This window comes from Chionomys nivalis, chromosome 26 (genome assembly GCF_950005125.1).
Source record: "Chionomys nivalis chromosome 26, mChiNiv1.1, whole genome shotgun sequence".
In the NCBI taxonomy this organism is placed as follows: domain Eukaryota; kingdom Metazoa; phylum Chordata; class Mammalia; order Rodentia; family Cricetidae; genus Chionomys; species Chionomys nivalis.
This window is the reverse complement of record NC_080111.1, coordinates 8512363-8776740: the sequence shown is the minus strand read 5'-3', so window position 1 is coordinate 8776740 and position 264378 is coordinate 8512363. Positions and strand designations below refer to the sequence as shown.

The 264378-nt window shown below is 42.5% G+C and overlaps 5 protein-coding genes across 18 annotated transcripts; 4 read left to right on the top strand and 1 right to left on the bottom strand.

The window, feature by feature from the left end:
• The first annotated feature begins 50931 nt into the window (after positions 1-50931).
• On the top strand, positions 50932-54533 carry Asdurf (ASNSD1 upstream open reading frame). Its single transcript, XM_057758619.1, has 4 exons — positions 50932-51090; positions 52245-52298; positions 53220-53295; positions 54395-54533. Exons 1-4 carry the CDS (start codon positions 51001-51003, stop codon positions 54472-54474), a joined length of 300 nt encoding a protein of 99 aa, XP_057614602.1. The 5' UTR covers positions 50932-51000; the 3' UTR covers positions 54475-54533.
• Asnsd1 (asparagine synthetase domain containing 1) lies at positions 54487-58726 on the top strand. Its single transcript, XM_057758618.1, has 3 exons — positions 54487-55896; positions 56196-56377; positions 58420-58726. The coding sequence occupies exons 1-3, from the start codon at positions 54487-54489 to the stop codon at positions 58700-58702; spliced, it is 1875 nt and encodes a 624-aa protein (XP_057614601.1). The 3' UTR covers positions 58703-58726.
• A 4582-nt stretch (positions 58727-63308) lies between these two features.
• On the top strand, positions 63309-109824 carry Ankar (ankyrin and armadillo repeat containing). 2 transcript variants are annotated; one of them, XM_057758499.1, is made up of 23 exons: positions 63309-63909; positions 67898-68335; positions 70645-70808; positions 71586-71689; positions 73347-73527; positions 74489-74708; positions 75153-75188; positions 77098-77299; positions 78831-79039; positions 82709-82813; positions 85157-85398; positions 86436-86604; positions 90560-90801; positions 91012-91165; positions 91243-91404; positions 96764-96870; positions 97468-97590; positions 98092-98250; positions 98933-99050; positions 100853-100962; positions 106486-106682; positions 108012-108058; positions 109338-109824. In XM_057758499.1, exons 1-23 carry the CDS (start codon positions 63309-63311, stop codon positions 109583-109585), a joined length of 4338 nt encoding a protein of 1445 aa, XP_057614482.1. In that variant the 3' UTR covers positions 109586-109824. The 2 variants fall into 2 exon arrangements, with proteins under 2 accessions (XP_057614482.1, XP_057614483.1); XM_057758500.1 differs by lacking the exon at positions 75153-75188.
• Positions 96344-126165, bottom strand: Osgepl1 (O-sialoglycoprotein endopeptidase like 1). Of its 7 annotated transcripts, XR_009056391.1 has the most exons (9): positions 123712-123945; positions 122491-122734; positions 118236-118623; positions 116362-116715; positions 115515-115645; positions 115300-115371; positions 113567-113671; positions 110811-110898; positions 96344-98679 (listed from the first exon to the last, which is right to left on the bottom strand). XR_009056391.1 is itself a non-coding variant. In XM_057758503.1 (8 exons), exons 1-7 carry the CDS (start codon positions 124940-124942, stop codon positions 113593-113595), a joined length of 1284 nt encoding a protein of 427 aa, XP_057614486.1. In that variant the 5' UTR covers positions 124943-126165; the 3' UTR covers positions 110054-110898; positions 113567-113592. The 7 variants fall into 7 exon arrangements, 5 of the variants coding, with proteins under 5 accessions (XP_057614489.1, XP_057614487.1, XP_057614486.1 ...); XM_057758503.1 differs by lacking the exons at positions 96344-98679; positions 123712-123945 and adding an exon at positions 124927-126165 and having other exon boundaries at positions 110054-110898; XM_057758501.1 differs by lacking the exon at positions 96344-98679 and having other exon boundaries at positions 110054-110898.
• A 1649-nt stretch (positions 126166-127814) lies between these two features.
• On the top strand, positions 127815-201350 carry Pms1 (PMS1 homolog 1, mismatch repair system component). Of its 7 annotated transcripts, XM_057758577.1 has the most exons (15): positions 127834-127948; positions 133963-134208; positions 134915-135039; positions 135839-135990; positions 141280-141462; positions 149311-149413; positions 155584-155747; positions 174894-175010; positions 181980-182102; positions 182976-183119; positions 183294-184165; positions 193298-193783; positions 195249-195379; positions 197942-198102; positions 201028-201350. In XM_057758577.1, the coding sequence occupies exons 4-15, from the start codon at positions 135859-135861 to the stop codon at positions 201190-201192; spliced, it is 2781 nt and encodes a 926-aa protein (XP_057614560.1). In that variant the 5' UTR covers positions 127834-127948; positions 133963-134208; positions 134915-135039; positions 135839-135858; the 3' UTR covers positions 201193-201350. The 7 variants fall into 7 exon arrangements, 6 of the variants coding, with proteins under 6 accessions (XP_057614561.1, XP_057614562.1, XP_057614560.1 ...); XM_057758579.1 differs by lacking the exon at positions 133963-134208 and having other exon boundaries at positions 127831-127948; XR_009056393.1 differs by lacking the exon at positions 201028-201350 and having other exon boundaries at positions 195275-195379; positions 197942-197963.
• Positions 201351-264378: the final 63028 nt, after the last annotated feature.

Below are 264378 nucleotides of genomic sequence, written 5' to 3'. Positions count from 1 at the left end.
CAAGTGATACAATAAAAGTTAAGTTCACATATTAAACTAATATCTAAAGAGCTTTTAAGTGTTATATGTCATAAAAAGAAAAGAGTGAATTTTACGAGTGGGCACTTCGCATTTTTGAGGGCTTGAGTTAGCGCGGCACGTTGTCATTACGAAATAACTTGTTTTAGGCATTTATTAATCTAGCAAAGTGAAGTTTGCAGGATGGGAGATTTTCCTGGCGACACTGGAACAATTAGGCAGAAGACAGGATGGGTGTCGCCCTCCCAGTTTCCTAGTTATTGGTGTAGAGAAAATTCGATGAGTTAGCAAATCTGACACCCCCCACCCAGAATATACTTTCTATATTACACGTGATTGGGTGTCACCTCCTTGATGCCGTGAAATGAAGTGAGACGTGTCTTAACTGACGACCGAACAGTGGCATCTCCGGCTGGCTGTGGATCGTTAACTTAGTTTGAGGGTTCGTTTGTTAATTTTTAATTATCAGGGATATACATTATATTAAGTATTTTGTTTTGTGTGAATAGGCTGTTTTTTTTTCCCTGTGTATATGTCTGTGTACCACTGGCGCCCCTAGTGGCCAGAAGAAGGAAGACGACTCAGCTTTGTAGGAGAGGACCTGGGGCATCCTCCCTTCCGTCTCTGGTCCCAAACCCAACAGAGCACCAATATCCTCTCGCCCAACCTACCTTCCCCCAAACTATCCCATTCCCCCAGCCTCCAGCACCCTCAGGCATTCTCTGAGCACACCAGCTGAGCAGAACAGGAAACGGATAAACTACTGAAGACCCGCACCTCACCTTCCCTCAATCCAAACCCCGATCTCATCCTGCCCCTGTCCACATCTGCTGTGGACCCCTCCTCACCACCTCTTCCCTCAACTCCATCAGCCTTCCCTGTCCTCCCGCTCTCGTGTCCTGTGGATCCCACAGATCTTCCCCTTCAAACCTCCATCGTCTCCACTTGTTTTGTTCCAGACCCCAGCCCCAGCAGGCACCCGCGGCTAACCCAAGGGCTGTTCCTCCCAGAGCAAAAGGAGGCTGAAGACGGACCCACCCCTCTCCTACTGCTCCTGAGATCCGGTTCGCCAGTCTCATCCTCAGCTCTGCAGCGGGATCCTGCTGCGGTCTCCCTTCCCTCCCTGACCCCATCCCCAAGGTATCACAAAGATCTTCCCCAACCTTCCCTCCCCCAGTTCATCCCAGTACCCCAGCCGCCAACACCAGCAGGCATTCCCTATGAACACACCAGATGAGCAGACCAGGTAATCAGTAACGCACAACCATCACACTCTGTGAAAATCCAGGAAGGAAACAGAAACCACGGAACAAAACACCCACCCAACAAAGACAAACCTAAAACTCATCATTTAGACCTATAATCACCCGCAAACCCAAATGCCTAGACACAGCATAAAAATACAATCAATAACAGATAGGGAAATATGTCCCAACTAGAGCCCAGCTATTAGACCACTGCAGGCCCTGAATAATTTCAACATAGGTGAAGCACAAGAAAAGACATTAATACTAACTATATGAAGATGATAAAGGTTCTCCTAAACGAAATAAATAAATCTCTTAACAAAATCCAGGAATAAAACAAACAAAGAAATCTGAGGAAATGAATTAAAGATAGCCAAACAAAACAAGTACTTGAAGGAAATTAGCAATTTAAACAATATCTATTCACAAAGCCAATGCTATAGAAAGCGCTAGAAGGAAAATTCCCACCCAAGGAGATTAACTACACCCATGAAACACAGGAAATGGATAATTTAAAGCTAGCAAAATCAAAAGAAGAGAAACACACACACACACCACCAACAACAACAACAATAACACTAGAACAACCAGCATAGGGCCAACCAAAACAAAATAACAGGAATTAACTATTGAGAGCTACTGAGAACCAGCCTCAGCACGCTCTCAGCATTCAGAAGAGAACTTCTGTGACAAGAGAAGACTGGCTTGGCAACCGGATCTGAGGGGCTGACTGACTCAGGAACTGAGGAACTGACTGACTCGGGGACATTTTACCTGCCTGTTTCTTTATTCCTAAGGGGAAGACGAGCATAAGAAGAAGCATAGGGGCATAATGGTATCAAGCATGCATTTTTAGAGTCACAAGAAACCTGTGGATCTGGCAGGGAGGCACCTTGTGTCTCAGAGGGGGCGTGGCTGTGAAGTTCCCCTGTGGCTGGGAACACAGCCTTGGTAGCTATACTGACCTGTGGGCTCGGTTTGCATTAGCATCCAACTGGTTGAGTTAAAAGGAATCTCTTCTGGGGACCCTGCTTTTGACCCCAGCAGGGTACCCAGATGAGAGTTTTTCTCTCTGAAGCTAGTTTTAGGGATTCAGACCTTTTTCCTGTATAAATGGTTCATTTCCTGGGTTAGGAACCTATGTTAGTTAAAACCAAGGTAGAGGGTAAAGACAGACTATTAGTAGTCTGTTAAGTCAGAGCAGAAGACCAGGAGATTCCGCCTTCCTGAGCCTGCTGTTAGAGCAGCATGCTGCCTTCTGTAGGAGGCTCCTCTCTTATCAGTGACTACTGTCAATAAAGGAACTTTGTGTGTGGATTTTGAGGTTTTGAGACAATAAGAACAAGGACTTGACCTGATGAAGTTTTTTACACGATGACTTCATGGTGTGGGGAGAGGTATCCCATTGCCCTACGGGAAAAATCAGGTTTATACACTGATATACTGCTGGGAAACTATGGAAGGGAGAGATGCCATGATTTCATAAGATTTTTACAGAATTCACAGTGACTGATCCAAAGGGCAGATGTCCCCCGCATCTCTGCAAACGGGTTCTCCAGATAGAATGTACGTATATACATACCGTGGACAGTCCAATAGGTCTGTCAGCTGTACCTTTACTGTATAATACTTGTGGGCTTACCACAACCAACAATCATTGGTCGTTGATATCTGTCAATATCAGTGGTCTCGGTTCCCCAATAAAAAGGCATAGTAGACTTTCAAAGAAGAGCTAATTATAATACTCCCCAAATCATTCCATAGACTAGAAACAGAAGAAACATTGGCAAATTCTTTGTATGAGGCCACAGTCACCCTGGTATCCAAACCACATAAAAATGAACAAAGAAAGAGAATCACAAACCAATTTCCCTTATGAACATTCATACAAAAATACTCAACAAAACACTTGCAAATTAAATCTAAAAACACATTAAAAATATCATTCACCGTAAGCAAGCATGCTTCATCCCAGAAATGCAGGGATGGTTCAACCTATGAAAATCCGTCAATGTAATCCACCATACAAACAAACTGAAAGAAAGAAAACACACAATCACCTCATTAGATGCTGAAAAAGCCTTTGACAAAATTCAATACCCCTTCATAATAAAAGTCCTGGAGAGATCAGGGATACAAGGGGCATACCTGAACATAATAAAGGCATATTATAGCAAGCCAATAGTCAACATTAAATTAAATGGAGAGGAACTTAAAGCAATTCCATTTTAATCAGGAACAAGACAAGGCTGTCCACTCTCTCTGTATCTATTCAACATAGTATTTAATGTTCTAGCTAGAGTAAAGGAAACCAACTAAAGGGGATCAAAAGGGTACAAATTGGAAAGGAAGAAGCAAAGGACCGCTATTTGTAGATGATATGACAGTATACATTAACGAGAATCAGACAACTCCTACAACTGATAAACGTCTTTAGCGAACTGGCTAGATAGAAGAATTAGCTAAAACAAAACTAAACAAAACTAAACAAAGGAAAGCAAAAAGACAACAGTAGCCCTCCTATATACAAGTAACAAAAGGACTGAGGAAGAAATCAGGAAAACAGCACCCTTCACAATAGCCACAACCAATATAAACTATTTCGGGGTAACTCTAACCAAGCAGGTGAAAGACATTTAAAACAAGAACTTCAAGTTTTTGAAGAAAGAAACTGGAGAAGATATGAGAAGATGGAAAGTTCTCTTATGCTGATGGATAGGTAGGACTGACATAGTAAAAGTGGTGATCCTACCAGAGGCAATCTACAGATGCAATGCAATCACCATTAAAATCCATCACAAGTCCTTACAGATCTTGAAAGAACAATATTCAACTTCATATGTAAAAGCAAAAACCGAGGATAGCTAAAACAATTCTGCACATAATTTGGTGGTACTGCTCATAAAAGGGGAAAAGTTAGACAGAGGCATGCACAAACAGAAAGAAAAAAGCACAGATCAAGAAAGTCAAAGGCCGCCAGCATCAGATATGAGCAGAGAAGGATGATGTTCCCTTACATCCAGCCGATAAGCCAACCTCAATCTTGGCTTTCACTTCTAGCCTGCCTAAATGTGGAAGAGTAAATTTCTCTTGTCCTAACCCACCTGCCTTGTGGTTCTCGATCACATCAGCCTGAGAAAAATAATGCAGTAACGAGTTACAGTTAAGCCTGCGTCTTCAAGGAGAAGTAACTCTCAGTTTGCCACCTCATCTTTTACCATCCTTACATCCAGTCATGGTAGCCCGTCGGGAGCCTCAAACCACAGATTTACGAAGCTGTGTCTTAGATGCCTAGAAATACAAACTGCTGTGCTAAAACCTAGGGCCAAGATGAAATCTAGTCAGTGTTTTCCTAGGGCATAGTCAGGCTCTTGAAGCAGATTACCCCTTACGAAGGGGTTGGACTGTGCTAAAAACGTAGAAAAGACAAGATTAGGAGAGAGCAGAGGTTGCTTGCCTGGTTGGTTGGTTGGTTGGTTGGTTGGTTGGTTGGTTGGTTGGTTGGTTGGTAGGTTGGTTGGCTGATGAGCTGATTGCCAGCCCTAGCTCCATCCAAGCAAAGCAAAAGGGATTCCTTGTTGTGGGGGCGGAGTTAGGAGTGATGCTTCACTTATGTGGTGTGGACAAGGAAGGCCCTGGCTTTCTTTCTAGCACTGAAAGTAGTCAAAGGAGCAGCAGCAAAGCTTCTCTTGACAGACAACCTCTGAAGAGGAGAGAATAGTTCTGTGTGGCTCCAGTTACCCAGAATCTCTCTTAGGCCACCTACCTTTTATCAATTCAGTGTGGCAGAACACACGGTGTTGGATCAAGGGAGGATGCAGAAGTAGTCGCTGCCTAGAAAGGAATTTGTCTCTCGGCAAATTAAAGTAGTGTCAGCCAGCGCTTCTTTGAGTTTAGCAAGCTTGATATCACTATAGAAGCAAGAGTAAAAGCTAATGCAGGGCACTTGCTGTGTCTCCACAGCTCCTCCATACTCAATATGCTAACTCACTGAACTATACAGTAAGTCTTATGTTGTAAGTGGGACTGCTGTGCCTGCTTTGTAGATAATTGGAGTTTATAACCCGACAGAATGTTTTCAGCTGAGCTTTTAAACTTACACTAAATCCTTGGCTATCGAGCGATTCCTTGATGCAAGAGTTTGGGAATCTTATTTTGTTGCGTTGCCTTTTAAATTAGCACATACTAATTATACAAAGCACTGAGTTTCAGTATAATAGTTTTATACATGCGCATAATGTACTTCGATCATCTTGGACCCTTCTAGAACCCTCTCTTCCCCTCTCTCTTCCTTCTGCGTTTACACGTTACCTCCTACCTCCATGTCCTCCTCCCTCCTAAGTTCCACAAAGAGAGCAAACACTTGATATGTGCCTTTGTGTGTCTGGTTTATTTCACACATGGCACATTGATCTCTAGTTCCACTCAATTTATTCAAATAACATAATTTTATTCTTCTGGATGGCTGAATAATATTCACACACATGCACACACGCACACACACACACACACAAGTGGAAGTTAGGATGTTTAGGTCTGAACTTCAGCGGTAGCTTCGCTATTTTTCTAAATTAATAAAGCTTTCCAAGACGCCGAGCACACATTTAAAATGTAAGCTCCAAGGCACATCCCGGGACAGTGTGTCCTGCTCATCACTGTCCCTGCTGATGACCGCAGTACAGGTGACTCCCAAGCATCTTTAAAGTTTATTTTAAGCCGGGGGGTGGTGGCGCACGCCTTTAATCCCAGCACTTGGGAGGCAGAGGCAGGCAGATCTCTGTGAGTTCGAGACCAGCCTGGTCTACAAGAGCTAGTTCCAGGACAGGCTCCAAAACCACAGAGAAACCCTGTCTCAAAAAAGCAAAAGAAATAAAAATAAATAAAAATAAAGTTTATTTTAACCAGGCTATGAAGAGTCTAGTAACAGGACATGATTCAAACAGTTGATGGGCAACAAAAGGTACTACCCCAAGATCGCTGTTGGCGGGTGGCACACTCATTCTTTCCCGAAGTCTCTATTTGGTGCTGATGGGAGCTGAAGAGCCATGTTGCATCCCAAGTGATTTGGGGTATGAACAATTGAAGACATCTAGGAATCTGTTTGGGGGGGGGAGGGGACAGTGAATTAACAGCCCATCAAAGGATCTGTCTGGCAGAGAAAGAAAAACAGTTCCTAAGAACTCCTGATCTTCAAAGGGAGAGATTAGCATGCGTATAGGGGAAGAAACTAGCCTAGAGAGTGCACCAAGTGGCGAGAACCATGGGGCTTAGAAGCAGCTGATTCCAGATCCACTCATTACTTCAATTCTCAAAAGCAACTGGTCGCATATTCTGTTAACAGCTTGACCTGTGAAGCTTCCAGAGGGACATTGCTGTGCCGGTTGGATGTTTTGTTTACCCAGTCTCCCTGCCAAAGTGTTAAGTTACTATTATTAACTGAGGAACATCATTATGCGTTTACCAACGAATCTTTGTCATCCTTGTGCTTGAAGGCAATTCTAACAACAGCAGATTAACCCTTTACGCTTTCAAACTCTAATGTAACCGTAAGCGCTAAAAATGTATTTCTTCTATCATTTGTTATTATTTTATCCAATCTAAGATAGCGTGTTCTTATTTATCCCAGGCTGGCCACAAACTCCTTATGTAGCCAAAGATGACTTCAAACTTCTTTATTTTGGGGGTGCCGGGGGCGGGGTGAGACAGGGTTTGTCTGTAGCTTTGGAGCCTGTCCTGGAACTCGCTCTGTAGATGAGGCTGGCCTCAAACTCACAGAGGTCCTCCTGTCTTTGCCTCCTGAGTGCTGCAATTAAAGGTATGCATCACCACTGCACAGCCTACTTCAAATTTCTGGTCTACTTCCTTCTACCTCCTGAGTTCTGGGATTGCAGGCGGGTATCACTGTGTGTTTTATTAGGCGCTGGTAACTAAACTTAGGTCTCAGCCATATTAGGCAAGCTCCGTTCCAGTTGAGCCACCAAACCATTCCTGAGCCTAATAATTCTGAAAACCTTTCTGTGGCTATTTGCCTTTTTTTTTTTTTAACATCAATGAAATATTTACAATGATTTTTGAAGTCTTATTTCTTTTGAATTTGAAGCAACCAAATATTAAATTAATATCAGAAAATAACATTTACCTGTTTTTTAAACATATAATGTACATATAATGAAGGTTTTGCAAGTTTCAACTTGACACGAAATGATGTTTTAAATGCTGTTTGAGTAATATACTCATTAAAGTTCATATTGTATATATCATCCTTCATTGTTTTTACCATTGAAAACAAAAACATCCTAGGTCTCGTTTAATCCTGGAAAATTATTATTTATTAAAAAAAAACTAATGATTCACTATGGCCTTCACAAACCTTATTATTATCTGCATATATCTAAGAATAAATATCATAATTAGCTCCTTGCTTCCGCATAGATATGGTCCCCAAATTATAGGATTGCCGAGGCTTAAGGTCAAAAAAGCAAGCAGAGCCCCGATCCCAGAAGCCCAAGACAAAGCTGTTGCTAGAGAAAAGGATGAAGCTCAGTAGCAACAGAGGAAGCTCAGGCTCCGCACAGGGAGACTCACCACCGTGGTTCAAGATCAGAGAGCTCAGCCAAATCCACCGAGAGATGCTGACATTGAGAGACCATGCCAGATCTGTGCTCAACGAAGCTCTGCAGACCCAAGGTGGAGACTGCTCTGGCTCATTTGCAGGGTACTAACACTGACTAGTCTGTGTTGGAGGAAAAGATTGTTTCTGTCCCTGAAATAAGTGTGGAACAGATACTTTGGGCATTTGTCAAATTTGCCATTGCCACGTTTCTGGAGTTATGTTTAATTGGGAGGTTGTACAAGGTTGGGGTACTCGACGCTAAGCTTCAAGACCCAAAGCTAAAAGCTCTTGCAGGTCTTGGTTTAATGAGTATCTTACTATTTTATTGCGAAGTTAATGCTAAGTTTTATTATGCAAAAAAACAAAGCTGATGTATTATGATCTCAAATATTTCTATGCATTTAAATATTTGATCTTTTATTAATTTGATATGGATAGTTAAAGCTCTGAATTCAATATTAATGTTAAAACAAGATTTAACAGATATTAATTATTGTGTCAACATGAATTCTCTGTCCTGAGTAAAGTTAAAAATTATATAAAATAATTTTATTAAATTATAGTAAAACAGATTCCACTGCCCTTTTTTCTCACCTCACTGCTCACAGTGTGCCCAGCCCTCTGCCCCCTACTCCAGAGAGCTTCAAAGCTCACATGCAGGCCATATCAGCCAGAAAAACAGAGACTATCATATCAAAAGCCAAGCTAGCCACCAGAAGTCCATCTTGCAACTTGGACAGGGACTCCCTACTAGATCCAAGGTCATGTCAGGTACCAGAGATCCAGGCCACAGAGACCAGAAGACTAAAGAGGAAACAGAAACCAAGGTGTAAAACAACCATCCAACAAGGACAAACTCAGAAATCAGCACCTAGGTTTATAATCATCCCAAACATAGATGCTCAGATGCCAGAATAAAAACACAAACAACAACAGCCAGGTTAATATGACACCATTATAGCCCAACTATCCTACAATGGCGAGATCTGAATATTTCAACACAGTTGAAGCACAAGAAAATGACTTTGGAAATAATTTTATGAAGATGACACACATTCTTAAAGAGAAAATGGGAAAAAATGCTTTAGAGAAATTGAGGAAAAGCCAAACAAAGATTTGGAGGAAATTAATAAATCCCTTTAAAATGACAATAAAGCCAAGGAAAAGCAAACACAGGTGAAGGGAACTGTTCAAGAACTGAAATGGAAATGGGTACAATAATGAAAATACAATCTGAGGGAATTTTAGTAATAGAAAAATCTCTGTAAGCAAACAAGAATTACAGATGCAAGCATCACCAACAGCATACAAGAGATGGAAGAGAGAATCTCAGATATGGAAGATACAATAGAAGAAATAGATTCATCAGTCAAAGAAAATGTTAAATCTAAAAAATTCCTGACACAAAAATTTCAGAAAATCTGGGACCCTATGAAAAGATCAAGCTAATAGTAATAGAAATGAGAGAAGGAGGAGCATCACAGCTCAAAACACCAAAAAAAATTATTTAGCAAAATCATAAAAGAAAAATTTTCCTAACCTAAAGAAGGAAATACCTAGAAAGATACATGAAGCCAGCAAATACCAAATAGATTGACCAGAAAAGAAATTCCCTTTACCTCATAATAATCAAAACACTAAACACACAGAATCAAAAATATTAAAAGCAGCAAGAGAAAAAGGCTAAGTAGCATATAAAGGCAGACCTACTAAAATTATACCTGACTTCTCAGTAGAGACTCTAGAAGCCAGAAGGGTCTGGACGGATGTGCTGAAGACTCTAAGAGATCATGAATGCCAGGTCAGATGACTATATCTAACAAAATCTTCAATCATCATAAATGGAGAAAATAATATACTTCATGGCAAAATAAGATTTAAACAATATCTATCCACAAACCCAATTCCACAGAAAGAAAACTCCAGAGGAGGTTAACTATAACCATGAAAACACAGACAGTAAATATTCTCACACCAGCAAAACCCAAAGAAGAGACGCACACACACACACACACACAGAGAGAGAGAGAGAGAGAGAGAGAGAGAGAGAGAAGAGAGAGAGAGAGAGAGAGACCCAACACACATACAACCACAGCTGCCACCAACAAAATAACAGGAATTAACAATCATTGGCCATTAATATCTTTCAATATCAATTGACTCAATTCCCAAATAAAAAGACATAAGTTAACAGAATGGATAATAAAAAAGACAAGATCCATCTTTGTGCTTCATGCAAGAAACACAGCTCAATATCAAAGATTGACATTATATCGGAGTAAATGATGAAAAAATATTTTCCAAGCAAATGGTCCCAAGAAGCAAGCTGGTGTAGCTAATCTAACATCTAACAAAATGGACTTCAAACCAAAATTAATCAAAAGAGCTGGGGAAGGATACTTCATAATTATCAAATGAAAAAATCCACCAACATCTTTCCATTCTTAACATCTATGACCCAAATCCAAAGCACCTACATTTATGAAAGAAACTTTGGGGGCGGTGGTGGCGCACGCCTTTAATCCCAGAACTCGGGAGGCAGAGGCAGGCGGATCTCCGTGAGTTCAAGGCCAGCCTGGTATACAAGAGCCAGTTCCAGGACAGGCACCAAAAACTACAGAGAAACACTGTCTCATAAATAAAAAAAAAAAAAAAAAAAAAAAAAAAAAACATTTAGCACTCGGGAGGCAGAGGCAGGCGGATCTCTGGGAGTTCAAGGCCAGCCGGGCACCAAAGCTACAGAGAAACCCTGTCTCCAAAAAACCAAAAAAAAAAAAAAAAAAGAAATTTAATTCACACATACACCCTCATACATTGATAGTGGGAGGCTTCAGTACTTCACTCTCACCAATGAATTGGTCACCCAGACAAAAACTAAACAGAGAAGTAATGGAGCTAACAGAGGTTATAACTCAAGTGAACCTAACAGACATCTACAGAACACTTCATCTAAACACAAAAGAATATACCTTCCTCACAGCACCTCACAGAACATTCCAAATTAACAAGATCAGAAAAGGACAACAGACAACAAGGAAATCTAACAAATCATTAGGCCATACTTCAAAATTGGAAAATCTGAAAGAAATGGACAAATTTCTTGATAGATGCTAGTTACCAAAGTTAATTCAAGATCAAATGCACAATTTGAATAGAACTATAACCCCTAAGGAAATAGAAGCCGTCATCAAAAGTCTCCCAACCATAAAAAAGTCTAGGGCCAGACAAGTTTAGTGAAGAACTCTAACAGACTTTCAGAGAAAGGCTAATACCAATACTCCCCTAATTATTCCACAGAATAGAAACAGAAGGAACATTGCCAAATTCTTTGTATGAGGCCACAGTCACCCTGATATCCAAACCACACAAAGATGAACAAAGAAAGAGAATTACAAACCAATTTCCCTTATGAACATTCATACAAAAATACTCAACAAAATACTTGCAAACTAAATCTAAGAACACATCAAAAAGATCATCCACCGTGAGCAAGCATGCTTCATCCCAGAAATGCAGGGTAGGTTCAATCTATGAAAATCCGTCAATATAATCCACCATATAAACAAACTGAAAGAAAGAAAACACACAATCACCTCATTAGATGCTGAAAAAGCCTTTGACAAAATTCAATACCCTTTCATAATAAAAGTCCTGGAGAGATCAGGGATACAAGGGACATACCTGAACATAATACAGGCATATTATAGCAAGCCAATAGCCAACATCAAATTAAATGGAGAGAAACTTAAAGCAATTCCACTAAAATCAGAAATAAGACAAAATTGTCCACTTTCTCCGTATCTATTCAATATAGCACTGAAGTTTTGGGTAGAACAACAAGACAACAAAAGGAGATCAAAGGATAGAAATTGGAAAGGAAGGAGCAAAGTATCACTCTTTGTAGATGAAATGATAGTATACACAAACAACTCCAAAAACTCTACCAGAGAACTGCTACAACTGATGAACACCTTTAGTGAATTGGCTGATTATAAGATTAGCTAAAAAAACAAACAACAACAACAAAAAAAACCAGTAGCCCTTCTATATATAAATGACAAACAGGTTGAGGAAGAAATCAGGGAAACAATACCCCTCACAATAGCCACAAACAATATAAAATATCCTGGGGTAACTCTAACCAAGCCAAGTGAAAGCCCTGTATGATAAAAAAAAAAAAAAAAAAAAAAAAGGCAAGTCTTTGAAGAAGGAAAATGAAGGAGATATCAGAAAATGGAAAGATCTCCCATCCTGATGGATAGGTAGGATTAACATAGTAAAAATGACCATCCTACCAAAGGCAATCTATAGATTCAATGCAATCCTCATCAAAATTACAACACAATTCTTTATAGACCTTAAAAGAACAATACCAAACTTCATATGGTAAAACAAAAATTCCAGGGTAGCTAAAACAATGTTATACAATAGAAGAACTTCTGGAGCTATCAACACCCCTAATTTCAAACTCTACTACAGAGCTGTTGTAATAATAAAAGAGTTAAATGGTATAGGTATAAAATAGACATGTAGACTACGGGAATTAAATCAAAGACCCAGACATAAATCCTCAAGCCCATGAACACCTGATTTTTGACAAAGAAGTCAAAAAAGCATTTGCAAGAAATTGTGCTGGTCTAACGGGATGTCTTCATGTAGAAGAATGCAAATTGATCCATATCTATCACTCTGCACACAAAACTCAGTTCAAGTGGATCAAAAATCTCAACATAAATCCAATTACGTTGAACCTGATAGAAGAAAGAGTGTGAAAAACCCTTGAACGCATTGGCACAGGAGACAACTTCCTAAACAGAACACTAATACCACAGGCACTAAGGTGTGCTTTAACAAATAAAGCTTGCCTGAAGAGCAGAGTGTGGACCTAGCCACACTAGTTAGCCATAGAGGCCTGGCAGTGGTGGCACACACCTTTAATACCAGCCCTCCGGAGTCAGAGACAGATAGGCCTCTGTGAATTCGAGGCCACTCTGGGCTACACCAGATTGATCCAGTCTCATAGAGAAACAGAGCCAGGTGGTGGGTGCTCACATCCTTAATCCCAGGACTTGGGAGTCAAATGCCTTTAATCCCAACACTGGGGAGGTGGAGACAGGAAGAAATATGGCTGGTCAGAGAGAGAGGAATATATAAGGCAGAAGGGAACAGGAACTCTATGAATTCAGTTGAGGATTTGTAGAGAAAGGATAGCCCCACTTAGTCTGAGAATTTGGTAGAGGTAAGAACTAGTGGCTGACTGTCCTGCTTCTCTGATTTTTCAGCTTTCACCCCCTTAATATCTGATTTCGGGCTTTTATTATTAAGACAGATTAGAACCCGTGCTACACAGAGGCTTGTCTTAAAGGTGTATTTGCTCCTCATGCAGAGGAAATGATTGCTATTCCTATCATTGTGAGCAGACAGGAGCAGCATGGCCGTCAGCCCTCTGCCTGCAGGAAAAACCTATGTATACCACGGCTGTCACTATTAATGCCTCAAGCATACAGCGTAACAGCTAATACACGGCATTATTATTGATTGGGTTTCGTAAGTAACCTAGAGATGATCAGAGTCTATGGCGAGATGTGGATCACCTCATATACAAATATCATGTCGTGTTGAAGAAGAGATTTAGACATCTTGGGTTTTTCTGTGTAAGAAGGATTCCAAAACCACTGCCCACGGTAGCATTTACCTTGACTTAAGGGCAATCTTCTTTATACAATAATTCTATCTAGAGAGCAATATTAGCAACCACTCATTAAAAAGCCCTAAATTTTGTACTCCTTTAAAAATGAAAATACAGCACTAAATAATTTAGACATAATTACTTCTTAGCTACCTTGTGGTTTGTAATTTATGACCAAGGTTGTTTCAGCAAGCAAGAATGTCTGTGGGGTCTGGTCTTAAGTGAGTTTTCTTCTGACTCTTGCTTTAAAAAAAAAAAAAAAAGAGTTTTAAAAGTTTAAAATAAGGTTGAAGGAGGCACATGCCTTTAATCCTAGCACTTTGGAGGCAGAGGTAGGGGAATCTCTGAGCTCAAGGCCAGCCTGGTCTACAGAGCAAGTTCATGCTTTGCGTGCGCAAGCGTGTGTGTGTGTGTGTAGATCATGTGCACGTGGAGGGCAGAAGTCAACATCAGATGTCTCCCTCAATCTCTTCACCTACTTATTTGGGACTGGGTCTCACTCACTGAAACGAACTCTCTGATTGGCTGGACCCAGCAAGCCCTAAGGATCTTCCTGTCTGCCTCTCCAGTGCTGTGTTTTCAGGTGTCAGTTTCACAGCCTGCTTGGTTTTTTCTTTCTTTTCTTTCCCTTTTGTTTATTTGTAGTTTAAAGTCAGGTGGTGGTGGTGCACACCTTTAATCCCAGCACTCGGGAGGCAGAGGCAGGTGGATTTCTGTGAGTTTGAGATCAGTCTGGTCTATATAGTGACTTCCAGGTCAGGCAGGACTGTTACACAGAGAAACTCTGTCTTGAAAAACCAAAAAAAAAAAAAAAAAAACCAAAAAAAAAAAAACAACTATAGTTTAATTATAATGAATTACAATGTTTCTCCCTTTCATTTCCTCCCTTCAAAACCTCCCACATAACACTTCCCAGTCTCCTTCAAACTCTCAGCTTCTTTTTTGGTTAATATTTATTGCATGTATATCTGCATTTATATATACATATACATATTTATATATATAACACATTGTGTCCATATAACATTTCTTGCATGTATGCTTTCAGGACTGATTATTTGGTACTGAATAACCAACTGGTACCTTCCCTAGGGAAACCCATCTTCTTGCTCCCAGATTAGCTCAGCCACCTGTGTAGTTCATTGTATAGGGTTGAGGACCTGTGGGCTTTTCATTGTCCAGTGTAGTGTGCCCATTGGTGCCATCTTTTTTATTTTGGTTTGGTTTGGTTTGGTTTTTCGAGACAGGGTTTTTCTGTGTAGCTCTGGACCCTGTCTTGGAACTCACTCCGTAAACTAGGCTGACCTCACACTGACAGAGATCCAGCTGCCTCTTCCTCGCAAGTGCTGGGATTAAAGGCATGTGCTACCACCGCCCTGCTGGGTCACGCTTGTTCAGCTCACTCTTGGGTGGTCATGCTGGTGAAACTTTATAGACGGAGCATCTTATGTTGATAGGGGACAAACTCTTAGAATCTTTCTGCCCCCTCTTCCACAATGTTCCCTGAGCCTTAGGTATCAAGGTCCTTTGGGATCCAGCCCCAACGTCCTCTTCAGGGTTCAGACTGGACACTATGGAAAACAAAAGGAACTTTTTCTTAGAGTATCTGAGGGCAACAAACTCTCTCACTTGTGTGCTGTTTCAAACATGTCTCTTTATTCTCCTGCCTCTATTTTAATTCTCCTGCCCTTCTAACTCCTCCTAGCTCTTTCCCTAGTTTCTTCTGTAGCCAAAAACTCTCTTTCTCACAGTAGCCTTGAAGCGATATAGAAATTACAAGAGTGACCACTCATTGGTCAAGAGCACATCCCTAGAGTAAGTTATTTACTGAGCTATTTACCATGGCACCACAAAGGTTTCAGGGTTTCAGGAGTAAGACCGTGACCAGATGTGAGGCGGGGGGTGTCCAGTGACAAACTTTGAGACATTGGTCTATTGTCAGCAGACTTGGCAAGTGAAGAATTGGCATGCTTTCCTTAGGGTGCTTTGTGCTACAACCTTGGTTAGACCTCTGTGACTCTGACCTGGTGCATGCCTGTAAAGTTTTTAACTCATGATCTATTTACAAAAGGCCTTTTAGTCTTTTTTGAACTTGCTCTGAGGTGAAAGTGAGTTAACTGTGTGCAGTTAATCTGAGCTAAAGGAACAAAGCAGGCTTTTAAGTATCTACAGTCTTCATGGAATAAGAAAATGTAGTTATGAATCATGTCCTAGTGTATATTTTATATATCAAAACCATGCAGTTTAATGAAAAATCATTCTCCTGACCACCCACAGATTTATGTGTCAATAAGATTGAGATGCAATCATGAGATGACATTGTACACATCACATGAGATTACACACTACAGTGCAGGCATTGGGGAGACACCAAGCTGCCTTAGCGAATGTGAGCAACAGTTTCCAGAGTCGATGGTCCTGCAGGTTTTGCCTGGGCAGGATTCACACCAGCTGTTAGACTGCACTGGGAAGAACATACAGATTCACACCAGCTGTTAGACTGCATTGCATAGAACATACAGATTCACACCAGCTGTTAGATTGCATTGCATAGAACATACAGATTCACACCAGCTGTTGGACTGCAGGAAGTCACCTGTAGTACAAGGGCTTCAGCCATTAGCTAACAGTGTCTTTACTCTCAGAAGGAAGCATGATAAAGCGCATGAATTCTTCCCAGACTGCTCAGGTTCAAATTCAAGTTCCTTGACTTAAAAGTAGCCACACTGGATTGAATTGGTTACTTTTCTAATTCTCTGTTCCTCGAGGTCATAGGGTTGCTATGAGGACTAAGTGGGTTCACCCAAGCAAATCACATAAAGCATTGTAAACACTTAGTAACTAATACTGATTAGCTATCTATGTAACCATCTTTCCTTTTAAACGCCAACTCAAAACAGGGTTTGATGTTTCAATTTTAATTAGAAGCATATAAGCATCGGATATATTAATTAAACCTCTTTGCACAAGAACAGAAAGTTACTAAACTTTCTGGTTAACGTAATCTGAAAAAGAAATTAATTAGGAGTCTTGAGGAATCCCACAAGCGAAAAACCAGAGAACTTGGTATCTAAGCCACGATGGAGACCCAAGGGTTGTTAACTGGCTGCAGTCTCTCACGGCTTTGTCCCTCAGATCAGAGGCCTGGATGGAGCTGTTTGACTTCGGTAAAGTTACTTATTTAGAATTCAAATTCCAAAGCCTTTATGAGTCTAGCTGGGGGTCCTTTGTCCATCCTTCACCTAGGAGATAACAAGGCAGGCTAATCAAAACCCCTACTGAGACTCCAAGGATGGGGGCCTGAAATCAGGACGCTGTTATCAGAAGGGAAATGCATGCAGGAAATGCAGAAAGGACAGATGTCTAGCAAGTCACTAACTGGTCATCTTCAGAATGATCTTTTATGTATTTTGCCATAGATATAAAGATATTCATGATAACACCTTCTCTCTAGTCCCGAAGAAAGCCAACTTAATTCCTAACTCACCTGAGACATTTGTAATATTCTAGAACCCAAAACTCTTAAAACAGGTGCTTGAACCTGACCTTAGTCTCTGACTTTTGTGTTTAAAACATTTGTCCTTAAATGTAAAGACTGCACAAAACAAGATCCCAGCAACTGGGTAGATTCATGCCGATTAACACAAGTGGAAACACACCTACAAGCCAGGCTGGGCTAGCTTGGATTTGCAGCTCCATCGGAAATAGCACTGGGAAGCTTCCAAAGTCAATATAGTTTTCAATTTTTTTTTAAAAGAATGTCTCATGTTCCTCTTTTAAAAAAAAAAAAAAGAGGAACATGGGATGTACTCACTCATATTTGGTTTCTAGTCATAAATAAAGGACATTGAGCCTATAATTCGTGATCCTAGAGAAGCTAAATAAGAAGGTGAACCCAAAGAAAAACATATAGGCATCCTCCTGAATATTAACCTTCATCAGGCGATGAAAGGAGACAGAGACAGAGACCCACATTGGAGCACCGGACTGAAATCTCAAGGTCCAAATCAGAAGCAGAAGGAGAGAGAGCACGAGCAAGGAACTCAGGACCGAGAGGGGTGCACCCACACACTGAGACAATGGGGATGATCTATCGGGAACTCACCAAGGCCAGCTGGCCTGGGTCTGAAAAAGCATGGGATAAAACCGGACTCGCTGAACATAGCGGACAATGAGGACTACTGAGAACTCAAGAACAATGGCAATGGGTTTTTGATCCTACTGCACGTACTGGCTTTGTGGGAGCCTAGGCAGTTTGGATGCTCACCTTACTAGACCTGGATGGAGGTGGATGGTCCTTGGACCTCCCACAGGGCAGGGAACCCTGAGTGCTCTTAGGGCTGACGAGGGAGGGGGACTTGATTGGGGGAGGGGGAAGGAAATGGGAGGCGGTGGCGGGGAGGAGGCAGAAATCTTTAATAAATAAATAAATTTTTTAAAAAAAGAATGTCTCATATAGTAGCCAGGTGGAGGGGATGGGGCACACCTTTAATCCCTGCACTCAGGAGGAAGAGGCAGGAGGATATCTCTGAGTTCGAGGCCAGCCTGATCTACAGAGCAAGTTTCAGGACAGCTAGGGCTACCTAGAAAAATCCAGTCTAGAAATTCTCTCCTCCCAAAATACCCCATAAAAGAAAGACTAGACATATGCCAAAGATTTTGGCCAACCTAGTAAGCCATGAGAGAATCAGAGAAATTCAAAGAAGAGCCCAAGAATGTTTTGAACACGTGGGTATTTCTAAGTATTGTAAATTATGGAGGGTCATTGCAAACATCATTTTTAGAACGAATATTAAGATAAAGTTCTTAGCTTATGGATCACACTTCTGAATGTGCTCCAGGAAAATGTGACCGTAACCAGTCGGAACAGGCGGTGCCATTTTGTAGCTGACAGGGATCTTTGCACCTCTGCTGGAAACAAATCTACAAATTAAAACGTAGCTTGCCAGATTTCGGGGTAAATGCTAGTCACCGACAACAGGAAAGTCCTTGGCTGTGGAAAGTTCTTACACACCCTACATTGGGCTGAATGTGAGGACTGAGGACGAAGCGAACCGTACTCTGGTCTGGGAAACCTTTTCTGACAAGCAGCTAATGTTACCGCAGGAGACAACGGGAGGCCTGCCTTTTAACAACAACAATAACAAAAATTAGTTTTCTTTGTGTGGGGCGGTGTGGTACAGCCAGAGGATGTTATTTTGCATAGCTTGGCATCTGTGGCCAATTTTGAACAAATTCCACACAAAGGGTGCAAAAGATCATCAGTTCGAAAGGAGCAGTTATTGAGGTGCTGGGCATCTGCGCTCTCTGCCTTCCCAGCATGCATCTGCTCCCTGGCAACAGTGGTGAGCTGCGATCAGGCACGCTGCTTGCTCCACGTACAAAGGAAACCCTGAAAGTCTTGTCGGGGTTGTACACTAGGATAAGCGGACGCATTAAAATATTTCTGGTTGATTGAATGCCCTTGTCATGTCCCTAAAGCCGCAGAATGTTTCCTGTCTGTTAACTGCTTTGGCCGCGATTCTATTTTTCCTTTCTCCTCCTTAGTTTCTGTCAGTTTTTTTTCTATAAAAAATCAAATTTATTATGTCTTAACATCCTGTAACTGAAGGAGAAAGTGGTAAACTCCCACAAGACTAGGCCATTGTAATTATCCTGGAGCAAACATTTTTACACAGCCATTTCTCGGGACATTAAGAGAGGGTACATTTTTCTTTCCTAGAATTATCTTCTGTTGTGAGTCTTTGACACAGAGAATGAGTTAGGTGGCCTCTGGGATTCCCTTATATTGCAGCAGTCTAAGACTTCTCTAGGGGTTAGGTTTCCCAAATGGTTCTAAGACACACACCAGTGACAAATAATCAAAATTACACACTGAGATAGGCTTTAACAATCCACCCTGTAAACATATTTAAAATAAAAATTTTGTGCTGGCACATCCTTAAAAAATTTGATAGTACTACAGCTTCCCAAACTAACTTAAGCATCTTAGGATCTGACCTCCTGACAGCTTATGCAAGAGTCGAGTGTATTCATGAAATCTCATGTAATCTGTGTGGTTAAAACTTCTGGAGTTCTTCATTCTTTAATGATAAGAATGTATTTCTACTTGGGATTATATTCCTTCTATATGACATACTTCCTTTGGCATTCTTTTTCCGCTTGTTTTTGCTTTGCTTTCGTTTTTTGAGACAGGGTTTCATTAGGTCAAAGTGGCTTCCTGCCCTCGTTGTAGCCAAGGACATCCTTGAACTCCTTGATTTTCCCGTCTCTACCTCCCAGATGCTGGGATCACAGGCCTCTTCACTTGGCTTTGACATGTCTCTTTTCAATAAATCATTTAATTTAATATATTCAAAATATTAGTATCTTGGTGTTCAATCAATAAAAATCATTAAGAAGTTATTTTTCTTTTGTGCTGTTTTTGACACACATCCGTCATACATGACGATGGCATTTTCTTACACATATATTATATATGTTGCTCGTGGTCAGTCACCCAGTGTTCTCTCTCTTGTGCCTCTTCCCTATCCTGCAGGATCCTCTGCTTTAAAGATATGGTTCTTTCTCTTTCTCCATTTCTGCCTCTGAGCTCTGGGAAGACCACACACCATGGTTTCTTTCACGTTTTGTGTAGCGTCTGTTCATCTGAAATGACTTTAGCTTTTATATACTCTAAAGTTACATTTCTTTTTACATTTTAATCTTTTCATGTTTTTATCGCTAGTATGTGCAACTATTATGGCTGTGAATGCCCTCCCATCACAGATCTGTGTGGCGCTCAGAGGACGGCTCCACGGAATCGGTTTTCCCTTCCTCCTTTACGTGGCTTTGCGGCTCTGGCTCGGACCAGCGGGCCGTCTCACCAGCGGAACCCCTTCCCCAGCTCCTCTTGCTTTACTTAAAATAATATGCTATGGGATATGGCCGGCCCCTTCAAATCAAGACCTGAGGTATGCTCTCTACTCTGAGCGGAATCGGAAAGAGAAAAGAGGATGTTCTGACGAAGGTTACGGCTTAGAGGACATTGACAGCGGAGTGGAAGGAGCAGCCCTGCACACAGAAGGGCGGCTCTCACGCCTGCGTCTCCAGTGTATGCAGTTAGTCAGTCTTTCTTAATATTCTGTGTTATAACTTCATATTTTGTGTTCTTACTTAATAATCTGAATTCTCATTTAATATTCTAAATTCTTATTTAATATTCTGCATTCTAACTTAACATTTTATATTTCTAAGTTTCCGTTTTAACTCCTCATGATTAGATATCCCTAGAATTCTATCATTCCAGATTCATCTTGAAGTTTGTTCATTTTTAATTATTTCATTTAATGAGGCCTTTAATAAACCAAGTATCTAATCTCAATTATATAAACTCATGTACATATTGATATGTGTATATACACATCAACACACACATATTTTTACTTTTTCTAGAATACCAGCTATAACATTGATTCTTCTCATCCACTCAAGATAAATTACATATTATTCTTAAACTCCCATTTCTGACTTCAATATAATAGGCACATTTCATACGAATAATTACCTTGCAACATTATAATAACAATTATATATTTACTTTTAAGACTCGGTCTCACTGTGTACCTCAGGGGCTGGCCTTGAACTTTCAATTCCCCTGCCTCTGCTACCTGAAAGCTCGGATCACAGGCATGTGTCACCACTTTTACCTGTCTGCTTGGGTCTAGCTCTCAGTACAGGATAAAGTACTGATAAATAGGGGTTCCACAGCCTTGGACTTCCCAGTCTGCAGAACCATAAGCAAAGCACACTTACTCATGGCAGATCACCTGGTCTCTGGTGGGTGTGTTACAGCACAAAGAGAACCAATTAAAGAAAGGCCATCTGAGCTTATGTTTCTCTTTGTTTCTTCACTGTTTCCCATGAAACTGTGATCATTTGAACAGTCACTTAAATAGAGCTCCTAGCTTAAGTCATTACATCGTATTTCCCTGTTTACTTTTATGTTTGAGATTAGAGGACTGGAGTCCCAAGATCCTTAATCTCCTCCAATTTATTCAGGAGGTTGAAACCCCTATGTTCTAATCATCCCCTATTCGTCCCCACCTCTGAACACACTGCGCTGGTGATTAAAGCAAGTCAACTCAATTAACCCCAGGTGTTCCTAACCTCTGTCCTCACCGACAGAAGCTGTTTTTGAGAGTCAGAGCAGACCCCCAGACAGCCCCCTAGAAAGACTAAGGTCTCATCTCCCACCCTCTGTTGTCAATTATATAGTGTGTGTCCTTCACACATTTCTTCAGGTCCCTGAATCTCGAGTTCCTCATTCCCAACCCCCACACCCCACGGATTTTGTTATAATTATTAACCAAGGCCTCTGTAGCGTAGTGTCTTCTGCCTGGAACGTAAAAGTCTGCTGGTTTATCCCCCTTGCGAGTTAACAAGCTAGTCATGGGTTATGACAGACACGAGACACCGGAGTCAGAGCAAAGGGTACAGTAGCAGCAGTAGCACCCAGAATGCCAGCGTCCATGGTAGTTCCCTGATTCCACCGTGTGGTACAAAGAAGGCAAATCAAGTCAATGGTTAACTCTTCAAGCAGTGTGCTGGGCTATAGGAACGACCCCAAGTGTAGAGAACCTGACTTCTTAGGAGGGTACTCAGCAAACTTGACCGTTGTTCTATGGGACAGTACTATCTTTATTAGTCTAGACAGAAACAACTGTGACTTTTACTCATGTTTCTGTGTGAGAATTTGTTTCTCTGGGGTTAAGATCTAGGAAAAGGAGACTGCTGAGTCATGAGATAAATTTATACGTCCTTGAGGAGAGCTAGCAGCAACGGCAGGAAATGCCTCTTCTTACAAGACACACAAATGTAGGAGAGGTTTAACAATACTTGCCCCTCACTGAGGCTAGTAGCTAGTACGCGGTAAGTGTTCAACAGACAGCAGCCATCATGATCATGAACGCTGTTGCCTGGGGCCCGTGCTGGGCAAGGAATGAGAACAAGAAACATCTGAAAAGACTGTTGCTTCCTGCTGCCCTTCCCCTAAAAGTGGTGTTCCTCTTTAACGGGGATGTCTGTTTCTACTGAACAGTTATCTAGGAGACAAATAGCATTTCTAGGAGATGCTGGCGTAGAGTTAGAAGCGTCTGCCATGCTGTGAGTGTCTGCTTGCTTGAGACTTGATTTCTCCCATCTTACTCAGCTAGGAACACCCAGTCACACAGCAAAGTTGAGGATGTCTCTGTTTAGATGGTGTCACAGGTTAAGTCATCGCCAAAGAACGCAGGCTAATTATTTTGTTTTGGAAATCTCTTTCCTTCTACAAGCAGTGGTGACTCTCAGAACCTTGTCTTCTGGAATATCCTCATTCCAGCATCTCCATTTTTGTTGTAAATCACTTTGGCTGAAGTATCATTTAATTGTGTTTACACACACAGTTTCATTTGCTTTGACAAACACACACAAAGTGTAACTACATCATAATCAAAAGATAGCTTAGTCTTGACACTGCAGGTGCTCTCTCACTCCCCTCGTGGTCAGTAGCCTCCCCTAACACTGACCAACACTCACTTCTTGCCCCTATCACTTTTGTAGAACACAATGTAATTCGAATTCTTGAAGGATTTCAAGTCCGGCTTCTTTCACTTAGCGTCACATATTCCGTATTCATCACGTGGTGTGTGTAACACCAGTTTGCTCTCCTTATTGCTCGGTGGTATTCCATCACATTGATAAGCCATGGTTTATTTACCTGGTAATCAGTTAATGAATGTTGTGTTGTGCTTTGTTAACTGAAGGAACGTCCCAAGGGTTTCAATGAAAACAATACTAAGTACTCAATAAAATGAGTTTAAACATGCGATTAAGGTATCAAGTCAGTTGTCCTCACGTTCAGCAAAGGAAAGATAACTCTAGGCAGGTTCGACTTAATAGAAGAAGCTTGTTGGAAGAATATCCACTGAAAGGATGGGTGAACTTCAAGATGCTCGCCTCTGGACCTGGATTAGGCACAGACCACACATGAACACAATTTCCAAGCAAAAACCAAACACAAACAGACCCTTTATTAAGCAAAGCAAGCAGACCAGGTGACTCTATCTGAATCGGACAGAAACAGCAGCAAATAGCTTCACATGTGTTAATTTTAAGAGGGGAAATAAGAGGAGGCCTGTGTTCGAATGAACTAGAAAGCGTTGATAGGTTCCGACTGGGTATTTTAATTAGTCCACATAATGAATTTTGATTGCTGAATTTTGATGTTTCGACAGTTGCCCCTTGGTGATCAGTCTCGGGAATGCGTCAGGTCCAATATAGGCGTAGACGTTTGTGGGTGGCTTTAGGGGTGTCATCTAATGGTTCAGCATGGGAGAGCGTAGAAGAATGGGCAAACCCATGTTTGCCATGCTCAGGCCTGTGTTTGCTGTGCTCTGGCCTGCTAGACCCCGTCATCCACCACTTCCATGAGCTTGGGCTACGTCTGCGTCTGGAATGCCCTCCCTTCTCCTCTGCCTCTGTCTTCCTGATTGCTGTGTGTGGACAAGAAGTTTTGGCTCAGGCTATACCTAAATGATCCCTTTCGATAGCCTGCAAGTGGCAAGCTTCCACTGGTAACTATAGAACTCCTGTGTGCTCAGGATGTCTTTGTGTGCTTTGTAGACTTTGGACATGCTTAGCTTCTCTGTCTGTGTTTGTATGCTCATTTCGTGGACACCTATATGCACATCCACACAAGAACACCCTACTTGTTAAAGTGTTCCACTCCAATACTGAATGATATAGTATTTATTAATATAAATTTAGCATAGGATTCGTATGCATGTCTGCTCCTATTCGTGTGTGCAGGATGTGTGAAGGTCAGAGGACAGCATGGGACTTTGTGTCTTGACGGAAAAAGGGCTGTCTACCTTGTTTTCTGATACTCGGTCTCCCAGTGGAGCCTTGGGCTCACTGACTAGGTCAACAAGCCCCATGGATTCAACTGTCCTCACCCCTCCTGTTGTTACCGGCATGCGCCTGCTATATCCAGCTTACTCTATTTGTGACAGGGACGAAACTTGGTTCCTCATGCTCACATGACATATTCATTGAGTTATTTCTCCAGCTCAGGTTTAATAGACAGTTCAAGTATGAGCTTCCAGAATTGACTCAGGGTTTTTAGAAATCCATTATTTAAAATCCGGTAAGGTAGTTTGCAAACCAGGAGCGGATGTGATTACATACACTTTCAGCTAATTCTTTGGGGGGATTGATCAGTCTCTTTTTTTTTTTTTTTTTTTTTTTTTGGTTTTTTGAGACAGGGTTTCTCTGTGGTTTTGGAGTCTGTCCTGGAACTAGCTCTTGTAGACCAGGCTGGTCTCGAACTCACAGAGATCCGCCTGTCTCTGCCTCCCGAGTGCTGGGATTAAAGGCGTGCGCCACCACCGCCCGGCTGATCAGTCTCTTGTATCCAGTCAGCAGACAGTTAAGGGGGTGACTCTTCCATTCTGCGAGTTATGAGTCCTCAGCTTCTTACAATCCATGAACTCATGACTGTATTTTGAAACAGCAATAAAAGATGAAAATGTGTCTTCCACCAACAATATTTAACTCCAGTCCCAGGCTCTTTAGATATGTCAGAATTATAGCCCTGTTCTCATCAATATCAGAAAGTATGTGCATAGGGACATGAAATCGTAAGCCACATTTACAGCCACTTTATGTGTGTGTACACTGTTATACAGTGTGGCTATTCTTGTCAGGCGTATTCCTTGTACGTGATACATGGAGCATTTCTTCAAATTCCACGTCAAAACTGGCCAGAGAAGAGTTCAGACCCAAGCCCAGAATTTCAGAAATTGTCATATGTTGGACAACCCTGGAAATCTGAGGTGGAAAGTATGTCCCTTGAGGAATGAAGATCACAGGATAGAAAACTATAGGCTGGGAGATCTGTGCCCAAGGGAATTTGCACAGCCTCTGAAAGATGGCAGGCACAATGGATACTCTATACTTTTGAAGGTCATCTAGTCTCAAATGACAAAATAATACATTTTAGCCAATAAAGATAAGATTATTTTTCCTCTGAATTTGTATATTCTTAAAAGTTTTGATTTTCATAAAAATTAAGATAACATGTGTTGCCTGGTGGATCACTGTTTGAATCTCTGAAGAATAGCAAACCTAGGAAATGTTGCGTGAGTCCCTGCCTGCTGCACTGGCCCCTTTCATTGTCTGTACGTGGGACTCTCCTGCTCAGTCGCATTCTATCCAGAAAGCAGAGAGATGCAGTTTTTCCTAACATCTAAGGGTAAGTAAGCTACACACAACCGACCACCCTGCCGGTTTATAAACCCATGCTTATGTATGTAGGCAGGTATTGAGTGGGTTGCTTGCATTTGATGGGACTAGAGGAAGGTATCAGTTCTCTCCCTCTTGCTTCCCATCTAACTTTTGAAGGAGATCCCTGTTTCAGCTAGACTAGGTGGCCACTCCCTGGGCCCACATCTCTAACCTTGCCATTACTGGGGTTATGAGTGCAGGCTTCTGTGTCCGACTCTTTTTTTTTTTTTTTATATACATGGGTGCTGGGGATCTGAACTTGTGTCCTCACGTTTCTATAACAGCCACTTTGTCAAGCTATTTCCCCAGCCCCTAGGGCTTGGTTCATTGTAAAATATATATATTTATGTACACAGTGCATATAAGCTACAATAAATCTAATGCTGATAACTTTTAAATCTTGGTAATTTTACACAGCAGCATTCACTAAGGTTTGCTCTTCTGTTTGGGGCTGGTTTTTAAGGGTTCTTTTGTTTGTTCATTTAGATTTTGGTCATCCAGAATATGACCTAAAAAGACAATTGTTTTTATGTCTTTGGACATCATCATGCTGATCATATTTGAAAATTAGCATTGTGACTAGATCAGTGAGTCTGTTCTCAACAGGGCCCTACTAACACCTGAGGAGACCATTGTCTGCTGGCTACCTCCTCGCTGTCCTCACAGCAAGCAGAATTAGGGGACCAGGTTCTGTCGGCTACCCACTCACAATCCTCTCTGGAAGCAGAATTTCCTGAGAATGGAAATTCCCTGAGAAGAAAATGCTCTTGTACAGCTAGAGAACATTAATTGATCATATGATGTCACTTCCTCTAAAGACGGGCTCTTTATGTTTCCCACAATAAATGTCTGATGTTAATATTACATATTGTATAATATGTTATTACTCTCTGACCAGCTAATCAAGCCAGCTAGTATCCTCATCCATATACTACACAGGTTTTATGAATTTAAAATGGTACATAAGTAATGAAAATTTAGTTTTACTTTATTCTTCTTGATAACAAAAATAAGCATTACTAATATAAGTTAACACACTACATATTAATGTTTTATCTTTTAATAATCAAGTCCTATCTTCTGTCTGTGCTGTTTGGGATGTTGGTTAGAGAACCAGCAAGGTGTGATTAGATGAAACCATCCACTTAGCTCTTTCTGAGGGCTGCTTCCGCTTCTCAAAGATAACCTTGAAAGGAAGATTGAAAAGGACTTTTCCTGTTTTCTGAGATTGGTGATATGTAAGTGGAGGTTTCTCCTTGCCCACCAGTTTCTGAATAACCACTCTGAGGCTTACAAACTGTTTGGCCTATTAGCTCAGGCTTATTATTAACTAGTTTTTACAACTTAAATGAACCCCTTTCTATTTATTATTCTATATGTTACCACGAGGCCCATGGCTTGTTGCCTGTGGCTGCTGGCGCCTCCCTGATTCCACCTCTTTTCTCACTCTGTCTCTCCTTGGATTTCCCACCTGGCTCTATTTTGCCTGGCTATTTGCCAAATCAGATTCCTTATAAACCACCGGTAATAAAACATATGCACAGCACACAGAAGGGCATCCCACATCAGTGGTACACAAAAGAATGCAGTGGAGGTCAGGTCTCGTCCTTCCCTTTAGAACACATGAATAGTGGCTCATTCCCAATGACCCTCTGTTCAGGTGGTAGCTGTTCTCTTCCTCTCTACTCCAGAGAAGGTGAGAAAGAGCATGGAGGGCAACCACAAGTAAACTCACAGTGAGTCTGGCTTCCTGATAACAGGATGGAAGAAATGTGGAGCGAGATTTATCTCTTATGCCTCTCTATATCCAAAAGACAGCAAAGTGAGGGCAGAAAGGTCCCGTGAAGCAAAAGAAAATGAGATAGACAATCTCTCTGTGTTTTCGTGTACCATCCTGATCATTTTCCACAGCTGGAGTTGTCCTGGATTTTGAACTTACTACACAAGAGTCCCTGTGACTTTGGCCTATTTTTTTTAATAATATTTATTTATTATATTATGTGTACAGCATTCTTTCAATGTGTGCCTGCAAGCCAGAAGGGGGCGCCAGGTCTCATTACAGATGGCTGTAAGCCACCATGTGGTTGCTGGGAATTGAACTCAGGACCTCTGGAAGAGCAGTCAGTGCTCTTAACCTCTGAGCCATCTCTCCAGCCCCGACTTTGGCCTATTTTGTCTCTGTCCCTCCACTGCTGTTTCAAGAGAACCCAGGGCCACAGTGACACAGGGCACTTTTCCTTATTCCAGCTCCCCATCACAGAGCTACGTACTACTGGGCGGACAGTTAACAAGCTCATAACGTTAGCACACTGCCAACTGGGCCTCCAGACAGTCTTGTCTGGTGTTTTAAATAGCCACTGACCTCGGTAGAATAGAGTTCTTTCGAACCGGCTGGGATCTTGAAAACCGGTTCTTATTGGCTTACCTACAAATTAGTTATAAAGGAGTGTAGTTTCTTCACTTGCTATTCTCCCTCATGTGGTTTATATGAAGCAGTTGTTCTGCTAGCTTAATTTAACTCTCAATGGCCAGAAGCATTTCAGTTGTTTTGTCAATGTTCTGAATGTTTACAAGCAAAGACAATTTTTAAAGTAGTATCATTTTTAAAAATGGTTTTGAGTAGTACAATCCTTTTCTTTTTAGATGTCATTTGCATTGATGTTTTGCCTGCGTGTTTGTCTGTCTGTGGGTGTCGGGTCCCCTGGAATGGGAGTTACAGCAGCTACAACTGTGAGCTGCCATGGGGGTGCTGGGAATTGAACCTGGGTTTCTGGAAGAGCAGCCAGTTCTCTTAACCTGAATCATCTGTCCAGACAGATGTCCAGAATTGAGGAGTACAACTCTTAATTAACTTTTCTTTCTACTATCCTGCATTTTCCATATTTGAAAAGCAGTAATGTATACATTTTAAACAAAAAAATTGTGCACAAAAATTATCACATGTAAAGAAATAAAATCAATTACAAGACGTTAATAGAATTTGATTTGTAGAGTATCATAATGTTGGTTTTAATTTTATATTTTAGTCTTCCCAACTTTTTAAAAGGATTCCCTGTGTGAATAAAGGAGACAATTCCCTAGGTTATGAATATGCTTAATTGGTTTTCCTGTGCTCCCCGACATCTGACTAGCGTGGGGTAGGATGTGGTAGGATTCATGGGAGCATGGGCACAGTTACGGTAAGTATCTAGAATTTTGGAAAAGCATTGCCAAGCCCTGGCAGGACACTCTGATGGTTGGATATTAGCGTCTGTAACTTCTTTCTCCACCGAGGACTGGTTAATTCCTCACGTGGCCATGCCGGTGAAGAGTATTGCTGTTCAGTCACCTTCAGAGACATGGGATAGCAGGGGTATGGCGCCATGGTGGTTCATCAGTAAATATCAGCAGAGAAAGAAAGCAGAATACTCATATGGGCCACCGCTGACAAACACCGTAATCAGGGCAGGAGGCAAGAGATGGATGCAGAGAAAAGTCTGGGAAGCCAGCTGAACAAAATAGTACCCCAATACATCCTTGGGGAACAGCTACCAGCCCAAGAGAAAAACAATCTAAAGCCACGTCTTGTCTGAATCTTGACTTTTTCTAGGAAATCAAGTAAAAAGCAAAATATGTATTTTCTTTAGCATATATTTTAACCAAGAGAGAGAAAAAAGAAACATAAAGGCATGGGTTCAATAGATACAACTGTAAAAAAGATATAATAAAGAAAATGAATAACCCCCCAAAGTAACCAAACAAACGTAAATAAGAAGCAAATTCTGACTTTCAGATTCAATGAATCCAGAGCAGCCAAACAGAAACCAGGGAAGGAAAAGACTGATGAGCAGAGCATCTGCCTCAGAGTGAAACCAAAAGCCATGAGTCATTGTTGATTCAGAACACAATAAAAGGGATTTGAACTATCTTGTTCACGTGTTGTTAGTGTTGTTACCGCAGGAAGCCTGAGGTAGTAACTGTCTCTTTCCTACTCTCTCCCCACCCACCATGTCTCAGTTACTTTCTACTCCTATGAGCAGACACCATGACCAAGGCAACTTACAACAGAAAGGATTTATTTAGGTCTCACAGTTCAGAGGATTAGAGGCATGACAGCAGAACAAAGGGGAAGTGACAGGAATAACTGAGAACTTAGATTCTGATGCACAAGCAGAAAGCAGAGTACACATTGGGAATGTTGTAAATCTTCTGCAAGCTCAAAACTAGGCCTCCAACAAGGCCACGCCTTTTAATCCTTCCCAAACAATTCCACCAGCTGTTGAACAAGTACCCAAACATATGAGCCTACAGAGATCATTCTCATGCAAACCACCACATTCTACTCCCTGGCGCCCGTAGGCTTGTGGCCTTATCATACTGCAAAATGCCTTTAGTCCACCTTCAAAAGTCCCCATAGTCTTTCGCAGTCTCAACAGTGTTTAAAAGTCCAAAGTCTCTTCTGAGATGCAAGGCAATCCCTTTATTGTATTTCCCGGTAAAATCAGAAGGCAAACCACATACTTCTGATATACAGTGGCACGGAATATACATGACCATTCTAAAAGGGAAGAATGGGGACATAGCGAGGCCATACTGGACCAAAGCAAGACTAAAACCTAGCAGGACACTCTCCCTGGCAGACGTCTCGTGATTCTGACACCTCTAACATCGTGGGGTCGCCAACATAATCCAGGCTCTACTTTCCCAGCTTCATACAATGGCCCCTACTGACCTCCATTCCCCTATCACACACATGGCCTGCATGGCTCTTTGTCACAGCCAAGGACAATTTCACAGCACCTCTGCTCCTGAATCCTTCCTGACTCTAACATCAGAACTATGTGAAAAGCATGCCCCATGTGATCACCAGATGGGGGTGAATCCTGGTCCCCTTTTAGAAGCAGACAACTCATCGGGTCTTTCCTTTTGACAGTTGGGGAGCTTTGCTGGTGGGCACCCCTCTTTTTAGTTCTCTTCAGAGCAGGCCTTCCTTTCATTTTTCCATCTCTTTCAGCACAGTGGCTCTAGCATTCCATTTCCCGATGCCATTTTCCTTTTCACACTATACATTTTGTGGGGTTGTCGCTGTTGTCCCTCTTGATTTTTTTTTCATGTTTATCTGCAAAAGAGAGTGGCACAGTCAATATTGGGCTGTCTTGAAATCTCCTTGGCCAAAGAAATTTGTCCATTCATTTTCAATTTAGCTTCAGGGAGAGTCTTAAAATAAGGGCAAAAGGCAGCCACATTCTTTGCTGAAGTATTGCAAGAATGGTCTCTAGCCTGGTGGCTGATCTTGTTCCCATCTGAAACCTCTTGAGCTGGGCTTCCCCATTTCACATTGCTCTCAGCACTGCTGTCTGCCAAGCTCCTTCTGAGACAGTCCATTAAATTCTGTTCACTGTGTTCAACTACTTTCCCCTTCCAAATTCCAAACTCCCAGTGTCTTCCATGTTCCTCCAAAAACCTGTATTATCAGGCCTATCACAGTTACAGCCCAGCCCCTGGCACCAACTTTGGTCTTAAGTTACTTTACCATCACTGGGATTAGAGACCATGACCAAGACAACTTATACAAGACAGAATTCATGTAGGGCTTAGAATTTCAGGGTTACGGTTATGGTGGAGCAAAGGCATGGTGGCAGGAACAGCTTGGAGCCTACCTCTTGATCTACCAGTAGGAAACAGAAAGAGAGAGAGAGAGAGAGAGAGAGAGAGAGAGAGAGAGAGAGAGAGACTAAGAATGAAAACCAGTCTTTTGAAATCTCAAAGCTACCTCCAGTGACACACCTCCATCAACAGAGCCACACCTCTTAATCCTTCCCAAATAGTTCCATCAACTGGAGACTAAGTACTCAAACATACAAGCCTATGGGGGCCATTCTCATTCAGCTCACTATGCCCTCCATGAAAATGTACTTGCTCCACCATAACCTTTGTGATGGCTCTTCCCAGTTGTCAGCTTGACTACATCTGGAATTAACTAAGCCTAAGTGAATGAGTATACCTGTAGGAAAAAATTTCTTAATTAAAGCATTTGAAGGGTAAAGACCCATCCTAAAACCAGAGGGGTAAAGATTCATCCTTAAATCTGGACCACACTTGCTGGTTGCAGTTATGTAAAGGTCAACCTGTGGGTCGTGACCCCTTTGAGGGTCTAATGAACCCGGTTGCCTAAAACCATCAAAACCAAAGACACTTACATTGCAATTCATAACAATAGCAAAATTACAGTCATGAAGTAGTAATGGAATAATTTTATGATTGGGGTCACCACAGCATGAGGAATTATATTAAAGGGTTGCAGCATTAGGAAGGTTGAGAACCACTGACATAGATAAAGGAAGCTCTTTACCCTTTGCCTGCAAGCCTTCACCCTCCCTGGCAATTTCATTCCTTCACTGGTATTAGAGACTTCTTTGGGACTGCAGTGTATGCTGATGACCAGCTGAGACATCTCGCCTTGTGGACTGAACAACTACTGGATTCTTGAACTTTCTGTTGATAGATAGCCATTGTTGAACTGCGCGAACCACAGTCTGTAAGCCATTTTAACAAATACCAAATGTGTGTGTGTGTGTGTGTGTGTTTATTCTCTCTATTTTGTGCCTCTAGACAACCCAGACTAAAACAGTTCTCAAGGGAAACATGAATCCTAACAGAGTCTCTGAATTCAAAGAAACAGACAAATAGTGTGATTAATTTTGTTTAAATCCATCCCCTTTGATAGCAAGAATAAATTCTTGCTGTGTGACTTAATTAGTTAACCACTGTTCAATTATAACATAATAAAGAATTACTGAGGAAGAGAGGGGAAAAAAAGTAGAAAAAAATACCTAAGATTTCCACAGAACTAAATAAATGCCCATTTGTCCTAGATGTATTAGGAAAGTGATTCAACTCATTTGACCTTTGGAAAGTGTAGCTTTTCATTGAGGCTGAGTTTTTATAGAGATTTCCATATATAAAGGTAGCAATTTATAGGCCTGGAGATCTCCAAAAGGAGTTTCAATGTTTAAATTAAAAACTTTTGCTGGGCATGGTGGCACATGCAATTAATCCCAACACTGGGGAGGCAAAGGCAGGTGGATCTCTGAGTTCAAGGCCAGCCTGGTCTACAAAGCAAGTTTCAGGACATTCAGGGCTATACAGCGAAACCCTCTCTTGAACAAAACAGTATTTTTACTGTTTGCTATATTTACTATATCAGTAATTTAGTCATAAATTTATTTACTAACTTAGAACCCGAATGAGACTCCCAGGATGATGATGATGATGATGATGATGATGATGATGATAATAATAATAATTACAATTTAAACCACATATTCCTGTTGGAAAACTTGAAATAAAACCAAAGAAAATAAAGTTTTTTTCAAGGGCATTTAACTCTTTGGTTAAAAATATCCATTAATAAGTACTAATACGGTAAACTTAACAGGTCTAGGTAAATCCAAAGTAAGTAATTATGAAACTATATTTATCCAATCAACATTTATTGAAATCAATATACCAGGCCCTTAGTAGGTACTAGATACATAACAACAAACTAAATCTGTGTAAATCTCTCTCTGCCATACAGAACTCCCAGCTTGGGCTGGGAAGATAGGCAAAATGAATAAAGTATGCAGTGTAATCTCTTACAAAGTGATCAGTATTATATAAAGACAATAAAACAAAGAAGGTGACCCCAGTGAGTGAGGAGATGAATAAGTTTATCCACATACCCACACGGTCTAAAAATTTCTATCAAAGTGATTCTTAGTTTACGAAAAAAAAAACAAGACATATTATTTCATAGGTATTTACCATCTCTGCAGTGGAGAGACCACCAATGGTCATCACACAAGCTTTGTCCCATTGACAAATGCCATCAAAGCCCCGAGACACTCACCCAGAGTCCCCAGCTCTCAGAACTAATTCTCCTTCCCCTCTAACTCACTGATCTGACTTCTGGGATATGCCATGATTTCTTCCCTAGTTAATTCAAGGCACTCTAAAATGGTATTTGTCTCCTGTCCATCTACAGAGAGCACAAGAATTCATTACCTTAGACAAGATTTTTCCCTCTAAACATCAGAGATGAGTGTGTCTAAGTAGTTAACAAACATTTCAATGGGCAAAGCCAGTTCCTGGTGCCCATGAAGTGAAACTGAACTTGGTCAGATGACTTCTGAATCAGAGAACAGCTACTCTCACCTGCTAAACATTCAAGGGTTTCCTCACGGCCTACAGGGAAAAAGTTCAAAGAAGGAGTGAGGATGTATACCTGTAATTGCACCACGTGGGATGTTGGAACAGGAGTTCTGTTGTAAGTTTGAAGCTAGGGTTGTCTACATAATCCCTACCAGGTCAACCAGGGTTGCATAGCAAGACTTCATCTTGTGATGGGGGAATAGACCCTGGATAAAACTTTATTAAGATTAGTATATAAAAAGGAAAACAGTTTGCCAAGAAAGTCTGGAAGCTCATGTAGACTTCATACAACAAACAGAGCGCGGTCAAAGAAAGTGCGCTGCTAGGTTAACATGATGGAGATGCTAGTGTGTAAATACCCTATAAAGGGTCACGAGGCTCCCGGAGCAGAGTTTTTCAGTCTTTAAAAACCCTTCCTGGCTTACTCCCATTCTTGGGAGTGTTTTCCCATCTTAACAATCTGTCTCTATCTCTATTTCTTACCACCTGTCCCTGTCCCAATCCATCACTCTAGGACCATAGAACCTGGGTATCAACAGGTGTCCCTGGGACTCTGAAGTGGCTGCCTTTGGACTCAGCTCTGTGCTTGTCACATTCAAGTCCCTATAGCACCTAGGCCTCATCTCCTTTCCCTGTCCCCTTCTAGCCAGCTCTAGCTCCCCTACTCTGATCTGCACACACACTAAGTACCCCAAAGGCCATGCCTCTGAACCTGTGGAGGCCGCTTTCTGCTTAGCGCTCTGTTCTCTTTCTGTGTCTGGGAAATTCTACTAGTTTCTTCTGAAAAGCTTTCTCTGATTTCTTTAGGAAGCTGTTCTCTGAACTCACATAGTTTTATATCTTGGTTATAATATATATTGCACTGTAGAATTTATTGTCACCTTGTCTGGTTCTCCAGCTGATGGAGAATTCTTTGTGGGTTGTATTTGTTTTGGGTTTCTTTTTATTTGATTTTGTTTTTGAGGGGAAGGGGGTGTCACTACCTGGCCTAGGCCGGCCTTTATCCCCCTGCCTTGTCTTCTTTTGTGCTGAGATTACAGGCATGTGTCACCATGCCAAGAATGAGAAAGTTCCTTGAAAGTATAGAACACGTTTAGCCTTGGTGGGTAGGAATGGTGCCAAAGATATAGTAGTTACATAAGAAGTCTCAACCAAATGGGTTCAAAGTTCTTGCTTAAGAACAGTCCGTGAGATGCTTACCAAAAAGCACGTCTCCTGTGTGCTTTTTTTCTACATACTTAATACATATCCTGCAGGTTGGATAAGTAGCTAACTTTCTAAGAAAATACAGTTGTCAGATAAGCACATAGCATGGAAGAAACAGTGATCTCAGAAGCCCTTGGTAACCGCACATATGGGTTATATGCTCTCGTTCCACGTGTACTGAAAACTGGCAGTGATATGGTTAAATAAATGGCAATGTGCAGGACCGCTTTGAGTCAGAATAACTTGGAGAACGAAACTGTTACCGGCGTGGTGCAGGGAGCGTCTATAAAGCTCAGGGTCTCCGCCACAGTGAAGAGTTACCTGGCCCCTAAGGTTGATAGCCAATACTACAAAGCACTAACCACACAGCGAATCTGAAGCCATCCTGGTCTCCGGAGTGAATTCCAGACCAACCAGAGGGAATCTCAGATCGTAAGCCCTGCTAAAAGTCGGGGAGAGGCGGGTGTTAACCTGTTTTCCTCAGAACCACGTTCTACCAGTCACCATGACGGCAAGAGAAGTTGAAAGTTGTGGTAGGCTCTGATGTAGATACGGTCACCCCACTAGTCACCTTCTAGGAATGTCCAGCTTCTAAGGGAACTATAAAGAACTGAACTCTGATCTAAGGGAAACAGCAATCTTAAGAAACAAGGGCCGGGTTTTTTGTGTCTGCTTTGATCCCTGTAATTTAACCTCTGCTAAGACAGTCATATGACAATAAATATAATCTCATGAACATTGGATGAGTTATTAAAAAAACGTTAATGAAAGTATCAGCCTTGATAAAAATGGATAATGGCTTTAAAAGAATCACTTAGCCATTTTAACAGTAAGATTACCAACCTTTGTGACATTTTAGAACTACGTGTAAGAGTCAGCTTGTCTAACAAATCACAGTAGTACGTGCCTGTAACTTCAGCACTAAAGAGCTGAGGCAGGAGGACGATGAGATTGAGGGCAGCCTGGGCTACATAATGAGAACAAAAACTGAATCAAACCAAACCAAAACAGTCGGTCAGATTAAGAGAATCAAAAAATGTATCAAACCAGAGTCATGAACCGTGAAAGTATTCTCCAAGACACTTTAGCCAAGCTTGCACCCAGACCCCAGAGTTTGTACCAGGCCTGTGACAGGGGCAGCATTGCTCCAAGTGTACCCACTACTATTGTGCTGCAATGACATCATGGCACAAGGTACGCATCCTCTTCCACCTTCAGTTGCTTAGTGACAATATGGTAATGGTCCATTAGCCACCTTAGCTGTTCCTTTCCTTTCGTCCCTGAATTATCCTTGTTGCTTGCTTGGGTTTGGGGTATTGACGTTGGTTTTAATTATACCTTACTTTGATCTTTTTCATTATGTGCATCGTATATCACACTATGGCATAAAGAGATTTTTGTCCAAGTAGGTAACGTGTGTTGAACACATTCCCCCTCACGCCCAGGTGAGACCAGGGCTTGCCACGTAGTCTGGGCTGACCTTAAACTCATGATCCTCCTGACTCAGTCTCTCAAGTGCCGGGATTACTGGCGTGTACCACTCTGACTGGCTTTGAAAGCCACTGCCTTAATGAAGGTTCTTAGCTTTTCAGCCTAGATTACTGTAACCTTGGCGGGGGGAGGTTCTAATTTTTAGTGTCTCCTTAAGTCACTCATGTTTCTACATGATGGTGTAATAACCATAACCACATAATAATGATGATGACAATTCTCCGCTGATATAGCTCGAGGGTTGCTAGCAATTGCCTGGATTTCGAGCACTTAAATACATTAAGGCATCTAATCCTCCTAACAACTGTGACTTCTCCTTAGGCTACAGTTGAGAAGACTCAAGTGCGTAAGCCAGAAACAGTTTGGCCTAGGCTGTGGTTTGGTCTCAGTCTGGCTCTGTGCGCTAACCTTTGACCTCTATTCTACGCTGCTTGTCTTCATCCACATAACTGTCTCTCATCCATACTCGGGACAGTCTCCATAACTGGGTCTAACGCACCAGACTCATGTTTTCCCAGCCACTTCCCATGTAAGGGGCTAATTGTATTTTTATTAGAATACGATGACGAGACTTGAGTAATTGTGGGAAGGCAGTCGGTCCAATTTGTCTCTATTTTGTCTCTCCACTTAGTTAACGCTTGATATTTAAGTTTGACTTTTCCCATGCAGAAGAGAGAAGGCATAAACCTAATCTGTCAATGAAGAAGTTTGGTTTTGGTTATTACAGTTTGTGATTTGTCTGTCTTAGGTAGCAGATGCAGCTTGTATAGGTGAGTCAATTGTCTTGGGCAATTAATGGATTCGAGAATGCGCACACACTTAGGAATAATGGCTGCAGTAATATATAGCACTCATATATCAAAGTGAACTTATAGTATAGTAGTTAAAAGACAGCTCCCTAGATTCAAACTGCTTGAATCCCTGCCCGCTGCTTATTTTGAGCAGAATTAACTTTTCAGACCCCCGGTTCCTGTGACTTTACCCAGTGAAGGAAACCATCTTCTACCAGACTTCTCAAAGGATTAAGGGGAAAAGGAAATATTACCTAGTTGGTATAATATTATATATTATTAAGTGATTCAGAAACCATATAGCTATTTTTGAATGTCCTACTCTATGCCCAGGAGAACTTGAAGAGGATCATAGTGAAAAAGATAACGCCTCCAGAATCTTCATCTTAAGCCTTGATACAACTGTCAGGACGACATCTTGTTATATGCCATCTGGACGGGTAGATGAACAAAAACACACCGCAGAATGAGAATTTGAAATGAAGTCCCAATTTACTGCCGACCTCATCCTCGCTTTCTTTGCCAAGCCCCTCGCCCAGCACCATGCAAGCAGTTCTGCTGGGCTTCTTTCTCTTTTCACTACCAACGCCTTATCCCTGCTTTTCGCAAGAGCCGGCTCCAGAAACCCTGGGATGTTCCTTCTTAAACGATGATCCAAGAAAGGCACAAATAAACCCTTACTCTCTGAAGGAACACGTTTAGGTTTCACTATTGGACATACAAAGTGCATCATTGGTCATTTCTTTCTGCTCCTTGTCTCTCCTCTATCCGTTAAACTCTGCACTATCCCACATCATGCTGATCGGAGCCTGCGTCTCCGTGTCTCTCGCTTTGTGGCTTCCTTGTTTGTCCATGCCTTTCTTTCTTTCTGTCTAGATCATGTCTACTCAGAGGTGCAGGTCCATCCTTCTGTAACTATCTAATTATTGTAGCCTCATTGAGGTTTTCCCGCTAAAGATGCTCAAGGTCTCATTGGCCTATCAAAAAACCACCTTTCATTTTCATCTTAACCGTGGTATCTGCTGGGGTCTCTGTTTCTCAGAGGTTGTCCTTCTGTTGCCTGGGGTCCCATGCCTCACACTTCTGTGCTGTTCTCAGAGTCTTCAATAGATTCTTATGAACAGACTGCTTAGCATCCTTCACTGTTGGAGGAACAATCAGAACTCTTCGGAGAAAGAAACGCCTCTGGTCCTATCCTTACATCTGGAGCTCCACCCGATGTGAGATCACTGTTGGTTTCTGCTTGAAGACATCATTGCTGCCACATTGCTATTTTCTGACTCCTTTCTAAACGGGTCCTGTGCTGGTCTTTGCCTTCCAAGGCTTCATTCTCCTCCACTTATCAGCACACCTTGACATACTTCTGCACCATGGTCTTTGACATTGGCCTCCTCCTGTGGGTGTGAGCCCAAATCATTTTGCTGAGGTTGGCTCTTTATGGCCTCTCTACTGGCACCTGAAGATGGAAATTATGACATCATCTAAGCCAATGATCTCCAAACATAATAGGATAAGATTGCTAACGTGCTTATTAAAAAACATTCCAGTTTCTGGATCCTGCTCTAAGCCTATTACACCAGCATGTCCCAAATAAAGGCCTAGAAATCAGAATGATTAGCAAGCATCTCAAAGAGATTCTTCTGATCAGATAGGGTGCTGGGCAACATCCACCAGCTTATCTGATGGACCAGTCTGTTTCCACTGCCCATCGGATGCCAGTGTTTGGAGGAAAGAGAGCATAGATTTCAGTGACTTAGCATTGTAATCTATAAATTTCTCTTTTCTGTCAGTTTAAGTACTGACTTATCACTTGATGTGGGACTCTTCCCTGTATGCTGTGAATATGTTTTATTACCATTGATTAATGAATAAATCTCTTTCCGCCAATGGCTTAGCAGAGCAAAGTCAGGTGAGAAATCCAAACAGAGACATAGACAGAAAGTAGGTAGATTCAGGGAGATGCCATGTAGCTGCTGAAGGAGAAAGATGCCAAAACAGAACCTTACCCTGTAAGTCACAGCCTCATAGCGATACACAGATGAATAGAAATGGGTTAATTTAAGATATAAGAGCTAGCTAGGAAAACACCTAAGTTATTAGTCAAAGAGCATTGCAATTAATATAGTTTCTGTGTGATTATTCAGGTCTGAGTAGTTGAGAAGCAAACGAGCAACCTCCACCTATACAACCACTAATATAGAACAACCTACCTAGGACCTCTGAACTTTAATGTCTTCTTCTTCATTATCATCATCATCATCATGAGATGTGGTGGTTTGAATGAGAACGGCCCCTACAAACTCATATATTGGAAGACTTTGAGCCATGGTTGATGGAATTATTCAGGAGGGATTAGGAGGTGTGTGTCACTAGAGGGTGGGTTTCAAAAGTCCATGCCATTTCCAGTTAACATGTCCCTCCCCCCTACAAGGTTGTCCTCACATGCATGTTCTCAGCTGCTACTTCAATGCCATCCCTGCCTGCTGCCAAGTTCCCCACCAGGATGGTCAGGAACTAACACTCTGAAACTGTACACAAGCCCCCAATTACACACTTGCTTTTCTAAGTCACATTGGTCATGGTCATCACAACAATAGAAAAGTAGCCAGGACAGAAAATAAAGAAAGACTAGAGAAAGGAAGAGAGGAGGAGAGAGCTGTAACAAATAATTAGTTTGCCTTCATGGATTTCCACTTAGACCAACTGTAAGGACTTTTAGAAGAATTACCTCTATCAGTTCCTTCTCGTGTTGCTGTAATAAAATGCCTGGCAGAAGAAACTCCAATGAAGGCAATTTTATTTTGGTTGATGGTTCCCAAGGGTACAAACCCATGATGGTGGAGAATGCATGGAAAAGTCATTCAGCAGTAGCAGAAGCGGGAATCAGCAGAGAAGAGGACCAGAGCTGTAACATCTGCAGGTCTGCCTTCCTTGACCCACCTCTGACAGCCAGGCCTCACGATCTCCCCAGATAGGAGCCCCAGGTAGGGAGATGACATTCAGACACATGAGCCTTTGCAAACACCATAGCAACCATAACATTCCCAAAGGTCTCAGTTTAACTGGGCCAGATACACTGTTGAAGTTAAGATACAGGAAACTGGTCATTGTTAGGATGCCTTCGAATTGAAAACTTTGATTTAATTGTATGTCATTTAAAAACCTTGTGCTAATGGTAAGCATTTTAGGTTATTGATAAAATATATATTGCTATTATTTATTATTATTATTAGTGTGTGTGTGTGTGTGTGTGTGTGCGTGTGTTGGTTTTCGAGGTGGTGGGAATTAGAAGCAGAGTCTCACAGTAGGTGGAGCTATAGTCTTAACCCTCCACTCTTTGTCAACATAATTTCATTACATATTGTTGCCCAGGAGAGTGGATGAATAATCACAACAATTTTATGAGTTGCTGCAACCATGTAAAAATAGTCTGGAGTGTTGTAAGGTCATTCAAACTCTGTAGCTCAAAAAGATGTCTGGAAGTGAGGTGCTAATTAAATTTAAAAATGGATGCTTATTGACCCATTCCTTTGGTATTTCAACTAGTATTTACTGCTGAGCGCTTGCTATCTACACGTTCTTGTGTTAATTGCTAGAGATGCATCTGTACATTGACAACACAGTCCAGACTCACTTAGAAAGATGAACACTGGGTCACTATTACACCTATGCTAAGTATTGCCAAGGAATATGGAACATTATAGAAAACATATAAAGGATTTGGCCTCTCCTGCTTCAGAAAGACATAAAGGAGGAAGTGATGTTAAGAAAAGCTGAAGAACAAACTGGAATTGAAGTAGGTATAGAGGGCCCAAGGTCCTCGGGCTCACAGATAGCACTAAGGAAACCAGGAGCGTTAGACACACAGGTTTTTCTCAACAACAGGAGGGATTTATACCTGTTTCTGCCCAGGTATAAATCACTGGCAATACTTAGCATAGGTGTAATAGTGACCCAGTGCTCATCTTTCTGAGTGACTTTGGACTGTGTTGTCAATGTACAGATGCATCTCTAGCAATTAACACAAGAACATCTAGATAGCAAGCATTCAGCAATAAATACTAGTTGAAATGCCAGAGAATGGGTCAATAAGCTTCCGTTTTTTCATTTCATCTGGGAACGGAGTAGCTAATAACCTGGAAATCCTGGCTATGTGTAGGGCCAGGCCTCACCCAAATAAATCCTCCAGACTACTGTGCTTATCCCAGACCCGTCCTCCCTAGACTTTATCCTGAGCGTTCTTTCTCCGTCAATAGATCCCATTCTGTGGAAGAGGTCACAGGTGCTCTGTAAATGAGTTTCGATGTAGCCATGCCTTAAGCTTTACTATTATGATAATTGTCAAGAGGAAACATTTTTTCCAAAGTTGTAATGTGTTTCAATGTGTCAAAAAAAAAAAACTGTTTCAGGTCAGACTCTAGAAGTGTGTGAGCCAACACTGGCTAACGAAGTGGTGCCCAACCAAGTTTTCTTTTTGACTCACGGAGGTTGTTACACTGCAAGCCATGGTGTTTGCCGGGACCTCCCCTCAAACGTGAATATGGGACTTCAGTAGAATGAACTTAGGGTATACTGGGGGAAAAAAAAAACTCAAAGAACTTGAGCTTGAACATAAAAGGAACAGGGGAGCTCATGAGGGCTGTGTGGACCAAGTAAGAGAGTTTAGAGTTGATTTTGAAAGCACTGGGGGCTGAAATGATACGACGTACATGCATAAAAGTCCGCATCCTATACAACCCTTTATGGATGCAGAAAGAAACAGTTGTTGCGATAGTCATGGAAATTATGATGGCCTAAAGTGATAAGTGGAAGCGAAGATGGGAAAAGGTCAAAATGCAAGGTTGAAGATGAGTTTCAGAAGATGCATCTTTGATAGGCTGTAAGGAGATAGGATGTAGTGAGTCAAGGTTCCAGCATTAAGCCGGTAGAGGCTACGTTAGCTGCTGATAAGAAACCCCAAGGAAAGATGAGTGGAAACAGAGATGGGAAAAGGTCCAAAACCAAGGTAGATGATGAGATTTAGAAGGTGCATCTTTGAGAGGCTGTAAGGAGATAGGAGGTAGTGAGTCAAGGTTCCAGCATTAAACGGGTAGAGGCTACATTCAGTGCTGATAAGAAACCCCAAGAAAAGAGCAGTTCAGGGCAGAGACGATGAGGTTAGTCACACATAACTTTGTTTGACTCACTAGTGAGTTGTCCAGGGAGATGTCTTAAGTACTAAGGGTATATAAAAGCAAAACAGAAAGCTAGCGTTCAGTTTCAGGGAAGGTTGCCCAGCATATAGATGATAAAAAAGAAGTCACAAGATGCAAACCAGTCACCCACTGCGTTATGAGGCATGGCTTTCCCTGAGTGACGTAGGTTACCCTGAAGCATCCAACCACTGGGCAGATGCATTCTGACCTTCCTCACTGTGCCCGCCAGAGGCTGCAGCGCATCCCTCCGCTCTCGTCTCTCTCTACCGTCTCTTTTTGCCTCTGACCCAGCAAGTTCAGTCTCTGGGTTACAACATACGTATCTAAGCGGACTCCCTCTCTTGTTATTTAAAACACTGAGACTCTGACAGATCAGCGACCTTGGATCAGAAATTTACGGTGGTGTCTGTCCGTCAAAGGGAACAGGGTCCTTACCAGGCAGAGCGAGGCAAGACAGGAAGCTCCTGTGGGCTCGTGGGTAGTCTCAATTTGGGAGTAGTTTGTTTACATTTTTACTTATTATTTATTATCCTTTGACATTTTCATACACATCTATAAGGAACTTAGATTGTTTCCATGAGCATTGCTAAGCCACATCCCCTTCCCCTTCCTGGGGAACTTCCTTTTCTTCCCAGGAAATCCCCCTCCTATTTCCCTGCCTTTGTTCTAGGACCCACTGAGTTCACAGGTGATGTTTACGTGAGCAAAGGAGGGGGTGATTTGGTAGTGTGGCCAACTTACTAGTGGCTATAGGACTCCTTCTCCAGCAACCATTAACTACACATAGCTTCTCAGAGGTTGGCCTGTGCTCCCTCTCCTTGGTTCATAGCTCTGGCTCAGCTCACCTCTCTGTTGGACAGATAATGTTCACCCTGTAAGATTTTTGTTTGTTAACTAACATTTCAAGTCTTTGCCAGTTCTTTACTGAATGTTAAAAGAGTAGAACAACCTAGGTGTGGCGGCACAAGGTTTACTCGGAGCACTTGAGAGTCCGAGGCTGGTGGATCGCTGAGTTCTAGGCCAGGCCATGGACAGAGCAAGTTCTAGAGCAGCCAGGGCTACACAGAGAAACCCTGTCTTGAAAAGCCATATACGTGTGTGTGTGTGTGTGTGTGTGTGTGTGTGTGGCTTTTAATATATATATATATTATATATATATGTATATAAAGGAGAATTTATGTTCTCTCAATGGTGACAATGCACTGTGTCCAAATTAGTGATTTGTCTGATGTCACATAGCTTATTAGTACAGAGAAGATATCAAGGTGCCAGGCTATTTATTTGATCATTGACCTTTTCACCAGGGGAGAGTTCCATGAACAATATTGTGAAATGGTTTTCAATGGGTGCAAAACTGAAGTCAGTTGGATTCAACAAATATTTGAAGACCTAAGAGTAGGTGCCAGGCATTTTTCTAGCCAGTAGGGGTGGCAGGGCATAGGTGCTACCGCTTTATTGTCTACGGAACATCCCTCGAGTTCTAACAGAAAGGCAAAGTGACTTTCATCCAACCTTACTTACAGTCAATAATTTATGGTCATGGGCTGGAGAGATGGCTCAGTGGTTAAGAGCACTGACTGCTATTCCAAAGGTCCTGAGTTCAATTCCCAGCAACCACATGGTGGCTCACAACCATCTGTAAGGAGATCTGGTGCCCTTTTCTGGCATGTGGGTGAACATGGAGGCAGAATGTTGTATACATAATAAATAAATCTTTTAAAAAAATAATAACTTATGGTCATGATTTCAGCACAACAACTTCCATTTAAGCGTACTGATCACTAGTTTCATGCCTTGGTTTCTGCAATGACATGATTACTAGCATATGCCATCATATCTGCCTGGGTTTCCTTCATTCTTAAAGCCTGAAATAGCACAGCCGATTCATGTAATAGTTGTGAAATCCTATTAAAAACGATAATATTAGCATAAAATATTACTTGGACCTAAATGCATACATTAAGTCATTATTAAAAAATATCAATGTAGTAATACTCCTAAAACTTATTTGATGTTTAAAACAGTATTAAATGTACCATTATATTCTTTCCTTATAGAACCAGATTTTTTACATCAAGTGATATTATTTTTATGGTCATATGACTCATCTGCTACTAAACAGCAATTTCAGTTATTTTTTTTACTATAAACACCTTTATAAATTTTCTATGTACGTTTAGAGTGATCGCACTTTACCCAATATTATTTTTGGATGCAAGTGTATTGCTTTCAGTGTCAGGAAATCTTTTCTATTAACATCTTGGATTTATTTATTTGCCAATTATCAAAGAAACACATCCTGTACCCTGGAATAAATTCCACTTTGTTGTAGACTCCAGCCAATATGATGATGTAGTCAAGATACTAATATCTTGGGCCAGGCGGTGGTGGCGCACGCCTTTAATCCCAGCACTTGGGAGGCAGAGGCAGGCGGATCTCTGTGAGTTTGAGACCAGCCTGGTCTACAAGAGCTAGTGCCAGGACAGGCTCCAAAACCACAGAGAAACCCTGTCTCGAAAAACCAAAAAAAAAAAAAGATACTAATATCTTACTCAAGTATTTGCTCCCATATGTTTGGAGAAGTTTCTTAGTTACTTTTCTAGTGCCATGACAAAACACCATGGTGAAGGCAACTTTAAAAAGAAAACGTTTCTTGGGGCTCAGAGTTACAGTGGGTTAGTATGCATGATCATCATGGCAGGGACCAGACCTGGAAGCATGCATAGCACCGGAGTGGTATGTGAGAGCTCACAGGTACTAGGCAGAGAGAGCACTAACTGGGAATGGTGTGAGCTTTTGAAATCTCAAGGCCCACCCCCAATGACACATCTTCTCCAACAAGGCCACACCTCCTAGTCCTTCCCAAACAGTTCCACCAACTGGGGCCAAGCATTCAGACATATGAGCACATGGGTGGTCATTCTCATTCAAAGCACTTTTGGGTGTGGAAACCATGCTGGCTTCATAAATTAGTTTTTTCCCCATAATTGCTTATGATTGTCTATGAATTGAGTCTGTTCAAATACAGAAAATATTCATTCTTTATAGGTTAGAAAAAAGTGCAAAAAAAATGAGTCAGGATAGTATCTTTTAAATATAGTATGTCCAATTATCTTTTCAATTTTTTGATATTTATTAATTTTATCTGTTAATCTTATCTGTTTACTACTTTCTTTTGAGTTATACTTTCCATTCACAATTTCTCAAATATGAGGTTTTGTTTTAAGATGCTTTTCTAATTTATCACAACTAAATTATACATAACATTATCATTTAAAAGTTTTCCAATCTTGTATTTCTAGCCTTCTTTATTCCTAAAATTACAACTTCTACCGCCTCTCCTTTCCCTCAGTAAGGTAAATTAGTATCTTTTAAGAATTCAGGTTCTTATTTTACCTGCTTTTCTATCGATTCTATAAATCAACACAACAAAGGACAAAAGTCATATTGTAGTGATAGTTCATTTGTATTTTAATAAATAAAGCTTGGCTGAAGTTCAAGGAGTAAAACAGACAGACTGTCAGCCTTACAGACCAGGCAGTGGTGGCACACCCCTTTAATCCCGGTAGCCACACTAGTTAGACATAGAAACCAAACGGTAGTGGTGCACAACCTTAATCCCAGCACTAGAGAGGAATATAAGACAGGAGGATACAGTTCTCACACACAATCTCAATCTGAGAATCCTGGAGGCAGGATCACCGTTTTGGATTGAGGTAGAGGGAAGAGCCAGTGGCTGGCTGTTTTGCTTCTCTGACCTTGAGGTTGAACCCCAGTGTATGTCTTTGGGTGTTTATTAATCATGCTACACATACGATCATTTCAATAGATGCAGAAAAAGCATTTGATAACACACCCAGCTGTAGATGTGGCTCAGTGATGAACAACTTGTATAGCATGCATGAAAACAAGAGAATAAATAATTAGAACATAATCCAATGTCATTTTATGATTAAAAACACTCTAGAAAAATGGCTATAGAAAAAATGAATGGGCCTCAACATATTAAAAGTATGTATAACCATTGGGGGGGGAGCTAAGAGATGCCTCTCTGAGATGTGGCAAAGGGCCAGGACGGCATTTTCAACACTTTTACCCAGAAAGGGACTAGAAGTCCTAGCCAGAGCTGTTAGGTAAGAGGAAAAAATAAAGGGCATTCAGATAGGAAAGGAGGAAATCAGATGGACAGTGTTTGCGGATGATAAGATGCTTCATCAAATTCCAAAGATCCCACCAAAAACTCTCCGAATAAGTGAATTCGGCAAAGTGGCAGAACACAGAGCCAACACACAAAACCTGGTATTGTTGTCATATACCAATATTGATTTACCTGAAAAATCAATAAAGCAGCCTCACTCATAACAGCCACATTGTATTAAACATTAACTATCTAGGAACTATTTAGCAGAAATGAAAGTCCTATACCATAAAAAAAAAATACAAAATGTTTCTTGTATACAGCAGAAGGCTGATCCTGTTTTCGTACCCATTCTCTTAGCCTGTGTATTTTATGGGTGAATTGAGCCATAGCACAGACACTGAGAGCAACAATAAATAAATGGGACCTCCTGAAACTGAGAAGCTTCTGTAAAGCAAAGAACATGTTCAATAAGAAAAAAGGCAGCCTACTGAGTGGGAAAAATCTTTACCAACCCCACATCAGACAAAGGACTAATCTCTAAAATATATAAAGAACTCAAGAAATTAGACACCAAAATACTTAATAACCCAATTTGAAAATGGGGTACAGAACTAAACAGAGAATTCTCAACAGAAGAATCTTAAATGGCCAAAAGATACTTAAGGAAATGTTCAACATCCTTAGCCATCAGGGAAATGCAAATCAAAACAACTCTGAGATATCATCTTACACCTGTCAGAATGGCCAAGATCAAAAACACCAACAATAGCTTATGATGGAGAGAATGTGGAGTAAGGGGAACACTCACCCATTGCTGGTGGGAATGCAAACTCATACAGTCACTTTGGAAAAATCAGTATGGTGGTTTCTCAGAAAATTGGGAATCAACCTACCTCAGGACCCAGCCATATCACTCTTGGGCATATACCCAAAAGATGCTCAATCATACTACAAAGGCATTTGTTCAACTATGTTCATAGCAGCATTATTTGTAATAGCCAGAATCTGGAAACAACCAAGATGCCCCTCAACCGAAGAATGAATGAAGAAAATGTGGCACATTTACACATTAGAGTACTACTCATTGTAAAAAAAAAAAAAAAAAAAAAAAAAGACATCTTGAATTTGCATGCAAATGGATGGAATTAGGAAACACTATCCTGAGTGAGATAACCCAGACCTAAAAAGATAAATATGGTATGCACTTATCCATAAGTGGATACTAGTTATATTTATTTATGTCTGCTATATTATTTCTGTTTATTATTTATGTCTATAACAGATGTAAATAAACATTTTTATCCACTATCTGATGAATGGATAAAGAAAGTATAATACATAAATCCACATAATACTCTTAAATCATTAAGAAGAACAAAATGAAAAGGAGGAGAAGAGGGAGGTAGACAAGTTGTCCTATGTGACATGAGGGAATTACAGTTATGACATTAAGTGAAAAAAGCCCAGTGAAGCCACAACTGCCAATAACCTCATGTTTGACCTACATCACACCCATACAGAAACTACCTGATTTTCCTGTTCCTTTTTTTTTTTTTTTTTACAGGAATCTTATCTCCCTGGGTGAGGCAGCACACGCTGGCAATCCCAGCACTTGGGAAGATCGCCATTTAAAGCTCACCCTGGGCCATCTAGTGAGTCTAGCCAACCTGAACTACATAGCAAGAAAGGAAAAAAAAAAAGCACGAGGAGGCTGTATGTTTCCTTTCGCCATCCTCTTTCCCCCTCTACAATCCAGGTAAATTTTCTTAGATTTCACCACAAGTTGGGAGGAGGAAGTCATCAGGCCTTTGCCTTTTCTACAGTTGATGGAGACTCGCAGTTGAGAGTGTATTCTGTTGTGTTTACTCAAAGTTCTGCTGACTGGCTGACCCACACCACTAACATTTTACTGAACCTTTTCACTTAGTTTATTTGAGTCAAGGCATTCTGCTGTAGTTCGACCTGTCCTTTCCCTTAGGTGTGTTCTGGGGGAAGCTCCTAATGTGTGTGAAATGAGTCTGTAGACTTATGTATGCTCCATGGTAAAAATAAGACACACCTTAGAGCTATGTATGGCAAGTGCTTAGCACTGCAGAGGTTCCAGGGCTCCGGCCCCACCCGCCTACTGCCTCCCGTTCTCTGCTATGATTCCCGTCCATTTTCCCAGTTGATGAACTAATTTTACTTATTGGCCTTGTTATTCCTTGATTAATCAAGTTTCCTCCTAACTCCAAGACTGCACAGGCTGTCTTCTGCAGGCTGTCTGTATTCTGCACAGGCTGTCTGTCTTCTGCACAGGCTCCTTTTCTAAGCCTGCATACCTTGCTATCTCACATGTTGTTTAAGCTTCACCAAAACTCTTAGGATGACTAGAAATCTTCTTGCTTTTTTTATTTTTTGAGACAGGGTTTCATCTTCTTGCTTTTTAAAGCCTATGTGTTCCTTCTTTTTGAAGGGAATTTATCTTTCTCCATACCTTTCACCCTTTGCAATCCAACCAAATTTCCTAGATCTTCACAAAATCCTGGTAAGAATTATCAAGAGCTTCACATCTCTCTTATAAATGAACTAGCTTGGCCCAATTTCTTGTGCCAACAGCCAAAAGGGAATATAGAGATTAGAGTTTTTTGGAAGCTTCCTGGCTTTGTATTGACGTATGTCTTCATTTCTAAAACAGTGTCACTTCGTTTTGTTTATAATCATATTGAATGTCTGTCCAGATTACAATCTTTTTGTCCTGTGTGAATTTCTTGCCGGTCCTCTCAAATGAAATATAGTTTTTAGGTTATCTCAAACACAAGTCTACATGTGAAATCTCAAAGAATCACACTTCTATATGTGCAAGAGAAAAGGTGTTGTGATCATGTTTTAGATTTAATCCCAAAGTCCCTTATTCCTTATAAAGCACATAGGTGGGAAACTGGTCCCCACCAGAGTGGAGAACCTCCGCTCACTGAAAAAGCAAACAAGACATGGACCAGGGAAAGACCTTCCTGTGTCCGCCTGCTGAGTACTGCGATTGCAAGTGTGTGATTCGGTACTCAGCTGGGTTGTCAGGGCACCTGTGGGAGAAACTGTCTACAGGGCTGATTTTGATTTCCAGCAAGAAAACCCTTCCTTGTGGGTTCTTTTCCAGTTATTCCTATAATATCCTGCAGATATCACTAAATGGTTAGGCTATAAAACTACATTCCCGATCACCATCGCTTCCGCTGTGAAATAGCTTAGCAGGAATGCACACATCGGAAACAGAAAAGCCGGTTTTTAAGAAAATCAATGAGAAGGAAAACATTTAAAAGTACGTTCAGTCCTATAACCACTTGAGATTTACTCAAAGCACCAGTAAGAGGCGTCCATGGGCTTAACTCACGATGCACAAGTCTTTAGCCGGATGACTCGTCTCCATCCCCAGTTCACCTGTGCGTTTCAAACACCTCCCAAGTTTCAGTCAACTCACTAAAGAATCTGAAATGTTAAAACCTGTTAAGCACCCAAGAAGTGTGTCAATAAAGAAAGGCCAAGATCAGAGTTAGGCACACTACTAAGGAATGACTTACAGATCATGAGATCAGAACAGGTGAAGGTTTCTAGTTTATCAAATTATCCAGTCTTAACCAAACGACAGCCCACAGATTAATCTCTGCTGCCCTCTTACTCTACGGCTGGGTCCTACCTCTGCTGCCCTATGGACGCCCCACGCGGCCGAGCGTCAAACCTAGAAGCGCTGGAAAGCGCTCATCAATCTCTCTCGCCTATTTCTAGACTTGACTGAGATATTGCATGGAACAGAGCATAATAATTTACATAAAATTATTATTATAACTACCACTACTATTATTATTTACATCGGATTCGCTAGGGGACATTACATAAAATCCACAAACTCCACAACCGGACAATATATATATATATTTTTTTTTTTTCTAAAACCAGTGCGCATGCGTACACCCTTTTACGGCCCATTCCACCCCACATCCCCACCCCGCCCGCGAGCGCCCTCGACTGCGCACGCGTCAAAGTGCAGACTTCATTGGTTGAGGTACCGGAAGAGGCGGAATTCGCAGGAGTTCGCGCGTCCAGTCAGGCCCTTCCGGGCCGCAGTTCCTCGGTGTGCGGCGCGGCGGCGTGGAGATGCCCGGCCGTGGGGTGCGCGCCGACGATTGCGCCGCGCCGGTGCCCGTGCCCACGGCGACTGCACACAGCGAGGCCCTGGGCAGCAAGGTGCGGCGGGTCTGGGGCATCGGGACGCGGGCGGCGGGACCCGCGGCTGTGCCTGCGCCCGTGGCGTCCCTGCAGACTTGCAGTCGTCTCTTCATAAGACCCTAGCATTTTAATCTTTACCTGCCTTTCTCCCGCTCTCGCTTCCTTCGGGATAGGGTTTTCATGTCGCTCAGGCCAGGCTCAAGCTCTTGTTTGAGGGGAGCATGGCCTCATTCCCTTGCCTAAGAACCGAGATTTCAGGGATGCACCGCCATGCAGAACCCTACCCTTAGCTTCCAGTTACAGACAAAATCTTCAGACATGGATAGTGGAGGGATGTGCGTACCGTCTTTTCAGGTGTTAAATGTGCTAAATTCTACACACACACCCTTTTGAATGGCGTCTTCGGTTAGCGGCCTTATTCCCACGGTATCACAGTTTTCTTTGGTACCAGCTAAAGTGAGATGTATGTATACCCGTCATTCCTAAAACACTGTAGAAGCAGACTTGAGGCTCCAGGAAGATGAGCTCCTGTGGCTTTGTAGTTCCTTACCGCAACTGTCACCTCTGGTGGTGTGGAGACGTAAGGGTGCACATTGAAGAGGGTGCCTGTGAGTTTTCAAAATACTCCGCCTCTTAATACTGTGTGTCGCGCCGTGTGATGCTGCCCAAGAGGCATTGCCTACTTAGGCTTCATCTGGTGATCAGAACAAGCCCAGCTTGATGATACCAGCAGGATGTAGTCTTGACCGTACAAAATAGAATAAGTGCGGAGGTAGAAAATGATGTTTTCTCCCCGCAGGTAGAGCCGTCAGTGCCATTATTTTTTCTGAATGACTGATTGTCCTCTACGCAAAGGGAGGAACCCACATTCGTTTTCTTTCTCTTTGTTTTAATTTACAGCAAGAGGTTATAAAACTAAAGACTGGTACTAGTTTTGGTAGACAGTGTCTCACTTAGGTTAAAGGTATAAGCCCTGTGGTAACTGGCTCCTGGCATGCCTAAGCCTTTCCTTCTTCAGCTGTTTGCCACGGAGCCCTTCTGGGTGCTGTGGCCCCTGTATAGTGTCTGTTTAGACAAGTTGTGTATTTGACAGCCCCAGACCTATTACTTAGAATATCCCTACTGAACATACTTTGGAAACTTCTACCTTAGCTTTTTCTTTATTTTCATAGATTAAAGAGCAAAAAATCATTGTGGATGAACTCTCTAACCTGAAGAAGAATCGGGTAAGTTACTGCAGGAATCTGGAATAGTGTACAGTATATTAAGATTAGGCGTTAGATCATTTATGCTAAAGTTACAAAGTTCTGATGTACTGATTTCAAACTAAAGTGCCCTGGTTTGTTGTTGTTTTTCATTTGTTTCTCTGTATATGCCAGTGCATCTCAAAGTTGAGAAAATTATTTCCCTATTACACTTTACCAAAAATTGAGTTATTTCCTTTTCCACAGAAAACTGTAATATTCCAAGTACTTAACCCATTTAATGCCCTTTCTATGACGTGTTCATCAGTCAGCTGCTGTTTCATGTGTGGTTTTTCTGTGGAAAATTGTATCTTAAGTGAGCTCTCTCAATCCTCTAGTGACTGACATTTTCAACACTTCTGATATTGTCATTTGTGAAATATTGAACGCCAATGCAAATTAATACAGAACTTTAGGAGATCAGACTGTCAAAATGTCTAAACATTGTGTGAGACTTGACCTGGGGCTTCTTTCGGAGCAATTGATATATATACAGTTGTGATACGCATGGGCGTTTAATTGCGGTGGCAGCCGTCTGTATCTGTAATGGTGAAGAGACAGACAAATGTCTGACGTTTGCGGGCAGCAAAGAACTCTAGCGTTGTTCCTGTGTGGCGATGTAAAGAACCTTCGTTGATGAGCAAAGCTCTCCGTGCTGTACACCTGTAAGAGTGAACCGTAGCCTGTGGCTGCGGTAGCTTTGTGATTGACAGGACAGAGGCAGGATGGCATCACTGCACAAACAGCCGTTTCTGGGTGGCAGAGCATCAGTGACTTGGTATCTGTTCGTATCTGATAAATGACCGTTCTGAATATTCCTGAAGCTCAAGAGTAAGTGGTCGTAGGGTTCTGTGGAGCATCGCCGTGCGAATCGTGTCCTGATACTGTGACTTTCTTTTGCAGAAAGTGTACAGGCAGCAACAGAACAGCAACATATTCTTTCTTGAAGATCGAACAAACATGCTTTCTGAAAGCAAAAGTGAGCGGTCTTCATTTTGGTTTTGTTCTTAGTGTTATGTGTGGAATGCTATAGAAAACCTCCTATAGGCTTTCTGTGGGGATTCATAATAGTGCCTCAACTCAGCCCCATCTTCATGAGCCACATCTGGGCGTGTGTGTGCCTACAGTGATCTGTTTCCAGTTAGCCTTCCAAAGATCTCTACAGTTTTAAAAAGACCCCTTGGCTGGGGTGGGACTGGGATTCTGACTGGCTGGACCGTGGGCTGGCAGCTGCTAGCAGTGAGTTCCCATTCATAGCAAGCCCGCGAGGTCTGAAGACACTGTCACACTGCAGCAGAACTCCCCAGTCCCCTGTCCTTGTGCTTTTTCTGTCCCCTTTCCCCTATGACTCCCAAGCCGTAGGGGTCAGGAGTGTGAGATGGAGGTCCAGTTTTGGACTGAGCCCTCCAGAGTCCCTTAATCTCCGCACGCACCAGGTGTGGTTCTTGTTTTACCTGCCGTCCACTGCCAAAAGAAACTTGTCTGAGGGAGGGTGAGACCTGAGCCACGGAGCAGCTGTTGGCAGGTGACGGCTGCCAGGGAGGAGGAGAGTCGGTGTCCTTAGGGATGTGACTCCTGGTAGATTACCCATGTCCTAGTAGGAGAGGGAAGGTGGGGAGGAAGTGTGTGATGCTATATCACAGACATATGAAGTAAAAACATAACTTCAAGATGTATTTGCTGTATTTACCAAGTGAGATAGGCATTTTTTTTTTCATACTTTGACTAAAGTATAAAAGTTCATTTTCTGATTTTTCATTTTCGGGGGGAATACTTTGAGCTTGCAAGGTCTTGACAGATTTGAAAGTTGTATATGCAAAGTGCTTAGCCAAGTGCTTGGAGCAAAATAAGCACTCAGTGCAAGGAAACCATTCCCAAATTCAGCACTGTTTGTCCCTGCGGCATTCTGAGTTAGTCCTGCAGTTGTACAATGCATCTACTCATAGGAACTTGAGAAGTAGGTCTGTTTTGTCTGTGAGTTAATAGGTGAGCATTTCTGAGCTTCAGTCTGTTTTGTCTGTGAGTTAATAGGTGAGCATTTCTGAGCTTCAGTCTTTTTTTTCCACTCCCTCCTACAGATACATTGGATGAACTAAGAAAAGAATACCAAGCCTTAGAAAACTCAGAGACGACCAAAGTCAAGACCCAGTCGCCCTGACTTCACAGAGCCATGTGCGGCATCTGCTGTTCTGTAGGCTTCTCTGTTGAGCACTTCAGTAAAGAGTTAAGAGAGGATTTGCTCTGCAACCTTAGGCGACGGGGTCCCAGTAGCAGCAAGCAGTTGTTAAAATCTAGTGTTAACTATCAGTGTTTGTTTTCTGGTCACGTCCTTCACTTGAGAGGTGTTTTGACTGCCCAGCCTGTGGAAGACGAGAGTGGCAACGTGTTCCTATGGAATGGGGAAGTTTTTAGTGGGGTCCAGGTTGAAGCAGAGGACAATGACACCCAGGTTATGTGCCGTAACCTTTCTGCCTGTAAGACGGAGTCTGATATTTTGGCACTCTTCTCCAAAGTCCGAGGTCCTTGGTCTTTTATATACTATCAAGCCTCTAGCCATTGCTTATGGTTTGGAAGGGACTTTTTTGGCCGCCGTAGCTTGCTTTGGCATTTTAATAATCTGGGCAAGAGTTTCTGCCTCTCTTCAGTTGGAGCCCAGGTATCTGAGCTTACAGACCAGTGGCAAGAAGTTCCAACATCTGGAATTTTCCAAATTGATCTCAATTCTGCTGCTGTTTCCAGTTGTGTGACTTTAAAATTATATCCGTGGAAATACGTTTCTGAGCAGAATGTTATTGAAGAATGTGCTATCGACCTGACTCAGACTCCAGCAGAATTGCCGGCGCTTGTATTGGTGGTAGCAAGTGAAGCCGAGCTGTATCTTCCAAAACCCATTGCTCCCTTAAATAAGATGCTGCCTGAAACTCCACTGGAAGCTCCCTGTAGAGACAGTTCCCGTGTACCACATGCAAGAGAGACACTTGAGACATTTCTGACGGATGGACACACAAAAGAAGTAGTTCGGCAGTTCATTGATGTCCTGAGCGTTGCGGTCAAGAGACGTGTCTTATGTTTAGCTAGGGAGGAAGTTTTACAAGCTTGTCATAAGAAAGCAAGCATTGCGATCCTCTTTTCTGGAGGTGTGGATTCCATGGTGCTCGCAGCCCTTGCGGACCGTCATGTTCCTTTAGATGAGCCAATCGATCTCCTGAATGTGGCTTTTGTGGGTAAACGAGAGATTGGGCCACATGTTCCTAACATCGAAAAAAAACAGCAAAGCCGTCCCAAGACCCTGTCTGAAGAATTCTGTCAGGGTGCCGCTGAGGTGCCGGACCGAGTCACAGGGAAAGCAGGACTGAAGGAACTGCAGTCTGTCAACCCTTCTCGGACTTGGAATTTTGTTGAAATCGATGTTTCTCTTGAAGAGCTACAAAATCTAAGAAGAGCTCGGATATGTCACTTAGTTCAGCCCTTGGACACGGTTCTGGATGACAGCATTGGCTGCGCCGTCTGGTTTGCGGCTAGAGGAATCGGTTGCCTAGTGACCCAGGATGCTGCGAGATCTTACGAGAGCGCTGCAAAGGTGTGTGCTGGGATTTTTGCTCAGGGATTTCCGAGACCTAATTTTGACTCTTGAACCTTTAAACATTTAAGGTTGTAAGACTATACTGCATTTTATTTATTCTTTTTAATACAATGTATATTACTTCTTTAAAACTGAACATTTTTTTTTACTATTTTCTGACCTGTGGGTTTTTTTTTAGGCTTTATAAGAAAAATCTCTCTCTCTCTCTCTCTCTCTCTCTCTCTCTCTCTCTCTCTCTCTCTCTCTCTCTCTTCTTGTCCTCGGTCACATCTCTGGCTTTCTTCACTCTTCTGTAGGTGATTCTGACTGGTATCGGTGCAGACGAGCAGCTGGCAGGTTACTCCCGCCATCGTGTCCGCTTTGAGGCTCTCGGCCTCGAAGGACTGAATGAGGAAATAGCCATGGAACTGGGCCGCATTTCCTCCAGAAACCTCGGTCGTGACGACAGAGTTATTGGTGACCACGGAAAGGAAGCAAGGTGACTCACTCATTACTCAGATGCTCTGTAGTAGAAATACAAGGGAAGGCCTCCTACTCCTTTTCTGTGCAGAGTGCTCCCATCAGGACAGGAGCAGTTGCACACGGTCTCAGCTTTACCCTGTAAACAGTCCAGAGCAGAGCTGAAGGAAGTCTGCACTCATGATAGGAGGTGACTGAGTAATTCTTTCTAGGGCCATGATGAAAAAACTACAGACGTGAAAACAGCATAGTGTATTTCCAAGTGGAGGCAGTTTAAGGATTTGTTTTGCCCCACAAGCCCACCCTGACTTCGTCCTACAGGGTTGTAGAATCTGGGTTTGTCCATGTAGGCATGTCTGCTGTGGTGATCCATGGGGGTCCCAGGCCTGGATTTCTGCCCCTTGTGTGGTTTTTGAACAGATTTAGTACTGTTTTAGATCGCCTAAAATCTTCACAGAGACCAAGGCAGTTTCGTGTGTGCTTTTGAAATCTTGGATTGTTTCTGCCTACAACGTACTTAGGATGTTAGTTAGGACATAGTGAAAAAGAAGCGTTTTCAACGCTAAGAGCACAGGGAGACAAGGCGGTCTGAGGAGCACAGCTGTGGAGCTCTGTGTTGATGGTGGTTCACTTTAACTGGCAGAGTCCAGAGACCATGGATTTGAGACCAGCCTGGCTTACATAGCAAGACCATGTCTCAAAAAGAAAAATGAATGGCACTGTGTTTAAATAAGTGGTATTTCGTTAGAAGGATTCAGCAGGCAAGAAGGAGGAAGCCATGTAAGCCTCATGAGAGCTGGGGCATCATAGTAGTTACCTCCCCCTGTCTGAGAATGGTCTCTAGCCTTTATTTCATGCTTAGTCCTTTCCAGTGAAGCATGATTGTCTTTGCCCAGCTGTCCCTGTGTTGCCAGTCCTTGTCCAAATTAGATTGTCCTTGCTGTTGTGTTTCTCAAGATTGTATTTCAAATAGATAGTTTGTACTGTTCTACAAAGTAAATAAACTTCTCCCTTGGAAGAACGTGAGAGAGGGTCAGGAGTTGCAGAAAAGGAACATCAGGCAGATGAAGGGATAGAGAATTTACTTTTTGTGATGAAGCAATTAATTCCAAAGGCCTAAGGAAATTATTCCAGTGCTGCGTTCGGGTGGTAGTGTGTACAGTGAGTGCAGTGTGGATTATTCCAGTGCTGCGCTCAGGTGGTGGTGTGTACAGTGAGTGCAGTGTGGATTATTCCAGTGCTGCGCTCAGGTGGTGGTGTGTACAGTGAGTGCAGTGTGGATTATCCCAGTGCTGCGCTCAGGTGGTGGTGTGTACAGTGAGTGCAGTGTGGATTATCCCAGTGCTGCGCTCGGGTGGTGGTGAGTGCAGTGTGGATTATTCCAGTGCTGCGCTCGGGTGGTGGTGTGTACAGTGAGTGCAGTGTGGATTATTCCAGTGCTGCGCTCGGGTGGCGGTGTGTACGAAGAGTGGTTACGACGGTGAGTGCAGCAGAGCTGCTGTGTTCTGAGGATGGGCAGGGGACGTTGGGGATGGGCTCGTAATGGAAACAAACCCAGCTTCAGAGAAAATCCATGGTTTTGTGGGAAAGTGAAGAAGCAGAGAGCAGAATGTTTCTGTTTTAAATGTAGTATTTGTTATGGATACCAATTTGTGGCTGCATAAGCAATTTAAGTGTAAATAAACAAAATTCTTACAGTTTTGTTTATTTACAGTGTTACAAGTCCAGGCTTTTGGAACCCTTTATGTTGGCTTCATGCCCCTAAAGTTCAGTTTCTGTAGACATGCTCAAACCAGACAGAAGTTATTTATGATCAAGCTGTATACTGGGGGCACCTGCAAGGATACTCTGAAACAACTTGAAATTATTTCTTGATATCATAGACAGCTAATTTATTTAGATTTTAGAATTCTTTATAATGCATATAAAATTGCCACGTTTTGGAACACCTTTTTAATGTGGTTGAATTTTATGTTTTAAATTATATAATTACTAATAGACTTGTTTTAGTAGTGGTCACTCTCATTTTTTTTTTTTTTTTTTTTTTTTAATAAATTTTAGGTTTCCTTTCCTGGATGAGAATGTCGTGTCTTTCCTAAATTCCCTGCCGGTGTGGGAGAAGGCAGACCTGACTTTGCCCCGTGGGGTGGGTGAGAAGCTCATCTTACGCCTAGCAGCTGTGGAACTCGGCCTCACAGCCTCCGCCCTTCTGCCAAAGCGGGCCATGCAGTTTGGATGTAGAATTGCAAAACTGGAGAATGTTAAGGAGAAGGCATCTGATAAATGTGGAAGACTCCAGATCCTACCAGAGCAAACCTCTCAGAAAGATTGCGTCATCCCGTGATTCCACCAATAAACAGCTGCTGCCTCGCGGGTGGGGTGTTGTGCTTTCTTAGTGTGTTGTAGGAGTTCTTTTTTTGTTTGTTTGTTTGGTTGGTTGGTTGGTTTTTCAAGACAGGGTTTCTCTGTAGCTTTGGAGCCTGTCCTGGAACTAGCTCTGTAGACCAGGCTGGTCTCAAACTCACAGAGATCCGCCTGCCTCTGCCTCCCAAGTGCTGGGATTAAAGGGCGTTGTAGGAATTCTTTTCCCCATCAAGGCTCCTTTCAATCAGACACATGGGGTGAGTCAGGCAGGGTTCCCCAGATGGCCTCAGCACTGGGGTTGTTACTGGAAGCTCAGATATGTACAGGATTAGAGCTGGCCTTCGGGGGAGTTTCTCCTGAGAAGCGGGTGGAGTGGGCTGCAGCTGAAGCTCCGCCAAGGCCATTAGAGATGCGATGAGTTACAGTTTGCAGATGCGGGAAGGGGCTTGCAGGATGAAATTACAGAAGGCACGCAAGGCTGCTTTCCACCCTAGTCCCTTGCCCTGTGCATCTCTTCCACCTGGCTGTTTCCGGGTTCTAGCCTTTTGAATTCTCTCAGCACACTTAACACTGAAGGGGTTGGGAGGGGGTGTTGTGAGAGTCCAGTTCATAATGGCGGGAGAGAGAGCAGAGGCCTTGCTTGTGCTGGGCGCTAGAGGACCATTCCTGTAGGACTGAGCTGAACCTGAGACCTGACACTGACTCCCCGAAGACAGTCTCAGAATTGAGTTATTTTCTAGAACACTTGGGTGATGTTCAGAGATGGTAGGAAAAACCAGTCAGTGTCTCTGTGTCAAACACTTTGTTCCCCAGTCTCCAGAAGAGCCATAGCCACAGATAACTCAGTTTGCTGTTGTCTTCAGAAACTGGCTTAGGCTTTGGCAGACTCAATGCCCTTGTCAGCTCGTTTCCCTACTTGAGGAACTTTTAAGAACTAATTTAAATATTTTCTGGCCCTTCGGCTGTGCTTGTCCCCTGCTTAGCCGTTCTCAGAAAGGTCAGTTGATTAGCCTGAGACCTGCCTCTGGCCAGCACAGAACTGACTTCTGAGCTCTGTTGAACGGATGTCCGAGAGCAGAGGCGCCATAGAGTTGGTTTCCTAGGAGTCCCATCCCGGGGTGTGTCTGCATCGTGACTCCGCCTCCTCTGTGGTTATCCCCTTGCTCTCACCACTACCAGCAGAAATGGGCCCCTATCAATCAAAGACCTTCTCTATGTCACCCCTTGTATTGTGTATCGAACTGATAGCAGTCTGCTGATCTGCCCTTGCGTACCCTGTTAACTGTCCATCGTGATCCCCCCGCATCTCATCACCACCCCCACACTCTACTATTTGGAGTCTTTATCTGGGGCTGACACCTTTCTGATCTCTATTTGTAGAAAAGAATTGTTAGGAAACTGGCAGACTAGCCTGATAAAGGCCTTCCTGTGCCCCGAGTTTATTCCCTGGTAATTGCAGTTTCGTGCATAGTGCCTGAAGTTATTAAGAGTTATGCCCCAACCACTAAGAACCTCACTGCTCAGTCTGAAATTCAGGGGGAGTTAAACTATCTGGCTGCTGCAGCCAGCGAAGTAAGCCATACCTGTCCCTTAATCCACGAGATGTCGCGTGGCTTCCGACCAGTCATGGCTTCCCTGGGCCTCCTGGCCATCGCCTCATTGTCTTCGGCTGGACCCTAACCCCCATAGCTGTTTTCTCTCCTGTCCACCCTCCCCCCTCCCCTCTTGTTTCTCTTTAAAACAGAGTTCCATTATGTAACCCTAGTTGCCCTCTCCAGCTGACCTTTAAATGTTAAATTTCAGGTTTCTATCCTGAATATGAACAGTATGCTGCTCTCTGTGTTGGCGAGTCGACCTTCTCTGGCTTCAGTTTTTTAGCGTAAGTGAATTTGTATTCTCGCCCCAGCTGCCTGTTTATCCTTTTCTGATACCTTCGGGAGATCATCTGGCCTTCCTTTGTTTCTCTGGTACACAGAATTATGTTCACAGCTGAGCTTAGAATCGGGTTTTGACATCCTATAGGTCCTGATGGGAACTGAAGGGTCGTTGTTTTCAACACCTTGTGACCCCATATTCTGTTCCCAGTAGCCCCCCTCAGAGGCCCCAGCGCTCCACCCTCATCACTGCTGCCATCACCTGGCTTTCACCTGATCTGCATCAGGAACGCCTTAGCCCAGTTATCTGAGATATGAATTCAAAGTCGCACGCTGGCCCCCACCCGATTTGCATATTCATTTTGTGTTCCCACCCCTTGGTTTCGGTGCCTCGGTTTATTTTCCCACACTCAGCAACGGCGCCCCGGTCCCAGAAGAGCAACTTCAACAATTATTTTCATGGATGGATTTTTCATTTCCCGGCCTCATTTTAAGTCACTCCACAGACATCTGGACGTTCTTTTTGGTGCCGTCCACATCTTACCCCACGTTGGCAAACACTTTTGTGTTTCTAAGCTCTTTGGGGTTTTGCTCTTTCCCCTGCATCTCCAGGCTTTGGAATGGTGCCTGGCTCATAATTGATGTTCAGTAAACGTTTGTGGCGCAATAGGATTCCAGACCGGGACCCTCAGAGCCTGGCACGTTGGCTCGAGCCACTCCAGGGCGCCTGTGGTTTTCTTTGCACTTAGTAGATGCGCAGTAGCAGTGGCAGAACATGTTGCTGGACTGAGATCTCGAGAGAGGATAGAGGATTTGTCCTCATGAGATCAATCCCGAGGCTGTGGCCTTGGAGCAGAATGTACAGAGGCCGCGCCAGCCCACGCTCGTCTTCCTGAGACGCAACCTGCGTATAGGAAGGGCCTTAAGACAGCTTTACCCAAGCTTGGGGTCCTCCTGGTTCTTCCCACCAACCAGCTTCCCTGACCGTCTCGCGCTCTGGAGGCTCTGGGGGCTCTTTAGAACCATCGAGAAGCCATCGCAAGCAACGGCTATCTGCTCTTGGGAATACCTTAGTGACCATCGTGAACGCGACTCTGCTAGACAAGAAAAGTATTTCCAAGTAGGCCTCGCCCTATTCCTTGTCCTTTTCCATGTCCTTGGTGGATACTGATTGTGATCACAAGTCTTGGAGCGGGGGTCTGTTTCTGAAAACAGCCCCCATCATGTCCTGTAATCTCCTTAGTTTACGTGCCGGCCTCTATGAAGTAGGAAAAAAAAATGCCCTACATAGCCGGATTGTGTACGCGGCATTGAACATAAAATGCAAATTTTCTGCTCCAGAAACAGGTGCAGGCTAAATTTTGAAAATCCCTGTATAATGTAGGCCGATGACATTAAGTAAAAATACTCGGTTTTATACATCCCGCAGAGTAGATGTATAAATATAATATAAATGTTAAAATATAAAATATTAGTATAAATAAAACATTAGTATTGTGAAAGCAGGCATTCAGAAGGCGGGAGGAACAGCTCAGCCAATGAGTGGGGACCTAGGCTGAAACACCCCAAGAGGGGGAGCATCTAGGGGGAAGAGGAAGGAGAGGACAGCAACAGTATGTGCAGGAAAAGAGAGAGAAATGGGGTGGGAAGGGGAGGGAGGGAGTTAAAAAAAATCTTCACAATGAAAACTGAAGATAAGCAGTGGCTTCTCATATACAAACAACATTTTTTCTGAAACACAGCCACATACCATTTAATGAAGTTCTGGTTAGCTTGTTACCAAGGGAGACAGAAGTTAAAGCCATTTAGGAACAAGAAACCACAAGCAAGCAAATGCCTCCAGTATATCACTCTAGACACACCTATCGGATTTTCTTTCTCTTGATTTTTCGAGATGATTTCTCTTGTGTAGCCCCGACTGTCCTGAAACTTGCTCTGTAGACCAGGTTAGCCTCTAACTCAGAAGAGATCCACCTGTCTTTGACTTCCAAGTGCTGGGATTAAAGGTGTGCGCCACCATTACCCAGCAGGGACGTTTGTTTGATTGATGGTCGGTGTGGAAGGAAGGGCCCAGCCCCCTGTGGGTGGTATGGTCATGGGTATATAAAAAAAGCAAAGTGACGAAGCCAGAAGGGGCAGATGAATAAGCAGTGTTCCTCTCTGGTCTCTGCTGCAGTTCCTGCCTCGACACCCACTGAGGATACGCTGCGACCTGGAAGCCAAATGAAGTCTTTCCCCCAACAAGTTCCCTTGGTCACGGTGTTTATCACAGCGATAGAATCTTAAATGGGACAAATGGGAAGCGTGTCAAGCTATTTCATCGTTACGAACATTGTAGAATAGACTTACACAAGCTAAGATGTCATATATAACCTTAAGAGATGACAACCTGTGCGACTGGTTGCTGGAGAGATAGCAGAACACTGAACTTCTCAGTGCCGCTTGGCTCTGAAAAGCAGAGATTTTCAAATCATGATGAATGTTAAAGATTTTACAACCTTAAGTATTTTGATTCAAATTGAAGCTTCTTGTGGTGCAATTAAAGGGAGGTTGAGAAGAGTACAGATTGACCATGAAAAGATTAACTTTAGAAAGTGCAGAGGTGCCTGTTTATCCTACAAAAATACAGCTTTGTTGCCATGACAAACGTTATTGCTTGTCTTTTCTTTCTTTGCAGAAACTTCAAGAAGGACACACTAGATTTAATTCGCAATGTTAAGAATATCCAAAAAAGGAATAGTTAGATTTGATCAAGTTCAAGATGAAGAAACCTACCTGGAAAATTTAGCCGTGCAAAGAAATGCCTCTGCTTTCTTTGAAAAATACGAACGCAGCGAAATACAGGAATTGTTAACAACAGCCATAGTCAGCTGGCTGTCTGCCAAGGATGACGTCCGTTCTCAACTGGACATCCCGTGTGGACTCATGAGTCAAATCAATAATGTGGGCTTCTCCACGGCCATCCTCTTGACTCCCGTGGACCCTACTGCCCACTTAGACTACAGGGAAGTCCATCAGATCTTAAGGGAGTTGTCTGTTGGAATTTATTGCTTAAATCAAATCCCTTCCATCAGTTTAGAAGCAAATTATGATCAAAGTTCTTCTTGTCAGTTACCTCCAGCTTATTATGATACCAGAATTGGACAGATTTTGATCCATATTGACTATATGCTAAAAGCATTATGGCATGGAATATACATGCCAAAGGAGAAACGAGCCAGATTCTCTGAATTGTGGCGCACAATCATGGACATTGACCAAGATGGGAAGCCTCAAACAACTAAAGACATATTTTCTGAGTTTAGTTCAGCAGGTAAGAGAATTTAGCACTGTTTAATTGTTTTTATTACAAACCATTTTTCTCTTTTATTGAAAATGAACTTTTCCATGCAATATATTTTTCTGATCATACTCCCCCCCAACTCCTCCAAGATTGTTCCCACTTCCCCAACTCCTCCTTTCTTGTTCTTTTTTTTTTTTTAAAAAGAAAACAAATAAAAAAGAAACTCTCTCTCACACACACAAGTACAAAATCAGAAACCACAGTATGCAAGCAAAAGACCATTAAGACAAAATGTTCCCAAACAAAGCAATATGAGAGGAAAAGTCTACAAAAATACCATTGACTTTGTTTGTGTTGGCCATCAACTGCTAGGCATGGGGCCTACCATGAAGTGTGGTAGACTCAGTGAGACTCCATTGGAGAAAATTAATTTATTCTTTGCAAGCAGGTATCAATTACAGATAGCTATGCCATTGAGCTGGGCCCCTTTATCTTTGCCTAACATTCATAGATTTGGTCTTTTGGTGTCCCAATTTCTTGTATATTTCTTACCTGTGACTTTAACATTTTTTCATATTCTTGGTCAGGGTCAGGGTGTGATTCCTCTACTTTATTCTGATGTTGTATCTTCTTGTATCTTCTACTTTGTTTGTTGTGCTGGCAAGGCTTTCCCCTAAATTCTCTAATTGGGTTATTGAGTTTTTCAATCTATCTTCATTTTTGCTTGAATTTTTTTCAGTATTTCCATCTTCTCCTTACTGAATTCGGTTTTTAGAGTTTGAATTATCCCTTCATTTAGCAACGTATTTGCGCTTTCTTGGATGTGACTTGGGAGTTGCTTTCTGTCCTCGTTAAGTCCTTGAATTCTTTGATCATGTTTAAGATTTTTCTTTTCAATTCTGTGTTCCAGTTTTCAGTGGAGAGCATTTCTGTAGGGTTGATGGGTCTTAGAGAAGACATACTGGGTTGACATTTTGTACCTTTTGTGTATTTGTGTTGTGAACGGGGCATGTGACTTATTCTGTTGGCCGATGTGAGATTCTAGTCTGCCTCTGCTGAGCTGAAGTTTGGCTTGGTTTCTGTTGTCCCCCGAGTTAGGTTGATTTCAGATTAGGTGAGATGAGGAAATCGTAGGTCGACCCTTCAAGTAGTGTTATTTCAGACTGGTGGAACAGGCATGATTCCACTTCAGTGGTAACCAAACACGTATACAAATGGGTAAAAGGGCTGCATCTGCTTGGGCTGGTGTGTAAGGTGCACTACCTATACCTAGGGTGTGCTTGGGAACATGAGAATTGTGTGCATTGGGCTGGGGTACTGGGTATTCCGCCAGCTTAGGCCAGTACACAAACAGTTCCATAAGGATCGTAGACCATGAAGCCCAGCTGCCTGGCTGGACCAGCACCTGGGATGTGCAAGCAGGGATCAGCCTGCAGGTTTGGAATGGTGTCGGCAAAAAGGGGCCTGGGAGACTCACTAGGCCTGGCAGGTGCACAGGATGTGTGACCAGGGATAGGCCTGGGGTTGGAGACAGCGTATTCCTTGGCAATTTCATACTCATGTATGATGCTTTGACATTCACATCCCTGACCCCTAACTCCCTCTCATCCGCAGGCCCTTATTTACCATGCCCTTTCCCAGATTCATGAATTATGGTTTTGCTTTCTGATCCACTTCGTTTAGCCAGGACCATTTCTGTCATCATTGGTTAGAGCTAGCAACTCGAGCCTGATGGAATCAGCGGTGAGCACACAACTGAAGGTTGTTGAAAACGTTTAAGGGCCAGTCTCAAAAGTCTTAGCTCAGGGCTCAAAACCAGACATAAGCATAGGGGCTAAAGTCTGAGGGCTATAGAAAAGGAATCTTCTCACACAGTTCTTTCTATTCATGTGCTCTTTGTTGTTCTCTGTTTATTTTACTGCCTCGATTCTAATTCTTCTGTCCTAATTGTCTATAATTTCTTAGTTCTAATTCTCTGTCTCAATTCTAATCCCAATACTTATTCTCTGTTTTCTTTTCCTTCTCCTTCTCCTTCTCCTTCTCCTTCTTCTTCTTCTTCTTCTTTTTGGTTTTTCGAGACAGGGTTTCTCTGTGGTTTTGGAGCCTGTCCTGGAACTAGCTCTTGTAGACCAGGCTGGTCTCGAACTCCCAGAGATCCACCTGCCTCTGCCTCCCAAGTGCTGGGATTAAAGGCATGCGCCACCACCGCTGGCTTCTTCTTCTTCTTCTTTTCTTCTTCTTCCTCTTCTTCTCCTCCTTCTCCTCCTCCTCCTCTTTTTTCCTCCTCCTCCTCCTCCCTCTCCTCCTCCTCCTTCTTCTTTCTCCTCCTCCCCCTTATTCTTCCTCCTCCTCCTTCTTTTCCCTACAATCTCATTTGTCCTGCATTCTTTATCCTTTTACAATTTCTGCTCATTTCTGCCTGCTTCTCTTCTAGTCTCATCTCTAAATTCTAGTCTAAAAATTCTTCTCCTCCCCATGGCTTGAAGCACCAGGAAAGAGATGTCAGTATTAGCTCTTACTGGTCAGAAGCGTACCTAAGATAAATGATGAGGGCAGAGCCATTGCCATGGCAACGTAAGGGTCCCAAGGTTTTGAAGAGATCAGGCAGGGAGAACAGTGATATAGGCTCCAAGGCAGAGGTCTTTCATTTACAGACTGGCAAGTAAAGCATTGGCTTGCTTTTCTTAGTAACCTTGGTGGACATCTGCGACTCTGACCTTGCATAAGCTGTAAAGTTTTCTTTTTTTACAAAAAGCCTTTAGTCTAGTTGAGCTTGTTCTGAGGTGAAAATGAGATAATTGTGTGTAGTCAGCAAGGCAGGCTTTCCGGTGTCTGTAGGCCTCATGGGACGACAGATCTAGCTCTGAAGCATGTTCCAGTATATATTCTGCGTATCAAAACTATACAACTAAATAAAAAGCCATCTATTTGACCATCCGTGGATATTCATGCCTCTCAGATGGAGATGCAATCATAAGATCATATCTGCACATTGAATGAAATTGCATGGTAATGGGAATATACCATAACTGTTATTTCATGAGTGAGATCACAGATGAATGCAACAGTTCTCAGACTAAGCTGTAATTGCATTATGACCCACGAGAGCTCGTGATACACTCTCCTGACATCTCACCCTTTTCCGTTCACAAGGAGAAGCATGTAAGTCAGTCTTAGGGCAGCGCTTTCCTATCTGCTGCTGGTAGAATGAGTCCAGGACTCTCTTGTTCCCTATCTCTCCGAGAGCCATGGCTCAACAACTTTAGACATGCCGTAATTCTTGTCCTTGGGCATCTGTGAATGTCTCAATTGAGGTCTCTTTGCCTGAACACCAACATAGACCAACTGTCTGTTAAAAGAAATAATTACGGGGGTGGGGGTAGACTTCTATGTTGACACAAAGACCTGGTTGAGAGAGTAAGGGTATTGACTGTGGTTACTTCCTTGCCAGCATCACGCATTGCTGGAGGGAGTCATCCTATAGACCAATGCGTAGGGGAAATTGTGCCCAGTAAAGAACACTGTAATGCTATGGGAAGAATCCCCAAACTGTAAAGCAAGGCAAAGGGCTTATGGCTTCACACAAGAAGACATTGAAGACAGCCAACACCTTCAGAAGGCAAATATACCTAACCGCCTTGCTGGATAAGGGTAATAAGATGTGCCATCGCTTTGCTAAATGAGGTCTATTCTCCATGAGATAGCATCTCTGAAGGGCTGGCCTCGGAAGCACTCGTGAAGCGCTCACTGTGTACTTCTGTGGTCCATGACAGAAGGCCGAGACTCTCCTTTTCCAGGAACCTGATAGCTGTGAGTGTCGCAGTTAGGTCATTTCAATACCACCACTCCTACTGACTTCTGAGGGGCCTAATTCTATGTAGACCCAGGAGAGGGAGCCATAGTGGTCGTCCACGATTTCAGTGGCTGCACCAGGCCCAGAAAAGTTCATTGCCCTCTTCTTTATCTCTTGTCTCTTACTACCTATATTTTTCTTTCTTCTATTTTTTCCCCCGCGAAGGTTTGGTTGATATCACAAATGATCCAGACTTTTATGGAATCTATGATGAAGACATGAATGAAGACCCAACGTATGAGCCCAACAGCCCTGAGGAAAAGGCTATATTTATGAAATATGCGGAAAATATTATGCTGAAGTTAACATTCAGTACCACCCAAGTCCAACAACACGAGAACGTCTTTATATTCGAGACAGACTATTGGCTTACTAATGCTATAAAGTACAATCAGGATTATCTTGATATTTGCACTTACCAGAGGCTACAGCAAAGACTGTATCTTCAAAAAAAAGTTATTCAAAAGCACTTTGAGAAAAAAAAAGAAATCAGAAAAGGGATGGGCTATCTGAAGCTAATATGCTTTCTGATTCCGTTTTTACTCAGTCTAAAAAAGAAGATGAAAGTTCCGTATTTAAATAGTCTGCTTCCACCTTTTTCAGGTAAGAGGATAAACAAAAATAGACCTCATCTTTGCTGGGATGTCAGAAAATTATTTACCAGATAAGTACTGTGTATGTTTTCATTACTTTCCCATAATAGAAGCTGATTATTCCTAACAAATGATGTAGTGGTTTGAATAGGAATGGCCCCCATATGCTCATAGATTTCAATGCTTGGTCTTAAGGGAATGGCTCTACTTGAGAGAGAGTAGGAGGAGGTGTGACTTTGTTGGAGGAAGTTTGACACTGGGTGTCCCAAAGCTCAAGCCAGGCCCACTGTCTCCCTCTCTCTGCTACCTGCAGATCCAGATGTAGAACTCTGAGCTTCTTCTCCAGCACTGCCTATGCGCCACACTGCTGTTGTCACAGACTGTACGGGTCGCTGTGGTCATGGCCTCTATAGCAACAGAACACCGACTGTAAGGGTTGCTGTGGTCATGGTCTCTATAGCAACAGAACACTGACTGTAAGGGTTGCTGTGGTCATGGTCTCTATAGCAACAGAACACTGACTGTAAGGGTTGCTGTGGTCATGGTCTCTATAGCAACAGAACACCGACTGTAAGGGTTGCTGTGGTCATGGTCTCTATAGCAACAGAACACTGACTGTAAGGGTTGCTGTGGTCATGGTCTCTATAGCAACAGAACACTGACTGTAAGGGTCGCTGTGGTCATGGTCTCTATAGCAACAGAACACCGACTGTAAGGGTTGCTGTGGTCATGGTGTCCTTAGCAACAGAACACTGACTGTAAGGGTCGCTGTGGTCATGGTGTCCTTAGCAACAGAACACTGTAAGGGTTGCTGTGGTCATGGTCTCTATAGCAACAGAACACTGACTGTAAGGGTCGCTGTGGTCATGGTCTCTATAGCAACAGAACACCGACTGTAAGGGTCGCTGTGGTCATGGTCTCTATAGCAACTGAACACTGACTGTAAGAGTTGCTGTGGTCATGGTGTCCATAGCAACAGAACACTGACTGTAAGAGTTGCTATGGTTGAAACAGATGGAAATGCCTACTTGGTTCTTTATAGTGTCTCTTTTGCCTAAAGAAGCTCAAGGAAGTTTTTGTTGTTGTTTAAACAAAAGTTACCAAAATCACAGCTTTTCTATATAATAATTGAGGAGGTATATATTAGTGCTTACTCATAGATGCCAATCAGAATATTTTAACAAAGCTTTTGAATAGTTTATACAGTAAAACCACAAGACATGCTCAAAATGCATAAAAATAAATTTTATTGTCAGGCGGTGGTGGTGCACACCTTTAATCCCGGCACTTAGAGACAGAGACAGGTGGATCTCTGTGAGTTTGAGGCCAGCCTGGTCTACAGAGTGAGTTCCAGGAAAGCCAGGGCTACACAGAGAAACCCTGTCTCAAAAAATCATATATATGTATGTATGTGTTTACATATATATATATATATATGTGTGTGTGTGTGTATGTATTATATAATACATTAACAACAAAATATATTATTGTTTAAAATAAAATACATACGTATATGTGTATTTATTTATTTACCAATTTATTTTTTAGTGAACCTGATGGCACATGTCTCTAGTCCCAACTACTCAGGATAGAGGCATGAAGATCACAAATTCAAGTCTAACCTGGGTAACAGAAAAACATTCAAGGCTATCCTAGGCAACATAATGGAGCATGGTTCAAAATCCAAAGTGAAAGAGGGTTGGGGAGATAGCTCAGGAACTGACAACTTGTGTATACAAGACCCTAAATTCACTCTCTAGTACCACAAATAAATGTGTGGTGCGGGATTCCCCTCTGTATGCTGTGAATACCATTGGTTACCAAGGAACTGTCTCGATCCTGTGCAGGGCAGAATAGAGGTAGGCGGGAAAACTAAACTAAAAGATGGGAGAAAAGGCAGAGTCAGGGAGACGCCATGTAGCCGCCACCGGGGACAGACAGGCTAGAACCTTGCTGCTAAGCCACAGCCACATGGCGATATACAGATTAATAGAAATGGGTTAAATTAAGATGTAAGAGATAGCCAATGAGAAACTAGAGCTAATAGGCCAAGCAGCAATTTAATGAATATAGTCTCTGTGTGGTTATTTCAGGGCTGAGCTGCTGGCAACAAGCAAACAGCCTCTTCAACAGGTGTGTGTGTGTGTGTGTGTGTGTAGTGAGAAAGAGAGACTAAATACTTTTATAGTCAGTAATTGCCAAGTTCTAATTTCATCTAGATTTTCCACTCTGTTGACAGGAATGATAATCAGAGACCTAAAATACAATCATCTATGTGTTGTTCACATTTTAAATGAAAGTTTCTTTTTATTTCTGGAGATGACAAAGTCAAGACAGAGAGAGAACTGCCTCCCTTTATCTACGGACGAGATTTTAAGTGCCAGAATTTTGACTACAAAGAAAATCAGTATTTCCATGTCCACGGAGGAATTGAATTTGACATCAGCACAAACCCTGTTGAGAATGCTATGGATGACTTTAAGGTTTCTGAATTCTTAGTATTTCTGAACAGTCTGTTGCTCGAGCTGTTTTGATAAGTTCTCACTGAGAAAGAGCTTCTGTTGGTTCAGGCCCCATTCAATCATTGTCATAACTCACTAGCTTTTCTTACACCTTACAAAGCACACACAAATAAAAGTGCAGTGACTTCTAAGCAACTGTGTTGGAGAATAATCTGGCAAATAAACCAGATACAGTTACTTTCATCACAGGTTTATCAAATTTCAAATATGCAGTCTTGGTCCTTGGATCGTTAACTACAGCATCCAGTAGAAATCCATGGACACGCGGCTGGCTGATCATGGCAGCAGACACCTGAAATACCAGCAGGGGCAGGGAGATCATGAGTTCAAAGCCAACTAACCACACATCATAGAGAGACTTCATTAAAAAAAGAAAGGAAGAAAAAGAAAACAAACCCAAAAAGAAATAAGTCCCTGAACACTTAACGCTAACCCATCTATGTTTCTCAAAGATCATGACAAGAAAAAAGGCAGTCTTGAGTTTGCGAAGAGCCCCTGAAGAACCTGGTGACATCACACAGATCAATCCCTTATTCATTTGTTGTTTTTCTTGTATACATTATACATTATCATGCCTCTTATATTTTTTCTTTTTAACTTTTGTTACTTATTCTCAAAGTAGGATTGGATACACACAGTTATTACCAAATTTCTCTTCATCTTTATTTTTCATTTGCATGTATACAATTTCATATAATAGATCTTGTAATTATTAAGTTTGTGTGATTTGTATTTTAGAATAATGTAGAACAGATACGGGAGTGTGCTGCTAATACCTTTGTAGAAGACTCAGGATACAAAGAATTCTACTCAGTTCCAGTCATGGAGTTTTATGGAAAGAGGTGAGGACCTTTCCACTCATTCCAACCACAGCTCGTTGAATGTTCACAGAGAAGAGGATAGGGTCAAAGGCCAAAGCTAGTCTTAGGGTGGCAATCGGGGCAATCGGGGACCAGTGATGGTCTTGTGGGTGATGGATTCAAAAGAGCGCTAGGTGGTTATCATTTCACACCCTCTGATAGAGCCTGCAAGTGACTTTAGAACTTAGAATCCATCCTTACAATGAGCACAGATGTCAGATAGCGATGGTGATGGGGACCAGATGCTAGGGGCAGTTGGAAGCAGTGGGCATGGCACGCACCTTCATTTCCATGGGAAACCCTCTGTGCCAGACCTTGCTGGGCCTTCCTTCTTCTGAAATGATATATTTCCTCCTGTGTTGCTAGCGTCTCTCATGCACTCTGTTCTTGTATTATTATTGTCATCATCATCAACAACAACATCATTATTATTATTATTTACCACGAATACAAGTTTAAAAACATGGATTATAGAGCGCAGAGGAAATAGTTGGACCAAAGGTGTAAAAAAAAACATATTGGAAGGTTCGTTTGCCATTTGTTTCTCAGGTGGCAAGGAGGTTGCTGAGGACCGAGTCTGGAATTCTGCAGAATAGAAATTTCAAAAAGGGGATAAGGAGAAACGTGGGAGAGAGAGCAAAGGAGACAGAGAGGGCATAACACACGAGGAAGAAAGCAGGAGACTGGGTAGCAGAGCAGCCGAATGGGGTGTGTGTAGAACGAAATAGAAAAAGCGTCAGATACAAAAGGAAACGACAACTCAAGAGAGAAGAGCGCTCTCTAGAGCTGGCTGTGGTTTGGTAAGAACACTTTAATGAGACTATGATTAAGGGGGGCTATTTGCGCAATTTAAAGGGTAATGGGGAAAGCTAAAGAAAGGGAAGAACTAAAAATACAAGTTGTACACATTGAAGATGCGCAGGGACGAGGAGGATAAAAGATGAGGCAAAGGAACATGAAGACGAAGGATGGAGCAGAATAGATCTTTCTGTTGGGTACCGCCTGTACTCATGTACCGTGAGCATGGAGCCAAAGACCAGGCAACTACGGTCCTGAGGAGGAAGAGCAGCGTGAGGACGCAGATATTTAAGAACCATGTGAAGGGGCCTCTTCCTCATAGGCAGAGGCCATGGAAACATCTTATGCCTTAAATGCCTTGTTACCGCTCTGAAGAGGAAGCTCCTGCTCAGAGGCCCAGCACCTATTGAATAGACAGTCCCTGCCAGGCTGCGGGAGGTCCTGGGAGCATCTGTGAATGGACCTTTACTCTCTGGCTTCTGTCAGGCTTCTGGGACGCCACTGATCTTGGAAGTGGATGAGTTTGATTTCAACAGTGTGGAGGAAGGGAAACAGGGTGGAAGAGAAATCTAGGACTCTTTCTCTAGAACCTGACCTTCTAGTGGCTTCCAAACAGGGCCTAGCCTCTGTCATGGGAATCCGGACCAACCCAAAAGGTCAATAAAAGGGTAATTGTCATACAAAGTCAGCTGATAACAATGTTCGTGCTTTTCCTCTCAAGTCTAGCTCAAACTACAGTTCTATATGTAGTTAATATGGAATATTAAGTCTTTACAGAATGCAAATAAGTAGCAAGTTACTTAAAAGCTATAAAAACGCCTTTTCCTCTGTTCTTTCGTAGCTACTATGTGATCTACTTTGACCTTGAAATCTTCTATCAGCAACTGTATAAGACTCAGTGGTGGGGTGCCATCAATGAGATCGTGAACAACCTGCGACTGAAAAGGCTCCCGCTGACCGAGGCTCAGTTACACGAGCAGTTCAAGAAAAAATTTGGCTTCAAAAAAGCCATGAAGTGCAAGGTATTCCACTATCACATACCTTTGTGTGGAGAAGTTCCAAATGACCACATGTCCGCGTCCCGCATGCTCCCCTAGGTGGAAGGCCTAGGACATGGGGTTCAAAAGGACGCTGGAATCGGTTGTCGGGGGTATGGAATTTACTAGAAGAGTCATTAGTGGCTATGGACAGACAGACAGACAGACAGCATGGCAGGGGCTCTGAGAAGATGAGGCCCTAGCACCAGAAAACCAGTATGCAGGGCTTCTGTTACGCACCTTAGCTTTGGGAACCCATCTGGTTAGTCTCCATAGATGCTGGATCCCAACTCTTAGGTTCCTTGATTCCTGGATCCCATCTGTTAGGTTCAATAGCTGCCAGAACCAATCTGTTAGTCTCCACAGATGCTGGAACCCATCTGTGGGGTTGCCACCTTCAAAGGTTATGCAAGCACGTCCCTCCCGTTTATCTGTTTAAAAGCCATACATTTAAAACGCTGAAAACGACTCCAATTTAAAGTGTTTATCAGAACATCTCAAAGAACAACGTCCTGTTTTACCTCTTCGTCTGAGACCTGGAGAAAGAAGGAAAGGTCTCCTTCTAGTTAGATAGCTCTGGTTTCTTGAGTTGGCCTTTAGCTGGAGGGAAGCAGGTAGGTGATCTTCATTTGCGTTTAAAGTAGTTCAGGAAAACATCTGTCCATTTTGCTGAAATGGTCTGCAGCGTGAAGCTACAGTTGACTCTGGAAGAAAGGAGAGTCTTTCCAAATGTATTTCCATGCTCTCAATGTGACTAGTTCTGTGACTTTCAACCTTGTCCAGGGAGAAGGCTTCACCGGCCTCCATGGCCATGTGGCAAAAATGGAAGCACATTCGTGCAACTCCGTAAACACGTTCTGTGCCCCTTCCTTAAAGAACACTCTAGCCATCTTTTTATAAAGAACAATTTTAAAAACTAACGCTGACCTTTTAAAAACTTTTTTAGAGTATCCCCTTTGGTATGAAGTCAGCCGTGGAAAGAGGCCTGTCTGCCGTTTTCCATACGTTCAGCCGCAAGACCTCAAGCTCAACCCTCAACGTGTCCGATGAAGCAGGCTACGCCATTTTCCACCACGCGGCCCTGCACAACCGGGTGTCTATCATCTGTCAGCTGTGCAACGCCAACTTCAATGTCAACCAGAGGCGCTTCATCATGTTCAGCCAAGGTACCGATCCATATTCAATACCGAACGAGCCTAGTTAATATAAAGCAGAATTGAATGATTTAAACAGAGCAAGGAGCCAGTAGTCCTTTAAGCACTTCTTAATGTGGAAAGAACCTTTGGCAATTCAACATCTTCCATCCATCCTTGTCTTCTCAGATTTTCACTTGCTGACAAATAGGTAAGTTTCACCATGAACAAGTAACTCTGCTAGCAATATTACGCTAAATCAACGTGTTAGGCTAGCCGCAAGTCCTGCATAGCCTTAAAAAGACGGGGTTTCCAGGTCCGCTCTGACTTGGTAGTTGGTGTGTGCAATATCCCTACGTGTCTCTGTCAGAGGTTGCGTTCCGCGTTGTCTGATGTAAAACTTCTGTTTCAACGTTTTGTTCTTTCTAATTTAGGAATTGGTAATCATGTTTCTGTGTGGATTTCCTTTTTAAGCAGAGTCCTCCAAAATGGATATGAAAAAAGAAAGAAACGGTAAGGCCTAAGTGAAACGAATATATTTTATTTATTTATTTATTTATTTATTTATTGGTTTTTCGAGACAGGGTTTCTCTGTGGCTTTGGAGCCTGTCCTGGAACTAGCTCTTGTAGACCAGGCTGGTCTCGAACTCACAGAGATTCGCCTGCCTCTTCCTCCCGAGTGCTGGGATTAAAGGCGTGCGCCACCATCGCCCGGCAACGAATATATTTTAAAAGACTGTTATATAAGTTCAAACTTTTTTGCTGGGTATGGGGACATAAGCCTGTAATTCCAGCATGGGGGGTGGGGCAACTGGAGCAGGAAACAGGGTAAGGTCATCCTCAGTTATCTGAGTTCAAGACCAGCTGGGCTGCATGAAAATAAACAATTGCAAAAAAAAAAAAAAAGAGAGAAAGAAAGAAAGAAAGAAAGAAAGAAAGAAAGAAAGAAAGAAAAAGCTTTTTATAGTAAACAATCTACAGATATTTTGTTGGATGAAGATGTAAAAGAGCGAAGTTTCACATTCAATTTGAAGTATAATTTTTCGGCCCATGGTTATTGGTGTTCATGTTAGGCGTTCCTTTTTTATAACAGCTAACTGGGAATTTGCTGTAGTCTCCACTTGGTTTCAGAGTGGTTTGGGCAGGTTGTCCGCAATCAGCCACGAGCTGGGAACGTAGCTCAGCTGTGGGGATGCGTGCCTCACACCACCTGCAAGGCACCAACTTCAATCTCCACCCCCTGGCCCCAGAAACAAGTTTTCCGTTAGGACATCCTGCCACCTAGTGGCAGTACTGATATATGGCGCTAAGGAATGACGTTTGGCCGAGGTCAAAGATTTGAGATAAGCATTGGACATGAAAATAAAAACGCTTAGGTTTATACCTTTCTACACATTTGAGAGACCAGCCATATACCTTTAGAGTTACTGTATAAGGTAACTTATAAGGTAATTACTATATAAGGTACTTTAAGGAGAATCTTTCATAAACAAAACAACAACAACAGAAAAAAAAAAAAAACACCAAAAACACAACTACTTAAAAAAGCCCAAAATGGCAAGGTCAGAAAGGGTCTTAGGTACTTGAATTGGCTGCCTTATTGTGCTGGAGGACTACTGTATTCTCTCTCTCTCTCTCTCTCTCTCTCTCCTCTTCTCTCTCTCTCTCTCTCTCTCTCTCTCTCTCTCTCTCTCTCTCACACACACACACACACACACACACAAATAAGATTTAAAGTACCACCAGAGCAGGAAGGAGGCTGTTTGAAACTTCTGATTGAATGACATTTAATGAAACAGACCTTCATTGTAAAATAGTGCAAGCCTGTTTTATCATGACTATCTTACGTATTATGTACTTTTTGAAACTATGTAGCAAGATAGGGTGGTGCACACTGGTAATCACAGCATCAACATCAGGGGGCTGAGGCCGAAGGGTTTCAAGTTCGAGGCTGTCCTGAACTATAGTAGGCCTCAGCCCAACCTGAACTACATAGCAAGACCCTCAAAAAGCAGGTGCATATTTTCTTTTCTTTCTTTTTTTTTTTTTTTTGTGGATTTTTCGAGACAGGGTTTCTCTGTAGCTTTGGAGCCTGTCCTGGAACTAGCTCTTGTAGACCAGGCTGGCCTTGAACTCACAGAGATTCACCTGCCTCTGCCTCCCGAGTGCTGGGATTAAAGGCATGCGCCACCACTGCCCGGCTGCATATTTTCTTTACTCACAAAAAGGTATGATTCCTTCAGACACTCCAAGTTAGCAAAGAAATATAAGAGTGCCCCAATGATTGTTTTAGTGCTTGGAGGATTTCTATATTCTACATCACTAATCTGTGTGGTTGGGTTCATAAAGGCATGCTTATTTATTCTGTATTGATTTTAGGAGCGCTAGCCCTGCCTACTGAAGCAATTGTTGTTCGTCTCAGGTCCAACACCCCTGCACCTGGCGGCCCAAGCTTGCTCCCTGGAAACGACCATCTGTCTGCTGTGCTTCAAGGCTGACTACATGCTCACCGAGAAGCGAGGCTGGATGCCCATCCACTTCGCCGCCTTCTATGACAACATCTGCATCCTCATCGCCCTCTGCAGGAAGGACCCCAGCTTGCTAGAGGCCGAGGCCACCGCTGAGTGAGTTACGGGGCATCTGTAAGGATGTGAGCTGCGGTTGTCCTGACAACCATCAGGTGTATTTGGTCTGGGGGCTTGGAAGGTCACAAGCACCGACGACGTCCTCTCGGGTCCTCATCCCCTCTCTTCCAGCTTAACTTTAGACTTCGTAAAGACTCGAGCGATCATCTGCCCATGTGTGTTTTCTAGAGGACATGTCAATAATACCGCTTCACAGATAGGTTTATTTGGCAACCACATGACTAGGGAGGAGACCGTTGCTCTTGTCTCTTAGACAATCAGCAGGTAGCCCTATGTCTCCAGATCACAGCAGATAGAGCCATAGCGCAGCAGAAGTAACTGCTTGTATCTAGAGGAGGGCGACAGCAAGAAGAAGAACAATTGGAACAGGAACATCTCTAACAGTCTTCTGTCTCATCATCCGGCTGCAGCAACTTTTAGGATAGAGGTGTATGCTCTTCTTAGGCTTGTCTCGGAATCGAAAGACCAGGTGGCCGTTGTGGTTCTCTGAGCCCGTTGTAGGGATACTGTAGTCTAGGTCGTCAAATGCCCTGTGCATTATTTGCAGACTGGCTTGGTGGTTTGAAGGACGCTGGGCTTCTCTTATTGCTCCATAACACATTGCTCCCCACACTGTAGTGCGAGGTGACGTCACCTCCCGTGTCCATGTTCGTGCCAGCATTGCAGACGGGAGCAGAGTTAGAGGGAACACAGCAGCTCCGTGTCCATGTTCGTGCCAGCTTTATAGACAGGAGCAGAGATAGAGGGGAGGAGGCAGATCACGCCTTTGTCTTTACAGAGCTGCCCATGCAGCCTCCGCTTCCGTCCTATAGCCACACAGTTTGCCCTGTCCCAAGCCTACCTCTGAGGGACCATGGGAGACTGAATGCTGGCCTGGATACCATTTCCAACACCCAAAGATCTTGTCCAACAACCCCACACAGTCAGCTTTCAGACGGCTAGTTTTTGCTATAGTCAGGAAACTGGGATTCGGAATTGGATATAAAACATTAAAAACTGAAGCCGGGCGGTGGTGGCGCACGCCTTTAATCCCAGCACTTGGGAGGCAGAGGCAGGCGGATCTCTGTGAGTTTGAGGCCAGCCTGGTCGACAAGAGCTAGTTCCAGGACAGGCTCCAAAGCTACAGAGAAACCCTGTCTCAGAAAACAACAACAACAACAAAATTAAAAACTGTGTTTAGAAACTTCCAAGTCTCTGTGATATTCGAAGAGTGGGTTGATAATTCCTGATTGTGTGTCCACTAAAGCTTTGGAAAGATTAGACAAGCTAGTGCGTTTTAACTGTTTGTGTACTACCAACTTCCAACCACGTTGTAAGTCCTAATAATTGAGAGGGAGGGCAGGGAGGCGGGGAGGCAGTCCTGTGGGATGCGGAGAACGAGACGCTAGGAAGACAAGGCGATGGCAAGGAGTTGCTCCAGCCGTGCAGTAGCGGAACTCACGATAGTGTGTGTGTGTGTGTGTGTGTGCGTGTGCGCGCAAGACTGCTTCATTGTGCTCTTGATCTTTAGGAACCAGTGCACGCCACTATTGCTCGCTGCCACGTCGGGAGCCCTGGACACTATCCAGTACCTGTTCTCCCTGGGGGCCAACTGGAGGAGAACAGACACTAAAGGAAACAATATCATTCACTTGTCAGTGCTCACCTTCCACACAGAGGTGCTCAAGTATATCATAGAACTGGATATCCCTGAGCTCCCGGTTTGGAAGACTTTGGTAGGTGAGTATAGAGCTTATGGTTTCGTTATAAATCAATATTCTGATTGTTCTATAGTATGACCGACCATTGATATGCTGAAATGGAGTAAATCAAATACACATATTTTAAAAAGTAAAGCTCATGCAATTAAAGATTATGAATTAAAACCAGCAGTAGCACCGTTAATAAGGGAAACTATCATTTTGTGTGCAGAAGTAGTTTGATTTCTAACTTAAAATCAAAGCTCTGTAACCCAGATGAACTCTATTTACACCGCGATATTGACTTTCGTTTGCTAACTTTCGTAGAAGTGAGAAAATCACTTTCTCCATCAACATGGAGAAATATTCCACAACAGACCGAATTCAAAAGAAAAGAAAGAAGAAAGAGGAAGTGAAAGTTTAAGCGGCAAAGGTTCTCTCCGCTTCCTTCTTTCTTCTCGTCCTAGGGCAGCTCCAGAAAAGTCTTTTCTGCACGATTTGGTTTCACGCGAAATTTTGTGCTCAATCTAGCCGGAAAACCAAGGGCAAGGGTGGCTTAGTCAATCGAATGGGCATATCAGAATTTACTCTTGCCTCAGTCTCCACTACGATCACATAGAGCAGTAACAGCCAACATTCAAGAGAAAACGGGACGGTGTGGCAGCCATCCACACGATGGAACCAGGCCGGAACCTCTTAGACTTAGCCTCGCGGAGGATCCCAAGCCAGTGTTAGGAAAGCTGAGACCGGCTCAGACCCACCTCGCAGCCTTCATGGAGAGCGAGAACAGGCAATGCCGGGGTTCTCCGCAGGGTCCCGTCAGAAAGGCCAGCAGGTGCGGAGGCTGCCTTCTCCCCGGTGAGCGGAAGTGGGAAGGCCCCGAGGAGTAGAGAGCAAGGCCACTGGAGTTTCAGGGATGTCAGCAAGGTGTCCGGTGTTGGAGCCGCGGGCAACGCTCTGGTCAGTGAAAACCAGGAAGATGAATCTCAAGTAGGGAAAGATCACCTCCAGGGCAAAATAGTGAGAAATGAGATGGCCCCGTGGATGCCCAGATGAGATCGATATTTGTAGAGATAACGTAAATATTAATAAAGTATTGATCGTGGTGACAGCTGTAAATATGAGGAAGGGGAAAGGTGGAGATGGCAGAGCAGCCTTGAGCTGGTTCCCCGTCTCCCATAACACGAGACCATAAACAAAGCCTAAGGCTAAGGTAGTGAGATGTGGCGGTGTGTCCAGCTACACAGACTGTGGGCCCAAAGTCCAGAGCTCTGCTTTACACGGAAAGGAATCCAAAGTCAGGGAGAAGTGTGCGGAAAACCACAATGTTGGGGCTGAAGAGATGGCTCAGCGGTTAAGAGCATTGCCCGCTCTTCCAGAGGACCTGAGTTCAATTCCCAGCAACCACATGGTGGCTCACAACCATCTGTAATGAGGTCTGGTGCCCTCTTCTGGCCTGCAGGCATACACATAGACGGAATATTGTATACATAATAAATAAATAAATATTAAAGAAAAACCACAATGTTTTGCTGGTGGTGTTTTAGTGGCTTTGAATTTTGAATCATGAGCATAAAATAAAAATTGAAACAAAAAGAAAAAGAAAAGAGATGGAGAATAAAAACTGATGTTTTCCCAGTGGAGTAAAATACAGTTAACATTCCAGGCTGATTCTATTGGCTTAAGATGTTTGGTTCTTTGGGCCAGGGAGATGGCTCAGTAAATCACCTGCTGTGCAAACACAAGGACCTGAATCCAGATGCTAAGCGCACAAGTAAACTCTGGGCATGGTAGCCTCTCTGTAATCCTAGCACTGGGGTTTGCGAAGTTGTTTGAGAATTTTCTCCAACTTTGTGCTTAATCTAGACGAACTATTATAAAGATAAAAGTATTCGATCAGTTTAATGTATAATGGAATCATGTACAATGAGAATCTATTCATTCTCAATATCCCACAAAACCTGCATGAAGATTAAATGACAGTAGCAGCAGAAGGGAAGATAAGGAGGACGTGAGAGCAGTAAAAATAGGAGACAAGCCAGTCTGGGGTGCTCACTGGCCAGCCAGTCTAGTCGGGGGATGAGGTCCAGCTTCACTGGGAAACTCTGTCTCAAAAACCAAGGTAGAGAAGAAACAGTGTAAGGCACCCATTGTTGGCCTCTGGACCCCAAAACCCCAATACAAAGGTAGATTCATGTACACACAGAGAACACACATTCACACGAACACCAAATTCACATGCACACACAAAACGCACATGAGTGCACATACACAAAACACACTTGCACAAACACTACACACACGCACACACTTTAAAAAGTGATGTCTAGCTGTTGGTTCAGAAATGGCTCAGTATCGGCCCTGGCAGTTGTTAAGTAGCGAGGACATGTCCTGAGGCTATTGACCCAAGAAGCTGCTGGGAAATGTCTTGGTGTTTATTTTTATGCACGCATGTTGTTGTATCTTCGTCTTTTAAAAGACTCATTGTGAGGGTCAACTCGAACAGACATCCACTACAAATACCTCCAAGTCTGGCCCCTGACAAGAATGGCTTAATGGCACAGGTACCTTGCAGGGGTCACTTCCTGCAGGAGCTGTGGTTAGAAAGTCCTGGTAATTCCATGATAACGGCACCAGCAGAACAATAAACAGTAAGCATGCAGCTTCTCGCTTTGCGCAAGTCCTGATAGAGTTCTCTCGCCTTACACTGCCCATTTCCACGAGGAGCAAAAGTCACCTAATTGGGAGCAGGTTAATTAGCTGAAATTAAAACAGTGTTCTCTGAGTGCGGGCTGGGACAGCTCCGAAAAGAGGGAGGCCAGAGAAGGGGGCGAAGGAAGGACATGGCCCCATGTTCTCTCACACAGAGACACTGTTCAGAAGCATACATAATGTTTCATCTTTTGTTCGGAGCTCAAATTTATGCTTAGAAATATCATATTAATCATTTTCAGGAAATGTGCAAAGCATCCTATCCAATTTAATGGCTATTAAAATTTTTATTGATTGTGTAGTTTACTTTGCCATCCTTAATATCTACTCAGATTTTATTCAAAATTAATGGTAGGTGCATGAAAACATGTATTGTTCTTCTAGTTAATTTGAACTGTATTTTTAGGCAATGATAGCCGTTCAGACCAAAGAAATAATTTTAGATTTTTTTCAGTAACTATATATATACTATAAAGCTCAGAGGTCTTGGGCATACTGTGTTGGCTTCTGTTATTGCCACAAATGTCAAGATAGTCACCTTCTGCAGAGAGCACTTGATCTGTGCTCCCAGGATTGGCTGTGATGGAGTAATAACAGGTATTACAGGAGCCCGTGGCAGAGGCTGTTAGAGGCCCATGGCCTGTTAGCCTCATGAGAGGTATAGAAAAACAGAGAGACAGAATCCCACAATTCCCTTCAAGGATGCCACCCCCAGCGATCTCTGACCTCCCACTAAGTCCCACTTCTTAATGCTCCCCTAATTTTCCATTAGCACCCAGCTAGTGATTGGGCCTTTGATGGCCTCTGGGATCCAAGCTAGCCCATGATAGTCTAGCCAGCACCTCAGAGGACCACACACAGAGAGGATTTGGCGCATGCACCTGGTGATGGGGTGGTCTCAACTCGTGTGTTCACTCTATCGTATGACAATGACGTCGGTCATCCCGGTGACTCTGCTGTGAATCACAGTTGCGTTTCTCTGTTGCATACTCACCAGAGATGCTGCAGTGTGAAAGTTTCAAGCGGAGGATGATGGCCGTCATGTCTTTAGAAGTAATCTGCTTAGCCAACGACCGATACTGGAAATGTATTTTGGATGCAGGTGAGGCAAAATATATATTAACTATCTTTTTCTTGTCATAGTTTAAGTAAAGCTATATTATACTCAGGTTAATCATTTTAATATATTATATATAGTATATATAATACACGTATATTATCATAGAACTACATATTTAATGCTGGTATCAGATGTAAACCATAAACACACACACATGTATGTGTTTTTCAAGACACGGTCGCACATATAACCCAGGCTGGCCTTGAACTCGTAATCCTCTTGCCTCAGCCTTGTTTTTAAGTTAAAATTTATAGAATATATTTGGTCGTGGTTTTCTTCTCAACTTCTCTCAGATCCTCCCCATCCCCCTCCGCACACAACTTAAAATTTTACGAAGTAATAAAAAGAACTTCAGTATACTGTCTGTTGTAGGTTGTGACAAGCTACCTTGACAAAAAACCATGCAGGGAAGAAAGTGTTTATTTTATCTTGCAATTCCAAGTTACGATCTATCCTTACAGGAAGTCAAGGATGCAGGGACCTGAGTCAGTCAGTCGCACACACCCAGAGTGGACAGCAGAGGGAAGCCAATGATTGCATGCATCCCTCCTCATGCTCAGCCCTTTCTCTAAACTTACGGTCTAGGATCCCCTGCCCCAGTCACGGTGTTACCCACAGTATGAGAGTTCCCACATCGGTTAACATTAGTAATCCAAACAACCCCCCCCCACACACACACACACACACTCAGAGGCCAGCCTTATCTAGACAGTCCTGCCTAGAGGCTCTCCTCTTGGGTACGTCTAGATGACATCGTCAAGGTGACAGCGTAAACAACACGGTACTACTATGACCGCTTTCTATAAATTATTCCAGTCCCTTTTTAAATTGAAAACTAGAAGAAAATGTCAGGCCAGGTCTGTAAGGAGTTCCGCGTTCAGAAACTGCACTAATTGCACGGTTCCTCTGGCCTGGTTCCTTCACTAATCCAATGAGCCAACCATGCGTGCGGACTTGTTCTGAGAGCCACGCTGTCCGCTCTGACTTTCCGAAAGGGATGTGAATGTCGAACTATCCAGGCTGGAATCCACTTTGCTAACATGCATATTGAGACACATGCGATGTCCCGTAAATATTGATGGATGAACAAGCTTTCATTTATTTAACTCATTAAAAGCATGCTTGGAAAAGCTCTGTGTCCCCCGAAAGTTAACAATAGATGGTTTCATTTCAGGTAGATAAATAAAGGAGCCCCGGTTATAGTCATAATTTTTCATAACTTTGTGCATCTTAGCAACTGACCTGAGGTAAACCTAACAAGCATTCAACTAAAGCTAGGTTTTCTATATTTCTATATTTCTATTATAATGGATGAGGCTACTGTTACATTTTACTAAATGAGTATATTTTTCACTTTTTGGTTTAAGATAATATATGGTAACATATTCAAATAATTACACAGTTACTGCCACACCAGACAAGTCAGTATCCCAAGCAGAACTTCACCTTGTGGTGCCCAAAGCCTCTATCAGCTAGGGATGATGGTGCACACCTTGTTACCATGTGGTACCCAAAGCCTCTATCAGCTAGGGATGACAGTGCACACCTTGTTACCATGTGGTACCCAGAGCCTTTATCAGCTAGGCATCATTGTGCACACCTTGTTACCATGTGGTACCCAAAGCCTCTATCAGCTAGGGATGATGGTGTACACTTTGTTACCATGTGGTACCCAGAGCCTTTATCAGCTAGGCATCATTGTGCACACCTTGTTATCATGTGGTAACCAAAGCCTTTATCAGCTAGGTATGATGGTGCACACCTTGTTACCATGTGGTACCCAAAGCCTTTATCAGCTAGGCATGACAGTGCACACCTTGTTACCATGTGGTACCTAGAGCCTTTATCAGCTAGGGATGACTGCGCACACCTTGTTATCATGTGGTACCCAGAGCCTTTATCAGCTAGAGATGACTGTGCACACCTTGTTATCATGTGGTACCCAAAGCCTCTATTAGCTAGGCATCATGGTGCATACCTTGTTCCCAGCACTTGGGAAGCTGAGACAGAAGATGATGAACTGCATAGTTCTGTCTACATAACAAATTATCAGTTCTATAGGCCAAAATTCAGTGTTTTAAAGATGGTTTAGATTTACTAAAATATGTAGGATTATGTTATATGAAATTAAACATCCAAACAGCAAAAGTCACTATCTTGTAGATAAGACAAAAATCACATCACTTCAAATTGTTATTCTGTATTTTGTAGAACTGTCTGTAATTATCTTATTGCCATACCATGAACATTATTTCATTACTGTTAGGATAAATGGACGATAAATAACTTTGAGACATCAATGCTCACCTTGGTCTTACTTTACAGGCACCATTCCTGCCTTAATCAATCTATTAAAATGTCCCAGAATAAAACTGCAGTGTAAGACCGTCGGGTTATTGAGCAATATCTCAACCCACGTAAGCGTAGTGCATGCTGTGGTGGAGGCGGGAGGCATCCCCGCTTTGATCAACCTGCTGTCTTCTGATGAGCCCGAACTCCATTCTCGCTGCGCCGTCATCCTGTATGATATTGCGAGGTGTGAAAACAAGGATGTTATTGCCAAATGGGTGAGTACCGTCCCGTAAGACATCACTTCCGACTGGCAGCCATCCTCACACATAGAAACTAGAAAGACAGAGATCCGTGCTGTTAGAGTATCAAACTCCCAGGGCTGGTCAGCTAAAGGAGAAAGAATGTCAAGAAAAACCCTTCAGCAAGCCGCGGGCATGTAGGTCAGTGCAGGGCTGTGGCCCAACGCCAGGGGGCCTAGTTCAGACGTGAGTGGCCCCGGAGAGAAGATGGAGTACTTCTCATGGTATATACCAATTGTTTCTGGTTTATATGAAGATATTAGTTCTGAGTGAGAATTAGGATAAAATTGCTTTTGGTGAACTCCAAGCAATGGCTGATCTGCTTTGTTTCCGCAAACAAAACCTACCCTCTTGTGTCAGCGAACGCGTTAAGATCTTTTTTAGATGCTCGCAAATGAAGGGGAGGTACTTGATAGAAGTTTCTTCTGCTTCATAGAATTGTTTTTTCAATATGAACTGAACCATGTGTGTTATCAAATAGATAATTACCTTGGATTCCTTATGGTGGAAAACCATTTATATTCTGTTCTCCTTGGGTTCTTGTATGTAATTTGCCTTTGTGCATTTTTTTTTAAAAAAAATGTCTATGGAAAACTTGAATTGTTATGTCTATTATCAATCCTTCAGAAAATATATTGGAAATTTAGTCACACCCACATCTCTTTCAGTCACTCAGTATTATCTACGTAAGTCTCATGTTAATTGATTCTGGCAGCTAGCCAAAATAAGGGTAAAGTTTCTCTATGGATGCTGTCTCCTTAGGCTGTGCTGTGCCGTCCCACTTTAATGGGTCAGGAAACAAATATTTATGTGTTATCTTCATTCTGCAATAATACCGTATTTTTTTGGATAAGAATGACTCCGTTGTCTTAACTGTGTGACGTCAGTAGACACTTTTGTTTACAACAGATGTTCTCTAGTAAACAAGGACGTGTTCACAGAAAGATTACAGGCTTCGAAACGACCGGGCATCGATCTTGAAGGAGCTCACATTTCTTCTCGTTCCTCCTCAGAATGGCATCCCAGCGCTGGTCAATCTCTTGAACCTGAACATCGAAAGCGTTCTGGTGAACGTGATGAACTGTATCCGGGTGCTCTGTATAGGAAACGAGAGCAATCAGAGGGCGATGATAGAGCACAAGGGCATCCGGTACCTCATCCGCTTTCTGAGTTCCGACTCTGGTGAGCCTCAGCTGTCTGTTTAAGTCGCCAGATTTACCAATGTGATCTGGATGTTTCTGTTAACAAATACATTGGATTTGTCTTTGAACGGATCTTTGCACACAGTATAACCCAAATAGCTAGAAGACTTAAAGCTGCTAAGTTCATAGAAATAATCGACTCTCAGAAGTATATTAAAATGTTTAACTAGACATTTGCATAAATAAGAATATAACCATGAATAGTGAAAACAGAGCAGATTCTATGTTCAGGGAGGACATTTATTCTTTTATGAATAAATATTTAGATCATTGGAAGCAATTTTGCGATGCACACCAAGAACTGTAGATTTGCTCTTCTATGTCTGATATCGAAATCCAAGGCGATCAGCAGGCAGAAAGCCAGGTACCTGCTTCTGAAGTGCACCTCAGTCCTAGGAGCGCAAGGAAAACCAGGCAGCTTCTGCAGCAGCCGTAAGCGGTCACCTGCATTCTGTAAGGACAGTCACATCCAGGGCAGTATGAGCAGTTCAATTATAAGGAGAAAAACATGGGTACCGCTGTGTCTCCTTTTGTTCCGGCTTGGTTTGTCATCCGTCTTTCGCCTTAGTTCATCATATGTAAGTATAGAATAAATACAAAATAAAAACATTGGTTAAAAAAATAATCCAAGGATAAGGATAAGGGGAAGGCTGCAGAGAGCTTGCATTATTTTAGAAGTTCAATTTAAGCAAGTGTCTTCTTCTAGTAAAGGCACTTAAAGCATCCTTCCGGTCTCGAGTGTTCCCTTCCAAGTCTTCTGCACCATTTGCAAGCCTCTACTGACTGCTGGAGGAGCAGCACAAGGGGGCAGCCTTTATGCCCAGTTCCACCAGGTCAATTTTACTTAGAACTCCCCATCTTACGTTGTTTGTGCCATTAATAAAAAACGTTGGGTTGGAGAGATGGCTCAGCGGTTAAGAGCATTGTCCGCTCTCCCTAAGGTCCTGAGTTCAATTCCCAGCAACCACATGGTGGCTCACAACCATCTGAAATGAGATCTGGTGCCCTCTTCTGGCCTGCAGGCAGACACACAGACAGAATATTGTATACATAATAAATAAATAAATATTTTAAAAAAAAAGTCAAGTAAGAGATTCGCTCTGTCTTTGTTTCCCTGCCTGCTCTAGATAGTATTAAAAAAAGCAGGAATTATAACAGTAACTTAAATAAGTGAGCTCACAAAAAGTAATAGAAATAAATATTTAAAATAATTCCCTCTTAGGTCTAACACCTAAATAAAAGCATTATTCTCCTACACTGGAATCTATATTATCCTCTTGCTTTAAGGAGTATGAAGAATTTAAATTTATAATTGTAATTATTTTTTTCTCTACATAACTTTAGCATTTTAACAACTAATTCTCTTTACTCTGGGCCAAGTGGTTCAGTTAAAGCATTAAGTTATTAAGAAAATCGCATCAAAGTGGGTGTGTGGTTTTTATCTGTGTTACTTTGCTTTTTGAGATAGGCAAGTCAATTGGGCAAACTAATGTTTTATAAAAAAATTTTAAGATTGTTTCAGGGAAATATTACATGTCTCTGCTCAATTTTGATGGCATTTTTTGTTTGTTTGTTTGTTTGTTTGTTTTTTGAGACAGTGTTTCTCTGTGGCTTTGGAGCCTGTCCTGGAACTAGCTCTGTAGACCAGGCTGGTCTCGAACTCACAGAGATCCGCCTGCCTCTGCCTCCCTTGTGCTAGGATTAAAGGCGTGCGCCACCACCGCCCGGCTTGATGGCAATTTTTGATGAACACTTTATTATTATTGAGACAGCGTCTTATGGGAAAGGCTGGGCTAACCTAGAACTCACAGAGAGCCCGCTGCCTCTGCCTCCCACATGCCGAGATTAAGGGTGTGCCCAGCTTATTCACACAATATTAAAGTGCAGGTTCTTATTATTAGAAGCAAGGCAGTAATGGCAACTAAACAGAATAGGAGCTTAACTGTGGAATCTAAATTAACATCACTAATGAAAATCAGTGAGCATCCTTTAACACGACATAAACCATTGTCAAGGCATACGATGTCACCTTTTTTTTAAAAAAAAAGATTTATTTATTTATTATGTATACAATAGTCTCAGTGCTCTGCCTGCAGGCCAGAAGAGGGCACCAGATCCTAATACATAACGCTATTGGCCGGTCATCGCTTTTTTAGGACCATCAGGTGTTTTAGACAGGCACGGTAACACACAGCTTCACAGAGTTAAACAAATGCAGCGTAAACAAAAATCACACACCTGAAGATCGTGTCCCCCAACAGGTGCATATCTTGATCCATGAGAAACAAGAAACAAACGTGAACCGAGGTCTAAAATAAACGATTACTATTCACTTAAAAAAGTCCCAAAAGTCAAATCAAAGAGCGACAGAAGAGCTATAGAGACATCATAAATGAAACGCATGCTCTCAGTCTCGTTCTGTACTGAGGGAGAAGAGCGTCACAGAGGACACGACAGGGCAGCGGACGTTTGATGAAAGCATCGCATCTACAGATTGTATTGATTGTACTAAACTATTGATTGTCTACACACAGCCTCAGATGTGTGCGGGTCCCTGCTGTCGTCACCGGCAGCAGCAAAGTCATTCACGAAGAGGCAGGAAGGAAAGCTCAGTTCAGCCTGACTTGGTCAACTGCACTGGATCAGATCGGGAGTCTGATGCCAGCCCGTTTATTGCCAGCATGCTTAAACACAGTACAATTTGGGGAAAATGTCTCCCGGCGTAATACAATCCCCAGTGTGCAAGGAGGCATAACTCCATTGAAATTCAACTAAAAGTGCGTGTGATTTCTTCCAAGAAGATGGGTTCTAGAGATAGTCATTGGTCTCTTAGTTCCCTCCAGTCCTGGTTGTGGGAGCTCGATGTAGGCTGGCCCTGCGATACCCCAGGCATTTAGTCACCCCCATTTATCCACCTTCTCCTTTGGGAAGACAATCCAGCATGCTTAACATTCCTGGCTTCCATGGTGATCTATGGACACAAGGACCTTAGTGCTCCCAACACAAATGTGGAAAATCAAATTGTTGCCTGGCATAGTGGTACACTCCTTCAGTCCCGGAATCGGGGGAGGCAGAGGCAGGTGGATCTTTGTGAATTTGAGGCCAGTTTGGCCTAGATAGTGTGTTTCAAGCTAGCCAGGACAGAATAACAGAAATGAATAGATAATAAATAAATATAACAAAACTAAGTTGTAGACAGATAAATATATAAAATCAATGTACTAGTTAAATTTATATATCCAGGTGAAGTATATGAGTTCTCTCACTCATTCTTAAAACATTTTCTGTAAAATTTGTAACAACAAAATAAAATGAAATATTATTTAGTCTACCAAGTTATTAAGTTTTATGTATTCATTTTAATGAAAATATTTGTATTCAAAAGGACAAAATCAAGTTGATATCCCTGAGCTCTGATCGTGAAAGAATAAGATGCTACTGATCTTTTAGAAAACAATTTACGGAGATGTATAGAATTATTCCAGTAATTCAAGATACTCAATGCTAAAGGGGGAAAAAGGTATTGATAAATACCTAAATGCTAAGAAAATTTCTCCTGGAATCATTTAAAACAGCAAAAAGTTTGAAACAACATATATTTTTAAAGTGTGAATTGCTAATAAAATGTAATATGACCGTTGATATGCAATATTCAGAAGGCATTTGTGACTTTTATGTTCATAAAAGAGTGGAGAAAATATTTTAGTGGTAAACAAAAATTCTGGATATTATATTTGTAGTTAAACTATGTTGAATATGCTATAATCATCTACATATGCCCAAGTATCAGTATAAGAAGTAGTGAAGAAAATAAAATCTAAAGGACGAATCTGGACAGTCTTGGCTTTGAACCTAGGAATTCAGTTTTGTAACATGGAAAGCTACCTTGCTGCGTGGCAGGTTGACTGGTTCTCTTGCTCTCAACTCTTTTGAAGATACGCTGAAGGCAGTGTCCTCGGCCACCATCGCCGAGGTCGGCCGCGACAACAAGGAGGTGCAGGATGCCTTAGCCATGGAAGGGGCCATCCCTCCCCTGGTCGCTCTGTTTAAAGGCAAGCAGCTCAGTGTCCAAGTGAAGGGTGCAATGGCTGTGGAGTCCCTGGCCAACTGCAACCCTCTAATCCAGAGGGCGTTTCTCGAAAGAAAATTAACTAAAGATCTCCTCAAACTACTCAAGGTAGGGATTGATTGATTGGTTGATTGATTGATTGATTGATTGATTTTACCATTAACTTTCCAGCTGTTTAGAGGGTTCACTTCATTTCAGGTCTTTTTTTTTTAGAGACTGGACGATCAAATTCTAAAATGCACACTTTATAAAAATACATATCCCTAATGTGTTCAGAAGATGCTCACTGAATGAATGGCATGTTTTTGTCTTGAATAGGCCTTTCAATTAGATGTTAAGGAACAAGGAGCCATAGCACTGTGGGCCTTGGCAGGGCAAACCCTGAAACAGCAGAAGTTTATGGCGGAACAGATTGGCTACAACTTCATAATAAACATGCTTCTGTCTCCATCAGCCAAGATGCAGTATGTAGGTAAGTTACGCTCTATGCAGACCCCTGGCGTAGACGCTGAAGTCCACGCCCACCCACCTCTTCCCCTTCTCTGCCAGGAGGCGAAGCGGTCATCGCGCTCAGTAAGGACAGCAGGCTGCATCAAAACCAAATATGTGAAGGGAACGGCATCGCGCCCCTGGTCCGCTTACTGAGAATCAACAAGATAGCCGAAGGCACCCTTCTGAGCGTCATCAGAGCCGTGGGATCCATCTGTATTGGTGTGTATGCAGTCTCAAGTTTTTAATTACTATGAGCAAAATAAGGCTTCGGTAGAGTCGGAGAACATTTGTCTATCTCTGTTCACACCGTGAAAGAGCGCAGAGAAGGATAAATGGTTTCCCCAAGACCTTGGTGGGTTCGAGTGCGGAACCTGAGAGTGTCAAGCCTTCTTGCTCTGGAATTCTGAGTAGGATAGAAAATGAAGACAGTGAGCACTGACTATTTTTGAACTAAAACAATCCATTTATTTTAAGAGAACTTTAAAATGTCAAGAGCTATAAATTTCTTAAGGTTAACATTCAATTACATTTTCTCAATTCTTGTTGGCTTATATAAGTTATTGTTTGTTTATAAAAAGTGGCCTTTGTTGCAAAAGAATTGACCTTTTGAGCTCTGGTTCTTTGCTGACTCTGCTGAATTCAGGGTAGAGGCTGTGGGCTATTTCTTGCAAAGAAAATAAAAACGGCTTCTGTGCGCGTTTGTTTTCTAGGTAACTGTGTTTCCTCAAAAGCACCCAGATGTTGAAGTCAGCAGCTCCCCTTTTCTTTCCTGCTTTTTTTTTTTTTTTTTTTTTTGGTTTTTCTAGACAGGGTTTCTCTGTGGTTTTGGAGCCTGTCCTGGAACTAGCTCTTGTAGACCAGGCTGGTCTCGAACTCACAGAGATCCGCCTGCCTCTGCCTCCCGAGTGCTGGGATTAAAGGCGTGCGCCACCACCGGCCGGCTTCTTTCCTGCTTATGAGTAGCTGCAGAAAGTTATTAACTCTTCCAAGGCATAAATAACCCAGAAGATAATGTTTCTTTCATGGTCAGGACCTATAATATACATTTTAGTTAGTAATAAAAGTCTAGTAAATGGGGGAGGCGTTGAAGAGATGGCTCAGTGGTTAAGGCAACTTGTTACTTTCCAGAGGACCCGAGTTCGGTTCCCAGCACCCTGCCTGTAACTCCTGCTGGCTGTGGGAGCCCCATACACATAACCATGTACAGACATGTTTACATAAGAAACACACATGTAGGCGGGGTTTCCATCTAGACTGCCGATCAGCTCTGCCCCACCAGCCGCTCCCCAAATAACTGCTCAGACACTTATTATTAGTTGTACATGCTTGGCCGATAGCTTAGGCTTATCTCCAGCTATCTCTTACAATTTAAAATAACCTGTTTCTGTTTCTCTTTGTGCTGCCCTGAGGCTGGCTTGCCTCATCTGAGAGTTTCCTATATTGCTTCTTCTGCATCTGGCTTGTAGCTCTCAGACTCGACCCTCCTCCTTCTCAAGTGTTCTCTCTGCCCCCCAAATCCTGCTTAGCTACCTGCCAATCAGCTTTCCTTTTTTATTTTTCAAACAATCTTATTTTACACACCAATCCCAGTTCCCTCAACCTCCCATCCTCCCGCTCTCCCCAAACACCCCCATCCACTCCTCAGAGAGGGTAAGGCTTCCCATGGGGAGTCAACAGGGTCTGGCATATCCCTTGAGTTAGGACCAAGGTCCTCCCCTCCCGCATACCTAGACTGAGCAAGGTATCCATCCATAGGGAATGGGCACCAAGAGTCAGTTCATGCACTAGGGATAAATACTGGTGCCACTGCTAGTGGCCCCACAAACAGCCCCTGTCACATGACTGTCACCCACATTCAGAGTGCCTCCTTTGGTCCTATGCTGGTTCCCCAGCTGTCAGTCTGGGGTCAGTGAGCTCCCACTAGATCAAGTCAGCTGTTTCTGTAGGTATTCTCATCATGGTCTTGGCCCCTTCACTCATAATATCGCCCCTCTCTCTCTGTGACTGGACTCCAGGAGTTCGGTCCCTTGCTCATCTGTGGTCTCCACATCTGCTTCCGTCAGTTGCTGGAAGTTATAGGTTCTACGATGACAATTGAGATTGTCGTCAATCTGATTACAGGGGAAGGGCAGTTCAGGTGCCCTCTCCACTATTGCTTAAATTCTTAGCTAGGGTCATCCTTGTGGATTCCTGGGATTTCCCTAGTGCCTGGTTTCTCATTAATCCCACAACAGCTCCCTCTTTGAAGGTATCTCTTTCCTAGCTCTCCCTCTCTGTCCTTCCCCCACTCATTCTTCCGAATCCTTCATGTTCTCCTCCCTGCTCCCCACTACTTCCTCCCTTCCCCCACGGTGCCAATTTACCAAGAAGATCTTGTCTACGTCTCATTCCCAGGAGGGATCCATGTATGTCTCTTAGGGTTCTCCTTGTTTCCTGTCTTCTCTGGAGTTGCGGATTGTAGGCTGGTTATTCTTCGTTTTATATCTAATATCAACTTGTGAGTGAGTACGGACTGTGTCTTTCTGTGTCTGACTTCCCTCATTCAGGATTTTTTTTCTGGTTCCATTCATTTCCCTGCAAATTTCAAGATGCCATTTTTTTTTTTATCTCTGAATAGTACTCCATTGTGTAAATGTACCACCTTTTCTTCATCCATTCTTTGGTTGAGGGGCATTTAGGTTATTTCCAGGTTCTGGCTATTACGAATAATGCTGCTATGAACATAGTTGAGCACATGTCCTAGTGGCATAGGTTTGCATCCTTTGGGTATTATGCCCAAGAGTGGTATTGCTGTGTCTTGAGGTAGATCGATTGCCAATTTTTTGAGAAAATGCCATACTGATTTCCAAAGTGGCTGTACAAGTTTTCACTCCCACCAGCAATGGGGGAGTGTTCCCCTTACTCCGCACTCTCTCCAGCATAAACTGTTATTGAATGTTTTTGATCTTAGCTATTCTGACTGGTGTAAGATGGTATCTCAGAGTCATTTTGATTTGCATTTCCCTGATTGCTAAGGATGTTAAGCAGTTCCTTAAGTGCCTTTCAGCCATTAGAGATTCCTCTGTTGAGAATTAACTGTTTAGATCTGTACAAATTTTTAATTAGACTATTTGATATATATATATATATATATTTTTTTTTTTTTTGGTTTTTCGAGACAGGGTTTCTCTGTGGTTTTGGAGCCGGTCCTGGAGCTAACTCTTGTAGACCAGGCTGGTCTCGAACTCACAGAGATCCGCCTGCCTCTGCCTCCCAAGTGCTGGGATTAAAGGCGTGCGCCACCACCGCCCGGCGACTATTTGATATTTTGATATCTAGTTTTTTTGAATTCTCGGTATATTTTAGAGACCAGCCCTCTGTCCAAGTTGGGGTTGGTGAAGATCTTTTTCCCACTCTGAAGGTTACCATTTTGTCTTGTTGACTGTGTCCTTTGCCTTACAGAAGTCCCATTTATTAACTACTGATCTCAGGGTCTGGGCTACTGGTGTTCTATCCAGAAAGTGGTCTCCTGTGCCAATGAGTTCAAGGCTACTTCTCACTGTCTCTTCTGAGCCTCAGGGTGGCTGCATTTATGTTGAGGTATTTGATCCATTTGGACTTGAGTTCCGTGCATGGGGATAGATATGAATCTATTTGCATTCTTCTACATGTTGACATCCAGTTATGCCAGCACCATTTGTCGAAGATGCTTTCTTTTCCCATTGTATAATTTTAGCTTCTTTGTCAAAAACCAGGTAGGTGTTCATAAGTGTGTGGATTAATGTCAGGGTCTTCAGTTCTATTCTATTGGTCCACTTGTCTGCTTTTGTGCCAATACCAAGCTGTTTTCGTTACTATAGCTCTATGGTAGAGCTTGAAGTCAGATACGGTGATGCCATCTATCTAAATATATCTTTTTAACCTTGAAAGCATACTAATATGACTATAAGTATGATTGTTATAGATGCCTAGCTACTAACCTGTATTTTTAAGTATACATTACATTTTTAAATAATACCCCACACAAGAGTAGACACATGCATACAGCTTAACAAAGCTAACCTTAAATTTGTATCAATAAAACAAAATCCATACCAATGAAAAATATATTGAGATTAATAGGTGTTTTTAGATTAATTAAGTAGATTCAATAATCTGCCCTTTTATCTCATCATTTTTATATTAGGTCCCCATTTTTCCTTTAGAAAGACATCTTTGAATTTAACTTGTTTGTCTAACTTTTTTCCTGACTATGATCAATAACAATTTGTAACCAACCCCCCACAAATTATAACAAACATCCATAAACAATCTTCTCTCTCTTGTTTCCACTCTGTATCTGGCTAGTGATTCTGTTTCTCTTCTTCTCAGAGTCCTCTCTGTCCCTGGAAAACCCACCTAACCTCTTCCTGCCTAGCGATTGGCCATTCAGTTCGTTATTAAACTAGTTAGGAGGTGCCTTGGCAAAAACACATCTTCACAGTGTAAAGAAATATTCCACAGCAAACATACATACATATACACATACATACATACATATACACATACATACATACATATACACATACATACATACATATACACATACATACATACATATACACATACATACATACATATACACATACATACATACATATACACATACATACATACATATACACATACATACATATACACATACATACATACATATACACATACATACATACATATACACATACATACATACATATACACATACATACATACATATACACATACACACACATATATATACATATATGTGTATATGTACACACATAGACATATTCTTGATCATCCCCCCCAACAACTGTGATTCTATAGGGATGGTGAAAGCAAGAAAATAAAATTGATAAGATAGGTGTTGCTCATTCTACTCCCCCTAGTTAAACTTTACAAAAAAAACAATATGTGGGTGGCTCTTCATCACTTTTCACAGATGCCTAAACTTGTATTTTTATTTAAGTATATAAACTTACTATATTTATATCTATATAGTGCACATAATACTATATTTAATTATATATATACATATATATACATATATATAGGCACTCTTAGGCAAAACAAAATGAAATTGTTTATGCATATTCACAAAAATGAGATTGAGTTTTCTCTTGATATTAGATTGCAACTTAAAATACAGAGTGTTAGAAAGGAAGACAATGTATGTTTTTAGTATATACAATTTATGAAAGCTAGAAATTTTAACTCAGTGATTAGTCATTTTTGTAGATAAGAAAGTTTTCATAGGAAATACTGGCTATAAACTTGAGTACCAGACTATATTTTTAACCAGTGATGGTTCTGATAATGAATGTAGCAGTTTTCAAATTTATGTGCTGTGTCTCTCACTATAAAATTATCTATAGTTCTAGTAATGAATTTCCATGTTTATTCTGTCCTTTAAAGAAACCAAAGGAAGTATTAAAATAGTGCCAATATACTATGTTTTTAAAGTCTGTTAGCCATATTGCTTTAAGATAGTTTATCCATCAAAATCCAGCAAAGTTTGACTCTACAATTTAAAAATGGAACAAAAGCATGATCTCATTGACCTATGGGAGCTTTACAGGCGTGGCCCACACAAGCAATCCCTTGAGTCAACAGTTCGTTGTGGAGGAGAATGCCTTTCCTGTGCTCATTCAGCTATTAAGAAGTCATCCTTCCCTTAACATTAAGGTATGGATTAATGTTTTCAATGTTTTCTAACATAGTAAACGTAATATATAGAACAGTTTTAAGAAGAATTTTTACCTTACATTATGTGGGTTTACAAGCATAACAATTTAACTTTTAAAACAAAATTCTAAAAGTTTTAAGCAGAAAATACTGATGTAGTAATTATTATTTTCTTCTACTATGACATGAAAATCTTATGCACTTAGTCCTTGGTTATTTTTCCTTAGCCTTTAAACCCATGCTAGTAAATATTTGAAAATTATGTTTAGATGTGAAAGGGATACAATTATATATGTAAGATTTTACACTACCTCTGAACATACCTTGCTGTCCCTAGGGCACCCCCCACCCAGCACCTTCAGGAGACGTGAGATGACCTCTGGTCATAGAGGACATGGAAATTTCCTGGTCATTAAAATCTATGAGAGACACCCTCCAGAGGCTGGGTCACACTAACTGGGGTCAAAGAATTATAAGCAACACATTGTGCCTTAAACACTTTATATTTCCACAACCTAGCCTGTGCAAATATTTACGTACTATACATTCTTCAGTAATGTGTGAATGAAACATAATTTTTGAAAACCACACATTTAGGTTGAAGTGGCATTTTCTTTGGCATGCATCGTCCTAGGGAATGACTTGCTGCAGAAAGAGTTACAAGAAAAGGAAGGATTTCAGTATTCCGATGTCCTTTATCTTCTTCACTCAAAAGACAAGGTAGGACTTTGACATCCTTCAGAGCGCTCACCTAGGGGAAACGGTTCTAAGAAAAACGCAATCAGTTACGACCAAGCATTCCCCAAGGCAGCATGCGAGCAATTTATTTAAGAGAATATACTTTGTTGGTCATGAGTTTGTGCTAATATGGTTCCAAACTTTTCATACTTGCCACATGTCTTCCTTGATGTGCACAGTTTTAATGCTTGGTGAAATCTCTGTCCTGAATCAAACCCTTCACGTAAGTGCATGCCCTTCCAATCCCCCATCATGCACTTCTTACCCAGAGAACGCTGAGGCTTAGGAAATGTCACGCAGTGAAGAGAGCTTTCCCAAGGCAGCTAATATGAGGCAGTTATTTTTCTTTAAAAGAAAAAAATTCTCCCAACGATGTCCTATATCTCATCTTGATAAGAATGAGATGCATCTTAATAGGCGATAACTCAAAACCCAGTGAACAACAAAGCAAGTGAAAATTATTGGTGTTTCTCCCCTCCCTAGGACATCTGCCTGAGAGCCGGTTACGCGCTGACTCTTTTCGCCTATAACAACCGTTTTCAACAGTACTTAATACTGGAAAAAGGAATGATAACTTTATCCATTTTTGAGCCTTTTCTTCAGTCCAAAGTTGAAACCGAGAGGGCAATGGCAGCATTTCAGGTACCCAGGGCCTTGCATTTCATTCTAGCAAGCACGTTGTCTTGGTGAGCACTTCTCTACTGGGGATTCAGAAAAATGTTGACGCATTTATGAAATGAGTATTCTCCGCACCAGCCCCTCCACCTCACAAGAAGCCCATTCTTAAGACTTCTGTATTTATATAGGATCTCTCAAGTTACATCTCATGCCTGCCACAATCCTGTGAGGCCCATAGCAGGTCTTTTAATCACATCATGCTCACAGCATCTATGTGGTTGGTTTTGACGTGGTGGCGTCGAAAATTGCTCTCAGTGTGGACTGTCAGCTTATGGCATGGCCTCTTCCATCGGCATCAGCATTTAGGCTCCTCTCTGTTTTATGCTTACTCTTCAGAGCTTCTCAATCCTATAGCCTTGTGAAGTATTTTTTCTTCAAATTCAAGGTCAAACGCTGCAAGAAATGCAGAAAGAATAACGTGGCCATTGTGGCCATTGCGGCCATGGCTATGAGCATTTGGGGGAAGTACTTTAATTTTTTCTTTTCACCCATCACATCTCTTATTGGAGCCTACCAAACGTCCCCTCTGGCCCCTAAAATGCCCCCAAATCATAAATGATTAAGAGAATCTGAGTAGCAAACAGTCATCAATTCTATGTTTTTTTTGTTTTTGTTTTTTTTTTTTTTTTGGTTTGCTTTCTTTTAGATTATCGTATTAGCGAAAGTCATTATAGACGTGGACCATATTACTTTGTCGGCAAGAGGTGTTAATATTTTAGTTGACAGTCTGTATTCAACCCACATTCCTACTATTGTCTTGACAGGTAAGAAACAGCTAACAAAAGAAAACAAACAAACAAACAAAAAACAATAAAAAAAGTATAATGGCCTCCACAAAAAGGAACATGGGTTCGCGTTCAAGACAGATCATAAAAATATTTAGATCACAATCTCAACAATACAAAAATACATCTAATTCCCTGTTGCACAGTTTCAAGCTACACTACTTGGAAACACTGAGCAGGTCTGCATGGGGCAGTGGGCATCAGCATTCACTCTGTACCCTGCACGGAGCACTAGGTGTTCACCCTGCTTACTGAACAGGGTTGCAGTAACCCTCAGCACCGCTCCCTTACGTTCCTAATAATTATTTCAAACTTCTAATCATCTTCTAGACTATAAAGTAAGAGTTCAATTATGCACCCTGATCTTCAATAGTCGTGGGCAGATTTACATTGATGTGCTTTGTGTTTCTTTTGAAAGTATACATTCTGTTACTCGAAATTTTTTTTAGATTTATTATATTATTTATTTATTATATTTATTATATTATTCTTTGCATGAGTGCTTTGGTTGCAAGTTGTATTGCACTACCTGTGTGCCTGTTGCCTGTGGGTCAGAAGAGGGTGTTGGATTCACTGGGACTTATAGATAACTGGAGTTATAGATAGTTGTGAGTCATCACGTGGGCACAGGGAATTGAACCCAGGTCTTCTTTAAGAACAACAGCTGTCCTTAACCGCTGAGACACGCCTTTAATTCCAGCTCACTAGAGGCAGAGACAGGTGGAGCTCTGTGAGTTTGAGGCTAGCGTGGTCTACACAGTGAGTTCTAGGGCAGCCATGGTTATGGAGAGAGACCCTGTCTCAAAGAACAAGCAAACAAACAAAAATAAATACAACCCAGCAAAGAAAAATGGCCCACTAGTTCTCTTGACACAGTGTTATCTAAGTATATCCACTTCAAGCTTACCCATGCTTGTAACAATAGGTGATAGGGAATATTTAACCAAGCTACCATTCACAGCTACATAAACAGTTTCAGAGTGATAGTCTACGAATCCTAGCAAAATAAATTAAAAATTCAAATTTAAGCCGGGCGATGGTGGCGCACGCCTTTAATCCCAGCACTTGGGAGGCAGAGGCAGGTGGATCTCTGTGAGTTCGAGACCAGCCTGGTCTACAAGAGCTAGTTCCAGGACAGGCTCCAAAACCACAGAGAAACCCTGTCTCGAAAAACCAAAAAAAAAAAAAAAAAAATCAAATTTATTACTAACTTCACCAGTGGCTGTATGAGAAACACGTATTTTGGAGTATGTCTGCTTAGAGAGGAAGACAAATCACTCAGTGGAAACTTTTGGACACTGGGTAGGAAAACGAGTCTGGAAGGAAATTTAATAGTCATAGTTTTAGATTTTGGTTCATGATCTCTTTGCTACAAGAGATGCCTTATTTTATTTGCTTTCAAATATTAGTTTTCTCCATCTGAAAGAATGCATATCACGTCCAGACACAAGTTCAGGGGAAACACTTACGCACATAAAATGAATACATTTTATAAAAGCTTAACAACCGAAAAGCAGTGGATATATTTCTGAAGTCTGGAAAACAGAAAGCTTCTGACTTGAAAATGTGCCATTCTTCCAAATTCCAGTACATGTGACAGAAAATCTGTCAACTATGTGAACAACTGGTCCACATTTCCGTGTGCATGTTTCTCTTTCCTTGGTTCTTGATTTAACAGAGAGGTTTTGTAGGACAAACTTTTCAAAATACTATGCACAAGTGAAAACGCAACGTGTCTATTATCAGCTGTGGATCATATAAGGACTTTGCTTTGATTCTAGGTAACTTGATAGCTACTCTGGCTCATTCTAGAGCTGGTATCCCAGACGCTTTTATGACAGTAGGGGCGATCCAGCGGCTCTGCTACCACCTGCACTCAGGAAGAGAAGAGGTAAGCAAAAGCTAATTGCGAAATTTAATGGGCTACAAATAATAGAGTTTGCTTCTTTCACACAAGGGAATATTTTTTCCTTGGGATAGTAGATAATTCATAATAACTCAAGCATAGATGAACTTTCAAGTGCTAGTCATGCCTTATCTGATATGTACAATTCTGATTTCCCACAAAAATCATATATTTTTTTAAAACTTATTCTCAATATATTACATCCCAACCACAATTTTCTCTCCCTCCTCTCTTCCCAGTCCCTCTCTCCCCCATCTACTCCTCCTGCATTTACCCTCAGAAAAAGGCAGCCCTCCTAGGGATATCAAATGAACATGGCGAATCGAGACATAATGAGGCTAGGCCCCTCCCCTTATATTAAGACCGGACAACGTTGTTTTCAACTAAGTCTATTTTATCAGTAAAGACTTGGGAGCCAGATGCAGGGGTGAAAATCTGCTAACTCTGAGAGGCCGAGAAAGCACCTCCACTGCCCTCGTCCCAGGAAAAGGGCTTTCTCCTATCTGTCTCAAACAAGACTACTCCAACCGGATGTCCCTCCCTTCCGCTTCCTGTGTCTCTCTCTCTTTGTTCTTCTGACTCCCTCTTAATCTCTATGGTTACTTCCTCTCAACTGGCGGCCTGCTCCACCTAACCCTTTTTACAACATTCAAGCAGAAAACTCTTGGATTAAAGGGGCGTGCTAGGGCTGAGTCACACCAGACTGAGAAGCAGGGTTTCCTAGTCAATGATGCAGTGTTGGGGTCCACAGGGTGTTGGGGCCCACAGTGTGATGGAATATCCTGCACAGGGTGAGGCAGCCCAATGGGAGGAAGAGGCCCAGAGGCAGGCAAGAGTCCGAGACAGCCCCCTCTCCCATTCTTAGGGGTTCCACAAGAAAACCAAGCTACACAGCTATGACATCTATGCAGAGGGTCTAGGTCAGTCCCATGCAGGTTTCCTGGCTGTTGGTTCAGTCTCTGTGAGCTCCTATGAGCTCAGGTTAGTTGATTCTCTGTGTTTTCTTGTGGTGTTCTTGACCTCTCTGGCTCCAACAATCCTTCCTCCTCCCTCTTCTGCAGGGCTCCCCCAGCTCTGTCTAATGTTTGGCTGTGGGTCTCTGCATCTGTTCGCATCAGTTGCTGGATGGAGCTGCTCTCACGGCAATTATGCTAAACTCCTGTCTATGGGTATAGCGGAAGAGCAGAATTTCAACAGGAGTCATTTCATTGGCTTTTTTTTTTTTTTTTTTGCTTGTCAGCACACTTTTATTTGAACTCTGACATCTAAACAGAATTTTACGAAAGCAATATAACAACTGTAATTAAAGATTTTTGAAACCATGGAACTGGAGAGATGGTTAAGAGCGTATACTGCTCTTACAGAGGACCACATTTTGGCTCCCAGTACCCATACAACTGCCTTTAATGCCAGCTCCAAGGGACCCAGTGTTCTTTTCTGGTCTCCATGGGGATGGACACACATGCACACACACACACACCTTTTAAAAACTTACACACAGCGTTCTACTTAGTCTCCTCACAGCACCCTGACAGAGCGGCCTGCTTAGTCTCCTCACAGTGGCCTACACACAGCGTTCTGCACACAGCAGCCTGATCAGCCTCCCCACAGCAGGCAGTAGGGAAAGAATAAGACACGCTTTAGCATCATGCTTATTAAGATGTTTAAAAAATGTTTAAATCCAATACCTAGTCAAATTAGTCTCCAAGCTAAATACAAAACCAAAAACCATGAAGTGACTTGTTTTAATTATAAAATCAAGCTTTAATGACAGAATGGTTGGGGGCCCTGTCCCAGCCAGGTTCAGGTCCCGAGGAAGGGGTGTCCATGTAAAGAAAAGAGTGAACCTCAGATGAGTTTCACACAAATGGTGCTCCCAAGTAGCTCGAGCCATATTTATTTATACTTAAAACAAAGATTTTTTTCCCCCAACTTTTAAATCAATGAACAACTTATAAACAAAAAGACAACGCTGAGTATTTTGCTAGCTTGGCTAAATAGGCATACATTCTTTTTCTCTTTTCTCTTTCTCCTTCTTCTTTTTTTTTTTTTTTTTTTTTTTTTTTAAGAAAGGGTGTGGTTTTGAAACCTGTCCCGGAATTCGCTCTGTAAACCAGGCTGGCCTCGAACTCATAGAGATCTATGAGTGCTGGGATTAAAGGCGTGCACCACCACCACTCAGCTAGACATACATTCTTTTTTTGTTGTTTCGCTTGTCAAGACAGGGTTTCTCTGTAGTTTTGGATCCTGTCCTGGATCTAGCTCTTATAGTCTAGGATAGCTTTGAACTCACAGAGACCCACCTGCCTCTGCCTCCCGAGTGCTGTGATGAAGGGCATGCACCACCACCGCCCAGCTAGAACAACAATGGCTTGAAGGGATGGTGCAGAAGTTACGAGCACTTTCTAGTCTTGCAGAGGACCTGGGTTCAGTTCCCAGCACCCATGTGACAGTTCACCCACATGACCAGGTGTGCTTCCAAAAAAACAAAAACAAAACCAAAACTTAACAAAGCAAATTTACAGAAAAAGGGGCAAATTGCATACAGTTCAACTGTATTCCTCTCACTGGTCCCTGGTCCTACAAAAGCATCCTACATGCCTACAAAAAAGCGTCCTAAAACCTCTTTATAAAGGGTGAACTTGGGTAAGACATTCTTTTCTCACCCCATTCTTAATGTTTCCTCCCAGAACTCGTTGATGTGTTTAATGTCCCCTCTGATGCTTTATTAACTTTCATTGCTTCCAATTCCGATCTTGTCAGCATTGAATCAGAGAGGTCCGCGGGGTCTGGAGGGACAGCCGGTGTTTCCAAATAAGAAACCTGCAAAGCATTGGTTCCCAAAGAATTTTTAGGGGAAAATATTTGAGGGAAAAAAAACGGGCTTTCCGGGAATGATTACGTCTGTCCCAAGTGTGACTGACAAAGCCAAACCAAAACCTCCAAGAGAATCATCAACATTATAAGAGAGAAGAGAGCCTGCAGGTTGTGTGGTCCCAGCAGAATCTGTGCTGTCCTGAGGTTCACTGGTCCTTGCTGAGTGAGAGACTGTCTCCATGGGCTTTGCCTTGCAGACACCCGATGGATAAGAATTCCTATGGCTGATCTGAAGCTACGCCACACAGCTCTCAACACAAAACCCTGTGTTCATGCCAGTAATCTCAGCACTCAGGAGGCTGAGACAGGAGACTTCCTCCTACTTCAAAGCCAATTTGGGTTATACAGAGATTTAGAATGTGCCCCGTGGAAGGAGGAGATGCGGATTTGTGAAAGGCACCAAATTATAAGAGCAAAGTATAGCATGGGTGTACGAAGGTGCCCCAGTGAATGCTAATGTCTTACGTAACTTAAGATTTAAATACTCAGTCTATAAATAAATCTACCGTGATGGTACAGAAATTTATAATTTAAAAAATGTTTAGGAAGTTTCTCACAAGAATTGGTTACTTAGCAAGTGGGTGAACTTTTTTTTTTTTTTAGTATTCTAGGTAATTCTAAAATGAAATCAATGTGCTCACAGATACTGTGAGCAAGGAGTAGAAACCAATGGTGATTCACAGGCTTCAGTAAGGCTCTGAGCAGAGGATGAGGCCTGAAAGTGGAGAGAATGGCCTGGCATGCACGAGCCATTAGGCCCTACCTGATGATGGACTGGTTTTCATCCATTATCTGATATTTATCTTTACAGAAATTATCTTTTTTTTTTTTTTTGAGACAGGGTTTCTCTGTGGTTTTGGAGCCTGTCCTGGAACTAGCTCTTGTAGACCAGGCTGGCCTCGAACTCACAGAGATCCTCCTGCCTCTGCCTCCTACAGAAATTATCTTAAGGTTTAATGTAGTTTTTTTTTTAAAATATGTATTTATTTATTATGTATATACAATGTTTTGTGTGTATGCCTGCAGGCCAGAAGAGGGCACCAGACTTCATTACAGATGGTTGTGAGCCACCATGCGGTTGCTGGGAATTGAACTCAGGACCTTTGGAAGAGCAGGCAATGCTCTTAACCGCTGAGCCATCTCTCCAGCCCCGGTTTAATGTAGTTTTAATAACGAGTGTGTCTGTGTAGGTTCATGCATGTGAATTCAAGTGCCCGTGAGGCCAGAAGCAAGGGCTAGGTTCCCTGGACTTAGAGTTCCAGGTGCTGCCTGGGGTTGTCCTGGGACCCAAACTCAGGTCCAACAGACCTTTCTGAAGAAGTAGTTAGAGTCTGAGCTAGATAATTTTGGTTAGTTTTCTTGAGAATACCATATCAAATGTTTTGTTGTATTCACTCTTCACCTCTCCCACTTTCCCCCTACCCATTCCCATGCCTCTGCCCATCAAGACCAATTGGTGTTGCTCAAATATCCCCGAATGTGCGGTTTTCCACTGGAGTGTAGTTGACTTACCAGGGGCTACTAAAAACTCTTAGAGAAAAAAAACCCTCTCTTGGGCTGGTGAGATGGCTCAGAGGTTAAGAGCATTGCCTGCTCTTCCAAAGGTCCTGAGTTCAATTCCCAGCAACCACATGGTGGCTCACAACCATCTGTAATGAGGTCTGGTGCCCTCTTATGGCCTGCAGGCATACATACAGAGAGAATATTGTATACATAATAAATAATAAATATATATATAAAAAAAAAAACCCTCTCAACTCACAATCCCAGCAACTCACAATTGCCAATAGCTCCATGGCCCATGGGTGGGACTGTGTGCTCAACTCCCCTCTCCATGCTGGGATTTGGTCTTCATGCATGCACAGGCTTTGTGCATGCTACTGAAATACTGTGTTTCCACCTAGAGCCGCCCTGCTGTGTGCAGGAGGTGCTGTCTCCTGTAGTCACCTCCCCTCACTTCTGCTGCAATTATTCCTGAGCTTTCAGAGCCCATTCTTGGGGGAGGCTGGTAGTTTGTTTCCCTACTGCTCTGCCTCGAAACAATCACTCAGAACCATATTATTTGCAACACCATTTGGCCAGTTGCTTGAGCACATTTCTAGCTAGCGATTATATCCTAAATTAACCCATTTCTATTCATCTATGCATCACCACATGGCTGTGGCTTACCGGCAAGTTTCTGGTGTGTCTGTCTCCTACGGGTGGCTACATGACTTCTCCTGACTCCTCCTACTCTCTCTCTATCTTTTCCAGCCTGGCTAATCTGCTAAGCCCTTGGTCAAAAGCAGCTTTATTCATTAGCCAATAAAAGCAACACATACACAGAAGGACTTCCCACACCAGCCCCATTGCTTAAGAAGTCTCTTCTCATAAAATTGTGACAAACCTATTTTGAAACAGAGAAATTCTACATAGGCTACCTACAGGACACACACCACCCATATGTTGATTAAAAGTTCAAAGTGAATGCTGAGACTTGAACCCAAAATAATGTTCAGAAAGTGTATATGAATATATTTACCTCTGGCGAATTGCTTGATTTAAAACAGTCAAAATAGCAAATTTTAGGTTTGTTATATTTTATCATAACAAAACATCAGGAAAACGTGAAAAAGCCTCTTGTGATTTCAGGTTCGCACAGCGTGTTCCTGCGCCCTTGGCTACCTAACTTACAATGCGTACGCGTTTCGCATCCTGCTGGCTGAGTGCAGGAACAAACCTAACCAGTTCCTGCGTATAATGAACAACATCAGCAGAGACGCCAAGATTAATCCTGCCTTCCTGAAGGAGTTCCAGATGCAGCAAAGCGTGGGGCTTCCGTCCTTAAGGTATCTCGTCTTAATAAGAAATGGCAGTAGTGACCTTTAGTACCTGCAAGCGCGCTAATGTGTTTGCATTCTTGACGTGCGTGGGTACCCTATGGGTATAAACTTAGCCTTGAACGTTCATTGGCAAAGCCTGCTTTTGTTTACTTTGGAATGCCAAGAGTCTTCTGTTTTGATCCGCGGCAGCAGGTTTTTGTTTAAGGGTTAGTGTTAAGTACTCAGTGTCTTTACTCACTTCAGCTGCACTGTCCTACCTAGGGAAACAGTCAAGTTCATTTGCGCAGCCTAGAGACAAGCTGGGGCTATGTAGACACTGGTTGATGTAGTCTGTAGTGTGTAAGCAGACCCGGGCCCAGGAAAGATCCGATTTGATAGAACTGTTTCTGAGAAGTGTGCTACAAAACAGAAGGTCCTGTTTCAAATTAGGACGAAAAAGGAAGGCTACAACAGTTACTGCGGTCAGATATCTTATAGACATGGGCCACAGTTGATGCTACCACTCGGCTGGGGAAAATCTGGATGAGATTGGACCCATGTTTTCTTGAAAAGTGCTTAGAAATCCAAGCAGCATAAAGGGCAGAGTTCTGGCATAAGAGGCAGCAGCTAAAACACACTGGCTGAAGTTTTGGCATCTGTCAAGCATTTTGCTCAACTGATTCTCAACATCATAGTTTCTTTATAACCTAAGTCTTTAAAATAGGGGGTGAAAAAAAATCTTTCTGTGAAAAAAGCTGAATTATGAGTCTTTCCAAGTAGGAAAACATTCATGTAAGAGGTACTCAAGATAAATTATTACTCTGATACAAGGGAAAGAGACCCAAAAGTACACTGTGGTTATATAAGTCAATTTTAAGTATAGAAAAAGGTAAGTCTATTTCAAGAATCCTTTGAAAACTAAATATGCAAAATTAATTACATAAATTAATATAAAACACAATCTGAACTTTGGTTATAATAATTTGTTAAATTAATTTATTTTTTTCATAAATTTAATTTGGTACAAATGATTTGTACTTTGTATATTCCCATAACGCTGTGGGAAATGGAAAATTCTCCTATTCAATTTTGTCTGCCTCAAAGTTCAGTTTGAGTTCCTTCTTTCCATCACCTCAAACATAATAATTATTCCATTTTAGATGTATTTAAGGCTTGAAATGAGTAAATAAGTGATCAAATATAAGGTATCTGCAGGTAGCATGAATGCAGTTTTATACATGTATGACAGAGACCATTAGGCCCCTGAACATGGTACCTAGAATCTTTCTTTATTCATGGTTTTCTGGGTATATACACTATGTCTTCATTTAATTATTTGATACTTTCTCCTTTTAGCCTGGAAAAGAATGGAGGACCATCTGTAATTCCTGTCTTTAAAAAAGGTAGTAGTTTTTCTTTTCTTTCTTTAACGCCCGCTATTCCCAGCAGTCTGTAACTCTGCTTTAGGGTTTCTTTTGCTCTGATTAAAAACAAACACCAGACCAAAGGCGACTCGGAATGAGAAGGGTTCATTTCTCCTTACATCTCACAGCCGGTCATCCGGGGAAATGAGGGCGGGAACTCAAGGCAGGAACTGGTGCAGAAGCCATGGACAAGAGCCGATTTCTGCCTTATTCAAGTTTCCTTTCTTACACACCAGGAGCACTTAGCCAAGGGGCAGCACCAGCCACAATGGGCAGGACCCTCCCACATCAATCATAAATGAAGAAAATGCCCACATGTTTGACTACAGGCCAGTGTTATAGAAGCATTTTTTTCAGTTATGACTAGGTGTGTGTCAAGATAACCTACCAACCAGCAATCCTATCTTTTAAACTTAAAAATGTGGAGACAACCCTCCAGAAAGCATCTGGTCTGTAATTCCATACACAGAAGACACCTTCCCTTTATAAGACTGCATGAATCATTTAAGGTCTTCCCTACCATCAAATGCCAAAGAGTTCTCTGGCAGGATGGGGCAGTGGGTAAGAGCACCTGGCCACAGGCCTAATGACCTGAGTTTGTTCCTCAGAACCTATGTGGCAGGAAGGAGCTCCAAGCCAGTGGAGATGGGGTTACAGGAGGTTGTGCAGGACCTTGTATGCATGCTGGGGACACAGCGTGGCCTCTGCAACGGCGCTGCATGCAATCAACAGCCGAGGCCCCTAGCCAAGGCCTTATTAGGTCTGCAACGGGGAATAAACATGAATCACTTTCATGCACAGCTTAAATCTGCCAGTCTTAGAAAGGGCCAACGTCAGAGTACGCTGTCCTGTAAGGAACATCTACGATATCACCAGTTCAGAAAGAGAGCAGGAAAGCAAACAGGCACGCAGGGCTTAGAGGACGGCCTGGTGGTTAAGAGCAAATGCCGCCCTTCTAGAAGGCCTGAGTTGGGTTCCCAGCATCCACGTGCGGCTCACAGCCACCTGTAAGTCCAGTTCTGAGGAATGGGGCACGCTCTTCCAGCCTCACATTGCATGCATTCATTGCATGTGTACGCCTGTGCATGTACACACAAAATAAAATTTCTCTAAAAAGAGAAAAGGAGCATTTATTCAGGAGTATCTGCAGAAAGCTGGTATCCATGTAAGTTAGGCAAAGAAAATCGTATGTAATCAATCATATTATAGTTGGGGCCCTGGACTTCAGAGCTGTTTACCTGTGGCCTCTTACTTCCAGGGAAAGAACACCGAAGGAAAGCAAGACCGAAAATCCAACCAAAGGATTCTCTGACTTTAATTCCTCCTGTAACTAACTTCATGGGGCTCTTCAGAACGCCCAAGAACACCCATGTTTACCACAACATTTTCTCTTTTTCATCTGGTGTTTCATCCGATATCATAAATGTATCAAGACCAAGAATCGTGTGTTTGAACAAGCTTAGGCACCAAGAGCAGAAAGGCAATTCAGAGCCCACAGAAAGCTAGTAATTAAAAAAAAAAGCATTTGAACATGAAATGATTCTTGAGTGGTCTTTCAGGGGACGAAGCCTGTGTTGTTTGAATGGAAGGGCTGTATGTTAATACTGAGCAGATCTTCTTTTTCAGTGTTCCGCATGGAATTTAACATCAGGTTAGTTATTGCTTCAAAAAAGTAAGTTGAATTTCTGCAGATGATGCCTCCACTCACACCTATAAGATTTATCAACTGTCATGAGCAGATAATATATTTGTTTATTGTTATGCCTGCATCATAAGCCCTCCCCGCCACGCCCAGAGACCAGGAGTCCCAGTTCGTATGCAAAAGCAAAGAGCTTTTATTGCTAACTTTAGCTTGGGATCTCCATTTGTCCTGTCTTCAAAAACCAAAAACCAAAAACCAAAAACCAAAAACAAAACAGAGTGAGTTCCAGGTCAGTCAAAGCCACACGAAGAAATCCTGTCTTGAAAAACAAACAAACAAACAAAACAAAGTAAAACCCCCCACAAAGTTAAGAAGTGAATCAAATGATAAGACATCCTCATTTTCTCAGTGTCATTAAGGGTAACTCTTGAAGTTTATTAGGTTTATTATTAGGCCTCTGATCATGAACAACCAAGCCTTGAGGTAGCTTCAGGTAGGCTCAAGATATTTTGTATGCAATCACAGACACTTTCTGAGAAACTAGCCAGATTATCCCAACAACAGTATTTCTTTTGAAGAATCACTGCCAACTTTTAAAAATATATTTTGTTGAAATAAACTTTAATAAAATAGTCTAGCAGTTTCTCCTCTCCACACTCCTCTCAGATCTTCCCTGCCCAGTCACCTCCACACCCTTTCTTTTTTCTCTTTAGAGAACAAATAAGCAAATGACAAACACTCCAAATAAACTAGAATTTAAAAAAAAAAAACATAAAAGACACACACACACAAACCCATACAAACACGAAATTGGAACCACATTATAAAGGCAAAAGACCAGTAAAACAAACAAAAATGCCCAAACAAAGCAATGTGAGACAAAAAGCCTACAAAAATGGCATTGAGTTCACTCTGTGTTGGTCATCTACTGCTGGGCTTAGAGCCTATCCCCAAGGGGGGTTAATATAGCCAGTTAGACTCCACTGGAGAAAATTCATCTTTCCTTTGCAAGTGGATTATCAGCTGGAGAGAGTTTGTTGGTTAAGGACCGTGAGTTCATATCCACTTCTGTAAAGAGAGACTACTCACTCATTTCCCGACCCAGGATCGTGGGTTCGTTCCCCATTTGGGCGCCAACCCTAGGAGCAACTATCTGTTCGTTTTCCGTCACCCAGATCTGAAAATAATCACACAGAAACCATATTAATTATAACACTGCTTGGCCTATTAGCTCAGGCTTTTTATAAACTAACTCTTATGTCTTAAGTTAACCCACTCATATTACAAGGCTGAGCTTACTAGGTAAAGTTCTGGCATCTGTCTCCTTCAGCAGCTACATGGGGTCTCTTTGACTCTGCCTACTTTCTATATCTCCAGCTCAGATTTGCTGCCTGGCTTTATTCTACCCTGCTATTATAGGCCCAAAGCAGATTCTTTATTAACCAATAGTAGCAAAACACATTCACAGCATACAAAGGAGAAGCCCACATCACACTTTTCCTCTCAGCATTGGGACCCTATCTGGCTTGAACCTGTGGAGGCTCTGTGCATGCTGCCACATTTGAATTCATATGTACATCAGCCCTGTTGTGTCTGGAGACTACTGTTTCCTTGGAGCCACCCATCCCCTCTGGCTCTCACAGTCATTCTGCCTCCTCTCTGGCATAGCTCCTTGAACCTTACAGGGGAGGATACTCTCAACTCTTCATGATTAATTTTTATCATTCTATTATTTTCCCTTAAAAAATCATATACGGACATACTGAGCTTTACCATGTATGCTGGAACATACCCGTAATCAAGGACTTGGTATGTTCATACAGGAGGTTTGCTAAGAGTTCAAGACCGGTGTGAGCTACGGTGAGTCCTAGTGAGAGAGACATTGGTCTCAGTGACCTACCCAGCCCTTAGTTTCACTGTAAGGTAAATTTGGCATGTGTTGATGAAGAGTTCAGTATTGCTCCCTGATTCCAACCTCCTTTCCCTTCCTTCTTTTCCATTTCTAGTAGCAAGTACTCAAAGGATTAAAAGACATGGCTGCTATCCAGGGTTCATTAATCTCTGTTAGCTATATTTTCCCCTTATTTGTATTATGAAGTAATTTAACATACAGGCATGATTATAACAACTTTTAACATTTTCAAAACATAGATTATAAATATATTCATGATATAAATCTTGGTAAATTTTCCTCGATAATTTATATGAACTTACAGTAGTAGTCACAGAAAGTTTGTTAATTCATAATCACATATACAAAACACAAATCCAAATATCAAATGTGAATTCCTGAACTAGTTGGTGCTTTTACTTGTTACTTCTTTACCAATCCTATCTATAACAGCAATCTAACAACCAAGAATAAGAAGCTATTTTAACAATGTCTATTTTCAGATGCTTCATTTCTAGGAGAAAACAGGTGATCATTAATTAAATACAAGAATTACTTCTGGAACTTTCTGAGAAGCTACCTTAAAATAGGACTAAGATAAGTTACGTTTTCATTCTAGTTAAGAATGGTTGTACATGCCTGTAATTCTTCTGTTGGAATGTTAATAAGGTGAGTTACCTGACAAAAAGGGTTTTCTATGCTAAATTTTTATCTTTACCTTTTCAATAAAACATGTCACCAAAGATTAGAAAGTTGACAAAATTAACAACTTGGTCCAGTATAGAGGGCAAAATATAAACAGTTAGTGGCCAAATCAATGGACATAGTAACATTGGTCCTTTAAAAAAATTAAGATTTATTATCATTTTTAAAATTTTTATGTGTATGAGTGTTTTGCTTGCATTTATGTTTGTGTTCCACATGCATGCTTGGTGCCCTAGGAGGTCGGCAAAGGATGCTGGATCCACTGGAACTGGAGTTATGGACACTCGTGAGCCGCAAGAACAGGAAGTATTCTTAACCACTGAGTCAGTCTGCAGCCCCAGTAGGGATGTGCTTAGAGCCCCAAACAGTAGATAGCTACTTTAGACACAAAAAAATTGATAAATTTATGCCATCTGCAATACCAAGTTTCAGAGAAAATTATCCAAAACAAGCCTTTCTCATCTCGTTTATTTTCAGCTTAGTACACACAGTTCAAACAATCATGGCTGGGAAAGTATGTGGCCCAATCAGACAAGAATTAAAAGCGCATAGTCTTCTTCTAAGCATGACACCTAATAACTTGCTCAAATAGTAATCCATATTCTGTTGGTCAGGTTTTGTCATAACTCAGGGGTCTGACACCTCGTCTGATTTTACATCTACTCTCATTGAAGAAATTCGTCCACTATATGGGACCAGGAATCAAAAGAACCACTGTATTTCTCCCAAAGATATATTTTTTTAAAGATTTCATTTATTTATTTATTTATTTATTTATTTATTTATTTATTTATTTATTATGTATACAGTATTCTGCTTGCATGTCTGCCTACAGGCCAGAAGAGGGCACCAAATCTCATTACGGATGGTTGTGAGCCCCCATAAGGTTGCTGGGAATTGAACTCAGGTCCTCTGGAAGAGCAGTCAGTGCTCTTAACCTCTGAGCCATCTCTCCAGCCCCCAAAGATATTTTTTTTTTTTTTGAAATACCTGTTAAAGCTTGTAGACAGTGAGAAGCCTGTCTCAAGGGAGGTTGACAGCATTCCTGGTCTAACACCTGAGTTGTGAACGACGTCTTGCTATCCTGCACACTATCACGTGTCCCTTCAGGGCTATACATACATACATACATACATACATACATACATACACACACACATGCCTACTAAAAGTCTTGACGCCTAATAAATATATTTATATAATTTGATACCAAAAAGATAAAACTTAATTTTATTGTTTGAAACGTTACCTGTAAAGACCTTTAAAAATCACAAATCAAATTGTCATTTTTAATTGTGGGACTTTTATGGCAGCTTCTGCGACTTCTTTGGATATGTCTACTCCAAGAGGACATCTGCATGGAAACCAGAGGCCACATTACGTTATGCTTGCTTCACCACCTACCACAACTTCTGCACATTATCAGCTTGGAGTCTGGCCAATGGTGGAAGTAACGGGGAGTTGGCATAGGTGATGATGATCCTTACACAAACCAGGACGACGCACGACACTACCTCGTTCATAAGAAACCCGAACTGTGAGGTGTGTTTACAACTCTACTGCTCCAAAGTGCTGTAAACTAGTAAGTTTAAAACAAAACGAAGGCTGGGGATATATAGTTCAGGGCTCAATGGCAGAGTGTCTGTTTGAATACATGCAGAACCTTGAATTCTACAAACTATCAAACAGACAACAAAAAAGCAAGTGGAAAAATAACCCTTAAAATGAAGCATAAAACACAACAAAAGATGCCATAGTCTGTAGTCTTTTGCAGAGGTCAAGATGAAAAGCACATTTTTACACATAAGCCAAGCCTACATTGTTCATATGTTTGCTGCTCCCACAGTTTCCATGACTTCTCAGAGTCCACAGTTGGTCTGTCCTTGTTCTTCCAGACTGAAAGCTCTTCCCCGCTCACCCACCTTATCTGTTCTTTGTCAGTAAACAAAGGGAAACCTCAAATTCCCCCTTTTCGATGACACTGCTCAAGGTAAGCCCTGACCCCAGCAGGATAAAGCCATCAGCTCCAGCCTCGACACTGCCACAAGGGGGCACAAGTGAGCAGCCACTATCGTCTGATACTGGCTAAACTTTCAGACAGTCCCCTAAATGCTGGCCATCCACAGCCAGCATCAACAATCTGCACATCAAGTACAACTCTCTGGAGCCGAGAAGTTCAAAGTAGCAGAAGAAATAACGTCCACATCTAATGATGTCAGATTAGGAAACATAATTGTCCTAAATTATTCCCTAACCTGAACAGAACGTGATAGCAAATTAAAAACTGCTCTTGGAACTATGGGTTGAGAGAGGACATAAGCTAAGTGTGAACAGCTGCCTCCTGGCTTAATCCCATCGATTCCTGGAGGAGCACAGTTACAACATTCCTGCATGTTATCTTCATGGCTCCCTTAAGTTTGCTAATCCACTAACCGCCCTTAGATAGCGCTACACATCACAAAAGTACAGCTCATGAAGAGGGCTTCCGTCCTGTTATTAAAAATGTTATGTGTATGTGTGTGCCCGAGTGTAAGCATGTATACCATCTGCATTCACGAGCCATGGAGGTCAGGGTGTTGGATCCCCTAAAACTGGAGGAAGGGTAGCTGTGAGCCGCATGTGGGTGCTGAAAACAGACCCCAGGTTCTCTGTGTGAGCAGTGACCAATCTTAACTACCAAGGCATCTCTCCAGTCCTAAAATGTGTACTTTTCTGGACGAAATAAACAACACATCAACATTATTCATGGCCTATAGAAATAGGCCATGGCTCATATATGGCTTGGAAAAATTTTTATAATTTGATTCTGTAGCAGAAATATTTCATATCACCTATTTCTCAAGTCTATCAATGAAAACCAGTAATTTTCCTTAAACTACCAACCAGAATATCGACAAAAACTTCCTATGTAAAGAACATGCGCCAGGCTTTCCTTCTCTTTTATGAGGTGATTTGTGTAAACAGGATCCGTGGTCTACGTACCTTGGTTCATACCGGAAGTTTTCTACATCATGTAAAATGCCCAAGCCGGCACGCAATCTTTCAATCCCATTCCTGAAAAACAGTAATAAAACAAAGACAAAAATGGCACCGAAACAAAAACCAACAGCCTCAAGGTCGAAGGAAAGACAATTTAGTGTGGTAAGACATTAATGGTTAAATACATGATTGCAAAGAAATCCCATCTTGTGGCTTACCACGCAATCATAATGCCATTATCAGTGCACAGTCTTGGGGGAGGGCACAGCAAAGTGCATTGTGTCGCATCTACTACAATTTCCAATGCTCTTCGGATATATGAGTTACTTGCAACACCTCCAGACACAACCTGAAAGAATAGGGAAGACGAGTACCAAATGCTATCGCATACAGATAGGAAGCAAGCTGTTACTACACTGGGGGAGGGGGGCAGCTTTATCCAACAAGAAACTATTTGGGGCTAAGTGATTAGTATTTGCGTAATAAAAATCTGGAGACGCTAATCACAGTTTTTAGCCAGCACGTATTTGCTGCTAGCATTTTAAATATTTTCTTAGTATCAGAAAGTGTCTCGGCCACGTTGACAATCACAATACATCAATATTTTAGACGGCATTTGCACTTTTGGTTTGTTTCACTGAGCTACCCGGCTCTCACAAAACCATTACCTCTAATATCCATTTTTAATATCCCATCTTGCTAACTGCCGAATTTAGACATTTCCATTTTCAAAGACTTAAGACCTATTAAATAGGAAGATTACCAAGTCGTATGAGCACGTGTAAAGGGATTTCACTAAAAGACGGAGGATAGCAGCCTTGTTTTCTAAAACTAGGAACCACAGTGGCTACTCTGGTTTCTTTATGGCCAATCCTCTTCAAATTCAAAATGTAGCCTGGGATTTTGTTTTTCTACACAGGCGATGTTACGTCTACCTTCTCGATGGCTATATATCGCTTTTCTTCTGTATTGTTCTACACTGTCCAGCAGGAGACACAAGGCCCTAAATCCAAAGCCACACGATGGGAAGTGAACCGCTGCTAGCGGGTGACCGGGTAAGCTTACTAATACTGCGTTCGCTGGCGGTAACAACTCTCTCTGCTTGCAAAACAGAATAGCGCGCTGCGTTCTCATGGCAAGGTGGCATGCGGTCACGTGCTGCACCGCAGCCGCAATGTCTGCGGCGGAAGACAGGATTTGCCCCTTCTCAATGCCTTCTTCCTTCTCCTTCCTTTCGATTAGCTTATCGATAACATGCTGAAGTCCCGTAAAAGAAAAATTGCAGTTCTTAGCATTCTGCATGGGAGGATTGAGGGTAAAATGGAATCTATTTCCTTCTTTGGCCAAATGTTCTATAGCCTTCCCACCGCTCATCGTAGAATATTCCAGATGATTGATTAAAGAAAGTCTTCTTGCCACCTATTAAAAACAAACGATAATATATTTTGATCATAAAGTAATTAAAGAAAGATTACCCACTATGACCAAGTTAGCTTTAATCCAGGGATAAAAGGATGGTTTAAAATGTGAGTCAATGCCTGTAATAAAAGACATTAAAAAGTATATTCTTAAATGAGTCATAGACTGCACATTTTGAAGTCATAAGACATAAAGATAATGAATTCAAAGATAATTTAAAATCCTGAATGAATACAGAGACTGGCTAATTTCAGGCAAGGCTTTTCTTGAACAACCTGACCAGCAGCATCTAAGCACTGCCTCCCTAGTTTTTCTCTTACCCTGGGGTCGGAAAATTTATTAGGATGGTTATTTAATGATTAACTTTGAAAATAAGAATCTGGCCTATTCATCCCCTCTGTCATTTCGGCTGTTTTGTGGACGGCAGTAGGCTCCCTCTGTACTTCTAAAGAAACTCCGCTGTGATGTTGGCAATTACGCAGTGGATTCTGAATTCCGTGTTAGTCTTTGCTTTTCCCTCACAGGGTTTCACTGTGTAGCCCCCCCACCTCCAGTTGGCCCGGAACTCACTCTGTAGACCAAGCAGTGATCCACCTGCCTCTGCCTCCAAGGGCTGGAATTAAAGGTTTGTACCACAATGCTCTGCTCCTAATATCTGTATATCATTACCTTTTGGCAGCATGCCACAATGCTATAGCTTCCCAAACACTTTCACAAGAATATTTGACTAAATATGTAACAATAACTACAAAGGATTTGAGTTTTTACATATAGATATAAAATTGGCATTTTATTAAATGGCTAAAAATGACAAAATTGAGATGGAAACAATGGTGATTCACACCTGTAATCCCAGCACATGGAAGGCAAAAGCAGGAGGATCACCATGAGTTTGACTCCAGCATGGGTTACAGAAAGGAACCCTATCTAAAAGAAGAAAAAAAGAGTTATCACAACTCTTCACTTTTTTTTTTTTCTTCTCTATGTACTCTTGGCTGTCCTGGAGCTCATCAAGTAGATCAGGCTGGCCTTGAACTCACAGAGATCCACAAACCTCTGCCTCCCAAGTACTGGGATTAAAGGTCTGCACCACTATTCCAGGCCACAACTCTTTTTTTTTTTTTTTTTTTTTGGTTTTTCGAGACAGGGTTTCTCTGTGGCTTTGGAGCCTGTCCTGGAACTAGCTCTTGTAGACCAGGCTGGTCTCGAACTCACAGAGATCCGCCTGCCTCTGCCTCCCAAGTGCTGGGATTAAAGGCGTGCGCCACCACCGCCCGGCCCAGGCCACAACTCTTGATCTTTGAGATAAGACCTTGCCGCATGGCCTAGGATCGCCTCAAACTCATTAAATAGTCAAAGTTGGCATCAAGTCTGTGGTTTACCCTGCTACCCATCCAGCCTTTTGTCGTGGTTTTTAAAAACCTTTCCAGTAAGGGGCATTGCTCAGAACTACCTAGATGACTAGTCTGTATATGACTATTTAACTGGAAGAGCCAACAAAGTGACTTCTGAGACAGTACCTTGTCGAGCATGTCACCTGGCGCTATGTCCAAAGACTTCCCAAGAAGCAGGAAATCTGAAACACCGCGGACTAAGGCCAACAGGCAGTGACCTCCAGAAATCAAAAGAACTAGAAAAGGAAATTCTACTTTGTTGGTCAGTCTGATGGTAAGCGCATGAGCCTCCATATGGTGGATAGGAATGAAGGGCTTTTTAAACTGGTTTACTAGCTGTAGGCTGAATGATAAGCCTACGCCCAGGCTCAGAGCCAGTCCTGGTTTGACGGTGGTTGCGATTGCTGAGAGGTCACGTGGCGAGACTCTGCTGGCAGAAAGGGCTTCTTCTACTATTCGCTCAATATTTTCTCTGTGAAGCTGTTGAGCTACTGGAGGAACAATTCCGCCTGTTCTGAAAGAAAAAGGAAGACAGACGAAAAAACTAGGAGAGAAGGAAAATAAGTTATGTCTGAAGGCATTCTTGCAAATGAACCGCTGGGTCAGTATGTATGCTAACATTGCATGCAAATGGACCACTGGATTAGTATGTACGCTAACATTGTGTGCAAATGAACCACTGGGTTAGTATGTATGCTAACACTGTGCAAATGAACCACTGGGTTAGTATGTATGCTAACACTGTGCAAATGAACCACTGGGTTAGTATGTATGCTAACACTGTGCAAATGAACCACTGGGTCAGTATGTATGCTAACACTGTGCAAATGAACCACTGGGTCAGTATGTATGCTAACACTGTGTACAAATGAACCACTGGGTCAGTATGTATGCTAACACTGTGTGCAAATGAACCACTGGGTTAGTACGTATGCTAACACTGTGTACAAATGAACCACTGGGTCAGTACGTATGCTAACGCTGTGTGCAAATGAACCACTGGGCTAGTATGTATGCTAACACTGTGTACAAATGAACCACTGGGTCAGTATGTATGCTAACACTGTGCAAATGAACCACTGGGTCAGTATGTATGCTAACACTGTGCAAATGAACCACTGGGACAGTATGTATGCTAACACTGTGTACAAATGAACCACTGGGTCAGTATGTATGCTAACACTGTATGCAAATGAACCACTGGGTTAGTATGTATGCTAACACTGTGTACAAATGAACCACTGGGTCAGTACGTATGCTAACGCTGTGTGCAAATGAACCACTGGGCTAGTATGTATGCTAACACTGTGTACAAATGAACCACTGGGTCAGTATGTATGCTAACACTGTGCAAATGAACCACTGGGTCAGTATGTATGCTAACACTGTGCAAATGAACCACTGGGTCAGTATGTATGCTAACACTGTGTGCAGATGAACCACTGGGCTAGTATGTATGCTAACGCTGTGTGCAGATGAACCACTGGGTTAGTACGTATGCTAACACTGTGAGCTTTATAACGCAGGACTAGGAAGAGTTCAATATTGTTGCTGACTTCTTATCCTGTGTTCAAGACTGCTATGGTTTATTTCTGATGAAGTGAGGTCACCAGAACCACCTCATAAAGCATTCCAAAGAGGTCATGAGCAAAGGAAGGGCAGTCTAGAACTGTATTTAGCTCTGATTAATCTCCAAGGAGAGAATCTTAGAAATCAAACAAGAGTTACTTGTCTAGAGTAACATATTAAAATGCATTAAAGACCACGAGGGGCCCAGGCATCAAAGAGGACTCATATTTTCTAGGAACGGCGGGGAGAAACAAGTATGAGCAGTAAGAAATATGAAGACAGGTTTACGAAGGTTTATTTTGAAACACACTGCACTGGAGGTCGGACGAGGACAGGGGATAGCTTGCAATCCTAAAATAAAGTCTGGGAATCTAGTGTTGGGGTTAGCAGTGGAGAGCTCCAGCTGATGAGGGACAAAGGATGATCGCTCCAAACACGGAGGGAGGAGTTAGCAGGGAGGGTTGGGAACGCAGCTCCAGGGGAAAGCACCTGTCTAAGGGCCTCACATTCAGTCTCCGGGATGAAAAATGACGGGCAGAATGGGGCTAGCAACACATATAGTAACTTCTAACTGGCTTACAGGCTGGGATCCAGTTCCCCAAGTCTGTAAAATCCACCTCTGTCTCAAAACATCATTTTAAAATACTTGACATTGCAAGACCATGTGGGATGGTTTCTATACATAGAAATAAAACTCTTCACAATATTCAATGACTAATTATATTATCTATATGTAATTTATATAAATATATATTTTACACATATGTTTTTCCAGGGAGCGAGGATGTATGTAAATCAGTAAGTTCATTTTGTAACAAAATTTTAAAAGCTTATTTAAATAGACTTATTTGATATTCCTCTTCTCTATTGGCAGCAAGAGTACTCAAGGCTCATTTGTAAAATGTCTAACATTTAATTTACTTTATATTTTTTAGATGACTTTTTTATTTATTTATAGCGGGGCCTGGTGCATGTGGAAGTCAGATCAGCCGGGAGCTTTACTAACATGTCACCCCAATGTTCCTTCTACATTCATTTTGACCTTGACACATTCATGTTGACCTTGTCTCCACATCGATGCCTCTCTACTTTTCTAGCTGGGTCTTCCGACTCTTGGAGACCGTGGCAGATTGTGATGCCAGAAGACCCTAGAAAGCAATCTGTCGCTGACTGTTATTTTCCAACTGAAAATATTTCCTGGACTGGGATTTGAGAGAGTTTGAATTCCAGTCCCTTCCCTCCCGCTCACGTTTTCCTTGTTTTATATCTGTTTCACGCCTTCCTTGGCATTTTACTTTCAAGAAATTATACTAAGCGATAAAGATAAACAATGAGAAAAACTACGGCCTTATTCTCAACTAACTAACGACAACATTGTCTAGACATTTTAACTTGTACGGAGAATGCAGATGACTAATGAAGAAGGAAACCATTGAAATCTGGAGTCTAGGCGAGGGACAATAGAGGATTAACTAAGTTAGAGAGAACGGAGAGAAGTATCCCAAGCTGTATCTGAGGGTTATGTTTAGCACCCCTGAATGGCTGACGTGGCTGTGAGACGGTGAGGCCTTGAAGGTCTGGAAGAGGGGGATGCTCGTAAGCAGTGATTTTATCACCATGTCCCCCCCATTGTCTCGCAGACCTGTTCACTGTCTTGATAGTAACGTGAGTGTCGCTACGGCTAGATTTTACTCGCCAAAAACGGCAGCAGGTGTTCTAAAGGAATTCATATCAATTCATATTGAAGACAATGCCATCATGAGTTTATAGACAAGGAAGCGGGAAATATGCTCGGTCTCAGTGCACAGTGCTAACCTATATGTGAAACTATACTTAGCTCGAGGCAGACAGGCACAGCAGACAGTTTAGAACCTTGGGATCCCCACCTGGTTTGGATGATGCCCACATTCTCCCTTGGCAGCCTAGTTTCTTTGCCTGTACCCACTAGGCATACACACCCCTCTCCAAACAATGCGCTCAGCAACCTCTCCCTCCTCAGCCTGCATGGGGCTATCTGTACTCCTGTTTCTGAACACTGGTAGACATCCCTCTGGCCCTGTAGCAATCAAATTTAGACAGGTTTTATTCAAATGTATCCCCAACATCCCAGAATAAGAACAGAAAGGCTGACCCGGCCTAACTAGTTTGGATATATGTGTAAAACTGTGTCCTCGTATTGCCTTATGCCTATGAATAACTGGGCATGCACATGATCAAAACAGCAGCCTATGGAAGCCGACATACACAACAGAAAAAAATGAGTATATGATCTAATCTGTCAAACAAAATAAAGAAGCACCCAAATTCTGTCCCCGAGTAACCAATCCCTCCTTTGAACGCCAGGAAAGTAGTCCTGAGTAAGAATCAGGGTCTCTTAATCACGTGGTCGGCTGCCCATCTGGACAGTGGTTACATTTACAACCATTCACAACTGTCATTTTGATTCTTGTGTGAATTTGTGTGATCCCTTTTCAATTCTTTGAAAAAGACACCAAGAACCTGGAAATACCCACCCCGACCCCAACATAGCTGGTTTTTTTGTTCGTTTGTTTAGAGACAACTATGCCGCACTGGCTAGCCTGGAACTCAAATCCACCTTCCTCTGTCACGGAAGCGTTGGTATTAAAGGCCTGTATCGCAAGGCGTGGCTATATCTAGTGGGACTCAGCGGTTTTTACACAATAGAATAGGAATTCAACTATCAAAATTTGACTTTTACACAAAATACAAAAGGATGGTTTCGTTTTTCTTTTTCAAAAAACAAAACAAAAATACCATAAAACCGGGAATGACCAAAATGGTTGCTACTTACTTCAAATGCACTTCGGTCTGGGAATGCATGGCTTCTCCCCACACGCGTCCAGTTTCATCCACCACGGCAGCGGCTGTGTCGTCACAGCTGGTTTCGATCCCCAGGACCAGCTTACGAGGAGAAAGAACTCCAGGAGAAACACGAAGACTTCTCAAAAGTCCATACATGTTCCTCTTTGGTGGTTTGGCAAAAACTCCTGCTGTCTTCCTGAATATTAGCATACTTACTGCTCTACAGATAATTCCTGGGAAAGAATTACAGAAATATGATTTGGAATTGTCATTTGCAATTAATTCATCTACTTAAACAAAATACTGAATACTCATTTTTTAAGTATGCAGTCTTACAAAACTATAAGAGCGTTAGGAAAACCTGTCAAAATCTTACAAAGGTCCTATAAATCACTGAATATAAAATTAGGTCTTATAAAAGTGAAAAACATACAAAATCATTAATATTCCAAGTTGAGCATCCCCTAAAGTTAAAATCTAAACCACTCTCCCCACCTGACTTGCCAGTGGAAATATAAGGAACACTAGAACTATTATATAAAATTGCCTTGGCTATATTTATAGGATGCAAATAAAACATGAATTCACGTTTAGTCTTGAGTCTCATCCTGAGATATGTCATGTACATGACACATCCCTAAATTTAAAAAAAATTATTGAAATTTGAACACTTTTTGGTTCAGGCATTTTAGGTAAAGGGTGCTCAACTTGAACTTTATACAACAGCTAATGTTATTGCACAGTGGTTGTGTGGATAGTCCTTTTAAAACTAAGTTAAAAATTTAAAAATTAATGGCAAATAGAACAGATACCCCACACACACCCCATGTCCTGAGCCTCCTCTCCAAAACAGTGTACAGCACTGTATATTTAATAAATATACACAGTGTATATTTATTAAAATATACGCCCACCACTGAAAATTTAATTTTGTAGTTTGAAAACAGGCCCTCCCATAAAGCTCATTCTAAAACAAATGTATCTCGGCCAAAACAACTGCAGACACTTTTTTATCCAATGTTTGGAATCACATCTCCATTTTTTTTAATAACAGGTTTATCACCCCAAGCTTTTAAATCCTTCTCCCCACCCCGCCACCCCCCAGAGATAGCAATAAACACCCCCTAGCATTTCGACACTGCAAAACGTGTGGGTCGAGCAAGACTGGGGTTAGAAACAAATCGGGAACGCCTCCACTGGGAAAGCGGACCTGCAGGGACCGGCATGCAGCGAACTACCCGCAGATCCGAGTCGAGAGCGCCCAGGACTCCCACGGCCACCGCAGACGAATTGGATTTCCTTTGTTTGGGTACCACAGCTGGCTCGGAAGCGACGGAGTCCCTGTCGGCGGGGAGCTGGAGAGGAGCTCCGACTAGACCTGCTTTTAGAAGTCTCAGAGGCCGGGTTCGGGCAGCACCATCCACCTGTCGGAAACTGCAGCCGGAGCCCGGAGCTCCGGCCCCGGGAAGTGACGCCAGGGGGCGGCGCCGCGGCTCTCGGGGCGGCTGTGCTTCCTGGGGCACCAGAGCGCCTTAGTAAAGAAATGCTTAAGGACCTCCTGAGACTTCCAGCTTGCCCTCTGGCGTTCCTCCGAAGTGTGCGAGTACCAAGACTTCTACAGGGTCACGCTGACGTGAAGAGGAGTCCGAATTTAGTTCTGATTGCACTGCGGTACATTTTAAGGAACGGCCCTGCCTTCGGTTAGTGTTGCTGCCACTGCGGGAGAAAGGATCGGGTACATCCTCACCCTATTTTAGGGACAATGTCACCAGACTTACAGGTAGTAGTGACCCGAGAAACTTTTCGCTTTCATGGGGAAAGAGTATTTTCACCAGAAATCAGAACACCAGCGAAAATAGCCCCGGGTTCCCAGAGAATGGAAGCGTTTCTGGCTGTATAGTCTACACCTTCGCTCCCACTTTCCCTTCCAAGAGAAACACCTAGGCCTGGTTCGTTCTGTTATCGCGAAGTCAGTCAAATAAATTGTAAACATTAAAAAAAAAAAATACTGCGCTGCGTTATAAAAATCCCAGACTACTCTGTGCTCAACCTTCTGTGTAGCATGTACTAATTCTTGCATCTTATTTTGTTTTTGTTGGCTTGGTTTGTCAACTTAGTAAGTTTGAATGGATGTACCCCAAACTTTTCTTCTCGCTATCTAAGCTTTAAAACTGTCACAAGCAAAGGCTTTACAACGCACGGTTGGGAAAAGGTGGCATATCAGAACTAAATTCGGACTGTGAAGGTCTGAGTAGAAAGAAAAAGTTAGTAAATCTTATCACAAACCAACAGACTACAGTCTAGGACCAGGGCAACCTTGTCTCTTGAGCCTTTTACTTAAATGCCAAAATGGAAACTCATTTGTAACCTTCAGGTGAATGTAACAGACAGAATCTTACAATACTTAGTCCTTAAGTGTGCTCACCGAGATGTGTGTGCATAGGATTGAGGTTCTTGCTGTGTTGTCCAAGCTGGCCCTTAGCTCCTGGGCGTAAGCAGTTCTTTCTTCAGCCTTCATCGCAGTTGGGACGACAAACACCCACTCCGACGACCTGCCTGGATTTCACTTTGTCACACACTCGGCAGAACTTTTCCCCTGGGAGAGGTGCTTGCTTAGTTATGAGAGCTAAAGACTTAAAATCCACCTTCTCAAAGTCTGTTAGCAAAAGACAGGTAAGAGGTGACAGAAAGGCGAGGAAGTGGAAATGCACAGAGTGACTCGGACAAGGCTGTGATGGAGCCATACCTGGCGGGATCATGACAGAGCTGTAATCTTGGGTTTAATTTCTAGTCATAAATGCTAAGGGAAAAAGAACTGGGTGGTTAGGTGCATTGTGATGGCTATTCTTGGTTGTCACCTTGACCACATTTGGAAATAACTAAAACCCAAGTGGTTGGGTACACCTATGAGGCATTTTTTCTTAATGAAACCTTGAGAAACAGGAAGTCCCACTTTTAATCTGAATCTTCTGAGGTAGGAATATACACCTTCAATCCGGGCCACACCTTCTCCTGGCAGCCTTATATAAAAGGCGTAGAAGAAGGGGGCTTGCTCTCTTTGGCTGCTTGCTCTTACCTTGCTGGTAAGCTCAGTCCTTCACTGGCATCAGAACCTAACTTCTTCTAGACTGCAGTGTATACCGAAGACCAGCTGAGAAATCCAATCTCATGGACTGAGCAACTACTGGATTCTTCTGTTGGTAGACAGCCAGTGTGGACTAGCTGGACCACAGCCTGTAAGCCATTCTAATAAATCCCATTTCTAGATAAAGATGATAGATAGATAGATAGATAGATAGATAGATAGATAGATAGATAGACAGACAGATAGATAGGCAGATAGATGATAGATTCATTATATCCATTCTGCTCCTCTAGAGCACCCTTACTAGTACATCCATGATGCAAAACTGCCACTAAAAGTGAGAGTCAAAAACATTCAAAAAATTAAAAGCAAAATTAGGTACAAAAGACTATATCTAGACTGAGAAAAAAAATCACATTCCAATTTTTATAAAGATGCTTGAAGTTCATAAGAATATCATCTTAGTTACCTGCTTGATGTATTTTTTCCTATAGTTTTTGATGGTTAGTTTTAATTATTACCTTGACACAATCTGGAATCAGCTGGCGGGCAAAATCTCAGCGAGAAGTTTCCTAGATAAGATTAGCTCCCGGGATTGTCTTGATTGTCTTGATCACATTTCTTGATATGGGAAAACCCAGCCCACTGTGGGCAGCACCATTCCCTAGGGCTAGGCCCTGGACTGAATACAACGGGGAGACTGAGCTGACACTGGCAATCATGCGTGCATGTCTTCCTCATTCTTGATTGTGGATGTGACGTGACCAGAGGCTTTAAATTTCTGCTGCCTTGATTTCCTAACACTTCTCGACTATTACCTGAAACTGTGAGACAACCCCTTCTTTCCCTAAATTGCTGTCGTCAGGATGTTTTATCACGGCAACAGCCAGGGAAACTGAGAAACATCTATGCCATTAATTACAGTGAATACATATTCTTCTGAGTGCAGTCTTATGAGAAGACTATTCCCTTCTGTATTTCTCAGCTTGCGGCTCACACAAAATTTGACGGGTGAAAGCGCCTTCCACAGCCCACTTTCCCATGCTGCAGCTTTCTCCCGTGTTTCTTCTCCATCACTCAAGTTCCCCCAGTTCCATGCACCATAGGAGGCTTGCACATTGTGACATAGGTTCTGGCCATGTTGCTGACGTCACCACAGGGAGGTTTTCACAATGAGCAGATTGGATCTCTGGAAGCTATTTCTACACCAAGACAGCATAACTGTAGAGGACGTGAACGTTAGTCACATAAATACATAGATAGTCCATTAATCCTGGAGAGAATGCCCTCTTCTGACCTCCATGGACACTGTGACACAAGTGGAAAACTCTCTCTCTCTCTCTCTCTCTCTCTCTCTCTCTCTCACACACACACACACACACACACACACACACGGGGTGGGGGGGACTTTAATGGGTAACTGACAAAGGAAAAAAGTAATGAAAAAGATAATGAGATGACACAGAAGGGGCAAGACTGCACCTTAGAAAGAAATGGCTAAAACTGACAGGGAACATATTAAAAGGGCAATAAAACAGTATTTCATAAGAAATCCAATTCCTGGAAGAAATGAGCCATCAGGTAACAGTACAGCCTCTAGATTGTTACAGCTTCCCCTTTGACGGACCCTAAATAATCAGGTACCAGATAACTGGCATATAGTAATACTTTAGTGACGGGAGTGGTGGAAATGTTGATCACTAAGGAAATGCTCTAAATATTTTAGCTACATGTTAATATAAAGGGAAGGAGCTAAGGTAAACAGGTTAAGGCCAACACGGTACCGCAGTACAGGAAACGACAGGGATGACAGATGTGTAACAGTTTCCTCTGAGACTGAAATATTTCATCCTGCAGGGAAGCTCCTTAAGCAGGAAAGTAAACAACTCAACACTGGTTCAGCAAGTCTCTGAAACTGAACAGATTCACAAGGCCCCTCCCTGCCAGAGTGAGCAATAAAGCTGAGAGCCCACGTTAGAGGAGAGAAGCTAAGCTGCAATCAAGACTCCCACAAAAGTCTTTGAGACTACCAGCTGCCTGCAAGAAGCAAAAACAAGCTGAGCTCCCGGAGCCGTGTAGCATACCTGCCGCCACCTCCCAGAGGGGTGCGCGGCGCCGCTTCCGGAAGCCTACCAAGCCTCGCCTACCTGCAGCCGATTGGCTACCCGACGCGCCAATCGCCACTCCCCGCGGTGGGCGGGACCGAGAGGCGCGCGGACGCCCGTCCCGCCGAGCGCACGCACGCGCACGCGCGCTGCGGATGGTGGCGGGGGACGTCTCTCAGAGTGGACCCCACGGCTCGGCGTCTGCTGGCTGCACGTAGCGGAGGGTGGTGAATGCCTCACCTCGCGCGAGCTGGAAGGTAGTGTCACGGCGGTCGGGCACGCCCGGTGATGCTCGTGGGGGCTGGAGCCGCCTCCCGGGGCCAGGGGCGGGCCTGGCGCGAGCGTGTGTGTGTCAAGCCCTCGGGGCTGCAAGGCAGTTGTGGGAGCTCATTACTCAGACTTCTGGAGGGCAAGACTAAAAAGTTGGTCTTGTTAGAGAGTGTAGCGGCTTGTAATGCCGGGTCTTGTCTCAAAGTCTATCGATGTCTGTTTATCCCTGATGAAAGTCACGTGGAGTGCCACCCTGAAGAAATATGGATACCAGAAGTTCATCTCATTGAGGAAGGAGAGGAAAAGACTTCATCAATCCAGTTTCGTTCCGAATCATCTTTGAAATGACATTTTCTTCGCCTTGATGATTTGTATTTATAAAAGTTTGTGATAATTTATTTCAGAAATAACCCTGGGAAACCTTTTAAAGTTGGCAGAAGGCTTTGCACGTATGTGTAGTGTCTCGAATTTGTTTGGGGTCTGTGGAACAGTTGGATTGTGTTTCAGATGTGTTGTTTTCTCCCTAAATTCTAAGTTCCCTAGCGAGTCTCTTTCTTTTTGTAGATGCATCATGATGTGGAGGCCAGGAGGTACACTGGACTGGTGGGGGGGGGGCGGATAATGCGGGTACCAGGAGGTTTACTGGGCTGGGGGGGGGGCGGATAATGTGGGTACCAGGAGGTTTACTGGGCTGGGGATGATGTGGGTACAAGGAGGTACACTGGACTGGGGGGATGATGTGGGTACCAGGAGGGATACTGGACTGGGATGATGTGGAGGCCAGGAGATACACTGGGCTGGGGGATGATGTGGGTACCAGGAGGTACACTGAGCTGGGGGATGGGGTGGAGTCTAGGAGTGTAATATTAAACATACATTTGGAGGGAGTTGAGACTCTCAACTTGTTAGGAGGGCAAGCACTTAGTAGTAAAATTATTGTTAGCATCTCTGCATTAATTATGGACTGGTTACCAGGCTTAAAGTACTGTAATTTCTCTCTCTTTTATTTTCTTCCTTTTTTTTTGCATTTGGAGATACATACTGTGTGATTCCTTACAGTCAAAAGGTTAGGTAATTTAGGATAAGGTTTCGACAAGCATGAAGCAAGCTGAGTGCTTAAAGAGTGTGGGTGAGAGAGAGGTCATTCGAGTGGGTGATCAGAAAAGGGTTGCTGTGGCTGACATTGGAAGTGATTAAGAGGAAGCTGGGTAGCGGGGTACAGATAGATTCTGCTAACAAAGGAAAATGGAAGTTCCTCACCGACCGTGGGGACCACCAGGAGAGACCCCACAGCAAAGCTAAGCGGCAAGCCTGAGGGAGACAGAGTGAGAAGTATGGTCTGTTCTACAGACTCTTACCTGAGGTGGCAGTGACGATTACTGTTAGAAATGTTGTCTTGGGAAGAACAAGGTCACGTGACTATACAGATTTAGGTTGGGGTATTGAGTTATCTAAGAACAGGGGTGAAATGCTGGGGAACGCTCACATTCCTGGGAAGAAAGCCAGAGTTATCAGAGACAGACAGACAGACATAGCTGGGAAGTAAACAAGTATGGCTACTCACTGGGGATACAGCAATGGCGTCTCAGCTCTTGCCCGTCATACGAAAGACCCGAGTTTGACCATAAATACCGACACAAAGAAAAAGCTGCCTAGGGTCCTAAGGAAAGGATGTATTCCTTCAGAGATCCTTACTGAAGAGAGGAGAGTTCTGCAAAGGTGGCCGTAGCTATAAGCTGCTTGGCAACGCGTTAGAAATGATTTGGCGGTAGGGGTTTGAACAGCACAGCTACAGGACTTCCTCAAGCTTGGCCACACAGCCAAGGAGAGAATGGCTGCAGTGAGGGCTCGGGGAAGGTACTTGGCTAGTGTTTGCTTTCCAGGCCAGTGGGCTTGTAGGGAGGCTGGACAAGGGTGTTGGTGGTGTCAGTCTCTGCTGTCAGGACACAGGACCGCACACCGGGGAAGGGACTCAGCGACGGAAGCCTTTCACCGCTCTGGAGGCTGGCAGGTCTGAGATCCAGGCAGATGCTGTCGCCGCTGAGGGACCGGCTTCTGAGAGTCACAGAGGGCACCTCCTGTCTGTGTCACTGGGTGCAGAGGAGCCGAGCAGCTTTGGGGGCTCCTCAATGAGCGCTCGTGTGTTGCCATCCTGAGGCCTTCATCCTCACGATCTGTTGTGTCCCAGAGGGCCTTGCTTGTGATACTCAGTTCCAGAGGACACAGGTGTGACCTGACTGCAGAGCGGACAAGGCAGGAGAGAATCACTGTGTGGAACCACTGGACACAATGGGATGGCGGCCAGGTGGTGTGACTTGTCACCATCTCTGTAAACTTGTATTAGAAGAACTGGGGTAAAAGTAGAGATTTGGAAAAAATATCATTTTGAAACATTATAGAGAATAAGAGAGGTTCTGAACACTTGAAGGACAGCGTTGTCTATTAGCCATTTCAAGTGCTCATAGCTCTCCATGGGGCTGTTGGCTGTCATACTGTCCAGTGTGTAAGCCCGGAGACAGAAGGCACTTTCTATCTGGGATAGATAGCATTCATTTGTGCGAATGTTAGGATGATAGAGGTTTAGTGTTCTCCCAAAGCGAGAAAGTTTGGAGGCCCTGGAGACTTCCAAACAGTTGTTGAGAGATGGGTATAGGTACCCACTTCCCTTCAGACGGTTTACCCCGAAACTCAATAAAATTACTGTTAGTAGTGGAGCAGAATTCCCACTCTGCTTCTACATTGTGATCTCACACCCGAACACGGTACATTTTCAGTCTGTCCTGATGGCAAGGCTTAGGAGTCCCACTCCTTGGGAGGTGGAGATAGGAGGAAGGCAAATTCAGGTCCTGCCCGCAGTAGAGTGAGTTCAAGACTAGCCTTGGCCACTTCGTGAGACCTTGTCTTAGAAAGAAAAAGGACGTGTGTAAAGCCCTGGGTTCAGTCTCCGCAACCACAGAATAATAATTACATTTTAGGCCTTTACCATTTATATGACGTGTGACTCCCTGCAAGGGGATCTTGCTGTTAAGCCCAGATTTCATCTTCCGCAGCCTTCCAAGATTAGGATTGTAGATAGCTGTGTATGCCCCGCTACGCCTACTGCTTTTCATCTCTGCTAACACACAAAGTAATTGATTTCACTATGGCGCCCCCCCCCATCCTCGTCTGTCCTAACCCGTACCCCTCCCATGCCTGTTTTTATAGCTGCTTCGTCCGTTGATCCCTGCAGCAAACCACTGAGTCATTGTCTCCATTTTTATAGGTGAAAACTTTTTTGCAGAGGAATCTGAGTTTGCTTCAGGAGTAAAGATCCTAAGACCTGGGTTTTGGGATTTGCTCTGTTTCTCTACTGTGCCGATCAGCTTTGCCTTCTTTATTTATAGCAAAAAATAATTGTGACTTGTAAGAACCCAGGAAGTTAGCCTCTTCCTAGTTCACCGCTGAAATCCTTGTGTACTTGTTACAGTGCCTGCCCCTCCTCCTTGCTGTGCAGTTACTGTAGCTCTTTACCTGACAGCTGGGTTTACACGGCCTGAGAAAGAACCCTTAGCTGACCTTTGGGTTTCGTGCTTTGTGTTATCATTTTGTTTAAAATTAACTTCTATAGATTTAGTTCATCAAATGAACATGTAGTTGTGTGGAATTACTTAGAGGTTTTTGTTTTTTTTTTTTTAAACAGTTCTCCCCCAACCCTCAGAAAAAACCAAAACTTTACTTTCTACAGGAATTACATGTTGTCAAGGTAACCGTTACTGTCCCAAAATATTTTCTGAAGCTAGGCATAAATGAAGGCAGATATAAAGCTCCCTCCTTGTCGTATGTACGCTTGTAATTCTAACACTCAGAAGGTACAAATAAGAGAATCGCTGCACGTTAGAGGCTAGCCTGGTCTGCTCCATGAATTCCAAGCTGGCGGGGCTACATACCCACAACAGCAGAAGCCCCCAGTGTGTCATTTAAGTAATAGAATTTCATTTTACGTTCTGGGATTTTTGTTGTTGTTGTTGCTCTTGTTTCTGTTTTGAACAGAGAGTTTTGTCTGCATGTTGGTTCATCCTATGAAGGACCTGTAGCTTGCACAGAGGTTCTTCACAACATGCTTGGAGACCTGTTTTAGGCCTAGTGATGCAGAAGTAATTTGGCATGTCCCAGGTCTGACTAATTGTATTAAAAGCTGCTGAGAGTCTTGACAGCCAATTCGAAAGAGCCTGGGGGTCTAGAAAGGCGTTCTGGAGCACCACAGCCTTTGCATGACTAAGGAGGCGCCGGGGAAGCTGTGAGATCCACAGGCATCACCGCATGCCGCGTTTATTGTAGCAGTCCTTAGCATTCTTCAACTATCGACAGTGAAGTGGTGAATTCTTTAAAGAGGTCTTTAAAATTCACCTGTCCCCGTGGTTCCACGGCCCTGTGACTCAGTGATCTGATGTCACGAGTTTGGACCGGGATATTTAAGGAAATATATCTGAGGTAAAAATTTCTGCCTAACTTTTGAGAAGCAATTCTGTTTTTATCCCTCCTTATTAACTAAAAAAAAACATCTTCCAGGATCAATGGTCCTTATTTGCAGAGTTGAGGCCGTGGAAGCTGTAAAGACACAAATGAATCTGAATTAACAGAGTGCCCTGACTGCTGCGGGTTGAGGGCTTGAAGGCCTCTGGGCAAGCTAGCCCCCCTAGTGATTCACTGTCAGAAAATCCCGTGTACCAACCTTCCTAGTTCTGGCTTTCTGTCCTTTACCATGGGGCAGATGAAGAGAAGGTCAGTAAGAAACTCTGAAATTGAGAATGTTTACATTTATTTTACACATCTTAAATGATGATAAAATCATGCCTCCTTTTCACATGTAGAGGTTAAAGGCAATTAGTGTATGAAGAGCTCAGAACAGGGTCTGGGTGCTGAGTTCATGAGGGCGGGGCCGAATGTGAAGACAGAAGAGTGAATGAGAAATGGGGCTCCTCCATGCCGGCTTGACTGTGTGGCTAAGTGGAGGGAATACTTCGATTCAAGCTGGTGACTCCTGCAGGTGGTTGGAATTCAGTAGGAAGGAAACCAGAATTGTCCATGATGGTTTTACTCAAACCTGTGGGCAGAGAAATAGAAAAACAGCAGTTTTCTCCCACTTGCGCTATTTGTAGATTTTCTGTCTTGTTTATTTGTTAAGTTTGCCTGAAAGTAATGGATTTATTGTGTCATTTTTGCCAGACGTGTGCCACATTTTAGTTCTTCCTCCTCGCTCGTCTGTCTTCCGTCTCCCTTCCTGCCCTCCCGCTCTCATGACAGTGTGTTCACCTCTTCCGTGTCCCTTCTTTCCCTTCCCCAGGCTGGAGCTGCGGCTCATAGGTTAGCAGCACTTGCTGCTCTTGCAGAGGATCCGGGTTCAGATTCCAGCACCCCTGTGCTGGCGAGACGACCCACGTGAGGTAGTTAGTCCTTTTTATTGATGACTCCTGCCATTGAGAGTGGGCTGGCGCCAGCCTCTTAGTGCCCAAACTGAGGGGTACAGCGCTTTAAAAGGCAACCACAAAGGCCATCACCAGCTGGGGAACAAGTGTTCAAATGCTTGCAACTGTGGGGACATTCTGTTTATTTTCTTTTCGAGACGGGGTTTCTCTGTGTAACCCTAATTGTCCTGAAGCTCTCTCTGTAGACCAGGCTGGCCTCAAACTCACAGAGATCCGCCTTCCTCTGCCTCCCTGGGATTAAAGGTGTGCCCCAGCTCCCACCCGGTGGGGGACATTCTTATTCAAACCACCACAGTCAGTTTTCACAGTCTACCCTAATGATCCTCTGGGCGTCACTGAACCCTTGGTGACCTTTTCCTTTGTAACTTCATAGATTAGAATCTTCTCTTTGTTTCAGTTTGGCTAGGGCATTGTCAATCTTGTTTATTTTTTTAGATTAACAACTCTGACTTTGCACATTGACTTTTCCAGCCTTTTATTAGCGGTTGTCCTGGTCCTTATTTGCTCTAATTCCTTCGGGTTTGCTTTGCTTTCAGTTGAGACGCACCCTTTGCTAGTTACTGAAGATCTTTCTCCTGTTTTCATGTAAGCTGTCAAAGCTCTAAACTTCCTTTTGAAAATTGTTTTATTTATTTACTTATTTATTTTTTTAAACTGAGAAGCTTTTTAAATTTATTTATTTTTATTTTATGTGCATTAACGTTAGTGTTTTGTCTCCATGTATGTCTGTGAGGACGTCACATCCCCTGGAACTGGAGTTACAGACAGCTGTGAGCTGCCAGGTGGGTGCTGGGAATTGAACCCCGGTCTTCTGGAAGAGTAGCCAGTGCTCATAAGCACTAAGCCATCTCTCCAGCCCCCAAAAATTGTTCTGTGACTTGTTTCATTTGATTGTAGAAAATTTAAAAAAAAAATTCCTCTCTGCTTTCTGGTCGTTCTAGAATGTGCCATTCAGTTTCCAAGTACTGTTCAACTTTTTTAGTTCTTGTTGCTGTAAATTTCTAGTTTTCTTCCATTGTTGTCTGATAAGACAGCAAATTATTTGGTTCTTTAAATCTCAGTTTGTGGCTGACAGTGTTGTCTATGTTAGCAAAGGTTCCACAGGCTGGTGAGAATGTGTTCTCTGTGTCTGTTGGATAGAATATTTGTGTACAGTGATGAACTATTCAGATTTGTAGTATAGTTTAACTATCAAGTTTCTTCATTGATTTTTAAATTTCAATGATTTGTCTAAGCAGTGCTGTAAAGAAAGGGTTCCGTATGACTTGTGGGTCTGAACTCTAGTAGGCATGCCTGTCACGCTGTCTTTCCATGGTGTTAATTCTATGAATAAATCTCTTGCTCCAAAGGCCAGTCTGCCTCAGGGTCCCCTGTGAACCTCAAACCCTAGCCCTTTCAGTGTGGTCTTTTGGAGGAGTGCTGTTGCTTTTATTTCTAGTATGTTTCTGTGTTATGATTTGTGCATCTCTTGGTTTTGAATACCTTCAGGGTATCGTGGAGGGTCTTCGGTGAGCCTGCTACCTTCCACTCCCCTGCTGTGAGCAGCAGTGTGTGACTACTACCTCTTGGCTGGCACTACCTCTCAGCGGTGCCCGTCTTCTCCTATGCCCTCGGTATGCTGCTCTGACATTAACTGTGTGACCTCCCAAAGCTTTTCTCTTCCTCTCTTTGCTGATAAAGTCTATCTTACTTTAATCACTTAAATCTTTAATCACTTAAATTTCTTTTTATTTTTATTGTTTTATCACTTGGTCATCTTTTTCTCACCACTTCCTTCTTTCCTTTTCTCTCTCCAACTCCTTCCACGTCTGCTCCTTTATTTTCTTTTTCCGGTGCTTCTGCTTCACTGGCACGGAGGAAGCTTGCAGTCTGCCGTGTTACCTGAAAGTCTTCTGGGTATTTTTTTTTTTTTTTTTGGCTTTTCGAGACAGGGTTTCTCTGTGGCTTTGGAGCCTGTCCTGGAACTAGCTCTGTAGACCAGGCTGGTCTCGAACTCACAGAGATCCGCCTGTCTCTGCCTCCCGAGTGCTGGGATTAAAGGCGTGCGCCACCACCACCCGGCCTTCTGGGTATTTTTTGAGCTGTTTGAGTTGTTATGTAGCTGTGAGAGGTAACTAATTACATATATTTTAGGACTTCTTGTATCAAAGTCTTGACCCTGTGTCTTGATAACTGAATGAACTTAGTTCCTCCTGCATACCTCAGTAATCTTACAAAATGGAGATGTCAGTGTTACCTGCTTCTAAGGATATTAGTAGGAAGTTTTTATCTCACACTGTGTGAGCTTACGGTCAAGCCTTGCATACATAATTCCTCAGCACAGGTACGCTCCTAAGGTATCGCCTGTTGTTATCTGGTCTATACATCAGAAATGTTAACAATTCCTCTTTACACCTTGTGATTCTGTTCCAGCTACTCTGCTGAGAGCGAGGATGAAGCAGTTGCCTGCGGCGACAGTTCGCCTCCTGTCCAGTTCCCAGATAATCACATCAGTGGTCAGCGTTGTGAAAGAACTCATCGAAAACTCCTTGGATGCTGGAGCCACCAGCATCGACGTGAAACTGGTGAGTGTCATGCCTGTACAGCTAATGGACCCGACAGTTTTCTTGAGAGATTGATTGTTGCTGGACTTTCATTCCCAGGTGTTGAGCGTTTGGAATACAGTTTAAAGAGTAGATTGTAATTTAAACCGAGATTACAGTAACACTAAAGGAAATCACAGAAAAAAACTTAAGCCAGAAAGGGGTCGTTCACCCAAACACTCAGCCAAATGTCTGTTTTCTTTTAACGTGTGTCCTTGGTTGTTTGTATAACTTAAACCCCGCCTCTGAACACACAGTGTACGCCTGCAGTGTGATGCGGCCGGGACCTGCCTATAACACCTCACCGTGAGCGCAGACTGTTGTATGTGGAGAATTATCCTCACGTTACATGCTAGGGTTCCTTAGATATTTTCCTGCTCTCATTCCTCAGCATGTAAGTCTCTTTTATTCCAAATTATTGTATTGTGTTAGGATGTTAGGTTTTTTAATTTGCTATATTAGTGACCGAACTTTCATAAAACAGTCACTACTTGAACTTTGGGTTGGGATTAGCATAGCCTGCCTCAAAGTGTCTGCAGTAGCCTCTCTTAGACACCTTTCTGTGGCTGTGAAGTGACTCCGTAAACAGGGGAACTTAGAGAAAGCATGGAGTGTGGGTTTCCAGTTTCAGAGGGCGGCTGAGAGCATGCAGCAGGCAGGCACAGCACTAGAGCAGTAGCCCAGAGCCTACATCCTTATCCTCCGTAGGAGGCAGAGAACACCCTCCGGGACACACCTCCTCCAAGGCCACATTTCCTAGTTCTTCCCCAAATAGGCCCCACCTACTAGTGGGACTAAGCATTCAAATATATGAGCCTATGAGGGTCATTCCTGTTCGGACCGCCACATTCCCCCCTCTGGTCTTACATTTGTCAGGGTTCTCTAGAATGTATAGAATGACTCTCTCTACATATGTGTGTGTGATGAATCTCTCTCTGTATGTATGTATGTATGTGTGTGTGTATGATGAATCTCTATATGTATGTATGTGTGTATATGATGAATCTCTGTATGTATGTATGTATGTGTGTATATGTGTGTATGTGTGTATGGGCTTCCATCAGAAGGTGTGGCCAAGATTAAATGTGTGTCTTCCTGCCTCAAGATCTTCCTTCAAGATCCAGATCACAAGTGTGCCCTCCATTTCTGGATTATCGTTCATCCAGATACAATCAGGCTGACAACCAAGAACAGCCAGTACAGTCCCCAGAGACTTGTCGTCATACCATAATGCAGGATACATTTACTTCAACTTCAGAGGTCGCCATCGTCTTTCCCAGTCTCAGCACCTTAGAAGTCCAGAGTTTCTTCTGACACTCAAGGCAATCTCTTAGCTGTGACTCCCAGTAAAATCAAAATCAAATTATATATCTCTGACATAAAATAGTGCAGAATAAATATACAGGACCACTGTAAAATGTAGAGAGAGTGTATAGTATAATAAGGAAGCCCAGCAGGGCAAAGTGTAATTATATGTGGCTCAAGGTGGTACCATGGATCTTAGGGATCTTATGGCACGGGACAAATGTGCCATCAAAAGATGATGTTTATCATTCATTACATGGGAATGAAGTTTACTGGGGAAGGGAGCGGGGAGAGAGAGGGAGAGTAATCTGCCTCCTTAGAGAAATGGCAGAGAGAGCAGGAATAGCGTGGATTGTTTCTTAAAGGGACCTTTGCACCTGTGTATAGACTACCTAGTGACGTAGCAGTGAGAAGGCCCTGGGCTGGCCAGGGTACTGTCTGAGGTGTGCAGGACTTGCCACTCTGCTCCTGCCAGGTCCCCAAGGGAGAGGGCAGGTTTGCATTTCCTGGATGATAACACTAATATTCTCCCGAACCTTCTTGAGCTAGGACTCCGTGATCCAGATTGCATTCAGCGCCACTGTCTTCCAAGATTATACTGGGATGGCCCATTAATACTTTAATAATACATAATACTTTCAGCATTCAGCAGCTTTCCTACCTGAGGTCTAAATGTTTTCCATATTTCTCCAAGCAGCAGCATGGTCAGGTCTGTCATAGCTATACCCAGTCCCTTGGCACCAACTTGTGTCTTAGTTATTTTTCTGTGCTGTGAAGAGACACCGTGACGTAGCCAATTTAGAAAGCATTTAGTTCAGTTACGGTTTCAGAGGTGAGTCTGTTATTATCATGACAGGGAGCTTGGTGGCATGCAGGCAAGCATGGTGCTGGAGAAGTAGCTGAGAGCTACATTCTGATCCGCAGCTAGAGGCAGGGAGAGAAACTGGGCCTGAAGCTTATTCCAAGAGACACAGCTCCTCCAACAAGGCCATACCTCCTGTTCCTGCCCAAAATGAGTCTATTCAAATCACCATAGGCCCTAAATGTATTTATACAGCATACATATGCAAAATGTGTTATGAACGTTGACTATTATAGAATCAGATCAAACCTTAAAGTGCTGAAGATGTTCTGTTCTAAAATAGCAAATGTTCCTCCATGATTTAATTATGTAAAAATAAAGCAGCACCTTCACCTATCTTCTCAGTGTGCAAATATGTATTCATTTTAATAAATGGTAAAATTATATGTATAACAAGGTATTATTTCAATTATTAAATATTGGATTTGTATACCTATTTTACATATCTGTATACCACAGATTGGGCAGAACGTTGGTATTTGGAAAGAAATTATAGATGGAAGCCAGATGGTAGTGGCTCACACCTTTAGTCCCAGCACTTGAGAGGCAGAGGCAGGTGAATCTCTGTGAGTTCGAGGCCAGCCTGGTCTATAGAGAGAGTTCCAGGACAGGCTCCAAAGCTGCAGAGAAACCCTGTAGATAGAAGTTTCTGTCCTGCCTGGTCCCACAGCCATTCAGTCCCCAAAGAAACACAAAAAAGCTTATATTATTTATAAACTGTTTGTCCTTTTAGCTCAGGCTTATTATTAACTACTGTTGTTAATCTGGACGTTTACCCCAGTAGCTGGTCACACACTGTGGTTAGTCTGGTTGCTTCCCCCCTTTTTAAATGCCAAGCTCATAGACTTAGACCCTATATTTTTGTGTCCACCCTACCTATTATCTACTATTTACTAGGAGTTGAAGTCTATATTACTGAAAGCAAGAATATGGTTTTTTAAATCTAATTATCACATATTTGTGTTATTGCTAGTACTGTGACATCATAATTCTGATAGAGATACTTTGTAATGAGAGGATCTTGCTTTTGCTTATTAACAGATAAAATTCAGATGAGTATAATTCCCAAGTACATCTCATAAAAAATGTTAAAAGTTTTACAAAGACTCAGTGTTCCCAAAACTTGCCTAAGTTGCTTCATTAGCTAGTAGTGAATCAAGTGTTCCGATTTCAGGTTTCTCTTAGGGTGCTTTGTTAGGTAGTTACTAATCAAAGACTATGGTCCTTAGGGTGTTTGGGGTACGTCAGGTTAAGCTGGGTTTATTAGGTAGTTCCTAAGCAAAGACCATGGCTCAGGTTTAGTTGGGGGCTTTGTTAGGCAGTTACTAAGCTTCACTCTTGCAGTTTGAGATCTCGAGTGAGGCTGAAGAGTGTACATGCATACACTGCAGTCTACAATTGCTGCTGTACCAAGGAGCACAGTTGCAGAATATCTGCCCAATTGTGCCTTTAAATCAGCTGTTCTCAACCTGTGGGTTGAGACCCCTTTGGGGGTCAAACGACCCTTTCACAGAGGTTGCATATCAGATAGCTTGTATATCAGGTATTTATATTATGATTCATCATAACAATAGCAAAATTACAGTCATGAATTAGCAGCGGAAGTAAGTTTATGGTTGGGGTCAGCACAACATGAGGAACTGTACTAAAGGATCGCAGCATCAGGAAGGTTGGGGACCACTGCTTTAAATAATATTCCATGTGCTTATGGTGTGAAGAAATAGTTTATTGAATTAAGGCCCAGGAGTGACTATATTTCTTAGGCATTTTATATAATTGGTCTGATTAGAGTGTGAGTGGCAATAGAGTACAAGGGACAGTGTCTTTATATCCGTCAGCTGCCATTTAGATCCATCGCGTTCCTACCTGCTGTGGGTCTTTACCTGTTCCTCTTTTCTGTTTTGCTTATCTCTTGAAATGTGTTTCTTGTTATAAAGTGTCTCTCAAAGACAAAATGTTTTCTTAAAACAATGTTAACAAGCCAATGGAAGCATCCCTATAAAGTAAATTAGCACCGTCGCCTACCCGGAGATTTGCTCATCTACTTCGCATGATTTCTGAATGAACGGCTCAGCTGGGCCTGACACTACACCCAGACCTGTTTTGTTCAGATTCCTGGAGGTATTTATGCTGCAGGATTGACATTTCTCTGGTCGATGTTTTTGTCTGTTTAATAAAATGAAGCAGACATGCTGTTTCCAGGCTGTCAGACAATTTTTGATTGACACCGAAATCTTAGGTATTTCCCGATAATGCTTTGCATGCGTGGTGTATTTTTAGCAGTACCGACAAGATGCTGTGTGAGCTTAGGTTACTACAGTGTGATACCCTTGTATGCTATGGAGCCAGTATAAATCCCAGAAGCTTTTCCTCCTGTAGTTGTCGTCTGTGGTGATGTCTGCAGGGCTTTTCGGAGCGAGACTGATAACAGTTGGTGACTGTATTCATGGGAAACAGGGTCATTATAGGAATTTGGTTTCTCTTGTGTGTGCAGAGCTCAGTATCATAGGATTAAGCTATGAGTGGAGTTTACTTTTTTAATTTTCAAATTTAGAAGAGATTACTAAGTTAGATATATTTTCTCAACAATTTTCTGTTTGATATTTATAATGAGAAATTGAGAAAATTATAAGGTACTAAATACTTAATTTTATACTTAATTTTTTATGAAAGCAATGAGGGAGAACTTATTAAAAATCAGACTAAATAAGAATGGTTGCTGGATTCTTGGTGAATAGAGCAGGTGGGTTTTTGCTGGTGATAGTGTTTTATTTCATTTGAGGTATGATATATATATATATAAAATCTATGGTGGACTTTTAATTTGCGTTTAAATATAAATTACCACAAATACCTATGCAAGTAAAGAAGTTGATAGAACACTCAGGAGATTAGTCTGACCTCCTTGTGTTGTAGTTGAGTTGAGGTCCTTTGCTCAGTGTATGGAACCTAGGCATCAGCAGAGCTGAAGATGGGAGCTCCTGTTGACATGGTGTCTCCTCCCCCTTGAAGCTGTCAAACAGCCGTTTGCTTAATCTGCCCTTCTAAATGTGATCGCCGCCGTTTAAGTTTTATCAACTGAGCGTATTCCTCACTTTGCCTAGGAGAACTACGGGTTTGATAAAATCGAGGTCCGGGACAATGGTGAGGGCATCAAGGCTGTGGACGTCCCTGTGATGGCTGTGAAGTACTACACCTCCAAGATAAACAGTCACGAAGACCTCGAGAACCTGACAACCTACGGTTTCCGCGGTGAAGCCTTGGGGTCGATTTGTAGTGTTGCAGAGGTGAGGAAATTTATGTCAGCTACTTTATTCATTTCATAGTGACCGAATATTAGAATTAAGAGAAAACCAATTCATTGTTAGAGTACCTTTAATATTTTCACTTAAGGTAAAATACACTTAATAGGAAATTTACCATTTTTAATAACAATTTAGTGGTGTTAGGTACATTCAATTATTGTTTATTTATTAGCTATCCATTTCTAGGTCATTTTCGTCTTCCCTGGTTACAACCCAGGACACATTAAACAAAGCCCCCTGTCCTCCTCCCTCCTCTTCTGTATGTGACAGCTACCATTTTACTTTGTGTCTCTATCAGTTGATGCTACAGGTACCTCATAAAAGTGGAAACGTTAGACCTCTTGTGTCTGGCTCACTGTACTTCATATACTTTGTTCAGGGTTTGTGTCCGTTATGTTGTACCATGTAAAGGGTTTCCTAAGCCAGGTATGTTGACATCTGTAATTCTAGTGCCAGCGAGTCTAGCCTGGGCAGCATAGTGAACTATATCAGTATGTATACATTTTATTTATGCATTCATTTGGTATTGGATTCTTGGCCGAATGAACAGTGTTGCTCTGGTCACAGGTGTTGGAAGATGTGTAGGCCCTTGCCATCACTGCTTTTGGTGAAGTAGTCTTGGTATGTCTTATGTAATTCTGTCTTTAGTATTCTGAGAAATAGTAACATGTGCTTTGTGATATTATTGTTCCTTAGAGGAGGTTATTTAGGAGACCCTTCACTTGGAAAGGTTATATTTCAAAAGGCCCACATTTAACTTTCTAGAGCCTTTATCTACCCTAACCTAAGATTGCGAATCTAAAGGTAGTCTATAGTGTATATACTTTCCTGCACTTGCTTGATCAGGAAATCCTTTTCTTAGAAGGCATGCCCCTGACTTTGTTTTTAAGTCTATGGAAAACACAGTAGAAATCCCACTTTGGTAAATATAGGTGATGAAATAGAGTTCGGCAGCTGTGAATTGACTTGTCCTACCTCATAGCTACCAAGGGCCAGAGTGGGCCCTGCCACTCTAGTCAGTGACTGCTGGGTAGGCTCTTGTGTCTTCTTTAAACCCCATACTTCAGTGCTTGGTCCACACAGTTGTCTGCACTGCTGCTGCTCCTGATTTCCTGGCTGCCGTACCCTCAGTCCTCGTTCCCGTCACCTCAGTTGTTCTGATTGTAGGACTTGAGAGGCCTCCTTTATTAAATTGTTACTGTATGGAGTTGGGCCTGTTACTGTTGGAAGGTGTCTTGTGCTGGTAAGGCTGACAGTAACTGAGAGGCCATGGCCACATCATACTTGTGCTAAGGCTGGAAGGCCCTACTTAGTCAGAACGGTCAAGTGCCAGAAAGTAATGAAGTAATGGCATCTAAGCTAGTGTTTAGGAAAAGTGGCGGGAGCATGAGCTATTGCCACACCCTCTCTGCCCATAATAATTGGGTTATTCTCCAGATTCACTGTAGTTTGAGTGTGCAAGCGTACATGCGTGTGTGCGTGCATGCGTGCGCAAGTGCCCGTGCTTAAGCAAGGATTCCCTTACTTTTTAACTTTAGAGCTCTGTAAAGTGTTGCCTTTAGTAGGTTGGAGAAACGCTGCAGAGGTGATGAAACCTCAGTGGGAAACTCTGCTGTTAAAACAAAGAAGACCTTCAGTGCGCTCCACACCTCTACACAGCACCCAGCACACAAAGTGCTTTCTTTCTGTTACCCTGCTTTATTTAGAGCTCACTGAGACTCCAGGTAGAGTTCGGGAAAGAGTGAATAGAGGGTACACCGGGAACTGCCTGTCCTTCTGGAGCTGTGCACAGCAACCCACAGCCTTGGAACGAGTACAGAGCGCACACTGTAAAGTGGAATAGGATTTGAGACCTCGGAGCTTCCCAGTACCGGCCCTGTGCTTCGAGCTTTGACTGGCTACTTTAGAGCGTAAATGTTTGATCAGTTGGCTGCTGTCCAAACTAGCAGGTAGGATTTAAGCTCTATGTTTCGAGAGTATTGTCAGGAAATGTGTTTCGGTGTGTCTGTTTCCCGAAGCTCTGCCGGCCTTGCAGAGGTCACACCGACTTTGTCTGCTAGGTGGCAGCTGTGCACTTAGTGTGCAGACATGGGACTTCCCACTCCACTGCGGCTCTGCCTGCCGGTTCTGCTTGTCTGCTGCTGGCTGTCTTGCTTGCTTGTCTTAGATTAGTTAAGTTCACTCAACACCCACATTCATCACTTTGCCTTTTATGTTTGAGATATTCAAAAGGCCTCAAGAATAAATAATTGAAATACTTTTACTTATCAAATTTATCAAAGAATTATCAAGGTATTACAGTAATAGAGAAATTTAAATCTTTTGAACATCTAAAATTTGCAGTTTACATGTTGCAGTGCTCTGTAAATTTATCTTAAAAACATTAAGACTTTCCCTTTACAAATCTGTTATAAACTCGCATACATATATGTGTGCTTACATTTGTGTGTGCACAGAGAGCAGTTAAGTCTTATATATATTCTAGATCAAAATAAAGGTATTTTCTATTGCTTCAGAAGGTTCTTTATGTCCATCCTCATTAACAATCCTCAAAGGTAGTGTTGGCTCAGGCCAGTTCTGCCTCTCGTTAACTTGATACAGCAAACTTTTCATCATGTATTATTTGATCGTGGAGTCTTTAGACATGTAATGATTAGGCTTGATTGTATGTTGTGCACCTCAGTGCACAGCCCAGATTTCCTGCATTAGCATACATGCTGCCAAGAGTGTTGCTTACTAACGCGTCTCACATCTGGGTCTCCTTCACGTCATCAGAAGAGAGATGCATATTACCCAGGTCATGCCGAACAAGCAGTCAACACTCAGGGACTTGATGAAGGCTTGGTAAGGTCCATTCCCAGCTCAGGACAGGGGTCTGTCCTCTCCCACAGTAAAGTCCTGGTCATTAACCTTTGTCTCAAACTCTAGTTCATGGCTGAGCTTCTGTGCAGGTCTTCCGTGGATCCATCTCTCCATACTACTGCTGAGGAAAATTCTCATAGAGTTAAATACCACGTTTCCTTACCCCGATTTCAAAGCAATCCCTCACTGTGGTGGAGATGAAACCCTCGGGTCCTAGTGTTACCTTAGTTTGTCTCGATGCATGCGCTACTCTGGGGTCGGTGGTGCTGATGCAAGCAGGTCTTCACTTCTGGTTCTGCAGAAGCATAGCGCATTGAATTATGTAAGTCCTCAAGGCTTTTGAATGATGATAAATTACTGTTCCTGAATTTCTCATTGCTACTTTTCAGTGTGTTCATACGACTTAATCAAAATCGGGCGTGTGCTGGAGCACAGCCTGTCTTGTTCCACTGACTCTGTACCCCGAGTCTGTGCCTGTCTCTTAGACCCAGTGAGAGGATATATGGTGTGCAGCTACAGGTTTTCCTGCTCTGGACTCCAGTTGTGCTTAAACCAGTGATAAACTCAGTCGCTTATCCCGGTCTGCAGGCTTTCAAGTGTATTTACACTCCTCTTGTTGGGAAATCTTTTCTGAATCTTTGTAGCCATTCATAGGCAAATTCCTCCTAATTTCCACCAAAGGTCTTCATTCTATAGACAAGTTCATTATGTTTTGTCTTATTCTTTCAAGTTGCTAGCCATTGTCTCCTGGTCACATTCACATTTTTTGGTCATCTATGCAATGTTATTAGAGTGTTACAGTGCGCCTGGTATTACTCTGAGCAGTCCCGCTCATTAGATGTCATTCTGTAGAGAGATAGCACAGGATCTGTAGTGGTTTTTGAGCCCCATGTTTGGAGGGGTAGACTCAGAAGCTAGGAGAGCCATAAAACAGCAGGAAACAGCATCCACCTTGAGACTGACGGCAAGCGAATAAAACCTGTGTCCTTCAGTACCAGCGCTTCTTGTGCCGGTCACAGTCGTGATGGTAGAATGTTAGTGTGAGTAAGGACTGGAGAGCGTTGAAACAGGTGGAATGTCCTGCTTCCTAAATGGAGCCTCGTTACAGGCAGAGAACTGCTTTGAAAAGGGTACAGCCAGCTGTTCCTGTTGCTGGTCTCCCCACATGGAAGTTTCTGGAAATGTAGAAGTCAGAGGACATCCATTAGTGTATGTCTGTGCATAGCCAGGCAGGTAGACATCTCAGCCTCCAGAAGGAGAAAGACATTTGGTCATTGAGGCAGCAGCGCCTCCTTTCCCTCAATCGTAAAGGCTTTATCTTAGCTGCTAGACTCATGTTTCTGTGCTACAACATCGATGCATCCAAAGATTCAGGCTGCGGCTGCTGGGGTAGCTCTGGCAGAGCACCTGCCGCACATGTGCAGGACTCTGGATTCAAGTCTTGAAACCCAAGAAACAAACCAAAAGCCAGCTCCACCTTAGTAGAAAAGAAAAAGAAAAACTCAGGCTTATCCCCATTGCCCGAAATGAATTTGGGTGAGGAAGACTTGCTTGCACTGCCAGGATGTTTCTTAAGAAACTTTGTTTCCATGTCATCTAAATCCTGCAGGAGACTGTGCTCACATAGGATTGAGATCCTTTTTGGTAATGTTAGTTTTATAATTGGGCCAACTTTTAATAATAGAGAGCACATATAATCCTGATGGTCCTCTGAAGAATTCTTTTTTTTTTTTTTTTTTGTTTTTTCGAGACAGGGTTTCTCTGTGGTTTTGGAGCCTGTCCTGGAACTAGCTCTGTAGACCAGGCTGGTCTCGAACTCACAGAGATCCGCCTGCCTCTGCCTCCCGAGTGCTGGGATTAAAGGCGTGCGCCACCACCGCCCGGCTCCTCTGAAGAATTCTTAAAGGTGTCATCTTAATTCTGATGTCACTGGGCTCGCTCTCTTCCACAGTTGCTCAGTGTTTCTAGAAAGAATCCCCAGTGGTTGTGTGTGATGTCAGAGACCCTGATTGAGTGCGCACAGGCTCCTGCTGCACTGCTAGCGCCCTGTGACCCTGGCCTGTCCAGCACGAGGTTTCCTCCCTGGGATATGGGGCCACTGATGAGATGAACCCTTGAAATATAATTCCTCATGAATTTATAAAACAGGGTTATATGTGTTTTCTTCCGTGTCTTACAATATATCACAAACCATCTTCCAGATGAATAAACTTCCATAGTGCCCTGAAAACTGACATTTATGAAATTTTATTGTTGGAAACCATAGTAAGCTTTTTTTTTTTTTAAGTTTAACATAAATGTCAATATTGTAGCACTAAAATCCTGTTTCCTTTCTTTGAACTTGGGCTTCTTCATCTAGGTTGGTGTGGGTTTACTGTGCACTGACATGTCTAAAGCATGCACAAGTTAGTGTCACAGCAGATGCGTGCAAGTGACCAAGGCCCATGTGACCTTGCCATGCCTTAGATCTCCGTCTTCTCGTCGCCTCCCTGGAGGTGAAAGTGTAACCTTTTTCTCAGGACCGTCCTGAAGCCACGAGAAGGGTTTGTACTGGAACTCTGAGTCCAGAGCTGCCTCTGCTCAGGGACACCAACATTACATCAGGTGACTAGCTCTTTGGAGAATAGAAATAGAATTCAATTTGACCTTGGCATTTTGGAGAAGCAGTTGTTTACATGGAGAATTATTTTTAAAGGAGTAATTGTGGAATAATAAAACAGAAAAAAAATTTATACCACTTACTGTTCTCTTTGTTTTTGGTAAACAAAACCAATGATGCATTGGATAATTTAGACCAGGGGTTTGACAGGGAAGGTCAAGATTAAAGTTCTGCTTTGTCCGCCTATGGAATGGAAGTAGAACAGCTGGAACACACAGACACATAATCTTTGTCTTAGATAGCATCCTTTGTTTCCATTTTTTTGAATAATTATCATTGCAAATAGCAGCTTGAGCGAGTACCCCTAGTAAAAGTTGGATAGACATTTCAGAACTAATAGGCTCTGCTAGTTCTCCAGACTAACAAAAATATTTATCTATCTCTCATCTACTTATCAATCTAGCGTCTATCTATATCAATATATCCCTATATAACTCACATAATATATATGTATATACCCATATACCTACACACACACAGAGAGATGGAGTAGGGTCTGGTGGGGGAGGGTGATGGTGATGGCCGTGGTGGCGGCAACGATATACTGGTACCCACACATGGTGCCCATGTGTTCCACAGAGCATATGGCACCAATAAATCTACTGAGGACAGATGGTAGAACCATCAAATACAGACTCTAACTGGACCCAGAGGAGCCCCAGCAGTGCAGCTGGATTATTGTAGGTTCTATTGTGCTGAGTCAAGGAGAGCCAGGACAGATGACTCCTTACCACAGGGCTGCTCTGTCCCAGGCCATCTTGCTTCCCCTGACCGTATCCCCGCTCTTCACCATTGCTTTTTGTCTGTTCTTCATTTTATTTTCCATCAAGGCTGTGTTTCCTGCCAGGTAGATAATAGGATGTGGGATGTAGGTGGTTCAGAAAAGACAGGATTCTTAAATTTCTGTTTTCACAGATGACATCATAAGGAGGTATTTTCATATTCTCCTATGCTCATATGCTTATTGCTGACTTTTAATTAATGAAAAATTTACTCTTAAACATTGAATTTTCAACTTGAGTTTAAGAAAAATATCCTTAAATACTTATATGTATTTTGAATTTTACTCTTTGAAACTATAAACTTGAAATTCAGAAATGTTTTGTATAAAATACATAAGGGAAGGAAATGATTACTAAACAATTGCTCATTTGTCCATAAATTTTGTGGGAATTATTAAAAAGCAGATACCCTTGGTACAATTAAAGTGTTTTCTTTTACATTTGTGAGTCATATCATACAAATGGCCATTTGCAGTATAGTGGTTTGTGTTTTAATCAAATGCTCAAATATTAGTTTAGTTGCAATGTGAAAGAAATCACATGCTGCCTTCACTTGTGATGGTTCACGCGTTTAATCCCAGCACTTGGGAGACAGAAGCCAGCCTGGTCTACAGAGCGAGTTCCAAGGCCAACTGGGCAACACAGAGAAACCCTGTCTTCAGAAAACAGACAAACCCCAGCCTGTTGTGTTGTTTCAAAGTGTAACTCCAAAAGTTACTACCAGAGAAGTTGTCACGGTAATTTATCAAGCCAGGGCTTGGAGCCACATTTTAATATTTAAGGTCATGTGCTGTTCTTCCAGAAACCCTGAGTTCATTCCTAGCACCTTCCTGGAGGTTCACAGTCTCCTGTAGCTTCATCTCCAAGGGACCTGAAGCCTCTGACCTCGTAACGAATGTACACACGTGTACATAATCACACACCTGCACACATGTACATAATCACAAATTGCATGTGCACACCTGTACACATCTGTGCATAATCACACACACACCCCTGTACGCACACCCCTGCACACATGTGTACACAATCACACTCACACACACACACACTCACTTAGTTAAAGCAAATCTTTGGAAAAGAGTTAACAAGTAATAGCTTCTTCAATATTAATATGTGATAATATTTTTAATAGCTTCTTCAATATTAATATGTGATAATATTTTGTTTGTTTTCCTCATTTCTTCTGAGACAGGGTCTCTCCTCTGTATCCCACCCTGGTCTGGAACTCACAGCAATTCTCCTGCCTTAGAGCCCGAGTGCTAGAGTTGTAGGCATTGCTTTCTTTGCCAGCTTTGTGACAGTTCTCTTCGTTGCCACAGGTAAACGATCACTTCGGTGGGTTGCAGTGATAGATTCTTGTGATCCCAGGACTCAGAAGGAGGCGTGAAAGTCCTGATTTTGAGACTAGTCTAAACGACATAGCAAGACTCCATCTCAAATAAGGAAAAAAGATAAAGGCGGGAGAGAGCGGTCGCTGTGTTAGTTTGAAATACAAGTCCTTTTGGTTTGGCTTGTTGTTTCCAGGTGGTCGTCACAACAAGGACAGCTGCTGATGACTTTAGCACCCAATATGTTTTAGATGGCAGTGGCCACATACTTTCTCAGAAACCCTCACATCTTGGTCAAGGTAAGTGAGTGCTTTGGAGCATATTTTCCTGTCTATTATCATTATCATCATCATCATCATTATTTAAAGAGTTTTGTCTTGAATTTAGACAGTGTTTTGGGTTGGTCTTGATGAAATCTGGCCGTCCTTCAAGGAAGCAGAGCTGTCCTAAAGAGGAACGGGTTAAGGCTGGGTACCTGGGTGACTCGCTGTGACAGCAGTTGTTCCTGGTGTTGGATCACCAGTGTCTCCTCTGCAGACGCAGGACAGGAGTCTGCTGAGGTGCCTGAAGTCTCGTTGATTTGTAATGGGCTGTAACCCCAAGGTATTATGATTGAATAAGTTGGCAGCATATGTATGAATGGAAAACTTCATATAAGCCTGGGGTAGTGAAGCGCGTCATTGCTGTCAGCTCCCAGTTACCAACCTTCCAGCGCAGTCCTGCCTGATACCGTCCACTTACTGCTTCACTCTGTATTCTTCTGAGATAAATAATTACCAGCCATTGTTCCTGTTATTGTTTTGTGCACAGGTGCATGTAATTTTACTTGTATATTTTTACGTTTTCTAAGAACTAATCCTAAGGTAGAAATTGGTCTCTTTAGTCTATGTTCACTAAAGCGCCTAAGCTTTTCCCAGCATGGATGGGTAGCGTGGAGACGGTGTCAAAGGTGGCTCCCCTGGAGAGCTGAGGTCACAGAATCACTGGTCTTTGAAGGACTTGTGAGGTAATGGCTGCTGTTCCCCTCCTCCCACCTAGGTTGTTGATTTTAATTTAACTTTATGGCTCCTTGTTTTAATTGACCAAAGCACTTCAATTTTATTGTCTTTACTTTTAAAATAATGGCTTCAGTCTTCATAAAATTTACTTTTTTAAGTCTGGTAAGTCCACACACTCTGCCTCTAATTTTGGAAATTGTCAGCATAGTTAGTGATTACATTTGCTCATTAGAAATTTATATTTTTTTGTATCCACAAGGGAAGAAGAACTAATGGGAAATTCTAAGAAAACTCTCATTTACACTTGTTCATAGTCAATAAAAATAAACTCATCTATGTAATAAATAATATATATTTTAGCTAAATAATACATTATCATCTTTTCAATATGTGTTACACAAAGATAAGTCTAACTTGATTTTACTTCTTTGATATCTTTCCTTTTTAGAAACCCTCTGAGCCTAGATCTTGAGAGTTCACGTTAGGAAAGCACTAGAAGGCGTTCGTCCTCCTAGGAGACTGCTGTGAAGTAACCCTGTCGCCTTATAAAACTTAAAAGTATTTATTTTTATCTCAGCGGGTGCCGGTCTGATCTGGGTGGCCCGTGGCTCTGTATCATCAAACTTCTCATGCTTTTCTGTGTTCGTCTCCATGGGAACTGTGAAATAACAATCCTTAAGGAAGGGCTCCATCTGATCTCTGCCCTTTCACCGGTTGATTTTTCTTTTTCTACTGACGTCAGTCTTGCACCTTTAGTGAGTTAAATTAGGTATGCGTGTTGAGGAAGTCTTGTAGTCAGTAAATGCATCTTATTTTCATTAGCTTGTTTCATAACTCGGGAAACAACACACTTGAAAGGTCAGTAGTTACAAAATCAGTACGACTTTTTAAACTCACTTTTTCCACCTCACTATACCCGATTGCTTAGGTAACAGCAACAACAACAACAAAAATCTAAACTTCAGATTGCTCTAGATAGAGAAATTATACAACCCTTTGCTGAGTAAAAGTGCCCTTGCGGTAGCGTTGCTTCGTGTTGATGGTTTGTGAGCCACTGACTCCCAGACTCACGTTTCACCAGCTGTCATTAGCTTCCATTTAAATATTTCCTATGTAAGATAAAACTGCAGTTCGGCCATCCTAATTTATACCTGTGCATCTGAGGTTCTTGTAGACTAAACGCCACTGTGATGCGAATGCCCTTAGAAGTCACTCTTCATGTCCTCTGGTGAGATGGTACCTGCAGATGGCTCACATAGCTACAGGGGCAACCTCCAACAAAATCTCCACTAGACACTGAGATGCACACATTTAAATGTGGGTTACGGAAGATTTCTTTCTTGCTTTTTGGGTCCAGATATTTGTTTTATGGATTGTTTTAGCCATTGAAGGTGATTTTGGTTTCAGTGCTTGTTACTTTAATTGTTCTTCTCATCTCTTCATTATACTTTTAAACATAACTGGTTTTCCTTTTTTCCTTCTTAAAAATATTTATTTTTAATTGTACCCCAGTGTGTGTCTGTTTCTGCGTGTCGGTGTGTATATGCCTGCCTCCCACTTATATATTGGTTCCTACAAGGACCAGGAGAGGCTGTCTGATTGGGGCTGTAGTTAAGTTACAGGAGTTGGGAGTCACCTGATGTAGGTGCTGGCAACTGAACTCTGGTCCTCTTCAAGGCCAGCACCGTCTTTTCTACTCGCCCTCACCTTTGGAAGGTGAAACTGTAATTTTGATTAAGAGGGTGCAGTACCCACAGAAGTAGAGCAGGCGCACAGACAGGAAGTGCACTAGAGCAAGCACAGTGCGGCGGGAAGTGAACTTGGTTTTTATTTTAAGGCAGGTGGCACTGCATCTTCTCTCGATTCACCAAGTCCACCCACAGTCTTTAACAGTTGGCTGATTTTGAAAGGATGGACACAAAGGAACTGAAGGAATGCAGAAAAGAGACACTTCTCAGTCTTCGCCACCGCCCCATCTCTCCTGCCCCTATCTATCCCTACTTTCCTCCAAGGAAGCGGATTAACTCTCAGCTTCCCAAGGCTTGTTCCCAGGGGTGACCGGTTATTTGTGGCCATCACAGCTCTCTATGTCCATCGGTTGTGTGCGTCCAGCCGATGCTCCAGAGCAGATGCTTTGGAAGGAGTATTCTGTTCTGTGCTGTGGAAACCCCTGCCGTAGACCGCTGCGCGGGGGACTGTGCGTGTGGGGTTTGTCTCAGCAGGGCAGCAGAACTGTGTTCATTAGTTTAGAATCCTTTCTGACAATTCAGCGCCCGCCTTTACATTAGAAGTGTAAATAGCTTCCGTCTTAAGTGGCATAACACAGGGCCGTGTCAAAATATAATGGAGCAATTGCGGAACTGCGATTTAATTCTGGTGTTTGAAGTGTGTGCTAAAGTTAGAGGATTGAGTGGTTCCTTCTGTAAAATACCAATGCACTGGGCCTCCTCCCTGTTAGCCGGTGTTACTTGGTCCCTTTATTTTTAAGGATATTTCAGCATTCAAATTCAAACATTTAATTTGAAATAAAAAAAAATCCTTTTTATCTGTAAGTTTTATTTTTTGTTTGTTTGTTTATTGATATAGGGTTTTATTGAACTTGACCATTCTAACTGGGGTAAGATGAAATCTTAGAGACTCTGAATTTGCATTTTCGTGATGACTGAGGTTGAACATTCACAGGATAGTCATTTTTAAAGTATTAGTCCTAGTGATCCATGAGCATGGAAAAAATTTTCATCTTCTGATATCTTCTTCAATTTATTTAGTGTCTTCAAATTTTTATTATACATGTTTTTTACTTGGTTAGTTATTCCAAGTTTTTCTGTTTATTTGTTTTTACACTCTCGTGGAAAGTGGTGTTTCCCTGATTTCCTAGCCCCTTTTTACTTGTCTAAAAGAAGGCTATTAATGTTTGTGTGGTAATTTTGTGTAGTGCTATTTTAATGAAAGTTTCCTGTACTGTGGAAATTTTCTGGTGGTGTTTTTAAAGACCCTTATATATAACGGCCTTATATATTTGCATATCATATGCAAATAAACGTACTCTGACTTCTTCCTTTACTGTTTGTATCCCCTGAGCTCTTTCAGCTGTCTTATTGCTCTAGGTTAAGAGTTCTGCAATGAATAGGGATGGACAGAGTAGACTTTTTCTCATTCCTGATTCTAGTAGCAGTGCTTTGGATTTCTCACCCTTTAGTCTGATTGGCTGTGGGCTTGCTGTAAATTGCTTTCATTGTATGTACTGAGGTCTGTTCCTTGTCCTGGTCTCTCCAGGACTTCTGTCATAATGGCTTGTTAAATTTTGTCAAAGACTCTTTCTGCATCTAATGACATGATCATGTTTTTGTTTTCAGTGGATTTCATTTTTTGATTTTCATAGATTGAATCATCCTTGCATTGCTGGGATGAAGTCTATTTGATCACAATGGATGATCATTTTGGACTCGGTTTGCAAGTATTTTGTTGAGATTTTTTTTTTTTTTTTTTTTTTGGTTTTTCGAGACAGGGTTTCTCTGTGGCTTTGGAGCCTGTCCTGGAACTAGCTCTTGTAGACCAGGCTGGTCTCGAACTCACAGAGATCCACCTGCCTCTGCCTCCCAAGTGCTGGGATTTTTTTTGGATTTTTTGAGACAGGGTTTCTCCATAGCTTTTGGTTCCTGTCCTGGAACTAGCTCTTGTAGACCAGGCTGGCCTCGAACTCACAGAGATCCGCCTGCCTCTGCCTCCCGAGTGCTGGGATTAAAGGCGTGCGCCACCACCGCCCGGCTTTGTTGAGTATTTTTGTGCCACCAGCTAACTTCTACCTTGTCTTCAGTGCCTGAAGTTTCCCCCTGCGTGTCCTGCAGTCTGTTGGAGAGGCACACCTCTCAGGTTTTGTTTGGTTTTCTAAGGTTTTATCCTAGTTTTATATCAGTTTTGGTTTTTTTTTGGTGATTCTATTTCTTTGTTGATCTCTACTTTGTGGTTGAATTGGTCTTATTATTTAGTTCAGCTGTTGGCTTGTGCTTTCACCGTCTTCCTTTATCCGTCCTCTTCAAGGCCCTTGTAGGATTCCTTGTGTTGTGCTTCAGGTAAACTGTGTTTCTCGGGGCTGAAACAGTAGAGGTCCTGACCTCTGGAAAGGGCACACTGTTGGAGGTGTTGGGGCTGCTCCTGTTGGTGGGTTTGCACAGGGCTATACGCATCTGGAGTTGTCCCTTGGCTTAGGTAACTGGTCTTGTCTCTGTTGTGTGGGTACCCTGATCTTGGTTTGTTCTTGTCCATTCTTCATTTTAGCCAAGTTGGGTGGCCATGGGCCCCTTGGTAGAAGCAGTCCTAAGGGTTCTTGGATTCACAAAGCAATGGAGGTAATGTGGAAGGGTTGGCAGCGGAGATCTGGGGAGACCCCGGGTCCACACGTGAGAAACACTAGGAGTGCTGTGACTCTTTCTCCTTTTTGTGTGGTGGAGCAGGCTCTCCCTGTGTGGCCAGTGTTGAGCTATGCAGAGCCTCACCTCAGTCTCCCGAGTGCCGGGGTTCCAGGTACACACTACCACACCTGGCTATTTGGATATAGGTTTCTAAATTTCCCTGAATACTGTGTGATTTGTGTGTCTTCTGGTGCCACAAATGAAAACTTTGATGCTGGCCTTCTTGTTAAAAACTTGACTAAAATTTTTAAACATTTTTCTTCCAAAAATATTTTAAATTTTAGGATTTCCGGTGGAAAATGATTTTGGTCTTTGATTTTAAGAAATGTTTCTTGGGGCCTAGAAAGTTGACTCGGTGGTTAAGAGCACTGGCTGCTTTTCCAGAGGACTGTGGCTGTGGTTCAGTTCCCAACAGCTCCATGATTGCTCAGAACTGCAGTTACTGAGGACTGCCTCTCTTGCCCTCCGTGGGCACTGCACACACATGGTGTACACATATGTACCCAGCCCAAATACTTGCACATAGGTAACGATTTAAAAATCTCTAGAGAGGTTTGTTTTTCTTCTGGAAGAGAAATGTTTCTCTTTGTGTGGTGAAGCCCCATTCAGCCTCCTTCTTGCTTGGATGGCAGGCATATTTCACCACGCCTGATTAATTTCTGTTTTCAATGTTCGCCTTTGAAGGTGAGGTAAGTTAAACTAAATAATTCTATGATGTTTTATGTAAATACTTCAGTGGCATGATAAAGGTCATTACATGTTCTGTATAGTCTTACATCATGTTTATATTGTACTTAAAATGCAGAGTAACTAGCATCTCCAGATGGTTTGACTGTCAGCAGATTCTCAGATTGTATTCTAGTGAGGCTGTTTCTCTGCGGTAGGCAGTGGGTCTGAGCAGGAAGGGTCTGTGCTAGTTCATAGCCATGACCTTGTTTGTACCTCCATGCTTGGTGGAGGATTGGTCTTAATGCTAGAAGGGGTTGATTACTGACTGCGTGTATTTAGAGATGGGCAGTCCTTCCGCATCTAAAGCGCTTGCTTCTTGTCTGCCGACAGGTACTACTGTAACTGCCCTGAAGTTGTTCAAGAACCTGCCTGTAAGGAAGCAGTACTACTCAACTGCTAAAAAGTGTAAAGACGAGCTCAGACATGTACAGGACCTCCTCATAAGCTACGCTGTCCTTATCCCTGACCTAAGGATTATTTTCATACATAATAAGGTGAGCATTATTATCTTGTGTAAGCGGTTTTTATAGCAATCTAATGAAGAGATGATATATCCTGTATCAATCAGTTAGATGCATGCCATGGAGTATACATTTGCCGTATCCCACAATCCTACTTGGTTTGTGGAGAATCTAGTCACCAATGTGAAGACAGTGAAGGTGATTCTGTCTTATGGAAAAGCCGTCATAGTTTGACCTTTGCCAAGAAGCCAAGAGAGCCATTTCCATCTTCTATCACCCAAGGACTGGGAGAAGGAGCCGGGACTTGGCCTTCATTGGGAGTGGATCTCGGTTTTCCCAACTCTCTTAGCTGTGAGAGATAATTTTTTTATTTACTTGTGCAGTTTGTGTGGTTTTGTTTTTGTTTTTTTACCCTGTCCTGTCGGTTTTGTCTTTATTGTAAATGGAGCACTGAAGACCTATGGGAAGTCTGCTATCTTGCCATCAGTGACCCAGGGGCAGCTCTGGGGTGCTTCCCTTAGGCAGCTCTTCTTCCCCCTTTGACCCTCACCGTGGAGCAACGTCTCTCATCTTCCAGAGTTGCTTAAGGTTTGCTAAAGGCCACTCTACTCATTTCCTTCTGATTTTCAAAGCAAGGCTGGTGAAGTAAAGGGATTTGTCTTGTGTGTCAAATCGCAGAGGAAAGGTTTATATCCTTCCTGAACCTTCGTTTTTCCTGAATTCCACATAAGCACATTAAAGTAGTCAACGGGAGGAGACCAGCTCGCATAGCAGTAGATGGGGAGTGGGGACTTAGCGTCTCCTGAGGATCTGTGTAGACCAGGCGCCTCAGTCTGCTGTCCTCGCTGTACCTGCAGATGATTTGGCAGTGTGCCAAGACGAGCTGCTGGGAGCTGAACTCCGAGAACTCTAATGTGTCGCTGAGAGTCGCACAGCTGGCGAAGGGTTGAGATGGGATTGGGAACCTGGCATAGCTTGGAGGACAGGTTCTTCACACTTTCCTGTGTTCTCTTCCAGTTTTACATGTGTGCAGTTCCTCTTCATGCTTTAGTAACTACAGTAACTGCAGTAAGCAGTGTTGCCTGGATTTATATGAGAAACTTAGAGCTCAGAGTGATAAAGGAATTCTTTCTTGTATTTTAGTGAATAATTGTGTTCAACCACAACTTTTAAAATTATTTTTTTTATAGATTTTAATATTATAGTATAATTTTATTATTCCCCCTTCCCTTTCCTACCTTCAAATCCTCCCTTACACCTTTCTGGTGCGTGGCCTCATTTTTTAATGGTTACATACATATCTGTATATGCATATATATTCCTAAATACATTTGCTCCAGTCTTACCTCAGTCTTTACTAACTGGTCACAAGACTCTTTATCTTTATGCCATGTGAAATGTTTATGATCAAAACCTTTAGTCATCTTAAAAAAGAAAGAATTAAGGAGTCGGCCACCTGTTCCTGCTGGCAGGGCGCTCTACCAGATGATACCTTGAGACCCTTCCAGCGCCGCCGTGCTGAGGCTGGACGGAGGCTCCTCTGCTAAAATAACCCTGCGACCTCTGGTCCAGAGGTCATTTAGTAATTACAAGTTAAGTGTCTCCAAGTTAAGAGAAGACCAAGGTCAAGTCCATAGTCCAGAAGGGAAGACTGATTTAAAAACCAAGATTTGAAGAGGAAAAAGAACTACACATTCATAAACAACCATGAGTACAACTAAAGATCATAATTTAAAGAGAAAATAAGGAGAGATCAGAGCAGGTGGTGGAAGTGAGCAGACGGCAGAGTTTGACCAGACGAAGCGTTCTTACTCATTGGGTATATGTGTTCTAAGTTTCTAGGTTTATGTGATGAACTAATGTTGAATTATCAGAATAGGCATTTTCTTCTGAGAATGGAAAGCAGTCTTTTTATTATATGCTATATTTTATTGTTGGGGGGGTCACAGAAATTACTTGAAGTAAATTCAAGTTCCTCTGTGGCCTTCAGTCATTTCAGGGGCCATTCAGATCCTAGGAGGTGTGTTGAGAATGTCACACATGAACACAGTAGGTGACTACTCAGATCTACTAGTAAAATTGCTGGCTGTTGTATCCACGATCATCTACTGAGTGAGATAAGCTTTCTACCTCCAAACCTGTTTCCACCGCTGTACACAACTCTTCTCCTTTTTAAAAATAGCACTAGTATGCTTCAAATCATGTTAAAATCCACGGTTAAGCCTTCCACATGGCATCGCCGTCTTACCTAAGTCTCCACACGGAGCCCGCTCTGCTCGCAGCTGCTCTCGTAAACACGCTGACTTCCATCACGGTTTCTGTGAGGAACCGTTGTCCTTGTCTAAAATTTAAACATAATGATATTGTGTGTTTACTTTTTCTGCATTAGAAACACATAATATGAGAAGTACTCTGGCTATTTTGATAACTTGGATTAGCTGGTGTTCCTTCTTTTTCTGAAGGTTTCACCTGCCAAGACATTCTCTGAATACTGATGATGTCGCTGCTCCTGCCAGTATGGTTATGTTAGAAAGAAGTATTTTTCTTCTTTCATCACCACGTTCCTTGAAAGCAAATTGAATAATGAGACAGCCAAAGCGGATTCAGCGAGTTTATTTAAAGTAGATATTATTTGGAGAATTGCTGGGGCCATTTCTCACATAAGCACTGCAGTTTAAGGTTTAATCATAAGAACTAAATCCTCGTGAAGTCCTCCTCCATGTGTTTTTGCTTCTAAGGAGTTGTTTCTCGGAATAAAAAGGGCTTTTTTAGTCTGACAGTAATGAAATTCCTGATTATTGCCTATGGGTAAAAAGAACTGTGTAGATCATATTTTAGAATGCTATATTTGTGATTTCTAATGAGAGCTACTTCCACTTCATAATCGTTGGTTTGTAAATGCTTTGGTTTTTCCCTGCCGTTGCTGTTTATACCACAGCCACAGCCTATTCTCCTCCCCCTTAAACCCTCTCACCTTCGCTCTCCCCCAGGTCTGTTTCCCTTCAGAAAAGAGCAGACCTCCTAGTGACATCAGTTATTATATGGTGAGGGAGCTTTCTTTTCTGGTCCAACCTATTTGGTGTTCTGTAAGCTTCTTCTATCTTTTATAGACGTCTCCTTCTTTAGGTTAAGAAAATTTTCTTCTATGATTTTGTTTAAATTATTTTCCAAGCATTTGAGCTGGGATTCTTCTCCTTCTATTCCTGTTATTCTTAGGTTTGGTTTTTGCATAGTGTCCCCAGATTTTAGGGGTGTTTTGTGTCAGGAATTTTTATTATTATTATTATTTATTTATTTTTATTCTTTAATTAAAATTTCCACCTGCTCCCCGTTTCCCATTTCCCTCCCCCTGTGTCAGGAATTTTTTAGATTGAGCATTTTCTTTGGCTAATATATCTATTGATTTATCATTATCGTTAATGCCTGAAATTCTCTCTTCCGTCTCTTGGTTGTTGGTGATGGTTGCATCTACAATTCCCTTTTTTGAAGAGTTTAAAATTGGTCTCTCCTGATTTATACTTTCTGTGGTTGAATTTTCTGTAACTCTATCTTATCTTATATCCTAGGTAATTAATAGAATCTCCTGTTTGTATTTTTTTCAGGAGCAATTTGCAATCCCCAACAAGGCAAGCTCGTTTTATTTTGTTTCACCTCTTCAAACATTTTTCTAAGATATCTGTTTGAATCAGCTAGTAAGATACCATCCATATAATAGTTAATTATAGATTGAGGAAACTATTTGTGAATTATGTCCAATAGCTGTTATACAAGATATTGACACAAAGTGGGGAAGAATTTTCCCGATATCTTTTAACAGTGTGGGAATTAATATTAGTAAGGACTGTGAAGGCAGATTTTTCTCTATCCTGTTTTTGGAAAGGTAAAGTTAAAAAACAGTCTTTTAAATCAACCACTATAATAAACCATCCTTTAGGTAGTAGGGAAGGCAAAGGGATTCCAGGCTGTAAAGAGCACATTGGCTGAATCACCTTATTAATAGCTCTTAGATCTGTTACCATTCTCCATTTTCCAGATTTTTTTTAGTGGCAAAATGTAGTCAAGTTCAAAGAACTAGTCAATTCTTCAACGTTGAAACATTTAGTTGCTCCTGATGATCTAATGTCTGCAAATTCTCTAATGTGAGAGGCCTTCATTCTACCCAGACAGGTTTGTCAGCTAACCATTTTAAAGGTGGGGCTGTTGGTACCTTGAAAGATCTACAGCAGTTGTGGCTTGTTTACGTACAGCCTGAATGTTCAGTGACTGCTCTTAATAACACTTTCTAATATTTCTCTTATTTTATGGTTTATTTCTGAGATTAGAAAAAATGTTATTCTGGGTTTTACATCATTGTAACAAATCATGCCCCATAAATTCATTGCTATATTACTTAAATATGGTTTTAATTTCCCTACCTGTCCTTTTGGCCCGTATTATACATTCAACCTACCTTGTACTTTGTTTTACCTGAAATAAAGTTCGAATCCCTAAGAGCTGAATATTTACCTTCTGGATGCCAAGATGCTGGGGAAATTATTATTACGCTTGTGCCCATGTCTAGTAGATCTTCAGTTAGCTTTAGCCTTTCCTCATTTATAGAAGTTTGCCAAAATATTTGTTTTATGATTTCTCCTGAAAATTTTGTTTTATCCTAGTGAAGCTGTTCTGTCTTCCAGAGAAGCATGGGTTTTAACAACAGACATAAAATATCTCAGTTGTTCTGTGGATGAATTTCCCCAATGCTGACAGGGTATGATTGAATCAAATTTGATTTTGGAGCCTGGGAGAGGCTCCCTAAGACATTTCGTGGTGGAAAAGTGTTGTCTTTCCTGTCCCTTGTTGGTCTGCATTCATTAGTTCAATGCCAGTCTTTGTTATGCTCTGCATATTCCAGAAGGCTTGGGCTTTCTGTTTGGATCATCTCTAGAAAAAAACATTGTTTCTAGGAATGCTCTGCCTGCAATCCCTTTTCAAATGACCTTATTTACCACATTAAAACATCTGACCTTTCATTTAAAAAAAAAAAAGTTAGAAATGACTTCTATCCAAGTTTCTTCATAAGTGTGAAATCCAATATCAGCTATATTTTGAATCATTCCAAAGTATAGGTACTGATCTTGCCTTTAGTGGCCTAATTGCCTTTTTGCATTCTGTAGCTTCTAGGTTTGGTATTCATTCTATTTACAGAATTATATTACGAAGTCAATATTTAAAAAAAAATATATCAGTGCAGGCAGGCTTCTTTTGGGCCTTCACTCAGTCCTCCTTCCTGATTCTTCAGTCCTGTCCCAAGCACTCACTTACTTTGTGTGGCATAGGGCCAAAATGTGACTGTTAAATCCATACTGTCTTTGCAGATCAGCATACCGGGAAATTTCCATGCCTCTAGACCTACGTCATTGTCCTAATGACCCTTGCTTCCTTTCTCCACCATGTTTTCTATTGTAACTAAGTAGCAGCTTCCAGTATCGTTGTGGCTAAATCCTTCAGTCTTGTGGGATAATTCTGTTCTGAGTTGCCCATGAATTTAACACCTGCTTCACAAAAGGTGACTGCACACCATGTGAAGTGACTGCTCCCTTAAATCTCTTCAAATTTAACATTTCTACAGGATCCCATAGCCTTGGGGGTGCCTATCATCTGGTGGTCGTTCCGTATGGTAACTGGATAAATTATAGTTGATTTTCTAATAACCTTGGACCATTCTTCTTTAGTTTTGAAATACAGTGGTGCAGTGAGTCTTGCTCTCAACTCCTCTGTCTGTGTGTGAATATTTTTTTTTTAGTTTCATTAGTAGATCGTTCTAAGGATTGTATCTTATCCAGAAGTTTTTCGTATTTGGCACCAATATCAAACCACTTTTTAAAGATAAAACATGGATTAGCTACCGAACTGGTAATAATTATGATCAACATCATGCCCTCTTTATCCAACCCAGCTTTCCTGGCTAGAACTGGTGCCCAGGCTCAGAGGTGGGAGAGCAAGATTCCCTCTGTGGTCCAGCCAGTAGCCTGACAAGCTTCCTGCATAGCCTGCCAGGATTTGAAAAGGCAATGGTTAGACCTTTCTATCTGGGTACTACTTTGGGGAGGGTGGGAGATGGTTTCCCAAACAATTTAGAAAGGGAAGAGGTTAGCCCAATTTCCCACCAGTCTCTAGGACAAATTTTGTCAGTCCCCCTTCCTTCTGTTCATCCTTTCTTTTTGACCTGGGCTCTTCTGGCTGTACACACAAGTGTCATTTTATATGGAATTCCTTTGTCAAATGTTGAGATACTTTGTCAGACCCCAAAGCTAGGGTCATTCCAAAACTAGGGATATTTTACTGAAGAAATTTCTTAATAACTGTTATGGAGCAGTCTCTGTTCAGGTGAGGTCAGCCTATACCCATCACAGGAAGGTATCAATATACACCAGCAGATATTTATAGCCCCAAATAGTTCCCAGTGTTCCCCAGGCCCATTTCCTCGAGCCCAAATCCCTTGTGGGTGGTGGAGGTGGGTGGGGAGGTCTTCCTTCCCCGTTTAGGGATTGTCTGAGCCCAGGAGGCTCATCTGAAATTGCTCCTTTTAATCAGGCTTTGCAAATATGAAACATAATAGCTGGGTCTGAGAAACTCATCAGTTTCTGTGGCTGCTAGGTGTGGAGTTTGGTGGAGATCTCTACCTAGTTGCCTTCCAGACATACAACAGCATCCACCATCCTTGCCTATCCTGTGTGCCCAATTCTTGTTCTTCCAGTTGATCTTGCCCACGGTGTGTTTCAGGCAGTCTAGTAAGCAGAGCTCTGTTAGAGCTACCAAGACTTGGCGGGGTCCCACTGGTTCTGGGTTCACTTTCTGTGTGGCCAAGGCAGCCATTCTGTTGCCTTTACCTTCTGGGGACTTCTGTTTTTGGTGTCCTCCACAGTGGACAATGGCTACCCTCATGGGTAAACAGATCGTTTCTAATAGGGCTCAGATTTCTTTTCTTGGTAAAGCAGTCCTCTTTCCCTATATAGAGTCCCATCGACATGGGCCATGGTGAAAGCATATCCGTGTATAATATATGGTGATAACCTTGTCTCTCCCCCAGCGGAGTGTTTGATTCAAAGCTAAAAGCTCAGCTCATTGAGCTGAGATTTCCTGCACAGAGTGTTATCTTGGATCCCCTTTTGGACAAAACAGCTCTCATCTGAACAATACCTCATCTGGTGTTGCCACAGAGATGTCAGTCAGATCAGGCCTGCTAGACTGGAGCATCTCCAAACAGTCATGCAGGGGACCCATGTCGTTGATGTCTTGCAGGGTTGATCATTGGTGACTTGTGGAAATGGATGCAGGCTGATCCAGAAGCAGCTCTTGGTATTGGGTCTTCCAAGCAAGTGTGGGGCTGTCAGGAACAGTTTGTTCCCCAAAGTTCAATTTGTCAGCTTCTTTCACCAGCAGGGTGATGACAGTTATGGCCCTTACACTTGCCAGCCATTCAGCTATGACTGGGTCAAGTATCTTGTGAGACTGGTGGCTCCCACCATCAGGAGGAGCTGCCACCAGTGACATATGCAGCAGGTTGGGGGAAGGTACCAAAGAGCGGAGAGCCTGCAGAAGTCATGAGTCTTATTGGGGGCAGTGATGGTCCTTTCCATATATATCTATTTCTCTAAGAACTGACAGAAACAATGAGACACACAACAAATGCGGGGGGTAGGGGCACGGCCATAAGAGAGACATAATAAAGGTAGACAGCTGGCCACTACACATCCGTACACCTGAGCAGACTGGGAAAGACTGGTAACTTCTCACATGGATCCCGGACATGGAAGCTAAGGTCACGCCCGTCTTCCCTTCTCTGTCCTCACCGGATGGTGCTTCCTAAAGACCAAATTTTCCTCCAAAGATGTTAAGATGATTTTAATTTGGGAGGTAGCAGCGTCAAGTGTCTCCTGAGTGCTCAGCAGTTGTCAGTCAAAGAAAGTTTTCCCAGGACCTGAAATATCTCAGGGTGCATGTCCACTAGGAGTCTCTCAGCCAGTGTACTCTTCCCAGTCCTGGGAGCCCCAAGTGCCCTAAGTGTCAGGGTCCAGTTTCTGGGGCTCCCATAGTGTTGTACGAAACCCACCAGAGATGGCCGCTCAGACACAGTTCACAGCCAGTTGAGAGTATTCCAGCTGTCGGGGACTACATGCAGGTTTTCAGAACCCAAATGTAGAACCGATTGTGCTGAGGTTTTTTTTTTTTTTTTTTTTTTTATTATTATTATTAAAGATTTCTGCCTCCTCCTTGCCACCGTCTCCCATATCCCTCCCCCTCCCCCAACCAAGTCCCCCTCCCTCATCAGCCCGAAGAGTAGTCAGGGTTCCCTGCCCTGTGGGAAGTCCAAGGACCTCCCACCTCCTTCCAGGTCTAGTAAGGTGAGCATCAAAACAGCCTAGGCTTCCACAAAACCAGTACGTGCAGTAGGATCAAAACCCAGTGCCATTGTTCTTGACTTCTCAGCAGCCCTCATTGTCCGCTATGTTCAGCGAGTCCGGTTTTATCCCATGCTTTTTCAGACCCCACTACACAGTCCAGCTGGCCTTGGTGAGTTCCCGATAGATCATCCCCATTGTCTCAGTATGTGGGTGCACCCCTCGTGGTCCTGAGTTCCTTGCTCGTGCTCTCTCTCCTTCTGCTCCTGATTTGGACCTTGGGATTTCAGTCCGGTGCTCCAATGTGGGTCTCTGTCTCTGTCTCCTTTCATCGCCTGATGAAGGTTAATATCCAGGAGGATGCCTATATGTTTTTCTTTGGGTGTGGTGAGGGGGTTTTAAAGGCAAAATCACATCCTGGTATCTTCCTCAATACTGACGTGGGTAAGAGGAAATCTCAGTGTTGTTTGGATTTGCATCCCCATAGTTATTGGGCAGTGAACACTTTAGAGATACTTCTTAACCACTTCTATTCTTTGAGAACACTGTTTAGATCACACACCTATAATTTGAATGAGTGAACGTCTGCTTGCTCGGACTGTATTTTTTTTTTTTTTTTTTTTTTAGTTCTTCCTGGAGATTAATTCTCTGTACAACTGGCAAAGATACTCTCCCTTTCTGTGCACTCCCTCTTCACTGAATTGACAGTTACTCTAGCTGCAAAGAAGCATTTTAGTTTTCTGATGTCCTTCTCATCAACTCTTGGCCTGGGTTCCTAGGTAAATGGTGCCATATTCAGATACTCCATCCCCGCACCTTTATCGTGTAGAATATTATAATGTACTGTATTGCTTGTGTTTTCTTCTAGCAGATTCAGTGTTTCAGGTTTCTTGTTTACGTCTTTGATCCCTGTGGAGTTAGTTTTTGTAAAACGCGATAGATACAGGTTTAATTTTATTCTCTAAGGAACTTTTTAATGTCAGGTTAATCCCAGAAATAGTACTTTTAAAGTCAAATTGTTACCACACCAATAATAGGTTTTATTAACTAGGCAGACTGAAGAGAAAAACTAATAAAGCTGTAGACTAGCTATATTTATTATTTTGCCACTTGATGAGGAAACGAACAATATCAGTAAAGAACCACACTGCTGGGTGTTCACTTGCCTGCTTCGTTTACAGGGAGACACGGTAAGAGGTAGGAAGGAAACTCCCAAAGTAATCAGATACGATCACAATGCAATAGCAGCTTGATCTACAGTATCGCTTTATGTGAGGCTAGAGACAGGAGTTATGGTGCAGTTGCCTCGGGTTCTCAAGATTCAAGGCCTAGTCGGGGAGGCTGGTCTGCAGGGTTTCTGTGAAAAGCGCTGAGAAATGCAGATATCAAGACAAAGCACGAAAGGACTTCTGGTTTGTCCTGCTTTGGAGTGGCAACACATGCTTACCGACTTTAAGGCGTCGCAGTCAGCTTCATGAGACCAGTTCTTGAGACACTGGCTAGTGTTTGTTGTCTCCTAGCCCTGAAGCACTGCGCACCTCTCGGTGAGCTGCTGCGGAGTGCGTCGCCACAGCGTCAAGGCCAACCGCGTCTCTGCCTTCTTGGTCTTGGAAACAAAAATTGCCACAGATTTTAATATAACACTTGTGCCCTATGGTTGATTGTGTTTTTACTCTTTTAGGGTCCCACCATCCAGCTCACAAGTAAATGCACACAGAGACTTATTGTTATGTATAAATGCTCGGCCTTAGCTTGTCTTGTTTCTTGCCAGCTTTTTTTAAAATTATCCCGACTACCTTTTACCTCTGGGCTTTCACCTTTCTCTATTTGCGTCTACCATTCTTTCCTTCTTATTCCGTGTTTGGCTGGGTGGCTGAGTGAGTCACCCCTCTTTTCTCACTCTTTCATCTTTTTTGCCCAGAATTCTCTTTCCTTTTATTCTCTCTGCCTATCACCCCGCCACTCATCTCTTTATCAGATCACTCAGGTGTTTAGACAGCGATACAGCTTCGCAGAGGTAAGGAAATGCAGGATGAAGGAATGTAACACGTCTTTGCATCATTAAACAAATGTTTCACAGCATAAACAAATGCAACACATCTTAAAATAATATTCCACAACAGTGCCAGAGACCTCTAGATTATAAAATCAGCTCCAAAATCGGGAAACATATTGGTTTCTTTTTTTTTCCACCTCTTTTGTGTATTTCAAGTTAGCAAGTTTTTCATCTGCTTCTTGTTGAATAGTTTAGCATTGACTTAAATTGACGTGAAGCTTTGAGCTAGTAAATATAAGAAAACTTCTTTATTCTTAATTCATACAGTGAGTAAAGATAAGAAACAAATTCCTGGCCGAGGATGTAACTCAGACCGTAGAGTGTGTTGGAAACCTGTCTGAGCTCTGTGAGAACCGAGAGAGACTTTAAACTGTGTGATGAAATGTTTCTCATCTATCTGTTTATGTGATTACATTAGTCTTTGTTTATAAGTCCTGAACAATGACTTTTTAAAAGTCTGAATGTCCCTCCCCATTTTCTATGTAAAGAGATGTCTTTTATACCTTGAGACAAATTTCTAGCTATTCTTTTTGTCTTTTGTCTTGTAGGAAAAAAAAAAACCCTCAAATATTTATTAGTTTTAATGTTAAGGGCAGTAAATTATGTGAACTGTAGGCCTATCAGAAACCTCCCACATTTGCCTTGTCATCTTAGAAAAGACATACTATTGTAGCATTAGACATGCCCACAGTTTGAAATTCTGAACATCTGTATTTCTAGGGATGGAGAGAAATCTCGGTAGCCAGGAGCATTTGTTGCTCTTGTGGAGGACCTGGTTTCAGTTCCTAGCACCCACGTTGGGCAGCTCACAAAAGCTTAGCACTGTAGCTCCAGGGAATCAGTGCCTCCGCCCTCAGTGGGTACCTACACTGCGCGTGCGCACACTCACACACACACACAGTGGGCTCCTACACTGTGCGCGCGTGCGCGCGCGCGCACACACACACACACACACAGTGGAAGTACAATAAAGACCGGTTCCTTAAACATAGCAATTTCATCTTATAGAGCCAGCATCTATACTTTTTATTCTGAAAAGAATGCCTGTGGTCAGGTGGTATTTGCATTAGCAGCACAGTTTCTTAGTTAATTGTGCATTTTTCTTACACAGTCTGCGTTTACTATTGAGGCTCACTCTTTAAATGCTCTTGTCACTTCGTTCTCTTGGAATCGTGGACGGCAGTGAAGTGGGATGGGGACAGCCATCTCTGCCTGACTGAAAGTCTTGAGACGGTGTGTGTGACAATATATTCTTGATGGGTACTTCTGCACTGTCATCGTCCTGGCCAGATCACATCCTCACTTGGCACGCCCAGTGCTCTAGCTCTGTGTGACCTAGATAGGAAACATATGGAGCCGCCTGTGTATTTTTAGCATATGGTAAGCTTTCGGCCTAAGGGCAAGATATACGGATGGCTCGAGGAAGCCAAAAGATTATCTTTGTGTGCATGACCTAGAACGAAGGGTTTATATATATATATATATATATATATATATATATATATATATATATATATATATATTTATATCGTAAATTTTCAGTTTCTTTTGGGTTCTCAATTTTTATTGCAGTTGTTTGGTTAACTCTTTAATAGGAAATTCTGTCTGGAAACAAATGTGGCCTGGGCAAGAGTGGGGTTTTGCCCGTCAGCAGATTTTTGCACTGTTCATTGCCAGGCCGAATGAGCCTAAGCTCTGGCGGTGCCCCAGAATTGGCTCCCTGGATAGGACACAGCAGCCCACAAGCATTGCCTGTGACTTGGTGCCCCCCCAGGTTCCCAGCAGTGTTCCCATCGTGATTAAGAGAAAAGAAAATCACATTTTTTGTTCTAGTGTTCCCCAGATTTTCTAGAACTCACTTCCTAAAGTCATTTTATATACTGACCAGTAAATCCAGCACGGAGGCGGGGACCTTGGCCTTCATCAGCTGCTAAGATGTCTGCCCCAGGCGGCTCTCTACATAAGCCAAGTGTGGCACTCACAGCTTCATGGGTACATTTCTAGTGCAGGAAACAAATGTTTCCTTCACAATTTTAAATGTGTGTGACAGTGGGGACCTAACTCAGCACTGCCTTGGGTTTGATCCCAACAGAAAGAAGGGAGGTGGAGTATGGAGAGAGAGAGGAGACAGAAAGAAGTCAGTTCCCCTTTGCCAGGGCCGGAGAGGCGATGCGTTCCTGTGACTAAAGTTCACTGTGTGTCGATTCTTGGTTATCAGGAACTTTTGGTGTTGGCATTTCAGTCCCACACAGTTGCAGGCAGTCCAGAACCTTATATTGTCCCCAAACTCACCACAGTGGCCAGTATAGACCCAGTGCTCATAACAGCAGCAGCCAGCATTTCTTTGTCTTTTTAGAGACTTAACGCACATGGAGGTTATATACTAGTCAGCTGTGGTGGTTTAAATGAAAGTGGCGTCTATGGGCTCTGGGGAGTGGCACTATTGGGAGATGTGACATTGTTGTTACATTGTTGGAGGAAGTGTGTCACTGGAGATGGGCTTTGGGGTTTCAGAAGCCCAAGCCAGGCCCAGTGTCTCTCTCTCTCTTCCTGCTGCCTGCTGATGCAGATATAGAACACTTGGCTGCTTCCCCAGCACCATGTGTGCCTGTGTGCCATCGTGCGTCCTGCTGGAAAGATAATGAGCTAAACTTCTGAACCTGTAAGGCAGCCCCAATTACATGTATTCCTCTTATGAGTTGCTGTGGTCATGGTGTCTCTTCAGAGCAATAGAAACCCTAAGACGTCAGCCCTCAGAGCAAAGGAACCACATTACCCAGCACTTATACCTTAGTACTTATCCAGGGTAAAAACATTTCCACATGAAAGTGTCAGTGTTTATAACAGCATCATTCATGATGCTCCAAAGTAGAACCAGCCCCCAAACACATAAATTTATGAAACAATGTATCAGGTCATGTGAAGGATGGGGTTGTATACCATTTATGAAATGTCAGCATGGTGTGCTAGGTCTTCATCAGAGATTACACACTGTGTGATCCCGTTTGAATGACATTCAAGACAAGAGCAACTTTATTAAGAGAGTAGTGGGTATAGAGAAATGAGCAGGAAGACACTGTCACTGACTATGACATTCCTGTTTGGAGCGATACAGTTTTCTAACATTGGTGTAAATGCTATAGGTCCGTAAGCACGCTATGTAATAAATTATGTCGCAATAAAACTGTTCCGTTTGAAGAAAGCAAAGAATACTTCAGATTTCCTCAAGTAGCAGAGAAAGTCCAGTAATCAGCAGCAGGTGCCGAGTGGGGCGACCCATGCTGATAACCACCGAGAACAGAGCTAATGTAAGTCTTATCAGGTTTCCCTAGGAAACTTAAAACAGATAACCCTTGGTGCAGTGCTTCCCAGTCTTCCTGACGCCGCGACCCTTTAGTACAGCTCCTCACATGCTGGCCCCAAGCATAAAGGTGTTTTCGTTGCTCCTCCGTAGCTGTAATCTGCTACCCTAATGAATTATAAATATCTACATTTTCTGGTGGCCTTTAGGCAACCCTTGTGAAAGGGTCTTTCAACCTGCAAAGGTGTCGTGACCGACAAGTTGAAATCGCCGCCTTAGCAGACCATACGTGGAATCCAGAGCCGCTCTCAGTATCAGGGACTCAGCGCTGAACAAGCTGAGTGCGTCTTTCCCTCCTGCCGACAAACCTGTTCTGAGGGTGTGCTGTCTCGCTGAGCGGTGCCCTGACACCAGAGCTGAGGGACTTCCCTGTCCTCAGCACTTAGAGGGCAGTCCCATGACATCTCCATGTCCTGTAGCTTGCCGCGCTGTGGTCTCCTCCTCTCACTATGCTGGCTCTCTTCTCTCCCAGCGTTAACTCCATAGCTTACAGGGGAATTGCCTTTCAGATGAATAAGTCATTGAATAAATGGGCAAACCAGAAGGCAACATTTGTAAATGTCATTTTCCTGGGCTCGTGTTCCACTGTATTTTCAAGAATGGAAAGCAACCACACCATAACTAGTACAGCAGAAACCGCAGTTCCCAGAGATGAAGGGAACATTTTGTGAATGAACTTTATTCCTTTCTCATGTGCCCTGCCAAAGCTGGCAATCACTGATAAATACTATAACAGTGGTTGGTTGGTTTTCCTTTAAGTCACTTTAATTCTAATTTCAGCTCTCACTAAACAATTTTTGTAAAATGTCCCCATGCGGTCATGTTTTGTTCTTTTTTATTTTTTTAAAACCATCTTTTCTCATTTTACATGTCAAATCTGTTTCCCACTTCCTCCCCCCTCCCTGCTCTCTCCACCTTCCCTCCCCTACCCCCTACCCCCATCCACTCCTCAGAGAGGGTAAGGCTTGATCTAGCTCATTGCTTTGAGGCAGGATCAAGGCCTTCCCCCACTATATCTGGGTTAAGCAAGGTATCCCTCCAGAGAGAATGGGTTCTAGAAAGCATTAGGGATAAATCCTGGTCTCACTGTCAGCGACCCCACAGTCTGCCCCATATTCAGAGGGGCTAGTTTGTTCCTATGCTGGTTCCCTCACTGTCAGGCCAGAGCTGGTGAGCTCCCCTTCGCTCAGGGCAGCTGTGTCAGTGGGTGTCCCCACCATGGCCTTGACCTCTTTGCTCGTATTCTCACTCCTCCCACTCTTCGCCTGGACTCTGGGAGCTCTGCCAGTGCTCCGCCGTGGTTCTCTGCATCTGCTTCCATCAGTTGCTGGATGAAGGTTCTATGGTGACATCTGAGATAGTCATCTGACTACAGGGCAAGGCCAGTTCAGGCACCCTCTCCACTCTTGCTTAGGGTCTTAGCTGGGGTCATCCTTGTGGATTCCTGGGAATTTCTTTAGTGCCAGGTTTCTTGCCCTCCCCCCAATGGCTCCCTCAATCAAGATAACTCTTTCCTTGTTCTCTGTCTCTGTCCTTCCTCCATCTCAACCATCCCGTTCCCTCTAGTTCTCCTCCTTCCTCCCATTTTCCCCTCTTCCCTTCCCATCTTCCCTTCTTCCCCCCCCCCAACACTTCCAGTTTTCTCAGGAGGTCTCGTCTATTTTATTTTCCCAAGGGGATCTGTGTATGTTTTTCTTAGGGTTCTCCTTGTCACTAAGCATCTCTTGGTTTGTGGACTATAGACTGCTTATCCTTTGCTTTACAACTAGGATTCGCCTAGGAGTGGGTACATACCATGTTCATCCTTCTGGGTCTGGGTTACCTTACTCAGGATGTTTTTTTTTTTTTTTTTCTAGTTCCATCCATTCACATGCAAATTTCAAGACATTGTTTTTTTTGTTTTTTTTTTACTGCTGAGTAGTACTCCATTGTGTAAATGTACCACGTTTTCTTTATCCATTCTTCAGTTGAGGGGCATCTAGATTGTTTCCAGGTTCTGGCTATTACAAATAATGCCGCTATAAGCTTAGTTGAACAAATGTCCTTATAGTATGGTTGAGCATCCTTTGGGTATATGCTCAAGAGTAGTATTGCTGAGTCCTGAGGTAGCTTGATTCCCAGTTTTCGAAGAAACCACCATACTGATTTCCAGAGTGGCTGTACAAATCTGCATTCCCACCAGCAGTGGAGGAGTGTTCCCCTGACTCCACACCCTCTACCACATAAACTATTATGGTGTTTTTGATCTTAGCTGTTCTGACAGGTGTAAGATGGTATCTCAGAGTTGTTTTGATTTGCGTTTCCCTGATGTTAAACATTTTCTTAAGTGTCTTTCAGCCATTTGATATTCTTCTGTTGAGAATTCTCTGTTTAGATCTGTACTCCTTTTTTAATTGGATTATTTTATATTTTGTTGTCTCATTTCTTGAGTTCTTTATATATTTTGGAGATCAGTCCTCTGATGTGGGTTGGTGAAGATCTTTTCCCATTCAGTAGGCTTTACAGAAGCGTCTCAGTTTCAGAAGGTCCCATTTGTTTATTGTTGCTCTCAGTGTCTGTGCTACTGGGGTTATATTTAGGAAGTGGTCTCCTGTGCCCATGCATTGAAGGCTACTTCCCATTTCCCCTTCTGTCAGGTTCAGTGTGGTCAGATTTATGTTGAGGTCTTTGATCCATCTGGACTTAAGTTTTGTGCATGGAGATAGGTATGGATGTATTTGTATTCTTCTACATGTTGATATCCAGTTATGCCGGCACCATTTGTTGAAGATACTTTCTTTTTCCCATTGAATAATTTTAGCGTTTTTGTCAAAAATCAGGTGTTCATAGGTGTGTGGATTAATATCTGGGTCTTTGATTTGATTCCATTGGTCAACCTGTCTGTTTCTGTGCCAATACCAAGGTATTTTTATTACTGAAGCTCTATAATAGAGCTTGATGTCAGGGATGATTTTTGCCTCCAGAAGTTTCTTATACAGGATTGTTTAGGCTGTCCTGGGTTTTTTGTTTTTCCATATGAAGTTGAGTATTGTTCTTTCAAGGTCTGTGAAGAATTGTGTTGGGATTTTAATGGGGGACTACATTGATTCTATAGATTGCTTTTGGTAGGATTGCTATTTTTGTTATGTTGAACCTACCTATAAGAGCATGGGAGATCTTTCCATTTTCTGGTATCTTCTTTAGTTCCTTTCTTCAAAGACTTAAAGTTCTTTGTGAATAGGTCTTTCACTTCTTTGGTTAGTGTTACCCCAAGATATTTTATGTTATTTGTGGCTATTGTGAAAGGTGATGTTTTCTCTGATTTCTTTCTGAGATTCCATTAGAGCCCATTTCATCCCTCCTGTCCTAACTGCACATGGTGCCAGGAGGACATGCTCTTGACCACATAGGTCCTGGCCATTGCTAAGGCCTCCCGACTGACCTGCTCTTGACCACATAGGTCCTGGCCTTTGCTAAGGCCTCCTGACTGACCTGCTCTTGACCACATAGGTCCCTGACCATTGCTGATGACTCCCGACTGACCTGCTCTTGACTGCATAGGTCCCGGCCATTGCTAATGACTCCCGACTGACCTGCTCTTGACCGCATAGGTCCCTGGCCATTGCTAATGACTCCCAACTGACCTGCTCTTGACCGCATAGGTCCTGGCCATTGCTAAGGCCTCCTGAATGACCTGCTCTTGACCGCATAGGTCCTAGCCTTTGCTAATGACTCCCGACTGATTTGCTTTAGTGTAAACTTTTTTTCTCTCTCCTCTTCTCTGTTTCCCTTTCTCTTTCTCTTCCTCTCTTTGTCCTTATCCATGCCTCTCTTTTCCCTTGCCTTGTGCATAATAGACCCCCATTTTATACAATTTTAAAAAGCAGCCATAAAGTTCCCAAAGAGTGTAAAAGTTATTGAGTTGTCAAAGTTCTACATTGAGTTGAGAATCAAAATTTATTTATGTGGTTTAAGCAGCCTGTTTTTTGTTTTTTTTTTTTTTTCTTTTTTTTTTTTTCTGGTACTGGTTTTACTTTTCTGAACAACATAGACAATGAAAAGATGATCTCAGCTTGGTGCCATGCAGCAGCAATTCGGTCTTACGTATTTTTCAAAATTTATGTTAGACCTTTCCCACAATCCTTAAATATTTAATAGCTATGTTTCTACTTTTCAAGTAGAGATCAATATCATGTAAAATGTGCTCTGCTTGCATTCACACACGCGCATGCGCGCGCGCGCGCGCGCGCGCGCGCACACACACACACACACACACACACACAATGAACTTACATACCTCAGGCCTCCACACCGACTTGCTGGTGTACACCATCAGTCTCCTCCTGGACAAGTATGTCCTCGTTCTGCCTCCAATATTGCCTGTCTGTTGCCATCACAGTCAGAGTTCTGGAAGATGTCTGCCTCAGTTTTTGACCACCAGACAGATTGCTAGTTTGGCCTTGCTTACACTTCCGAAATATGACAACCCTCCAGATTGAATTCGGTGATCACATCTTTGTTGCCACAGAGACAGAACTGCTTGCTTGGAAAGACTCTGCTGTGCATAACGCTTTTCTGCCACCACTTCTCACACCCTTGTGCCCACCCCTGCTCCTCACCCCTGCTCCTCACCCCTGTTCCTCACCGCTGTGCCCACCCCTGCTCCTCACCCCTGCTCCTCACCCCTGTGCCCACCCCTGCTCCTCACCGCTGTGCCCACCCCTACTCCCTCCCCTTTCTTGCCCCTTGGTTGCTAATAATGATTGCTCTTAGAGCCTTTACATATTTCATCAGGACATAAAGGACCTGATGAGTATTTGTTGGATGGCTGACTATTTTCTATACTGACAGTTTCTCAAGGGTTTTCAACTGTAAGTGGGCACAGCCCCCTTCGTCAAGTCTCTTGACTGTCTCGTGATCTGCCTACACTAGTAAAGTGGGTCTTCTCACTATGCGATGTTTATGCACGCGAGGTTCTGTTAATTGTAAGTTCTTTGTGTACTGCGTGTAGCCGCAGAAGCCATTCTAGAGTGCACATTGCTCCTACAATTTTTCCGGCTGACTGCAGTAGTCCTGTAGCCTGGCTGTCAGTTCTTGGGGGAAGATCTTACTAAGGGCCATCTTTTAATTGTAAATGTATTTTGAAATGTGTACTCTGAAGTTGAGAGAAAGAGTTAGCTTGTGAAATTGTGAGGACAGTCTGAAGGGTTGATCAGGGTGTGCATTTCTGCGTACACAGGTTAAAGTGCAGAGCCAGGGTTTACACTTTCAGACCATGGCTCAGGAGTGTTCTGAATGGAAATCAGTGACGATAAATGCTAACTCTGTAAACACTGTAAATGTTTAAGCTTAGTAAATCTTATTTATACCAAAACACACCTATGTTTTCTTGTCCCTAGGCAGTTATTTGGCATAAGAGTAGAGTGCCGGATCACAGGACGGCTCTCATGTCGGTTCTGGGGACTGCTGTGATGGCCAACTTTGACGCTGTTCAGCACCACTGTGAAGAATCCCAGGTACGCAACCAAAAGAACCTTCTGTAATTCTCACCCCCAGTCAGGTTGCTGTGGTTTCCTTCTAGGATGGTTGCAAGACAAACAACAAAATGCGACGCCCACCTCCCCAGCCCTGGTTCCCTTTTTATTTACATTGGTTTTTTGAAAATTTATTTTCAATGTAGAATCTTCTCTTTACAGTACAGAGTAAAGAATAGATCTTGCTTCTCCTTTATTTCCTTCTTGTCCTGAATACACACTCAGTGTGCCTTCTGTTGGTCTTCAGCTCTGAGGACTGCTGGATGATGCTCCGTGTGTGTGCACACACAAGTGTATACGTGTGCATGCGTGTGTGTGTGTGGGGGGTGTTGTTCTGGGCATGGGCTCTGGTGGAGGAGGGGCCTTCCATGGGAGGTATGGGCCAGGATATAGTGAAGATGAGAGGAGGGACCATTAGGGCTAGGTTGGGTGGGCACTGGAAGAGTGTTGGTGCTCCATGGGTGGGAGCTTACCTGGGATCTGGGTGCCAGGGTTGTCTCTGGTGGATGAAGGTTGCTTGCCCCTTCTTACTCTCTGTTCCCCTATCTTCCCTCTCCTTCCCCCATGTGTAAGTTTCATAAAGATCATTTATGTTTCGTTTGTGTGCCAAGGACTTAATGTGGATGCTTTTCAATTTAAAGACATGTTTCTTTCTTAGCTATGGGGTTTATACTTCTACCATTATGAATTTCTCTTCAGGTCTTTGTCTTTCTGTCTCTCAGCTCATTATTTTTAGGCCCTCCTCTTCCTTTTCGCGGTGTTCCCCTCTTTCTGTGTGTTCTAGTAGACCCCACTGTATCTGCAAACTCCTGATTATTGTACTCAGAAAGATAAGTTCAGTTGCCAAGAGTATCTTATTTAAATGTTGTTTTATACCTGCCTGGTTTTTGTGGATTCAAAAGCTTGAATCGTCCTAAAGATAAGTGTATTGTTTTGTTTTGTTCTGTTGTTTTTGGAGACAGGGTTTCTCTGTATAGCTTTGGAGCCTGTGCTGGAACTAGCTCTGTAGACCAGGCTGGTCTCGAACTCACAGAGATCCGCCTGCCTCTGCCTTCCGAGTGCTGGGATTAGTGGCATGCCTTGCACTACCGTCACCCAGCTAAGTTTTTGTTTTAACGTACTATGCCCTTAAACAATATGTATTTCATAGGACATGAGTGTTATTTTGCTTAGAATGTCTTGTTGCTCTCAATCTCTGGTTCTCACTCCCTGTCTTCCTCTTTGTTCTGAACTTCTGGTTCTCTTTGTCTTTTTGCTGTGTGAGAGAAATTCAGCTGGGGATGTGTGTTTATGGCCGCTCTTGATTGTCAGGTTCCCTTTGGGTAATCCTTACATGTCTGTCTGTCTATCATCTATCTGTCCATCATCCCTCCATCCATCCATCCATCCATCTCCATCTGTTCCTCCTGCCTCCTCCTTTTCTTTTTTAAATTTCAAGCACAAAGTTAAATTAATTGTGATTGATTTCGATACATTGTTACTATTTAATTTCTTTGAACAAGGGATGTCTCTAGTGTTATGTTATTTACGTGGCTGAATTGGGACTCTCAGGGTGAATCTCAGTTGCCCTGGGTTCCCTTCTAGTTTCCTGGGACTTGGTTGTCTGTTGTTTGGTCATGCTCTAGAGACGCCAGACATCTTGATATGATCACATGCAGACTAATAGTGTTGGCATCACATGGAAGTTTGTTATAAATGGGTTTCACGCCAACCGAGGCAGATCTGTTTTTCCAAAGTCTTTGGGTGCCACACTCAAGTGTGGAAAGTAGTTACGTAGACCTTCATTAGCTGTGATTGGATGTGTCACTGGGAGTTTACTCTGTTTTGAGACATTGCCAGATCTGTGTTTACTATTTTTGTTTTGATTTTTTTCATTTGATTTTTAGTGTTTGTTTGTTTGTTTGTTTTGATGTTTTCCCTTGGTTTGGGAGACAGATATACAGAAAGATTCCTGGTAATTTTTCATAGATGACAGGAATTTTGTTTATATTCACATGGTTATTTTTGCATAGAAGAATGTTTAATACATGTGTTTATAATGTTCTGATTCAAGTACTAGAGAATTGATGTGGGATTCCCCTCTGTGTGTTGTGAATATGTTTTATTACCAATGATGAATAAAGAAGCTGCTTTGGCCTGTGGCAGGACAGAATATAGCTAGGCGGGGAAAACTCAACTGAATGCAGGGAGAAAGAAGGCAGAGTCAGACAGATGCCAGGTAGCCACCCAAGAAGCAAAGTGTGAGGTAACAAACCATGAGCCCTGTGGTACAATATAAAACCACAAAAATGGGTTAATTTAAGATTTAAGAGCTAGCTTGGAATATGTTTGAGTGTTGGCCAAACAGTGTCGTAATTAATTATTGTTGTAAATAATATATCTTTTGTGTGGTTATTCGGGTCTGGGTGGCTTGGAAACGAAGGTGCAGAGCATTTACAGAGCATGTCTGCTCGTTGTGGAACGTCTCTAAGTGACCCACGGTGAGATCGCTCTCCTGTGTCTGTCCCTGAAGCCTCCGTCACCGTGGCACCACACTCAGCCTTGTGTACTCAAAGACATGTTCAGTATTGGAATCTCCTTGGGTGTTTTCTCATCCTTGGTAAACAAAAAAAAAATCATAATTTTTGTTTCCCCACCCACTACCAACTATCACCTCTTACTTGGTTCTGCTCCCCACTACTTATCTTTGAGTGTAAAATTCGCCCTACCATGTTTCCCTTCATTGGACTGGATTGGCAGATGTGGTGGCATTGGGAACCTTGGACACAGAGTGTTTGTATATCTCTTCCTCTTATATATCAAGGGTCTTTTTGTGTGTTTGGTCCTGGGAAGAATCTTCCTTATAGGTCATGGTGCCACCTGAGCTCCTGCCTTCATAGCTCTTGTGAGATGCTTTCCGGTGTCAGTCGTTGGAGCTCCTTAGGTTGTCCTTCTTGACATCTGTCTTCTCTCTGACATTTTTAGCTCTGCTCCAAGCCGAGTGAATGTCTCACTACCACCTCAGACTATGTATTTTTTTCAGTACTTGGAATTTATCTTCAATTTCTTCTAAACTTCGTTGATAGCTGTCTATGTTTGCTAACTTTCTGACTTAATTGATGCTAATTTTTTATTTAAATTCCATGCTCTAATATGTAATTCTGGAGCCATTTCCACAGTGTTCTATCATTTCTATTTTCTGAGAAAAAAAAAAAGAATTTTATTCTCTGTTATTTTATGACTTGAAACCTTAAGTTTATTTCTGCTGTTACAGTTCCTTCCTGCAGCGCACCGCCTACCTCTTCCCCAGTCTCCTCTGAAGCCAGGTGCTGTATTAGTAGTTCAGGCCTGCAGGCTCCAGCTTGGCCAAACCTTGTCCTGGTGTTAGTGTTGACTCTGTTCTTCCCTGTGACCCTGGCAAGTGACTGCAGACAGTGGTCACAATATGTAAGTCATTTTGTTTTCTTCCAGGGAGGTGTTATGTGAGCTTCCTGATCCAAATGGAAATTCTGATTTCAGTCCTCTGCTAGATTTTCATTTCCAAATGAGGCATCCTATTTCCGATCCTAACACACATAGGGCTTGTTCCTTCGCCCCCACATCCCATTTTGTAGTCTGTACACAAAACTTGACCTGTCTGCCATTGATGATGTTAGTTCTTTTGAAATTACTTTAAATGTTGGTTTTTATCGCCCCTCTGTAGTTTGCACTTAGGAGAGGAAATTTCCACACGAACTTGTTTGCTGCCTTGAACAGAGTGTTTCAGTGACCACATGAGGAATGTATGCTATTTAGCTATGTGTGATGACCACATGAGGAGTGTATACTATTTAGCTGTGTGTGATGTTATGAAGCGCTACTGGAAAAAAGATGAGGGTTAGCAGATCAGTCAGGCTTACGTTATTATACTCAAGGTGAAGAACAGGTTTGTCTGACATACTGTGGACTCTCTAGAATGGTAAAGAATACAGAAGCTGCTAGTTGGACAGCGGGGTAAACATGAGATAACATACCATATAACGTTTTAGTGTGGTGAATTCATATTTGTGACAGCTACTTGATGCAAGAAATAACTACAACATTGTTGTCTTGGTATCAGTAATGGGTGCTTCTCAAGCCAGAGATGAGAATGCAATTACTCAGGGAAATTAACTGTAGAGCAAAGGGGGTCTAAACGTGGAACTTCGGGGGACCATAATCATCCTTACCACAGCAGACCAGACTAAGTGAAGTGTCCCAGAGGAGGCAGCTCGACATCAGTTGATTTGGTAGATTTTTTTTCTTAAATTAGCAGTCATAGATATCAGGCCTGCAGAGTCAAAACCAAGTGTACAACAAGCTTGCCTTAGTAATTGAGAGAAGCCGGTTTATTTGGGTGATTGTTGTTATTTGAGGCAGGGTCTCACTACATAGCCCCATCTGGCCTGGAAATTATTATGTTGCTGTATAGATCAGGTGGGCCTCAAAACTTTGCCTTCGGAGTGCTGGATTAAAGGTGTGCCACACGGCGCCAGGCGGGAGATGCTAGTTTGTCCACGAGGCTGGAGAAGAGGAGAGAAGTCCATGTGAGGAGCAGCTGAGGGATGGATTCCTGCTTTCCTTTATGGGTGGAGGTGCAGTCTCATACGTCTGTCAGGCTCTGGCTTTTCGGGAACTGATCTGGTTTTTTTTTTTTTGTTGTTCTTTTCCTAGGAACTAGTCTGTTGTTTAATCTGTATAGCATTGCACGCACCATGGCTTTGTTAGTTTTCCAGATTATCTTCCTTTTTCAAGCCCAGCGTCTAGCAGTGACAGTGCTTACACACTGGCAACCAGAGCAGCGAGGAAGGAAGCCACCAGCTTTGTATGACGCTTCATTTTCTTTATTCTTTTCCTATTTAGGGCATGGGACGGGGACCCTCTCCTCTCCTCTCCTCATCCTTGTCTTGTCTTAATCCGCATACTCAGTAAGTCCTTCAGAGGCTAAGCAGACTCTCCTGGTGCCCAGCGAGAGCTTTAAGAAGAGGCTCGTGTTACCTGGTAAATTATACACCCATTTATAAATGCTGTGGAGTTTTACAGTTAATTAAGTGGTATCATCTTGTAGTGGATTATCCAGATTTATTAATTTATTTTTTCAAACTGGTCCACACTGGCCCTGTGACAGTAATGCACTTAGCGTTCTAAAATTGGTGCCGCATCTCCTTAAGCGCTTACTTGCAAGTGCAGGGTAGCCATGGACATAGGTGACAGCCTACAGGCTGTGTTGGTAAGGGGCGCCATGGTTACTGCCTGGCTATAAATAGCACCTTCCTCCCATGTTTGCTTTCCTTAGCCTCAGCTGAATTAGAGTTGCTCATTGGGTTGAATTTTTTCAGATAAGGCTACATGCCAGAATATACGTATGTGTATCCACGTGTGTGCACATGTACACACGTGTACACACCATGAATGTAAAGGGGAGGAATGGGACAGTGAATGGAATTCTTAGCAGTTTTCTGTGCCATGTTGATTATCTCGAGTTAGAAGCAGGGCCGTTCTCTGCCTTCTATTCCTTAAGTCATGCTTTTTTTCTGGTCAGTTTTCCTAGTGCCCTTCAGTGTAGCTGAATTGTTTTTACTCTTTGGGAGTCTGCTGCGACCCAGCTTCCAAATAAACACGCAGAGATTTATTCCTGTTTATGAATGCCTGCCTTCACTTGGATTCTTTCTAGCCAGCTTTTCTAACTTATATTGTCCTGTTTCTCTTTAACTTCATTTTGCTTCTGAACTGTTAGCTTTCTTATTCTGTGTGTCTTTCCTTTTTACTCCATGACTGGCCGTGAGCGGGGTGACTGGCCCCGATGGCCTCCTCTTCTTCTTGCCTTGAGCCTAGGCTTCTCCTCCTATTTATTTTCTCTGCCTGGCAGCCCCGCCTGTTTCTCTCTTCTGCCTAGCTATTGACCGTTCAGCTCTTTATTAAACCAATTGGGTGTTTTAGACAGGCACAGCTTCACAGAGTTAAACAAATGCAGCCTAAAAGAATGCAACTCATCATTAAACAAATGTTCCACAGTGAAAAGGAATGTAACATGTCTTAAACTAATATTCCACATCACTTTAGATTTTTCCTTCTCTTGATATATTTGTAGGCTACATAAAGGTATAGTATATAAATCATCACAAAAGTTTTCATAGAAGTTCTGTAAGCAATCGTGAAGATGACATACAGTGCATAGCCAGCATTTAGCCCTAAAGGAATTAACTCAATGTAAAAGGTCTTTCCCTTAAACACATCAGTGAAAACCCAGTGCAGTTAGCTTTCTGTGTGTTCAGAACAAACAGCTGCATTTTGTGGGAATAATAGTTGAAGAGAAAAAGACAAACAGCCAGTAAAGGGGGGGTGGGTGTCACTGTATGAGGAAGGAAACTTTAAAACAAGGTAAGGGTGTTCATTCTGTGACAGTTAAAATTCTGAAACCAGGTCCATTCATAAGTTCTTTTACAACTGAGTCACAAAGTGCGCTGGTGCAGTGCTCCAGTGTTTACTCAACACTGACTCTCGAGTCATGAGATGAAGGAGTTAGAGCGGGGAGCATTCACTGGTGCAGTGCTCCAGTGTTTACTCAGCACTGACTCTCGAGTCATGAGATGAAGGAGTTAGAGCGGGGAGCACTCACTGGTGCAGTGCTCCAGTGTTTACTCAGCACTGACTCTCGAGTCATGAGATGAAGGAGTTAGAGCAGGGAGCACTCACTGGTGCAGTGCTCCAGTGTTTACTCAGCACTGACTCTCGAGTCATGAGATGAAGGAGTTAGAGCAGGGAGCACTCACTGGTGTAGTGCTCCAGTGTTTACTCAACACTGACTCTCGAGTTACGTCTATCAGCATGCGTGTGACCTGAAGTCACAAAGCTCACATGTTATTCTGTATGCCTTCTCATGTTGTACATGATCAGACCTCTGGAACATTATTGCTGACACTGCATCTTCTGGACTTGTGTATCACATTGTAGATTTACCTAAGTGGATTCTTCCCAAAACTTGATGCAGACCACATTTCCACAAGTCTTTCAAGCCCGGAGAGAAGTTTTATCTTCATTAACAGTCGACCAGTACATCAGAAAGAGATACTGAAGGTAATCATTTTTAGAAAGAAAAATATTCCTTGCATCAGAAATCTAATATCTTTTCATTAATTTTTTTTCCTTTTTCTAAATTTTATTTTTGTGTGTATGATATCTGCCCTGCATGTATGTCCCTACCATGTGCCTGGTGCTTACGGAGGCCAGAAGAGGGCATCAGATCCTCTGGCACTGGACTTACAGTTGGTTCTGAGCAACCACATGGGTGCTGAGAATGAACCTGGGTCCTCTGAAAGAGCAGCCGGTGCTCTTAACCACTGAACCATCTTTCTAGCCCCAGAAATTAAAAACCTTAACTCTGTCGTTTGTCAGATTGTTAGAGACCACTTCTAAGAACCTGATTTAAATAAGGAAAAGAAAAACAAACAAAATCCCTTTCATGGAGCTGGTATTTTACTGAGGTTTCATTTACTTTCCACAGACTAACAGTAATACATTATCACCCCCATTCTGAGTGAGGAGGCGAGTGGTAGGTGGTTTGAGGATATTTGTTCACGCACTACTTTGCTCATGCACTTGAAACAGGATCTGGGCAGTAGGCCCCGTTGGCTCTGAGCGCTGCATGGTAGATGCACCTCCATGCCTATCAAATGACATCCCAAAAGGAAGTAACCAGAAAGTAGCCGGGGTGATTTGTACCAAGGCCTTACATCTCCATGGCACTGTGCTTGGTGAGGCCAAGGGCACAGAGTGTGTATGATTTAGGACAGCCTGTGCTCCATGCAGGGCCGGGGCCTCATGGCATGGCCCTCCTCAGGCCAGCGATCACAGCTGCTTGCTTTCTCAATGCAGTGTATGCTTCAGGAGCATTTAAAGTTGGTTGTTGCATTTCTTCTTTTCTCTTTCATGCATCGCATATGTTTCTAGCTAATCCGGCGTTATTATAATCTGAAGTGCCTGAAGGAGTCTACTCGGTCGTATCCCATTTTCTTTCTGAAAATTGATGTTCCTTCAGCTGAACTGGATGTAAATCTCACACCAGATAAAAGTCAAGTATTATTACAGAATAAGGTAACCTTTTTCAAATAAAGTTTTGTATGTATTTATGCCGTTTATAAACTTATGCAGTTGTAACTGCTCCCGTGTTAAAAAAGACTTCCTTTTTTATATCTTTGCTATTATTTTGGATATTGTCCTTTTTTTACCCCAGTGTTGCCCCTATCTTTGTTCATTTGTATTTTGTAGGAAGCTGTTTTAAATGCTCTTGAAAATCTGATGGTGACCTGTTACGGACCGCTACCCAGTACAGAGTCTTGTGGAAATAACAAAGTAGCTGTTTCCACAGCCAACATGGCTGCTCGTGAGACAGCAGAAACAGATGTGCCCGTGAATAAAATGGAGTCACCGGGAAATAATTACCCAAATGCTGACCCTTCGGCTGTCCACTTCCAAAATGATGAATCTAGAAAAGACACTGGTAATTATTTAAATCAACAGATAAATGTAAACGACCACTGTGATGGTCATTTTCGCAGTGAAGAGCCTCATGTTAATAAGGACACTGGAAGTCCTTTTCAAAGTGTCTCCGTGGATAGGTCCTCCTCAGAGGCTGTCCAGAGTAAAGACAGCAAGACTAACTCCGCAGGTTCCGGTGAACATATCCAAGGAGAAAATGGCAGGAACCGGACAGAAGAACGTGGCGGAGGTGGGGGAGAAGCGTTCCTCGAAAAATCTCTGGCAGTCTGTGCCGATGACTGGAGCAAGGGAAATGTGTTGAATGCGGTGGGAGAGAATATTGAACCTGTGAGAATTCTAGTGCCACAGAAAAGTCTGGAGCGTAAAGTGAGCGATGATAGTTACCCAGCCCCTGAACCGAAGAATCTCAGTGATGGCCCTCGTAGCAAGACATCCAATGTAATAGATAACAGATCCGGACAGCTTACAGCCTATGACTTAATCAGCAACCGAGCAGTCAAGAAGCCCATGGCAGCAAGGGCCCTGTTTATTCAAGATCGTCGCGCTCAGTTCCTCGCAGAAAATCCCAAGACTTCTTTGGAGGATGCAGCGGCACAAATTGAAGCACTGTGGGAGACTCTGAGTGAAGAGGAAAAACTGAGGTAAGTTTCCAGAGAGTCGTGTGTCCTGGGTGCTCCACTGTTTCCATTCTAAACTCCACATTTAGGAAAGACAATGAAAATGCTTCTAGGCTTCACTGAGTATCTTTCTTGGTATCATTTTTAATTGTTATTTTAGAGAATAGGGTGTATTATTTGTAATTTTTGTCTTGAAAACATTTGTTGTGTCTACTGCTTCCCTGTTTACTGTGTGCTATAGCTTCTTCAGTTTCTGTTGGACTCTCTGCTTTCTTTATTTCTTTTTTTATTTATGTTAAAGAACTCTGGAGTGGGTTTTATTTAAGCTTTTGCATTAGAATGGTTTGTAAATATCTTGTCTGTTCCTTTCTTTTATATTGGTCTCTGAAGTGAGACGCAGTACAGAGGGCGGTGCGTTGGTGTGGTTAGTGCATTACTGCCTATGTTCAGTGTAGCTTGTGGCATCTAATCTTACCTGTTGGCAATTCATAAATTATAGTGGGTGTTTTGGGGGTATAAATAAGTAATTTTGATCTGCTTAAAGTATTATTTGCACCCTCAGGTGTAAGTATATGTCCCCAAACAATCTAATGGCTCACACTTGCGGGAACTTTTTCCCTTGGGAGATGCAAACAAACGTGTCCCCTTTTTTATAAGGCCCCAAACACAAACCAAAGTATAGTTCCACCAAAGTTCAGCTTGGGGGAGCAGTATGTTTATTAGACTTAATTACAGAGCATGGATGAGGGCTTACTTAGAGGAGGATCAGTGACCCCAATTAGCTGCACCACCAAGACGTCTTAGGCCAGCATAGCTGTGTGGATGGAATGCCCCCCAGTTAACCTTCCGCCCTCCGAATTCTTTAGCACCTCCTGAAACAGTGACGCCATGTGCAGCTCAGTCAGAATTGCCCACAGCTGCTGGAGAGGTGAAGGAAGACGATCTGGAACCTCGGGGAGGGTCTCCTGACCCCTCCCCGCCAACTCCTTCCTCCCACAAGGGAATCTCGGCAGTCAGCAGGTTCAGGCCTTAGGCTCCCGTCCAGGCAGCCGCAGCTGCTCTGGTAAAGATGACGGCTGTCACCCTGCGTGGGTAGCACTCTACACACAATTGTATGGCAATACAAAGTGTTGCCTTTTAAATTATCTGGTCCAGAAAATGAAGGATAAAACTAAACTTCTAGTCACTTATTACTATCTAATTTTTTCAAAACGCTGTCAAATATCTAGGAAAATATTTAAATATAATCCATCATCTCTGGTTTAAAATTAATCCCAAATGTAGATTGTCAACATTTTCATGTCTTCATTAGTGAATTCAGTCTCAGGAAAAAACTCAGTTACAACCAATAGTGATGACAATTAGGACATAAAATACTGCACTGTACTAGAAAACTGTTACTAAAAACAGCAAAGATCAAACGTTTGCTCTCTTACATATCACACACAAGACAGCTTGTTTAGGGGAGGGCGTGTTTGTGCTTTGTTCTTTTCCAAATATTTATCAGCATGAGATGCAGTGAGCCTGTTACCCCATTTCATCCTGTCATCCCATGCTGGGTTCTGCTTCATGAATAGCTCCCACATGACCCTCCTTCCTGACGATGCTCAGGCCAGCCTGAGCGGGGGGACACGTCAACTTTGTAAATATGCGTGTCTGTATTCTTGAGAAATAAAGATACCAGCCCAGAAATAAAGATACCAGCCTGCGGTGGTGGCGCACACCTTTAATCCCACTAATGGGGGGCAGAGGCAGGCGGATCTCTTGAGTTCGAGGCCAGCCTGGTCTACAAGAACTAGTTCCAGGACTGACTCCAAAGCTACACAGAGAAATCCTGTCTCGAAAAACTAAAAAGGAAGGAGGGAAGAAGGGAGGGAGAGAGAGGGGGGGAGGAAGGAAAAAGAAAGCTGTTTATATTTTAAGAATAACCATAATATAATCACTGTAACCTTGCCTGCATGTGTGTCTGCACCACATGCATACCTGTGGAAGCCAGAAGAAGGTATCAGGTCCTCTGGGATTGGAGTTCCAGGTGGAGTTGGTAGTCTGTGTGTGGCTGCTAAGAATCGAGCCCAGGCCCTCTAGAAGAGCAGCTGGTGCTCTTAACCACGGAGTCGTCTCTCGAGCCCCTCATAGCTTTTTAAGAACCTGATTCACTACATGAAGTAGCCAGTGTTCAAATGCTAAATACTTCATGAATGTCAGAATTTTAGAATCTTATTTTGAGCTACTGTGCAAATAGACTCACAGTATTATAGCTGTCTTACATTTTATATGAGTGATACAATTATGTAGTTTAAAGATAAGCGAAGTTTTTAAAATTTCACATGGTTCCCTATAAATGTGTTGCAAGGAGGGGGGGGCTCCGCTTGTTTGTCCTGGCCGCCTGGCTAGCTTAGCCCCAAAATAGCCACACAGAAATTGTATTAATTAAATCACTGCTCGGCCCATTATCTCTAGCCTCTTATTGGCTAACTCTCATCTTGATTTAACCCATTTCTATTAATCTGTATATTGCCATGTGGCAATGGCTTACCAGGAAAGATTCTAACCAGCATCCGTGTCAGGCAGAGAATCCGCGGCTTCTCTGACTCCGCCCTTCTTCCTCCCAGTATTCAGTTCAGTTTCCTCCGCCCCCGTCCTCCTTAAATTCTGCCCTATCAAAAGGCCAAGACGGTTTCTTTATTCATTAACCAATGAAGTCCGTACATAAACAGAAGTAAATCCTACACCATAAATGTGTGTAGTTCTCATGTGTCAAGTTGTCTGTGAGTGTGCGGCAGTGTGAACGCAGGAGGGAGGCGTTTCCCTTAGTCTTGCATCAACTTCTCTTTCGTTGCCTTGTGGAAAGGGGTAGTTAGCGTTATCTACCTAGGGAGTTCCAAACTGTCAGAATATTAGTGTTACGGTTGACACGCTTCATCTAAAGTTTTGTTAGTAATGTTACGGAATCCTTGCAGAGCAGACCTCAGAAACTACTCCTCGGACCTGCAAGCAGTGTGTGGTGTGTTGATGTGCTGGTGTGGGTGTGCTGATGTTCTGGTGTTGGTGTGCTGGTGTTGGTGTGCCGGTGTGGGTGTGCTGATGTTCTGGTGTTGGTGTGCTGGTGTTGGTGTGTTGGTGTGCTGGTGTTGGTTTGCTGGTGTGCTGGTGTTGGTGTGTTGGTGTGCTGGTGTTGGTGTGTTGGTGTGCTGGTGTTGGTGTGTTGGTGTGCTGGTGTTGGTGTGTTGGTGTGCTGGTGTTGGTGTGTTGGTGTGCTGGTGTTGGTGTGTTGGTGTGCTGGTGTTGGTGTGCTGGTGTGCTGGTGTTGGTGTGTTGGTGTGCTGGTGTGCTGGTGTGTTTGTCTCTCACTGTTGTGGTGAGGTCATGGCTGTTAGAGCAGTGTCCCCCGTGTAGAGAGTGACTTCTGTGAGTGTGATTGGGATTTTTAAGCTGTGCTGTGACACTGTGTGTTGTGCATGGCAGGTTTCATTTGCTCTAAGCCAGTTCAGTTGCCCTGGGTAGCAGGAATGTGTCTAGAAAATACTGACGTCTTGGAATCAGACACACACATGCTTTTTTAAAAATTCACATGTTTAGGTTTCAGAGCCAGGGGCCCTTGGACCTTGATCCACTGGGACGGAGCCACGCCTCACCCCCCCCCTGCAGCTTTCCTTCCGTAACCCCAGTTCAGCACAGGTAGAAGGCCATACAGGAGTCCATCTGGAAGCAGCTCGGTGGCAGCCCCGCCTGCCTTCCCCAGTCCCCCCATGGGCCTGCCTGGCCCATACCCGCAGCCTCACTACAGACCTGGCTCCCACCCCAGGACAAGGGTGCACCCCTTCTGCGGGGCTTCCGTTCACTTCTGCTTTTCCTTTTTGTTTTCTCTTCCATCCGTTCCATTCCCTTCGTTTAGGAAATACGAATTATGGATACTCTGACTAGTGAAAAAGAACATGCGTTTTCTAGTCATAAATAGTACAGTCTGCAGTTTGTTGTGTAGTGATCAAAAGTTTTGAGTTATTTAACTGGAATTTATTTTATACAATATATTCTGGTGACCGTTTCCCCTCAGCTCCCCATACATGAGCTCCAACCCACACTCGTCCAACCTCATGCCCGCCCCCTCTCTTTATCTCCCTCTCTCTTTAAAGTACAAAGAATCAAGAAACACGCATCACAAAACACAAAACCGAAAGTAAAATATACACACAAAAGACTAATAAGGCCAAAAATGCCCAGTCTACAAAAATCACATTGAGTGTGTCTTGTGTTGGCCTCTACTGCTGGCGTGGGATCTGCCCTGAGGTGTGACTCCGATGGGGGGAAAAAAAAAACCTGATTTTTCCTGTACAAGTGGATATCAGTTCATGTCCACACCCCCCTCTCGGTGTTGGGACCTCGTCTGTCTTAATCCTGTACAGGCCCCGTGCATGTCACCAGTCTGAATTCACGTGTCCGTCAGTCCTGTTGTATCTGGAAGAGTCCCCATCCCTCTGCCTCTGACAGTCTTTGGAGCTCCTTGTCTGTTTGGAGGACTGAGTCCTCCAAAGTCTCGCTCTGAACCCTGTCCAGTGTGGATCTCCATCTGGTGCCATGTGCAGTCTTCTTCAGAGGCGTGGTGAGTTTTAAGAGAAGGGAAGTATGGGGAATTACGGAGACTCAGCAGCTGTCTCGTAGATGGTACAGAAATGGTTCCCTGTATAAAACACTAACCAGAAAGCTTTTGGGGAGTTAGCCCACGAGAAGGAACACCGTGTGAGGAAGTGAGAAGAGTCTGTGACACTGGGGCAGAAAGTAAGAGTGTGCTGGAGAAAGCTGCTTCTGCAGGTCCCAGGGCCAGCCAGAGCTTCTGCAGGTCCCAGGGCCAGCCAGAGCTTCTGCGGGTCCCAGGGCCAGCCAGAGCTTCTGCGGGTCCCAGGGCCAGCCAGAGCTTCTGCGGGTCCCAGGGTCAGCCCGAGGTTCTGCGGGTCCCAGGGCCAGCCAGAGCTTCTGCGGGTCCCAGGGTCAGCCCGAGGTTCTGCAGGTCCCAGGGCCAGCCAGAGGAAAAGGAGGATGGGAACACTTGGGTCTTTCCTCTTCTTTTCCTTACCTCCCCTCTAGAGGGTTAGAATCCGGGTGTGAGCCACTCTGCAGAGAGGGCATCCTTCAGGCAGGTGGTGCTAATTTGAGCTTTCATTTGCAATATATAAATCTATTTCTACTTAAAACAACTAAGTGATGTTGCAATTTGGATGTTACTGGAAATGATAAGTAAACTTTATAATTAAATGTAGCCTTTGGTTTCAGAAACATCATTTGACCTGACTGGTCAGTCAAATCAGCGTGAATACTTTCCACTGAAGTTGCTAAGGCCCTTAATGGCGTTACATACAGAGGTACCAGCTGTTCTTACTTAACATTTACCTCGTATTATTTTGGACATAACTTTTTTATGTTTCCCAAGGAACTAAATTAAATTGACTTCTTGGATAAATCAAAAGATTAGTACCATATGCGAAAATTTGCACATTATAATTAATTACAAATGGTGACCTTTATCCTGAACTCATTTTCCACCCCATAGGAAAAGTCTGGAGTTCTGATGTCTAATGCTAAAAATATACTTACTGCCAGTGCCTGCAAAAGTAAACTATTAAAGATCTTGTGTTTTGTTTAACTAGCTCATATGTTGGTGTTCTGGGTACACTTCGGAGAAGATAACTTTCGAAGGTGTGAGTATGAGAAGCAGATGATTCGCTGTTGATCTAGTTTCCAATGGAGCAGGCCTTTGTGCTGTCTTATCCAACCAAACGTAGCATTTCTTTATCCAGAAACATGCTCTGACTGTGAAGCACACTGTGTTGTGGTCTCTTGTTTCCTAGCCTCATATTATAGCATACGTACAAGCAACGTTCCGTAAGTTCTAAGCCCGCTTCTTACAAGACCGGAAATAATCTTAGTTCTCTAGTTCCAAATGCTAAACTTAATTTGACAAATGTATCAGTGTTGCTGAATAACTAACCTTTCGTCAGATGTCCCATTCAAGCTGGAGTATTCGTGTCTCTATTTCTTTTCGTGTTTTTCGTGTTGGGGATTGACCCCAGCCTAGCCTGCACTACACATGTGCTCGCCCACTGAGTACAGCCCCAGCCCAGGACTTGGACTTCTTGGTAGAAACTTAGAGCGAGCATCACCTTTTCCAGTGGACCCAGCAGCTCCTTCCTGATTACAGAGCTCGGTACTGGATGTACACTGCTCACATAATACAAATAAGCACCCTGCGGGACAGAACAAAATACTTTGCATTAAGTTTACATGGTTTCTAGTCAGCAGAAATCCACCAAGCAGGCCACCAGGGTCCCTTCTCTCCGAGGTCCCTTGGGCACTGCTTCCTGAGGTGAACAAGGCAGCAGCTACTTCTCATGGGACAGAATCATTGTGTTTAAAAGCAGAGCCATTAAGTGTCAGAGGGGCCTGAACTTGAAAGCCAGGCATCTCAGCTTTCCCAATGTGCTTGACGATGCCACTGTAGTGAACTGCCTTTGGCTCCAGAAGCTTTATCTCCTATAACTGAGAAAAGAAGAAAGCCCGCTAACTTTTTACCTACTAGAATTGAAATACCCATCGCTTACACAGTTGCAGTTGAATTTCATAAGTTAGATCTGTTTGATTTATTGGAGTTTGCATATCAACTGATCACGTTAAGTGAGGATAGAAAAATTACCATTAACTCGGTGGATTAGACGCTGTGCTTTCTACCCCGTGTGCTATTGGAATAGCTTTATCGTGCAGTATTTCTGTTCTCCATTTGATTTTGAAATGCAGTTTGCTCTATAGAATAATTTGGCCTTGTAATTCTCCTTCCTCCACCTTCCAGGTGCCGGGACTCTGGGCATACGCTGCACGCTAAATCATTTTTTTTAAATTGGGTAGCATTTGCCTACAGCAGTAATGTCTAGTTTTAGAAGAACAGTAAGGCTTGTTGATTCACCGTCTAATATTGGAGGCTTTTAAAAATAAAATTGGTTTCTGGTTTAGAGTTAACAGAAAATATCTGTTAGATTTCACTCACCTTTTGCTGTGTCTGGCTCATCTTATTTCCCGTCCTGGCAAATGATCCGGGTTAACATATAAAGAATCAGAATTTTTCCCAATCATTCAAATTGAAGTGGTTGGCATTGTTACTGAGATCTGTCGTTTTTCTGACATTTTGCAGTCAAGAGAAGAAAGGCACACACATTCGACTGTTAAGCTCCCTAGTGCCCCCCGTCATCTCTGATAACTTGGCATTTTGATCTGCTTCATCTAATGTTGTCAGTGTCTCATTTTTCTTTCTTTCTTTTTTTCTTAGTTTTTCAACACAGGTTTTCTTGTGCAACAGTCGTAGTTGTCCTGGAACTATTCTGTAGACCAGGCTGGCCTCGAACTCACAGAGATCCGCCTGCCTCTGCCTCCCGAGTTTCGGGATTAAAGGCGCGGGCCACCACCACCCATCAGTCTCCATTTTCTTGCTCCGTTTGTATACCGTATACATCTTTTCATTCTTTTGTGCTATCTGTGTTACAAAAGTTGGGTATCCTGTCCCTTAGTTAGATTTGGTCTATGAAATATTAAAATAATTGACATTGTTGGCATTCAGTCTGCCCTGCCTCCTGTTGTCCCTGTCTTCCTTGGAGCAGTTGCAGAGGTACTCAAGGTTTAAATGAATTAATTGTAATATCTAATTTGTATTACTGTTTGCTTAGTAAGTTCACCACGTATCCTTCTATCACACTTCAGTTAAAGTCAGTACCACACAGTCTCCCATAGAACCTGAAAGCCCCCGGCTGTAATTGCTTTCATGTCCATGTCACTCTTTTAAGAGTGCAATTATGTTAACAGAAAACTTTCTTATCTGAAGCTATGTGTCTAATCTTCTCTTTGAAGGATATCTGTGGTTGGTAGATTAGAATCGTGGGCTCTCTCGCCACATAAATGACGGCACATTGAGCCAGCGTTGCTTGTCCACTTGGTGGCCTCCTCACTGACTGATCTGGGGGATTTACCTTTGGTTTTCACCAGCTTGTTCTGGTGTATCTGGCACACTTGGTTAGCATTTAACCTGCCTGGACTTGCATCTCATAGATCATTGACTCCTCATCAAATGTAATTTTATTTAAAAAAATGAGACTTAATGTGTTGAGATGCTTGTGCACAAGCCCCTGGCTACTTCCGTGGTCATGGGTTCCTTTCCTTTCTTCCTCACGGTGGTCATTTCTGTACTCTGCCTTCAGGTTCACTGGCCCTTGTGTATCCATCCTGCTGTGTAGTTAAACCTGTGGCTATTCCATCCCATATACTGTTTTAGTTCTAGACGGTCCACATCTTTCTTTGTACGCGTATAGATTCTGCTCCTCACCTGAGCTTCCTCTTCTGTCTGTTTCAGTCTCCCAAAGCTTTTATACAAAGCTTTTTATTTATTATAAATCTGCGTCACTTTGAAGGTGGTTTTTCCTGACCTCTTCTCCCCTTGGCCATGACTCACATTTTTCTTTTTTGTTTCTTGGATGCTGACTTTTAATTGTGCAATGGCCATTGTGGGTGATGCTGTTCACTCCTGAACAGTGTTGATTTTATTTAAGATGCCTTTGAACTTGTGGGGTTTTGTTTTGCCTTGAATGATGGCGAGACTTACTCAGTTCTAGGGTGTAGGGTTTTTCCTTCCTGTTTTAATTGAAAGCCCAGTATGTTTACCAAGCTCCGCATGTGACCCAGACACCAGTCTCTGTTGCCCCTGCACTGCAGCTGGAAATTCTGTTCAGCTCATTAGCCTCTTCATGTTTTCCTGAGGGCTCCCACACATGGGATTTTCTCTCCATTTCAAGTTGTTCTGGAAGCAGAGGTCTGGGTTCTGACGACACAGGGTAGTCGATGCCATCTTCCAGCTGAGTTCCTGCCGCTCCTGCCCTCTAATGCTGGATAAGAACTCTGTGAACACAAATGGAAGAGCTTTCCCGTTTGCCTTTGACTGCTTTTCGGGAGCCAATTTCTGTGCTCTGTTTGGAGTTTCTTGCAAGCACACACAGGAGGGTCACTCTAATACACATTTTCTTGTCATTAGTGAATAATAGCTCGTTACTCTTAATACAATTTGCTTCAGATGATTATTATGTTTTTATTATGTGCTTATTCATTCTGTCTCCTCTCTGTTCTTAGGTATGAAGAAAAGGCTAAAAAAGACTTGGAACGATACAATAATCAAATGCAGAGAGCTATTGAACAGGAGCCACAAGCATCCTTAAAAGATGGCAGAAAAAAGATAAGAGCCACCAATGCATGGGGCTTGGCCCAGAAGCACAAGCTGAAAGCCTCACTATCTAATCAGCCGAAACTCGATGAGCTCTTTCAGTCCCAGAATGAGAAAAGGAAGAGTGAAAACATTAAAATAGCGGAGGTCCCCTTTTCTATGGAGAGCTTAAAAGTGAACTTTAAGAAACAAAAGAAAGTTGACTTAGAAGAGAAGGATGAGATTTGCCTGATCCACGGCCTCAAGTTTCCTGATGCCTGGCTGGTCACGTCCCGAAGAGATGTCATGTTACTGAACCCATACAGAGTGGAGGAAGCCCTGCTGTTTAAAAGACTTCTTGAGAATCATAAGCTCCCCGCAGAGCCACTGGAAAAGCCAATTATATTAACAGAGAGGTAGGCTGGGGCAAGAGGGTTTTTAACTATAATGTTTCCTCTTGAAAGTTGAGGGTCTCTTCTAGTAGGGATCAGTGGTGTTTACTTGAAGGCATATCTTGAGGTTTTTCTAAACTCTAGTGGCGATGCTAGTTGCCTAGAAATGATTTTGGAAGATCCTAAGGGCTCACGTCTTGACTCAGTAAATCCCAAGCTCGCTTTTCCTGTACCTTGTGACATCTCAAGGGAATTGGAATCTAGAGTTGGTTTTCTGTGCCGTTACACTGCTCTGTCACCGCCAGACACGCACTCGAGTAGAATCACCGTCACCGTCACCAAGACTTTTGCCCCATCCTGTTTCTGCCCATATGTGTGTATAGAGACACGTTTCCTCTCATTAAGGCGCGTGAGACTAATTCCTACTTAGCCCTTTCATATACTCACAGGTGATCCGTTTCTAACAGAATCACAAGTGTCTTTTTCATACCTTACTCAATAATAATAGCTGAGAATTGTTCCTCGTTGTTTCGAAGGGTTTGTTTTTGTTTTATTTTTTAGTTTTACAATTTTGAATTTAATGTCTTTCCGTAAGTTCTACACACGGCATTTGGTTGTATTTATTTTTTATTGTTTGATTGATTTACTGTGTAGCAGTCGGTGGAGTTTTTCCTTGTCTCCTTGCATCCTGATTGGCAGCGAGGTTTTCAGTTTGGCTTTTTTCCTTTAAGATCTGTTTTATTTGCGTGCACGCGCATGTGCATAACTTACATATGACGGGTGCCTTCAGAGGCCTAGAGAGGGCGTCAGAGCCCTGTAGCCGTAGTCACAGACCATTGTGAGTAGCCAGCTGTGGGCACTGGAAACTCAACTCCAGTCTTTTCCAGAAGGGCAGCCAGTGCTCTTACCCACGGAGCCATCTCTCCGGCCCTGACATGGCGCTAACATGTTCCTCCCCTGTCTCTCACTGAAAGTTAACTGCAGGAAGACAGGAGATTTAGGTTCTTCTTTCCAGTAGGGCTTGTTCTCAGTCGGGTGCTCCGTGCGCTTCAACGCAGTTCACTAGCTTTGGACAAAAGTGATCATCCCTCTCAAAGCTCCCACTACCCCTCTGTCTACTATCTGTCCAATAGCCAATAATCTGCTAATGATTGTTGTCTGAACTAATTATATTTTCTGTTATAAATGGGGTGGGTTTTTTTATATCTTATATGAGTAACTTGATGTGTGTTATATTTAGAGAACTACTGTTTACATCTCTCTTTGAGGTTGTAATACTCCAGAAGAGATAAGCTGTCCTTTATGTCTGTCTGTCCTTCCCCCTGTCTGGGCACGCTCTCCAGTGGGCCTCTCACATGGTGCTAGCAGAGTACAGAATGCTTTCTTACAGGGCTTGCACTTTCAAGTCACCCTTGGACGAGCCTCCATAAATCTTCTTATTTCAATCTGAATATTTAACATAAAGAACCATAATTTCTTTCTTTTTCAGTCTTTTTAATGGGTCTCATTATTTAGAGGTTTTACATAAAATGTCGACAGTTGACCAGAGATGCGGCGGATCAACTTACCTGAGTGACCCTCGTCTGACAGCAAATGGCTTCAAGATCAGGCTGATACCAGGTACAATGCTGGGCTCACTTGGAAATACTGTCTCTGACTTGGAAAACCTTCTCCCAAGATCCGCACTCGGCTTGGACGGTTTCCGGGTGTGTTTTCATTTTGCTGAACGTCGTTGTCGTCGGGCGTGCGGGAGTGGACTTCCTTCAGAGGGACGCTCAGGCCATCGCTGTGCGGATTCCTCTTGTCTTTTGGCATGGCGGCCCAGCTGCCTTCCTTGTAACTCAGCAATCAGAACTCTGACGTCAGAGCAGACGTGGGATAATAGAATGTCTAGTGAGGCGGCCATTTGGAGCTATTGACTTGTTTTGCCAGCTGACATGGAGTATCGGCTGTCTCACATGAATGTCAGAGCTCCATGGCTTTGTCAGATAGATCGGAAAGGATGTGTCTGCCTCGGGGAGTCCAGTTTTCTTACCTCGCCTTCTGTCTTTTTCTGGTTCCCGTGCTGCCGTAGCTCCTGGGTTAGCCTGTCCCTCACTTCCCTTGTCCCTGTCCAGCGCCACAGTGTCACAGCCAGAGTGTGTGTAGGGAAGGATTTTTAAAAAAATTCTTTCACAGAGGTGCGGAAGACATAAGTGGGAGCTGGCGAGAGGGCTCAGTGGCTAAGAACGCTGGCTTCCCTTCCAGAGGACCCACAGAGCAGCTCCTGTCTGTAACTCCAGTTCCAGGGGATCCCTGCCTGTTCTGTCCTCCTCGTGCAAGGCTTCATACAGTGCACAGACATACATGCAGATAAAACATACACATAAAATAATGACAGTGAATTTTAGAAAGAAAATAAGTAACAACAGTGTGCAGAAGCAAGAGCTGGCTGTCCGCTTGGTTTTTCACAGCCTGACCAGGTAAAGATGCCTCCCAGCCACGCCTCAGCTCCGCGGTTCCAGCTGCTCTGTGGAGGTGGACACAGCGTGTCCAGAGCACACATCTCTCACGCTCTTCACTAGTAACAGCTGTAACTTCCCAGTGGCCCGTTACCATCCTAGCAGCCTCCAGGGGAATGTCTGTCAGTCCCCGTTTTACAGATGGAAAGAGCTGAAGCACGGAAAGGTTCAGTTGGCTCTAGAGGATAGTCAGTGTTAGAGTGAAACCCACACAGCCTGCCTCCAGAGTCTACCCCTTAACAATTTTTTTTGTACAGCCCTTCATTAAAGTCGGCATATTAACTTCACAAAATAAGTGTAAACCCTGAGGTAACATGAATCAGTGCCGAGGCTGGGCACGATGACACGGGCCTTTTGTCATAGCCTGAGGGGCTGAGACAGGAAGGCTGCTGTACGTTTAGAGCTGGCCTGATATATATAGTGAGTCTAAAGCAGTCTTGGGCTACATAGGGAGACCTGTCCCCAAACACAAAGCAAACAAACGAAAAGGAAGCCTAGTACTCCACAGAGCATCGCTCCGAGTTTAAATCCCCCTCCAGCCCCAGCCCCCCTCTCAGACCTGATCCAGGATGCTCCCTTCTTCTAGTCCTCATAGAGCGCTTTCCTGGAGTCCTGTGGCCTCTTTCCATCGGAAAATTTGAAGTATGAAGTGTGTGTGTGCACGTGCGCATGTGTGTATGTAAGAGAGAGAGAGACTTTATTCTTAATCCATTTCTCTAGTTTGTGTTGCGGGAAGGTACCTTTTCACATCTATATACTATCTAAGAAGGATGGGCGAGCCGTCCCATCCCCCTCACCTTCCCTGTGTCCTCAGACGCATTTCATCCCCTCTAGGGGGCTCCGTCGCTCATCTTCCCTCGGTTATCCTGGGGGGACGGTTCGATCTGCGCTGTGACATCTACCATTTGGCCTATAATCCCTAGAGCTGCGGCCTCTCAAGTTTGCCCGATTCCTGTTGTCACTCGTTCACCAACAGCCGTTAATGCACAGTTCTAGGTAACAGACACGCCATGGATCCCAGCATTAAAGCCACTGTTGTTCAAACAGGATGACTGACTTCTCTAGTGTCAAAGCCGATGCTTTGGAATATACACTGTCATGGATGTTCTACCCAATTACACATCCAGGCATGTGGCCTTTCCTAAAATATCTTCATAAATAACACCAGTTTCTGGTGTTTCCTTAGTTGAATCTCTGAATAAGCACTAGAATGTTTAGTTCCTGAAATCCTATAGTAACAAGGTACAGTGTCTATTTTTATTCTTGCTAAGTTAAAATCGCCGAGGTCTTTAAATTAGATATAAGGCTAGTGGGCTAGAACTTGCAGTACAGCAGTGGACAAAACACTTAAACCATTTTGACTTTAATGAATATCATTCTCTTCATTCTCTCTCCAAAGTAAGCAATGTTCTAAGCAAATGCGAGGAACAGACCAGTGGGAACTGAGATTAAATTAAATTATATAAGGCACATGTGGGGTCGTTGAGCACCCATGACTTAATTGAAGGCTTCTGGGAAATCATTATTTGTTCTCCAGGAAGCAACACAACTTTGCCCTGAAATATTAGACTCCGGTCAAGGTTCACTAAATGTTCTAACAGTGACTTTGTTCCCAATGGATATGTTCTGGAATACAATTTTAACCAGCTCAACTATGCCCCTGTGGTTTGGGTTTTCTCAGGAGTTTCCAGTACTGAAAACTACTTGGAAATAGAAGGCATGGCTAAGTGTCTCCCGTTCTACGGAGTAATGGATTTAAAGGAAATTCTTAATGCCATAATAGACAAGAACGCAAAGGAGCCTTACGAGTGCAGACCCCGGAAAGTGACGAGTTACCTGGAGGTGCGTCTCATGGTCACATGCTCTTAACCAGGGAAAAGCTTTGTTTTTCTTCTGGTTTGAGATGGGGTCCCACTCTGTGTCCTTGGCTGGCCTGGAAGTCACCCTGTGGATCGTGCTGGCCTTGAATTCTCAGACATCCACTGCCTCTGCCTCCCTCCTAACCCTCGGCTAGGATTAAAGGGCAGGGCCACCCACTTATCCCAGTAGTAAGTGATTAAAAGAGCAGATTCTAAAATGTTTATTTTCACAAAGAGATTGCTACTTTAAAAAACCCAATAAAAATATTTCACCGCATAGGCTGCGATAAATGCTATGAGAGATCCTTATAATACAGTTTTATTTATGAAACATTCTGTAGAGCTGTTTTCTATTAATCTCAGAAAAGTTTCCAAATTGTTCAAATGTTATGCTGTATTATTTGTCAAAAACATTTTATTATGATTCTAAACCCTGAGCTCTTCAAAAGGAAGTGAAAGATCTAAATTGTTGAATAAATGAGGCTAAGTTGTTGAATAAATGGAAGTTTTACTTTGCTAACACTTCACATAGCGTCTACCAAAATGAGAATTGCGAAATTAGGTTGAAAACGAACGTTCAGGGCAGCTGGGTCTGATGGTGTACCTGCCCTCCCAGCACTCAGAAGACTGAACAGGAAGATCGCAGGCCTTGTCTCAGAAGTCAAACGTAAAAGAAGAGGGCTAAGCCTATCCAAGTACAGACTAAGGGCCATGACTGTGTCTCTCGTTATATCCCAAACCATCCTGGACTTGGATTTCACCCTCTCTCTTGTCTGTGGTGTTCAGACACAGGCCATGCCCGTCCCCGGGACTGGAGAGGACGCTCAGACCAGCTCTGTTGACCCCTTGGGAACTTGTGGAAATTCCCAGCCAGTTGCCAGGGTAATCCAGCACTGATTGTTTTAGGGAACTCCAAAAGTAGTCTTTTTCTTAAGAGAGAAAAGAAAAAAAATGGATAAGAAATAAGGTTTCAGAAATAATAGAAAGTAGCAGTTGAGACTTGAATGGTTTACATTGGAGAAACTAGATATGGTTGTCAGGGGAATGGTCTTTAAAAAAAAAAAAAGTTGACCAGGCACACACCTTTAATGCCAGAACTTGTAAGAGAGACAAAGACAGGGTGATCTCTGAGTTAGAAGCTAACCCGGTGTATACACTGCATTCTGTGATAGCCAGGGTGACACAGAGAAGCCCTGTTTGGAGAAAACCAAAGGGGATGATAAATATTCCCGTGTGGCAGAGAAGCGTTAGAAAGGACATGCATCATGGTCTCTGAATCAAGAGCCAAAAAGAGTGAAAAATAGTTTTTCCTTTTTTTGTGTTTGTTGGGGGGTCTTGTGTTTTTTTTTTTTTTTTTTTTTTTTGGCTTTTTTGAAACCTCTCCATGTAGCCCAGACTGCTCCCAAACTCCTCCCAGTCTTCCTGGCTCACTCTCCCAAGTACTTGGGGTCACAAGTGTCCACTACCAAGGCCAGCTGAAAGGAAACCTTTTTTTTAAAAAAAGATTTATTTATTTATTATGTACACAGTGTTTAGCCTCCATGTATGCCTGAAGGCCAGAAGAGGGCACTAGATCTCATTACAGATGGTTGTGAGCCACCATGTGGTTGCTGGGAATTGAACTCAGGACCTCTGGAAGAGCAGTCAGTGCTCTTAACCTCTGAGCCATCTCTCCAGCCCCGAAAGGAAACCTTTTGAGGTGAATGAAAAGATGTACATGGTAGAAGACACGACTTTGGCTACGAGTGGAGGGGGTAGAGAGACTGGGCATCTGGGATCTGAAACCAAGAAAACGGGGTACAGTAAAAGAAAGGACAGTCCCGTGAGGAGCAGCAGTGTCCAGGTGTCATGGGAGCTGTTAGGACCTGACCTCCGTCTTGTGTCCGACCACAGCAGTTGCTTGACCCCAGGGGTGTCCGGGAGGTTTACCCTCCGCTAAGGATTAACAGGTTGGATATGGAGAGGGACTAAGGGGCAGGGAGAGAAACCTGAACACACTGTATTCCAGGAATTCGCTAAGTCAGCCGTAGTACTGGATGCTGAATTCACTACTCAGCCTCGGGAGGGAGAGAGGGAACGAAGTTCCAGGGAGGCCTGTGAGTCTGAGAGTAAGGAGGGGTTAAAGGTCAAAGGGAAGGAAAGACAGATTCTGTTGGAATAGGGGTGGAATGGTTGGAAGACTGAGGGCCTGTGGCTAAGAGACTGATGTTAAAATGTAACAACTCTAGGGGCAGGATTTTTTTTTTAATACTAAAAGAAGCTAGTCTTGTTTATGATGCTGTTTCCCTAGACCTTTCTCCTTCCTGTATCAGAAAACAGCATTTCTGCACCAAACCTGAGGACATTCCCTTTGGTTCTGCAGGCCTCCTAGCCACACCACCTGAGGCAGATGACCACAGCAGCTCTTGTTACTAGCCCCACAGTGGCTGTCGGCCTCAAACCCCGTTTCCCCCTGCAGCCAGAACGCTCCATGACATGGGAAATACTTGGCAGGCTCTATTTCATCTCTAGTTCCTGTCCTGGAGGGTGACCCGGTGCCTGCTTAACTTCTGTCTTGTCTCCTCTCTGGGCCACACCCACACAGACGTTTCCTTCTCTGAAATGCTTTACTTTGCTCATGACCTTGGCATGTTAACTGAAAAGCCTGAATGTCATCCTCTGAGCTAGCTTCCCATCTGTCACTGCCCTTGCCCAGTTAACCGTGTACGTGTACGTCATTTACTCGCAAGTCTTTTGTTTCTCTGCATTGAGATGTAAACTTCACAAGGTCTGGTGTTCAGTCTCCAGAGTCTGCAGCATCGTTAACTGTTACTAATTAAATAGGTATTTTTCAGTTTTTATCTGCCACAATAATGTGTTTTTTCTTCAGGGTCTACCCTAATGAGATGTGTTCCTTTTCTTTTCACAGGGGGAAGCAGTCCGTCTCTCAAGACAGCTACCCATGTACTTACCAAGAGAAGACATCCAAGAGCTTATCTATAGGATGAAGCACCAGTTTGGAAGTGAAACTAAAGAGTGTGTTCATGGCCGCCCATTTTTTCACCATTTAACCCACCTTCCAGAAAGTTCATGATTAAGCTTCTGACAGTTATTAACTGTTGACGTTGATGTGGTTTTCAACCATTTTTTGCATTATCATGTATCAAAATGACTATTTTATAAATGAGGATTTACTGGCCTGTTTGTATACTGGAAAGCTGTTTTGAAGTTGTAAAATATATAAATAAATAATATGCAGTATTGATTTTGTTCTCATACCTAGCCTTCAAACTAGGTGTAAGTTGTAGGATCCACAGGAGAGGACAGGTGTGCCCTTGGGTGCCTGACGAGCCGTAGACTCCACAGGAGAGGACAGGTGTGCCCTTGGATGCCTGACTTATGAGGTTACTGTTTAGGAGAATTTACCCACACGGCTCAGCTGGCTCATCACAAAAGAGTTTTCAGTGCAAGTTTCAAGTCAGGTGGAGAGGCAGAGAATGAGAACATGACCAAATAAGGTAGCGCTGCCTCCCCAATATGATAATATTTTAGCCTTAGGGTCAGATTTTGTCAGAAAGTATATGTGGGAAGATCAACATTTTCAACAGAAAAAATGAGGTCACCATCGTTTTTTTTCTCGCATATATTCCTTCACAAACCAGGACAATGTTTCAGTACTTTACCAAAAAAAAAAAAGCAAAACCAACGTGATTTGTTTAATGCGTGCCTTTTGGTGTGTAAAGTGACATACAGTGTAGTGGGCACGGTGTCTCCATACACTGTCTACAGCTCTCATGAGTCATCTATGAATTCTTAATCTTTGTCTTACATATAAATTATAATACCTGGAGTTACTCCTGCTGCTCAGTGTTTCCCCGCCAAACTTAGGTTTGCCGTGACCCAAATACCGCTCATTCCCACACCTCTCTAACTCACCTTGTGATGGGGCTTCCTGCTGACACATGTGTGTGTGTGTGTGTGTGTGTGTGAGAGAGAGAGAGAGAGAGACAGAGAGAGAGAGACAGAGAGAGAGAGGCCCTCTACATTGGCCTCTCCCAACAAGATCTCTTGTTGAAGGTGGAGCTCACTGATTTTCCTGCCGGGCTGCCTGGCCATTGCTGGGATTATAGGCTCAGGCTGCGAACCCAGTTTCTCTTCCTGTGCTTGTGAGTGTTGAGGCAGGGATGCTGGGGTCAGAACCCACATTCTCATTCCTACACATCTTGGAGTCCTTGTCCAAGCCAAGTTAATCCTCTCTCATTGGACAAACTGAGAAGTAACAGCTCACCAAGGAACAGAAACAGGAAGAACTTGAATTATACATACAAGCCCCCCCCCCAAAAAAAAAAAAAAACCATAGATTCATTTTCTCAGTAAGTCAGATTGGTCCGACCACACATAGAGAAACCCATTTTTGTATTAGCTCGTTTGAGCTTCAGTTTAGGACTGCAGACACTCAACACCAACTCCGAGGCTGAGCATCCTTAACAGATGACTTACCGTGAAGAATGGGTCTAAGGGGGAGGGGGCCTTAGGGTCCACAAAGTACAAGTATTTCGTCGCAGGGGACTCTGAGAAATGCTTCTTTGAGCAAATGAACTCGGGCTCGCGACATCTTCCCGACGGCTTTGGAGCATCAGTGTGGCTGAGCTGCCTGCTTCTTTCATGGGTGTGGGTTAATGTTGAGATCATCCAAGTTTTGTGGCTCTGGGCTCTTGGCCCTGTTGGCTGTAGCCTCCCTTTCCAAGAGCTCCCCATCCCCCCAGGATCTCTGCTTCAGTCCCAGCAGCACCCGCGAGCCCCGGACACCATGGCTGGAGCAGGCAGCAACCGAGAGGCCCTGGCTTCCCGTATGGAGGTAACTAACGGCTGTGGCCTGGGAGACCGGGAGCAGAGGCGTTAACGACAGGGTGGAAAGATCCAAGGAGAAAGGTCCGAAATTACTCATGCCTCCCTCTAGTCTTCCGTGTCCTCGGCCTAGAGAAAGGGAAAACTTTAAATGTCATTTTCTCAGAGCACCGTTGGTACCCAAATGTGTTGAGCAAGGCCGGTTCCGCCCCGGTGCTGACACCCACGTGGAGGAGGCCTGTGGGTTCCTTTGGTACAAATACTTCGCCAGAGCAGAAGCCAGGGGTCGCATAGGCACGCCTGGGGCATTTTAGGTTATTTATATAGTGAAACGTGTTGGGCCCCGTTCAGATAAACAGATAAATGCTTTTCTTGTTTATTTAACTGTGGTTTAGACAAATTTAGTGGCTTAGGTTGCAGTCCCTGGAAACCATGCCTCTGCAGTCTGTTTCTTAACTAAAAGCATAAATAAGATGTTTTCCCCCTTTGATTTTCATCATATTTTTGCAAGATCCCTCCAGACTCTTGAAGGTGGAAACGGAATGAGAGCCTTTAATTAAATTCAGGTTAGGGTTTACTCGTACAAAATAGATTAACGCTTGACAGTTCTGTCAGCCAAAGGGAATGCTCCTGAGAGGCGAGCGCTGCTGGCTAGCTTACCCAGACAGGTTAAAAAGGAGCTCAGAGCAGAGCGTTTGCCGAGCATGCGCAAATGGTCAAGTGTCTGGCGTTGGTCTCAAACATGCCGCCCACCCCCTCCCCCAAAAGAGGAATTCGATACCCAAGGAAGAGGGTCCATGGAGGATCTGTGAAGCTATCCATCAGTTGTCCACACGAGAAAATGGGGGTGCAGAGGATTAAAAGACAGGGCACGCTCCCATTTCTCCTGTTGAAGTCGTAATTAGTGACGCAAAGGAATTAACAGAAAATAGTCAATTTGACTGCAGAGTCAAATGAAAATACTCGAGGTTGTCAACAATGCTCTATATTCAAGAGTATAAATAATCAAACGGTGGCTTTAGGCTGGGCCCGAGTTACCAGGTGGTGACCCGGGAGGAGGCAAAAAGAGGGAAAACCCAAGGCCCGGCTGAGTACAAAGCAAATTCAAGGCCAGTCTGGGCAAATTAGCAAGACTCTTGTCTTCAAAGGTTTGAAACAGAGGGATTGGGCTATGAATACAACCCTGCCAGAATCCGGGGGGGGGTTGGTGCTCCCGGGGGAAATGCGCACAGAGAGTGCTGCCCTATTCTCTACACCCAGAGTCTTTTTCTTTTTGATAACACTCCATTTCTTTAAACCTGTATTTTTTTTTTCTTCCTGAACCATTGAGGTCTACTGTCTAGACTAAAAATCAGAGTAGGAATTATACCTGCTGAGTTCTGAAGTCCAGATGTGACCCTGGTCACCAAGGCCAGGGTCCCTTCTAACAGTCTCTAAGACGATTCTCTACTTATCTTCAAAACACTTGTCGGGATCTGAAATCGTCTTTTTCTTGTTCCTGCAAAATCTAACTCTCTTATTAGTCGTACGGAAATCTCTCTGAATTAGGTCATCTTTCTCCCACATTTTTAAATTATCAGAGGATCTAGATGTCCAGTGTCCTCAGGTATGACGCAAAGTTGTACCAGATTCTCCGTCTTTAGTTGAATACTGTCTATTCATTGAATGGCACCTTTTAGTCTACATACCAACCACAGTTTCCCCTCCTTCCTCCTCTCCCATGCCCTCCCCCTCACCTCCCATCTACCTACCTTCCCCATCCATTCAGAAAGGGGCAGGCCTCCCATGGGCACAGCACATAAAAAATAACAATAAATAATAGATAAAGCATGACACCTCAAGTTGATGCAGGACCAAGCTCCCTTTGTGTCAAGGCTGGGCGAAGTAATCCAGCATGGAGAACATGGTTCCCAAAAGCCAGATAAGCAAGCCAGGGACAGATCATGATCTCGCTGCTAGGAGCCTCAGACCAAGCTACAGAACATGCAGAGGGCCTAGGTTGCTCCCATGCAGGCTCCCTAAGTCCAGAGTCCTTCAGCACCCACGAGTTCAGGTCAGCTGTCTCTGTGCTTGAACCATCTCTCTTTTTTTTTAATTTAATTTTATTTATTTATTTATTGAAAATTTCCACCTCTCCTCCTTCCACTTCCCTCCCCTCCCCCTCCCTCTCTAGTCCAAGGAGCAGTCAGGGTTCCCTACCCTATGGGAAGTCCAAGGTCCTCCCTGCTCTCACCAGGTCTAGGAAGGTGAGCATCCAAACAGACTAGGCTCCCACAAAGCCAGTATATGCAGTAGGATCAAAACCCAGTGCCATTGTCCTTGGCTTCTCAGTCAGCCCTCCTTGTCCGCCACATTCAGAGAGTCCAGTTTGATCACATGCTCCATCAGTCCCAGTCCAACTCGGAGCCTTGGTGAGCTCCCATTAGATCAGCCCCACCCTCTCAGTGGGTGGGCGCACCCCTCGCGGTCCTGACTTCCTTGCTCATGTTGAACCAACTCTTAAGGTTGCCAGGAATCACCCCGAAGAAGAAACGGGTTTGGGGGATGGGGACAAGAGCATATGCCAGTGTGTGGTGAGTGCCGAGAACAGTACAGACCGAGACTGGCTTATCACCATTAGCACTGGCTCAATCTATAAACGCCTCAGGCCTGGCAGGACTGGGAAATGCTTGTTTTCCACGGACTGCTAGACACTAATAAAAATTTTGAACATGAGACATTAAAGTGCAAAATAAGATTGAGGACGCTTCACCCAATTGTTAGAGAAGTTACGTTTGAAAAGAGTTTGAAGGAACCGAACAAAAAGGGTAAAAGCCCTATGGAATCAAAACTTAAATGAGAATTCATGAGGGATTTACCTCCCTTCAGGGTTTTCCATCTGGGTTCTGCATGTACGGATGCAAGGCAAGTGGAGGAGAGGCCTTGCCTCCACTCCTGCTCCTTGATGGTCCCTAGGACCGCTAACCATCCTAAGGGCCACACAGCCTAGGATACCCATGCCGTCCAGCACATCTTAAAATGTGTGCGATTTGAAGCTGAGTTTGCACTGGAAGCCAACTCAAACTTTGCAGCGGTTCCTTGAATGCAATAGCTCTCTGATAATAAGAGACTTAAGTATTCAAATACAGCTTTGTGGGTAGCATTTACACAGAGAGGCTTAATACATAGTAACCGGCAATCCGATTAATCATGAAAGCTAGACATACTTGATTTTTAAGAACCTTCTCTTCCGTATTTTAATTGTGCTTTCTAATTTAGATCATAGAGATGAATAGCAAGTTGAGAAGCAGGCAAGAAATTGTGAATAGACTGAGCATATTTTTGGAAGAAAACGGTATGTCTTTAAAATTTAAGAACCTGTTATTTCTTCCTCTTTTTTCTTTTTATCTTTCTTTTTGGTTTTTTGAGATAGGGTTTCTCTGTGGTATCTCTGACTGTCCTGGAACTCACTCTGTAGACCAGGCTGGGCTCGAACTCACAGAGATCCGCCTGCCTCTGCCTCCCTGAGTGCTGGGATTAAAGGCGTGCACCACCACCGCCAGGCTGTTTTTCTCCTTAGCCTGTGTCTTCCAGTGGAAGGTTTATAACAAGGTATTTTTCTACACTCTCAAAGTCTTGGCACGCACTAAATTCATTGAGTAGGTGCTGAAAACTTCGTCAGCTCTGGATTTGTTTCCTCTCGGATTCTATTCTCTGGTCTTCCTCTCGCCGTGTCCATATCTGACAGTTACTGTCTACTTACGTGGTCCTGCTTGTACCGTTAGGTTTTCCTTTGCACTCACTTCCTACTATTGTTTAACAGCGTATGATATGTTGTGCTATGATCTACCGTTATCATATTCACAGTTTCACAATAACGTTGTTAATTTGCACAATATATTCTTATGACCGTACCTTGGAGGCAGTATGTATAAAAACATACCCATATAACATCATAAAATATATATTACACAACGTATTGTAATGTGTTCATATTTTATGCTTAAAATCACCTTCAATGGGAGATTTTTTCAGTCTCTAAAATTACATCTCATACTTTATTCCAGAAGTGATTAAGGGTGTGGCCCAGAGGTAGAGTGTAGCAAGTCTTTCTCTGTCCTGCCAACCAGCTCCCAAATAATGACATGGGACTTCTCAATAACCATGAAAGCTCAGCCTTAGCTTAGGCCTGTTTCTAACTAGCTCCTATAACTTAAATGAACCAATTTCTATTCATGTGTGTGTTGCCAGGTGACTCATGGCTTCTACCTCTCCCCTGGCATGTCCTGCATCCTCTGTCTCAGGCTGGAAACTCCCCCTTTCTTCTTCCCCGACCTCTCTCTGTTTAGAAGTCCCGCCTACCCTCCTGCCTAGCTGCTGGCCATTTAGCTTTTTATTAAACCAGTCACAGTGACGCATCTTTACAGAGTGCAGTCAAATGTCTTACAACAGTAGAGTACTTACCTCGCATATGCTGGGCTCTGGTTTGATTGATGCTCAGCAGTAAGCAGTGATGTTGATGGCTTCAAACGTCAGCAAAGGTTTGTACGTTTCCTCTAATCATCATTCATATTTTAAGAATTTAAAGACCATATTTAATCATCCTCCTGACCAAGAAGTACCAATTGAAATTTAGGGAATTTAGAATAAAATATAAAATATTATTAGGTTAGTACTCGTTCAGTTAACATTAAGATATTTGCGTACTGAGTTCTGGTCAATTGAACGAGTAAGATGAATGAAAGAGAAACTTTGAAAGAAAAGGTAGCTTGAATACTGTCTTATTAAAAACAACATGCAATGGGATGCAATTAGTGGACAAATAAGATGATGTCTAACCTGGTACCATAGTCATGGATGGTGTGGCACATCCTTCATCTTAGCACTTAAAGAGACAGAGGCAGGCAGGTATCTGTGAGTTTGAGGCCAGCCTGGTCTACATAGTAAGTTCCAGGACAGCCTTGGCTGCTTAGAGAGACGTTTTTTCTAAAAAAGCAAACAAACAAAACAAAACAGTAATGTAGTTAGAAATAGGTTCAATAGCAAAGGAAAGAAAAGATAACAAAATACAGAAAAACGAAAAGTGACAATCTGGGTTGGGAGATGTGAGCTCTAGAAAAGTCTAGGGCGGAGGGACCACTTAGGGTCAGATTCCCAAGATGCATTTCAAATTCTGTACTGGTTCATAGTCCTAGTGTTGGGTCCTCCCTACTCGATCAGGATTCCCTGGTTCCTTTTTTTGTTCTCTAGTATCCGTAACGCTTGCTTGTGTGCGCCCACAAGTGCTTCTCATTCACCGAGTGTTTGCGTTCAAGCCACTAAGTTTGCGACTTACCATTTCTGGGTGGCTTTATCTCTGCCTCTCGCTTGGCAGAGACCCAGCCGGAAGGCAGTCTGTAGATGTGCCTATGTTTGTGTGAGCCTCTGCTTCCTCTCTTCTTCAGTGCGTCTCTAGACCCTCCTGCCCTGCGGGGCAACAGTCACGGGAAATAAGATTCGAGGTTCATTTGGAATCAAATATGAGCAGACTCGGAGGCCAAGCCAAGGCTTCCCACTTCCTGAGCAGGGAGGTGAGAGGGTTGGAAGCGTGAATGAATTAGACGAGGATGGGGGGTCTGCTAAAGCTCCATTTGTGTGCTCTCCAGTCACCTAGTGTTCTTCTATCCTCTCGATATAGAAGAAACCTCTTTAGAAGAACTGGAAGAAGAGTCTGACGTTTTTGAGGTATGAACACATTTCTAAACTGAAATTCTATTAAAGATTGGAAGCACCTAAAGCACATCACCATTTGCTTCTCTGACACCGGCCAGTAGCACGTGCTGACTTTAGTGGGGACACGGGCTCCATCCCCACCAGTAGCACATGCTGACTTTAGGGGAACACTGACTCCATACCCGCCAGGAGCACAAGCTGACTTTAGGGGGGACACGGGCTCCATCCCCACCAGTAGCACATGCTGACTTTAGGGGAACACTAACTCCATACCTGCCAGGAGGACATGCTGACTTTAGGGGGGACATGGGCTCCATCCCCGCCGGTAGCACGTGCTGACTTTAGGGGGGGACACGGGCTCCATTTAACAAGAATGTTAAGATTCTGTCATACCTGAATAAAAAGATGCATGGAGTTTATCTCAGTTTATCTTGATTCCGACATTTGTCTGGAACATAACATGTCTGTGTTTTGTTATCCTCCTCTGTGCCTTTGCTTATGCATTCTGTGTCCGTTTATACTTTCTCCTGCATTCCAGACAGTTCTAGATATTTCCAGATCTTGTTTGTTTTCTTCTGACTTATAGCTACACTTCCCTTTCCCTTACTTTGGCTGGCTAAGGTTAAGGGTTAAAGTAGAACATATCAGACAGTTGTGATCTCTGTTGATACAAATACTACTAAGATGCTTTTTATAATAAGGAGAAAACCAAGTGAGTGTGTAGGACATTTGAATTTTTCAAGGAATTGGATTGCCAGCTCACCGTCTAACGCCTGAGTTTTAGACAAGTTGCGGTGGGCTATTGCTTCTTACAGGAGTCTTTACAGAACGCTCTTTACATCCTGCTGTGTGCCTCTGACTGACCCTCACACTGTGTGTCTCTCTTCTCTGAAGGAAGAAGAAACAGAAGGTCTGAGTGAAGATGGTCCCAAAGAAGCACACAATAAGTCAGTGAGATGCATACTGTTCTGCCAAATTTATAGCTTTCATAGACAGCTAACCCCGTAGGTCCTGGCATTCCGGAGTCAGGGATCGCCTGGTGCAAGGCTGTGGGTCTCAGAGGTTCACACTCAGCATTATTCAGCTAGCTGTGCTAGAGATAATATTCCCTTCACAGTGTGTAAAGACCACGTGAGACGGAACGTAGAGACTGGAGGAGCGTGCAGGGGATGCGCGGTGGCTGTGAGTTCCCAGCTTCTTCTGTGCTCTCTTTTTCAAGGGCAATCGCCCTGGAAAAGCTACGCATTTGTTTTCAGATGCAGAATTTGTCATTGTGCACCTGAGCGTAATATAAATCTAGCTTTGGGGAAATCGCTCGCGTAGAGTTTCAGAATCGTATTTCAGCTCCTAGTTAGATACAAGACCATGCACTATGCATTACCGTTGACCCAAAGTCAGTGGGAGAGACCCATATGTGGTGAAAAGTGTGTATATATTCTGTGAAATTGGATTGACAACAGGACATTTCCGTGTGGTGATAATCATCAAGTAAAATAGAAAAACATTTTAAAGGTTTATGTCAAGCAATTTCTAACATTTGATTGATCTCTCTACCTTTTTCTTCTCAAATTCTTCTCATATAAACACGGTCCCTCGACTCTCCATGACATATATTATTTTCCTAAAACAGACCTGAAGACGGTCACTGTAACATTGACATGGATGGGTAATTTTTCTTCATTTCATTTCCTTGGGCAAATAAATGCTTATTTAAAGCTCAGAAATAAATGAAAATAAAAATGGGGAGAAGGGACTGATCCTCCTGGATAAATCAGGGTAACGTGACAGTTAAATATTCACGAGATAATTGGACACAGCTGAGAACTGAAAGCTGAGACACCCCACAGATACTTCCCCAACTCCCCCCGTCTTGTCTAATACACACTTTCTCTACGTTGAATTTTGTGTGTTGCTCACGTTTTTCTACTGGTACCTTTATTCAATGTAAGTATGTACACTTTTAGCTCCGATGTATCTGTGAACATACAATTGCCATTACACGATCCACTCACCTCCACTGAGGAAGTGGGAGCCATCTTAACATACATGTCCCTGCTCACACTCTGAGTTCTTCATTTAAAAGCGCCTTGCCACTTCCCCATCTGAGTTCTCATTTCTTCTAATCTCAATCCATGGGAAAACTTTCCTAACTTAATTTCTTCTAATCTGGCCGACTTCTTGACCATATCGCCCACATTGCTAACGAGGAATCTTTATCAGAGGAAAATTGAATGTAATCGCTCTTACTGATAGCCCTTAATTGTAACGGTGGATTTTCTTATGGACTAAAGCTGGCTCCTGTGTGCATTTTCAACCTCACTTCCAACATGCTTTCCCTCCTGTCCTTGATCCTTGGCACGCCACTTGCTCTCAGTTTTCTAGCATAAACTTTTGTCTTATGTCTCTCCATCAAATATGTTGTAGCTAGATGGGAGCGGATAGTCTGGGGGCTGTTGGGTATGGATCGAGGCCTCCGGATCAGCTTTGGAGCCCGCCTCCCATTTCACTCTCAAGACTAGTAAGGGAAGCATCAGTTTTGCCCTTCCTTAGATATTAAAATACCATCTAGGGCAGGGTGGTGGGGGTGGGGATAGCCTTCCAGGCCCCTCAAGGGAGAACTCCTGCCTCCTGATCAGAGGAATCGGATGTGAGGTCTCTCTTTGGTCCCAGGTTAATCCCTCTACATATACGTAGACAGACAGCACTAATTGAACCGTGGATTATAAAAAAAGAAAGGAGAGCCGGGCGATGGTGGCACACGCTTTTAATCTCAGCACTCGGGAGGCAGAGGCAGGCGGATCTCTGTGAGTTCGAGACCAGCCTGGTCTACAAGAGCTCGTTCCAGGACAGGCTCCAAAGCTACAGAGAAATCCTGTATAATAATAAAAAAAAAAAAAAAAAAAAGGAGTTGGAGGAAGGCACTTTGGGGAGCGCGGATGCTGGAGGATTTGTAGGAGGGTAGTGGGAGTGGATATGATCGTATTTCATTGTATACATGAATGAAATCTTCAAGAATAAAGAAAAATTAATAATAATAAAGACTAGAACGTTACATATTATTGGCTCATTCCTTAATAGTTAATCCAGCTGGGTCTGTCAATCACCTGTCCAGAAGACCGCCCCTTAGGGAAGCGGATTCACCTCAAAACAGGCTGAAGAGTAGGAATAGCCATCCCGGTAATGAGAGTTACCCTTGCCTAAGACGCTCGCGCTGCCTGTGTGCTCCGTTCCCCGCCGAGCCTGCCTGTTTCCTAGGGTCTTTTCCTTTCGGATACCGGCAAAAAAAAAAAAAATCTATGCTGCCTTTCCCTGGCTCCCTAGGCTTCCTCGCTACGTTTCTGAAGCTCTCTACCCTCTCTCCAGCTCTTGCCAACTTCAACCGTACAAAGTGCAGCTCTCTTGGACCCAAACTCAAAACGCCCTGGTCTCCCTTTCTCTTTTCCGTCTCCCTCCTGATGGCCGCCAAGATGTACAGCGTACAGGCCTTGTTTTTATCTCAGATTTTGATAAAAATGTCCCTGTGCTCTCTAGTCTATTTCTCCTTTATTTTATTAATTAGAATAAGAACCTGGCAGGGAACCCGCGTTTCCCTGGTAACATACTGTCGCGGATTTTCCCCTACCCAGTTTTGCTTGCCCAAAACCAACCAGCAGATTTTCACTCTACGCTCAGAAGTACTATTAATTCTTGGAAATTCCGAAGGCCCCTCTGGACAAACTGTACCTAATTTAATTTTGCATTTTATTAGATATTACATATTGTTTTTCTAAGCATATTTATTACCCTGTCATTTGTTTCTACTGTATAAAATATATAGATGTGAAGTTATAGCAATATTTATTTAATGTAATGCAATATGTACAAATTACTTTTTTTTTTTTTTTTTTTTTTTGGTTTTTCGAGACAGGGTTTCTCTGTGGTTTTGGAGCCTGTCCTGGAACTAGCTCTTGTAGACCAGGCTGGTCTCGAACTCACAGAGATCCGCCTGCCTCTGCCTCCCTTGTGCTGGGATTAAAAGCGTGCGCCACCACCGCCCGGCACAAATTACTTTTGTGTGTCTTTCTTGCTCTGTGAGTGTTGACGCCCCAAGGGGAAATGACAACTATGGGTTTTTCCCTTATACCCCATACACACTTTGGCATATTCAAGTGGCTAAATAATATTTTCCTTATCTGTTTATTTGCCTCAGAAATATTTACTGGGGCTTGCCACTGTGCTCCAGGAGCCATTATATATTTTGGCAAATGTAACTCAAAGCCCACCACAAGGTCCTGGCCTTCATAGGTCTTATTCTTTATTGAATGAATATATTAATTAGCTAACTAGTACAAATTGTCTAAACCCTCAGGTGTATGCATTCACCAAGCAATTTGTTCTCTTTTTATGATATCATTGGCTTAAAATACTTAAAATAGTAATCTGAATTACGACTATTCTAAATGTCATCTGAACTAATGCTACTTTCCATTTTTTTTCTAGTGTAAGAACATCTCATAAAGTGTCCCTCAGGAGTATCACATCAATGACAGATGAAGAGGTTAGCATTAATTTAACCAAGAAATGTAATGTGTCAAACTTCAGGAAGTTGGTACCAGAAAGCATAAAAAGTTAGTCATCATTATTTTAAAGTTGATAAGTTTTAGCTCCTGATGTGAGATTTTTCATGATTTCCTCACCTTCATGTGTGCAGCAATATTTCTAAATACTATTTTATGTGTCACAGTGAGAACAGCATCTCCCGCATCTCTGCATCACTCTTTGTGCATACATTTATATACGTATACAGACAGGCTGAATGCTGGGAGAAAGAAGGGCAGGGTCAGAGAGAAGTCATGGAGCCGCCACCCGAGATAGAAGTGCTGAAACTTTGCTGGTAGGCCATGACCTTGTGGTGATGCACAGATTAATAGATATGGGTTAAATTAAGATGTAAGAGTTAGCCAATAAGAAGCTAGGGCTAAAGGGCCAAGCAGTGGTTTAAATAATACGGTTTCTGTGTGATTATTTCGGGGCTAAGCGGCCAGGAACCAACAAGCCGCACCCTCCTTGCAACAATCCTACAGCTGATTTATGTCCTCCCTGCCTAGATTTTTACTTACTTTTTGATTAACTCAAAGCAGTCACTACTCACAGATCTTAATATATTTATTTACAGTTCTGGTGATTGACTTCAGGCCTTGTGCGTGCTGGGGAAGCATTCTGTCACCAAACAATACCTCCACCCCTTATCTACAGGGTAGGCTTACACACATACACACACACACACACTGTTTACAAACTTTATATAAATACAATCATTTTCCCACAGTTATTTTTATTGTATGATGACTTGTAGGTATATTTATCTTTTGAGGTTTAGCCAAGACATCCTGAGTTGGCAGGCTGGGATACAGTCTACTATAACAGCTCACCTGCTGGCATCCAGGCCCTGGCTTTGGCCATCTCTAAAGACAAAAAATAAATAATAAAAAAATAAAAATAAAAACCGCACTTAGAGGTCTCTTCCATCAATGTCACTAAGATTTACTTGTTATCTTCTTTTGATGTTCTACTGGCTTCTAAATTTGTTAGAGAACCCAGAGGGTGAAGGTGACCACGTTCAGGTAAGCACAGTAGAGATGAGTCAACAGTGGAAAACAGCACAAGACCAGGGCTTTTGTAAAGGCGGGGGGTAAGCAGTGGCCACTAGGAAAGACCAGTGTGGCCCTGTGTAGTTGGCAGAGGTCTGTAAAGGGTGAAGAGGTTCTTGACCGTCACTGAGTTCGGGGAGCTGCGCCGTAGGCTCCAGCATTACCACTTTCAGGAAGTGAATTAGTGGGGAATTTCTTTGCCTGTGCTCTATTTTCTCCTGTATACAGCTAGTTCTCAGCTGTCCTCATCACGACTTCCCTGCACGTCCACATCTCCTAGCCTCTCCTAGATGCTTTGTGTCTAGTCCACGGATGTGATGTTTTCAGTAGTCATAGCTTTTAGTTTTCAATGTGTGTTTTAGTTGTGCTTAATAAGGGTGTCTGATACTGAGTGCTGAGTTGCGAGTCCTCCCTGCTCACGTTACACTTTCTGGCTGTGCACAAACACAGGCGACAACGTCCTACCCTTTAGTTTCTTCTTCTTTCACTTCGCCTGGCACTAAAGTAGGTGGCACTTAGGGTTGTCACCTCTGTTTGGTGTGGTATTGTGAAAATTCTGGGTGTGTTTTGATGCTGTCGTTAGATGCTTATAAGTTTAGACCTGTATCTTGTAAATGTCTTGTGCAATAATATCCCTTAGTAATAATAGCAATAATATTACTAGAAGCAAGATTTGTCTTTAAATCTACCTATTTAATTTGATATTAACGTTAGAGGAGGCCGCTTGTTTGTTTCCTGGCTGCCTAGAAACCAAAATCATCACACAGAAACTGTAATTAAATCACTGCTTGGCCCATTTGCTCTAGCTTCTTGTTGGCTAACTCTTACATATTAATTTAACCCATCTCTATTAATCTGTGTATCACCATGAGGTCATGGCCTACTGGCAAAGCTTCAGCACATCTATCTCCGCTGGTGGCTCCATGGCTTCTCCCTGGCTCCGCCTCCTTTCTCCCAGCATTCTGTTTAGTCCCCCCCTCCCTGCCTAGCTCTGCTCCCCTACAGCTCTGTTACAGGCCCAACGCAGTCCCTTTATTAACCACGCATGGCAATCACAGCATACAGAGGGAAATCCCACATCATATTAATATACCTAGACAAAATTTGTGTTTTATTATATTTGGGGGTGTCCCATCTAGACCTTAATCGATCCTCATGTCTATGTATACAAATGGATTTTTACTCTTATTGTTAAGTTGCACAATCTTTTAATTAGAAAATGTAGTTATATCTGATTTGGTTTTGTCTGTGACATTATATACATGCTCCCCTTTCTTTTGCTTTCTGTACATGTATATGTCTGTTTTCTTCTCTAATTGGATTGGTGTACACATGTCTGTGTGTGTATGTGTGTGCGTGTGTGTATGTGTGTGTGTTTCTCTTGTGCTGGTGGAGGATGGATTTTATGTGGTCCTCTAGTTTGAAAGTTATACTCAAATTTTATTTTGAGTTTTTCCCACCTAGTGTCCATCCATATTTAGATACCTATTAGAGTATAGACATCTTGATATCACAGAGTATAGAGCTGAAAATGCATATTGGGAAAATACATAAAGTAAGCCTTGAATTTCTGTAAGTTATTTACAGAGCAGGTTAAAAGAAATGCGTGTGGGACATATTAGGAACAAGGCCCTGAGAAAGGCGGGAAATTTTAGAAGAGAAGGAGACTTTAATGCGACAAGATAGAAATGGGATCCAGCAAGTCAGGGGCCGATCCGGGATGATAGAGTCTGGCATCGCTTTCTATCAGGGACCAGCTGCCTGCCAGCCTTAGCATTTTGTAACTGCAGAAGCATGGAAGCCCTGCCGCGCAGGTACTCTGGGGACCGGACACTGGTGTGGAAAGCCAGGCTGGAGCTCATCTTCCCATTTTCCCCACAACGTCCAGCTTTTTAGGGTGCAGGCAGCCTTGGTTTGCTGTACCTGCCTTTATTGCTTCGCAAACAGCACCCGTTCCACAAATTGAGCTGATGCAGTAACCTCGCATTGGTCAAAGTCGCCTTTTTCTAACCGCTTATTGGCTTTTTTTTAACTCCAAGGTGGTCCAATTCTAAATAGATTACGATATACTGCAAATGACACATGGTACGCCCTGAAAGTCTAGAATGTTCTTGAAACTGTATTTACTGTGCTATTTGCCTTACCGGGGAAGTGTGAAGCCAAATCCACAAATCTTTGAGCTATGCTTATTTTTTTTTTTTAACTACCCCCAGCTATAACCACCGGTATTCCTGTCAACCAGGCCCTGATTTAGTAGCAGTGGTGCCCAGGGACAAGAAAGGAAGCCACAGTGAAGGAATACAAAACCGTGGTTTGTCCTTTAGAAGGCAATGGGGACACATGTGAACTTCTGATTCCAGATGTTTAAGAACAGGACAGGTACTTCCTGTCCCGGAAGTAGCTCTTGTAGACCAGGCTGGCCTCGAACTCACAGGCTGAAAACCACTGTGCTAAGGCGAGGTTGCATTTTCTGTTTCTGTAAGGTCCATATGTCTGTCTTTACGTTTAAAACACTCACATGTCCTCACTCGGTGTTCTGGTCAAGACATGGAGCTTTGTGAAGTCAGGCATTATTCTTGATTAAACTGTCTATTATTTTCCCCTAAGAGTAATTATTAGACAGAGTTTTTAGTTTAAGTTTTCTTTGGGTTTTGTTTTTACTTCATCGTTTTTTTTTTTTTTTTTTTTTTTTGCTTCTACTGGCACAGTTTCTTAAACTTACGTGACATTTTATTTATATATTTTCAGAGATTTAATATGAGAATTAAGAAGTTTGGTATGAATACAAGTAAAGAATTCAGAAAATCACCAGGGGCTTCTTGGTAATGCCTGCTTTTTTGAACTAAAAGGCCTTTGAATTTTTTCTTTGAAAAAAATGTACAATTTGAAATACTTGTTATTTGTTGCACAATTAGAAATTTCTCACGCCGCTTTTCTTCTCCTTTTTCCCCGAAGCTTTGGACTACCTCTGTCAACTGGTATGTACTGCCACCGTTTCCGGTTTTGCATGAGTGTTGGTGAGCATGCGTGAAGCAGCCCCCACTGTGACAAGTCTGTGACGTTGTCCTGCCGTGGGCAGGCATCAGTGCAAAGCTGGATTCTCTTATTATCGAACTTTTGTTTTAATTGAACCACTGGGGAATTAAAAGGGTGTTTATTTTAGAGCAATTTTGGCACTTATGTTTGTCTATCATTTCATTATCAAAGTGTAGTCACTAAAAATAAACCTTTATTAATAATTTCTTAAGGAGATGGTGAGCAGGCTAAGGAGGAAAGTTTTGATTAGTAATTTTTTTTTTTTTTTTTTTTTTTTTTTAATTTTCGAGACAGGGTTTCTCTGTAGCTTTGGAGCCTGTCCTGGAACTAGCTCTTGTAGACCAGGCTGGTCTTGAACTCACAGAGATCCGCCTGCCTCTGCCTCCCGACTGCTGGTATTAAAGGCGTGCATGCGCCACCACTGCCCGGCTGTTGATTAGTATTTATTAAGTGAGCAAGAAGGGAGTTAGTGTAAGTTAATAGGGTGGACATTAGAGAACCTTGTAAGGTTCGTTTTCTGAGTGTTTTCAGTATAGGAAGAAGCTCACAGTGGCAAACCAGAGAGCAACTGAGGAAGAAGAGCGCAGAGTTTGGGCCAGATGGCTACATGCCTACCTGTCCATTCCCAAATCGTTTAAAAGATGTAGAGCTTGTAATAACTGTAGGTTATTAGGTTTAAGTTTTATAATTATAGACAAATTAAAGTATCTGTAGTAAAATACACATGAAAATAATATATTTAATATTATTATTTTATATTATACATTTTTGCCTTTACAAATACCTTTATTATGAGTTAGCAAGCAGATCTTTGTATTTGTATTTATTTTTTGAAATTATAATTACAACATTTCTTCGTTCAAACTTTCCTATATGCATGCCCCTCCTCTCTTTCTAATCCATGGCCTCTGTTTTGTCTTGTTATTATGTATTATATATCTATATATATGCATACATACACACACAGATATATATATTCCTATATACAACCTGCTAAGTCTATGTGCTACTTGTATGTATGTATGTCAGTCTTCAGGGCTGACCTTTTGGTATTGGATAGCCAGTGTGTGTACTCTTCCCTGAATACGCCTGTTTCTTTCACTCTTGGAACTCCTTAGTCGCCTGTAGCTTTGTGTAGGGTGGAGCCTCCTGCCCCCACCCCACTTAGCTTATTTATTGCTGCGATCTTTGTTCAGCTCATGCTGAGCTGTCATGTTGGTGAGAGTTTCTGATGTAGCTCCTGACGTTACTAGGAGACACCGTCTCACAGTAAACTCCCTGATCCTCTGACATCTGAAATCTCCCCAAGCCTCCTCCACAGTGCTCCCTGAGCCTTCGGTGCTGGCAATGTTTTGTAGCTGCGCCCAATGGGACTGGACTCCACAGCTCTGCCTTTGGACTGGCTGTAGTTTTTGCAATGGCTTCTCTGTTGTGAAATTATGTTTCCTTGATGAAACGCTTATCACTTTCCTCTGGGGATAAGGTCAGATATTTTGGATGTAGTCCCTGGCCACTTTGGCAAATCTATTGATATCTTCCTTGGTCAGCTCAGGCTTAGGCAGTCAAATCGGTGAGACTTTATGGGAGTAGCTTCTGACATCCTAGGAGACACTGCCTCATAGCAAACCTCCATCCTTTCTGCCCCTTCTTTTTCTGTTGCAAAGACAAGTTTCCTTAATGAGGAGTGAGGATTATCTTATCTGTAGGCATGAGGATCAATATTTAGGATTAATTAGGTATTATTCTAGTTCAACAAGTCGGTGGATATAGGGATTTCCTCCAAAATCCATAACTTCACTTGCCCTGAGGAGTTGGCTAGTTTTCCAGTCCTAGACATGATTTTCCTCTTGATGAGTAATTCTTAAGTCCTATTAGAGAAGAAGGGAGGAAGGTAAATTAGCAGTAAGGATGTCTGAAAAAGTCACAGTGGATCACAACCTTAACTATCCACTTTTAAAAATAAATCTATAATGCACTGGGCAGTGGTGGCACACACCTTTAATCCCAGCACTGGGGAAGCAGAGGCAGGAAGATCTCAGTGAGTTCAAGGTCAGTCTTGTCTACAAAGTGGTTTCTAGGACAACCAGAGCTGTAACACAGAGAAACCCTCTTTTGGAAAGCCAAACCAAACCAAAACACTATAATGTTGGGGGCAGTGAGACCCCAGATCCTGAATTTCTTGTAATCCCCTGATCTGAGTGCCTACAGCTGCTCTGAGCACGAGACCTTCAGGAGTTCCTGATGGCAGGAGAGTGGTTTCTGGTGGGTTTGGCTGGGGCGTGGCTATCTCTATATAATCTGCCCCTGAACACAATAAAGGGGGCATTCTTGGGGAATTCAAGGATGACCCGTGTCGCTGTTTCTCTGTCTGTGTGTGTTTGTGTATTTTAACTTCCAGCCCCCTTGCCCGAAGCTCGCGAACTGGGTGCCAGCGCACAGAGCGCTGACGCAGGGGCACGGTGCGCGGCACTATAACGCAAAAACGTCTGCGCATAAATATGCATATATGTATACAACATAAATTTTGTCGTCTTGGCTGACAATACTCCCTCCAAGAGCCAAAAACCACCCAACAAAAGTCCCAGTAGCAGGCTGGAGACGTCCTGTCTTAGCTCTGTTGATCAGGGTTGTTCAAAAGGTCCTCCAAACATGGCAGGCTATTCCTGGTTACTGCCAAGGCATTCCTGCCACTGCCAGGCCCTTGCATCTTCTTGTTCAGGTCATTACTGTGCTTCATGGGCATCTCAACTGGATGCTTTGCTCCTTTAGAAACTTGCATGCTGCCTTCTGTAACGTGAAAGTTGGTCCTCCGGGAGAAGGCTTTCAGGCCAGATCCAGCTCGCGGACCCTTTGTCTAAAGTAACTGGGGTCTTCAGCAATAAGGACAACCTTCACCTTCCTGGGAGCAACAGAGAGCAATAATAATATCTTTAATGTTTTGAGAATCGCTTGGACAACCCTGGCCAACAACTGGAAGGTTTCTCCAGCCTGGTGTTCGGGTTTTGGTTGGGTAGTCTTCGGCTCTTGGTTAGAGCACTGTCATTTAAACTGTGTATGTGTATTTATACATAGACTTACGTGCTCCATAGGTTTGGGTTCTGGTTTTCTTAAGGTGAGTAGTTCATGGTATGATCCATTATGGTTTTTCAGACATCGTTACTGTTGTTTTAACTTCTTCCCTCATTCTGTATTTGTGACCATCATCCTTCATGATCTGAACGCCCCCCTCCCAGTTTCTCTGATCAGGTCACGGTACACTGCTCTCTCCCCGTCCCTCAATCCCCCTATCCTGGTGATGGTCCCTTTTTATCTTCCTGGTTTCTGCAGCACCTCCAGGGATTGCACTTCCCATTATGATTTTTTTTGGTTCCATCTATTTTCGTTTTATTTATAGCTGAATATATTTCATAATTTATATTTACCACATTTACGTTAATCGTCCGGCTGAAGGACTTTTAGGTTGCTTCTATTTCCAAGCTGCTGTAAATATAGCAGCAATGGGTACTGGTGAATGTCTTAGTGTTTTTATTGTTGTGAAGAGACCCTGTGGCCTTTTTTCTTTTAAAGGAAAATATATAACAGGGTAACATTTTCAGAGTTTTAGTCTGTTGTCATCACGGTGACATGGCAGTGTGCAGGCAGACGTGGTGCTGGAGAAGTAGCTGAGAGTCCTACATCTGAGACACTGGGCGTGGTTTGAGCATATATGAAACCTCAAAGCCTGCTTCCACGGTGACACGCTTGGTATTTTAATAAATAAAGCTTGCCTGAAGTTCAGAAGAGTAAAACGGTTGCCCTGATCAGCCTTACAGACTAGGCAGTGGCGACACACACTTTAATCCCAGTAGCCACTCTAGTATGTCATAGAAACCGGGTGGTAGTGGTGCAGGCCTTTAATCCCAGCCATAGAGATGATTATAAAATGGGAGGAGACAGCTCTCAGACACAGTCTCAGTCTGAGGATTCCTGGAGGCAGGATCGCCATTTCAGACTGAGGTAGAGGGAAGAGCCAGTGGCTATTTTGCTTTTCTGACCTTCAGGTTGAACCCCAATATCTGCCTCTAGGTTTTTATTAATCAGACTATGACGCCCACTCCACAAAGCCACACCTCCTAATAGTGCCGCTACCTGCGAGCTTATAAAGGCCATTTCATTCAGACCACCACCGTGAGCACTTATTTATGGAGTAGCCATGCAATAACCTGGGCTTTATGAGGATTCCAATGGGGGCTCTTTAGCCAAAAATTAATTAGATGTAACCCATTCCTGAAACTAGAATCTTTGATGACAAGAGGTGTCTAGCTGGGGCTCTGTGTCTCCATCATTTGACAATCCATGAATATCACATTCAGATGTGAATGTATTTTAGGGTGCTTTTACTGGATTAGGCATTTTACTGTATCTAACCCCTCAAATGATGTTTAGTTTTGGTTGTTATTTCCATATTTCCTCCCCCAACCTTCTCTTTTCATCTCTTCTCTGTTTGAGTCTCCTGTTCTAGTCCTGCCGCATCCATTCCAATCTGTTCTATTTCTCCTTCCTAGGGCAATCCTGTTTCCCCTTAGTCTCTTACTCTCTGTCCCTAACCACGTTGGTCATAGGCACCGTAGCCTGCTTATTGACGATTTAACAGCTAGCATCCAAATATAAGTCTCTCCAAGACTTTTATGATGAAGGAGCATTTGATTTTTATCTAAGGGCTTTTATACATGATCATGTGGGTTTTGTCTTTCAGTTCGTTTATCTGTTGAATTACACTTCTCAGTTTAGGTATATTGACCCATCCCTGCATCTCTGTGAGGAAGCCCACTTGACTATGATAGATGATTTTTTTGATGTGTCCCTGGATTCAGTTTGCAAGTCTTTTATTGGTAATTTTTGCATTGATATTAATATAGGAAAGTGGTTTGTAATCCTCTTTCTTTTTGTGTGTGATTTAGGTATCAGGGTGAGTATAGCTTCATAAAAAGAATCAAGCAACATTCTTTCTGCTTCTATTTTGTGGACTAATGTGTGAGCATTGGCATTAATTGTTCTTTGGCAGTCTGGTAGAATTTTATGCTGAAACCATCTGACCCTGACCAGTTTTGTTTAGGAGACTTTTAATTACTGCTTCATTCCACTGGGGGTCATAGATCTGCTTATTTTGTTAATCTGGATTTAGCTTTGGTCAATGGCATCTATCAGGACACGTACCTGTTTCTGTTAGATTTTCCAGTTTGGCGGACTCCGGGTTTATAAAGTATATCCTTATAATTCTCTGGATTTCCTCGGTGTCTGTTGTTCTGAGCCCTTTAGTCTGGATCTCCTCCTTCCACCGGAGCTTAGTTTGGCTCAGGGTTTGTCGGTCTTACTGATTTTCTCGTAGAATTAGCTCTTCTTTTCACTGGTTCTTTGTATATTTGTTTGCTGTTTCTATTTTTTGTTTCAACCCCGAGTTTGGTTATTTCTTGCCATCTACTCATTTCGGGCATTATTCCTCCTTTTTGTTCTAGACCTTTTAGGTGTGCCATTGAGTTACAAATACAAGACCTCTCCACTTTGCAGGTGGAGATTTAGTGCTATGAAATCGCCTCTTAGAACCTCCTGCATCGTGTCTCATAACTCTGCGGCGTCCCATGGCCCCCGGTTGTCCATGGTAACAGTCTATTTTAAGGTGCCCCAAACCGAACTATATTTCCATAACTAACTCCACTTTTACTTCCTTCCAAGTTTTATGTTTTCGATAACATTTTATGTTGTATATACATTTAAAAAATTATTGTAGCTATAACTTTTGATGTTTTTGTTTTAAGACTTGTGAATTTTTGTCTTTTAGGCAAAGAAAATGTCGATATGGTAAGCCATAAAATTTAATGTACAAAAAAATAAATTGATATTCTTGAATGAGTATTGATATATATTTTCTATTACTATACTTATTTGATAAATAGCTATGAATTTAATAGTAGTAAGTTTACATTAGACAAATCTAGACTGTTTTAAGTTATAAAAATGATCTGTGTAGGGAAGGTTAGGAGCAACAGCAGACACACAGTTACAGAATCCACTGGCCTTACCATGTTCCCGACGTGCTGAAGTAGTTGGCTTGATAGAAAGACGGGGTGGCATTTGAGGACATAGTGACAATGCTAACCAGGGCTGGAGCAGGGTACTTCAGAAGGTAGAATGTGCTTTCCATGGGCGTCAGAATATATACTGCTTCTCCCATTCCTGGATCCAGGGTTCCGGGAATCAAGGGGCGGGAAAGGGAATAGTTTCACTCACCAAGACTCCTAGTGACCAACTAGAAAATGTTTGCCTCCAGTTCCTGTAACCTTGAGTTCTGCTGTTCTAGAAATTTTGGTTTGAGAGCAGGGAACACTCTTGCCAGGATCCACAACAAACATTCTGTTGAACCGGAAGCTCAGACTTCCCCTGGCCACTTTGGGATTCTAGTGTCTAAGTCCACGTGACCAGCTGGGGAAATGGGGATCATAACTGACCTTAGTGTTTCTGATCTAATTTTGTAAAAGTGTGTTTCCACAGATATTTGGGTGTCTTTCCTCAATTTATTGTGTTATGTAACATCAATTAGGAGAATACAAATGGTTTTATACTTAAATTTGAGAATACCAAGAGACATTGCTACCTATTCTAAATTTATACTGCATTTACAGTTGTATGAGGGACAGTTATATCATGTTAGGCTTAATTATGATCTGGTTAAAGATACAATGCATTTGTGATTATACGTGGGACAGTTACATCATGTTTAGGCATGATTATGGCCTGGTATGATTTTCATTTGGGAATTAGTCGCAACATAAGGAGATAGGATGTATGTCAAGCGACCAGGGGTTGACTTGTGATGGCTGTTCTGGGCCATCTTCCTGCTGGAAGCCTACATAGAGACATGGAGGAAGGAAGCTTTTTGCTCTTTGTCAGCTTGCCCTCACCTTGCTAGCAAGTCCATCCCTTTACTGTCACTCGAGCCTATTTCTTCAGGATTACCAGCCTAGACAGCCAGCATCACGGACTGAGAAACTATTGCATTCTCGAACTTTCTGTTCAAGCAAACCATTGTTAGATTAGCTGGACTGTAGCCTGTAAGTCATTCTAATCAATCCCCTTTATATATATATATATATATATATATATATATACTCTGTTACTCTAGAGAACCCTGACTAATATACACATGAAGCTTTCTGTTAAAAACTGTGCTGGAATTTTGATGAGGGTTGTATTGAATCTGTTGCTTTTGGCAGGATGGCCATTTTTTACTATATTAATCTTACTGATCCATGAGCACGGGAGATCTTTCCATCTTCTGATATTTTATTCAATTCATATCGTCAATGTCTTAAAGTATTTTTGTCGCACAAGTCTTTCACTTGCTTGGCCAGAGTTAATCCATGATATTTGCTTTTATTTGAGGCTATGGTGAAAGGTGTTGTTTCCCTGACTTTTTTTTTTTTTTAGCAGTTTTTGTTTGTCATGTGTATATATATATATATATATGTGTGTGTGTGTGTGTGTGTGTGTGTGTGTGTTTGTGTGTGTATGTGTGTGTATGTGTGTGTGTGTTAATTTTGTGTTCTGATACTTTGATCAGCTGTAGAAATTTCCGGGTGATGTTCTTAGGGTCTTTTATATATAAGACCACAAAACCTGCAAATAAAGATACTTTTACTTCTTCCTTTCCAATCTGTATCCTACTGATCTTCATTGTCTTATTGCTCTAAGACTTCCAGTGCTGTATTGAATAAATATGGAGAGAGTGCACAACCTTGTTTTGTTCCTGGTTTTAGTGGAATTGCTTTGGGTTTCTCTCCTGTTAAGTAGGTGGCTTCCTATAACTTGCCTTTATTATGTTGAGGTATGCCCCTTGCATCTCTAATCTCTCCAAGGCTTTTATTATGAAGGAGTATTGAATTTTGTCAAATTCTTCATCTAATGAGACAATTCTGTGGATTTTGTCTTTCAGTCTGTTTATACAGTGGATCGCATTTGTTAATTGATGTATGTTGAACCATCCCGGCATCGCTGGGGTGAAGCAAATCTAATTGTGGCAGATGATCTTTTTGATGTGTCCTTGGTTCAGTCTGAAACTATCTTTTGAGAACTTTTGCATCTGTGTTTATGAGTCAAATTGCTTTGTCATTCTTTCTTTATTAGGTCTTTATGTGGTTTGGGTGTCAGAGTAACTGGCCTCATAAAATGAATTGGGCAATTTTCCTTCTGTTTCTGTTTTGTGGAATAATTTGTGGAATATTGGCACTAACTCTTGTTGAAAGTCTACACTAAAACTTTTTGGTCCTGAGCTCTTTTTCAGTGGGGATGGGGGGGCTTTTAATGACTGCTTTTATTTTATTAGGGGTTATAGGCTTGTTTAAATTGCTTATTTGATCTTGATTTAACTTTGGTAAGTTGAATGTATTAAAAAATTGTCCATTTCTTTTAGATTTCTTAATCTTGTAAGTATAGGTTTTAATGCATGAATTTATGATTCTCTGGATTTCCTTGGTGTCTGTTGTTATGAAACTGTTTTCTGAACTTGGATATTCTCTATGCACCTTTTAGTTAATTTGGGTAAGTGTTTGTCAATCTTGATTGATTTTATCAAAGAACCAACTCTGTTTCATTGAGTCTTTGTATTGTTTGTTGTTACATTGTGCACATATTTCTTGGTATCTATCTTTCGGTGTGCTTGCTTGTTTTGGCTCTGGAGCTTTTAGGTGTGCTGTGAAGTTACTAGTACAGGTTTTCTCCTTTTATGAAATGTAGATACTTAGGCTATGAACTTGCTTCTAAAAACCTCCTTCATTGTGTCCCCAAAAGTTTGGGTACATTTTATATTCATTTTCATTCAGTTCTAGAAAGTCCTTCATTCTTTCTTAGTTTTTGTCTTGACCGTTTTTTCATTTTGTAGTTCAGTTTCCATGAGTTTGTAAGCTTTCTGTTGTTTCTGTTGTTGTTGAAATCCAGCTTTAATCCGTGGTGGTCTGATAGGAAGCACGGTGTTATTTCAGATTTCATGTATCTGTTGAGACTCGCTTTGAGTCGGAGTATGTAGTTAATTTTTGACAAAATTCCATGACATGCCGACAAGGAGGTATATCCTTTTCTGTTTGGGTGAACTGTTCTGTAAATAACTGTTAGGTCCATTTGGTTTATAATGTCACTTGGCTTCACCATTTCTGTTTATCATGTGCCTGCATGACCTGCCCATTGGTGAGAGCAGGGTTTTGAGGTCTCCCACTGTCTGTATGTGAAGATCAATATGTGATTTAAGCTGGAATAGTATTTCTTTCATGAACTTGGGTGCCCTTGTGTTTTGGGAATAGATATTAAGAACTAAAATGTCCTTTTGGTGGATTTTCCTTTCATGAATATATAAGTGTCCTTCCCTATTTCTTTTGATTAGTTTTGGTTTGAAGTCTATTTGTCAGATATTAAAAAGAATACACCAGTTTGCTTTTTAGATCCATTTTTTTTGGAATATATTTTCCACAGTTTTATCAAGAGGTGATGTCTATTCTTAATGTTATGGCGTGTTTCTTGAATGCAGCAGAAAGATGGATTCCACTTCTTAGTCTAATTTATTAGTCTTTGTCTTTTTATTGAGGAAATTTAGGCCATTAATGTTTGGAGATATCAATGAGAGTTGTTCATTAATTCTGGTTATTTTGTTGCTGTTGTTGTTGGCAGTGGGGGTGGGCGTGGGCGTGTGTGTTTCTCTTTTGGTTTACTGGTCTGGAATTAGTTTTTCCTTGTGTTATCCTGGATGTAGCTAACCACTTTATGCTGCAGTTTTCCTTTAGTTTCCTCTCTAGGACTGGATTTGTAGGTAAATATTAGTTATATTTGGTCTTATCATGGAATATCTTATTTTCTTCAGATATTGTGATTCAAAGTTTTGCTGGGCATAATAGTCTGGGCTGGCATCTATGATTTCTTATTATCGGTAGCATATCTATAAGGCTCTTCTGGCTTTGAGAGTCTCCACTGAGAAGTCATTTGTTATTCTAATAGGTATGCTTTTATGTGTTTCTTGGTATTTTTTTCCATTGCAGCTTTTAATATTTTTTAGAGTCTCCACTGAGAAGTCATTTGTTATTCTAATAGGTCTGTCTTTATATGTTTCTCGGTATTTTTTCCCATTGCAGCTTTTAATATTTTTTTTTTGGTACATCTAGTGGTTTGATTATTAGGTGTCAAGGGGAATTTCATTTCTACTCCAGTCTATTTGGTGCTTTGTATGCCTCTTTTACTTGGGTTTTTCGAAACAGGGTTTCTCTGTGTAACAGTCCTTGCTGTCCTGGAACTTGCTCTGTAGACCAGGCTGACCTCAAACTCACAGAGATCCACCTGCCTTTACTCCTGAGTACTGGGATTATAGGCCTGGTATACACCAGGCTCTGTGTTCAATCTCCAGGACCCCCTCTCCCCTCTGAACAGACAAGGTATTTGTTTATACCTTAAAGAGCAAATAAGAGTTTGCGTGGATGGTAATTGACTTCCAGAAGAACCTGCAGCATACGACATTTTATCTAAACTTAGGACGGGATGAGACTGAGGGCAAACTGTTTTCTATAGCGGTTATGAACCTAGGCTCAGTCCTCAGCACCACATCAGACTAGCGTCTTTCCAGAACTGGGGAGGATGGGAAGTTCAAGGTCACTCTAGGCTAAATAGCAAGTTCAAGGCCAGCCTGGGCAACCTGAAGCCCTGACTTTAATGAAATCATTTGTACATAAGCTACTGTTGGAATCAGAATGCTTTGTGCAATTTAGTCTAAGTGAAACTTTTGAAAAGGTTGCATATTTTGCCCATGTATGTAGTCAACATGGACATAATTCACATGACCTCTATGAATGTCCATGCCACAGTCTTTTCTAAAACTAACTTGACGAATGTCCTAACTGTAGGAAAAGAAGAGAAGACGTTTGGAGCATTTCCGACTCCTGTGACTCAGGCCTGCATCTTCTCTCCAATAGAAGACCCAAACTAAATATTTCATCTTCTTTTTATCATCCGTTCTTTAATCTTTTCATTGACCTTGGTTTGTACATAATGCCACTGCTATAATTTATAAATAAAAATAGCAATCCATATTTACTATATACTAGAACAGAATGGAGTTGCTTTTTGGCTGAGAACATTGTAACAAGATTTTAATATAGTATTGTAACAGTGTTTTTAAAACATTTGTATAAGTTACATGTATGACATTCACAATATGTGGTTATTTTTATGCATAAGGAGAGTGATTGTTGATAACTTATTACTGAGTATTGAATTTCCCCGTGTTATCCTTGGTTTAAATATGTAAGGCTGGAAATTAACCAAAGTACTATGTCAAAATAAATTACAAACTCAAACTTTATTCATACTTTTTAAGCGTAGTGAATTTGACGCACTTCTTCCTTCACAATTTTGGTACTCTGCAGTGAATTTGAGATATTACATTTGCTAAAGTTACCATTTTTTTTAATGGAAAACATCTGGGGTATATAACTAGTTCAGGATCTGTAGTGTTGGTTTCAAAAGTTGTTGGATTCACCGGAGAAAGAAGCCTCTCTTACTTAATGACGAGAACCATCAAAATTAAGATGGAAACCCTTTATGGTATTGGTCCTGTGGCTTACCGGATAATTTTAGCGTATTCCAAAAGGAAATGAGGGGTAACTTGTACGTAAAGTGCCAGACCGGCCCGTTACACCTGTTAGTGGGCATCGTTTGGAACAGCTGTGTCTTTTATTGTCAGTAAACAGATGCAGAACACACTGGAATGTTTAAAGCAATATGTTAATCCTGCTTTCCCCTACTGACTGTCTCACAGTATAGTGATTAAGTATTGGCTGTGCAGCTGTTGCTACAATTATAGCATTGCTTAGTTAATCTCTTCTTCCCAGGCCCAAGGCTTGTCAAATTTTAGAAAATAATATTTAATCTTGAAGTGTTTTACACTGTATTTATACAAAGTCATTTCTAGGGATAAGTGAATTGAACATTGTGGAGAATTCCTGCATGGGAGATTCTTAAAAATGCGTTGGTAAATTAATGTTCTTTGACAAAGAATTTTTAATGTGCTTTTAAATTGTCATTAATTGGTTCAGGAACATAAAGTAAGTTTTAATATAATAACTTAAATTTTATTGTTGATAATTTCAATCAAGGAGTTGAATAGGAAGGGAGTCTCATTAAGTATTTTTGAACCAACATGTATAGCATTTTCTTAGAACAGTGACTCCACTCAGGCAGTACACCATGCAACTTTTTGATTTATAGTATAAATTTATAATATAAATATATAATAACCTCCTTGTGATTTAATTATGCTTCAATTCTTATCATTTCACCTTGCCAGAGAATCTATTTAAAATCTCATGTAATTACCAGTTTATATACAATTTTAAAGATCATTTGTATTAGCTGAAATTATTAATACTTTAATTTGTTTTTAATATGTGAGATTTAGCTTATAAAACATGTTAATTGCATTATAATACTCTTGGCCTCATTTTTACCTCAGGAATTTCAAGCCAAGAGGCATGAAGCAAGTTGGCCAATGCCTTAACTCTAGGAGGTAGAGATACTTAGATCTGACCAAGGCATTTGAAACTTAGAATTCTTTTTCTTAACAACTGTGTGTTTTGTCTGCCGTTCCATTTAGCACGAACTTGCTGTAGAATGGGCAGTGTCCTGGTTTTAGCCGCTCTGTGCTTCTCCACATGGATGTTACACCATTTAGACAGAATTGCGTAAAAATAAAGTACAGGGAACAGTAAGACCTCCGGCGCCCGTCTCTCATCACACAGCTGCAGCCCCTCAGGAGTGCCCACCACACAGGGGCGGGCACAGGGGCCCTTAGAACAAACACCTGGAACGCCCTGCTGGGACTGTTTCCTTTCCTCTGATGGCACTTTGTGGGGGTAACCCCACCATCCTGCTATCCTTCGGCCTCAAAACAAATGCTCTTTGCTTCAAGAGATCTTGAAGAGCAACATCATGTTCTTTTTTACCTAGTCCCTGCTGTTTTACTTATGCCTTCACTTAGAAATCTTAATTATTGAAATTTGTTCTTGCAATGGTTGTCTTCCATCGGGTATTGGTGTTAACTGCACCTCTATTCCTTTTCTCGTGTGTGAAATAGGAAAAGAGCTGAGACTTGGATAAACTAATTAAACTGACGTATAAAGTTCATGTGTGCTAGATTTTTTTTTCTTCAGAAAGCAAAAACAAACAAACAAAAGCCCCAAACTAAAAATCTAAAACGGTCTAGCTAGTCATTTTTGTGGAGGGCCCAAGATGCCCCATCTCCAGCATCTGCTTCCTGCCGTGGAGTTTCCCTGACACTGACGAGATGCTTTTAGGATTAACTGGGATCAACAATGTCATGAAGTACTGCTAGAGGAAATTTAATACAAGTCCATTATGAGATACGCCTCTGGAGGTAAAATGTTCTTACATGCAAACTCTAGGAAATAGCATATGGATAGAAAACATTTTATTTGCAGGAAATATTGTGAAAGTTTTAAAGTATTATTTAGTTTTAAAATGAAAACAGTTCCATAATATTTTTTTTTGCTAAAGTTCATCGGCAATTAATAGTTTTTTCAGCATTACTATTTTTAAAATTGTGTTATATGCGTGCATATTTGTGTGCATGTGCTTGTGTGTGTTTTGCAGGGGTGTGCACCTGTATGCACATGTCTCTGGAAGCCAGAAATCAGCACTGGGTGTCTTTTGTCACCCCGCACTTACAAAATGATGGACTATAGTGATATTTTATTTGTGTTTTAATAAATGAAGCTTGCCTGAAGATCAGAGTCAAAGCTAGCCACGTTAGTCAGTTATACAGGCCAGGCAGTGGTGGCACACACCTTTAATCCCAGTAGCTAGCCATAGAGACTGGGCGGTGGTGGTGCACACCTTTAATCCCAGCACTGGAGAGGAATATAAGACGGGAGGAGGCAGGAACTCATGGTCTCAGGTACAATTGAGGTTTTGGTGGAGATCATTGCAATCTACAGTCACTCTGAGGATAGGATCGCCCCTTAGTTTGTTTGAGCCTCGGTAGAAGTAAGAACTCCCTAGTGGCTTGGCTGTTGTGATTTTCTGATCTTCAGCTTGAACCCCAAAATTTGTCTTTGGGTTTTATTATTCGTGCTACATGGGACTTTGATGGAGGAAGGTCATTGGTTAATAAAGAAACTGCCTTGGCCCTTTTGATAGGACAGCAGCTTAGATAGGCGGAGTAGACAGAACAGAACGCTGGGAGAAAGAAGCCAAGTCAGGCAGTCGCCATGATTCTCCCACCCGACACAGACGCAGGTTAAGATCTTCCCTGGTAAGCCAGCTTGTGGTGCTACACACATTATTAGAAATGGGTTAAAGCAAGATGTGAGAATTAGCCAGTAAGAGGCTAAAACTAATGGGCCAAGCAGTGTTTAAAAGAATACAGTTTCCGTGTAATTGTTTCAGATAAATCTAGCCGGGTGGCAGGAAGCAGCCCGCCGTTCCTCATACTACAGGACTTAATATTCAGACATGCATATAATGGTTTTTGATCAACTGCATCCCCATTCCTTCCCTTCCAATTTTGCCCCGCCCCCTTACTTTCCCATCTCAACCATGTCTGTGTGCTCCATGTGTCTCTGTCCCTAAACCCGCTGAATTCATTTAGTGCTGCCTGGATGGGATGCGCATTCACGGGGGCAAGGTAAGTCTTGCATGGTCTGCATCCAGGAATAAAACGACTGTCCCTCCCTAGCAGCCCAAAGGTCCTCAAAGACGGGCGGAGCTGCATGAACCCCTTCCCAGCCCCTCCTAGGATTTTGGCTGACCTGATCTGGTGCAAGTCCGCCTTACTTTGAAGAGAGGGTTTTTCACTGAACCTGGAGCTCCCCACTTTGGCCCAGTTCCTGGGGCCCCTCCTGTGTCAGCCTCCCCAGGACTGAGATGACAAGCTGCTTGGATGCTGGTAGCTCCACACAGGCCCTTGTGTTCGTGTGCCAGGCATCTCGAAGTTCCTAAAATTACTGTTTTATGCATGTATTGTCTCTAATTGGTAACTGTAGACTTCTGGTTTTTCTTTTGTTCTGACTTTGAGACAGAGTCTTGAATTTGCTAACCTGGAATTTTCAGTTCTCCTGCCTCAGCTGGGGACTAGATTATAGATATGTCACATTACAGCCTCAGATTATTTTTATTAATGTCTACATCCAAACACATGGAATATAAAACAAACAATAAAATGCCTATTTTGTATTACATACTACAAAATTTCCAAGAAAAATAATTTTGCTTTAGTTTTATACTTTTGAAAACTTTTGAAAAGTGAAACTTTTGTTGCTGCTGCTGCTGTTGTTGTTGTTTGGAGACAGGATTTCTCTGTGTAGTTCTGGCTGTTTTGGAACTCACTTTGTAGACCAGGCTGGCCTTGAACTCATAAAGATCACCCTGCCTCTGGCTCCCCAGTGCTGGGATTAAAGGTGTGTGCTATCACCATCCTACTGAAAAGTGAAACTTTTTATGTTGCAGCAATTTAGATGCACATCCACCTGCATGCAGAGAAATCCCTTGTGCCCCTTGCCCAGCCCTTCCCCCTAGGGGTGCAGATGCGGACATGTCACGCATCACAGCAGTGCTGTATCAGAACCGGGTTCCACTGATGCAGAAGGGCATTGGCCTGAGCTTGGCTTCTTCCTCCCGTTCCTTTTCCGATTTTCGTTTGTTTGACTTCTGTTTTTTCTTGTTGTCGTCTTTATTTTGTACTGTCTTTGTTTCAGACCTATCCTCTCCTTTCCTGGGGAATAGTGTGTAGAATTCCTGTTAACCTTCCTTAGTTCTTTGTTAGAATTCCACAAAGCTATAATATGTAAGCTATCTATATTTTGTTTGGGATGATTTTTTTTTGTTATTATTACAGGACTGTTTAATTCACATATCTTCCACAGATTGAGCAATGATTTGGGGCACATCAGAATGCAGACACACTTAGTGTTTGGGCTGTATTCCACTCATGGGGTTGGAGACTTAGATTTTCTTTCCTTATCGGTTCTTCTTATCAATTTTGCTCTAGATTTCTTAATTTTATTGACCTTTTTAAACAATCAACTCTTACTTTTCATTATTCTATGTAGTTTTTTTTTTTAATTTAATTTCTACTTTTTCCTTTGATATATCTTCTTGTTTGTGGCCTTTCAAAATATCTCGGATTTTCAGAGGGGAGCAAAGATGTTAGCATGAGACCCCCTCCTCCCCGTTTCCCATTTTCCTCCCCCTCCTCCCACACATCGCCCCCTCCCCCCACTCCTCTCCCCGTCCCCCCACTCCATTCCTCCTCCCTCTCGAGACTGAAGAGCAGGAGATCTTGAGAGCTTGTCTCAGGAAGAAAAATACAAGGCCAATGGCTAAACGTTTTTGGCAGGTGGAATTGATCACAACAACACAATGGTTGAACAGAGAATACGGTTGGGGCAAGGGAGACAAGAGACAGGACGGTGGGTGAAGTATGCGTTCTACATATGTGATGACCCAAATGTGCATCCTCAAGGTCCACATAAAGCCACACACAACAGCATACATTTGTCGCAGGCTATCTGATCACTGGGACCCCTGAGACTGAGCTGTCTACTGGAAAAACCTGTTTCTCGTTGTGGCGCAATTTGGCCCTAGCACACACCTTTCATCCAAGAGCCTTCTGCTTGAATATTGGAAGCAGAAGTCAGCCAAGAGCAAGTAAACTAGTTGACAGGAAAGAAAAAAGATAGAAAGAGGGAGTCAGGGGGACGGATAGAGAGATGCACAGGAAGTAGAAGGGAGGGACATTGAACTTGAGGAGTTTTATTTGAGATGGGTAGGAGAAAGGTCTTGTTTCTCGGATATCAGTGGAGGAGGAAGGTCAGCCAGGTGCTGTGTCTGCCTCTCTGGGCTAGCAGGTTTTCACTCGAGCATCCAGCTCCTGAATCTTAATTGGAAAAATCAAACGAATCGAGATTTGGTTAAAACTAACATAGATTCCGTACTCCCAGCGCTCCCATGTCCGTAAGTACAATAATAAATGGTGTCCATGTGCCTGTGGGTTGTTGCAGTAGAGGCAATCACTTGGTAAAGCACAGTAGAGAACAGATAGACCCCAGAACTGGATTGAGGGTGGAGTCCAAGGCTGTTGCAGGTCCCACGGATCAGCTGCATCGGTCGTGTGCAGATACAACATATACTCAATCCCTAGCAGATACAAAAGACAGGGTGGAGAGGCAAGCACAGGTTATTCCGTTTTCTGCTTTATTGCCTTTTTTATTCAGAAAAAAGTTTTCATACAATATATTTTGATTATACTTTCCTCTCACTCCAACTTCTCCCAGGTCCCCTCTACCTATCTGCCCTGTTCTTTTCTAAAAAATAAAATAAATTTTAAGTAAATAAAAGTCAAAATAAATAAACAAAAACTAAAAAGACAAAACCTACCAAAATAAAGGAAAAAGCACACACAAGACCATAGAGTTTGTTCTGTGTTGGTCCACTGCTTCTGTGCATGGGACATGCCCAAGAGGGTGGTTGATATGCTGGTGTGACTTTATTGGAGAAAAATGACTTTCCCTTTCCCAGGAGGTACCAGTCATAGGGGTGGGGGTTTTGTGCCCACTTCCCTTCTCCGTGCTGGGATTTTGTCTGGCTTGAGTAGATCTCATGCTTGCTGCCACAGTCTCTGTGAGTTCACATGGGCTGTTGTATAGGAACATCATCTCTGATGACAGCTGAGCGACGTATTTATCTATGCGCTTGTGTCACTAAGAGATAATTTGTCGCTAAGTTCATTTAGTAAAATAGTAGTAGTGGTTTTTCCCTAGGGCCCATGGCCTATCTAGTCTCAGGTACTTGGATACTTCAGCAGTGTCAGGTATGGATTCCATCTCATGACAGGCCTTAAATCCAAATTTTAAGAGTGATTGGTTATTCCCATGACATCTGTGCCAGTATTGCACAAATGTATCTTGCAGGCCAGTCACTGTTGAAGGGTTTGTAGCTGACTGAGTTGATTCTGATCACTATCGTTCTTTCAAATTTTTCCTGATCACTAATATTTCTTTGTAACATACAAGTCAATATTTAAATGCTCTTCTGAATTGCTCTTTCAATTTGTGTTTATGCACAGAGCAGCCAAAACTGATTTGCCCATGTTTCCAGTAGAGATGAAGTAAAGCTGCACCCTGCTTCTTGTTTCAGATTATACATATATATATACTACACACACACATTACTTTTATATATACTCTTTTGCTTTTAAGTGTCATGCTTTTTGTTTATTTCCTATAGTCCCAGTGCATATTATGTAATTTCTTTCCAGTGTTCATAAGCGCAAATAGACTATGATGCACTTTATGGAGCAAACAGATGCTCTTAATGGTGAGTTGCATGCTGTCTTAAGTAAAGTCTGTTAAAACAAGCACTTTCTTCTATTGGTGAGATTGGGATCTGAACTTACAGACTTATACATGGTAGGCAGGTGCTGTATCACTGAGTTAAGCATCCAGCAGAAACATCCACTTTTAACAATGTGTATGGGGAGCTCCAAAGATGGGTTTGCAGGTAAGAGTGCTTGGTGCTCTTCCAGAGGACTGGGGTTGGATTCCCAGCATCCCAGCTCCAAGGGATCCGCCATATCTTGCCTATAAGTTCATCAGCACACATAGCATACACACAGACACATACGTGGCATAAATTAAAAATAAAATATATGTGTCAATGGCCAACAGCTCACAGGGTGCTATCCCTGTATGTCCTCTCGGGAATATAGCCAGGGAGACGGCACACTGATTCCACATCCGTGTGTCCTACAGAACAAAACTATTTCCAGTAACAAGAGACTTGAAAATAAATGTTCAAAGTTAAGCAGTGAATGATGAAATGAATTCCAGAGATTTTGTAAACAGGATATAGACTGGAAAGCCAGGAAAATGTGCATCGTCAAGGCCTTTCTTTCAAGAAGAAAGGCATTGTCTCTGTTTTCAAACATTCTTAAGAGCTGAAGATGAGAAAAGTTTATTGGATTTGATGGAAACCACATTTTTTCTTCATTCTGAGCATAGTTTTAAGAAATTATGGTGGAAACTTGATTTAAGTAGTTTTTAACTAAGAAAAATCTGATTTGAAATAGATTTCAAGAATATTAAACGATAAATTTCATTAAATAATAAATAGATTATTCTTTCCCAAATTTTGTCTGAAAATTTTGTTGGTGGTATTCTTTACGCAGAGTCTCACGATGTAGTTCAGGTTGTCCTCATATTCCAAATTCTCCCACTTTAACATGTGCTACCCAGAGAAGTTAAACATCTTCATTTATTGTTGGCACTTAGATGATCATATAAATGCAAAATGTTTGGTATGTATTTCTTGATTATTTTTCTAAGTATGAGCCCACTAAAGTCCATTCTCCGTGGGGCTTTCCATTTCACCCTGATGATGATGATAATTTCTTTGCTCCTTAGGGAAAAAAAAAAGAGAAAGCATCTGTTTTTAAGGCTTATCCCAGTGACTCTGCTTTCTAAAAAGCTTGCTTGCTTTTATTTGGCACTTAGGCCAAACTCTGAACTCTTTCTCTTTGCTGATAACTGTAAAAGCTTTGGGAGGCTTTACTGTATCCCACAATTTGGATCACATAGTGATCATTTTGTTTATAGAATGACAGACTTTTTCTTATGAAAATAAAATTCAGGGCTGGAGCTATGGCTCAGGAGTTAAACAATGCTGTTCCAGAGGATCTGGGTTGGATTCCCAGCACACATGGTGACTCACTACTGTCTGTAACTCCAGCTCCAGGGAACTCAGCGCTCTCTTCTGGCCTCCATGGGCACGAGGAAAGCAAATAGTTCACAGATAAACATGAAGGCTAAACAATCATACACACTCACAGTTTTTTTTTTTTTTTCAGGAAACATCCTTTTTATTTTTTTTTAATTTTATGTACAGTGGTGTTTTGCGCTCATGTATTTCTGTGAGAGGGTACACGAAGGCTTCCAAGTCAGTCCTTTTAGAGCTCAAAACAAAACACATTCTTAACACTCACAGTTTTTTAGAATGAGATTCGTAGTTAGCCATTCACATTGTAAGGTGAAAAAATATAGTAATGAGTATATACTTTGCTAATACCTTTACATTTATAAGATTTTTGGCGAGATTAGCATTATGTGCTGGTGTCTTTCTTTTGCAGCTTCAAGATGAGATAACAGACTTCGAAAAAAAGTCACAAAAACAACATGTAAAAGTTTGTATACATGTCAATCATGCTCTTTAAAAGTCTCACATCTGCATTGTGGTTGCCTTGACTTTACGTGGTCTGTTTGAAGTGTTTACAAACAAGGTGCCCTTTAGTCTCTAAAACCGCCAGCGTGCATTTCTTGAAGAACAGGACTATGATGACGTCTAGTACAGTCATCAGGGTTCAACATTCACAGAGCACCTTTGCCCGATCGGTAGGCCTGTGTCACGCATCACAGTGGCAGTGGCTACATGTGCTATTTAAACTAATACGATTAAATAGAGACTCAGCCCCCCTCCCACAGTAGCTATGCACCAAGCACCCCATAGTCCAGTGACTCTTCTATTCTAGAACACTCTTACAGAATGCGTCCATCACTAAAGACATGATCTAGATGGTCAAATTGTACCAGTCCCCAACAAACGTCCTTTATATCAAGAAAAAATATCTATCAAATGATCACATTACATTTGGTTATGCTGTCCCCTGAGTATACTTCAACACAACTGCTTTTCAAAATTAAGATGTCTCTTTTAGGACATTGTTATTTTAAAGTCACGGAATGCCCCTCTTCTGGAGTTTTGTCTTGGAATATGTCAAGACTGCCTAGTTTCTAGGCAATCATTGCTTCATCCTCTGCTGAGCACCACATGTGAAGGTCTGGGGAATGGGTTTCCTAGTTACTCTTCCTGTCTGGTTTCTCGAGAGGGAGCTATGGAAACTATTTTCCTCCTCTAAAGTCGGTATCTTTAGAGGAGCTTTGCTCTGTCTGGGAACATGGTCTCTGAGACGTTCATCCATGGGGTTCAGTATCTACTGATAATCTTACCTGGAATAATTATATGGATTTGTGAAATAGTATTTTTCCTTTTCTTTTTGGATTTTTTTTAAAAAAGTTAATTTAGATTTATAAAACACTATAAAGAGTTGCATAGCCTTCACCCAAATTTTTATTTGTTCTCTTTGAGAAATATATACATACATATATGTGTCTACATATGTATATATAGATATATATATATACATACATACATATCACTTTCTAGTTCCCTGTTTTCCCTTCCACTTCTCAAGTTCATGGCTATAAACACAATCTTTTAAGTCCAATAGAGTTACTCATATGTGTTTAGGATTGACCTCTTGGAATTGGCTAACATGTGAGGTGCTTCCCAGGAGATTACTGAGTTTCCTTCCCCCAGAAACCATCAGTTGCCTGCAGTTCTTGCAAGGGTGAAGAGCCATGAAAATTCCCCTGTCTGTGTTGGCATGTTAGTTGGTGGTGTCAGTTTTTAGGTCTTGTTTAGGCAACCATATCGCTGTGATTTCTTAGATACAGATTCCCTGTCGTATACAGAAGACACCGTTTTGCAGCAAATGTCCCACCCTGATCCTCCAACTTCTACCCTCCTTCTGCCTGCTCCTCTGCGATGCTCCCCGAGCCTTAGATGTAGAGTTTGCGTTGTAGACAAACCAACTCGGGTTGGGTACCCCATGGCCAATTGTTCTTCGAATCTGGCCTGTTGTAGTTTTAATTGTACTGTTTAGAAAATAAAAGCTTGATATGGATACAATATTGTTGACTAATTTACATACATTCTTTATATTTTAAACTACTATCTGTCATAGTAAAAGAAAAAGTGTTCAGAGCATTGCTGTATGTCCACCTGGTCCCATTTTAGTGAGAATTACTTAGTGGTTGTGCTTTTTTTTTAGTCCCCTTCAATTTGGGATAATTCTTCAGTCTTTGTGCCTGTTTGGTTGGCTTGGTGGTTGGTGGTTTCTCAAGACACGGTTTCTCTGTGCAAGAGCCCTGGCTGTCCTGGAACTCACTTTGTAGACCAGGCTGGCCTCGAACTCACAGAATAACAAATGTTCACTTCCCACCTCCCTAATCCTAACATTTTATTGAAATCCTAGTCCCTTCTCTTGTGTTTACGCCCATTGGTAGACATTCCTGGATTCTTCCATTCCGTGGTCAAATTCCATTACTATCATGAGTTCATTGGATGCTGTATTGTCTCAGATTTGACCAATGAGAACCTACTGATTTTGTGTTTCCAGCTGTGGACATGGTGTCTGATACAATGTAACAGTGTTGCTTCACATTGGTTACAGCACTTAAAGATGGGAATAGTAAAAATATATTCGGTCCTTTAATCCCAGCACAGGGAAGGATTAGGTATTAAGGACCAGCACAGGGAAGGATTAGGTATTGCTCAGCTACATAGAGAGTTCAAGGCCAATCCTGGCTACCAGAGACTCTGAAATTAAAAGTCACATGAATCATTCTTTGTCATTCCTTTAAGCTATCTTAAAAGTATTTAAGATATTTGAATAGTTATTTCTACTTCAAAAAGCAAAAAATAATTTGCCATGTCATTACACACACACACACACACACACGATAATATCTAGATATTATCTTATATCTCATGCCCAATTGCTGAGAATATAATCTCTTCTTAGATACTGGGAATCCAGCTTCAGAGCCTTGTGCAGGCCAGGTAAGGGTTTCCCACCGAGTTCTGTTTCTAGCTCCCAGGACGCTTTCACTAGCTCCTTACGCTACTGCTTGTTGTGAGGAAGTTCACCGGTTTTCAGTTTCAAATGACCTTAGCCTCTAACCACTGTTTGTGCTTTCGGTGTCGTTACTGACGAGAGCCTCCACTAATGTCAGTACAGAGATGGGACATGGGCAACATCTGTAAAGGCAAGTTGTGTGCCATCTGGCATGGTCAATCCGTGCACATGCCTGCCATCACATCTGGCATGGTAAGTCTGTGCACATGCCTGCCGTCACATCTGGCATGGTAAGTCTGTGCACATGCCTGCCATCACATCTGGCATAAGTCTGTGTGTGCACATGCCTGCCATCACATCTGGCGTAAGTGCTCAGTGGGTATTTTTTGAATGAAGGATGATCAGGGCAGAGGTCACTCTCTATTTCTGTTATTTCCTAATAATCCTTTTAGCTTAATTGTTCACTTACTCATTTTTCACTAGTGGGCTCTGTTGACTTCTGACAGCAATGTCTGAATACTTATAGTTATCGAAACATTTCCAAGTTGTTTTCTGTGGGAAAATACGTGGGTTGAACTTTTCAAAATGAAAAAGGAATTTCATGTATGAAGATCAAGTTGGATTCTTTCTTGTGCCTTGATTATAGAATGTTCGACATCTCATGTGTGTACTGTGAACCTTTTGGAGAAGGGAGAACACCCAGCATTTGAAACTTTCTCAATGATAACCCCCTTTCCTCAGGCCCAAGGGGCTACAGAACACACTAGGGTACACGCTATCCTGACCTCATCCCCCTTTCCTCAGGCCCAAGGGGTCATGGAACACACTAGGGTAAATGCGCTTCTGATCGCTGGAAGTTGCTGGTCTCCTTTAGTCTGAGTCCTGTTGTTATTAGTTTTCAGTATTTTAATATATTCCAGTCTTTAATATTCAGTCTTTCCAACACTCACATGATTTCCTTTCTCCCGAAGACAGGCGGCTTCCACCCAGCTCAAACTCGCGTACCTCAGGATGCTCATTGATTTCTCGAAAAGCTGAGCTCATGAATTAGAAATGACCCCAAAAAGATTACTCATCGAAACATTTGTCACGCGCTCATTAAGGGTGTTTAATACAGTTTCTGTAAAGTCTCTAAATTCTTGGAGATAGGCTCTGCATCCTGGTAGATGTTTCATAATCTCCTAGAGAAAAGTAGCTGAAAATTTCAACCATTCGGAGAATGTCAAGTCAGTCACTTAATGACAAAGCTACACAGAGTCAGAAAAATGTCCGTAGAAATAGAAACAGGAAGGATCCATATAAATAGCAGCGGGAGAGGAGGGAATTCCTCCCGGGCTGGAACATCGCATTTTCTGCGTGTTGTACATATTGCTGAGCCGTCGCTAAACACATTTCCATTTACGTCATTTGTAAAAAACTTCCTCGGCTCACAGAGTTGTCACGAACAGATGCAGATTCCATGACTCTAATGGGCTTTTCCTCTCATTTTTCTGGCTCATGCATCATTAATAATTGTTTTTCTCCACTTTTGCCTTACACATCTGAAAAGCTTTCTTTCATAGAGCGCTCTGCTGATTGACTTGTATGGAGCCTCTGCATCGTGAGATGCAGGTTTATCAGCACCTTTGTTTGGACCTAGAAATGTAAGCATCTTTCCCACATTTCTGTTGATTTTAACTTTTTTTTTAAATTTAAGCTTTCTAAATTTCTCTGTGTATTTTCAGAGAAGGATATTGATTTTAAAAATCATTCCTTTTCCTTGTTTTATATTTCCTGTCATCAATAATTTCTTGTTTGAAAAATAGGTCTTGTGGGACATAATGTCACAACTCAAGCCTTTCTTAAAAGTGATGAAAAAGTCTCAGTGGGACCTTAAAGACTAACAAAAATAAATTTTCTTGTTACTTATTTCTGTCTGGTAAGGTTCTGTAGGCAGATACTCTACCACAAAGCTCTAATCCCAAGCCTGACTGATAAGATTTCCCAACAAAATCAATCAAATAACTATCACATTCCATAGCAAGACAAATACAGGTGAATCTCTAATGGGCTTAAAGGGCCAAAGACTTTAACCCCATGCATAGTGCATGTACATTTTCAGCTAGCATGAAATAGACCTAAAAAATCCTAATCTGTGAACAACCGCAATGATAATAGTGAATATTCTTTTTTTTTTTTTTTTTTGGTTTTGGTTTTTCAAGACAGGGTTTCTCTTTGGCTTTGGAGCCTGTCCTGAAACTAGCTCTTGTAGACCAGGCTGAATAGTGAATATTCTTAAGCTTTATGTAAATGGAGACTACAGTACTTACTAACGAAGGAATGATTTTTAATTTTTTTCTTGAATTGATCTTTTCATTAAAGGACTGACATTCAGAGCAAAGACCTGCATTGCGTTGTTTGTTGAGAGGAAACGGAATGAACTGTGAGGGATGTCACTCAGAGGGCAGAGAGATATTTAGGACTGGCCCCTGTGACAAAAAGGAAAAAAAATGAATCAAGAAATTCCAGGGAAAGGTTATTCAAAATGAGACAGACCCATTTTTAAGCTAGGGACAAGAGATCTAAATATCCTTTTTAAGATTTTTTTTTTTTTTTTTTTTTTTTTTTACTTAACCTTAAATAGGAACTTATTGACAATATTCAATTGGTAAAATTAAAAAACTTAGAGTAAGAAATACATAATAAGTCAGTGTTTTGTAAGCACAAGACGGCTCAAGCAGTTAGATGAGATGACTGTAAACTGAATTGGCAAGGTTTTTGGTGAAACGCTATCGGGGCTGCTTATAGTAAAGGTTCGAAATTCGTAACCAATTTATAGCAAAGATTATGAAATGTCTTAATATTTCTTTATATTTGCGTTCTCTATAAGTCCTACGACTGTTAACTGAGTTGTTAACAGCGTGACTGCATTGAAAACCCAAGGTAAGCAGCCTGCTGCATGAGTTCTGCCACATGCAGTGGCCTGGCCCTCACCCCCGGTGACCTTTGGGTCTTTTTGATCACATGCACAAAGACAACCATCTGGTAACCTTGAGTAACCACTGGTCTGCCCCCATGACAAGGCAGAACACTTATTTGATCTCTTGATCATTTCTTTTGAACATTTGCTCTTTTAGAAAATTCTGGAACTTTTAAAAATGATTTTATATTCCAATGTTTTAAAATAACAATTTTATAGTAAAAATATTTTTGAAATAAAAACTAAAAATTTCAAAATATGTTGCCACATTTTCATGTTTCTTTTAGATGCCGGTAATAATTTCCTGAAAGTCATAAATCTATATGACTGTGTTAGGTTTCTGACTATACACAGACATAACGCTTTGAATATAAATGTATTGTATCCCTGTTAGTCATGTGAACCAATGTTTGTTTTTCATAATTTGATTTGATACACTTTAGCCATAACTTTATTAATATCTGGGTTCTGAGTCAGGAATTATAAGGTAGATTTTGAGAGTGTCCAAGGTCATGAATATTCTGCTACTCAAGTATTATTAAACATTTTCTGTTAAGGATTAGATAGCAATATTTTAGGCTTTCGGGGCCAGAAAGCAAAATTCAGAATATTATATAGGCATTCAGATAACCAAAAAAATAAAAAATAAAAACAATGTTCACCAATGTTTTACTGATAGAGTTCAATTAATAAACGTACATACAAGTAATGTTGTGAAGACTGAGCAGACTGTGTTTACGTATTCAGGAATCTATATGTATATACATATATGCATGCAATAACAATGAAAAAGTACATGAATTTGAAAGAAAAGGTATGTGGGAGGGATTGGAGGGAGAAAAGGGAAGCAGGAGATGATGTCATTATAACTCCAAAAAATAAATGATTTAAAAATCATTTTTGTGACTTAACAATACAGTGGAAAGTACTCCCGATCAAGAAAAAGAAATCATTGACCACAACAGAGACCTGCAACGCATGCTACAACATACAACGCATAACTACAACATTTAACAGGCGACATGCAACCTTTCACGAACATCATGTGAGTGAAAGAAACCTACACAAATCTACATGTTATTTCTCTCCAATGACAAATTCTGGAAATACAAGGTGGGTAGCAGTCACAGAAGACTTTGTGGTTGCCAGGTACTAGGAGTGGAAGGTGGCAAAGACAGCCAAAGGACCTGCTCGCTGTCAGAAACCCTCTGTATGTGGTTGTAACAGTGGTCACACACGGGCTTAATGGGGTCGTTTTGTCTGCTGTTTCTGTTTACTTGCTTTTTGTCTTTTAGTTTACTGAATATTGGAAATCCAGCTGGCAGGACTCAGAGAGATTTCTGGCAAGATCTGTCTGGTCAGGAAGTAAAGGACTATTGTCAAGAGTCAGGACAGAGCGTGTGTCTTCTGCCAAGAACCAAGACAGCAAGCTATCATGGTTCGGCCTTAGCTGAGATTCTTGAGGCTTCTCAGGACACCTGCGCTCAGGGTCACCCAGATAAGCTGCCCCTGTGTTCCTGCCCGTAGAAACTGACTGTAATCACACCTCTCGCCCTCGATATAATATTTTTATAGTCATTGATAACCCTCTTAATTCGTACGTACATGGATTGTATGCAGATTATAACATTAGGGACTAAGTCTGCGTTACCAGCATGCACCAGTGTCCCAGTAAGGGAAGAAATGGAAGTTCTCCTCTCCGAACCGTTTAGCTGCGCGTGAGTCTGGATTTTAATTCTCTAATCTATGCTCCCTACGCTGTTTGTCCTCTATGTTGTCTGACTCTGCATCTTTGCCTCCCGGAAAGCTGTCTTGTGAGTCTGCTAGTCCCGTATCGGGGTGTCTGTGCCTACTGGTGTCTGTCTGTTGTATGCGCTGTATATGTGAGTGGTGTCTATCTGTGAGCACTGTGACTGTCCCTAACAAAGGCAGCATGTGTGCCGCCACACCTGGGAGCACAGAAGTGTGTGCCGCCACACCTGGAAGCATCGGAAGTGTGTGCCGCCACACCTGGAAGCATCATAAATGTGTGCCGCCACACCTGGAAGCAGTGGAAGTGTGTGCTGCCACACCTGGAAGCAGCGGAAGTGTGTGCCGCCACACCTGGAAGCATCATAAGTGTGTGCCGCCACACCTGGAAGCAGTGGAAGTGTGTGCTACCACCCCTGGAAGCCTCTGGATATATTTTTTTAAACCTCTGGAGGGTTTGATTTAGCATGCTGGAAGGTGGGAAGGCTGGCAGAAGCGCGGTCTTTCTGTATCTGACAGAATGCAGGCGTTCTGTCTGGCTTGGTATTTGCCTGTTTTCTGAATATTTTTTGTGTGCTGTTGCCTTGTGATTGTCAAACACGGTTTATTAGACAGCGCAACATCATCATAAGAACACAACCTTGAGCCATTTTACATTTGACATTGTGATGTCAAATTTTCTTTACTGTGATAATACCATTAAGAGGAAAGCAAAAATACTTACTTTACAATAAATATTTCATAATCCAAGCTGACATAACTCAGCGAAGTGACTTCTTCCAGAACCAGGCAAAATTCTCAGTATTTAAATTTACTGCTTCGGAGCCCACACTTTTAATAAAGTTGAGACATTGGTCCACCGTCGACCAAGTATGTACTTTTGAAGAATGGAAATAGGTAAAGAAAAAATTTCAACAAATTTGAAAATTCTTTTGAAAATTTATTTCTTTAATCATGCAATCATTTGTGTGGGATTCAAGCACTAGTGGTCATCTCATGGTGGTGTGGTGACTGGCGATACCCTTTGATGCTCATTGTGCACCGGCTCTCGTTGTAAGTACTAGGTTCCTCCCCTTCTATAAGCGGCAGAGGAGCTGTGGGCGCAGAGAGCCTGCAGCTAGCCTAGGGCCATTTGCCTCTCAGTGTCCAGACCTGCATCTGACTGCAGGCAGGGTGCAATGCTTCCGCCACACGATTTTTTTTTTTCAAATTTAGCCACAAACAACACATACTTCAAGAACTAGTAAAGAAAATTTGACATCACAATTTAACTTATATAATCTTAAGACCTAAAATGAGCTTATAAATTATGGGGTTTTTCCTCTGAGGTACTGTTTTTTTTTTTTTCCCTCTAGAACAAGTTGGATAGGCAACCCACGTTACATAAACACATGGCTGCTTCCAGAATTTAAAAAAAAAAAAAAAAAAAACTAAGACAGGCGATGGTGGCGCACGCCTTTAATCCCAGCACTTGGGAGGCAGAGGCAGGCGGATCTCTGTGAGTTCGAGACCAGCCTGGTCTACAAGAGCTAGTTCCAGGACAGGCTCCAAAACCACAGAGAAACTCTGTCTCGAAAAAACAAAAAACAAAGCAAAAAAACAAAAAAACAAAACAAACAAACAAAAAGAAACCTAGACATTTATTTAACAGATCAATTTTTCTTCCATAGAATTCTTTAATGTTTTTTGACTTACTGATATCTTTGAAAAACATATCAGCATTTATAATACATTTTTGTATTAGGAATCATAAGTGTGCTTTACATGATTTTTAACAGGATATTTGGAAACTGCCCTTGCTGAATGCTGTATTTTTGTGAAAGAGTGCTGTTATCGACGCAATCTTAGACCTGCTGGGTAAAGCTGCCTTGCCCCTGAGCGCCTTGGCCACCTGCAGCTGTTTGTCATTTGCTTGGTTTGAGGACACCAGTAGTAATGGTAAACTTCGGAATGTGTGACAAGCTAACAGCCAGCTGTGTGCGGCATGACTCTGTCCAGGTGTTAAAATAAACAGGACCATTTGGGTTCCTTCTAACGCCACAAAGTGTTTCAGGATTCATTAGCTTAAAACCCATTTCTGTTTGGGGATCAGATAAGGTTACATTCACTAAAAATGAAGAACTATATACCCAGAAATACATATGTCATCGTTACTTGACATATTACAGTCTTTTCATAGAGCACAAAGAACTGTATAAACACTGTAGATTTTGTAACACTCTTTTTTGTAGAAAAATACCAGTTTCCCTTTTCTGCTTACACACCAAAGAGTTGGGTTTTTTTAAAAAAATAATGACTGAAAATATTTTTTATTCAGAGTTAAACTTGCCTAAGGAGAACTGGGCTCCAAACTAATTTTACATCCTCTTGGTACTATCTTTGAATCATGCCATATGTTGACACACTGTGCTAGTAATATGTTTTGCTGAATTCCTGTTGTTAAATGTTAGCACAAATAACCAAATCTTGCCTTGAACAAACTACCAATTCTTTTATTGTTCCTTGGGTAGAGAAAGTATGTGTTCCATAACTCTAAGTGTGAAGTCGAAATCTTTTTTTAAAGTGGTTTTTTTTTAAGATTTATTTATTTATATATTTATTATGTATACAACATTCCTTCCATGTATGCCTGCAGGCCAGAAGAGGGCACCAGACCTCATTACAGATGGTTGTGAGCTACCATGTGGTTGCTGGAAACTGAACTCAGGACCTCTGGAAGAGCAGTCGGCACTCTTAACCTCTGAGCCATCTCTCCAGCCCTTGAAATCTTTTATGTTACCTTGCGACTGAATCTCTAAATACAGAGAAACGGAATAAGCATCACAAATAGCCCTTTCTTCCCCAAATTAAGTCCTCTCAGAACACTGGGTCTGGGAGAGGGAGCTGGCAGAAAATGCTAGTAGGTCCCCTTGCGCCGTCAGTCACACACACACTGTTACTTTCTAACCTACAAATCTGAGTCAGAAACCCACAGTACATAGGATCCAGCGGTAAAATAAAGCAGCAGAGTGAAATGGAAGAAAGACTCGCTCCTGCTTTTCCCAGAAAAGAGGGCGAAATATCAGAAAGGAGCAGATTCCCGACATCAGCTGAACCTTGTTTAACCTGAGCTGTTTTTTGAAAAAAAAAAAAAGGCACTGATGTGTCTGGCCGTTCAGCGCTCCTCTTGCAGAAGGCGTGTCCTACGGGAAGCCAGAGGGTTGAGTCAGTGATCATGCTTGTCCCTGGTTGTGTCCTTATTGTATATGACTGCCATTTATGCGGCAATACCAGGCAGGACTACGCTACCTTGCTGAAGTCAAATTTAAGGGTCTATTGGTTAATATCCAACTCCAGACTGGATAAGACAGTTCTCAGCCGTTTTCCCTCGAACTCAAATTTTCCACTTGAAATAAAGAGCAGCTTCCCACTCCAGACTGCAGAAGCTGATGCTACTAGGGATTGCAGGCTATGCAGAGTACATTCTTCCTGCTCCTTCCGACCCACACTTCCTTCCAATTCCAGCTTCAAGGCATGGAGGTCGGAGTCTCTGCTCAGCGCAAACCAGCATACAGATAATCATACCACACGGAATCAGGTTAACAGCAGCCTTCATGACCGAGGAAAGCACAAGCGCCTATTTTTGGTGGTTCAACGAGTCCAGTTTGGAGTAGTCGAAGGGCTGGGGTTGATTCATGAATGGTATCAGTCAGCTAAGCGGAAATCGACCCAGATAGATACAGCTCGGAGACCAAAGGTAAAGTTAAGGGGCTAAGGAGGATCTTTATCTTGAAGTTTCCGGGCTTGTCGCTGCGTGGGGGCGGGGCACAAGGACAAAGCGAGCTTCCGCCAACAATCACTAATTAAGAAAATGCCCTCTGGCCCGATCATTTACTTTACTGAGTTTTCCTCCTCCCGCCGTGACTTTAGCTTGTTTTAAGTTGACAAGGAGCTTCCCCAGCACATCCGGGCATCATAATCTCCATTTTTCACATACCTCCTCAGCCCCTCACAGCCAGCTGAAACCCATTCTCCTTTCCTTTCTAGACACTCCCAGTAATCTTAACCATAAATGTTACCTTGCCTTTCCATTTGGAAATAGCCAATCATTTTAATCTTTATTACAGTTCCTCATTGAGCATCATCCCTGAGAAACCAAGTCCTCTTAAATCATCAGTGGAGCATAAAGGAATAGCCAAAAGCAATTTCTACATGAGTTGGTTTGTTTGTTTGCTTATTGTAGTTTTGAGTTTGTTTTCTTACTAAATCCTGTTTGTGAGTTTACCTGTCTCTGTCAGAAGCCTATGAGCCCTGGGAGGAAGCAAGACCTGACTTTTATGCTTAGAACCAATTTAGCTGTCAGGTAATCGACTCACGGTTTTGAAACTCTTTTTACTTAAGAGGCTCAGGTAATTGAAGCTTTCTTTCTTTCTTTTTTTTTTTTCTGGTTTTTTGAGACATGGTTTCTCTGTGGCTTTGGAGCCTGGAGCCTGTCCTGGAACTAGCTCTTGTAGACCAGGCTGGTCTCGAACTCACTGAGATCCGCCTGCCTCTGCCTCCCGAGTGCTGGGATTAAAGGCGTGCGCCACCACCGCCTGGCTGAAGCTTTCTTAAAAATACTCTCCAACTTGTATCACCAGCAAGCAACATGTCCATCCCTTGCACCCACAGTTGTAGTAAAGTCAGGATCTTTGGAATGGGAAAACAGACTTTCTAGCTCTTTGACCAGGCAGTTGTGGCCTGTGATGAGGAGTTGAGTGATGTTGTTGCTCTAGCAACAGGAAGCATGGCTCCTTAATTGTGGGATGATGCTAGGGCCTCAGAGTAGATAGGAGTTAGGCTTGGAGAAGAGAAGAGCAGAGCAGAGGAAGGAGGGTGAGCATGCTGGCTGGCCTCTTCAGCAGTCCTGTGCTCACAAGCATTTCCCAAAGCAATTAGGGCCTGTTGGTAATGACGAAGACTCTGTAACCAGGTCAGAGGAAAGTATGGCAGATCCTGCTTGCTGGGCACCAGTGAAGCTGAGAGAGGCACATCCCTTCTGACATGATGGGTGCCCGGGAGGGCGTAGAGAGTGTACCTGACACGCCATCATGACTTCCGTTGGGCAGAGAGGCAGAATGGGCAGTTTCTGCCAAGAGAATAAGCAACCATGTACGTAAGTTGAAGGAGAAAAAGAAAATGATTAGAAAATACTTAGTAAATTTCAAAATAGATAAGAAAAAATATAGGGTGGGCAGGACAAACAGAATGTGAAAGCAAGATGTTGGATAACGTTTCTGGATTATGATGTACACAGGCTGACTACTTCAGCAGAGATTTTACACGCTAGAGCTGTGCGCTGTATGCACACACCTCAAACAAGAAGTCCAGAGTGGAAGAGTGGACAAGGCAAAGCAGGCAGGGCCAAGCCCTCCTCAAGCCCTCAGGATAAAGTCTTTCATATGAAAGTATTATCAGGTTTGGGGGTTTCTATCCAATTTTATTTTTAAAAGATTCTGATGTGTGAGTCCCCTCTGTGTGCTGTGATTACCATGAATGAATAAAGAAACTGCCTTGGCCTGTTGATAGGGCAGAACTTAGGTAGGCGGGGAGGACTGGACTGAATGCTGGGAGGAAGAAGGCGGAGTCAGAGCGATGCCATGGATCTACCACCGGAAGTAGATGTGCTGAAACTTTGCTGGTAGGCCATAGCCTCGTGGTGATGCACAGATTAGTGGAGATGGGTTAAATTAAGATGTAGGAGTTAGCCAATAAGAAGCTAGAGCTAATGGGCCAAGCAGTGTTTGAATTACTATAGTTTCTGTGTGGTTATTTTGGTTCTGGGTGGCCAGGATGAACAAACCACTCTCCTACAAGATTCAGTTAGTTCGGAAAGGTCAGTTGAGTTTTTCTAATGTCAATGTGTTTAAGGAAGTTTATTATTTAAGCTACACAATTACCCTTAGGTTCGACGAGTATGAATGTCTTTAAAGCTTTTGAAATCAGCTGCACAGATGCCATACATAAGTGCACACGCAATTCTACCACAAAAGCATCCCTGATTTGTATTTTCACTTTCTCACTCACCCTCTCCCATGAGCTCACTGTTTGCACATCTTCCAAATTCATGCATTGAAACTTAACCCCCATGAGGTCGTCTTCAAAGGTCAGGCTTTGGGAGACACTAGGTGTTGAGAGTGGAACCTCATGATCAGGATTAGCGTCCTAATAAAAGAGGTCCCAGAGAGCTGCCTTGCCCTTTTGCCCATGTGATGGCAGATGGCTACAGCTGTGAAAGAAGCAGTCCCTCACCAACACGTCGTCTGCTGGCACCCTGGTCTTAGACTTCCCGGTCTCCAGAGCTGGGAGAAATTCACTTCTAGTCAGTATAAGCTCTCCAGTCTGCGGTGTTCTACGAGAGCAATCTGAACAGCCTCCTCCCCTTTATCTTCCCCTTCTTCCTTCCTTTCTCCTCATGATCTCCCGTTATCCCTCTTCCAGATACAAACATTTCCATCCAGACTCCTCAGATGAACGAAGACATGCATTATTGGGTTTCTGAGCCTGGCTTATTTCATGTGACACGATGCTTTCCAGCCCCACCCATCTTCCTGCAAATGACACCATTTTATTCTTCTTCACTCTCTGATGCGTGGGTACCACATTTTCTTCATCCATCCATCCATACGCTGATGGACTTCCGGGCTGGTCACAGAACTTAGCCGTTGTGAGTAATGCCACAATAAGTGTGGATTGCAGGGCATTTCTATGATTGACTGACTTCCTTTTCTTCAGGCATTACCTGGAATTGATATGGCTGTGTCATGTGGGAGTTCCATTAAAACCAAAATATTAAAGCCAATAATGAAATACTTATTTCTACGGAAGCTGTACTAGTTTGCATTCCTGCCAAATCCCACCAGTATTTCTTGTCGCTTGTTTTCTTGATGATGGTCATTCTGACTCGGGCAAGCTGGGATATCCACTCAGTTCTAATTTGTACTCCCCTGGTGTAAGGGTGGTGCGCACTTTTCCACATTTAATGGTCATCTGTATTTCTCCCTTTGAGACTTGTCTATTCAACTTCTTTGCTCATTTATTGAATGAACTACATGGGGTCTTTTGGCAAAACTGTGTGATTTTTCTGTATTATATCTCCCAGTGTCTTCTATCCCTTCAGAACTTACCATACTATTGCATAGACATTTATTAATACTATATATTCCTGAAATTTTTTGCTAATTTTATATCTCTCAGCAATGTGGCAATTTCTTCATGTCTTTAAACTTATTATAAATGGAATATAAATGTACTTACTCTTCTGAAATTTACCTATTTTCTCCAGGTTTTGTATGAGCTGTGTGTATATTTAACTATTTAACTATTTTATTTTAACTGCTAAGTAATTGTTCATTCGTGATATTTATGTGCTATTTAAACTTAGTTATCTGTTCTTTCGATGATAGCCACTCAAATTACCCTGAATGTGCCATTTTAGATAATAATGTTATGAATATTTTCCACCTATATGTTTGTGAAACAGGGTACGTCGTTCTGGGTTTGATGGATGGAAACAGTGGCCATAGAATGGCATCCTTTCGTAGGCTCTTGTTGAGAACCCTTCTGCACATGGGTGGCAGCTCCTGCCATCAGCCCACAACAGGTATCACCCCTTGCTAATACAAGAGGCTCACATTTTTGTCACGATGACGAGTATAAAGTGATATGCCTCGGACTTAAGATTGCATTTTCTTGATGACTTCTGGCGCTAATTGCCTTCTCATGGCACTTCTTGGTCATCTGACTTCCTTCCCTGATTAATTGCCTCTCACTTCACATTTAATGTGCTGCCACAGTCCTGAAAACAGATGTTCATTTGTTCATTTAATGATCCGTATTTATCACGTGTTTTCTGTATGGCAGTCTTTGTACCGGATGATGGAAATGTAACTGAATGAATTCCTTTAGACAAACTCGGTTTGATAACTGTCAACATGCGTTCAGATATCTATCTTGGCTTCAGATATTGGGAGGGATTTCAAAGGCATTTCAAACTGAAGGCACTGATTTACCTCATTTGGTTGAAGAGGGGAAGTCAGAAAGACAGTCTCTAATATCAAAAGCCAACGGCATAGAACCGGAAAGTGGCCTCTAAGAGCCAAGAGAGCACTCCAGACGGTGAGCAGCAAGGAAAGAGATCCCCAGTCACACCCCTTCAAGGAGCGGTATTGCACCAACAAGAGAGTGATCTAGAAAGCAGACACTTCTCCAGGCCTCCTGAGAAGAACTCAATGTGGATGACGACTTCACTTCGGACTGTGAGCTGGGAACCCCTGAGTGTCATGATCAGCTTCTGGCTCGGGGAACCCTAAACTAAGGAGTGAAAGTTGTTTCAAGCTGCTCAACTTGCCGTCATCAGTCATAAAGCAAGAGAAGAGTGACACAATACAAAACTCCAATGACAGACATGCATATACCGTGAAATATGTGCGTGAAATAAACTAGCAATTATTGAATCTGAAGTACTTTCAATAGGGCAAGAGGATGACATTGTATTTCTGTCTTACCTGATCCACAGTGACCATGAACAAGAAAACAACAGAAAGTCATAAGGAAACAGAGAAAACAGAACCTTTATGTACTGTGGGACACCAACTGATGTGGCCACTATGGAAATCAGTGCGAAAGTTCCTAAATAATACAAAAATTAAGACATAGTCCATCCACACCACTCCTTGGTATATAACAAGGGATTCCAGCACCAACCAACAGACAAATGGATACAGAGAATGTAACCCATATACACAACACAGTTTTATTCCGCCATAAATTCAGTTACAAGAAAATGGGTAGAACATTTTATCATTATGCTAAATGAAGTAAGACGAATTCAGAGAAACATAACGCATTTTCTCTCACAAGCAGAATACGGATTTCTTTAAAAAGACACAAAAATAGAGGAGGAATATTTGGTAAGAGGAAGGGGCTCAGAGCGGGCAGAAGAGTCAAGAGATGATATTGGTGTGTATGTGCTCATACATACATGCATAAAAACGTCATAATAAACCTCACTATTTTCACAATTAATGCATAGAAGATTAATATATAATTGTATGATTCATATATGGAAGAGAGAAAAAGTAAAATTCTAAGGTAAAAGACTAAAGTTGAGCAGAAAATTTACTATATGATAACATTCTTATATTTAGAGACCAGAGATTTGTCTTGGAATATTAGCTTCTTTCCTTGAATAGATGCTACCCAGAGACTCCATGGTCCCATTTGTGACTCGGGGTGTCCATTTGTCAAGTTCTCATCAGTGTTTTACAGGATTTATTTCCTTTCCTGGTGTTAGGAAAGTGAATGACATCACCACATTCGACCCTACAAATGCAGCGCCTAGGAAATGACGGAGGGATAAGAATGTGTCCCCGATGACTAAGTGGATGACAGCCATGTGCCCGACTGCATAGTTAGGAGTGTTGCAAGAGTTAGAAATTCATGTTATTTACCCCTTTGTATTTTTAGCTCTCGTCTTTAGAGTATTAGCCCTAACCTTAACTAAATCGGTCCCTGAAACTGGAGCACCACAACCGCGGACGCTAAAATACAGAGCATTTGGCTTAGCAGAATTTGGGACTTAATTTAGGTCTTTGGTGGTGAGGCAGTGGATCCTGTGTTGTTTAGGGTGCAGAGCAGTTGGCTTTTCCAGGCCTCGAAGCTCAAATTTCTGCATCCTCTACCCCCTCCCTTCTCTGCTTGCAAATTGGCATATTTTTGCCTTAGCTCATCTTTTTCTTCTAATACCTTGCTAAAAGCAGGAAGAGCAGCCAACACATACTCGATGTTGCTTTTAGTAATGTACGATAAGAAGTAACACAAGGTAAGGCTATGTCTCAAAGTCTTTCCCTAATGCCTCCTGAAAGGAAGGAAGTCAGTTCTTTGAAAAAGATCTAATAAAACATGTTTTCTTCAGACCTAAACCTGTTGTTTGAGAGAACCTTGAAGTACTGATCATTGAGATAAGGAAGAAGAAGGAAGCCAAGACACTGAGAAAAAGACAAGCAGAGAAACTGTCGAGCCAAGAAGTTCCCTGTCATTACTAATAGTCAGGGAGTAGATACAGCAAGCACCTACTAAGTCCCCTTGGGAATTACACTGCAAGCAAACCTGTAAGCAAGCTATTAAAATATTCCACTCCGCTTTTGTCAGTTTTTGTGAGCTAAATTCTATTGAAAATCAGATATGGTCACATAAGATTATGGGGAAGGAACAAAATCTAGCAGTAATAATAATAATTCTAACAATAATAATAGTAACTTCATGAGTGAGAGGGGACTTTTTCTAAGATTTCTGACCATGGTGTAACCAAGGCACCCTGTCTGTTACCAGGTCAATGGACAATGGACTCTTGGTAATCTTTTCCCTTGTGACTTTTGACGCATCCGAGGATGTGTGACTAGTCTGTATTTCCCATTCTTCATTTATGAAAAACTTTTTCCATTATTGTTAATAAAGGGTCAAGACATGGTTATCAGTATATTGTTCAAGGAGCTGAGTTGAGTCTCATGTGGAACCAAATGATGCAAATATTGCACTCTCTATATTTCCGTGTTTGGGGCTAAAGGAAATCTTTAGTGGTACTCTATAGAGAAGGCAGAGCCCTTTCTTTGTGTGTGATGAAAGTGTGCATAGAAATTTGGAAATCAGTTTTCTAGTTACACCAAAAGATCTGTCTTCTTCTCCCCAGTGGTACCAATAAATGACAGCGTTTCCTATTGTAAGACCAGACTACCGTCATGTGACTAACTTTTTTGTCCTGAGTAGAAATTCTGTGTACAAATCCTACCTCATTGGTTTATAAGAAAAAAAATTGGTTGCGTTTTCATTCCTTTTGCTTCCTGTGGAATACAGACATGGTGGGCGTCTACTTCTGATAACACAGATGGAAATCTTTGAATTCCTGTTAGTTGAAGACTGTCGAGATTCTTGGCTTAAATTTGTGCTTTGTTTTAAAAAGGATTTCAGCATTGCATTCTCATTTACTTCCTGCCCTTTGACTCCTTCATCTAGGCCAACTTCCATTGTTATTAGTTATAATATTATTAGTGATAATAACTTGTTAGTCTGAATTTTTTTCTAATTTCAGATTGTATTTATTTATTTATTTATTGGTCTGGTTTGTTTGTTTCTTTGAATACACCAGTAATCCCTCACAGCAAATTTTAGTTGTACTCTGAAATTCAAGAATTTCTATTTGGTTCTCTGTTCCTTTCGAGCGTCTCCTTTTGTTAATTCTTTACCATACTTCAGTTCTTTACAGGGGACATTCTCTAATTCTTTAAAATGTTTACAGGCAGCTGATTTAAAGCCTTAGTGTCTTAGTTCTTCTCTTGTTGCGCTGACAAAATAACAGAGCCACTAAAGAAAGAAAGGGGTTATTTCAGCTCACGGTTCAGGTAGTCCCCAGTGGCCAGAAGCCAAAGCAGCAAGAACCGGAACTAGTCGGTCACATCACAGCCTCAAACAGGAAACCAAGCCGGACGAGTGCATTTGTTACACTGTAACATGGGTATGAGCCTGTGAGGCTGGGGGAGGAAGGCCGTGGCTTAAAAGTAAGGTGTTTGGGTGTCAACTTGACGAGGGAGAGAACTGTGATGGTTAGCAGAACCGAGAATCCAGAAGCAGAGTGAGAGACGGGCTTCTGGCAAGCCCGCAGGGTTATCTTGATTGTCTTAATTGAGATGGAGCGGTGCACTACCGTGGGCGGAGCCATTCCCGAGGTGGAATCCTGGACTGCATCCCTGCCAAACGAGACTTGAGCAGCAGGTGTGTACTTTGACTTGTTCTCTGCCTCTTTGCTGCAGGTGCAATATGACCTGCAGCTCCTGCAGCCTTGGTTTTCCCGCCATGACTGAGCACTGTGGACCAGAACAAGCCCTTCCTCCCTTCAGTTACCTGAGATACCTTGTTAATCACATCTCGAGTGCCTGCAGCTGCTCAGAACCAGCTACTACCAATTGCATTAATTTTTCCCCTTTGTAAGTTCCTGTCTTGTGATTTTAGGGAATGAAATTATATTTCGGTGGAAAGCTAGACCTTTCGGGTAATGAACCGGTTTGGAGTGTATCTTCTCCCCCACCATAGGCTGTCTCTAGAGGTGTTTGTGTCTTCAATTAGTAACTAGTCTGTTGTTTTTCCTGTGGACTCTCTCTCCCTTGTAGGGTATTAGCATCAATATCTCTCTTATTAAAACTTAAACTTGACTTTCTAGGAATTGTCGCTCATCTGTGTCACTTACCAATGTGGTATTAATAAACAGAAACTATGTATGTTTAAATGCTCTGAGCCAATCTACAGATGGATTTGTGTGGAAGCAGGAGAATACATTAATCAGTTTTTTAAAAATTTCATTATTATGTACACAATATTCTGTCTGTGTATATGCCTACAGGCCAGAAGAGAACACCAGATCTTATTACATATGGTTGTGAACCACCGTGTGGTTGCTGGGAATTGAACTCAGGACCTTTAGAAGAGCAGGCAATGCTCTTAACCACTGAGCCATCTCTCCAGCACAGTAATCAGTTTTAACATCCGGCCAAATCCCCTTTCCACAGAGCCCTCCTGCCTCCCATTTGCACGAGATGATTTTATCCCAGGAGCGAGTAACTTGCATATGTTGTTTCTCCATCATACAAGAAAAGGATTGTTCGTCTCAGAGCAGCAACCTCAGGTAAGTCAAGTAGCCATTGAGTTTCTTTGTCCAGCTGGTCTTGGGGGAGTTGCTACCCCAGCAGTGCCTCTGCCACAGGCAATGCTTGCCACTGGGAATGAGTAAACCTTTTCTGAATATAGCTGAGAAGTTTAATGTCCATACCAACTGTCCACCCGGAAGAACCCTGGCATATAACATATAGCAAGAACAGCCCCAGGCCTACAGCCAATCATTCCCAAGTCTCTGGCATCCATCAGGTTCACAAGCATATATAATTTTCCAAATGCCACATGCCTTTGTGTGGGTTTAGGATGCTGGAATTGTTCTTTCATACATTTGACTGCATTTACAGACACTCTTTGGAGAAAAGACTTGTTTCATGCATGTCTCAGCCTTCACCACAGACCCCATCCTAACTGGTTAAACCCATTTGTTTTCAAGGACAGGCCTGCGTGTGGGCCCCTTTGCCCAGCTCAGTCCGTCATGGCACTGGGCTGGAACATGCTTCTTCCTCAGAGCCCTTGGTGACTCAGTTTTAAATTCCTGGGTTCTCTCCAGTTCCAGTCTCTGCAGCCTCTCTTGGGGCCCCCTTCATTCCCCTGGAATTTGGATTTAGCATCTACAGTTCTCAAAAGGACCATCTGCTCTTCTGTCTGCTCTTTGTTGTCAATTTGAATGAATTAGATGACTTAGATTTTCCTCTGTCTCTGCTTTTACAGAACATTGACAAATTCTTGCGACTTTTGTGATGAGGAACGACCTGGCCTTGCCTGTCAGGTTCAGGGTTGGTAGAGCACCATACCGCTGTTTCTCATAGACTTTGCTTCAATTCAATTGTTTGATCTTTAAGAACTCAGAAGTGTATATGCATATAAAACAACCATGTCGGCCAGCCTGGTCTACAAGAGCTAGTTCCAGGACAGGCTCCAGAGCTACAGAGAAACCCTGTCCCAAAAAAAACCCACCACCACCACCAACAACAACAACAAAAAACCAACCATGTCACTGCAGCCCCACTATCTTTACCGTCCTCAGTGATGTCCTTTATGTAGCTAACAGAAGTTTCCCGGGTTTTCTTTCCTTAAAGGGATCCATGCTTCATAGGTAGCTTGATTACTAGGTATCTGGCAGTTTTTATTAAAAGAATCTTTTTTTTTGTACACAAGAACACTTTAGGATTTTGCATGTTTCTCTTCTATATGGAATTTATTTAGGTAATGAGAGGGATTATCTTCCTTATTACTCGGTAACACGGAGAGGGAAGGCAGGGGCTCTTATGTGTTTGAGTCCAGATGCTTCTCTGCTCACTCTGTGCCCCTGCCCTGTGCTGATACCTGATATTACAGAGTTGTGAATTAAGAGGGTTTGTTTGCTCCTCCAAGTCTTCAGTGCGCTTATCACGCGGTAAGATTTTTGTTTCTCGAATGTAGGCAATGACACTTTTCTTCCCTTGTTTTGTGGGTTTATTTTTATTATCGTTGGTTGTGTGCAGGTGTGTGACTTTGTGCAGGACAGAGGCTTCAGTTACCTCTGGAACTGGAGGTGCAGGTGAATTCCTGTTATGGGTAAGAGTAGCATGCACTAACCTCTGAGTCATCTCTCTGTACCTTCTTCTATCTTTCCTGCTGGACTAGAGTAAATAGCCTTCCTTGTCAGGACTTTGAAGAGCTGGTGTGGGAGGTCCTTGTGCCTATGTGTTGATGTTATTGGTTAATGAATAAAGAAAACTGGCTTGGCCTATAGCATGGGAGGAGGAAGGGAGAGTTAGAAGTCAAGGATCTGCTGCCTGAGACAGATGCTGGGAACTTTAGCTGGTAAGCCACAGCTGCGTGGCGATACACGTATTAATGGAGACGGGTTAAATTAAGATGTAAGAGTTAGCCAATAAGAAGTTAGAGCTAATGGGCCAAGCAGTATTTTAATTAATATAGTTTCTGTTTGATTATTTCAGGGCTAAGTGGCCGGGAACTAACTTGCGGCATCCTTCAACAAAGAATTAGCACTTTTTTATTCATATTTGTTATTGTGATACTTTTATAACTTACATAAACATCTGGTTTTTTATATTTAAGTGATTTTCAAAGTAGACTTTACTAGGAAAGTAATCTATATATTTAAAATTATTCTGCATGTCCTTCTACCAATAAATTATAGTGATGCTGGCCACTGGGAGAGAGACAGACACAGGATCCTGGAGGATATTCCAAATCCAAATCGCACACTGCTTTTTTAAAACACTTAAACATGTAATGAACCTGTGGTTTAAGTTTTTCTGTGGGGCTGGAGAGATGGCTCAGAGGTTAAGAGCATTGCCTGCTCTTCCAAAGGTTCTTGAGTTCAATTCCCAGCAACCACATGGTGGCTCACAACCATCTGTAACGGGGTCTGATGCCCTCCACTGGCATGCAGGCATACACGCAGACAGAATATTGTATACATAATAAATAAATAATTTTTAAAAAAAGTTTTTCTGTGATGTGAACTTAGAGTCCATATTTATTTTTCCAGTTGATAGGCCATTTGACTGAATACCTCTCAAGTACACTGCTCTAAGGTGACCATGTTGTCACAATACAAACTCAATTTGATTTCTGAGTTATTCTATTCAGCAGTTTTATGCCTATCCCCACCGTCCACTCCCATAGTGTTTTCATGTTCCCTTATTGAGCCCTTTCACCTGTTACGTATCGCCTTCCTGTCTCGGCTCCCTGTAGACACCGTTTACTGTTTCTAGCTCTGAGTTGAGCACTTGCGATGTCTCACAGGGTGGAATCATGGGGTGCTCGTCCTGTGTTACAGCCTGTTTCGCTTAGTGTGGTGCCTCTGATCACCCTTTCACCAGCATCAGATTTCCCGTGTGTGTGTGTGTGTGAGGCGTGTATGTGAGGCGTGTGTGCGTGTGTGAGAGATGAATGTGAGGTGTGTGTGCATGTATGTGTATGTGTGTGAGGTGTGTGTGTGTGCATGTGTGTGCATGTATGTGTATGTGTGTGAGGTGTGTGTGAGGTGTGTGTGCATGTGTGTGCATGTATGTGTATGTGTGTGAGGTGTGTGTGCGTGTGTGTGAGGTGTGTGTGAGGTATGTGTGTGTGTATGCGTGAGGTATGTATGTGTCTGTGAGGTGTGTGCACATGTGTGAGAGGTGTGTGTGCATGTGTGTGAGGTGTGTATGTGTCTGTGAGGTGTGTGCACATGTGTGAGAGGTGTGTGTGCGTGTGAGGTATGTGTGCATGTGTGTGTATGTGTGTGAGGTATGTGTGTGTGAGGTGTGTGAGGTATGTGTGTGTGAGGTGTGTGTAAGGTATGTGGGTGTGAGGTGTGGGTGTGAGGTGTGTGTGCATGTGTGTGCATGTATGTGTATGTGTGTGAGGTGTGTGTGCGTGTGTGTGAGGTGTGTGTGAGGTATGTGTGTGTGTATATGTGTGTGAGGTATGTATGTGTCTGTGAGGTGTGTGCACATGTGTGAGAGGTGTGTGGGGGTGTGAGGTATGTGTGTGTATGTGTGTGAGGTATGTGTGTGTATGTGTGTGAGGTATGTGTGTGTGAGGTGTGTGAGGTGTGTGTGAAGAGTGTATGTGTGTGACAGAGAGAGAGAGAGAGAGAGAGAGAGAGAGAGAGAGAGAGAATTAGATCTGTTGTGCTACCCATTCATCCTCAATGGGCTTTTGAGTCAGTTCCAGTCCTTAGCTTTGTGGATGATTCCGCTATGAAAGCAATTGGAAAGCATCTGCTTAAGTGCCCGTTTTCAAATGTTTGGGATATTTACTAAAGAACTGAACTCTTTTTATCTATTTCTGTGCCAATACTATACTGACTTTTAAGTGTTATGTAGACATTACTTCTAAGTAGAAGGCATAATTTTATCTACCTTTCTGTGTACTTACTTGCATTAGAAAGTGCTATTGATTCTATACATTTGACTCATTTAACAATCCCACAAACTCTTGCAGCATTTCCAACAGATCTTTACCATGTTTGCTACCATCTTCTTAGGCTGCCTACGCCACATTTCCTACTGTTTTAGGAGCACAGTGGTTCTAGTTACTTTAACTTCATTAAATAGGGAAATTTCTCATGACGATAGTCACGGGGCCATTATAATCACCCCTGAAAGAAAAGGAGAGTTAGCTGACAGCTTCAGCTCCTAGGGACTTTAGAAGCTTCTCGACGGTTGAGCTGAGGCCATTGTGTTTGTGGGAGGCCACAGCCAATGACCTTGCGTGCTACTGATTCTAGGGCCTGGCTGTGTGTTTAACTCTCCTAATGGACAATATTGAGTAAGTGAAGCTGTCAGGTCCGCATGTCAAGTCTAGCTGTCGTTCCCTCTGTCCAACTTTGCCTCTTTCTCTCCTTTTCAGTGTTATTCCTCAATAAATCTTTGCATCTGCTAAGCAAGAGAACAAGTTACTGGTCAAGATTATGACCAACATGCAGAAGGTCCGTGTGGATTATCAGAGACAAGTTTTAATAGACATACGTGTACTAGAATAAAACGATAAATTCTTTTTAAAAATATTTATTTATTTATTATGTATACAATATTCTTTTTGTGTGTATGTCTGCAGGCCAGAAGAGGGCACCAGACCCCATTACAGTTGGTTGTGAGCCACCATGTGGTTGCCGGGAATTGAACTCAGGACCTTTGGAAGAGCAGGCAATGCTCTTAACCTCTGAGCCATCTCTCCAGCCCCAAACGATAAATTCTTACTGATTATTATGAAATCTCTCTCCCCACACAGGCCTAGGAGTTTATGAACCAATGAACCGATTCAGATCCCGACATTCTCTGTGTATTTTAATGCTATGCATACATTCACATGAGCATGTATGAACTTATGCATGTATGCATTTGTTCAGTGCGTGTGTATAGGGGAGAGCACACATGATGCAGCACACAAGCTTAGAGGACAACTTTCAGGAGGCAAGGCTCTCCTGCCGTGTGAGCCCATGGGACAGAGCTCCGGTCAGGAATGGCAGCAAGTGTTTTGAGTCACTGAGCCATCTTGCTGGCCCTCATTCATTTCTTAGCTGATTCATGTTACTTTCCCCGTTCTCCCGCAGAAATAACTGTTTCTCACAGTGAATAATGCACTCTAGCATTTTGGCAAACAAGAGGCGAAGCAGTTAGTGTTTTATTATTTAAAAGAATAATAAAATACCAATCCCGCCATTTACTGCTAGGCAACATCAAGCTGGTTATTAAACTCCCCCTGTTATGTGCACAGGGTACAGAACCGCCATCACTCTCATCTGCCTGCAGACAGAAGGGCTGGAACAGTGGCCTCGATGGTTACTATCTGGGTCTTAAGTGGAGTTGCTTGAGTTCTGCCGTATACCTGCTCCCTTGTGTCTGGCCTGGAGCTGGTTTCTTTATTCTGCTGCTTCATTAAAGGGAGGGTAGAATGAACCAGGCTGAAGGGGCCGATTGGGGGCCCCTTCAGGGGAGAATGTCAGAGCAGCACCGGGCTTCTCTTTGGCCAGCATCACAAGGGACAAAGGGTTCCAACACGGCTTCATGGACATTGACATTTGAGCAGCCGCTCAAGTCAATTATATTTATGCATAATTTACAGAGATACTCACCGTAATGGTTATGTCTACTACTATCTTGTGGAAAATGGCAATGTACCTTTAAAGTTGACTCTGGGCTTCTTAACTAGTCTATCCCGTGATAAAGAATAGCTCTGGTCAGATAGCTCGGCGCAGCCAAGGGAGTGAGCACAGGGGTCTTCCAGAGTCTCAGTCACCTAGAATAGTGTAGGCCATGGAAAAACTTTGACTAAAACAAAGGAAGTGAGATCATAGAGTAGAGGAGTCAAGTCCGCATGCTGTAAGAATATAAAGTTTTGACAGAGTGTATGTATTGTATATCTTTATAGTAGTACTGTGGGTTTAATTATTCGGAGGAAAAGTCTTGGTTTCTATTCCAACTTTGTTTTGACTTTGTTATAAGTCAAAATTTTAAATGTTGTATTTTTTAATAGAACAATCATTTTTGTTTAAGTGGAATATCACACTAGAAATGTAAGGAAAGCATGGCTCCTTAGAGATCTTTTGGGCACCATCAGACTCCTCTATGATGTATTTATATCCCGAATGTTATTTCTCCATCTATTTTTAAATAGTGTGTGTAGAACGCCACTAGGAAGCGAGTGCAGTTAGCTTACCACATTTTCTAATCAGATCACAACTACATCTCTTATATGCTTTTCTGAAAACCACCGCGCTGTCTGCGAATCTGAATTCTGGAGCCAAATATTATTTAGTGCCGGAAAAGTTTCAAAATCTGAGTGAGTGAGAACTTCAGAATCTGGCTGTAGCTGTCTTTGGATCCTTAGTTCTTCTTTACAGTCTCCATCTCCCTCCAACTACGCCACATTTCCTCAATACGCAAATATTTCTTTAGAGAAAATGTCTGAAATCTCCTACTTGGGTTGCCTAGGAAGTGGTTGTATCACGGCAGTGTAGTTCAAGGAGAGAACAGAATCCCAATCATGACGCATGGAGGATTGTGTGTACAGAAGAAACATTGTTAGAACACTAGAGAGTGGGAGGAGGGTACGGAAAGGTGTGTTAGTCACAGCCCTCGATGTCACACTGTTGACCTTTCAAGGACTAGCAGGCCGCTCTTCTCTTTTGTGGCTGTCAGAATAAACGAAAGACCGGGCCAATCTTCTTCCTGCCTTCTAGTCTCCCGCGGCTGCGGGCAATCAGCAGAAGCTAACCAGAATCTGCTGCTAACAGAGCCCAGGATAGAAATGGGATGTGGGGAAAGTCAATAATCTCAGCCTTAAACCGGGCGATGGTGGCGCACGCCTTTAATCCCAGCACTCACGAGGCACAGGCAGGAGGATCTCTGTGAGTTCGAGGCCAGCCTGGTCTACAAGAGCTAGTTCCGGGACAGGCACCAAAGCTAA

Excerpts from the sequence above, each read along its gene's own strand:
- Pms1 (XM_057758578.1), top strand. The coding sequence starts at position 135,859 with ATGAAGCAGTTGCCTGCGGCGACAGTTCGCCTCCTGTCCAGTTCCCAG. Across the intron at positions 182,103-182,975 it reads ATCAGAAAGAGATACTGAAG|CTAATCCGGCGTTATTATAA; the intron begins GTAATCATTTTT and ends ATATGTTTCTAG. Across the intron at positions 183,120-183,293 it reads AAGTATTATTACAGAATAAG|GAAGCTGTTTTAAATGCTCT; the intron begins GTAACCTTTTTC and ends TGTATTTTGTAG.
- Asdurf (XM_057758619.1), top strand. The coding sequence starts at position 51,001 with ATGCCCGGCCGTGGGGTGCGCGCCGACGATTGCGCCGCGCCGGTGCCC. Across the intron at positions 51,091-52,244 it reads GCGAGGCCCTGGGCAGCAAG|ATTAAAGAGCAAAAAATCAT; the intron begins GTGCGGCGGGTC and ends TTATTTTCATAG. Across the intron at positions 53,296-54,394 it reads CATGCTTTCTGAAAGCAAAA|ATACATTGGATGAACTAAGA; the intron begins GTGAGCGGTCTT and ends TCCCTCCTACAG.
- Osgepl1 (XM_057758503.1), bottom strand. Across the intron at positions 116,716-118,235 it reads CAGGTGACATGCTCGACAAG|GTGGCAAGAAGACTTTCTTT; the intron begins GTACTGTCTCAG and ends TGTTTTTAATAG. Across the intron at positions 115,646-116,361 it reads CGCCAGCGAACGCAGTATTA|GTTGTGTCTGGAGGTGTTGC; the intron begins GTAAGCTTACCC and ends CTATTCTTTCAG.
- Ankar (XM_057758499.1), top strand. The coding sequence starts at position 63,309 with ATGTTAAGAATATCCAAAAAAGGAATAGTTAGATTTGATCAAGTTCAA. Across the intron at positions 74,709-75,152 it reads CTTCATCATGTTCAGCCAAG|AGTCCTCCAAAATGGATATG; the intron begins GTACCGATCCAT and ends CTTTTTAAGCAG. Across the intron at positions 108,059-109,337 it reads AATTCCTGTCTTTAAAAAAG|GGAAAGAACACCGAAGGAAA; the intron begins GTAGTAGTTTTT and ends TCTTACTTCCAG.
- Asnsd1 (XM_057758618.1), top strand. The coding sequence starts at position 54,487 with ATGTGCGGCATCTGCTGTTCTGTAGGCTTCTCTGTTGAGCACTTCAGT. Across the intron at positions 55,897-56,195 it reads CTTACGAGAGCGCTGCAAAG|GTGATTCTGACTGGTATCGG; the intron begins GTGTGTGCTGGG and ends ACTCTTCTGTAG. Across the intron at positions 56,378-58,419 it reads GACCACGGAAAGGAAGCAAG|GTTTCCTTTCCTGGATGAGA; the intron begins GTGACTCACTCA and ends AATAAATTTTAG.